General features: G+C 36.1%; 34 protein-coding genes, 4 long non-coding RNA genes and 6 pseudogenes across 65 annotated transcripts; 17 read left to right on the top strand and 27 right to left on the bottom strand.

The window, feature by feature from the left end:
- Positions 1 to 5,365: 5,365 nt before the first annotated feature.
- Positions 5,366 to 7,425, bottom strand: LOC104777438 (putative protein phosphatase 2C 10). 2 transcript variants are annotated; one of them, XM_010501705.3, is made up of 6 exons: positions 7,230 to 7,425; positions 7,000 to 7,075; positions 6,508 to 6,747; positions 6,146 to 6,422; positions 5,881 to 6,035; positions 5,366 to 5,795 (listed from the first exon to the last, which is right to left on the bottom strand). In XM_010501705.3, exons 2-6 carry the CDS (start codon positions 7,036 to 7,038, stop codon positions 5,658 to 5,660), a joined length of 849 nt encoding a protein of 282 aa, XP_010500007.1. In that variant the 5' UTR covers positions 7,039 to 7,075; positions 7,230 to 7,425; the 3' UTR covers positions 5,366 to 5,657. The 2 variants fall into 2 exon arrangements, with proteins under 2 accessions (XP_010500007.1, XP_010500006.1); XM_010501704.3 differs by having other exon boundaries at positions 7,171 to 7,393.
- Positions 7,426 to 11,479: 4,054 nt separating this feature from the next.
- On the bottom strand, positions 11,480 to 13,039 carry LOC104777437 (transcription factor MYB93-like). The gene is made up of 3 exons (XM_010501702.2): positions 12,869 to 13,039; positions 12,647 to 12,776; positions 11,480 to 12,554 (listed from the first exon to the last, which is right to left on the bottom strand). Exons 1-3 carry the CDS (start codon positions 12,999 to 13,001, stop codon positions 11,735 to 11,737), a joined length of 1,083 nt encoding a protein of 360 aa, XP_010500004.1. The 5' UTR covers positions 13,002 to 13,039; the 3' UTR covers positions 11,480 to 11,734.
- A 5,321-nt stretch (positions 13,040 to 18,360) lies between these two features.
- LOC104779087 (homeobox-leucine zipper protein HDG10-like) lies at positions 18,361 to 23,355 on the bottom strand. The gene is made up of 10 exons (XM_010503479.2): positions 23,188 to 23,355; positions 22,963 to 23,080; positions 22,595 to 22,786; positions 20,739 to 21,161; positions 20,513 to 20,611; positions 20,214 to 20,423; positions 19,860 to 20,040; positions 19,378 to 19,643; positions 19,209 to 19,298; positions 18,361 to 19,039 (listed from the first exon to the last, which is right to left on the bottom strand). The coding sequence occupies exons 1-10, from the start codon at positions 23,310 to 23,312 to the stop codon at positions 18,677 to 18,679; spliced, it is 2,067 nt and encodes a 688-aa protein (XP_010501781.2). The 5' UTR covers positions 23,313 to 23,355; the 3' UTR covers positions 18,361 to 18,676.
- Positions 23,356 to 41,042: 17,687 nt separating this feature from the next.
- Positions 41,043 to 42,104, top strand: LOC104777436 (signal peptidase complex-like protein DTM1). The gene is made up of 2 exons (XM_010501701.3): positions 41,043 to 41,425; positions 41,857 to 42,104. The coding sequence occupies exons 1-2, from the start codon at positions 41,184 to 41,186 to the stop codon at positions 41,945 to 41,947; spliced, it is 333 nt and encodes a 110-aa protein (XP_010500003.2). The 5' UTR covers positions 41,043 to 41,183; the 3' UTR covers positions 41,948 to 42,104.
- A 199-nt stretch (positions 42,105 to 42,303) lies between these two features.
- On the bottom strand, positions 42,304 to 45,055 carry LOC104777435 (uncharacterized). 2 transcript variants are annotated; one of them, XM_087505953.1, is made up of 8 exons: positions 44,569 to 45,055; positions 44,314 to 44,454; positions 43,943 to 44,207; positions 43,585 to 43,792; positions 43,351 to 43,487; positions 43,146 to 43,226; positions 42,955 to 43,021; positions 42,304 to 42,871 (listed from the first exon to the last, which is right to left on the bottom strand). In XM_087505953.1, exons 3-8 carry the CDS (start codon positions 44,119 to 44,121, stop codon positions 42,575 to 42,577), a joined length of 969 nt encoding a protein of 322 aa, XP_087362079.1. In that variant the 5' UTR covers positions 44,122 to 44,207; positions 44,314 to 44,454; positions 44,569 to 45,055; the 3' UTR covers positions 42,304 to 42,574. The 2 variants fall into 2 exon arrangements, with proteins under 2 accessions (XP_087362079.1, XP_010500002.1); XM_010501700.3 differs by having other exon boundaries at positions 43,943 to 44,170; positions 44,569 to 45,053.
- A 3,098-nt stretch (positions 45,056 to 48,153) lies between these two features.
- LOC104777434 (sugar transport protein 5-like) lies at positions 48,154 to 50,673 on the bottom strand. The gene is made up of 4 exons (XM_010501699.3): positions 50,354 to 50,673; positions 49,924 to 50,243; positions 48,829 to 49,467; positions 48,154 to 48,740 (listed from the first exon to the last, which is right to left on the bottom strand). The coding sequence occupies exons 1-4, from the start codon at positions 50,487 to 50,489 to the stop codon at positions 48,315 to 48,317; spliced, it is 1,521 nt and encodes a 506-aa protein (XP_010500001.1). The 5' UTR covers positions 50,490 to 50,673; the 3' UTR covers positions 48,154 to 48,314.
- Positions 50,674 to 51,903: 1,230 nt separating this feature from the next.
- On the top strand, positions 51,904 to 53,727 carry LOC104777433 (berberine bridge enzyme-like 14). Its single transcript, XM_010501698.2, has one exon. It carries the CDS (start codon positions 51,969 to 51,971, stop codon positions 53,565 to 53,567), a length of 1,599 nt encoding a protein of 532 aa, XP_010500000.1. The 5' UTR covers positions 51,904 to 51,968; the 3' UTR covers positions 53,568 to 53,727.
- Positions 53,728 to 57,131: 3,404 nt separating this feature from the next.
- On the bottom strand, positions 57,132 to 59,072 carry LOC147947005 (protein FAR1-RELATED SEQUENCE 5-like; annotated as a pseudogene).
- A 2,709-nt stretch (positions 59,073 to 61,781) lies between these two features.
- LOC104777432 (uncharacterized) lies at positions 61,782 to 62,490 on the bottom strand. Its single transcript, XR_766281.3, has 2 exons — positions 62,294 to 62,490; positions 61,782 to 62,145 (listed from the first exon to the last, which is right to left on the bottom strand). It is a non-coding gene; the product is annotated as an uncharacterized LOC104777432 (long non-coding RNA).
- A 2,295-nt stretch (positions 62,491 to 64,785) lies between these two features.
- LOC104757787 (uncharacterized) lies at positions 64,786 to 72,341 on the top strand. 3 transcript variants are annotated; one of them, XM_010503478.2, is made up of 12 exons: positions 64,825 to 64,973; positions 65,096 to 65,158; positions 65,382 to 65,503; positions 65,619 to 65,740; positions 65,845 to 66,127; positions 68,011 to 68,305; positions 68,399 to 68,974; positions 69,060 to 69,412; positions 69,902 to 70,113; positions 70,535 to 70,791; positions 71,146 to 71,324; positions 71,844 to 72,341. In XM_010503478.2, the coding sequence occupies exons 1-12, from the start codon at positions 64,958 to 64,960 to the stop codon at positions 71,928 to 71,930; spliced, it is 2,565 nt and encodes an 854-aa protein (XP_010501780.2). In that variant the 5' UTR covers positions 64,825 to 64,957; the 3' UTR covers positions 71,931 to 72,341. The 3 variants fall into 3 exon arrangements, with proteins under 3 accessions (XP_010499999.1, XP_010499997.1, XP_010501780.2); XM_010501695.2 differs by lacking the exons at positions 68,011 to 68,305; positions 68,399 to 68,974; positions 69,060 to 69,412; ... (2 more) ...; positions 71,146 to 71,324; positions 71,844 to 72,341 and having other exon boundaries at positions 64,814 to 64,973; positions 65,096 to 65,155; positions 65,845 to 66,321; XM_010501697.2 differs by lacking the exons at positions 65,096 to 65,158; positions 68,011 to 68,305; positions 68,399 to 68,974; ... (3 more) ...; positions 71,146 to 71,324; positions 71,844 to 72,341 and having other exon boundaries at positions 64,786 to 64,973; positions 65,845 to 66,321.
- A 9,810-nt stretch (positions 72,342 to 82,151) lies between these two features.
- On the top strand, positions 82,152 to 84,615 carry LOC104777430 (dihydrolipoyllysine-residue acetyltransferase component 5 of pyruvate dehydrogenase complex, chloroplastic). The gene is made up of 6 exons (XM_087505932.1): positions 82,152 to 83,161; positions 83,413 to 83,604; positions 83,698 to 83,785; positions 83,906 to 83,976; positions 84,118 to 84,201; positions 84,321 to 84,615. Exons 1-6 carry the CDS (start codon positions 82,328 to 82,330, stop codon positions 84,423 to 84,425), a joined length of 1,374 nt encoding a protein of 457 aa, XP_087362058.1. The 5' UTR covers positions 82,152 to 82,327; the 3' UTR covers positions 84,426 to 84,615.
- A 56-nt stretch (positions 84,616 to 84,671) lies between these two features.
- On the bottom strand, positions 84,672 to 88,171 carry LOC104777429 (uncharacterized). Its single transcript, XM_010501691.2, has 2 exons — positions 85,213 to 88,171; positions 84,672 to 85,137 (listed from the first exon to the last, which is right to left on the bottom strand). The coding sequence occupies exons 1-2, from the start codon at positions 87,785 to 87,787 to the stop codon at positions 84,833 to 84,835; spliced, it is 2,880 nt and encodes a 959-aa protein (XP_010499993.2). The 5' UTR covers positions 87,788 to 88,171; the 3' UTR covers positions 84,672 to 84,832.
- A 2,725-nt stretch (positions 88,172 to 90,896) lies between these two features.
- LOC104777428 (putative auxin response factor 14) lies at positions 90,897 to 94,684 on the bottom strand. 3 transcript variants are annotated; one of them, XM_087505911.1, is made up of 16 exons: positions 94,574 to 94,684; positions 94,063 to 94,196; positions 93,869 to 93,990; positions 93,689 to 93,784; positions 93,529 to 93,585; positions 93,292 to 93,435; positions 93,126 to 93,210; positions 92,958 to 93,048; positions 92,722 to 92,886; positions 92,503 to 92,616; positions 92,350 to 92,422; positions 92,120 to 92,258; positions 91,932 to 92,027; positions 91,600 to 91,793; positions 91,318 to 91,505; positions 90,897 to 91,230 (listed from the first exon to the last, which is right to left on the bottom strand). In XM_087505911.1, the coding sequence occupies exons 2-16, from the start codon at positions 94,109 to 94,111 to the stop codon at positions 91,143 to 91,145; spliced, it is 1,701 nt and encodes a 566-aa protein (XP_087362037.1). In that variant the 5' UTR covers positions 94,112 to 94,196; positions 94,574 to 94,684; the 3' UTR covers positions 90,897 to 91,142. The 3 variants fall into 3 exon arrangements, with proteins under 3 accessions (XP_087362037.1, XP_019095962.2, XP_087362035.1); XM_019240417.2 differs by having other exon boundaries at positions 93,869 to 93,987; positions 94,574 to 94,683; XM_087505909.1 differs by having other exon boundaries at positions 91,600 to 92,027; positions 93,869 to 93,987; positions 94,574 to 94,683.
- Positions 94,685 to 95,160: 476 nt separating this feature from the next.
- Positions 95,161 to 100,463, bottom strand: LOC104777427 (uncharacterized). The gene is made up of 4 exons (XR_766280.3): positions 100,242 to 100,463; positions 99,833 to 99,901; positions 95,823 to 95,904; positions 95,161 to 95,415 (listed from the first exon to the last, which is right to left on the bottom strand). It is a non-coding gene; the product is annotated as an uncharacterized LOC104777427 (long non-coding RNA).
- LOC147947003 (ATP-dependent DNA helicase pfh1-like) lies at positions 97,335 to 99,759 on the top strand. Its single transcript, XM_087505919.1, has one exon. The coding sequence runs from the start codon at positions 97,831 to 97,833 to the stop codon at positions 98,725 to 98,727; it is 897 nt and encodes a 298-aa protein (XP_087362045.1). The 5' UTR covers positions 97,335 to 97,830; the 3' UTR covers positions 98,728 to 99,759.
- LOC147947004 (uncharacterized) lies at positions 98,737 to 99,318 on the top strand (the record flags this gene model as incomplete). Its single annotated transcript, XM_087496637.1, has 1 exon — positions 98,737 to 99,318. A coding segment is annotated over one exon (582 nt), but the record flags the coding sequence as incomplete, so codon positions are not given.
- A 6,625-nt stretch (positions 100,464 to 107,088) lies between the features above and the next one.
- LOC104777426 (uncharacterized) lies at positions 107,089 to 108,891 on the top strand. 2 transcript variants are annotated; one of them, XM_010501687.3, is made up of 5 exons: positions 107,089 to 107,519; positions 107,610 to 107,753; positions 107,884 to 108,118; positions 108,321 to 108,543; positions 108,640 to 108,891. In XM_010501687.3, the coding sequence occupies exons 1-5, from the start codon at positions 107,172 to 107,174 to the stop codon at positions 108,737 to 108,739; spliced, it is 1,050 nt and encodes a 349-aa protein (XP_010499989.1). In that variant the 5' UTR covers positions 107,089 to 107,171; the 3' UTR covers positions 108,740 to 108,891. The 2 variants fall into 2 exon arrangements, with proteins under 2 accessions (XP_010499989.1, XP_087362147.1); XM_087506021.1 differs by having other exon boundaries at positions 107,096 to 107,519; positions 107,610 to 107,757.
- Positions 108,892 to 108,981: 90 nt separating this feature from the next.
- LOC104777425 (protein SENSITIVE TO PROTON RHIZOTOXICITY 1) lies at positions 108,982 to 111,411 on the bottom strand. Of its 6 annotated transcripts, none has more exons than XM_087506012.1 (3): positions 111,069 to 111,239; positions 110,242 to 110,712; positions 108,982 to 110,125 (listed from the first exon to the last, which is right to left on the bottom strand). In XM_087506012.1, exon 3 carries the CDS (start codon positions 110,018 to 110,020, stop codon positions 109,151 to 109,153), a length of 870 nt encoding a protein of 289 aa, XP_087362138.1. In that variant the 5' UTR covers positions 110,021 to 110,125; positions 110,242 to 110,712; positions 111,069 to 111,239; the 3' UTR covers positions 108,982 to 109,150. The 6 variants fall into 6 exon arrangements, with proteins under 6 accessions (XP_087362138.1, XP_087362136.1, XP_087362140.1 ...); XM_087506010.1 differs by having other exon boundaries at positions 111,011 to 111,227; XM_087506014.1 differs by having other exon boundaries at positions 110,834 to 111,211.
- Positions 111,412 to 116,381: 4,970 nt separating this feature from the next.
- LOC104777424 (translation initiation factor IF3-1, mitochondrial) lies at positions 116,382 to 119,786 on the bottom strand. Its single transcript, XM_010501683.3, has 8 exons — positions 119,403 to 119,786; positions 118,875 to 118,965; positions 118,523 to 118,590; positions 118,160 to 118,258; positions 118,005 to 118,058; positions 117,827 to 117,895; positions 117,480 to 117,563; positions 116,382 to 117,352 (listed from the first exon to the last, which is right to left on the bottom strand). Exons 1-8 carry the CDS (start codon positions 119,622 to 119,624, stop codon positions 116,537 to 116,539), a joined length of 1,503 nt encoding a protein of 500 aa, XP_010499985.2. The 5' UTR covers positions 119,625 to 119,786; the 3' UTR covers positions 116,382 to 116,536.
- Positions 119,787 to 121,062: 1,276 nt separating this feature from the next.
- LOC104777423 (FHA domain-containing protein PS1-like) lies at positions 121,063 to 126,185 on the bottom strand. 2 transcript variants are annotated; one of them, XM_087505975.1, is made up of 7 exons: positions 125,681 to 126,185; positions 125,290 to 125,531; positions 124,105 to 125,119; positions 122,468 to 124,032; positions 122,252 to 122,387; positions 121,642 to 122,009; positions 121,063 to 121,558 (listed from the first exon to the last, which is right to left on the bottom strand). In XM_087505975.1, exons 1-7 carry the CDS (start codon positions 125,991 to 125,993, stop codon positions 121,298 to 121,300), a joined length of 3,900 nt encoding a protein of 1,299 aa, XP_087362101.1. In that variant the 5' UTR covers positions 125,994 to 126,185; the 3' UTR covers positions 121,063 to 121,297. The 2 variants fall into 2 exon arrangements, with proteins under 2 accessions (XP_087362101.1, XP_087362095.1); XM_087505969.1 differs by having other exon boundaries at positions 122,468 to 125,119; positions 125,681 to 126,176.
- A 341-nt stretch (positions 126,186 to 126,526) lies between these two features.
- Positions 126,527 to 128,709, bottom strand: LOC104777422 (uncharacterized). The gene is made up of 4 exons (XM_087505992.1): positions 128,102 to 128,709; positions 127,802 to 127,907; positions 127,110 to 127,258; positions 126,527 to 126,804 (listed from the first exon to the last, which is right to left on the bottom strand). Exons 1-4 carry the CDS (start codon positions 128,240 to 128,242, stop codon positions 126,709 to 126,711), a joined length of 492 nt encoding a protein of 163 aa, XP_087362118.1. The 5' UTR covers positions 128,243 to 128,709; the 3' UTR covers positions 126,527 to 126,708.
- A 23-nt stretch (positions 128,710 to 128,732) lies between these two features.
- On the bottom strand, positions 128,733 to 132,297 carry LOC104777421 (uncharacterized). 4 transcript variants are annotated; one of them, XR_015593582.1, is made up of 14 exons: positions 131,743 to 132,223; positions 131,561 to 131,650; positions 131,416 to 131,477; positions 131,234 to 131,337; positions 131,035 to 131,124; positions 130,816 to 130,938; positions 130,588 to 130,665; positions 130,258 to 130,387; positions 130,126 to 130,174; positions 129,925 to 129,981; positions 129,637 to 129,767; positions 129,479 to 129,562; positions 129,334 to 129,400; positions 128,733 to 129,253 (listed from the first exon to the last, which is right to left on the bottom strand). XR_015593582.1 is itself a non-coding variant. In XM_010501676.3 (14 exons), exons 1-14 carry the CDS (start codon positions 132,000 to 132,002, stop codon positions 128,930 to 128,932), a joined length of 1,605 nt encoding a protein of 534 aa, XP_010499978.1. In that variant the 5' UTR covers positions 132,003 to 132,297; the 3' UTR covers positions 128,733 to 128,929. The 4 variants fall into 4 exon arrangements, 2 of the variants coding, with proteins under 2 accessions (XP_010499978.1, XP_087362112.1); XM_010501676.3 differs by having other exon boundaries at positions 130,302 to 130,387; positions 131,743 to 132,297; XR_015593563.1 differs by lacking the exon at positions 129,334 to 129,400 and having other exon boundaries at positions 129,401 to 129,562; positions 130,302 to 130,387; positions 131,743 to 132,210.
- A 406-nt stretch (positions 132,298 to 132,703) lies between these two features.
- On the bottom strand, positions 132,704 to 136,991 carry LOC104777419 (protein PSK SIMULATOR 1). 3 transcript variants are annotated; one of them, XM_010501674.3, is made up of 13 exons: positions 136,691 to 136,991; positions 135,990 to 136,530; positions 135,581 to 135,906; positions 135,394 to 135,486; positions 135,212 to 135,302; positions 135,031 to 135,124; positions 134,804 to 134,907; positions 134,631 to 134,700; positions 134,385 to 134,488; positions 134,042 to 134,158; positions 133,830 to 133,906; positions 133,682 to 133,726; positions 132,704 to 133,587 (listed from the first exon to the last, which is right to left on the bottom strand). In XM_010501674.3, the coding sequence occupies exons 2-13, from the start codon at positions 136,317 to 136,319 to the stop codon at positions 133,053 to 133,055; spliced, it is 1,986 nt and encodes a 661-aa protein (XP_010499976.2). In that variant the 5' UTR covers positions 136,320 to 136,530; positions 136,691 to 136,991; the 3' UTR covers positions 132,704 to 133,052. The 3 variants fall into 3 exon arrangements, with proteins under 3 accessions (XP_010499976.2, XP_010499977.2, XP_087362027.1); XM_010501675.2 differs by having other exon boundaries at positions 135,581 to 135,899; positions 136,691 to 136,976; XM_087505901.1 differs by lacking the exons at positions 135,581 to 135,906; positions 135,990 to 136,530; positions 136,691 to 136,991 and having other exon boundaries at positions 135,212 to 135,320.
- A 1,682-nt stretch (positions 136,992 to 138,673) lies between these two features.
- Positions 138,674 to 139,375, top strand: LOC147947002 (uncharacterized). Its single transcript, XM_087507324.1, has 3 exons — positions 138,674 to 138,867; positions 138,933 to 139,028; positions 139,138 to 139,375. Exons 1-3 carry the CDS (start codon positions 138,674 to 138,676, stop codon positions 139,373 to 139,375), a joined length of 528 nt encoding a protein of 175 aa, XP_087363450.1.
- An 11,195-nt stretch (positions 139,376 to 150,570) lies between these two features.
- LOC104777418 (G-type lectin S-receptor-like serine/threonine-protein kinase At1g34300 pseudogene) lies at positions 150,571 to 152,471 on the bottom strand (annotated as a pseudogene). Its single transcript, XR_015593492.1, has one exon. The product of XR_015593492.1 is annotated as a G-type lectin S-receptor-like serine/threonine-protein kinase At1g34300 pseudogene (transcript).
- A 105-nt stretch (positions 152,472 to 152,576) lies between these two features.
- On the bottom strand, positions 152,577 to 153,179 carry LOC147947001 (G-type lectin S-receptor-like serine/threonine-protein kinase At1g34300 pseudogene; annotated as a pseudogene).
- Positions 153,180 to 156,985: 3,806 nt separating this feature from the next.
- Positions 156,986 to 160,639, top strand: LOC147947000 (uncharacterized; annotated as a pseudogene).
- Positions 160,640 to 161,317: 678 nt separating this feature from the next.
- LOC147946999 (uncharacterized) lies at positions 161,318 to 163,521 on the top strand (annotated as a pseudogene).
- A 10,237-nt stretch (positions 163,522 to 173,758) lies between these two features.
- Positions 173,759 to 178,595, bottom strand: LOC147946998 (uncharacterized). The gene is made up of 6 exons (XM_087507323.1): positions 177,728 to 178,595; positions 175,809 to 177,074; positions 175,060 to 175,724; positions 174,738 to 174,948; positions 174,367 to 174,656; positions 173,759 to 174,316 (listed from the first exon to the last, which is right to left on the bottom strand). Exons 1-6 carry the CDS (start codon positions 178,593 to 178,595, stop codon positions 173,759 to 173,761), a joined length of 3,858 nt encoding a protein of 1,285 aa, XP_087363449.1.
- Positions 178,596 to 188,868: 10,273 nt separating this feature from the next.
- Positions 188,869 to 190,962, top strand: LOC104777417 (putative arabinosyltransferase ARAD1). Of its 2 annotated transcripts, none has more exons than XM_010501673.3 (3): positions 188,869 to 189,650; positions 189,840 to 190,096; positions 190,268 to 190,962. In XM_010501673.3, exons 1-3 carry the CDS (start codon positions 189,020 to 189,022, stop codon positions 190,817 to 190,819), a joined length of 1,440 nt encoding a protein of 479 aa, XP_010499975.2. In that variant the 5' UTR covers positions 188,869 to 189,019; the 3' UTR covers positions 190,820 to 190,962. The 2 variants fall into 2 exon arrangements, with proteins under 2 accessions (XP_010499975.2, XP_087362008.1); XM_087505882.1 differs by having other exon boundaries at positions 188,887 to 189,650; positions 189,807 to 190,096.
- A 959-nt stretch (positions 190,963 to 191,921) lies between these two features.
- On the top strand, positions 191,922 to 194,000 carry LOC104777415 (endochitinase At2g43590). The gene is made up of 2 exons (XM_087505883.1): positions 191,922 to 192,402; positions 192,677 to 194,000. The coding sequence occupies exons 1-2, from the start codon at positions 192,015 to 192,017 to the stop codon at positions 193,117 to 193,119; spliced, it is 831 nt and encodes a 276-aa protein (XP_087362009.1). The 5' UTR covers positions 191,922 to 192,014; the 3' UTR covers positions 193,120 to 194,000.
- Positions 193,046 to 197,402, bottom strand: LOC104777416 (uncharacterized). The gene is made up of 3 exons (XR_002037528.2): positions 197,234 to 197,402; positions 196,454 to 197,149; positions 193,046 to 193,888 (listed from the first exon to the last, which is right to left on the bottom strand). It is a non-coding gene; the product is annotated as an uncharacterized LOC104777416 (long non-coding RNA).
- A 1,042-nt stretch (positions 197,403 to 198,444) lies between these two features.
- LOC104777414 (putative 1-phosphatidylinositol-3-phosphate 5-kinase FAB1D) lies at positions 198,445 to 205,332 on the bottom strand. Of its 2 annotated transcripts, none has more exons than XM_087505876.1 (13): positions 205,052 to 205,332; positions 204,455 to 204,620; positions 204,321 to 204,354; positions 203,645 to 204,232; positions 203,372 to 203,516; positions 202,924 to 203,277; positions 202,043 to 202,798; positions 201,596 to 201,930; positions 201,339 to 201,465; positions 200,971 to 201,126; positions 199,557 to 200,852; positions 199,176 to 199,448; positions 198,445 to 199,078 (listed from the first exon to the last, which is right to left on the bottom strand). In XM_087505876.1, exons 2-13 carry the CDS (start codon positions 204,501 to 204,503, stop codon positions 198,818 to 198,820), a joined length of 4,374 nt encoding a protein of 1,457 aa, XP_087362002.1. In that variant the 5' UTR covers positions 204,504 to 204,620; positions 205,052 to 205,332; the 3' UTR covers positions 198,445 to 198,817. The 2 variants fall into 2 exon arrangements, with proteins under 2 accessions (XP_087362002.1, XP_087361999.1); XM_087505873.1 differs by having other exon boundaries at positions 204,455 to 204,624; positions 205,052 to 205,280.
- A 3,810-nt stretch (positions 205,333 to 209,142) lies between these two features.
- LOC104777413 (uncharacterized) lies at positions 209,143 to 210,909 on the top strand. 2 transcript variants are annotated; one of them, XR_015593466.1, is made up of 2 exons: positions 209,143 to 209,386; positions 209,676 to 210,909. It is a non-coding gene; the product is annotated as an uncharacterized LOC104777413 (long non-coding RNA). The 2 variants fall into 2 exon arrangements; XR_766279.2 differs by lacking the exon at positions 209,143 to 209,386 and adding an exon at positions 209,389 to 209,540.
- A 5,270-nt stretch (positions 210,910 to 216,179) lies between these two features.
- Positions 216,180 to 217,172, bottom strand: LOC104777412 (protein EPIDERMAL PATTERNING FACTOR 2). 2 transcript variants are annotated; one of them, XM_010501664.3, is made up of 3 exons: positions 216,938 to 217,172; positions 216,772 to 216,836; positions 216,180 to 216,554 (listed from the first exon to the last, which is right to left on the bottom strand). In XM_010501664.3, the coding sequence occupies exons 1-3, from the start codon at positions 217,032 to 217,034 to the stop codon at positions 216,351 to 216,353; spliced, it is 366 nt and encodes a 121-aa protein (XP_010499966.1). In that variant the 5' UTR covers positions 217,035 to 217,172; the 3' UTR covers positions 216,180 to 216,350. The 2 variants fall into 2 exon arrangements, with proteins under 2 accessions (XP_010499966.1, XP_010499967.1); XM_010501665.3 differs by having other exon boundaries at positions 216,180 to 216,551.
- Positions 217,173 to 220,017: 2,845 nt separating this feature from the next.
- On the top strand, positions 220,018 to 223,345 carry LOC104777411 (uncharacterized). The gene is made up of 6 exons (XM_087505866.1): positions 220,018 to 220,256; positions 220,434 to 220,566; positions 220,675 to 220,778; positions 220,984 to 221,155; positions 221,439 to 221,579; positions 221,896 to 223,345. The coding sequence occupies exons 1-6, from the start codon at positions 220,207 to 220,209 to the stop codon at positions 223,087 to 223,089; spliced, it is 1,794 nt and encodes a 597-aa protein (XP_087361992.1). The 5' UTR covers positions 220,018 to 220,206; the 3' UTR covers positions 223,090 to 223,345.
- Positions 223,192 to 227,517, bottom strand: LOC104779083 (somatic embryogenesis receptor kinase 2). 3 transcript variants are annotated; one of them, XM_087505863.1, is made up of 12 exons: positions 227,252 to 227,517; positions 227,087 to 227,159; positions 226,255 to 226,387; positions 226,102 to 226,173; positions 225,743 to 225,886; positions 225,505 to 225,576; positions 225,340 to 225,411; positions 224,991 to 225,103; positions 224,717 to 224,848; positions 224,285 to 224,626; positions 223,794 to 224,188; positions 223,192 to 223,707 (listed from the first exon to the last, which is right to left on the bottom strand). In XM_087505863.1, exons 10-12 carry the CDS (start codon positions 224,403 to 224,405, stop codon positions 223,393 to 223,395), a joined length of 831 nt encoding a protein of 276 aa, XP_087361989.1. In that variant the 5' UTR covers positions 224,406 to 224,626; positions 224,717 to 224,848; positions 224,991 to 225,103; positions 225,340 to 225,411; positions 225,505 to 225,576; positions 225,743 to 225,886; positions 226,102 to 226,173; positions 226,255 to 226,387; positions 227,087 to 227,159; positions 227,252 to 227,517; the 3' UTR covers positions 223,192 to 223,392. The 3 variants fall into 3 exon arrangements, with proteins under 3 accessions (XP_087361989.1, XP_087361983.1, XP_087361980.1); XM_087505857.1 differs by having other exon boundaries at positions 226,839 to 227,159; positions 227,252 to 227,511; XM_087505854.1 differs by having other exon boundaries at positions 226,839 to 227,482.
- Positions 227,518 to 229,606: 2,089 nt separating this feature from the next.
- On the top strand, positions 229,607 to 233,112 carry LOC104779082 (uncharacterized; annotated as a pseudogene).
- Positions 233,113 to 233,377: 265 nt separating this feature from the next.
- Positions 233,378 to 233,901, bottom strand: LOC147946997 (uncharacterized protein At1g43920, Chloroplastic-like). Its single transcript, XM_087507322.1, has 2 exons — positions 233,779 to 233,901; positions 233,378 to 233,656 (listed from the first exon to the last, which is right to left on the bottom strand). Exons 1-2 carry the CDS (start codon positions 233,899 to 233,901, stop codon positions 233,378 to 233,380), a joined length of 402 nt encoding a protein of 133 aa, XP_087363448.1.
- An 8,841-nt stretch (positions 233,902 to 242,742) lies between these two features.
- On the top strand, positions 242,743 to 244,919 carry LOC104777410 (uncharacterized). 3 transcript variants are annotated; one of them, XR_015593441.1, is made up of 7 exons: positions 242,815 to 243,203; positions 243,429 to 243,809; positions 244,017 to 244,082; positions 244,177 to 244,205; positions 244,349 to 244,461; positions 244,556 to 244,791; positions 244,878 to 244,919. XR_015593441.1 is itself a non-coding variant. In XM_010501659.3 (6 exons), the coding sequence occupies exons 2-6, from the start codon at positions 243,696 to 243,698 to the stop codon at positions 244,916 to 244,918; spliced, it is 570 nt and encodes a 189-aa protein (XP_010499961.1). In that variant the 5' UTR covers positions 242,743 to 243,203; positions 243,429 to 243,695; the 3' UTR covers position 244,919. The 3 variants fall into 3 exon arrangements, 1 of the variants encoding a protein (XP_010499961.1); XM_010501659.3 differs by lacking the exon at positions 244,177 to 244,205 and having other exon boundaries at positions 242,743 to 243,203; XR_015593440.1 differs by having other exon boundaries at positions 244,556 to 244,919.
- A 9,304-nt stretch (positions 244,920 to 254,223) lies between these two features.
- On the top strand, positions 254,224 to 255,541 carry LOC147946996 (uncharacterized). Its single transcript, XM_087507321.1, has one exon. It carries the CDS (start codon positions 254,285 to 254,287, stop codon positions 255,539 to 255,541), a length of 1,257 nt encoding a protein of 418 aa, XP_087363447.1. The 5' UTR covers positions 254,224 to 254,284.
- A 1,874-nt stretch (positions 255,542 to 257,415) lies between these two features.
- LOC104777409 (putative oxidoreductase At4g09670) lies at positions 257,416 to 259,003 on the bottom strand. Its single transcript, XM_010501658.2, has 2 exons — positions 258,433 to 259,003; positions 257,416 to 258,357 (listed from the first exon to the last, which is right to left on the bottom strand). The coding sequence occupies exons 1-2, from the start codon at positions 258,889 to 258,891 to the stop codon at positions 257,761 to 257,763; spliced, it is 1,056 nt and encodes a 351-aa protein (XP_010499960.2). The 5' UTR covers positions 258,892 to 259,003; the 3' UTR covers positions 257,416 to 257,760.
- An 833-nt stretch (positions 259,004 to 259,836) lies between these two features.
- Positions 259,837 to 262,518, bottom strand: LOC104777408 (NAC domain-containing protein 17). Its single transcript, XM_010501657.3, has 4 exons — positions 261,938 to 262,518; positions 261,278 to 261,822; positions 260,619 to 261,168; positions 259,837 to 260,375 (listed from the first exon to the last, which is right to left on the bottom strand). Exons 1-4 carry the CDS (start codon positions 262,122 to 262,124, stop codon positions 260,020 to 260,022), a joined length of 1,638 nt encoding a protein of 545 aa, XP_010499959.1. The 5' UTR covers positions 262,125 to 262,518; the 3' UTR covers positions 259,837 to 260,019.
- A 1,032-nt stretch (positions 262,519 to 263,550) lies between these two features.
- Positions 263,551 to 266,841, bottom strand: LOC104777407 (NAC domain-containing protein 16). Its single transcript, XM_010501656.3, has 5 exons — positions 266,302 to 266,841; positions 265,791 to 266,068; positions 265,224 to 265,682; positions 264,492 to 265,107; positions 263,551 to 264,261 (listed from the first exon to the last, which is right to left on the bottom strand). Exons 1-5 carry the CDS (start codon positions 266,474 to 266,476, stop codon positions 263,903 to 263,905), a joined length of 1,887 nt encoding a protein of 628 aa, XP_010499958.1. The 5' UTR covers positions 266,477 to 266,841; the 3' UTR covers positions 263,551 to 263,902.
- Positions 266,842 to 275,671: the final 8,830 nt, after the last annotated feature.

The following is a 275,671-nucleotide window of genomic DNA, read 5'->3' as shown; positions in this document are numbered from 1 at the left end:
GGAGAATTGTAACATCCGCGAACAAAAAAGTGTGGTTTGGGGGTGGGTGTCGATCGACACCAGCAATTTTCGGTTCAACCGGGTTGAATTAAATTACTGATGTGAGGTCGATTTGGTATAAGTGGAATCTCCAAACAGATTATTTAAGGAAAAAATTGACCTAAGTCGTGGGTTTGGTTGTTTTGTCGCTGTTCCAGAGAGAAAAAGAGAATGCTTAAAAGTTTGCTGGCTTTTGGGGAGATTTTTGGCTTGTTTGGTGAGATCTGTTGCTGTTGAAGGTAGTATTGTTGCTATGAACGAAGGAGAAGCTTTCTAAGGAGTGGATTCATCGTTTTTGGGTCAGATCTTTCTACAAAAGAGTTGAGGGCATGACCATGGCTTATCTAAGCATGAGTTCTCTTTTGTTTTGCTTATTTGGTGCTATTTTTTGGGTGTTTTCCTTGTTTGTTTTGAATGCTATAAGGTTTCTATGGGTTCCTGTGGCCTTTGGGCGACTTTTGGACGGATTGGAAATGGTTATAAACAAAGATTCGACGATCGGCTTCACGCATAACGTTTCTTCGGAGTCGATGTCGATCAACAACAGGTGGGTGTCAGTCGACACCAAGGAGGAGTGTCGATCAAAACCAAGGAGGAGTGTCGATAGACACTAATGCTCAAATTAAACCCTAAAGCTACTCTCTCAAATTAAGAGGTCACTGTAATACTTAGGGTCGAATTCCACAAGGACTCAAGTCTACACAATAAATTATAGAGTTTTATAATTAAGCTAAACAAGTTGATTTAAATTAAAAAGGCAATGCAAAATATTAAATAAAACTGTTGTAAATTCAGAAGATCAAAAAGCTAGGTCCAGGGAATTTCTCAAGAAATTACAAAATATTAAATCAATAATTAAATAGGATTCAAGCAATTAAAATCAGATCTAGAACTATGAACTCTTTTGTAAAATAAAACAGTTCTCACTGCAAATATTATCTAAATTTAAAACCAGAAAATTCAAATCTCTTTGTAAAATTCTAGGTTAAAAATCAGCTTTAAAAACAAGTTTAGATTGTTCACAAAATTACTAAATCAAATCTCTTTGCAAGAAGTAATTTTGCTCATCAAAAGGTTTATTCAGGAAAATCAATTATATTCTCATATCAATCAATAATCCTAAGATTTAAATCTAGATGACTAATCAAAGATCTAGCATTAAGAACAACCTATGATGAAGATCTAGAAAGATAAAGAATCCTAAATAAACAGATCTAATAATTCATAAAATCTCTGTGCAAAAAACCCTGAACCTAACAATCAAACTACTCAGACATATTCAATGAAGAACAAAACATAATTCTGAATAATAAGCATTTGAGATTAAAAGAGTAAAGAGGGAGTTCAAGAATTCTTCTCTCAAAGCAGTTCAGATCTCTCTCCCAAAAGCTCTCAAAATCTCACAGGGTTGCAGAAAATAAAACTTTCTAGAATATAACTTAAGGGTTTTCTAAAACCTAAAAACACTATCTATATGTCCTAAAACACGTCAGGGACTTGTGTTGCAAATATGGAAAACTTCGGGCAAAATTGTAAAACTTCCAATTTGGCTTCTCTCGTAGACAAAACACGGTATCGATCGATGCTGAAGCAGTGTCGATCGACACTCCCTCTCTGTTCTGACTCCTAGTTCGTTCCTTCGGGATTAATGCTCCAAAATGATCCAAAAATTGCTCCACTTTGCTCCATCCATGCTAAAATCCTAGAAAACCTGTAAAGACTCAAAAACATCCTAGAAAACAAATCAAAAGACTCTAAAAGACTCCTTATATCATGGTTAAAAACCGTAAAAACCATGATATATCAATTCACTTTTGTTAATTGATGCTAGGTTGTTAGTGGGTATGTGACCACTAGAGATTTCTTATGTTTATTATTATAAAAAAAACGGGAAGGGTTGTTTTAGAAAATGAGAATGTTTTAGAGGATCGGTTGTTTGCTATGTGTCTTTGATAGGATGCTAAATTCGAACTTAGTTGTCTAGAACAGATGTTAGGTTGTTGGTTCTATGAATTTGATTTATGTTTTGGATTGTTGCTGGAATTGGTATTATGTTATTTGTTTATTTCGTTATTGGTTTATTGGAATTGTTTTGTGTTATATGTTGTATTGATTGGAGTTAGGCTGCTTGTGAGTATGAAATCACTAGTTATTAGGATATATAAAAAAAAATGGGCCAGTCAGAAAACTTGTCAGTAATTTTTAAAATTAATGTTTGAAAATTTGACCATTGTTAGAAAGGGCTTCGAGTTTATGTCACATGTGACTGAGTTTTTTTATGTCATAACTGACAAATATTTCATTACAATAAATGATTCAACTATGTAATTAACTTAATTAACTACAACTTTTTGACTAATTTTTATCTTGAAATAAACTATTTGAGTCAAGTTTTTTATCATGAATAAATAGATAAATTATTTTTACATATATATATATATAATAGAATTTTGACTAATAGAGTTTCTTCCAAAAACAGGACAATAAGTTGTCAAGAAAATAGTGGATTACATATTTGACTAAGTTCTTGTAATTAAATATTTTTCAATTATAACATAAACTCTCAGTCAAATATGACATAAAATTGTTGTAAACTGACTTAGCGTTTATGTCATATTTGACAGAGAGTTTAGGTCATAATTGAAAAATATTTAATTATAAGACTTAGTCAAATGTGTAATCCACTGTTTTCTTAACTACTTATTGTCCTGTTTTTGGAATAAACTCTATTAGTCAAAGTTCTATCATAATTATCAATATTTGTAATTATTAGTTTAAAAAAAATATAATATCAGTAGAAATTCTATTCTACATATATATTATATATTAATTTTGTACAAAAGAATAAATATTTAGATATATATATATATATATATGTAAAAATAATTTATCTATTTATTCATGATAAAATCTTGACTCATATAGTTTATTTCCAAAATAAGAATTAGTCAAAAAGTTTATTTGTCAGTTATAACATAAAAAACCTCAGTCACATGTGACATAAACTCTAAGCCACTTTCTAACAATGGTCAAATTTCCAAACATTAATTTAAAAAAAAAGTTTTCATTCATTTTAGTAATTACGATCATTTTCATTTATATAATTCCTATATCTCACAATAAAAAGACTTGAGTTAAGACTCTACATTTTTTTTAATCAAAGTATTTTTACTTCCTGATTATCTTTACAAAACGAAAGAAGTAAAATAAAATTAACATTAAATTTTTTAAAAAATATGAATACTTGCTAAGGTGAGTGTATATCCTATTATATATATATATATATATATTATTGAAATATTGAAATGGGAGAGCTTGCTAAGGTTAGTGTATATATCATTTCAACATTAATGTGACCATTCTGTCTTTGTATTTCTCAACTTAATTAATGTTCATGTTTGTTTTTCTTCAACTCATCTTGGAGCTAAAAATATAATTTTGACTTAAATAATTTAACTTACATCTGAATTTTGTTTAAATCTACAAGAATGTGACAATTTGGATTAGGTCTCGACATAAAAATCATACCTGAATACCCAATCCTGAATACGATCCTAAAAATCGGGTTCTGGTTGGGTACATGTTTACCTATAAAACCCTATTGGGTTCTATTTTCCAAAACCTGTGGGTTCAGGTTAGGGTCGGATAATACATTCATATATATATTTTATTATATTTGAAATTAAATATTTTATAAATTATAATTGGGGAAAGAAAAACACAATTAAAAAATTATATATATATATATATATATATATATATATATATATCGCTAACTAAAATAGCTTAAAACTACTATAATGTAAGCAAGAATAGAATAATGTAGATGAATTACCTGTAACTCATTTATTGAAAAAGATTCATGGGCATGCGTCAAGTGGATTTGAAATGTGGATCCTTCGATAATCTGATGATGACTAGTTTCTTACAACATAAATCACATAATTTATAGAGTATAGAGCTAAATCTAAAATGTAAAGTGGTAGTAACATCTCTAAAAATATAGTTTCTCTTTACTTTGAATTTGACTAAAAATGTTTATATAAGATTTTGTAATTGTCTTGTTATTAAATTCAATAAATTTGTTTCGATAAAAGGTGTATAGTACCGTTGAACATTGACTAGCAAATAAACTATTTTTGATTGTTTGACTAGCCATTAAATGATACAAAGAATAACGACTATTACATGCTTTCTCCGTTTTAAAATAGTTGTCATTTTATAATTAATTTTTTGTTTTATTTAAGTTGTGGTTCTCGTTTGCCAATGTCATTTTAAGTAGATTTTTTTTTGTATCCCTTATTAAACCATTAAAATATTATATACTTTGGAATTCTAATAGTCCAACAAGGATATAATCTTTTTTTTAAAATTTGTATGGACAATTTAAAACGACAACTAATTAGAAACAGTGAAAAATATTATCTTAAATATCAACATATATAAACTTATTATGCAAAATAATATCATTCGTTACTGGATTTAGTTTTGATAATTTTGATATGTTATAACTTATAACAAGTTTTTTTTTTTTGTGTGCAGGCGGCTGTAACAAGTTCGTAACAATGATTAATTAAGGAGAGTGTTGCATAGTAACTACTACACGGAGACTAGATCCAAATATTTATCAAGTTTTATAAAGTGTTTAAAAAGTTTTTTAAAATTTGATTTTTTTAAAGGTATTTATACGGTATTTATAAAGTAGATATAAAATATTCCTTATTAAATCTTAAAATTTATAAAGTTTTATAAGGTTTATAAGGTACTTCTGTATAGTAACTACTATTGGGAAACTTGATCTAACATTTATAAGGTTTTTAAGTATATATTAAAATTTACACACATATAAATGTATTTTGTATATATTTTTATAAGCTTACACACATATTTGATAAATATCAGATTTTAGTGATATTTTCAATAAAATCAGATATAATTGATATTTTTGAAAAGTGGTATTGGGAAAAGGTTATTTTTGAAAAAAATTAGAACAAACTATATCATGTTTGAAAAGAAGAAATTTTTTTTGGAACATATTTCATTGTTGTAGCTGTATGATATAGCTCTAAATGCATGGAAGTTATTCTAATATTTAACTTTCTAATAAAAATAAATTTTTTCAAAAAATAACCAATGAAGAATCACAAATAGTTTTTGCATATTAACTAGTTTCTAATAAGAAATTACATGTTTATAATGTTTAATATTTAAAATACACCTATAATAAGGAAAAACAAAAATAATGTAAACAAACCAACAAATCTGTAACAAAAGACTACATGAGGATACTGTATAAGAACAGAGAGATTAGAAGAACCACACCAAATTTGAGTAAATCTTCTAGATAGAATATTTTTTTTATACACCAAATGTCCAAATCTCATATGATTCATTCCCACTTACACAAACCACAAGTCAATCCAATAAAATTACCAAACATTGCGAAAACCAATCAACCATTTTACACCAAAGGTAAAAAAAATATAAAAAAACAAAGTAAAAATATCTTCTACTACTCTTCAATGTCAAACTTATTTTTATATGGTTTCTGCCATTTTTAATGGTTCCATCCTTTTTTTTTTTTTCTTTTTTCTTGATGAGTATCAAAAGATCTTTCATCACCTTAATCTGACGACGATGCAAGATATATCATCTCTACTGTCTCTTCTCAGCGCTTCGGTAGTTAGTTCTTTCGCTGCTTTCAATGGATCTTTGATTCTTCTCGCGATATCGACCGCCTCTTGGTTAGCCATCACCTAACACCATTACACATTTCAAAACCGTTTAATCACAAAAACGCCAACCAGTGTTCTTTCACAACACAAGAACACCATTGTTTACCTTCCATAGACCGTCACTAGCAAGAACAAGAACATCTGTGTGATCATCTATAGATGAATCTTTAACGTCTGGATCTGACCGTAGATGTGTTTTGAGGCTTTTGTCCCCAAAAGCCCGAGAAACTGCTAGCTGCCCGTTAACCCGAGGGACATCTCCTGAAAGAAAAGAACGAAAAAAAAAAAACATGTTTAGGGGTCTGATGTTTTGGAGAACTTTTTTTTCTTGATTTTGATGTTGTTTTGGTATTATTCATCTTAGAGGTAACCTGGCATGTTCGATACAAAGCCTCCCCTATCCTCGATGCTCAACCTTTCAGTATGTGGCTCATGATCGACAGTCATCTGTATCGCCTGACCTCCTTGAGATAGAACCGCCCGGGAATCACCCACATTTGCCACCCACAAACGTCGTCCATTCATTAGAATAGCGGTTACAGCGGTTGAGCCACCACGGCCTAAGTCAGAAGTATGTGACAGAATGGTTTGGTCTGTCTTCTCATAGGCAGCAACTATAGATCTGTGAGGATCATACCTAAACAGCTCCTGAACACATCATTACAAAAAAGTTTAGATTCATCAACCATAACGATGTAGCAAAAGAGAATAGTGAAAATATATTGCTGGAGACCTCTTTGAGGATATTGGAGAACAAATGCTTCTGTAGATAAGCAGGAACACGTTCACCCAAATGACCGTCGTAGATTGCAAACAAACCGAGCTCGCTACCATCTACTTTCATGAATTTGGACACATGATAATCCTCCATTGGATGATTAGCTTTTCCCTTCACTAAGCTGTAACCGAATTTAATCTCTCCTTGGCTGTTTCTTCCCTTTCCAGAACTAGTTGACGCTCTCCCAACCACAAGCTACACCACCAAATTCATATCTTCCCATATTATTCAAGAACTCACATCCAAAAGACCAAATTTCACATCTACTTAATTTCACAATTGACCCCACAAAAATTGGTTCGATTTCTATCTAAAAGTTACCCTAAACCATCATCATACCTCAAGAAAAACAAACAAGTCAATACTATTTCTATAAGTAGTTGTTATAGTGAAGAAATAAAAAACAACACCAAAAGAGAATAGAAAAGATTTGAGTTTATTACATACATCGTAGTCTGAAGAACCGAAGCAACATAACTTCGCCATGAGGAGATGTCTGATTTTTAAAGATTACAAAGAGACCCTGCAAACAGCAAAACACACCTTAAAAACTTTTTTTTTCATAAATCAAGAAAACCCCAAAAAAAAAAATGAAAACCCAAGAAGAAGAGGGATTACCTCAAAATCGGAGAACCCAGATTCCAAAAAAACATAAAAGAAAGGAGTAATACCAGTACCGTGAAGAAAGGGTTATTGACAGACTCTGCAAATGTACTTCTTGCTTCAAAAAGTCTTCGATAAAATTACGGAAATTAGTGGAAGACGACGACAAGTAGACTTCAATTTTTGCTGTTTTGTTTTGTTTTTTTTTCCATTAAACAAAAAAAAAAAGAATAGTCTCTTTCCATCTTTGTTTATTGGGTTTCGTTAGTTGACTTTTTTTTTTCTCCTTTTTGCCGTGTCTTAAAAGCAGAGTCGCTGTGGCTTTTTCCTCTATTTTTACCATTTCAATATTTCAAAATATATATATATATATATTTTTTTTCTTTAAACGATGATATTTGTAATTATGACTAGGATTCTTTCAAAAAAATTCTGAATCTAAAAAATCCTTAATTTGCAATTATGTAAAACAAATTTAAAGAAAAATAAAATAAATATTTGTTTACAATATTTTAAGTTTACAAATATTTATGTAAAACTAATTTTACATTTAATCCGAAACCTTGGCTCGGTTTGTAAAACTAATCTAAATATACGATTCAAACTTAAAATATTAAAACAAATTAAAAGATAATTTATGTATTTTTTTTAGTACACAAATAAAATCATGTATTTTAAATAGATATGGGAATACTTGGTATATTTTTTGGGATTTTTTTTACACATTTTTTTTGCCTGAAAAATAAATAAAGTTAAGTACATAATTTTGTCTTATCTTAGGAACGAAATTTTTAAAAAGTAATAGTAAAAAATTATTCTTAAAAGAATAAATACAATTTTTCCTCCATTTTAAAATATAAGATGTTTTAGTTAAAAACACGCATATTAAAGAATGTCTACTTTAAAAATGTTTAATCAATCATAAACAATACTGCATAAACAAATAATTAAAGAAAATCTCAAAATTGCTTAGAAAGTTGAAAACATCTTATATTATGAAACAAAACAAAACTTCTAAAACATCTTATATTATGAAACTGAGGGAGTATTATTTTACTTTAAATCTGGATTCTATATATAACTGTTAATTCAGATGGAATTAGTCACAGGAAAACAACAACAATTTCCTGAATCTGAAAATGATACATAAAAATACTATGTGGAAGTAAAGTTCCAAACATTTAAGTATTACATAGTCATTATAATCATAGAACAAACATTAAAGGTGCAATTGGTTTCACAATTGAAAAGGTTGAAGGAGTTGAAAAAATTTATTCAACCAACTTTCACCATTTGATTGGAAGTGGTTGAAGAAGTTGAAAAAAAAAACTATTCAACTCATTCGACCTAAACAAATTAAAAAATAAACTAATCATACATAAAAAATGTTCAACTTATTCAACCACTATTTTAGAGATGAATGGATTGAATAATATTCAACTCAATTTTGTTCAACTTTATATTTTCAACTCTTTCAATTTTAAGCAACCATTTGCAACCTAAGTATGTTTGTATGTGTTACACATAATGTGTAGATGAGGCCACGTCAAAACTACACAATATGTTTTACCCAAATATATTACAATGGAAAGGGATCACTAATCGTGTCATCATTATCGCTATTGTGAACCTCAACCTCTGTTTGTAAATCTCCATGTCTCAAACTTTTTAATTGCAACCAAACGTCAGTCAGGGTTGGTCCCTTCCTTATGATAAGATTCAGACACCTTCTTGTGAGGTTTGCCATAGCCATGACTTGTCCCATCTTACAGTCATTTCTTATCTGAGAATCTATAATGTCGAAAAGTATATTCTCTCTTACGGAAAAATTGAAGTAAGCGGCCAATGTTCTGTTTCCCAAACTGTTAGAAAGAAACAGGTTTTTCGCCAGTGATGAGCTCAACAAGCACAACTCTGAAACTGTAGAAATCCCTCTTGTCCAGCCAGTGAGTTTGGACAAGAGCGAGGACTAGCAAGATTTAAGTTTGGGGGTCTGATAACTCTCTAATTTACATGTTTTAGACATCTATTTTTGTCCATATTTTGCATTATATTTACCCTAACCTTAGCATTTATAGGTCATATACTGTAAGAATCCGCATTTAGGCCATTTAGGGTGTTGCATTCTTGCATTTGCACATTTTGGATGAAAACAGGTACTTTAGAGCCTAAAATGGGGAAAACAAGGTCAAGTCTGAGCATGTACCCGAAGGAGCTATGGAGCAAGAAGAATAGTCTAAAACTCAACCCGATCGAAGAGGATCCAAGGACAGGAAGAACAACCCAAAAACCTATCCGAGGAGCAACCCGACCTCATCCTCGTGCACCGCATCGAGCAAACCCTCGGGCAGGACTTAGCTGCTAGGGTAAAAGGGTTTCCATATATAAACCCCCCTCTTCTTCCTCCCACCCTAGCACGCCGCAGACACTCAAAACAGAGAGCGAGAGATTCTGAGAGAGATATTGAGCGACTCAAACACTTTTTCCACTTCGTTAGGATTCATTTTTATTTCTTTTTGCATTTTCGATTCTATACTCTACTACTTTTACTCTATTTTCAATACAATCCAATTTTCGTTTAATTGTGTTTTTGTGTTTCTTTCCATAAGATCTGAATAGTGAAACAAAGTTTCTAGGGATGGGATAGACAAATATGTGTTCTTGATCGGTTAGGATGTCTTAGCTTGATTGTTTATGTTATATAAATTCCTTTCTAGATCGGTGTTCTTAATGCTATTTTCATACCGAGAGGTTGAGATTAGATCTAGGGTGTTTTACCATCAAGAGATGTAGTTGAAATGCTTGAATCAACCAATGCTAGAGATTTACTCACTTGGCCTAAGAGATTTGATGTGTAAGGAGTTTATTGACAATAATGAATCGGTTTTTATTGCCTGCTTGGTCATGTTTCTCCAACGAGAATTGGGTAGGGGAGTGATCAAGGCTGATTGTTTCTATCACGAGAGTGTTTTAACAAGATTTTAGAGATTCATTGTCTAGGGAATATTTGCTTGAGGCATGTAGGACATCCCATATTGGTCAGGAACACTTAGGAGTCGATTACCCCATCCTTAGAAGCTTTCACATTTTGATTGTTTATGTTTTTATTCATAACTCGACCTCTTACCCGGACTGGTACTCGATCACCAGCTTCGTGTATACCTTCGAGCTGTTCATACTTTTCTTCTTAACCCGATCACTCCCACTCGATCATGTACTCGAATGCTTGCATCAAGTGCTTAGGTCGTGTGGTTCTTGTTCTTTTATTTACTTTTGCTTATTTAGGATTGTTAGATAAAACCCAATCATTGTTTGGCTTGACTTGTTTCTGATCATATCTTACCTGCTAGCATAACAACAATTTGGATTGATAACCCTTTGTACTACAACTGCATAGGGAATTGATACCCTGGTGAAAATCCTACTATCAATGATAGATATCAATAATTTACTAGGTTATCCAGGTGAAAATGATAAATGTTTAGAAGTTCAGAGTTTAGAATAAATTGTTGTTACTATACTTCATGATGAAGTCCAAGAAGATATCACGGTATCTCTAGAACCAATTACACATAAAGAATCAACTATCGCGTGTTGGACGCTCCATAAATTTTGAATACAATTTCAGAAAACAACACAAAAAGTTTTTGATACAATGAGAAAAATTGTAAATGAGAATACAAATTCAAGAATATGCAAACAACAATAGAGTCATATTTCATTAATTTTTTTGGATATATATATAGTTTATATCATTATTTATTTATGATATTTATAAGACCATATTTTTCATGTGATTTCAAAAAAAAGTATAATATTATTATTTTATCAAATGGTGTAATTTTATCAAATATGTTCAAATTAGGTGTGAGGGATATTTTTCACGTTAATTTTGTGTTGTTTTTGAGAATGACATGTAACAGTTTAATTTTACAATACATCGAAATGTTTAATTTTTAAAAATCTTATATTAAGATTTTATAATTTTTATTTTACCGCTCGTCTACCCAATTTTATAATTTTTATTCTAAGTATAATTTTTATTTTATACTTAGAAAAATGAAATTTCCCATTTTGGTATTACTTTCTAAACGTATTTAATTTTACAAATACACCAATGATTTTAACTTTCGAGTCAAAATCTTGAAAGACAAGGAGAATATGTTGGCTAACCAGCCATGCCACGCAGGAAATTCGATGGCCCATTGAAAAGAAGTATTAATTAATTAGTTATTATTCTAGATAGCATACTAAAATCTTTAGTGTTTTAGTCATCTCTCCCTCTCAATCTCAATGTTGATGTTGATATATGGGAAAACAAAACAAAAAACCACAAATAAGTGTATTTTAAGATTTAGTACACCCATAGCTTCTAGCATATACGTCGTGACTCGTGTCTATTTACATAAATTAAACTCAAAACATAGAGGATAAACGGAATACCTTCTAGTTACAAAACACCAAAACGAAACGTAGCTCGACTCGACTACAGTGTGGGTATATATGTGATTAGAGCCCTAATAACAGAAATTTAAAAAAAAAAAAAAACACTAAACCAAGAGTAACTAAGAAATATCGTTCATATGAGGGTTTCGTCGAAGCAAAAGTCAGGCCAATAAAGCGACGCAGCGTCACAACCTTCAAAGCTTGAGCTGCTACTTGCATCCTCCGGATTGTTGTGAGGAAGAGAAGGCGTGATATTTCTAGGGTTGTGGTCTATAAGAGAAGGGAGAACCCATGAAGAGGGATCATCATGTTCATGCTCATGATGTTCAATTGGATGTTTGACCAAATTATCTATAAAGTGATCCTCACTATTCAAAGGTGCTTGGAGATCGAAAGGGACATGATCAAGAAGTGGGTCACCTTGTGATGGTAGCTCACTAGGATGACTATTGTTTAAATGGTATTCTTGTTGTTGGAGTGGTTGGGTGGTTGGAGCATCATTTATAGAACCAATTGGAAATAAGCCTTGATTTTGATCGTTACCCTCAAGTTCAAGAGTGGGATCAAAACCCGGGGTTTGATCTTTATTCCAAGAGACCATGGAGTTTAAGAGGTCCATGGCATGGTTTTGATCGATATCGAGAATACTACTGGGGCTATTGTTCTTGTTGGTTAATGCAGCCGGAGAATTAAGCATGTATTGGAGATATTGTAGCTTGGCTAGTTGAGCAGCTTCAGCATGAATGGATGAGAATTGTGATGTTTGTTCAATGAGGTCTTTTAAGTTTGCTAAGGCTATGAGCTGAGGTAAGCTTGCGAAGAGGTCGGTTCTTGGCTGATGAGTCACGGGATCGATTCCCATTTGGATTAGTTTCTTCTTTAGATGTGTGTTCCAAAAGTTCTTGATCTCATTATCTGTACGTCCTTGCAAATGCGTCGCAATAGCAGACCATCTAGACATCATAACAAAACAATTACTAACTTATATGTTGAAAAAAAAAATTTTAAGAAAAATATGAATATATGTTGAAAAAAAATTACTAACTTATTTCCAAGAATGGAATGGAGATGGAGAATTGTTTGCTCTTCTTCCGCTGAAAACTTGCCTCTTTTAATATCTGGTCTCAGATAATTTGTCCATCTCAGTCTACAACTCTTTCCACACCTATTCAAATCTGCAAGAAAATTAAAAAGTTTCAAAACCATATATGCGAGTTTATATGAAAATGATTGATCGAATTAAGAGACTATAGGGAAAGGAAGTAACCTGCGAGCTTGGGGAGGGCTCTCCAGCTTCCATGGCCATGTTTATGAATGTAATCAACAAGCTTTTGATCTTCTTCAGGTGTCCATGGCCCTTTTTTTAGACCATTCTCATCGCAGCAAGGCGACCTCCCCATCTCTCTCTGATTAGGTTGCCTTATCTCTTCTCTAAGACTACCAAAGCTTGAGGTTACGACTTGATATTTATATACAGTTTCGTGGAAGTTTGATGATAATTTGATAGAATATAATACTGATATATTATTCTTCGGCTACACTTGGCTTTCTTTTTAGTGTATAATTTGTTTGACTAGTGTTTTTTTTTCTACGGGATTTTGGTATTCTTTCTATTAATTAATTTCTTCGACAAAATCTATGTCGCCGTTTCTTTTTGATACGGAAAAATCTACTTTTAGGCTTCTAGCTAACAATGAAGCCAATACATACCATGAACTGACGTATTTCTCATGCATTTTTTTTAAGCTCTCTACTGTTAGATAAGTACGTTTTCATAACTTAAAGGGAGACATTTCCAAATATCTTAAGTCTAATTCCACTTAATGTTTTTTCGCTATCTCGTTATGGATTATATATATAACAGAATTTGTATTTCTGGTTAGAAGACAATTGTCCAAATATTCTAAATTAAGGGAAAAATGTTACTGAGATTTATGTGGTCATTTCCTGCAAAATATCCGTGAAGTGTCTCCCTTGTGGTTAGTAATGCGTTGTTTCTGGGGGTTTGGTAAAGCAAATCTAAATAATATATACTCTTCTTCTTAGGTGGATTAGAAAAGGTATATTTATTTATGGTATGCAGATCATTTAAATAAGACCAGAGGAGCTAACATGCATTGTGTAGTTTCTAATTGTTCACTTTAAAAGTAGATGTATGTGTAGATGAACACATGCTTTTAAAATTTGCAAGATTCATGGTACATTTATAAATACGTTAAAGTCATACTTTTTTGTGTTTGGTATGAGCCATTATTTCAGGAGCTATACATCTTGGTTATGGAAGTTTCTTCTTTGTTTGTATAGAAGAAAAAATCATTGATCTGACAAAATTAACTATTACCAAATTGACAAATAAAATTGATGTATTTACGGAATATAATAACGAGTTGGTAATGGGGGAAGACCAAAGTGAACTTATTGGGAAATAAACAAAAAAAAGTCCAATAATAATGGTAAGTTTGGTCAACAAAGATGTGAAAGCCAAAACACAAAGGATTACGTGGTTGGACTAAAGGAACCTTTCCCATGCACGCAAGGCGACGATTATTGATTTGTCATCTAATGCATGGCTTCTTCTTACTCCATCATTTCTACGTACCAACAATATATATACACCACCTGACTTCAGTATTATTCTTTCAATTTTTGGAAATGAATCAAATGTAATGGAGATGCACAAATTAAAAAAAAAAAAAAAAAAACTTCCCATCGAAGGATGATCGATTAATTCATTATACTCAGAGTTTCATTTTTTTTTCGAGGGAGCAACCTTTTATGGTTGTAAAAGAAAATTTGATTTTCGGAGATGGTTCGTAGTATATTTACATATATGGTTTTACTAAATACACAACTTAATTATTTGAATTTTAGTGTAGTCCACGGACAAGTTACAAATTAAAAGATGGGATTTTTTTTCTTTAAATTGAAGTACAAAAATACGGCTGTTATATATTTATACTCCATATCATATTAATTGATGTTTTAGAGAAGAAAAAAAAAGAATTTTGTTGTTTATATATAGATAAGAAATTATAATTTTTTTAAAAAAATAGAATAATTTATTTAACTTATATACAATAACTTCCAACAGATATGTTTTTTTCATAAACCCGATTAGGCTGATCGATCAACGTTAATCCAATGAGTATTTGAAGTTACAAACCAGTTTAACCAGGGGACAACACAGGCCACACAATGACACTAACCTGATTTAAGTCCGTAATAAAGTACATGTGTGCAAGTGACTCTCTTTTAAAAAATAATACGTGTGTGTTTTTGTTACACTAAATAGTTCGAGATAAGGATCGATATCAACTTAAGCTTGAAGTGTTTGGTAGGAGCCAAGTTGGTGCAGCAAACTCTCCAAACCTGCACTACTTCCATCTATAATAGACACATCAAGCATTATCATACTGTTTAGTTTCCATATCTTCGGTTTGTTTGTTTAATCTTACGTCACAAAGTTTTGAAGAAATTCTTTTTCCCAACGTTACAATACTTTTGGAATATAAATTATAATTTTTTTTTTAATCAGCTAATTGCAATAGTGAAATTTTTTGCCAAAGATAACACATCAAAGAAGTATATTATCAGCCATTTTTTGACATGCGGGCTGGGTCATGTACAAAAACTTTAGGAAATTGAATGTACATATGTATTCTAAACGATAAATAATAAAATACGTAACGTGACACTTGAAGCTTAAGAACGACAATTCAGACGCTTTGATATTACAACATTATATTATCTTTGTCAGTTTGTTTTTCATGTATTGTTTAAGAAAAGTTAAGATATAATGTATCAATCCTCACGCGGTTGCTTGCGAATTATATTCATCAAACATTTGTCTCGATGTTTGTTGTTTTTATCCGAATTTTTCATAATTTGTACTTCAAATAGTATACATAAATAATCCATATATATGTTTTAATTAGATTTATCTTGTGGAAAAAATGTTAAAGTAGAAGCTCAGCTATATCGTCTTACACAAGCTAAGTCAGAGACTGTTGTAAGTTTTGTTAAATTATTCTTTATTTTGAATGAGATCTGATCGTACGTGCATGTATTTTCTTTAACATTTAACATTTCTTCTCCGAATAGTACTTGAAATTTATATAATTTATAGTATATTATACACATTATCCTGTCCTTGTGCGTACGTGTGGCTACTACAACTTAACTAGAAGACGGATGAGTAACGAAAAATGTCAGTTTCGTGAACGTCGGTTCGATTCGCTGCCGGGAGGGCACATATTTACACATCTTATACTAACTATGTAATCCTTAATAAATAAAGATTAAGGTAAAAGAAAAAAAAAAGAAATGGTTGATGGAGAAATCGTACTTGTCAAGGGTCAGCTAAACAACTGAATTGCTTGTACAGTTAAGTTTTCAACTAAAACATTATGTAATTTAAAGACTACTGTAATTAAACTTTAGATATATAATTAAATAATCGAGAAAGACTTTTGGGAGGACATAAAACTGGCAAGAGGTTCAGCGACGACATTGTAGCTCTCTATGTTCACCAAAGTCTTACTCAAAAGATCTCCCCCTTCGGTCCTCAATGTATCTCCTCTTCTTTGACTTACAACTTTATTGAAGATTATAAATATAAATAGAGGGAATTTAAATTAAAATTGTATAGTACACGATATCATGAAAAACTTTTATTCATAAATTTTCAAGCTTTATATATTTATAGGTATATATGAATATTTAAATTTTCAAGTTTTTCATAAATCCCTTGTATAAAAAATATTTCTTTCCCCACCATTATATACATATATAAAGTATATATTCTATATAGTTACATATTTGAGCATTTTTAAGAATTACCCTTTTAAGTGTGCCTTTTTTGAAAAATAAGATCTCTTTTAGCTATCCATTTTAGAAGAAAACCCTGATTAAATCTAAAGAATTTATAAAGTTTAGAAGGTATTTGATAACTTCTACTAATTTGATCCAAGTTTTTGTAAAGTTTTAAATGGTTTTTATATGGTTTTACAAGGTACTTTAAAGGGTTTCTTTGCTCTATCTCACAAAAAGCAACTTCCCCTCTTGTCAATTATGTTTGTAAAATGTACTAAAATGCAACTTTTCTCTATTTTAAAAGGTTTTCAATTTTTTTATAAGATTTTTAAAAGTATTTATACGGTATTTATAGGACATTTATAAGATTTTTTACATGTACAAGTTTGTGTATCCTTTTATAAGATTACACACTTATTTTAGTATATTTCAAATATTTAGAAGTATTTTGGATAAAAAAAAATTAAAATAGGCATTTTTGAAAAGTGGTATGGAAAAAGAGCCTTTTTTGAAAGATTTCTCATATATTACATCACATGATTAATCTTATTCTTATACAATGTTACAGTTTTTGTTTTTTTTTGTTGGCAAAAATATAAAGATTAGCTTAAGAGAGCCAATATCGCAGTTATATTTTAAAGATAAGCTAAAGAAAATTATTTTAAAAGGAAACAATATATAAATTAGCAATATTTCTTGAAAACTATTTAAGTCATTTAAAACAAATATCCTATAAATTTATTAAAATTTTCTGTTTTAAGAGTTCTTTGAAATTTTTTTAATGATCAACTAAAAACCATCGTCATTGCAATGAAATATCGAATCAATTAAATATAAATATATGAAGAAATTAATTTAGATAATTCTAAGAGAACATATTATTTGAATACTATTTGTTGCTCATTAACATATTTTAATTTTTCTTTATCACAAAAACAAAGAAAAAGTAACTCTACATTTTATATCTCTTAACTTTCTCATTGTTTTTTAGGGCATTTGCAAAAATATCATATATATACTCTTTGGCAAAAATACCCTCTCTTGTATATATCACTATAAAGTTCATTATGTATTTCCTTTAACTATATTCATACACTTTTTCAGATGTAGTATTGTTGTTATAGGCAAAAGATATTGTCTTCAAACAATAATTTTAGAAGCTTATAGTAGTTGAATTTTATTAGTGTTAAAACGCCCCAACTAAATAAAAACAAAAATAAAAAAATTGAATAACAAAACAAAACAAAATAACCAAATCAATATGTAAAGCACTAAACATACGCAACATGAGGGTCAATTTCTAGTCTCTCTAGTATATATGCGTTTGAAAAGAAAGATAAAATGATTATTCAACTATCAAATTGCGTCGTTTACTTGTTGCTCTTTCCAAATTTTCTGTTATTTATCATTGGCGTTTTATATTTGGAAGTAAACACCGTAAAACTTGTTTAAATTAATAAAGTTGAAGGTAGCTTAAGAACCAAGATTGTCCCTTCTAGTGACTATAATTCAGGAGTTAAACAATTGTTAGACTTATATTGTTCATATTATGAGCTTTAAGTCCCAAATCGTTAACCTAATCACAGACTCACAAGTCACAACAAATCTTTGGTATCACAAGAAACCCTTTGTTTACTTTTACCCTTGTGGATATAATCAACGTCATCATCATATATATCACATCCTCCACATATCTGTCAAGTAAAATAGTTGACAATCCATTTCTATTGGTATAGTTTTGATATAGATATAAAAGCTTTATCTAACTATATATCCATTTCCGTTGGTAGCTATATTTTCCATTACCTACAAACTCAAGAGCTACACTTTATTGTTTAACTAGATGAATATTTCACAGAATAATTAGTCATATTAATTAATGTACAATTCTGTATTTATATATATATATATATATATAAATAAATAAAGAAATATCAAAAATAATGATAGATGAAATCATAAATTAATTAAGCAATAACATCTTATCAATCCAACAACAATATCACAAACAAATTAAACATGCCAAAAGGCAACAACTTAAATATTGTTTTATCTAAGGCCCTTGCTTTAGAAATTTATTGTAATAAGATAACGACCAACAAAAAATACGAAAAAGTACGACTCTCCTTAGAGGATCAAACAGAGAACACTCTTCTCACTTATTTCAAGTTAAAAAAAAAACAAAAAAAAAAAACAAAAACAAAATACCAAAGATTTTAGATTTGGAAAGTGGTCACTTAACCAAACTCACACTGACCATGCATCATTCGCAGTTAAGCATTGCTTTGACCCTTTGAACGGTGGAGCTAATCAAGATATGGACTGTGGTGGCAGAATCTTCCACTTCGAGATCTGTAGAGTGACTTGAACCAGAGACAAGAATTTGGAAAGCCACGGTGAGGAGTGTCATGCGTCCAGTGTCAAGCTCACCCACAGAAGGACGGCTGTCACGGGAGATGATGAAACCGGACGGGAGGACAGGAATGCTGGAAGGATCAACTTGGCCTGAAATGGCTGAGTATGCTGTGTTTAGATCCACTGGAGCGTACACAAACATACCTCCTAATGCATCTATGAAGCCATCTTGTAGTATCATCAACTCACTATTATCCCCTCCACTTGACGGCTACATAATGTATAAGAATAATCATAGTTAATGCAAGGCCTAGAAATAATGAAAAATAACATCTCTATACGAATTCTAGTTATAAGGAATTAAAAGAAAGAAAAAAAAATGTCACATTATAATTTTATATCCTGTAAAAATCATAAGGCTTTTAGTAGGAGTAATATACCTTGAGAAAAGTCACGTTGTTCTTTTGGTCCGAGCCGGTGACAAAACGAGCAGCCTCAGTCGCTGGATTCCCATGGCAGAGAACGTCCCACTTTTTTAAATTCAAATATTATTAGATTCTTGTTAATGACCCAACAAGAAAAAAAAAAATCATGTGGAAGCTAACGTACCTGGTGACGAACCTCCAGGTTGCTAAGGAAATCGTACACTCTGAGAGGAGTAAGAGGGAGATATAAAGATGAACTGGCGCAGACAATGAGACCTGTCGGTTGACCGGCCTCTATGTTTGTCCGCACCGAAATCCTAACTCCGCTGTTAGTATCACACTGTTGCGAGAAATCGTGTTTGTCAGACCTTTTCATTATCCATGCAAAGTTCTTCAACATTCTTTCTCCCAAATTCATTACGCTCCTTCTGCCTTCTATTGTTTTCACTACTACAATAAGAAATGAAAACTTTTTTTTAATAAATAGTAAAAACTAGCACTTGTGGTCAATATGGGATCCGCACATATAACACATTTCATGTTACTTATTTGTTGTACGAATAATCAACCAAGTATATTAAAAAAATGCTGATCAATTCTGTTTATGCCAGTGGCTGGGAAGTCAGACATGGAGTAGATATATATACATAGCAATAGTGTAAGTACCTCCGGCGTGGTCAGTGGATGGGAAGTCAGACATGGAGTAGAGAGACAGCCTCTCACACATCCTCTCAAGAGTAACAGTCCAACGTCGAGCTCCGTAGCCTAAACCGCTGTATAAGAGATCTTTGTAAAGCCTATGTGGCCGCACATTATCATTCACTTCCACATGCTCTATCCACGTCACCTGCCCATATTCTTTGTTATTTTTTGGGTTTAAGAATGGTAAATTAAAAAAAAAAAAAATCGAGAGAAAAATAAGTGAAAAAGTAATTGAGAAAAAAATAATTAAAAATTAAAACATAAGTGTCTTATGTGTTGTAAACGATTTAAAATGTATCAAAGAGGAAAGAGAGAGACCTTAGAGCGACCATGGGGCAAGGCTTGTATGAGAACACCGGAGGGACGTTTAGTGCAAAGCTGAGCCGTAAAATCCAACTCAACGTTTGGGAGATGACAGGAAACGTCAGCTATCAACCAGAGATCTTCTTCTATTTGTTGGCAACTTCTTAGGATTATAAACTGTCTAGGTGGCACCAAGGGCGACAATATGTGTTCTTGCTCGTATATCTATTTTTATTTATCATCCAGTTTCACCAAATGTTGATGTAGTAAGTCTAAACGTTAAAACAAAAATTAAATTATTTTAAGATTCGTACCACTTTTGAGAAAGTTTGTCTTCCATGGTCGATGGAATCCAACACGTGAAGCGTTTTAGCTTCGTTCACAATTGTTGGGAAAAGCCTCGCCCATTTCTCCTGCAATATATATTTATTGTGATTAAAAACGTAAGAAGATTTTAGTTTTTTTCATGAAAAATGTAAAAAGAAACTTGATAATTCATTTGATGATGTTAGCTTCGAATAAAATGGCATAATTACGCACTGTATCAAAGAACATGTCGACCAAGTTTGTTACATCCATTTGAACCTCCACCACTTCCTTAGAAGACTCAGGACGAACACTTGTGCTCTTAAAATGGTTAATCTTAGTAGATATTTTCTCATAGTTCCCTGGATCAATGACGAGCCTACCATCAATAGACGATTTAATCCACATTGATTCTTCCATTTTAATGAGACTCATAACCTCTGCCACCGCTTTTGCCGCCATTTCAAACATTACAATTTTCTCCGGTTGAGATAGCGGTTGCAAATGCTGCAACAGTACCGAATTTTGCGGCTTAGGTGGTGGGGTGTTGGAAGAGGTTCCATATGAAGCAGGACGATTATTGGAGGTTGATGGACCATCAAAGCGAGGTACTGAGTGACCTCTGTGCTGGCTTACGTAACTTGAGAGTCTTTCACGCTGATATTAACAAAAATATTAGTGATTTTATTTTTTCGAGACAATTTTTTGTTAAAAATATTCTCATAGAGTCACTGTAAAATAAACTTTTCATATTGGAAGTCAATGAAATGTTCAAGTTCTAAACTTTATTGTCAAATTTGTATGACATATAATTTAATTACTTAATTACCTATTGTAAAAATTAATAAAAGGAAAAAAAATGTTTGCTTAAAAATGTTAACACCCTGAATATTCAATTTAATGTATATATTTAACATAATTATTTCCTTAGTATTTTTAATTATATAAGTTGTGAGAAATCAAAAATAATTTTAATACTTGATTTGATATTATATGATGCAATAAGAAGATTACATATTTTCTAAACTATTTTGTGCAAAGTAATAGATCATATTCTCTCCTTCATATAAGCGCATAATCAAATTCAAAAGTTCGAATTATTTAATACATAATTCGACTATTTATTCCAAAAAAAAAATCATCGATCACTAGAAAAATTAAATTAATTAGCATTAGAAATTAAGGTTCTATATGAGCTGGCTAAAACTAATCTATATATCTATATATACATTTTTGGAAACAATTATGAAATAAATCCTTAAGTTCATACCTATTTACAGCTATGCCATTGTATTTTAAAAAATGAAAAATAAAAACAAAATATTACAAAACCAACGATTTGTATGAGATTTGGTATATTCCTTTCTCACAAATCTCTAACTTTCCTATTTTTGGAAACAACCTAACAACTAAACTAATAAAAATTCTCTAAACAAATAATTATTTTCCAAAATAACAAATAACAAATATTATTATGCAATAATCTTTTTTTTTAAATGATTTTTCAAAAAAACCATCGTCTTAAACACTATTAATCACCATAAATTTGATTGTAATCATATTTCATTGTATTTTTGACCATGGTTTAAGACAATGCATAAAACCATGGTAGTAATACAAATTTGATTTAAGCATAGTTCATTGTATTTTTGAAAGTACAAATATTTATTGTTCTTTTAAAGTCAATCCATATAATTTTATTAATAAGTACTGTTAATTATTGTAAAAACACCAAAATAAAATATATAAAAGTGCATCGATATTACAAAACAAAGAAATTTACTATAGGGTAAATTTTGCAAATACAACATGTTATATATAATATTCTAATATTTATATTAACTAACTTAAAAAAACTAATTATATTTAGTATACTAACCTATTTAAATGATTTATGAAAACGAATAGACCCGTGGTGTAACACGGGATAAATCCTAGTACTTACATACTTCGATAATTTATTTCAAAAAAAAAAATCACCGGTAAAAAAAGTTAAAGTTCTATTTAGCGTCATACTAGCTATGAGCTGATTAAAACGAATACTAATCAAAATAAATTTGTGTTGGATAAGTATTTACATTAACACGTACCTCTTTTTCGAGAAAAGCATTCTCTGCACGCAATTTTTGGATATAACGTAATTGCTCTTCTCTCCCAGGGTGACGACCACCACATGGAGGGCAAACCACAGTCTTCAGGGCCTCTTCCATTGCTTCGTTTTCACATTTCATTTTCAGGTTATCTATTCTAAGCTCTGCGTTCTCTGCTTTTTCATTTCGAATCTACAAAACATAAATCACTCTCATGTTGTATACACACATCTCAACAACAACATATGAAAAATAACAATGACAAAGCCAATCACCATTCATTGGTTTAGTTTAAATTAAATCACTTTGTATTATATATAGGAAACTATATAGTACAAAAACAAAACATGCATAGGTAAGACGAATACCTTAACTTGGGTTCTTTTGTTTTGAAACCAAAATTTGATTTGTTTTGGTTCCAAATTCAGCTCTTCCGCCAACCGACCTCTCTGCAAATTGTCTGGATGCGGACATTCATTAAAGTACCTTAAATCAATCAAAATTATATATTAATTAAACCATTAATGTATGATTCAAGAAGCCAGGTAAAATAATAATAAATATTAATTAATTAAATTAAATAAAGATCTTACTCTTCCAGCCTATGGATTTGATGATTGGAGTGGTGTTGGTGATTGCTCCTCTCCTGATTGTCGTTGGTGTCCATAGAAGAAGTTCTCCGTTCATATATTGAAGTGTCATCACGGCTAGAAACCATTTTTTTGTTACCCACTAATACCAAGAGATATGAATAACTTGAAGATATGAACAACTTAAAAGTTAAAAGTTGCTTATATATAATAATATAAATCTAATGGGAAAATGTTTTAGGAAAATAATGTATATAAGATTCTTGTTTTGGTCATCGTTTTGAATATTTATTTTCTTGCCTTGAAATTTAATTAATAAATGGAACTAGTAGGGAAAGCTTCAAAAAAAAAAAAAAAAAAAATACAATACAAAACCATTTATGGACAAAATCTTACTATAGATTTTCAACTTTCTGGGGTGTTATTTCAAAAGGTAATTTATGCATTATATTTACTATTAAATATCAGTAATGGGAGAATTGTTCTATATTATATTTTAGATTTATGACTATCGATATTTATAAATAGAAATCATATGAAATACATGGTTATAAATCCAAAATATGATAAACATTTTATATCAAAAATATAGTAAGAATAATAATCAAAGATACTACATTTGAACATCTATTGATTCTGTTGAATAACAAAATTTTTGTAAATTACTTGATAAGTCATTTGCCTAAATTAATGTGTCACTTCCTCAGTATTCCTCAGAAATTAAATACCAAAAGGAATTAGTTCCATTAAGCAAGATGATCCTTCAGTAATGGTGGACATAGCCTAATTGCAGAGGACTGAAAAGATATTAATGATAATAAAGTTTTCTCCATATTCTTCTTCTCATCTTTGTTTGATTCTCTTGATCATCTCATCATATTATTAAAATATGTATTTACAAATATGATTTGTTGTTACTCAAATTACTCAATTAAGCCGTCGGATGTTGAAGAGGAAAATCCAACCTAATTGAGAAGCAAATTATTAGTCGCATAGTATGACTTTGGTTTTATGTCGGTTTCTGTCGACGTGAATAACATTATAAAAAGGATGATGATGTGTTATTCTTATTTCTTATAAGGTTTCTAACAAAATTGTTGAGCAAAATAACATTTTTTTATACTAATACTAGTATGAAAATTCTAAAATTTAATATCACTTAATTTTCTATATAAAAAATTAACTTAGCAAAGGCCAAAATAATCAAATATTCTAAACCAAAAAAAAACATTCAATTATCCTTCTAAATTATTCGTCGGTAAAAAAATAGTATGTTTTTTTTCGTCCAAAAAAAATATATATAGTATGTTAAGTCATTATTATCTCTGAAACAACCCGACTCGTTTTTTTAATAATAAATACAATCTATAATTAAGCATCCCATACTACTTAATTAAACCAACCCAAACCACAATTCATCCTTAAACCAGCAATAGACATTATGCACAGCGGAAACATTCCAATAATACCAAACCAATATATCATTAATACCATAACATTCCTAACCATTCTATCCAACAACCTAACATGACTCTAACCAAGGTTCCAACAACATAACCATACATAACCAACATCACACAACGAGACCCTAGATCATCCTCTCCTCATCGCCTTGATTTCATGTTCACACTTTACCTTTACCTGCACCGCAAACACAAATTGAGATGCATGAGTATATAATAAACACTCAGTGAGGTAATCCTCCCATCTACTGGGTTATACATACAAGCAACCGAGATTCAAATGTTAAGCAACACAAACAACTCAACAAACCAGAAACAAAACCACCAACAAAACAAGTTGGTGTCGACCGACACCCACCTGGTGTCGATCGACACCGACCCCGCAGACATGTTCTGCTCGAAACCGATCATCAACTCTCCGTTTTCAACCTTCTCCAATCCGTCCCAAACTCACCCAAAAGCTTTAGGAACCTATGAGAACCAAAACACAACCAACACAAGCAAGACCAACACCACAAACAACACATAATCAAGCAAAACATAAAAAATCTCAGGCTTAAATCAGTCATGGTCCTGCACTCACCTCTTTTGCAGAAAGTTCTGACCCACAACGACGAATCCAACCTTTAGAAGCCTTCTCCTTTGCTCCTATCACAAGATCTCCACTACACAGCAACAAATCTCGCCAAACAAGTCAAAGATCTCTCCGAAAGCCTCCAAACTCACAAGAACACCTCTCTCCCTCTTGTTTCTCTCTAGAACGGCGACTCACAACCAAAACTCACGACCCTAGGTCGATTTTCCATTAAATACTCGGATTATAAGGTTTTCTTAAACCAAAACGAACCAAAACGACGTATACAACCAACCCAGTCGAACCAAATTGATGGTGTGGATCGACACTCCTCTTGGTTTCGATCGACACCCACTCCCAAAAATTCCCAATTTGGTTCACAGATGTTACAATCTTGAATAAACTGGTTTATAATATTACGATAACTCCTAGAAAAAACTATATATATTATGACTATTTTTAAGATTTCTTATAAAAAATTATGTCACTAACCAATAGATATATCGACAACAAACAAATCTTCACATATTATATTTTGATATGTATGGAAATATATAACTTTCACGTATGGATTAAATAATAATTATGATCAAAATAAAGGAAAAAAATTATTTACTGATATGTTTAACGAAAATTTAGTAGTATATGTTTTGTGATTTCCTGTCTACAAAAAAATCGTGATATGTTATTTTACAACATGTAATGTTAAAGATTTGACTAAGAGTCAATAACTCAACTGATAAAAATCTTTAGCAAAAGTCTAGAAATTGTCGGTTTGAGTGGTTCTTGCGACGAGACTATATAACATGTTCTAGTCTTCGACTTGTGGGGATATATGGGTTTTCGGTCTAGAACCTCTTAATTAATTAAAACAAAATGTCTGAGATGTGAGCAACCAGAATTCACCGATTTACGAAATATTGGTCATTATATGGCTGCCCTTAATAGATGGTCCGCATTACAGAACATTCAAAGGGTTTAGGATGAGGTCATGTCTCAAGTGTTTTCACTATGTGGATGCTCAATTAGTTTTAAATTTCTTTGGTTTATATTAATCTCAAATATATGAAGTAAACATACTAGATGATTGATTGCTAGAATCATTCTTCATTGGTCTCAATTATAGGAGAAACAGTGAAACTTATATCAAAATTAAATTATTTAATAATTTTAGTTATTTATAGATCCATCTGAAACAACAAAACAAAAAAAAAGGCTGCATATAGCAATCTCTCTTTACTATACGCGTTCAACTAAAATAATTATATATTTTCAGAATCTGCTCTATTTACTACTCTCTCCTTTAATTTTTACTTGTCATTCTAGACTTAAATTTTTGTTTTTTGTTACTTGTCATTTTGTATTTACGATGCAATTTTATAGATCAAATTTTCAGTTTTACCTCTAATTTTTAGCTTATTAATTACTTATATCAAATGAAATACTGTATTAATGAGGGATAAAACAAAAAATTTGATTGTTTTCTTAATATATGTGAAATTGTTTAAAATGACTAGCTATAAACTTCATCATTTCGCATAAACTATTAAATTCTTCTCAATTAACCATATTCAATTAATTATCTTTAAAATAATAAAATAGCGATTAGAGTAAAACTTAAGTTTGATAAATTATCCACAATACAATTTTAAACGAAATAGTAAATGCGATTTTACAATTTAAGAATAAATCCAACAAAGAGATGAAAATGATTACCACTAATATAGACTTTATTTTGATAGCTGATATTGTTAGTAATGATTAATTACTAAGTGATAGTTTATTAATAATATGTCATCAGGTACTCAAAGCTTCTGTTTTTATTAAGAGAAGCTTATTAAATAATAAGGTTATCACTTATTAGTTATTACTAACGATATCAGCTATCAAAATAAAGTTATATAACAATAACAATTTGAATAAATGCAAACAATAGTTGCGATCTTTCATGCTACATTTTCATAAAACAAATTGTTTTTCGATGTTTTTTTTGAAAAATTCATACAGTTGTAAATGTTTATCATAAAGTTGTATTATTACAATATTTTATTTATATTTTGTCATCATAACTTTTCATTCTAACAAATCTGTCTATTTAAATAGTCATGTCTTTTGAACTCACTTTATATTTGTCTTTTCATCAATAACTAATAAATCATTGTTCGTTCAAACAAATTTTCCGTTTTATATTAAATCTCGAATATTAATATCCAATATGTAAGGTTATTATATAATCTAACTAAAATTTTAGACATTATTATAGAAATATAGAAATTTAATACAACTTAATATATAGCTTAAAGTTGCATCTATTTATCATAACTTTCATTAAAAAAAAAACAAACTATTTTAATATTTAAAGTTTATATTCTTTTTGAAAGTTGTGTATATTTATTTTTATTTTTCGTTGATATATTTTCACTCATTATTAAATATATTTTACTAGTTTAATTATTTATTAGAAAATTACATTTATTCACTACAACCATTAGTTTAATATTATTAGTTAGGATCACTTTGTCATAATAGTTTTTTACTAGTAATATAAATATTAGTAATTGTTATAATGGTTGTACCTCTTTACCATAATTTTTCATAAAATATCTTATATTTATAATAGTTAAAACAATATTTTTTGCAAATTTGCGTCTTTTTGCTTCAATATTTTCTATTATAAGTTTTCATTTTGATGGTTGTGTTTTAGTGACAATTTATGTTTAATATTGTAACGTCCGTGAACTGGAAAATTCGGTTTGTTCATCGATCGACGCCAGGATTAGTTCTATTTTTTCCGGTTCGACGCGGTTTAGTTGATGAAAACCTAAGGCTTGAGTATTTAAAGAGAACCCGACGCCTAGGGTGAGTTTTGGCCGTTCTTGTTGCTCTAAAATGTTTGAGAGAAGGAGAGTTCTTCCAAAGTCTTTTTCGGGAGTTTTGGTGTTGTTTCTCGAGAGATCTGTTCGTGGAAGTGGAGATCCAAGTTTGAGGACAAGTTGAGGCTTGCTGTGGTGTTGATTTCATGCTTCTAGAGTCAAAATCTTCGTGTTAAAGGTGAGTGCATGACCATGGCTTATCTGAGCATGAGATCTCTTAGTTTTCTGTATTTCTCTGTTATTTGGTGGATTGATTCCTTGTTTCCTGTGATTTTTGTGTTTTCTATTGCATGTTTTTGTTGTGGTGATGTTCTTGGACGATTGGTGGTGTTGGAGGACGAGTTGCGATCAAAGACAGCTTCTGGTTTCAGCACTAGGACAACTACATCGACCGATGCCATGATAGCAACGATCGACGCAGTCACGTTGGTACGCGAGTAATTGGTGCGCTGCATCGGTCGATGCAAAGTGTGCATCAGTCGATGCAGTTTGGGATTTGGAGGTTGCATCGGTCGATGCAAGGAGTGCATCGGCCGACGCAATGGTGTTGCATTAGTCGATGCAAGGTGTGAATCATTCGATGCAGGGGGAGATGCATAGGTCGCTACAAGGCGTGTGTCGGTCGACACCGGTTCCCAACACACGGTTGTTATGTGTGTTTTTGTGGTTTAGTTTGATTGTGACTTGCTTGTATTTTGTTGCTTATGCTTTGGGATCTTATTGCTTTTGTATATAGTCCAGTGTGACAACCCGTCTGTGGACCCCAATAGCCTCAGTGCTAGCTTGCCCCCATAGGCTATCCTAACCCATCACTGTGGATATCCAAATCCACCAGTAGGTTATGGGTGCATCAGACGTTCCTCGAACCCTGGTCTTTCACCCTTTAACAACCTTCCCATAGACAAATTGTCACCAATTGATCTGGGATCCATGCCCTACAGGGCCAGTCTATGGGGGCAAGTTATCAGTGAGGCTAGTGGGGTCTACAGACGGGTTGTCACATAAAAATCGATTTTTATATGAGAACTCGTCCCGCGAACCCCACTAGCCCACCGCTAGCTGCCCCAACGGACCGTCCGTTGACTCCACTAGCCCACCGTTAGCCGCCCAAACGGACTTCAACCTGGCCCTGCAGGGCATCAATCTTAACCTGTGGATATCCCAATCCACCAGTAGGTTATTGGTGTGCCAGACATTCCTCGAACCCTGGTCCCCACCCTTTAACAACCTTCCCACAGGACAAGTTGTCACCAATTGACCGCGAACCGAAATCCTGGTTTAGGGATTGCATCGGTCGATGCACTATGTGCATCGGTCGATGCAAGGTTGTTTCTGCGGACGACTTTAAGTGAAACGCTGCGTTTCTGGCAAAGGAAAAGGCGAAAAACCCTTAAGTCGTTTCTTTTGTCTCATTAGTTGTTTCGGCTGCTTTTGAGAGAGAGAAAAGAGTGAAAGAGTGTTCTTGGTGTTCTTGGAGATTTTATGTGGATTGGTGGCTTTTCTGGTGAGATCTGAGGCTTAGGACGTTGTAGGAGCTTCCTAGGAGCGTGTTCTTGATTGTTTAAGGTTCAGAAACTTCTTGGCAAAGGTAAGTGTATGACCATGGCTTATCTAAGCTGGAGAAATCTCTGAGTTGCTTGTTTTGTGTTGTTAGGCTTGTTAGATTGGTATTTGGGACGATTGGAAGCTTTCTTGTGGCTTGGGATTGTGTTTTGTGGCTATAGGAACAAAAATCCAGCGAGAAGCTTCGGGGGAAAAACGATGCTCGGCATTGCATCGGTCAATGCACATTGTGCGTCGGTTGATGCAGAGGCGAGGACGATGCGTAAAATCTAGGGTTTTCATGCTATGTCAAGCATGCGTCGGTCGATGCAATGGGAGCATCGGTCGATGCAGATCTTGCGTCGGTCGACGCAACCTCCAACTGGTGTAGGTCGATGCATGTTGATGTCAATCGATGCTGAGTCCTGGTTTGTTATTGTGGATTGTTGATTGTTTATTGATGGTTAGAGATGACTCTATTGCTTGTGTGTATAACCCAGTAGATGGGAGGATTGCCTTACTGAGTGTTTATAAAATACTTATGCATTGCAATTTGCGTTTGTGGTGCAGGTAAAGGCAAAGTGTGATCGTGGAATCAAGGAAATGAAGAGGAGGATGTTCTAGTGCTTCGCTTGGTTGTCTGGCTTATGTTAGGTTGCTAGAGTTTGGTCCTAGAATGTTGTTTAGGATTGCTGGTTCTCTTGTTTATGTTGTTTGGATCATTGGTTTATGATTTGGAATTAATATCGGTTATTGGATTATGATTGGATTATTTATTGGTATTGGTATCTGTTATTTCCGCTGTTGGTTAAGTTAGTGGTTAGGTGGCTAGTTGGTATGAGACCATTATCTGTAGTGTATTTATTATTATTATTTATTAAAAAAAAAACGGGTCAGGTCGTTTCAGTTTGGTATCAGAGCCCTTACGGTTCTAGGTTTGGGTTCACTAGGTTTCTATTGTTGATGTTGGGATTGCATGTCTTGATTGATTCTGTGAGTTAGTCAATTGTGTGTGGCATGGAGTCCTAGAACATCCTCTTCGAGCCTACAGTGTGATTCCACGGTGAGTTTATGGTAGTGAAGATGGTTAGAGAGGATGTTGTCGCTGGTCGTGGTCGTGGTCGAGGACGCAGACGTGGTTGTGGACGCGGACGTGGTCGTGGTAGGGGCAGAGTCCCAGTGATTAGTGAGACCGTGGACCAGAGGGTGTCGGCGAGTCGCAGGGTGTCTAGGGGGATTCCGTGAGTGTGGCCGGAGGGGGCGGTGTTGATGCTCCAGTAGCTGGTGATGTTAGGGCCCCAGGTGCGGGTGTCCCAGTGGGTTTGCTGGCATAGTTGATAGCGCGGTTGCCGCTAGTGGCACCGGCTCAGGCTCAGGTTGTGCCACCAGTGGTGGCGGAGGAGGGGCAGCCAGTGGCTGCGGATGTGAAGGTCCATTCTCGTTATATCAGCATGCTGACAGAGATGGGTCGTATTCGTACCGAGCAGTTTTTGGGAGGTACAGATCCTACCGATACGGAGGCGTGGAGGACGAGTGCGGGACGTAACTTCCATACTCTGAGATGTCCTGAGGAGTTTTGGTTGGACATTGGGGTCCTCCATTTGACTGGTGATGCTCAGTTGTTGTGGAGTTATGTGGCAGCCAGGAGAGTGCAGAGGGAGTTGACTTGGTCTGACTTCGTCTTGGAGTTCAACCGCAAGTATTTCCCTAGAGAGGCATGGATAGGTTGGAGGTGCAGTTCCTTCAGCTAGCTCAGGGAACTCGGTCAGTGCGAGAGCTTGACTTAGAGTTCCGTCGACTTATGAGGTATGGGGTTCGGGATATGGAGTCTGAGGAGGCTAAGATCAGGAGGTTTTTGAGGGTCCTACGTGATGACTTGAGGGTTCACTGTAGAGGGCAGAGTTACGCTACGCGTGCGGAGCTGGTTGAGACTACAACAGGGATTGAGGAGGATATTCGGGCATAGTCAGTGGCGGCTAACCCACCAGTCCAGCATAGCAAAGCACAACATCAGGGAGGTTCTAGCAAGGACGGCAAGCCTGCGCAGAGAACATTGAGGGGATGGGAGGCTACACAGAGGCCGGTTGGTCCGAGTTGCTTCGGGTGTGGAGGCAAGGATCACAAGGTTGCTAGTTGTCCCAAGAGGGATGCTTAGACGGCAGCAGATCGTGTGTGTTATCATTGCAGGGAGCCATGGCACATCCGGCCCTATTATCCCAAGTTGCAGCCGGTAGCAGTGGCAGTGTTGCAGCAAGTGCAGACGGGAGGGCAGCAGGTGGCACGGATTGAGCAGGCGCCACAAGTTTACACGACTGCAGAGACTGGTGGAACCAGTGTCGAAGCGATCACATGTATAATTTCTGGTACTTTGTCGTTGTGAATTCTTAGTAAGTTCAGATTTTATATTATTCCATGTTATGTTTGACTCTGGAGCTACTCATAGCTTCATTACCCCGGAGTGTGCAGAGAGCGGGGGTATCGTAGGAGATCCCGGAAAGCATGCAGGAGTTGTCAGAGTTGCTGGAGGCAAGTTTCTGAGGGTCATTGGTCGAACGAGGGGTATTGATATTCAGATTGCGTGAGAGTCTTGGCCTGCGGATTTGCTAATCAGCTCAGTGGAGCTTTATGACGTTATCTTGGGCATATGGTTCATCTGGATTGTCATCGGGGTAGAGTGGAGTTTGAGCGCTCAGGAAGGAAGTTGGTTTATTAGGGGATTAGACCGACTTCGGAGAGTCATGATCTCGGCCATTCAGGCTGGGAAGATGATCGAGAAGGGCCGTGAGGCTTATTTGGTTACTATATCTATGCCACAGTCAGTGGAGAAGTCTACGGTTAGAGGTATTCGGGTTGTAGAGGAGTTTGAGGACGTGTTCCAATCATTGCAGGGATTACCACCTTCTCGGTATGATCCTTTTACGATTGAACTGGAACCAAGAACGACACCGTTATCCAAGGCTCCTTACAGGATGGCTCCAACAGAGATGGCAGGATTGAAGAAGCAGCTAGAGGATTTGTTGAGCAAGGGATTCATTCGTCCTAATGTATCACCGTGGGGAGCGCCGGTGTTATTCGTTAAGAAGAAGGATGGGAGTTTCCACTTGTGTATTGATTACAGGGGTTTGAACCGGGTCACTGTGAAGAACAAGTACCCTCTTCCGAGGATCGATGAGTTGTTGGATCAGTTGAGAGGTGTTACTTGGTTCTCTAAGATAGATTTGGCGTCGGGTTATCATCAGATCCCTATAGATGAGGCAGATGTGAGAGAGACCGCTTTCAGGACGAGGTATGGGCATTACAAGTTTGTAGTGATGCCGTTTGGTTTGACTAACGCACAAGCTGCGTTTATGAGATTGATGAACATCGTGTTTCAGGAGTTTCTGGACGTGTCTGTCATCATTTTCATCGACGATATCCTGGTTTATTCTAAGAGTCCTGAAGAGCATGCAGTGCATTTGAGGGCAGTTCTGGAGAAGCTGCGGGAGCATAAGTTGTTTGCTAAGCTGAGCAAGTGTAGTTTCTGGCAGTGTGAGATAGGCTTTCTAGGTCATATTGTGTCTTCAAATGGGGTTTCTGTAGATTCGGAGAAGATTCAGGCTATCAGGGATTGGCCTAGACCGCAGAATGCCACGGAGATCAGGAGTTTTCTTGGGTTGGCAGGGTATTACTGGAGATTTGTGCAGGGGTTTGCGAGCAGAGCACGTCCTATGACTAGGTTGACGGGAATGATGTTCCTTTTGTCTGGTCACAGGAGTGTGAGGAGGGCTTTGCAAGCCTGAAGGAGATTTTGACTACTGCTCCGGTGTTGGTTTTGCCTGAGCAGGGACAACCCTATGTGGTTGATACAGATGCATCTAGAGTGGGTTTGGGATGTGTGTTGATGCAGCATGGGAAGGTGATTACATATGCTTCGCGGCAGTTGCGGAAGCATGAGGACAACTATCCTACTTATGACCTGGAGATGGGTGCTGTAGTTTTTGCTCTAAAGATTTGGAGATCTTATCTTTATGGTGCAAAAGTACAGGTGTTTACAGATCATAAGAGCCTGAAATATATATTCACTCAGTCCAAGCTGAACCTGAGGTAGAGGCGGTGGATGGAGCTGGTGGCAGATTATGATCTGCAGATAGCCTATCATTCTGGTAAGGCTAACTTGGTTGCAGATGCTTTGAGTCGGAAGCGGACGGCTTCAACTCAGGAGCAGGATATGGAGTCTCTGGTAGGAGAGATCAGTGCGTTGAGCTTGTGTGCGGTTTCTCAGGAGCCGTTGGGTTTGGTTGCAGCTGATAGAGCAGATTTGTTTAGCAGAGTGCGGTTGGCTCAGGAGTCGGATTTGGGGCTGGTGAATGCCTCAAAGGATGTTGACTCAGAGTATCAAGTTTTGGCTAATGGTACTATTCTGGTGTATGGGCGGATCTGTGTGCCCAAGGATGAGGAGTTGAGGCAGGAGATTATGAGATAGGCTCATGCTAGCATTTTCTCTATTCATCCAGGAACGACTAAGATGTACCGAGATCTCAAGAGATACTATCACTGGGTCGGGATGAAGAATGAAGTGGCTAGTTGGGTTGCGAGGTGCGATGTGTGTCAGCTAGTGAAGGCGGAACATCAGGTACTAGGTGGTTTGCTGAAGAGTCTTCCCATTCCAGAGTGGAAGTGGGATATGATTACTATGGACTTCGTGGTAGGTTTGCCAGTGTCCAGATGCTATTTGGGTCATTGTGGACCGGTTGACTAAGTCGGCACATTTTCTGGCCATTAAGAAGACTGATGGAGCAGCAGTCTTCGCTAAGAAGTATGTGAAGGAGATAGTCAGGTTACATGGGGTGCCAGCGAGCATTGTGTCTGATAGGGAAGATTACTTCGGTGTTCTGGAGGGCATTTCAGGTAGAGATGGGCACTAAGGTGCATATGAGTACAACGTATCATCCCCAAACAGATGGACAGTCAAAGAGGACGATCCAGACGTTGGAGGATTTGCTGAGGATGTGTGTGCTGGATTGGGATAGCCATTGGGCAGATCATTTAAGCTTGGTAGAGTTTCCTTACAACAACAGTTACCAAGCGAGTATTGGCATGGCTCCTTATGAGGCTTTGTATGGGAGGCCGTATCGTACACCGTTATGCTGGACTCAGGTGGGGGAGAGGAGCATGTACGGGGCAGATTTTGTTCAGGAGATTTTGGAGAAGATTTGGGTTCTCAAGCTGAACATGAAGGAAGCTCAGGATTGGCAGAGGAGTTATGCCGATAGGAGGAGGAGAGATCTTGAGTTTCAGGTTGGAGATAGAGTGTACCTCAAGATGGCCATGTTGCAGGGTCCGAACAGGTCATTGACTTAGACTAAGTTGAGTCCAAGGTATATGGGTTCGTTCTGAGTGATTGAGCGAGTTGGACCAGTGGCATATAGACTGGAGTTACCTGAGTTTATGCGTGCATTCCATAAGGTTTTCGATGTGTCTATGTTGCGAAAGTGTCTCCGCGAGGATGATCAGTTGTTGGCTAAGATTCCTGAGGATCTTCAGCCTAACATGACTTTGGAGGCGAGACCAGTGAGGGTTCTCAAGAGGAGGATCAAGGAACTTCGGAAGAAGAAGATTCCTTTGATGAGAGTCCTTTGGGACTATGATGGTGTTGAGAAGCAGACTTAGGAGCCTTTGGCAAGGATGAAGGCAAGCTTTAAGAAGTGGTATGAGAAGCAAGCCGCGACTTGAACTTGCCTAGCCTGGTCCCATCTGTAATCCGTGGCTGGAGCGGGAATGGAGTATTCAATACAATCTCTCTTGTTTACTTGGTCGCTTGGGGTGGTTGGTTGTGCGACTAAGTAACAAGATGAGGTGGTGTTTGGGGTACAAAGTTTCTGCGAGGCAGTGTGTTGGAGGAAAGGTTCATGTTTTAGAAGTTTCTATAAGTGGAAAGTTTTCAGAAGTGGAACGTGCTAAAAATGGAAAGTTTTATATGAGTTAGAATTTGTCCATTTTTAGTGGCGGAGAGCCTTGGAGAGGGCTTATGTGGCCTTTGTGGCGGGCTGTTTAGCAATTGTGTGGCCTTTGTGGCGAGCTGTTTAGCCATTGTGTGGCCTTTGTGGTAGGCTGTTTAGACCTTGTGTGGCCTTTGTGACGGGCTGTTTAGCCATTGTGCGGCCTTTGTGGCGGGCTGTTTAGCCATTGTGCGGCCTTTGTGGCGGGCTGTTTAGCTAGAGTGTGGTCTTTGTGGCGGGCTGTTTAGCAAGAGTGCCTGTTGAGGCGGTCCCTCCGTACAAATGGTCTTTGTGACGGTCCTTCGGGACAAGTGGCCTTGGTGGCGGTCCTTTTTAGGACATTTGTTTGGCCTTGGTGGCGGTCCTTTTTAAGACATTTGTTTGGCCTTGGTGGCGGTCCTTTTTAGGATATTTGTTTGGCCTTGGTGGTGGTCCTGTTTAGGACATTTGTTTGGGCTTAGTGGCGGTCCTGTTTAGGACATCTGTTTGGCCTTTGTGGCGGCCCGTTGGGCAGTGGGATGATCCTTTTGTGGCCATATGGTATTCCAGTGAGAGGATATGTGGTTGGTAGGGCATCGTGTTGTCTTACACGAGCCACAGAAAGTAAACATGGATAGGGATAGGACTCAGACGTGTTCAGAATTGTTTGCTCGCGACTCTTGGGGAACTTAGGGTCTCCTAGTACCGTCATATTCTAAGACTTTGTCGCTTTGGAGTATGGCTCGTATATCGACTTCGAATGACGATCCGGGGGTGCGCTGTAGGGTGGCAATCCGAGAGACGAGTATTGGACTCCCTTATATACATTATGGCATGCAGGCTTAGGCCCGATGAGGAGCCAATATTATGGCATGCAGGCTTCGGTCTGATGAGGAGCCAATAAAAACTCAAGGTTTAGGCCTGTGAGTAAAAAGGAGAGTCCAAAAGTCGAGAGCAAATAATGCCTGGAGCGTGAGTCTATCGCCTAGAGGTGACCTTTTGTATGTCGGTCGGAGGAGTGCGGGCCGTGGAGACGGTAGCACGGGAGTTCTTGGCTGAGTGTTGATCGAGATTCGATGACGAATCTAAATTGGTGGGGGAGAATTGTAACATCCGCGAACCGAAATTCCAGTTTAGGGATTGCATCGGTCGATGCAAGGTTGTTTTCTGCGGACGAGTTTAAGTGAAACGCTGCGTTTTGGGCAAAGGAAAAGGGGAAAAACCCTTAAGTCGTTTCTTTTGTCTCATTAGTTGTTTTGGCCGCTTTGAGAGAGAGAAAAGAGAGAAAGAGTGTTCTTGGTGTTTTTGGAGATTTTTTGTGGATTGGTGGTTTTTCTGGTGAGATCTGAGGCTTAGGACGTTGTAGGAGCTTCCTAGGAGCGTGTTCTGTATTGTTTAAGGTTCAGAAACTTCTTGGCAAAGGTAAGTGCATGACCATGGCTTATCTAAGCTGGAAAAATCTCTGATTTGCTTGTTTTGTGTTGTTAGGCATGTTAGATTGGTATTTGGGACGATTGGAAGCTTTCTTGTGGCTTGGGATTGTGTTTTGTGACTACATGAACAAAAATCCGGCGAGAAGCTTCGGGGGGAAAACGATGCTCGGCATTGCATCGGTCGATGCACATTGTGCGTCGGTTGATGCAGAGGCGAGGACGACGCGTAAAATCTAGGGTTTTCGTGCTATGTCGAGCATGCGTCGGTCGATGCAAGTTACCCTTGCATCGGTGGATGCAGATCTTGCGTCGGTCGACGCAACCTCCAACTGGTGTCATTCGATGCATGTTGGTTTCGGTCGATGCTGAGTCCTGGTTTGTTATTGTTGATTGTTGATTGTTGATTGTTTATTGATGGTTAGAGATGACTATATTGCTTGTGTGTATAGCCCAGTAGATGGGAGGATTGCTTTACTGAGTGTTTATAAAATACTTATGCATTGCAATTTGCGTTTGTGGTGCAGGTAAAGGCAAAGTGTGATCGTGGAATCAAGGAAATGAAGAGGAGGATGTTCTAGTGGTTCGCTTGGTTGTCTGGCTTCTGTTAGGTTGCTAAAGTTGGGTCCTAGAATGTTGTTTAGGATTGCTGGTTCTCTGGTTTATGATGTTTGGTTGATTAGTTTATGATTTGGATTTAATATCGGTTATTGGATTATGATTGGATTATTTATTGGTATTGGTATCTGTTATTTCCGCTTTTGGTTGTGTTTGTGGTTAGGTGGCTAGTGGGTATGAGACCACTAGCTGTAGTGTATTTATTATTATTATTTATTATTTATTAAAAAAAACGGGTCAGGCCGTTTCAGTTTAGATGAGAGGATTGTCTCACTAAGTATTTCAGGTAATATTTACGCCTCTCTTTTGTTTTGTGGCGCAGGTAAATGCAAAATGTGATAGTGGAATCAGGAGGAGGATGTTCTAGAGGCTCGATTGTTTGTGGTCTGGCTTATATTAGTTGCTAGAGTTGGGTCATGTATAGAACATTGTTAGATTGATGGTTGATTGCTTCTTGACATTGTTGGATTTAGAATTGTTAGACTTTTGTTGTTTAGTTATTATTTGAGTTAGTTATTGGATTATTGGTGTTGTTCATGTTATCCGTTGTTGTTGAATGTTGCTAGGTTGTTAGTAAGTATGAGATCACGAACTAAATGTCATGCTAAAAAACAAAAAAAGGATGAGTTGTTTCAAATATTTATGTGATTAAACTTACTTATTATTTAGCATACAAACTGCACTCTTGCGAGAGAGAACAGAGTTCGCCCTAGCGGATATCCTCTTTGGCACAACCACCAAGGAAGCTCTCCCTGGTAGCGCCAAGACCGATCGGCGTCGCTGGGCTCTGGTTCTGTAAGATCCGCTTTCTTCTTTGTTCACAAAGCTCTGTTACGGTCCTTTTTCTCTTTACCGGAGGCTCCTTGAGATTTCTGATATCAACTCCGACAATGCGTAAGCTTCAGCCCCTTTCCCTCGTTCCTCCACCCCCGACTACCTCTCTCGGTGAACTTGCTTCTCTGATCCTGCAACCGCCCCCACAAACTCTTGACCGCCCCGGTAACCTTGAATTCTATCCCTCGATCTGGCTTATCCCGCAATCAACTGTAACAACTCTCCGCTCCTCGGATCTACATCCACTCCCCAAGTGTTTTACTTGGAAGCAGATGGACGGGAGCTCTGTTTTGATGTCGGAGCCATGGAAGATCTTGACAACGATTTCAAAACTCCGGCACTCTTTTTTTCCCCGTTTGTTACCTCTCTGGCCCATGTTTGCTCTCCTTTCATATCTCAGTTGCCTGGTAGATAGTTTACCTTCGTTAAACTATGGCACACCCCTGAACGGGTACCTAATCCGACCCCATTTCGATAGCTTTATAGCACGATCAAATCTGTTAGTATCGATGTTTTCTGCTTGGTCAAGTCGAGTTAAACTCGGTAGCAGAACATTTGATCTTTCTAGAATGATTGAGAATCATTTGTGTCGAGACCAGTGTGTACTCGGGTTTGGTCAGAACTCTACTCTTTCTCACCCTAAGCAATCTTTGGTTAGTTTATTGGTTTCTTTAGTCCGAAGACTGCTTTTGAACCTTAAACCACCATTGTTGCTAGATTGGCTTAGGAGTCTTTTGAAAACCATGTTATTCGGTTATCCTAGGGATGATCCAGCTTATGGAGTTTGCTTGGTGAAGCTTGGTATTATGATCCCACCTCTATGGAGTGGGGGCTACCGATGCTTCACCAACTCTCTACCTATACCTCACCAAATTTTAAAGAACTTTAAACCACAAACCAACTACTTTCTGAAGTCCCTGCATATAATCTTGAAGACTAGTGGCATTATATCCCTCACTCCAAGGAGGAGTGGTTACCACAACCTCTTCAAGTCCTGCCCTATCAACCTTGGACCAACAACTACCTTTGTAGTAACCGGTTATCAGAGCCTCAACTCCACTGCTCGACCCTTTGGCAACACAGCTTTGCCATTCTCATCTCCCCCAAGTCTTCGAAGATTCAAGACAGTGGCTTTCTACTCCTTTGACTTGTTCATGGAGTCTGCATCGGTTTGCCTTGACCTCACAGGTTTCATGATGCTTCCTAGCATGTAGTTCATAGCTCTCAAGCTCTTCATATCGAATGCTCCTATCAATCCTTGTACTTTTATTGCTCTATGCATGCTTTGTTTTTTCTTATCCTCTGTTGTACTATAAACAATCATTGCCTTGTATGTTAATAACACCTCTTTGATCAAAAAAAAGAAAAAACTTACTTATTATTTTTCTCTCTTTTTAATAATTCAAGTTTTATTTGTATCACATACTTTCAAACTATTCTATGACTTTTAAATAATTTTATGATATAATTTTGTTAAAAAGTTATATAATATAATTTTTTTTAAAATGAAATACTTCCCGCAACATCGCGGAGATTTTGAGTCCTAATGACTGTTAATAACCAATTAGATTACTAGGTGATACATATTCACAAGTTCAAAATTCAAAATAAATTATGACTAATATCTTTAAATTTGATATTCTCTCTTAAAATATATAAGATCTTTTAGTTTTTTTCTTTGTTCTATTTTACATAAAAAATAATTCAAGTTATATGCACTTTTTATACTAATTTAATAATTTTTGAATATTTACATTCTGCAGTAACTTTTTTTTCTATCGGTTGAATTTTAAATGATACAATATTTATTATTATTATTTTGAATTTTGTGCTTTTTTCTATTGGTTGAATTTTGTGATACAATAATGAAATATATAAAGTATTCAAGTTGTGTCGTCAAAAAAAAAAAAGTATTTAAGTGGAAGATGATACTACCGTTCGAACACATATGTATAAATCATCATAACGTAGAAAATATTCAAATATATATATTTCGAATATATTATGAAATAAGTATTGGCTGCAATACAAGAAATTGAAAACAAATTTAGACGATAACTCAGGTTTAAGAACGCAAACAAACAACACAATCTTATATTGGTAGCTATTGGCTACCCTTCAATATACTTATATTTGTATAAGGTTATATAATTATTAGTTTATAATAGTAATAGAATTGTCAAAAAAAAGAGAGTAATAGAATCATATATTTATATATATATATATATATATATATATTTTATTAAAATTCGTTGTTCCTTAAGTTTATATATATTATCTAATTTTTATGTTAAAAATTAGTAATTATTAGTAATTTATTACATATTTTTTATTATAATTTTTACTTTAACGATTATGTCATTTTGTTTCGACAATATATTTTTCATCCGGATCTTAAACTAAGAAACTCAAATTGAATTGAAACAAACAATTTTGGATCCAAAAATACAGTTGGGACATCACTACATTTATGGCGGCATTCAATTGCCACGCATTTTTCCAAAATATCCCCTTAATATAAAAACCAATTTAATTATATAACTTAACACATTCTTCACAATCTTGAATCTTCTGTGAGTTATATTAGTCTTCTTCTTTTCATGTTTAACTCTGTTAGACTGTTACCATCCTTTTCGTTCTCTTCTCAAACGCACCTTCAACTAATCCCGCTTTTAAAAATAAATTACCTACTTACCTAACCATAACAAATGGGAAACGAAGCAGCACTGAGATCATCTATGGTAGGTCTTGCGTTGGTTATGGTGGTCGTATGGTTATGGACACAGTCTTTAAAGAAGACTGTTGTTACTTACGCCGTCGGTATTTCTCTTATCGGTGGCATACTTTTACCTGATTGGGACTTCTTTGATCGAAGTTTCTCACGGTGGGGATACCCTGTCACCGCCGAGGAAAGAGCCGCCGCTCTCGCCCGCAAATCCCATACTTCAAGGTTACTATCTTATTCCAATATCAGATTAGTTGTTTCATACGTATGTCACTTTCTTAATTGTTAGATCTAAATTCTGGTTTAGATTATATAAACCCCAATAGATAAATATACGGTATAGTGTTAACTAGGTTACATTTGTAATGTATGCATATTGTAACGCTACGGATATTTTTATATTGTTTATGAAAATTATATATTGATTTAAATTATTAGATCGGGTTTAAACTTTAAATTACTGGCCTAATGGTTGAACCTTTTTTTTGGGTCTAATAATGGATAAATCTTTGGAAAATATATATAACAACAACGTACAATGTTCGGATCAATCTGTAATGTGTGTATAGCAACGAATTAGGTTTACAAGTTATGTTAGTTTCTGTGATGGTTGAATTAAATTTACTTTTTATGTAAAAAACTATATATGTATGCAGGTTTAGAGTGTACCCTATGAGGATGGTTTTATACGGCACGGTCTATGGATATGCAATGTATAGATGGTGGATGTTCGTATCAAATTATTGAAGTCATCTTGTGTAACTCGTCCAGCTTTGCGTATGGTTTATAATGTTATTTAGCATATGTTTTAGCCTTGTTAAAATTTCCTTTCATAGAATTTATTTTAACTGCGAAGAGCATGAAAGACCCACATGCCTATTCAAGACATGCCTATCCAATCGAACCATACTGGTCTCGTTAGATTGATGATTACAAATTCACAATCATTTACCACGTAGAGGCTTTTTCCATTCAAAACAAAAAAGATTTTTTTTTTCTTGGACAAAAAAACAGTTTTACGTAATTCATATTTTTTGTTTCTTAATTTTTTTTCCCCCTATAGTGGAAGAAAAATAAACATGGTTACAATACTTTCAAGTGAGTTGAGCACTGTGGTAAAAAACACTATTGGGGTTAGAGTTAGAGAGATGAGCTACATGAATTGGCATATGGCTATCTTCGTTTGATATCCCAAAACCCAAAACAAAACTCCTAGAGATTCTATAAATGAACATTCTACCACCAAATTCTATCCCACATCAAAGATCTTTAGGTTAAAAGTGGAGAACAAAATGACAACTTTCAAGACTTCTCAAACTTCCTGATAACTTATGTTTTGCCCTCTGAAGTCGATATATTAGAAAGTAAATGTCTCTAGGTTTTTTTCGCGAGGAGTAACAGGGGGGGAGGAGGAACACCAAAAACCCAATCTAGAACGTTCAAGTATTTTGATCGAAATACCTCTCTTTCTTGCGCGTAACAATGCATTATAATGGCTGTCGAAACGCTGAACACAACCACATCTGCTCTTCTTAGACTCTTGGGCGGTCGTATATATCCTGCATCTGTCATGCAAGTGAAGAAGCTCTCTATTGCCCTCGCTAAGCAGTAGAGTGATATCTCTATTCTTCTGCTTTTCTTCTCAATAGCTAAGGCCAGACCTGTTGGGAACTGCAGGAAAAAGCCTCAGTTTAGGTATAATATTAGCTATTTTCAAAGACATGTATGTGATGTGGATGGATTTGGTTTGTTACCGTTGCTATAGCCACGAGCGGTATGTTACATGTCTCAAAAGTTCGGAAAAGTAGACAAGTCCAAGCCCTAGTTTAAATCATTACAGAGATGGTATAAGTTTAAACTTCAAGTGATAAATTTTTTTTGATAAATCTTCCTATGTTTTTAGTTAAAGTATGAAATTTAGAGCTTCTCAATAAATGATTCTAACCAGGCAGAAGAGCAGTAAGTCGAGAGAAACAAACTTGATCTTGCCGTGCCCAGAAGACCTTTGCCAAGTATCGAGTATTGCCTGTGAGATTGGATATGAAAGATATCGTGAGGTGATGAGTAAATTATAACGTATAGAAACTAAATACCATTTTTAATGAGCAGTATAGAAAATTATAAGATTCTGCAGGACATGAATCTAGTACTTTTTTAGCAGGTCTTGACGATGGACTATTAGCGCTGGAATCAAGTAGACAGGGACATAGACAGGTAGAGCCCTCTTGTAAGCTTGAAGGAAAAATGTAATACCATGCTTAACACATGACTCATTTCCATGTATTATCTACATGGAAACAACATGAGACAATTAACACAAAGGAGGCAAGTAATGCTTGGTATTGATACTTTAGTAAAACAAAAGATACGATATAAACACATACCGAACATGGGACTTTCATGTTAGGATCCAGTTTGATATCAACTCCAACAGACTTGTAATACTTCTCAATTGCCCTTAAATTGGTGAATGGTTGAGCGCTGGCGATATCTTTTACACCTTGTAAGATTGAAAGATCCTTCCCACCATGTTTATTAAGAAAAGACTTGTACGATGAAGGAAGGCTCTCTTGTTTCAAAATGTAAGCAGACCTGAAAGAAAAAAAAAACACACACACACAAAAATTGCTAATCTAAGAATAAATTCTATAATCTGCATAATCAGAAACCACTAAATAACCAAGAACCTAGTAACAACTGAGCAAGATGTTAATATCTTTGTAGAGAGAAAGGAGAACATACAAAATCTGTGAGGAAGAGAGACACATGAGAAACAAATCCCCATGTTTCCAAGTAAGCGGCTTGCATACCGTACCGAACCGTTTACTCTTAATGCCACAACGCGACGCAAGGACCGCAGCACGCATCAATATATAAACAGCCAAACTCGTATGTTGAGTATTTGGCCCTGTGAGAAGCATAGATGGTCCAGCCACCAATCCAGCAAACAGGGCCCTCCACTTTGCAGTTCTGGATTCAGATAAATTACTTCACTGTGTGATCAAATCTGAAGCAATCGATATAATTCTATATTTCACTATTTTGGTTCATTCTACAAAAATCAGAAAACAAAACAAAACAAAAAATCCAAAAGATTAGTGTAGGGACATTGCCTCTTGTCTCCTACTAAAGCAGCAATAGCTTCATCAACTGTAACAAAAGTCCCAGCAAAAGTTCCTAAAAACAATCCGTATCTCAACGTCTCCTTTATCCCCAGAGCAATCGCTTCACTATTCGAAAACTCCCCAATTTTCCTAAACCGGATTACGATCAGATCAGATTGAGCTATTAAACCGGAAATAAATTAAAAAAAAAAAAAAAAAAAAAAAAAAAAAAAAAAAAAAAATCTCAAGGCGGATTAGGCTAACCTGGATTGAGAAGAAGACCTACGACGGCGAGCGAAACGAGCTACGATTGAGAAAATAGCTAATCCACCTTTTAAACCAGTACCTATAGTGAATCCTTTAACGGAAGCGACGATGATTCTTCGAAGCTTCTCCGAATCATCCACCGATTTCGATTCCGATTCAGAGGAACAGGAAGAAGAAGAGAGATCGAATCGATCGGAACTTTTGCAGTGAATGCATGTAAACTCATCCGATTTACCGAATTCGTCGCCGGGATTCACATCGTTGTCAGAGTTGATGCATGATGAGCAACGAGAGCCGTTCGTCGACTCTCCGGAAGGTGACGACATGACGTCGTCGTCGGTGAGAACTCTCCGTATTGCGCCGAAAGAGCTTTGGTGGGAAATTGGGAATTGGCTTTTGAATAAAATACACAAAAAAAAAAAAAAGAGAAGAGAGAACCAGAAAAAAGGAGAGAGTGAACGAAGGGGACAAATAAAAATTTCGTAGATGATTTAGTAGAGAGGGCCAGTAAATATTATCCAGCTGTCAAGGAGTAACTGCCACGTGTCGGTTTTGATTTGTTCTTTTCTGTTTATGAATCTTTTGATTCTTCTGCTTTGGGAACCGTAATGATTTGGAAGTATGGGTTGTGGGAAGGCGATGGGCTTATTTTATGGGCTTGAAAGCAGATATATAGGATAATATTAAAAACTTGCAACGTTACACAAACAATACGAAATCTTAATATATTTTTTTCCTATAGTTGTGATTTTTATGGATATGGTTGATTGAAGAGGTTTTTTTTTTATCAGATTTCAGAGTCCATACATTTCCAGAAAACATAGATATAGGTATTTTCTAAATGCTTATGCGAACTAAACATGTTTAGTTAAAATCATTTTTCAAAAAATATGTATAATACATGTTTTATTGTTGAACGCTTGAATTCTTTTATGAGAATCCAAAAAAATACATGTAAAGACATGAAAGGTGATCTCGAGTCTCATAGAATTCACTACAACTACAAAGTAAACAAGGTTAAAGCTGACCCAAAATACGGGTTGCATTGGAATAACATCTAGAAGACTAGAACAAGCTACACGCGTAAGAAAAAAAAAATAATATATATATATATATATATATATAGTCTTATTAAGTCTTAGATAATACAAAGATCTTATTTAGTCTAAGAATACCTAAGATCAGTGTTTTCCTGGAATCGTTAAGATCTCTCTGGATCTATCCGAAAAAAATGATTTGTGAATATTCTACACACAAAAAACTAAAAGCTCTTAATTTTATTAAACAAATCAACTTTCTCATACAATAAGCCTGAATATGCTATTTATAATTTTTTTCTTTTTTTTTTGTCAAACCAGTCTCGCGGCTATTCATTCATTCAAAGATAAAAGTTACAGCTTTTAGAGGTTTAACCAACACAAGGCGTGAATCAAAAAAAACTACGAGCAGATAAAAGGCATCAATGTCCAACTACAAAGTAAACAAGACCAATAGATGTTGTAGACATGGGCTAAAGGACACCAAATCACAAGCAGATCCAGAGGGTGTCCAAATCACATTCACGGTGATAGCAGGAACATGGTGAATTGTTCTTATCAATAGAAATTGAGACATTAAGAAGGGTTCCACAGCCGAGAATCTCGATGGATGGTCATTGGCAAGGAAGAGGGTGGTTATGGGTTTCATGGCGGTTAGAGTTTGCTTAAGAGGTTGTCGGTAACCGCAGTTCCATGGAATTGAGGTCATAATGCCGAAGCTCTTCAAACTTTGGACAAAGGTGATACACTCCTTGGCTTTGATGATATGCCGTTGACAAAGTTCAGGGCATAGGAGAGATATGGATAGAAGATTAGGGAAGCTCCGGTAATCACCTCTTCTTTGAGAAGTGATCATAATGCCGGTCTCCCTCACACTTCGGGTAGCTGGACAGATGGTGCACATGAGGAATTGTAGTGACTCAGGTTCCAGTTTCGGAAGGTAGAACATAGTAGAGAAGCTTTAGTAACCACAGCTGCATAGGGCTGAGATCATAATGCCAATCTTCTTCAAACTATGACAGTTCTGGGGGTTAAGCCTAGATAGTTCTAAGGGTAGGGTTCTCAAAAACCTTTTGTAACCACATAGCAACAATGATTGATATTATTCAACTGCAATCTTCGGACAGTGGGTTTCAAGTATCGGCACAGAGGTATACTAACTGGGAACAAAAGAAGATTTGGGACATACATGATTTGATGAAGCACAATACTCGACTCGTAAAGCTTCGTCTCGATCTGACGCAGCTCCGACGTCATCACAGAGCTCATGTCCAACTACGTCCAAGTAAAACACTTGGTGAAGGGAACTAATTCCGAGGAACAAAGAGATGTTGGGGATGACTTCAAAGGGAGTTGATAAGAACGACAGAGGCCAAGGCTAAAAGCGGGTTCAGGGATTTCAGATTTGACATTGGGTGGCTGAGGGCTTGACAGAGGCAGACCGTTGAGGAGACTCATCGGTTGAGGTAGGGAGAAAAGGGGAGGATGAAGCTGGAGCATGGCCGGAGTAGCGATTGTTGACCCTCCAGTGAAGTCGAAACAGAACCAGACCAAGATTAGTGAGCAAAGAAGAGGATGAGGGTGACAGATCGAAGTCCCAGTGGCACCGATCGGATTCGACGCCGCCGGAAGAGGATGTCTCGTAAATCGTGCCAGAGAAAAGCGGTTAGGGCGAACTGGTTTTCTTCTCGAAAAAAAAAGTTAGGATATACAAAGATATGAATATGCTGTTTTTAATAAAACCATAAAACCCTAAGATCTATGCAATATTCTAGAAACCTCTAAAGATAAATCATGTAATTAATAATAATATTAAAATACAAATAATCCTAATTATGTGCTGCATCAATGTCCAAATACAAAATCAGTTCCCACTACAGAAATTGGACGTAGTTTATGGGTTTTAATAACAAATTGTCACAAAATATTGAAACAAAATTGACGCAAATTACCACTGTTTTCTTAATGACAAATTGTAGCAAATTTGTTAGAACATAATTGTGGTATTTGTAACTATTACCGAGAATTTAGTTTGTGAAAAGTTGTAACAACCCGTTACAATATATCTGAGACTAAATTGAAGCAAATTGATACAATAATAATTGTTGCAAATTTATAGCTAATTTGCTTTCTCACAACGGGGATTTTGCTACTATCCTATAGACGCAAATAAATTTTCGAAACAAATTTATAGCAAACCAATTTTTGTTATAAAAATACGTACATAACTACAATATTATTCGTAACTATACAACCCAAAAACTGTAGTGTCCTTGATTAGAATAACATTGTCTAAAACAAGCTACACTCACATAGAGAAAAAAATGAAATGTATATGCGAATTTTACCTACTCGTCTATAAGCTCGTGTGATTATGTGAAAAGTGTATAAAAAGAAGAAAACTTCATATGGTTTATGTTCCGTATTGTAAATGAGTCCTACATATTTTTGTAAACTAACCCAATTTCAAATTTTCAATTTGCTATATAACCTATAATGAAACTCTTTTGCACTTTAATTTTGTAGGATATCAATATACAACTAATTAGACAGCTTGAAAATAACTAATATCATAACAATATAAATATTCCAGTGAAAATATGCATACAATACTAATTTGATGTATGTTACCTGTCTTATATCCTTTCAATCCTAACTAATAAACATAATCCCTGGAAAATGTAAACCACTGCAATTTTGCATCTTTCAAGTTGACGTCCGTTTAGTAAACCGTTGCCAATACCAATGCTTCTCCCAAACTTGATACATGGAATCCACAGGGATCCCTTTTGTCTCTGGCAAGAGCATGATGACGAATAACGTCATTATAAAGATCCAACCGCCGTAAAACAAGAACGCACCGTACTTGAAATCGCAAAGCGTTACCAAGAACGTCTGAGAGAGAGCAAACGTTGCGGCGAAGTTCACGGCCACGCTTAAGCTCTGACCAGCCGGCCGCATCTTGAGTGGGAATATCTCACTCGGGACCAGCCAGCTCAATGGCCCCCATGACCATCCAAACCCAGCCGCGTATATGCAAAGTAACACCACTACCGTCACGGCGTAGCCCTTCTTCATCTCTCCGTCCCCGGTGGCTCCCTCTGTCACCGCTAGCAACGCAGCCACTGCCACCTGTACATGACTATCAATTTTTGCATGCATGGTGATAAGCATAAATATATAATCCATGACTTAACCTAATTAGAAGTTTAGAACGTACCTGACAGATAAACATCTGAATACCACCAGCAATAAACAATAAACGTCTACCAAACCGGTCAATAACCATAGTTGAGACAAGAAGCGAACCAAGATTAACCAACCCGAGTATCAAGGTCGCGATAAGAGCCGGACCAGAACCAAACCCAACCGATCGAAACAGAACCGGCGCGTAGAACGCATTAACCGTGATCCCGGTTAACTGTTGAAAACATGGTATCGCCACAGCAACCACAAGATGAGGCCTATACCGTCTTTCCAATATCGTCTTCATAAAAGGTTCGGCTCTAGCCTCTATGGCTAGCTGGCTTGACCTAGCCAACGCCGCTAGCTCGGTTTCCACATCAGCTATGTTTTCGACGCCACGTAGCTTTAGCAACGACGCGTGAGCATGTTCGTGTTTCCCACGGGCCAAGAGGCTAGAAGGTGTGTCGGAAATGAATAGACATCCGACGGTCATGATCGCGGCTGGTACAGCAGCTAGGCCTAGTGAGATGCGCCATCCGTTGTGAAGGCTGTCCGTGCCGTAGTTTATTAGATTGGCTGCTACTACTCCGACACCGATGAAGAATTGAAAGCCGGAGTTGAATGCTCCACGCCATCGCGGTGGCGCTACCTCCGAAAGATATACCGGTGCCGCCTAGCGTACGTACGAGTTCACATTCAAAACTTTGTATTTTTTTTAGTTACCTTGTAATAGATTTGCTTACAAAAACCAAATACAAGTTAAACCGAAACTAAACTGTCTACAAAGCGCATAATTTTGAAGTGTAGTAACAAACCAACAAACTGAAACAGAAAGTGGACCATAACAGTTTTAGTGTAGTAAAAATTTATAAAAGTTGTATAGTTTAATTGTCGCATAAATATAATATTAATGCAATATAGAAAAGTTGTCTATTTTTATTATTTCATAAATATAATATTAACCATACGAACTATATATTTGGCTTCAGGTTTTATAGAAGTGATAAAAAAGAAAAAAAAAATCAAAATCAAAGAAACTAAATCATAAATCGGATGGCTCACTTTTCCATGTATATCTACACAAACAAACAAAATTATATTATGGACTTGAAATTGGAACTACAGCTACCTGGTTGGTGAAACCAACACCAAATCCTAGCAAAATCCGACCGGAAATGAGCATGGCTATGTTGGCAGCTAAACCATTGATCAGGGCACCAAAGAGGAAAGTGAAACCGCCGAGGATCATGGTGGTGCGGCGACCATAAGCCGCAGTGAGACGGCCAGCCACTAAGGAAGCGACTAAGCCGGCGACATAGAGGCTAGATGTGAAGGCCGTAAGAAGTTGGCTGTCGTAGACGCAGTACACATTCGTCTTAGCTTCCGAAGCTTTTTTAAGAACTGATGGAAAGAATTTCTCAAGAAACGGCTTCATAGTCGTCACACCCCCTTTGTTAAATTTAAAAATCAAAAATTAAATTAATTAGTATAATTTGGTTTTTACTTAAATTTTAAAAACTTGTTGTATGAGATGATCCTTTGTGTGCTAGAATTATAACCTGAGATTCCGATGTCGTATCCAAATATGAGACCGCATGAGGCAGCCACAATGCAACTCATGACAACTGTGGCTGTGATCTTGGCGTCAATGTTGCCGGCGTCCGAGTCATCAAGAGCCAATCCTCCGATAGCCATTTTGCTTATCCCTTACGAATGCATGAAAAAGTTGCTTTTGTTGTAAACCCAAATGAACAAAGAGAATACATTAAAGAGGGCTTTTAGGTGAATCTTTTAGTTAGTTGGCGTCATGACTTGATGGTGCAAGTGTGCAACCACTTATCAATTTTTTCTTATGGTTACAGTTTGTACACAAATACATACGTCTAAGTCGATTGGACTACTTACCTATATATACGTAATAGTGAACTATGCTAATTCACGTTAGTCAAAAAATACCATATGTAGATAACAATAGATCGAGTTGGGTATAAACATCCTTATACCCATTAAAAATATAAGAATATGGAAATAGATACCCGCACACAAAGACAAAGTTTACATAATGGTGGTTTGTCACGTGTTCCACCATTTTGGTAGGAAGAATTAAAGATGTTAGTTTCAGCCTCAGTGCTTTTAATTATAGTAACGTATACAAGCGTGACGACATGTATCACATCACGAAATCATTTTCTGAGATGTACATTTTGACTAAATGTGTAATATTTGCTTAATTTTGTACCATTTTTCGCATGTAGTGACGAATTAATATTTGGCTCCATTAAAGCATTTTTTTTTTAAATATAAGCAAATTGAGAATGAACCCCATCAATTAGTTGGTTTGTATAAAAACATTAATTAATAATATCTATGCAATGTGTCCATGACTAATTAATATATCTATTCATTTCTCCATAACATCTTTAAGATATAAAATTCCAAATGCGGAGTCTTCAACAATAGAGCTATTGGGACTTTACGTTCGAATCAACCACCTCTTGTGATCACTTTAACAAGTCTTTAGCAATAGAGATATATTGGCAGTTTGGCACTTTTTATAAGTTAATGGCCTGAAAAATTTAAACTAGCACATAAATTAATGGCCACACCAACACATGCTTGTGTAGCAACTATTGAAGGCGTGATCTCGAGATAAATCTTGATAGTCTTATAATAAGGTTTAAATTTCTCTGAAGTCCTAATTGGACAAACCTCTTTTGTATTGAATAAGAAACCACCTTCTCTAATTTCTACATTATCTTTGAGGTTTCAACCTAACTATACTCGCTACAAATTGTCAGAACGCGTATTGAACTTGTATATTATTTAATGTGTTTGAAACCTGCTTTAGACAAAAAAACAAAAAAAAAATAGGGGATATAATAAATTAAATTATTCATTTTTTGGGTTGGAAATATATATTTAGATTTTAACTTTCAAGATTGTCATTTTAAACTTTGTTTGTAATGTAATAGACAAGTTATTATTATTTTTAAAAGATCTAGTTGTAATTAACTATATTGACTACTTTTTAGATTTCAAGTCTACCAAAAATATACATTCATAAGAAAAGCAATTTATTATTCGTTTAAGACAAACTAATACAATATATAATAACACAATCCCTCACCAATCTCTCAGAACACTAGAGCCATTATCTTCTCCAAGGTAAGAAAAATGAATGCTCTAACAACTCAAACCCTAATCGTCATAGTTTTTCTCCTTATAATTCCAACATCATTAGCAGCACCACCAACACTCGAAGACAGTTTCACACAATGTCTCACTATTTTCAAACCTTCCGACCAAGAGTCCCCAATCCAAAACTTCACATACACGCAACAAAACCCTAACTTCCTCACTATCCTCAACAACTACGTCCGTAATCTCCGTTACTTCAACGGCACGACACGTAAACCAGTAGCGATTGTGACCGCGGCTCACTTCACTCATATCCAAGCTACAATCAACTGCGGCAAAAAACTCGGACTCCAGCTCCGGATCCGTAGCGGAGGCCACGACTACGACGGTATGTCTTATTTATCCACGGTCGATTTCGTCGTCCTCGACATGTTTAACTTACGGTCAATCGAGATCGATCCAAAACTCGAAACCGCGTGGGTACAATCCGGTGTGACCCTAGGAGAGATCTACTACGAAGTTGCCAACAAAAGCAACAACCTCCGTGGGTTCCCAGCCGGAATCTGCCCTGGTCTCGGCGCTGGTGGGCATTTTAGCGGTGGAGGTTACGGAAACATGATGAGGAAATACGGTTTATCGATTGATAACATTATAGACGCTAAGATCGTCGATGCTAACGCAAGAGTCTTGGACCGGAGCTCTATGGGAGAAGATCTTTTCTGGGCCTTACGAGGCGGTGGAGCCGCTAGCTTTTGTGTTGTCTTAGCTTGGAAGATCAAGCTTGTTCCGGTGCCGGAGAAAGTTACCGTCTTTAACGTTGAAACGGTAGGAAACAGAGGAGGAGTAACCACTACCGATCTTGTAGCCAAATGGCAAGAGATCGCTGACAAGGTCGACAACGATCTGTTTATAAGATTAACGTTGAGCTCAAGTAACAAGACTGTTAAGGCTTCTTTCATGGGAATGTTCTTAGGAGACTCCGAGAAGCTTCTAGAGATTATGAACGCCAAATTCCCGGAACTCGGTATTAATAAAACAGAGTGCATAGAAATGAAATGGATCGAATCGGTTCTGTTCTGGCTTAGTATCCCACCCAATACAGCACCAACATCGGTCATGCTAAACCGGATTCCGCAAAAGCAAATCTTCCTCAAGAGAAAATCCGATTACGTGCAGAAACCGATCTCGAAACCCGGTTTGGAATCGATATTCAAGATTCTGTTAGAGAACGAGAACGTGACGATGGCTTGGAACCCGTACGGCGGGAGAATGAGCGAGATACCGGAGACAGAGACGGCGTTTCCTCATCGAGCAGGGAAAATGTTCAAGATTCAGTACTCCTCGAACTGGTTCGTGCCAGGTGAAGCAGCCGCTAGAGATTGCTTGAGCCAGACGGAAAGAGTGTTTGACGCAATGAGCCCTTACGTGACTAAGAATCCAAGAGAGGCGTTTTTGAACTACAGGGACGTTGACATTGGGAAGAGCTTGAACTCAACATACGAGGAAGGTAAAGTGTATGGAGTTAAGTATTTTAAGGATAACTTTGAGAAGTTGGTTCAGGTTAAGACAAGAGTTGATCCCGACAATTTTTTCCGATACGAGCAGAGCATTCCGGTGCACATTAGCCGCCGTTAGAGACTTTTCTTATTATTTGTCTTGTTTTATGTTAATCTTTTTCTGTTGTTGTTTCCCCATCTGTATTAATTAATAAATAATATATAGTACTTGTAATTTACTCCATAAGTCTATGGTATTTTTTTTCGTTGTACTAATATATTATATATTTGTTATAAAACATAACGCAAATATTTATAGTATTATTATATTACATATGTAGTATGTATGTGAAACGAGAGAGAGAAAAGAGGTAAGTGAAAGAATTCATTCTCTCTTAATTATTGTTATCTTACGATTACAATCAAACAAATGAACTTATATATAGGAGTGAGAAATACACTTACTTACTACTTAAGAAACTTGAAGAAGAAGTAAAAAATGAGATAAACATCACTAATAGATAAGTACCCTCTCATTAAATACTTTATTATGTAAAAACCGTATAGGATAAAATCCGTGATAACGAAAAAAGAGTACAATGACATAATCTCCCTTTTATAGCAGATAAGTCTTGTTTTTTTCATAGGTTTCGTAGATGACTCATATCGATCACTTTTTGCTTAGAACAAACGAGTTTACTTTTCTTCATATCTTCCGTCGATGATTCATATCGATCATTCCCTTCATTCTTCTAATCTAGTCAATATATGACAAAGATTTTGAAGAGAGATAGATCTTCACCATTGACATTCTTCTTTCAGATCGATAATTTGTGTGTTATTTGCTACCTCGTTAAAAACCTTGTCATGGAAAAACTCAGTGGGATAAAAACCATGATAATGGAAAAAGAGTGCAACCACACAAATCATCATATTCTCCCCCTGGAAGTATCATCTTCAAAAGATGAATTTTGATCTCTGAAGATGCATTTTGAATGAAGTAGCAGGAAGCACCTTTGTAAGTACATCTGCTACATTGTTATTTGAGCTGATGTATTGGCTATCAACTTTCTTATTCTTCTCAAATTCTTGACCGTAAGAGAAGAATATATCTTGTCTTGTCGTTCTTGGTGTAGCTTCCTTTGATTTGGGCGACATATGCAACAAAGTCTTCAAACAGAGTTGTTGCCTTTCAGTTGCTTCTTGTTAATGGGTCCAAACAAGCATTAACTAGTTGATGCTGATCGAATCCTCAGTTCGAAGTTTTTCGTCAACATGTTACGAGGCTCCAATCTTAGGCAGATAACTATTGATTGACGTTCAAGCATCATCTGAGCCATTAGGGATTCTCGATATGGCATATGAAGCAAAACTATTTTAGGATGACTTGAATAAGCGACGACCAAAGTTTGTCACTAAAACGTCACAAAGTCGTTGTTTTGCTATATATCTTTATATAGATCCGATAAAAATCTTCCATCTGCAAAAACAACTAGACCAAACTCGGGGTTTCTAAAAAATAATAATCTCAAGTCATCGTACCTTTGCAATAGAAGATACATTCTAACTCATCTCAAAATTTACACATAGAGAATGAGTTATATGCTGGAAAGAGATTAGTAGCAAATGATATACACAATATAAATGCTCGTCAGCATTTATATATGATCTTATATGACTATATATATATATATATTTATTTGACTTCCTTTAGAAGTGATTAGTATAACATCTATTTCGATAGATGTTTATTTTGGAATATCTAGAGACATATTTGTCTTTCCAAGATCTTTTATTCTGAATAACTCTTCAAGAGTTTTGATGATGTTTAAAATCATCGCTGTTATGAGTTTTCGAAGACATAATTATCATATCATATATTTTTCGGGATAAGCTCTTCAAGCATCTCATGAGATGTATTTCAAGTCATCATATAACATCAATTTTGTTTGATATAGGGTACTTTAACAAAACATGGCACGACACACCATTTTGTTATATATCATTATACCCTTTTGATGCTTGGACCACTAGTCCAAAAATTACTCGTCTATTATACGAGTTTATATAGACCTGACTACCTCTTTTATAGGCCAATATATATCTCTATATGCTCACAGAGCGGAGATTTATGATCCTCATTAATCACATTGCGCGATATAATATTTTATTGTCGACATTATGTCTTTGGTTCCATATTTCCCATAATGACATGGTTAATCGAGATCTCTTTAATCATTATATAAATAATTTTATTCAGGTACCTGATTTCGTTATTAATCATATCAATCGGTTTCTCTACTCCTCTTGAGGAGTATCTTGCTCCTCTTTAGGTGTCTATGTGCTCCTCTCTGGGAGTCTATTAGCTCTTCTTAAAGAGTCTATCTACTCCTCTTTAAGAGTTCATTTGCTCATCTTTTGAGAGTATAATCCTATTTTTAATTTGCTCCTTTTTCTTTTTAAAGATTTTATTTATCTAAGGAACCAAAGTAGTCTATCACGTTTCTTATGTGTCATAGGCTTAGTATGTCATCCGCCAGAGACATATTTTATTGGAGCATTTTTTAGTTGGGATGTGAGATTTCTTAGAACTACAAGTTCATATTCATTTATGTGAGGATCAATAATTATATGAAATCTCATCCATCACATTTTTGCATTTGATTTGCAATATATATTTTGAATAGTGATCTGTTGAACTTTTAAACTTTTAAGTTCATATTCATTTGTTTAAAAAGACCCTAAACTATTCGATGATTCTCCCATAATGATGGAGAATTTTATCATCCAACTTGATGATATGCAAATCTTGCAATAGGCACATCTCTCATAAGATGGTTCAATATTATTAGAGCGTAGACTCATCTCCTGCATCTATATATTTCATCCTCTTTAGATGATATATTTTATGTGGTGTGGAGGAGCATTTAAAATATGCATCACACCACATAAGATTTGAAATAAGATATATTTGATCTCCAATCATGAATATATAACATGGGAGAATTATTTCTTTCAAACTGTTGGCCTCATATATAATATTTATTAGAACAATTCTAACCAATCAATTAGCCATATCATCTTCATAAAATAATTCAAAAACAAAAACAATTAAAATTAATTATGGAAACCACTAACTAATTGTCTCACCTAAGAAAAGGAAAAAATACAGAATTGTAGGGACCACTAATTTTTTGTAAAAGTTGTTGTCTTTATTTTCTCCGAGAAGAAATCGTTGAACTGCACTCCAAAATGCAAAAAAAGAATAGTTGGACCTTATTAATCAAATGGAAAAAAACTCAACAATATGAACAAACACCACTAAGTACTAAGTAGTAAATATATGGACCTTATCAATCAAATGGACAAAAAATTACTCTCTGTATACTAGATGCACACTCGGTCACTCACTCATACATATATGCAGATAAAATACTTTAGGACGTAGAGAATCACATAAGTCGAGTAAATGTCAAGACAAATCAATATGTATCCAACAACCAAAAAAAAAAACAGAAAAAAGTGAGTAAATATCGAGGAATTCAACGAGAGATATTAAAATAGTTTCAGAATAGTTTATGGATATAACGACTTGACCTCTAAACAAAAATTAAATAGTCCTTAGATAATAATAGAGTTTCAACAGTTTTGTGTGTTGTACACTTCAAAATAATAGAGCTTAGATAAATCACCATAACACTTGTCAAATTCCTACAAAAAATATAAATTTCAAATTATAAAAAACAACAGATAATTTAAATATAAAAACGAAAATTAAAGTATTTACTTGTAATTGTGGAAAATAATTATGTCGGTAAGGTCGGATCAGTGGTAGCAACAGATAACTGAGTATTAGAAATGAGAGTTGAGTACTGAAACATTTTATCGATTTATCTTGTAATTAATATACATACACAAATTGATTAAGTCACATTTTAGTGATATTGGACATAAACAAAAAAAAAGGAAAATTATTTATTAAATACCTGAAATGATAATTTTCTCTTTGATGTACCACATTTTTTTTTGTTTCAAGAGCATTCAAATACCGACCATGAAGTCCGACTGTTTTGTTCTTTGGTCGTCCAACAGTAGCTTTTCTTTTAATTCCACTTGCGTTTGGAATTTTTTCGTCTTCTTCTCCTTCCAAAAGTTCAACATGTGAAGTTGATAGCATCCATGCATTAGCTTTTACAAGTTCCTTTTTCTTTTCCTTTAACTTTTTAAGCAACTGACATGCAGCAATAGATGCAATCTCACGGAAATTTCGACATAAATGGCTGTAACGCTTTCCAATCGATTGTGTTACAGATCCATTAGTTATCTCTGTACGATAAGAATATATGCTTCGTGATTTTGCCTCTTTACTCCATCGAGTCAAGATGTAGGTACATGGAATTCTTCTAACATCCTTTTTATCCAACACTTTCAATGTATGACGACATAAGATCCCAACAAAAGAATACTTCATGCAACTAGACTCTACTGCTTGGTTTATAGCATCATAATTAACCAAATGCTCTTTCGGTCCACCACGATAAGATACTTTGTATTCATACACCATCTCAGACTTACTAACCTTTTTTGCAACATAATCACCGATAACTGTATATTGCTTCTGAAACAAGCTAAAAACTTCAGGTGTATACACTTCTTCTGCATGCTGCAACATCTCTAAAGAAGCCAATAATACTGAAAAGGTATGCATCATTTTGAAGTCTGCGGTTAAATCTTTATATCGTCGATCATCCAAGACTCTCTCATAGTGTTCAAAGAAGGACAATAAGTCATAGCTGCTCTTCAAGTATCTTTTCAAAATATTATTTATACTTTCACTACGTTGTGTGCTCACCATATCTGCTGTAAAAGTATGACGTCCATACACCGTTGCCCATTTTTCTCTCACATCAAACACATTCTTCAACCATATATTTTCTGTCAAATTATGCTTCTCAAGCATATTACTCCATGCCAATAACCAATTTTCTTCCTCCTCTTGGTCATATACACAATTTCCAAAGTCTTTGGCAAATTGTCCTGGCTCGTGAAATACATGACTCAACTTCTTTGCAGCATTATGGTAAATATGCCAAACACATAACCTATGCTTTGTTTCGGAGAACACCTTTGTTATTGCATTCGCCATTGCTGCAGACTGATCAGTAAGAATTGTTTTTGGTTGTTTTCCAAACATTGCTCCGAGAAAAGTCTAAAAAAGCCACTTATATGACTCTGTGGTTTCATCATATAGTAAAGCAGCACCAAACATAATAGTTTGCTTATGATGATTCACCGCTACAAATGGAGCAAATGGTGTATCATATTCATTGGTCTTATAAGTTGTGTCAAAGCAAACAACATCTCCAAAAAGATTGTAATCACTTATAGACCGATCATCTGCCCAGAAGATATTCGTGATCATATCATCTTCATCAAGTTGCATTGAATAAAAAAAGATGAATTATCCTCTTTTTTTTTTTTGAAAGTATTCTAAAACTGCTCCAGCGTCTCCTTTTACCATTTTTTCCATTCGCTTTCAGTAAATGTAATTTCGATAATCGTTCTCCAAAAAACCCAGATTTTCTCGTCCCCCAACTTCTCTACTCATCATTTCGACGGTTGCTTTTGCTGAAATTCCTGACATCTCAGCATCATCAACATGTTGTGTTTGAGCGACAAAGAACATCCGGTTTCCTTTTATTAAATGCTTCATAGGCGTCTTCACTAAATCATGGTTGTGACTCTCGTTGAAAGACACATCTTAAATTTTCCTGTCCTCTGAAGGTAGCAAGTCATATGAGCTTTACAACCACATCGAGTAATTCGTTGTGAATAATTTGTTTTTTTCTCGGTTTCCTTCCTAAACCCCTCTTTTGAGCAAACATAAAGAAGCCCCACCACCTTTTTTTTTTCTTCCTCCGTTGTTTTCTTATATCGAAACCATGTTCTCCTCCAAACTTTTTATAAACATTATATGCAGATTCATCAGAACTAAACTCCAATCCAATACACATCTCATCTTTCTTCTCATTTTTTGTGTTTGGTTCTAAAGTAGAAAAATTCTTCAGTTTCAACATAGTCCTCTTTGTTGGCAATTTCATCTTCTTCTTCCTCAAATTCGTCGTCATCACTTACTGAATCATATTTTTCTACTTGAAACTCAAACTGTTTTTGACTAAGACAATCGGGCTCACCCGAGACTGAAACTTGCACACTACATTCATATTGATCATCATGAACAAATTCTTGACCATTCTCCATCGCAACCTGCAATAATTTATATGATATTAATTTATTAATATATCATATTAATTTTGTCAATAAAAGGAAAAATAAACTATTAAACAACAAGAAAATAAAATAATGATGAGCATAATTATGATGACGAAGAAAAGAAAACATACACTACAAAAAACTAATGATGACGAAGAAGAGAATTAGGAGCATAATACAACGAAAACTGTAGATTCAAGAATTATACATACAGATAAATCAAAATTTGAGAGAGAAGACACCAATACCAGATGGACGTGACACGTGAGGATGGGAAGAGAGCATGACTTATTCGTTTGTTCTTAATGATTTTTAATGGTTGGACTTTGGTTCGTAGTAGAAAAGCAAATCTCTTTATTCATGTGAAAACTAGGGTTAATTGACTTTATATATGAGATTTAAAGTTATTCATTTAAGTATTTTTTTCCTTTTCGTAGGTGAGACAATTAGTTAGTGGTTTCCATAATTAATTTTAATTGTTTTAGTTTTTGAATTATTTTATTAAAATGACATGGCTAATTGATTGGTTAGGAAGGTGGGGGTGAATAAGATGGGTTCACCCCTCTATTTATTACATACAAAATTGCATGTTTCATGTAAAAACAAAAAGATTAAATAATCATGAATCGTTTTGCAATATCTTGGAGTTGCACTATGAACGATTCATCATAACTCATTTTAAGAGTAAACATCATGGATGTTTCACTTTATCACATGCGACATATATATGTGATAAACTATAGGATATGACTTCACTAGTGTTATATGGCTCTGGGGTGTCAAATTCACCAAAGTTTATTGACTTATTGTCGATGTGGGATTCCTTTAATTCTCCCCCTCGAAATGATAACTCTTGTAGTTTTATAAGATGTGAGATTAGTATTACCCCTTCCCAAGATGATGACTTTTATGTCCATTCACCTTTGACCGAATTTTATTTTTAGTTTGGTTATATTTGGGGTTTAATTTGGGATTTATTAAGGAAATCAAACCATCATATGTATACAATGAGCTTGTTAATCCAAAAAGATGGTGAATGGGCCAACACTATATGATTCTGGAGGCATAGCCTACTACAGAATTAAGGAGGATGTATATAACCATCGACTCCATAAACAATAAATAAAAATTTAAATAAATTTAAATAAACTTAAATAAAGTCAACATAAATTAGATGTTACCTCAAATATGAATGAAGTGTAGTGCTTACAACTTCATGAAATGTGAGCTGGGACATGCAACACTTCTGAAAGAACTTTTGTTCCTCTGAACAAAATCACAATGATTTTTAATATCATTGATTGACCGGGATGGCTTGACCAGTAATGTTATACTTGAAGCATAAGAAAATCTCATATTTACTATTATTTTGTCATCTTTGTTTTTGCATGATATAATCATATACACGCGTGTCTCCAATATTGTCGATCTTGCGATACCATATTTATTTATAGTCTTAACATAATAATTTTATTAAGACAAAATGTCTTTGAAACTCCATGAGTTTCTTTGAGACTTTGGAGAATACTAGACATCGATAATTATGAATCTGATGTCTTTGGAAATCGAGAGACTAGCTCATCTAGACCTTCCAATTACTTTTGCACTGCATAAAATATATTTACACTTGCTTTATATATTCTCATAAGAGAAATATATTTTTGATTATAAAGAAATTTCATTTTCTTTAAATCTTATATAACACATATAATTATTCTTTACGAATAAACAAAATTAAATAGCCTTTTGTTATATTTGATTGTATAGAAGGCAAAACCGATCTTTGCGGAAAGGACATAGCCACTACAAGAATATTGAATTTTTGTAGCATCCGAATAATGCTATCTAATGATATTATAACGTTTTAAGAAACGCTCTATCATCGCCCGTGATAATAGGTTCACCACTTCCGATAACAGTTTTTGGTACTGCTATCTTATCTTCATCAAATATAGCGCTTTCTTCTATGCTCTCGTATATTTAACAATAGCAATAGTATTTTGCTATTTTATTACACCAAATTTTGTAAAAATTACAATTTACCCAGGGTTTTTTTTTAATTTTTAGATAATTTGACAAATTAACAATGAAAGTGCCATAGTTTTATTATATTTATATAATACAATAATACAAAATATCATTACAAAACGTGTTGAAATTAAATTCCTACATTCAGAAATTCTTTAATTAAAGAATTACACAGAAGAGACCTATATTACAAAATAAATTACAAAGCTCTTCATCTTTGGCTGAAGAAATGCAGATTGCCTATCATCGTAGGGTCAAGTAGCTTGAACAAGTCCATCATTACTTATCTCTTGTTGAATAGAATTTTCCCAGCCATCCTTGGCTTCGAGGAGCAATCCAGAAGTGCTGAGAAGTTTTTCTTTTCCGAGGAGCCAACTCAATCTCCTCGCCTTCTTCCTCATCCAATTAGATTAGATCTGCAATAGAAAAACCCAGCAAAAGAATGCATTAGATCAATGAAACAAGAGGAAACAAACTATAGGTGTCATCTTCAATCGATGAATACAAATGGAACATAAATCCAACTAATTTTCCACCGGATCTGGTAGAAAAAAAATTGCTTACTCGAAAGAAAGCTCTTGTGGGTTGAAGAGATAAAAGAGAGCTCTCTCCAACTCGAAACTAATTCGTAGTCAATTTATTTGCAGAGTTGAATTAGAATAATCGATTGAAGAAAAAAAAAAGAAGTAGATGGCTAAGAGAATGAGGGGAAGAACCGAAGAAGTGAGAAAAAGAAAAAGGGACTAAATTTTGTGTCCACTAGATTGATTTTAATCAACGGTTGATATTAGATTAGAAACGCCACATCAGCTATCCGGGTGATTCCTCACCATTAGCTCTCATCTTGTTTATTTTCTTATGGGAAAAATGTCATTAAAATCCTGAAGTTAGCATTTTCGTTGATTTAAATCATGAAATCTTTATTTGTTAAAAAAAATCATCATTCTTTTCTTGACTTCTATTTAAATCATGAAGACTTGTTGATTTCGCCGTTTGAAGCACAACGTTAACTGGCCGGACGGAGATATTAAATGAGGTTAATTATGTGTTAACGAGATCTGTTAGTTGGTAAAACGACATCGTTTTCTTCTTTAATTACATCCCCCAATCGAACTCGATTCTCATTTCCTCCCAAAATCCCCAAATCACAAACTCTAATTTGCAATTCATATGAGTTCTAGCTCGGAGACATCGGCGGTTGCTTCGCCTGACCGTGGAGTGCCATCGAAGTGCATTTGTGGAGCCGGTGTGAGAATCTTTACATCGAGAATCCTGGTCGACCGTTCTTTCGTTGTTTAACCAAATTAAATCACAAATTAGGGTTTGTGATTTGGGAATTTTGAGATAAAATAAGAACCGGGTTCAATTTGGAGATGTAATTAAAGAAAAAACGACGTTATTTTACCAACTTCGTTAACGCCTAATTAACCCCGTTTAATATCTCCATCTTTCCAGTCAACGTTGTGCTTCAAACGACAAAGTCAACAAAACTTCATGATTTAAACAGAAGTCAAGAAAATAATGAGGATTTTTTCAACAAATGAAGACTTCGGGATTTAAATCAACGAAAATGCTAACTACATGATTTTAATGATATTTTCCCATTTTTTTATTGTGTACATCAAGCGAAAACTCTCTCTGGTGCTCCCTTCCAATGAACCAATACATCCACTATCTCGACTCAAAATCCTAAATTGTAACTTGAATACCTAAAACCAAACAAAATTTCACCTTAAATGTCAAATTCCACCACACCAATTCGATTTACACAGATACGAAGATGAAGAAGACTAAGAAGATGGAACAAGACTACGAAATCGAGGCAGAGATTGAAGACCAAAACTGAGACTGAAAGAAAACCAATAGAGAAGAGGAAAGAGATTTTAGATTGCAAGGTCGAGACAGAGATGTAGGATTGAGAGTGAGAGTAAGAGCGGCACATAAGACTGAGATTATGAGATCGAGATCGAGGATCGGCAGAGAACAATGAGCAAAAAATATGAAGGGGACTTTGGCATTTTACCCTAAAATATTTCCTAAACATTTTCACTTAGGCGGGCACATAAAATTTTATTCCCGGTCAACAATACTATAACGTTTTAATTTTCGTGTATGCTATTATAGAGTGATGGATATGGGAAAAGTTAAGCGCCTTTGCCGCTCAACCTAAGATAGCGTTTGTAATTTTAAAAAACGCTATAAAATAATAAGGCGAGAGTATACTATAGCAGAAACATATAAACCGCTATTTTCAAGTGCTATTAATACTCATATAGATTTGTAGTGAGCCTTTTGTTAGATCGTGATGATCAATCCAAATATTATATAGTTTTATATATGATCGTAAAGAAGGCAAAGTCTACCATATATAACGATCTATCTATCTAGAAAATACATAGCTTTTATTTGATCGTGAAGGAGGCAAAACCTACCATATATAACGATATATCTATCCAGAAAAGACATAGCTTTTATTTGATCGTAAAGGAGGTAGAGTCTACCATATATAACGATCCATCTATCCGAATATAATTTAGCTATAGATTTGATCTTAAAGGTTGCCTATATATCCAGAAAAAACATAATTTCACGATGTCTAGAATATATATGTTCTAGAAACATAAATCGAAATATTATAAATTTACTTACCTCGTAAAAGCTATGGTGATAAAGACATCGTGCTAATAACGTGTTATAAAACATAACGTAAATATATATAATATTATTATATTATATATGTAGTATGTGTGTGAAACGAGAAAGAGAAAAAATGTAAGTGAAAGAATTCATTCTCTCTTAATGTTATCTTAGGATTACAATAAAACAAATGAACGTATATATAAGAGTGAGAAATATAGTTACTTACCACTTAAGAAACTTGAAAAAAAGTAAAAGATGAGATAAACATCATGAATAAGTGATAAACATCACTAATGGATAAATGATATAATCACTATCAATTTTTAACATTTGAGTTTTTTCTCATCGTTTTTGTTTTTGTTTTTTTGAGTTAGAATTGCTAAGTGGGTTGACCCATCAGAAAAAGATATGCTAAGTGGGCTTGAATGGGCCTGATAAGTCACTAAACGACAGTAGATTAGGGATCGCCTCCTTGTGATTGTGTTGTGGCCATCGACGATAGTCGTCGTCTTCCTTGTGGTTCCTCTGTGCTCTCAAGATCCTTTACTCAAACCCCGTTTTCTCGTTGGTGTCGTCTCTGTAGAACTGATGGAGCCTCCTGAAGGTTAATTTAATTTGATTTTCACTCGTGACTTGTTAAGTTTCATTAATCGCCCACCAGGTGTTCGACGATATTCCCCACCTAAATGAAACGACTAGAAAATTCTTGTTCTTGTTAATTTACAGATGGGAAATCTAATTTCGCCAAAGAGCTTTATGGTGAAAGTTTGAAGCTTTCGACACATGGTGGTTGACTCCTATACCTTCATAAGTTGCAATTAACAAAGTTTTTTCTTTCTTTTTTTTTTTTTTTTTTCTGATGAAAACGTTAGCAAATATGTTCTCATTAGTTTACTATTACTGGGAATGTATCTTGTGTTTGCTTGGTTGTTAAGGATTAGAGCAGAATTAAACTTTGCTAAGTTTTGGCTTTCCACGTCTCTCTCTGACAAGAGTCATCTTTTGGGTATAGGTAATGTTGATCACAGTCTTGAGGATTCAGATGATCCCTTTTACGGAAGTTCAGATGAAGAATATAGTGAAGCTCGCGTGTTGGACAATGATAATAAGTTGAGACGTGAGAAATTCCACACGGTATTCTTTTTTTTTTTTTTTTTTTAACTTATCATTTTTTCTTTTGTAAAAATGCTTTTCAGTTTTGATCATAATCTCTATATGTCTGGCTTTTCTTTGTAAATCAAAATCACAGGCGGGATACCGTGAAGGGATTGCTGCTGGGCAAGAAGCTATAGCGCAGGAAGGTTATAACTTTGGCTATAAGGAATCGGTTCTCGCTGGCTACAAGTTTGGTATTGTTAGAGGTGTTTCCAGGTACAATTACTAAAATTAGTCATGAGCTTCTGCGATGTGTTACTTATCCCATGAGCTTCGAGTAGTAGTAGTCTATACTTATTCTGTTTTGACCCTTTTTGAAGTGCACTGGCTTTCGTACCTGATGAGCTAAGAGAAAAGCTGATTGATGAACAAGAAACTAGAGAGAAGTTTCAAAAATTACACAGTTCTGTTCATGCTATCTCAACGGAAGCCGCAATGAAGTCGTTTTATGGAGCTCTGACTTCAAAGGAAGGGGAAGAGAAGAGTGGAGCAGAAGGGTCTGACTTTGGTTCTGGTTCTGGTTCGGGTGTTAACGCCACAACTGACTTGGGAAGCTATGTTACTGAGCTAAACTCTCTTCTTGACAAATCTCCTAAGATTGAAGTTAAATTGGACACATAAAGCAAGACTAGCAAACCGAACTGTTTGTAAGTTCGGTTCTGTTTGGTTCGTTATCATTCGGTTTGGTTTGGTCTAGTAAAAATTGCTTGCCGTAATATGAATTATCTGTAAATTCGAATCTGACTACAGTAGTTTATTTATTTACATTTTGCTTATAAAGTTCTTTTGGGAGACTATTACCGTTTTATGTCGTTTAGAAAAATTGTTCTCGTTTTATACCGTTAGGAAAAATTGTTATCGTTGTTTTATAAAGACAAGAGAAAAAAAATAGTCGGAGAGAAGAGAAAAGCAAAACATCTGATAATCTGATAAATCGGTGAGGTAACGTAACGTGACATCACATTCGTATGTTCTGTAGGCTAATCGCATGACATAGGAAACAGAAGTCCATTCGCTGAACTTGCGTTAGACGTTAATCAACACCGTCTCAAATTTATCAAGAAAACATCAGTTTGAATTTCTCATATGTAGAGATATATTATTAAAAAGCCTTCAAGTTTGGACTATTGTATAATTAATTTCATGTGATTGCTATTAGATATCTACAAGCTATATATACATTGTGGACAAAAAAAAAAGAGACCTTAGAATTATAGCATTTTACTGGCAACAAGGGTACATATTTTGGTGGAGAAATTGATTAAAATGGCAATGAAAATAATTTTCTTCTTTCTGTTTATTTGGACACATTAGGAAAATTTTATTATATTTAACCTATGAGATAGGGTGATTTTATTTTGTAACTTGATATTTTTTTTTTTATAAGTTTGATCTTGAATGCTCAAAGTGATGCACCAAAAACAGGCTGAGAGAGACATTTGCGTGAAAGTAGTGTGTTGTCTAGGTTGTATGTTGTGTACATGTTCTATAAACTTTTCCAATCTACTTCTAGGATTTAACATGTCATATACCGCGAATTTTTTTTTTTATACAATCATAATTGAATCAACCAATTGGTAGTATTATATTGATGATGTTAACAAAATTTCCGTATGAAACATATTATGTTCTTTTAATCTTCTAAATTTTGATTTTATTCAGGCAATTTTTATATTCTATGTATATATATGAAAATTTTAATTTATCTAAATTTTAAACAATTCTGATTAAAAAAAAAACTAATTAGTAAAACTTTCTTCCACAAAAGATAACAAACTCTATCGTGATTCACGTATACCATTTCCGTAAACACTCTAGAACTCTAAACCCTAAACAAACCTTAAGCAAACATATATTATGTGAAAGACTAGAAACAATCTCTTATCTTACTGCATTGACTGGTAAAATACCTTACTTACTGCTTTGTGTCACAAAGTTGGATCCGTGATCATATGTTACTTGGGGATGTCCCATCGTACAACCCGTTCTGACAAAACAGCATCTAATTCTACAATAGAGAATGCAATAGAACGGCGTATAGAGTTCGTCATGACATGCCCTGAGTGAGTTGGAACTAATTTGAAATTTGATCTAAAAATTTTTGATGTTGAGTAAGCAAAGAAATGATCCTTAATTTTTTTTAAGATAAACCGAGTTATCCGTAACGTAATCGGGTCGGGTCGGGTGAGATCTAGCGGCAGTACAGATCCAAAGCGCACAGTGTACACAACCGTATAAAAGTTTATAATCTTGCCGGAAGGAGGAAGCGCGTCGCCGATCACGCGCGTTCATCTGTATCTTTCTCATTCTCTCACTAATCACATATTAGGGTCTTTAATGGCGAAATCGATCTAATTCGTCCCCGTGAACTTAACCCAACAAAAACCTTTGCTTCAACCATACTTCTCCAAAACTCTCCCTTTCTTCACCACTCTTCTCTGTACATAATAAATATAATATATATATGCATCTATACTTGGTAGTAGAGAGGAGGATTCGTCTACGACAATGCTAGAATGGCTCAATTCAGACAATCGGGAACTGAGAGATTCAGCGGCGGTCGCGGCGGAGCAGCTTCTTCCGATCACGTAGCGATCGGGATCCGAAACAGCGTCGGAGGAGCTAAAGCTACTAACCGGTGGAGACGATCCGTGCGAGCTGATAAGATTCGTCGACTTGGAATCGGCTCTGTTGTGTTTGTTCTTTGCCTTGTCCTCCTTGTTACTGTTCTAGCTTACTATTATATCTCTGGTTTCACTAGTAATGGCTACGATGATAAAGGTTCGTTTCTTTCTCGATCCATCTTTGTGTTGTTGTTGAAGATGCTGCTGGGAATTGAATTGTTTCTCATACGTTTTTTGTTTTCCTTGGCAGGGTTTGATTCATACGAAGGTGATTTTTTGACGAATGTGACTAGAATAGATCCTTCAAAGGTGCTTGAGTTTGGTCAAGGCTCAGTTGTTCATGGACGAGATTCTAGGGATTGGGATAAGGATGATAGAAGAAGAGATGTTGATTATAATGAGGATGGAGTTGAGCATAAATCTGATGTGAAAAAGGATGTATCAGTGAAAGGGATTGGTATGTATAATGAAGCTGGAAGGAATGAACTTAAGATGTATGAAGCTGAGTATCAAGCTACGCTTGGGAAAAACAAAAGCGATGTGCATCATGAAGGAGTTGATATTGATCCTGAGGATGATGATGCGATTGATTCTCATGACGGGGATGAGTATGTTGATTCTGGTCATGAGGATGACAATGAAGAGCAGAGCAAGGAGAAGGTTAGCGAGGTTGTTCATTCTATGACTAAGCAACAGAATATTGAGAAGGATGATGGAGTTATGTCGAAAAGGTCACTTGGGGATTCTTCTCTTGTTAGTAAGGGTGGTAAGTCCGGGAAAGCGTCACGGTCTGATACAAAGAGAAGAGGTCGTCGCAGATCTTCAGGTAATAAACTTGTAATTACCATGGTTGATAAAGTTAGTTTGGGTATTTGTTGCTCATCATTTCATTTGTTGTTTAAATATTTCAGGTTCATGTGAAATGAAGCTATTGAATTCTAGTCAACCAATAGTGGAGCCCTTGAATACTCGAAAATCTGCTAGATTCTCTTTACAGTACGTGGAAAGGGAAGATAAACCTGGTGGAGAAGAACAGTGGGAGCCTAGATTTGCAGGTCATCAGAGTTTACAGGAGCGAGACGATTCCTTCGTGGCGCAAGACAAGACAATTCATTGTGGCTTTGTCAAAGGCCCCAAAGGATCTCAAAGCACTGGATTTGACCTGACAGAAGATGATACTAATTATATCAGTAGATGCCACATCGCTGTGATCTCATGCATCTTTGGCAATTCTGATCGCTTGAGGCCTCCTGCCAACAAAATGGTATGCTTCTATATCCGTTGTTGAGATTATGATTATGTTGTTTGGTCGTCGCTTTCCCATGTTTAAAATTTGGAAACTATGTCCAGTAAGCTGTGTATCATTAGAGTAACCTGTCTCCCATACAAGGACCCTGAGCTTACATAGTCACTAACAGAGACTTGCGACTCGAGTTATCTTAGAGTTCAAGTGGCATGCCTTGACCTGTGCGTGCAGTTTAATTAACTGTTGTAGACTAGTGACTGGGAATAAGATAAAATGAGCACTTTTGGGCTAGGTGCACAAATTGTTTGTTATGAATGCTTAGATAGCTGGCATCTGAAAGTTGGTTTTGTGGGTGTTTTCATCAACCATGGACAGCCATCTGTTAGAATCTCTTCCTCAAGAACCTCGGAAGACATATTTGCTCTTTTTTGTTCGTATTTTTCTTTTGATTCTTAATTATGATATATTGTTACCTGTACTAACCTTAGTTCTTTTCTTTTCATTTAGATAAGTCGGTTGTCAAGAAAAAATGTATGCTTCATTGTGTTTGTGGACGAGATTACCATGCAAACAGTTTCTGCAGAAGGACATACCCCAGACAGAGCAGGATTCATTGGTCTGTGGAAGTTGGTTGTCGTGAAGAATCTTCCTTACGCAGATATGCGGAGGGTAGGAAAAATACCAAAAATGTTGCCACACCGACTTTTCCCATCAGCAAGGTGAGTCTCATTTCATAAGCCATAACTCTTATTTTGATGGGTCTGACTAGCACATATGTTTTCCAGTAGTTGCATGTAGTGAACAGGTCAGTGACTCATCCATAACTCTTATTTTGATGGATCTGACTAGCACATATGTTTTCCAGTAGTTGCATGTAGAGAACAGGTCAGTGACTCATGGTTAAGTATGATTGAAAAAATAGTGGAAATAACATGAGTTATAAAGCATGTGTATAATTTTCATTCTGAGCCACAAAGACAAAAAGTCAAGTGTGAAATACATTAACGATTAGATCTTGAAAGTCGATTCTCTGGAAATATGCTTTGGAATCTGATTGGCAATATCTGCTGATAAACTTGTCATGTCAGAGCAGATCTATATCAACACAGACAGAAACTTATCTGCTGTTTATTCTTCCAGGTACTCAATCTGGTTGGACAGCAAGTTACGACTTCAGTTGGACCCACTACTCATTCTGGAGTACTTCCTATGGCGTAAAGGTCACGAGTATGCTATATCCAATCACTACGACCGTCATTGTTTATGGGAAGAGGTTGCACAAAACAAGAAGCTGAACAAGTATAACCATACTATTATAAATCAACAGTTTGAGTTTTACAAGGCTGATGGGCTGACCAGATTTAACGCTTCGGATCCGTTCAAGCTTCTTCCTAGCAGTAAGTATCTGTTGGTTGACTTATATAAACCAGGATTAGGACCTTCCTTGGGGAGTGTTTTCTTTAGTTAGGGTCTGTAACTGCTACTGGGTTGCTCGTAAGAAGCACACTGAGTTTTGAAATATTATCTAGTGTTAAAAGTTCATACGTAATTGAGGTTTTAGATTTTCGCATAAGCAATTGCATCCTTGGTCCCGATATCTTAATAGTTTTTGCAGCCAGCAGTTATATACCAGCATTTAAGTTATATGCAATATGTGGGTCGAATCCTTATTGCCACCATCCAAGGGTCAATCATTACCTGGTGTTGATCATGCGTATACATTTTTTTTTTTTTTCTGATCTTAATTGCAGATGTTCCAGAGGGATCTTTCATAGTACGAGCTCATACTCCCATGTCAAACCTATTCTCCTGTCTTTGGTTCAATGAAGTGGAACGCTTCACTCCCCGGGACCAGCTGAGCTTTGCCTATACTTACCAGAAACTAAGAAGGATGAATCCTGATAAACCATTTAATCTTCACATGTTCAAGGTAAAAATCTCCTTTTGAAAAGTCTCCATGATAATAATTCTGCTTAACCTGACAATAAGCTGCTTGATGAATATCTAAAACATGGACCCGCTCCTTGTGTGTAAGATTGATTTAGAATTGTAAAGTCAAAAGTGCTCTTGACATGAAATGAACTAAAGTCCTATAAACTAGTAATAGAGCCACAACTCGAATGCAATTACTTGTCTAGTCGTGGAGGTAGTATGTAACGGTTGTAAGCTGAGTCATTGATGTGGGTCATCAAACAATTGAACCGGTCAGTAGAAAATAATAATACCGTGTCTAAGATGAGCTGATATCATGTTGGTTAGTCTTAGAATCATATCCTAGGGAACAGAGAGGGTCTCAAAACTGATGCTCTTGTTCATGGAGAAAACAGAACCGATGGATTTTGGAATTATGAATTAGGTTCTTATTATATAGGTTTGAGTAGTTAAAGAGTATCAAGAACCAGATTTTCTAAGTTTCCATGTTTTGTTTGTTTTCTCATCTGTATTTCAGGACTGTGAGAGAAGAAAGATTGCAAAGTTGTTCCGGCACAGATCATCAGACGAGAAGCGAAACCTTATACAAGCATCAATACAATAAACGACTTTGTGCAGTACCGAGCTGTATCCGTCGTGTATATTACTTTGAGGCTCTCCTGCTATATTCGCAGTGTCACTTGGAGAAAAGACCACTTTTTCTTTGCTCCGATGACTTAAAAACTGCTGCAGGAAGATCCAGATGTTGTACATTGGGACTGAGTCTGTTGCTTGTGGCGACAACCAGAGGAGGTTATACGAAAAACAATGTGAGGTGATTTGTAGAATTAGGCGGCGTTAAGAGTTGAAACTTTGAAAAAAAAGAAGGAAGGGGCTTGATTAGATTCATGAAAGGGTCATCCATTTTTATTCAATTCATTGCTTTGTTTTTGTCTGTATCGCTATAATGCCACAATTTACCCTTAGAAAATATACTCAACCCCTATATATTATTTGATAAAAATGATTTCTCAAACTTTGCTGATATCTCTCTCATCAGGTCTACTAACAAAAACATTGATTGCAAAAACAGCCACATAACATTATAAGTTTTTTAGCGGGTAAAAAAGGCGGTATCTTCTTATAATTAAAAGAGAAGTACAAATGAAAGAATGTCCAAAATGTCTTAACTAATTACTAAAATTGCCACTGATTTAGTTATATTTGAGACATTTTATTGAAATTAGAAAGGGCATAATTGTATTGTTAAAATATTGTTAATGGATCCGCGTGTATATCCTAATGAATCGGATCCTTAACTGCTTTTGTTTGGTGGATCAAAAGAAAATACATTTGTCTCTGTCGATGATGTTTAGATTGTCTATTTCCGTTTTTACAATAATAAATTCCGACTTAGTTAGAATCATGCCGACTTTGTTCGAATGCTTATTTTGTCTTTTTTTTTTGTTTTTCGCAGGCAGTAAGATATGTTATTGAACCAAAAGCTTCTCGAAGGCAGCAAGATTGAGAGAGGCTAATATTTTGGACTTAAAGATGAATTGTTCATCTTGCCATGGCGATGTCTCAAGGACGGAGTTTTCTCAATTGGGATTGAAGAAAAGTTGGTTGTGTCAAGTTTTTTTCTTAATTGGAATCATCGGACATCGAAATATTGGAGCTTCGGCCCGACGGTTGTTGTTGGTGGAGTTTTTCCGTGAAGATAGCTCAAGAAACACGTGGTGAGACACACGTCTCATTGTCATTGGAGATATATAATCTTTTATCTCTTTGTTGGTCTTCGAGTACTGGGCTTTATGTAATCTTTTATTTTAACTTGAGGCTTTATTCCAATTGTACTTTCACAGGCCTATGTTGGTTTTTAGTGAAACGTTGACAAACAAAAAATGAACGTTAAACTAACAATTAAGCATATTCTCTACATATTCTATGCTATAAATATTGTCTAAACAAAAGAATCTAGAACCTCCTACAATAAATATTTAAAAGGAATATTTCTATCGTTACATTAAAATTTTGTAATTTTCTTTTAAACATGTTTATCATTCATTGTAATTGTTCGATTTGTTTGATTGGTCAATCATATCTTAGATTTCCTAATTACTCTCCAGAATATTCTGAAACCGATACAATCAAAACCCTACACAAGTAATCCTTTTTATATATAAGAAGGTTACTTGAACGATTAGTATATAATAAGAAGCTATACTTGAAGCAATCTCCACTTCTGCAATTTGCTCTGATACTATCGTCGAGGACCGACTAGATCAACTTCGTGGGTATGGAATTATTTCAGTTCGTGCTTACTGAAATGATAAGTTTAGGCATGGGACTTCGGTTATTTCGGTGAATTCGGTTCGGTTATTTCGGTTTTTCGGTTTTTTTGAGTTTTAAAAATCTTACCGAATTGAACCGAAATATATTTCGGTTCGGTTAATTCGGTTTTAAAATTTTAAAACCGAAATTAACCGAAATTTGATTAAAAACATGAAAAATCGGATTTTTCGGTTATTTAGAGATAATTTCGGGTTTTTCGGTTTTATTTCAAATATTTCGGTTTTTTTCGGTTATTTTAGGGTAAATTTCGGTTTTATTAGTTTTTTTCCTAAAAAAATTTAAAAAAATTTTAAAAAATTTTAAAAAATTTTAAAAAAACAAAATTTTTATATAAAAAAAAATCGGTTAACCGAAAACCGAACCAAAATAACCGAAATATTTCGGTTTTTTAGAAAAAAAAATTGTACCGATCGGTTCAGCCGCCATAACCGAAACCGAACCGAACACCAAAAATATCGGTTCGGTTCGGTTCGGTTGTTTCGGTTCGGTTTAAAATCCCAGGGCTAGATAAGTTTATCTGCTTGAATAAATTGTTGAACATGAACATTCAGATTTTTCTCTTTTGCAGGTTCATAGTTGTGTACAAACGTGACTTGAGAGTTGAGATTATGTGTTTGATGGTTTTCGTTCCACAAAATGCGTTATCCATTGAACTGCAAAATATGAACAAGGTATATCTATATACTATTTTTTTGTTGAAGGGTTTAGTGATGTATATATATGGAGACCATCTTAGTTACAACACTAATAAGTAATGATTGTTTACATTGATTGGAGGATTAGAGGATGAAATTGTTTTCTTTTGGGATCCGGTAAATCCAAAAGTGGTATCAAAACTTTGAGCTCATGATTTAATGGTAAATTTTCACTTTTTTCATAAACTTTTTCAAAACTTTTTTGATTAGTATTAATCTTAAAAACTTCTTTTGTCTGTCTATTTTTCTTTTTGGTAGATGATATACAACCTAAGTGTGAGTTACCACCCTAAAGAAGATTGTATGTTGAGGCATTCAAATACCCTTCGTGTGTGTTTTGTATTACATCACATGATGAAGATTGGTTTGCTATTGGTTGCATCAGCGGGACTCGACTCACGAGTACGGAGTACCTCCCAAAATGAACAAGAGAAGATGCGGATATGTGGCAGCTTAAAAATAACTCAAACTCATAGAGTTTATTCAAATTTTATCATTTAGTTTGTTTTAAAAAAACGAAATTATGGGAACAGAAACGATACAAACATTAATTTAGCTTTTACTTCTCAACTTAAGTTTTTTGAACAATACGCTAAAAATTAAATATGAAAGAAGTTATTACACCTTTTAACTTTTGCATTCGAAGTTTTCTTTCACTTATAAAAAAACACCATTTTTGTAGAATTATATTACTATACATCCTAATATATACATTTTTTATAAAAAAAGAAAGCAGAATGCAATTTTATATTATGGTTTATATTTTTACATTTTTCAATATAGAGATGGGTTACGTAGCCTATTTAATTTAACAATTTTGAAAGACGACATGCATCACCCATGCAATATGATCATAGTTTAGAGAAAATATCATCTACATGCAAATACAATAAATGGTAAATTGAAATTGAAAAAAAAATATACTAATTATTTTTCCCGCGGTGTACCGGCCTACCGGGTTTAAAAAACGAAGGAAAAAACTTTAAAAATCCAGATAGACCCTCAAGAAGGACAACAAAAATCAATTTTTTTGCTATTTTTAGTTGGACTTTTTATTTTTCCATTGGGTATTAAATCTATGAATATAATATTGTTGTTTTTTTTGTCTCCATTTTTTTGTTCCATCCGAAATATGCATGATCATATTATATTTTTAAAATTTTCAAAATAATTGTCTGAATATACAACCATTACCATATTACAAAATGCTTTACAAATGATTTGGAAAATATTCCAAAATATATTTCCAAATAAAATACAGAAACAAACCTTCACACTATATATAAATTAATAATTAGAAACACCAAACAATTTACTGTATCCCAAAAAAAAACCAAAATATACAATTTAATTAAAAGGTTTTAATTATATGAAAACAATAAACTTTTAAAATAGTTTCATACTATAACTAAAATTATTTGTATTTCTAAAAAATATATTAAATAATTGCAAACTAAAATGCATTTAGAAATAAACATAATAAATCAAAATTTAAAAATTATAAAACATTTGACCTGCGGTGTACCGCGGGTTGGAACCTAGTTAGAATAGTTAATAATGGATACAAATCCAAAATGTCACACTGAACTACAAAGAATTCAATTTCTTAAACACTGCCACAACAAAATGCACAGAAAAGTTCAAACTGAAAAGGTAGCGATGCAATTAGTATTTACATTTCGCATCGTTGTTCTTCATTTACATGGTTCTTTTAGTTTTCTTTCCCAATTTATCGAAAGAATGATATTAGCAATAAACATGCAGAAACGAGAGATCTGTAATCAGTAGATTAATTACGACCTAGAAAATGGAAAACTTGCGTTGCACGAAACCAAAGCAGAACAAGGTTTCATTGGCGCGTCTCTCCATCATGCCACTCCGTATAAACTTTGGGAAAAGCAGCAACCCGCCGGTGAAAACCACAAAGCCCATCGTTGAGCTCGATCTCCTTCTCTGCCACCAGATTCCGAAAAGACTTGCAGTTCAGCCTGAACTCTATTTCCTACAACACTCTGTGATTCACTTCGTGGTGGAGCTTCAATTCCGTCTCCGACAACACTCTCAACACTCTGCGATCCATGTCGACTTGTTTCTATCAACATCTCAATATAGCTACTCTTTCTCACATTCGATATTTGGAGAAGATGATGATTTGAAATTTGGGCTTTGGTTTTCAAATTTGGGGGTTTCGATTTAATGGATTTGGGGGTTTCTCACAAATAGAGGATGGTTAACGACAATAAACATCTGTATAAACATCTGTTAGTAGCTCTGTTAAACAATTTAGAGTATCTCCAATGGTCCTCTATTTTCACCTGTAAACTCTATTATAGAGTAGTTTTGCTCCAATGGATCTCTATTTTCACCTCTATAATAGAGATTGCTATTTTTTCCTCTATTTTTAGAGGAACTCTATTTTTTCTCTATAAATAGAGGTGAACTATTTTATTTGCAAAGTAGTCATCTTAATCTTTAACTTCTTTTATTTCTGACCAAAATAAATAAAATAAATATTTTTAAGAACTAATAATACAAATTTAATAAAATAAGTATTTTTAAAAACTAATAATATAAATCTAAGTATAAATATTTAGTCTAAAATATTGAGACTACCATTTGGAAAAGATATTTTCTATAAATTATAATATTTATTTTTCATTCATTCCAAAATAATTACTTTAATACAAAATACTAATAACTTAATAATCCAGTAAATTACTTTGGGATCCACCAATATAAGTCTATTTTCCTTAAATCTCGGATTGAAGATATGGTAAATTTCCACTTTTGATGATCAGGTCGGGCTCAGGGAGGCGGTTGAGTGACTTCGTCGGGCTTTTGCTTATAGGCCCGTTTAGCTGTCCCAAAAGAGGGGGTTCTTCAGTTTAGTTGATGTGCATAGTTACTCGGTTTACCTTCGGTTTAGGTCGGTATGTCGTGGGTGCTAAATCCCGCACCAACAATTAAACCCCCCCAGTTCGGTAGATTCGATTATCCATTCGAGTTTCCGAACTGTAGAAAAAAAAATATTCGATCTAAACTTTAGGAAAACTGAATTCCGAGCAGACAAACTGATGTGAGCGGGAACCACATCATTGGCTTTAAAACGCGGCGTTGTGCGTCAGGACTCGTTGCCTTGTAAAAACCTTCTCCGGTAAACCTCATGGAAAAAACCCAAAGTAAGGAAAAAGAGTACGAGTCATGATCCTAACGTCTTTGGCGCCCTTGTCCTTGGGTAAGGATGAAGGCCGTACGGACGATCTCACCGATGGTTGCCTTAGCTGAGTCGATCTCTCGGTCTTCTTGGACGAATGCTTGGACAAAGTAGTTGATCTTGTTTCTGGAAGTCCTGGATAAGCTCTTGGTCTGAGTTGTACCGCGGGTGATATGAGTGTCCGAGAGGTGTCCAGGTCCAGCTCAAGCGTTCCTGGATGCGTGTCCGATCCCCTGCTCACATTATGCACCGTTGCAGTTGTTGATCCAAGTTGAGACGTGTCGTAGATCATAATGACTTTTCGTAAGTTGGTTTCTCTCTTCATTGCTGACCGGCTAGCTCGCAATTTTAGACTGGAATCTCGGAGGTCGGAAGAGTAAGCTCATTTCTCCGCAGACTATTCGGTTTGTGATCTCTGAACTAAATGATGATTTGGATTGGGATGATAATTAACAACTGGATGACCTCAAGATGTCATTGTCGAAGATATTACACTTTCATGTAGTTATTTCAGTTCGGATTCCTGATAATTATTGTATTCGGAACTTTACAAACTACAAGACGTCTCTTGGCTTATATCAAGTGATCCTACGTTTAGTGATAATTTGGAGATAACATTGGGCTCCGTAAGTGGGCTGTTTTGTCCCTAGCAGTGTGTGCTTTTGCGGGGAGCGAGATATTGGGCTCGGCTTATCCCCTTTCATCTAGTTTGGAGACGGATTGCGAAAATAAAACTCTGGGTTCGGCTTATATTTCCGTCCAAACTAGAGCTCGAGTGCGAAAATAAAAATCTGGGTTCGGCTTATCTCTCAATTAAGAGTTTGAGGTGCGAAAAAACTTTGGGTTCGGCTTATTCCTCGATTAAAAGTTTGAGGGGAGCGAGATACTGGGCTCGGCTTATTCCCCTTTTAAAAGTTTGAGGGGAGCGAGATAATGGGGTCGACTTATTCCCCTTTTGCGGTTTGACGCGAGTCGAGCATCTGGCCAGGATGTCGAAAGATTCTGTATGACTCACAAAGATTCAAACAGAACTGAAGCTATTTGATGATGAACTGAAATCGAAGCTGTTTGCAGACGAGCTGAAACTGAACTTATCTGAAGACAAACTGAAACTGAATTATCTGAATATGAGCTGAATCTGAAGTTGTTTTGATGACGAACTGAAACTGAAACTGTCTGAAGATGGATTGAAAATGAAGCTCTCTGAAGACAAACTAAAACTGAAGCTATCTGAAGACGAACTGAATTTAAGTTAGTTGAAGATGAGCTGAAGCTGAAGCTGTGAAGATGAACCAAAGCTGAAGCCATCTGAAGACGGACTGAACCTGAGGTGTCTGAGGACAACTTGAAACTGAGGCGTCAGAAGATGACCTGAAAATGAGGTGTGTGAGGATGACCTAACACCGAGGTGTCTGAGAACGACCTGACACTGAGGAGTTGTACGAGGACGAACTGAGAAGTTGTCCAAAGACGAACTGAACAATTGTTCGAAGACGAACTTAGAAGTTGTCTGAAGGACGAACTGAGGAGCTGTTCGAAGGACGAACTGAAAAATTTTCCGAAGGACGAACTGAACATGTCCGTTTAAAAGGATGTTCGTTCTTGATTTGCAAGCGTGGATCCCGGCTTTTAGCACTAATGAGTTCGAAGTTCGAACTGAGTTTTTTTTTAATAATATGTGCGAGGCAAAGTTCGACTTTTTTTTTACGAGGCGTGGCCCGGTTGCGAGACAAGACTCGGCTTTTGATTTTTTTTTTTTAATAAGGATGCTTGCTTCACACTGATTAGATATGCCATCATGCTCAAGAGATCTCTTACACTAGCGATTCATGCAATAATAGAGCTCAAATCTATTGCTAAAATATTGTCCAAACGAACCAAATGATGTAGATGGAGGAGGAGCTTGTTGGTTTTGTTGTTGATTATTCCGCTTTTGTATAATTCGTGCTTGCTCAGCCTCAAAATAGCAGAAGATGATGACATTCGTTTCCAGGAGCTTCTAGGTCGATTTAGAAAAATAAAAGACAAACAAACTCATTTTTCACTTTGAAATGCATTAATTGATCATTTGTGGGAAATATACAGTAATGCAGATGGTTAAAAATCGGTAAAATCACATTTTAAACCTTCAAAGTGTGGTTGAGTAGCACTTTAAACCTTGAGATATTTTCACTAACACTATAAACCTTTAAAATGATTTCACTAACACTTTAAACCTTAAAACTAACTTTCCTGTTTGTACCGCCACTAAAGATGACAGAATAGTAATATCCGTCAACCTGAAATAGTTAAACTATGCTGGTTTCATTTAAATACTTATTTAATTATTTTAATTTAATTTAATTATTTATGACGATTGATAAAAAAAATACATTAAAGCAAAAAAAATGAAGAATCAGAGGTAGGTTAAAACATTTGACAAATGTAAAATTGAAGACGACAATATATTTAGAAGATTCATTGGTTTCCAATGAGAAATCAATCAATTTGAATGAGAATCCAGTGGAGATGCATTTATTAAAAGGATTAATGATGTGAAGAGTAACTTCGTAAAAGTTTTGTCTACAATGAAAATAAACACAATTTTATTTTCTATTTATTTATAAAAACTAAAACTAATTAAAATTTAAATTAAACCAACATAGTTTAACTATTTCGCATTGACGAATATTATTATTCTGTTATTTTTTATGGCGGTACAAAAATGAAAGTTAGTTTTAAGGTTTAAAGTGTTAGTAAAATCATTTTAAAGGTTTAAAGTATTAGTAAAATCACTTTAAAGGTTTATAGTGTTAGTAAAATTTTCTTGAGGTTTAAAGTGCTACCTAGTGACACTTTGAAGATTTAAAACGTGATTTTCCTGTTAAAAATCTATTTTATTTTATAATTTTTGTACGATGTAATGTTATTTATAATAATAAATATTTAATTTAAATAAAAATAATAATTTTATGAAAGTGTTACAAATTTAAAGTAAAATGGGTTAGTTTGTAATTTTTATAAATAAAGGTGTTAATTGTAAAATAAAAAAGAATATATTTGGAAAATTCATTTTTAGAGGAAAAAATAGAAAAAACCATTGGAGCAAAACTCTCTTCTATTATAGAGATCCTCTATTATAGAGAAAAAAATAGGGAAACCATTGAAGATGGTCTTAACATAGTGATAATTTTGGCTCAGTAAAAAAAGATGATGTTTAAATTAAAAGTCAACAATAAATTCATGATTAAAATGGCCACCTAAGAAGCTCATGATTAAAATGACCTACATTTGAAAGTTGGTGATTTAAATGATATTTTTCCTAATTTTTCTAAAACCAAAAATATTAATTCAAACATATAAATTAAAAAAATATAATTGAAAAATAAAATAAAATAATGGTTTTATCACATTCATTCCGTTCATCTACTATTTTGAGGTTGAACTATTTTCAGCCAAAAATTGCTATTTTCCAGCTCTATGGTGGGATCCAATAAATTTGGGTTGAAAACATATTTATCTCAAATGGTGATTTTTTGCCTGAACAAGGTTGAAATGTATGTTCATGAAGAATACAACCATTTGCAACTAGGTAAAGACTCGTTGTTATCAAAAATTTTAAACTATTACATATATTTAGTAACTATTTCATACTTGCAACTTGATGCTACCTCTATACCTTGTTTAGATAGTTTGATAAGGTTCATCAGTTGCACTATCGGAAGAAGTCAGCAGCCACACTAGCAGTTGATGCGTCAAAGGAGCGAGAGGCGACATGTCGCTGGATTTGAGTTGAGTGGAAGACTCTGGACGAAAGAGAGGGTTTTGTGTTGCGGGATAAGCTGAGTATAAGAAACCTTTGTATCTTCTTCTATTCATTTTATGCTTAATCTGTGTTGTAAACCTCTTGTGATGTGCTTGAGTTCCGAGTGATGTGCTCGGGGATGTACTATGTCGATCATCGCTTCATAGATTGAATATTGATTCGCTTTTGAATCGTGTTAACAACTTTGTAACACTCGATTGCTTTCTAATTGCATTTTTTTTTTTGGGTTCAGTTGAGTTCGGAGATACAAGATTCTATCATATAGTTCCTTTGGGTTATTATTAATACGCAGGTTAGGTAAGAACTATCAGCGTGAAGACCCATGTCTAAGGGTAAATATTTTATATTGATACGCAGGTTAGGTTAGTTAATTATTAACTGATTCATTCCTGCAAAACATAAGCTTTAATGCTATTCCAAGTGCTTTGACGCTCACACCGCTCAAATAGTTTGAGATTCAAAACAAAGCGAATGAAAGAATAAACATGTTAAATTATAAGTTTTGGTCACTTTTTATATGACCATGAGAAAACCAACATTAATAAAGACAATGGTTTTTTTTTTTGAATCCCAACAATTCGTAAAATGTGTTTCTTACCTTTTTACAAAAGATCTAAAATCCAAATTTTATAACCAAAATATCTATTTAAAAACCGGGTTAACGGATGTTTGTCAACTGTGTTGATGATACGTTGCTACAGTAGTTTACTGGTTAGCATTTATATTTATATATTTGGGCCTTCGTAAAAAGCCCAATAATAGCCCATATAACAAAACGCGCGTGTATCACACAGGTAGAGTGACACAGTGATCGTCACCGGTAAATTAGTTGGCAACTCACTCCGCCTGCTCTCTTCGATAACTCCGAGGAACCTCTTCTCTTCTCTTCTCTCTCACTCCTTAAATCCCATTTCGCTCTCTGGCATTGTGATTAACGAAATTGGGGAAAAAAAATGTCTCGTCTTCTCCAAACACCCTTCTTACCCTCCGTGTCTCTCCCCACAAAAACACGATCTTCCGTTCCGGGTTTCCGGGTAAAGCCCCGGACCATCCCAATCCAAGCAAAGATCCGAGAAATCTTCATGCCTGCACTAAGTTCCACGATGACCGAAGGCAAAATCGTCTCTTGGGTTAAATCCGAAGGCGATAAGCTCAACAAAGGAGAGAGTGTTGTCGTTGTTGAATCCGATAAAGCTGATATGGACGTGGAGACCTTTTACGACGGTTACCTCGCTGCAATCATGGTTGAAGAAGGTGGTGTTGCTCCCGTTGGTTCAGCTATTGCTTTGTTAGCTGAGACTGAAGATGAGATCGCTGATGCTAAGGCTAAAGCTTCCGGTGGTGGCGATTCTAAGCCTCCTCCGACTCCTGCAGTTGAATCACCTTTGGCTGTTGAGAAGAAGGTTGCGGCTCCGGTGACGGTTAAGGCTGTGGCTGCGTCTTCCGTGCATCCGGCGTCTGAAGGAGGGAAGAGGATTGTTGCGTCTCCGTATGCTAAGAAGTTAGCTAAGGAATTGAAGGTTGAGTTGGCTGGTTTGGTTGGAAGTGGACCGATGGGAAGGATTGTGGCTAAAGATGTTGAGGCGGTTTCAGCTGGAGGAGGAGTTCAAGCTGCCGTAGCTGTTAAGGAGGTAGCGGCAGCTCCTGGTGTGGAGCTGGGATCGGTGGTTCCGTTTACGACAATGCAGGGTGCTGTGAGTAGGAATATGGTGGAGAGTCTTGCGGTTCCTACTTTTAGAGTTGGATACACGATCACTACTGATGCTCTTGATGCTCTCTACAAGAAGGTGAGTGAGTTCTGAAAATTAGGTTGGTTGAGATGATAGGAGAATGGAATAGATTGAATTGTGATTGCAAAATTGAAAGAATATTAATTGGTTGATGGGGAATGATACAAATGGATGGAAATTTTTTTGAACTTTATGATAGAAAATTTGAAGAAGGTTGTAACTTAAGGATTAGAGTTCATGCACTGAGTTTAAACAGTAAGTTTATGTATTGATTTGAATTGTATCTTTTCTTTGTTTCATTGTTTTAGATTAAGTCGAAAGGTGTGACAATGACGGCACTCCTAGCAAAGGCAACTGCACTCGCACTGGCAAAACATCCAGTTGTAAACTCTTCCTGTAGAGATGGTAACAGTTTTGTGTATAACAGTAGCATAAACGTTGCTGTTGCTGTTGCTATTGATGGTGGTCTGATCACTCCAGTGCTTCAGAACGCTGATAAGGTTCTTTTCTTTTATATGCTTGATAACAAGTTTTTGAGTTTTATTCTGTCTTCAAAACCGGTATAAACAGATTGTTCTCTCTTTCGTAAATAGGTTGACATTTATTCATTGTCTAGAAAATGGAAAGAATTGGTTGATAAGGCCCGAGCCAAGCAGCTACAGCCTCAGGAGTACAACACTGGTAAACCTAATACTAGAATATAGGATTGTGTTTGAGATTTACCAACCGAAATGTTTGTTAAGTAGGTTCATAATCAGTTGTCAAGATTGTTTGAGACTTGATACTTTTTTTCACCTTCAGGTACCTTCACTCTATCTAACCTTGGAATGTTTGGCGTCGATCGGTTTGATGCCATTCTACCCCCTGGAACTGTAAGTGCTTTTTACTTTATGTATTTATATTATACACATTAATGTAGTTTCTAAAACTTTTTAGCGCATATTTAGCCTAATAATAATTATGCTAAGGAATAACAGCTCAATGAGTGTTTTTTTTGTCTATGATCAATGAAGGGAGCAATTATGGCTGTAGGAGCATCTCAACCTTCAACGGTTGCTACTAAAGACGGACGCATTGGCATGAAAAACCAGATGCAGGTAAATCTTATTATCAACCATCGTTAGACCTTGTTCATCTTCTCCTTTTGTCTTCATGAAATCGTCTCGAGTTGTGCTGCGAACTTGTCACTGATGACTGAACACTTGCAAACCCACAGGTGAATGTGACAGCAGATCATCGTGTCATCTATGGTGCTGATCTCGCACAGTTCTTGCAAACATTGGCAAGCATTATTGAGGACCCAAAGGACCTGACATTTTAGGCCAAATGACTGCTTTTCGCATCCCAGTCTTCTCTGATTTTGATTTCATGGGAGCTTGTATTTCTGCGGTAATCAATTTCTTTGATAGAGTCGACCTTTCAAGAGTAATGTTGAACATAATCATTTCTTTGTTTTGAGCTATCTTTGCAACATTTGGCGCATTGAAAGGCCTTCTCACATGATTTTGCCACTGACTTTTTCATATTTATCCACTTCCTGTGATGAATCTAATATGGACTGATAATATTAAACCACAACTCTGAATGCATTAGATCCTTCTTGTTTATCAGCATCTCGAAAATGGAGATGCATAGAATAGTGTCTGCCAGAGGAAAGAAATCTCCATATGCTGCTTATACATACAGTAACAAGCAAAAATTTACACATCTACCATCTGACACTTTTACTTAGAGTCTTGTGAGCATCTTTAGGACAGTCTTCATCTTGGGCCTTGCCCCAGGAGAGATGTTTATGCAGGCAAGAGCAACACTGAGGGCACGGAGCATCTGCCTTGTTGCTACAGATGATGTTTTACTCACTCTGAGATCAAGAATGTTGTTGCACTGTTCTTGTTGGCTCGAATGACTCTGCACCCACTTAGCCAATTCTCTTCCTTCGCTTACCGCTTGCCTTCCAGTCAACAACTCCAAAAGAATCACCCCAAAGCTGTAGACGTTCCCAGCCATTGTCACCCTCATAGTGTAAGCATACTCTGATGAAAGATTAAAAGTGAAGGATTAAGAGAGTTGATGTTTCTTAGACAAGCCGAAAAACATTTTGCACTCACCTGGTGGAATGTAGCCGATGGTGCCTGCAACTGCTGAGAGGCTGCTGTTGCTTTTGGAAGGATCGATTACCTTAAACAGTTCAATGTCCCCTACTAAGGGCTCAGTGACCGACTTGAGCATAATTTTTTTACTTGAGAGATCAGGTAGAAGGATTGGTTCACGGCCGCTGGATTTAGATCCATGCAAGTAAGAGATCCCCTGAGCTATGCCAACTGCAATACTGTACCTGCTCGTCCAATCAACCACATCACTGGTATGGTTGTGTAGAACATCGTAAAGGGTACGCATGTGAGGAAAGTCATAGATGAGCAAGCATCCTTCTGAATAGAGCACATATGCTAGTGGAACCATTACGTTCGTGTGATGCAGCTTTCCCAACATCTCTAGCTCTTTCTCTAGTTTCTCGCTACTGGCTTGCTGGAAAAGCCTGTCTCTGGTGTTAAGTTTTTTGATAAAGTAACTCGAACCAGAGGGCATGACTACTCTGTAGTAACTCCAGAACATTGTCTGATGCAGAGCATTTTCTGGATGAGCAACAGCTTCGACAGCTTTGGCGAAGTTGATGTTTGATCTGTGTATAGCGTTTGAAGTGAGAAGCTTTCCATGGATGACCTCGGGGAGAACAGTTGATCCTTCTTCAGCTGGGTCGACCTGCGTGTTGTTCATTCCCTTGAAGCGCCTAGAAAGTTTCAGCACAATGACAGTTGTGATGCCTGCCATGAGAGCAAGAACTCCAAGGACAACAAATATTACAACCATAACTAGTTTGCTTTTCCCAGATTGGCTTCTCTTGATAGAGACTTCATCCTCATTTATTGACTTGATCCCGGGGTTTCCACTGATATTAACGAAAACATTTTGGCTGAACCTTGGCATATCTCCGGTTAGTTGGTTGTTGGAAAGTATGAGCTGCGCAAGGGATATTAAACTTCCAGAAAAAGGGATTTCGCCTGAAAGTTTGTTATTTGACAGATCAAGAACTTCCAAGTTAATAAGTTGAAACAATGAAGTGGGGATAGGCCCTTCAAACATGTTGTAGCTGAGATTCAATGAAATCTGTAACTTTGGTGGCATTACTGGAATCCTACCGCTTAGCCGGTTTTGTCCAAGCTGAAGTTCTATCAGATTCTCCAGATCTCCAATGTTTTCAGGTATGGTACCAGTCAGATGATTGCCTTGCAAGTTCATGTTGGAAAGCTTTTTTAGCTGCGAAAGAGAAGGTGGTATGGATCCACTCAGAGAATTCCAGCTGAAGTTGAGAATCAAGAGGTTAATTAACAATGTGATAGTATCTGGGATTTCTCCGGTAAGCTTGTTTTGCTGCAGTTGTAACACTTGAAGGCGGGTAAGGTTTCCAAAGGAAGGAGGTATTATCCCGGAGAACTCGTTCATAGCCAAGTTCAAAAGATTCAAGCTCACAAGGTTTCCAAATGCAGAAGGTATGTGGCCTGTTAAACGGTTGTTGTCCATCTCCAGGTAGGTTAGGTTCTGCAGTGATTCAAACGCAGCAGACGGCACCGGCCCTGTTAGCTTATTGCTTCCAAGTCTCAGCCTAACCAGGCTAGAAGAAATGCTTTGTGGTATCCGTCCAACAAGTTGATTAGATGACAGATCCACAGAGACGAGTTTAAGCTGTGACAAAAGATCACCTGGAATCGACCCGTTTATGTGGTTGAAGCTGAGGTCTAAGTTTGCGAGGTTTTTAGTGATCCCTGAAGGGATTACTCCGGTGAATTTGTTACGGTTAGCTGCAAATCTACGCAAAGTTTGGATGCTTGAAAGTGATTCTGGGACTGGCCCGCTAAGATTATTGTTGGAAAGAATTAAACTTTCTAACTTGGAGAGGTTTCCCAATGAACTCGGGATTGAGCCAATAAGATGATTATCACTGAGATCTATCAGCCTGAATTCTTGATAATGTCCGATGCCCTCGGGGATAGTACCGCTCAAACGGTTATCTGAAACCTCGAGCCTCTCAAGACTTTTGGTCAAGTTGATTGGAACAGAACCAGTTAAACTGTTGAAGCTAAGATTCAAACTCCTCAGCTGAACCAACCCATCAAAACCATAATCTCGAATGTTCCCACTCAAGACGTTGTGAGAGAAATCAAGAACCGCCAATTTGGAGAAACCACGGAAACTAGGAGAAGAAGAGAATTTGTTGGAGCTTAAGTTCAGATGCTTAAACCCAAGTAGTCTTTCGCAATTCGTCACAAAACCATCTGGGATTAAGCTCAAACTGTTGTTGGAGACATCGAGAGACTCCAAAGTATGGAGGTTGCAGACAACTGATAAGAAGGAAGAATTGGAGAGATCAAAGCCAGAGACAGAGAGGCTAATCACAGAGCCATTGTCTGGCCGGCTGCAAAAAATACCGTTCCATGAACATGGATTCATCTCTGAACCAGGACGGTTCCAGTCCGGGATATTAAGGAATCTTGAGAGTTCGATCATTGTGTTTGTCTGGTCTGGAGACAGCTCCGAGAAACATACATGGCAACAAGACAAGAAGATGAAGAAGAGACAGAACATGAACTTACCTGTTTCTGGAGGAACATGTATCTTCTTCATCATCTTTCTTGATCCCAGTGATTATTGTTTTCAGGCAAAAAAAAAGGATGATGAAAAGCTTAACGCGTAAAGAGTGCCGAGAAAGTTCGATTAGAAAATGGAAACAGACAGGTCAAGGAAAGTGAAGAGAATGGTTAACAGTGTGTACTTCTGTGTCGTGTTGATTGGGTTGAAGGAGTTGACTTGACTGATGCGTTAACACAAGTCTTTTTCGAGTGAAGCTTTCCCACGTCATCACTCTTTGTTTTTTTGACAAAGTAGGTTCACATTGTTGACCATAATAGTTTTTCTTTGTTCCTTCTTTTTTCCAGGAAACCGTAGAGAACTCTAATCATTTAAACTTTTTTGAAAAAGATAGGCCTTCAAAATTTCAATGAAAATGCTTATACATAATTTGAATTGCCTAAAATATATAATTCTCTTCTATAGAAAAAAGATTATCATATAAAATATAGAATTGTCTGAGAAAAAATTATATTGTTTTCAATGCAAGTTTGTTTTAATTAGTAGTATTTTCCATAAATATAAACTTTTTAATAAATTTTATATCTGATGATACACATTGTGAAGTTCACCTAAATCAAACAATCAGGAATATCATGAGGAAACCTTTTTAAAAATTTTACTTTCTTCATAGATCATCTTGATTTTTTAATTGTAGTAAATTTGCCAATCTACTATTCTATGAAAACTATTTTCCATTCACGTTATGTTCTCCATAAAAAAACTGATATTATTGAAATGAGTCTTAATTCGGGCGTTAAATATAGATTGTTATGGAAACACTATTCGTGAATCCCGAGAAACTCTAGAGACTCTAAATTTCATACAAAAACTGGTTTTGTCGGATCCAACACTAGAAAATTTTGCTTTTAAATTGAACCTAGCCAGCCATAACTAAAATTATTTCGCAATTGTCCAACAAAAATCAAGGATAACATGAATGTGGGACGATGATCAAAACACTACCTTCTTCCATCACACTTGTCAAAGTAGAGACGCAACCATTCTTTTGTTTTTGTCAACAGCTTTATTTGATTAGCTTTATAACAGTCAATGCGAAGAAATATTGTTTACAAATAAACTCAAAAGTGGTCCGGCTCGTACTTTACGTGCCAAATTTTCCGCTTTAGTATTAGCTTGACGAGAAACTAAAATCAATGAAAAATGAAGAAAAATCTTATTATTGTTTTGAATCTCTTCTAGATAGTTTGAGAAGGCGGGCCACTCGGCTGGAAATGATACATCTTCACCAAATCTTCGCAGTCGGTGACGAACACCACATCTATCTTGTTTGCTTCCATTATACACTTCATTTTCCATAACAGTGTTTCCACCTCTGCGTGTAAAGCTGACAAAATACGACGGATATTGTAGCCCCCATGGTTGGCGATGGGTCTTCACAAGGGAAACAATACCACCCTATTCCTGCAAAAAAAAATCATTACCCTTCCAAGAGCCATCAATAAAACACTTATAGTCTGAATACCTTGTGGATTGTATGTTTCAAAAACGGGGTTGTTGAGGCTCTTGTAAAAGTTCCAATTGAGAAGCAACCATTTAACGTCACAAAATAAGTTATCTGACAAATATTTTTAAAGCCAATTAGGATAGTTTGGAAAATATTTTGTCATGGCTGTTTAATATTTTTCGTGTATGTATTCATGCCTTGTGGTGTCAACGCCACAACTTTGTCCTTGATACCAGACACAACAAACATGCGAGACTATACACCAGTTATTTGTTGCAACATTATTTATAAGGTCTTATCCAAGATTACGGCCAACCGGTTGAAGCTCATCATGCCTGAAGCATAGAACCAAATCAGAGTACGTACGTTAATTTACGATTCATTTTGACCATCTTTCATAATTAGCACCATTCAAAAGAATATTTGTTAGCACTTTTCATGTGTTATCGTTTGAGTTTTGAGTTTAACATCATTCATGCATTAATGATACTTTGTTTGCCAGATTCCTTGCCATCATTCTGATTCATGCTATTTAAAGCAATTAACATTTAGGTTTTAAGAGTTTTCGAGCGGCATGACAGGGCTTCTTTCAAACGGTCATAACTTATGTTTGGGTTTGAGGTTTCATCTAATTCCATTTGGAGATAAAAGATGGTTTTTAAAAATTTCCAACAACACCTAAAATTTTTGATCTGGTGTTTGGGAAGGTTTTTAACTGATGTCAAGCTTCTAATGTTTTGAAAGCTTTTATCCCTTTTTGTTAAAACATGTAAAGACTCTTGAAAATTCTTAAAACACCTAAAACCTTATTAATACCTATAAACGTACACTAAAAATAGACGAAAATGCAATGTTATTGTTGGTTCCAAGTGTATTTTGTTGAGAAATTTGTCGTTATACAGTCCATGTGTGTCAGTTAGTCGGGAAATAAATAAATTACTTTGATTCTCCAAATATGAATCATCATTATGCCATTACTCTCTAAGCGATGATGACTTCTTTCCATTATTTTTTCTCTCTTTTTCCTTTCTCACCTCATTTGATGAATTCAGTAGATTATGAATTTGGTTTAAATAAGATGTCGACTTATTAATTTTTTTGGAGTAGAATGAGCTGAACTTCCTTAGACTATATTAACAAAATTTCACTGTACTCCAAAGTAGAAACTCCCCCCAAAACTAGTGACAAGAAAAAATATTATTTCTTGAATTTGTTATGACGTTGCAAATGCTTGCTATAAGGGTTGAATCTTCCATTTGTGGGGTAAAAAATGATCAATGCAAAGTGGGATTTCATACTTCTCATTTTTCAAAAGTTTACCAGATTTCTATTTTATCTTATATAAATACCTATTGTTCCAAAGCATGTCACTTTGGTAACATGAATTACTGGAGCCAAACTTTGGTAAGAAATATCGAAAGGGTGGACAGTTAACTACTTGACTATATACATTTTTCCATAGTACATCGATATGATGATAAACATAATAATAAAAATGTAGCTAGTGATCAATCTAAAGAACTATATAATGAAGTTTGAGCCACATTTCATTTTTCGTCTCTGAAGAATAAGGTTTTACAAATAATAGAATAAAATAGGTTAAGTAAAAATATCATCAGAAGAAATAAACATAATATCAGATAACAAAGGAGATTTTTTATTATTATAAATGAACAATAGAGAGGTCATAATACAGAAGCATACAACAACAGTTAACATTGTTGACAATAACAAAAAACAGAAGAAGACATCATAAAGCTAGAAAGAAGAAATAATACTTAAAAAGACCCTCTCCAACTATTTTTGCCTCAATTGCACCACAAAACATAGTCATGGATAGTTCTTTTGACTTATGGTGGTATGTTAGAAGATCTTTAAATTATTGATTCAGCTTGAAACGTTGGTTCCAGACTTCAAATTTTTGACCTCCTCTTTTGACAATATGAATATCTTCTTCACAATGTTGCAAAATTCACTATTTGCACACAATACCAAAAATGGAATATTATCTCTTAAAATTTTAACAAATATTTTATAATCAGATAAGATAAAGAAGACTTACGGCCATGGATCATCTCCAGCGAGCATCATATCTCCTTCGTCGTCAGTGAAAACTATTTCCCATTGGTTGCAGGTTTGCAACTTTCCTTTGAGATCAAATAGCTTATCCAGTTCATGTATTAGCTGATCATATCCATTTAAAACATTAAGATCCAGAGCTCTTCCTATAGCTACACCTTGCATTTGAACCTATTTAATAACACCATATCCAAATTGTGTGAGTTGGAAAGATAATGAACATGTTCATATATAAAGAGTAAGAATATGATGATCTTATGCTTACCTTAGTGCAACTTCTAATAGAACTAAACTGCTTGCTTTGAATCTCTGTAGGTGATTTCGATGTTTGGGTCAAGCCAAGCTTTCTCTCTTGAGAGAGTTTTGAAGTACCCGATATTTGGTTGTCATTTGGTTCCACGTGATCTTTGATCTCGGAAGGAGTGGTCAGAGTAACTCCAAACAATCTACAGCTACCACCTGCATTGATGGTTATATTTTCTTTTATTGGTGTAATCATTTGATCATTATTGTAATATCTGTTTGGCATTGATGGGACAGAATAGCTCATTAGCCTATTAGAAGGATTCTTAGAATCTTCAATTGCATCGCGATTACCGAGTTGAGGAATACTCATGGGAGAGGTCATGCTTGGCTGTCCAATTTCCTGGACTTCTATTAATATAGGAGGCAAGCGATGTGATGATGATGAACCTATGTATGTAATATGTATAGTGAGAAAGTATTCAAAAGTAATATTTTATTCATTAAATAGAAGATTATAAGAATGTCTATGTTTCTTTTACCGATTTCGTTAACATGTCGAGAACGCTTGTTCTTCAGCAAAGATAATTGGATAACATTTGAAGAAGGCGTTAAATGTTCGATTTCCCATGGGGAAACTCTGTTAGGTCTTGGAAAGGATACAAATTCATCCCATCGTACCTGCAAAATTAGAGTTAATTAGTGATATTTTATTTATTACACTCAAAAATGTAATTCAAAGTAATGTTATAAAGTGTGAAAGAAAATAAACTTGTAAACTTCGCCATTCAGAATCCTTCCAATGAGGGGAGAAATTATTAACTCCAATAATTGTTCCAGAATATCTTAGTTAATAAATGAAAATGTGTTATGATAGAGAATAGATAGGAAGCGAAAAAGAAAACAAGTTATCATATGGTGTTACCTTCTTTTAGACAAATCATCGCCCTCAAACTGCATTGTAAATCGTGAACCAACACTGAACTTCTTGTTCATAGCATCTAAAAAATTGTCGTAACTGACAATAAATTGACTTGACCTAATACATATCAAAAACCAAAATATAAACATACATGTTAGAGAAGCGAATATCATAATTTTTGATAGAATCATAAATATTATTTCAATTGGTTCTTTAAATTACCTTGGCTTGTAAACTACAGAGAACATACATTTGCTATGAAAAGCATGAACTGCAGAAACAATTACTCCATGTCTCATACTTTCTGTTGATACTAGTGATGAAGGTGTGTTTCCTTTTTGATGTCCTGCTCGTCTGATACCAACTCGTAACTCTTCATTTTCTCCCCTGAAACCACAAGTGAATAATTTAAAGTCCATGACCCAAGACAGATTTTTAAAAAAAGTAAAATTATTTACCTAACAAATACCAAAACGTCACCAGCAACTAATTTTTTTGTTGTTACGAATGCACTCCACCCTGTAGTTATGAGATGTCTACGTGGTTTTCCTGCATGCAACAAGAATATTGCTATTATTTCTTAATCACAAGTTTCATATATTTTTGCAAATAAAAGGATCTCTTACCTCTAAAACTGTGCTTGAACCTCCATTCATTACCATGGAGATCCTTAGTAAGAAACTCTTGTGTCGGTACAGGTAGACTCATATCCTACGTCATTATTTAGTACATAAATTTCAAGTGAAACCTTAAATTTTGAATTTAATTAATAGAGAAACTAAACAAAAATACCAGCAGAGGGAAACATTCAGTTGCATCTCTTTTAGGAATGGATAAGCCCCCATGGCTGCTTGTATCTGATGCCGTTAAAATTTTCTTAAAGAAGTTTATTTTTGGCATATCATTGCTATCATTTTGAGTAGGGATTATAACTTGCTAAACATTAAAAAATTTAGAAAAACTGTGAGAGATAACTCGAGGAACATTACAATTAACTAAAAGTAAAAATTTGATATTTTCTTCACTCACTGTTGTATCTGGCATCAACGTGATCTCAGCATAAACTTGATCAGTATTTATTTCCACCTAAAAATCAAACATTAACCAATTAACAAATAACTTCTTTTAATAGTGAAATTAAAATATACAAAAATAAGTCAAAGTTGCTCATGTGTTCGCTATAATATACCTTACGGTGAATAGCAATAACATGACACTGAAGTTTGGAAGGAATATCAAAATTTGGTTGAATTTGATTCAACTCTTCTCTTGTAGATGCCTCAACCTTTAAAATGCATCAAAATGTTGAAAGACTAAATAAGGAAGAAAAAAAAACCAGAGTGTATATATAAAAAGAGAGAGGACTTACAAACTCTATGTGGCCTTGAGGAAAATAATAAACTTTCTCTCCAAGTTTTGGAAGATCACACAAAGGTCCAGCACACAGATTCCATAATTGTTCATATAAATAGCTTTTGGTTTCATCAACTACTAAACAAAAACCAAAATATTATTAATTAAAATTAAAGTTCAAGAAACAAATTAATTTCTTTTTTTTTTTACCTATGCCTGATAATTCAGGTTGTTCATTCACAACGTTGCCACTTTCCATCAGTTCTTAGGCAAAGATCGATATAACAAAATATGTTCTTTCAACAGTACCAATACCACTTTTTTTTTTTGCTCCACCTCCCTCTCTGCCATGAGAAAACAAAATGACATATAAAGCAAACCAAATTTTGTTGATAAAAGAAAAAATTATTTTCATCTCAATTCAACTAATTTAATTAGGAACTATTTCTTTTATTTTATGAACCAAAAATAATTATTTTGAATAAATTTAAATTTTTCAACAAAAAAATTTACTTGGCAAATATTTTATATGTAGATAAGCAAAACACACATCAATCCCAAAAACAAATTTATATCAATAAACGAGTTTGAGTATTTAAAGCTTTTTCTCATTCAAAAGTTGTTTATTCAAAGCTGTATGCTAGAAACATAGCTTTGGATTTTATGAAATTTTAGACAACAAGGAACAACAAACTAATCGTATATAGAATTAGCAGAATACCTATATCTAATGAAATAGAGAGAAATTCTTGATATTTCTGAAAGCTACAATAAATGAATACTACTTTTCTTCCTTAAAGGATCTTTATTGATTTTATTTTATTTTGTGATGAATTCTATAAACTAGATTCGACAAGTATTTATAGGAAAACGATACTGAAATTTTTCATTAAAGATTTCATTATATTCAAACATTTTGAATAAAAATTAAATTACATTACTAAAAATTATATACTAGAATAAAGGTAATTTAGTGATATATTTTGACTACAAAAAAGGTAATTTAGTGATATCTCTATATACTTATTTAAGCAACCCTTTAAACAAATAACTCTACTTTATGTAAGATATTACACAAAATGCCACTGTATTTAAAAACAGAATCTTAATCGTGTGCTAATTAACATAATTAATCTCAAATTATATTTACCAAATTAAAATGCCGATGTGGCAAACCTCTTTACATTACATACCAATACAACCAAATTCAAATAAATTTTGTTCACATGATCATAATGCTAATGAACACCACAAATGATATATACACAGTAGGAATTACATTACATAATAGGAATTAAAAATGACCTATAATATTAAATCGTATTTTAGTATAAATATTAATCGGAGTGTAAGATATAATATGAGATGATGTATGCTTAAACATGAGATCTATGATATGTTCATTAAATTAATTTTAACAGAATAGTCGTAACAATAACATAGTTATAATATAATGTTTTCTATCTATACAGGCCGACCTTTAGATCATCTAGGAGACTAGGAGATCAGAGCAGAGTGATAAAATCCCACCAATATAGACTTCTTCACACGTAAACAAAGAACCTGAACATGAAAATCAGAATACAATCAGAAAATAATTTACTAGATCACACTACAAAGATTCTCATTTCAACATAAACATGATTTGAAATTTAGTATCCCGCAACTACACAACTAACATATCTTACTTATCATAAATATCAGTTTGAGAACCTTCTCTAAAACAGGAGATCATACATTTTCCTAGGAGATATTGTACAAGATCTTCTTAATCGAATTATCCTTTCTTGATGATAAGATCAAACTGTAATCTCGGCGACTAAAACCTAACATATTCGCTGCTACAATTACTATATAAACAGCCCATTAGCAGCTTTCTACAAACCATCAACGCAATTACGCAAACATTTATCTTATAATTTTCAGCAAATGAGTTACTCAAAATGAATGGTCTAATGGCAATGACTTACCTCGCTGATGTCAAGCCGTACAAAAGCACTTGGCGGGTTCAGGTTAAGGTCCTACATTCGTGGAAGCAGTACACTGTCCAGTCTGGAGAAACATTGGAGATGGTGTTAGCTGACCAGAGGGTTAGTTGTAATAAACATAGTATTTTTATTAATATTTATTCAATAAATAGAAAACAACTTATATTCAATGTTTTAACTGCTTATTTTTCGTTTACAACCATCATAACCAGGGTTCCAAGATTCATGCTTCCATCAAGAAACAACTTGTGAGTAAGTTCGAGAGGCAGATTACAAAAGGTGAATGGAGGTTCATTGAAAATTTTGGACTAACCCAGGTGAGACGCCAGTACAGGGTTACTAACCATCCGTTTAAGATGGGCTTCGTGAACAACACTTATGTAACCCCGTGTGTGCCCATATCTGATGATATGTATCTCACATTGCCCGACTTTCAAAACATCATTGTTGGGGATCTTAATCCATGGACCATGTGGTGCTGTTAATCCGAAATCACCATGTATGGAGAATAGGAAATGTACTAAATTCTTTCCTAAGAAGTATGCTGAGGAGACTACTGTCGATAAGGAAGGCTTTCCAGTGTACAGAAGAAGGGAGACAACTGATTATGTAGAAAAAAATGGATTCAAATGTGATAACAGTTATGTTATCCCATACAATAAGAAGCTGTTGTTATGCTATAGAGCACAGATAAATGTCGAGCAACCAAGCTGGATCAGTTAAGTATTTGTTTAAATACATTACAAAAGGTCAGGACCGTGTAATTGTTGCTGTATTGCCAAATATGCCAGAGGAAGATGAAGATGAGTACCAAACTGGAGAGGTTCTAGGGAAAGAGAATAAGAAACCAGAGAATGAAATTAAAGATTATTTTGATTGCAGGTAGTTTTTCTAATTCAGCTAGGATTTTATTTTGTCTTTAATATTAGAGTCTTAACAATTTGAAATGATGATCACATATGCTTTTCTTTTGTAAACCAGGTATGTGTCCGCATGTGAAGCAGCATGGAGGATTTTTAAATTTAATATTCATTACCGGTCAACACCAATTGTTAAACTAAGTTTCCATCTAGAGGATGAACATCTGATTTATTTCAAGGGTGATGATGAGGTTGAAGCAATTATGCATCGAGATACCGTCGATAATTCCATGTTTCTAGCATGGATTGATCTTAACAAGGTTAGCTCTATTGCTAGGACGCTTACTTATCCAGAAATACCTAACAAGTTCACATATGATTCTAAAGAGAAACAGTTTAATCTAAGACAAAGAGATTTTGTAATCGGAAGAATAAATTATGTTCCTATGGTTATGGAGGATGGATATTATTTGCGAGTTCTGTTGAATGAACAGAGGGGTCCCAGAAATTTTGATGAGATCAAGACTGTTAATCAAGTGGTTTATAAAGAATATAAAGATGCATGTTTTGCTTTGGGTTTTCTAGATGATGACCAAGAATACATAGACGATTTAGTTAGAACAGGCTATTGGGGTAGTGGAAGCTTGGTTAGGCAAGTTTTTGTTGTCATGCTTTCTTTGGCTATATTACTTAGGCCTGAATTAGTTTGGGCAAAGACATGGGAGTTGCAGTGTGAAGACATTCAATTCATTAGAAGGAAAGCACTAGACAGACCAGGTATTGTATTCCACATTTAGGACATTTAAGTTTTGAGATATTCATCACATGAATTTATTTAGTAATCGTAAATTCTAATTTTGACTAATTTTAAACTTTTGTTTGCAGAGTTAGTTTTATCTGATGATGAGAAAAAGAAATTTGCTCTACAAGATATAGACATCAGACTTAAAAGAAATGGTAGTTCTCTTGCTAACTTTAAGTCAATGCCACAGCCACCTAGACGGAGTATTAGTGACTCTAACGTGTTGATAGTTGACGAGAAAAACTATAACCGTGAGGATCAGGGAAAGAAACATGCGGGATGGATAGAGCAGATGACTCCAGAATAGAAAAATGTTTATTCAGAGATAATGGATGTTGTAATATCTAAGAGTGGTGGAGTCTTCTTTGTATACGGGTTTGGTGGTACTGGTAAAACATTTTTATGGAAAACACTATCTGCTGCATTAAGGAAAGACGGTGAGATTGTCTTAAATGTTGCATCCAGTGGTATAGCATCACTTTTATTAGCAGGAGGTAGGACTGCTCATTCTAGATTTGGGATTCCATTAGTTTTGGATGAGCTTTCAATATGTAGAATGAAACCAAGTTCAGATTTAGGAAAATTGGTCAAAGAAGCTTCTCTAATAATCTGGGACGAAGCACCTATGAAGATTAAGTACTGTTTTGAGTCATTGGATAGAAGCTTGAAGGATGTAGTTGAAAATGGTCATAGCAAACCCTTTGGAGGAAAAGTTGTAGTTTTTGGAGGAGATTTCAGACAAGTTCTTCCAGTCATAAATGGTGGTTCTAGGACAGAAATAGTTATGGCTACATTAAATTCATCATATATTTGGGATCATTGCAAAGTTCTAAAACTTACAAAGAATATGCGTCTGGCAAAGGATATAAGTGTTGAAAAGGCGAAGGAAATTAGAAAATTTTCAGAATGGATATTGGATGTCGGAGACGGTAAAATTGCAGAGCCAAATGATGGGGAAGCAGAAATAGAAATTCCTGAAGATTTGCTTATTACAGAAGCCACTAATCCTATAGAAGCTATAAGCAAAGAGGTCTATGGTGATCCACAGTTTTTAAAAGAAAAGAATGATCCAAAGTTTTTCCAAGCTAGAGCTATACTAGCTCCAACAAATGAGGATGTCTATCAAATAAATGAGTATATGCTTGATCAAATGGAAGGTACGGTCTATATGATTCAGTCTGAATTTATCTCTTTGATGCTGAAAAAAATGATTAAACTATTGTAAATTTTCTTTGTAGGTGATGAGAGAATATATCTTAGTGCAGATAGTTTGGATCCTTCTGACAAAGAGTCCAAGAATAACCCCGTGTTCACTCCAGATTTCCTCAACAGTATCAAACTTTCAGGTTTTCCTAACCATAGGTTACGATTGAAGATTGGCTGTCCAGTAATGTTGCTAAGGAACATAGATCCTACCGGAGGTCTAATGAATGGAACAAGACTACAAATAACTCAAATGGCTGAATTTGTGATCGAGGCTAGAGTTATAACTGGGGATCGTGTAGGGGATAAAGTAGTCACTCATAGGTTGTTGATAACACCATCGGATACCAGATTGCCTTTCAAGATGAGGAGAAGACAGTTGCCAATTTCAGTTGCATTTGCGATGACAATCAACAAATGTCAGGGTCAGTCTTTGGAGAATGTAGGATTGTTTTTACCTAGACCAGTATTTTCACATGGGCAGCTCTATGTTGCTATATCCAGGGTTACATCAAGAAAAGGATTGAAAGTATTGATACTCGATGAAGATAGAAAGCCACAGAAGAAAACTATGAATGTAGTGTTCACAGAAGTTTTCCAGAATATTTGTTAATCAGACCGAAAGCAGCTTCTGCCATTTTCGACTTATAAGGTAAGGTGCTCATACGTGATTTATAAACAGTTTAACTCTTATTTTGATTGTAAGAAATCTCAGACTTTATTAATACGTTTCCGCGTTTGTTACAGGATTCGTTCATGAACAACCCGAAATAATGAATGAATCTTCCTCAAGTTTATGAGAAGTTTTTAAAGTGTTGGATGATCATGAACAACCCGAAATAACCTGAACAACCCGAAAGAAGACACATTTGGCTATCTCCTCTTTAATTTTAAACATTTGAAAGTTTTAGTTTTATTTTAAGACTTTAGATTGCATTTTAATGTTTCTGTTTCAAGAGATAATTTTTTATATTCGCAGTGATTTCTGGATTTATATTTATTCTGTTTAATGTTAATTTTGTTTAAATACACTGATCTAATTTTAATATAACTGCGCACAAAAAAAACATATTTAATATAACCAAAAACAATCAAGAAAAATGATTCAGATATGGATCACAACATACGTTTTTCATAGTAGTAAGTTGCATATGTCCACACTATCATTCAAAGGACCCAACCAAAAAAATTATGTCCTGCAAATAGATAAATGTCAAAAAGGATCATATAATACCAAACTAAAGGAGAGAAAGATGCGAAGCTAAATTTGTGCATATAGCGTGATTATAATAATATGATTGACTTACCAACGAATCAAGTTGTAGTGGTTTTATTGTTAATTTCACAACGGTGCTATAGCAATTTAACTGGAAATGTTTAACGATTACTATAGATTTTGAACTGGAAATTTAGAACGATTACTATAGATTCTAGGTGCGATTTGTAGAGAACAACTTGAACTAATTTCTGATTTGATTACATGGGTAAGAATCTTAATAAACCTAATTACTGATTATTGAAATTCAATAAACTAACCTCTATCGCAAATCCCAACTGGTTTCTCTCCTTATCCAGCCTCAACGGATTGCTTCGCTTGATTCGATTAGGTCTGGTTTTTTGGAAAACAAATCAAAGATCTCGAATCAAAGGCTTGATTCGATTAGTTATCGTAGCTAGGAGACGAAGAGATTTTTTTTTTCTGAAAATGGTCTGAAGGAAAAAGGAAAAAAAAATTAGAATAATAAGTTTAGGGTTTTTGGATGTGGGCTGTGGACTGGGCTTCCTTTATATTGTAGAGATATTGTATTATATAACTTAAAAACTGCTTAATGGATTGTCGATGGCCCATTATTTTCATTTGGTTAAACAAGAAAAACATATAATGTATTAACTTTAAGATTACATTGATAATTAATCTAATTTACATGTTATACTTTTTGTTTTGAATTTGGTTATGATGACAATAATATCAATTAACCCCTAATACTTAATTACATTACATGCTTATTCTAATTTATATATAGTCCAACATATGTATTTTGTCTATATATTTTAAAAAACAAAATTCTAATAGTAAAATTATGTGTTTCAAATATCAATATACAACACCTTCCACCCAAAAAAAAAAACAATATACAACACTATAATATATAATAACCCAGATAATTATAATCATATAATTCCAAAAAAAAAAAAATTCTCCCGCGCTGTCACTGCGGGTTATTATCTAGTTAATTGTTATTTTGACTAGTGATACATCCCTATTCTATTGACTACGAATTTAATGAAGTTTCTAACATTCTTATGTTGATTTGATTAGGTATTTAGGTTGCCAAAAACAAAATCTGCATTATAATTGTAAAACTTAATCAATATGGTAAGAAACTTGATAATTGCAGACGAAACATTGTTTTTTTTTCCCAAACAACTTGACCCATTTTTTTTTTTTAATATCTTAATATCTAGTGATCTCATACTCACTAGTAACCTACCCCCAATTAATAACAACAGCGGATAACAAATGATTCAACTCCAATAATCAATAACAATTAAAGAAATAACATAATATCAATTCCAACAACAATCCAGAACATAACCAATCATAAAACCAGCAACCCTAACATCCGTTCTAGACCACTAAGTTCCACACTAGCATCCTAACAAAAACACAGAGCAAACAACCGAGCCTCTAAAACATCCTCCTCTTCATAACCTTGATTCCATGATCACACCTTGCCTTTACTTGCGCTACAACAAAAAAGAGAGGCGTAAGTATTACCAGAAATACGTAGTGAGACAATCATTCCATCTACTGGACTATACACACAAGCAATAAGAACTCTCATGCCACAATCAACAAAAAATAAAACAAACCAGGCAATGCACATAGCAACATGACATAAACGGTCGTTGTAGCAGGGGGTAGACCGACGTTGGTCATCTGGTGTCGACCAACACCACAACTGGTGTTGACCGACACCTGCTCGACATTCCCGAATCCCTAATAGTGTCGACTGACACCTCCACATGGCGTTGACCAACACTCGCCAAGTCCTCGAGTCGTCCTTGCGTTGGTGTCGATCGACACCAGGATTGATTTCCTTCGAACAGAACCTCTGAAACTCGCATCCAAGATTCTCCTTTACGTCCCACAGGACCCCATGAACAGAATTAAGCCTCAGGAGTCACAAAAAACACACAGAACTCACAAGAAAACAACAACACATCACACATATCACAGAAAAACAGAGATCTCAACTTAGATAAACCATGGTCAGTCACTCACCTTTGCCAAAACAATGAGATTTGTAACCAAACGACGAAGCTAGCACCACAACAACCTTCCCACCACGTTCCTAGCCTTGGATCCACACGCTCCAGAAAGAAAACTCACTCACAGAATAAAGGATCTCCCTAAAACCTGAAAAACAACCTATGGAAACTCTCCTTTCTTCTTTTCTCTCTAAAACTGTGAAAAACGGCTAAAGGAACGAAGGAAATCAAGTTCTTCCTTTTAAACTCGAGTCTAGGGCTTACCTTAAACCAACTACGCGAACTAGAGGATTAAAATCGAACCGATTAACCCATCCACAAATTGTGACGATCGACACCACAAGTTGTGTCGATCGACACCCCTAATAAAAATCCACTTTTTGGTTCTCCGGTGTTACATTTTCATCTTTGATTATGATTCATGAATGAGACTTCTCTAGTTTCCTAACCAGTTCCTATGAGCTTTATATTTCATGGTATATAAGAAAAAGTTATTGTCAATAGGCCCCTACAAATTTAGTTTGCCTAGGATCTAAAACATGTGGAGACATGCTTGTTCGCCTATGATCTAAAACATGTGGAGACATGCTTAAACTGACGGTAGTTGTTTGGCCTCACGACTGGTTTGGATTATGCTACAATTGGTTTCACTGATCAAAGCCGTGGAAGAGCGATCTCGCTTCTTAACATAAATATTATGCTCATTTTTTTGGTAGCTTTTATTTATCCTTTCAAAATTAATATAATAACTTTTCATATTCCCATCATTTCATGACTTTAGTTTTCATTGTATGTTATGATAGGAAAATAAATATGGATTAATCCTACGAATGGACCTCCAGCAATTGTGGAAAGAGCCAATGTCATGGACTCATAGGAAAATGTCATTGGCAATGTCGGGTTGATCTTTTATATAGGATACAACTCTCATCGATTCAGCGTCTTCGCTAGGTCGCCTATTTAGATCTCTTCCCAAGGCATCCCCGCCTTTAGCTAGGTAGCTACACCCGATCTTGCTTCTTAAGATGGATTTTATGCTCATTTTTTGGTAGCTTTTACTTAACTTACAAAATTAAAATAATTACTGTTCATATTCCCATCATTTCATGACTTTAGTTTTCATTGTATGTTCTGATAAGAAAATAAATATGGAATCAATCCTCCGCATGGACCTCCAGCAATTGAGGAAATAGCCAATGTCATTGGCATTGTCGGTTGATCTTTTATATAGGATACAACTCTCATCGATTAAGCGTCTTCGCTAGCTCGCCTAGTTAGATCCCTTCCCAAGACATCCCCGCTTTTAGCTAGGTAACTTTCACTTTCGTGTTTTGTTTTGTTGTAATCATAAGCATAAATTGTTTAAAGTTGCTCCAACGATAATTTTTTTGCCAAGTGGTTAGATTCTTTTTCATATTCTATCCCTTCTTAATATTTTTAGTTGTGTTAATGTAGAAAAATAAAACTAATGATTTTTCTCTCTTTCATTCAAAAAATATATCTCTTTGTTGTTAATTTTTGGATCGGAAAAACTGTTCAACAAATATTATTTTATTATGCATGAAGGAAGAAATGAACCCATTGCCTGTTTTGAAGGCGCCCGACATGAGTTACAATGTGAAGCCGAAAAAAAATTTGGTGTTGGTAATGAAAGAGGTAGCTCATGTATTGAGATAGCATATGATCGATATATGCTTATCATACTTTTTTTTGGTATCAATGTGAAGATTTTATAACATTTTCGAATTTTTGACAGAAGTTACAAGGAATATAAATAGCAGAAACCAAAAATCTACAGAAATAACAGACAAAAACAACAACAATGAAGTGCCAAATTTGGAAATTTGTGTGGTTTCCACGACTCCAAGTTGCGAAAGAGTTGGAGTCCCATCCTAGTTGCAACAAGCAAAGTATTTGTTTACTTATCAAAATTAATAGGAAAAATGTAAATTTTAGCTTTTGGAGATTAGATAAGCCAAACACTCTAGTTTTGGTTAGTTTTCCTTGCGGAAATTAAATGGGTAAAGTTCAAACAACATGAATTATTCGTGGTCTGATTTTACAACTAAATATTCAAATGTTGGCGTTTGACTCAACACCGCTAAAAGGCTAAGTAACACCGTTTGCGGACATGTTGAAAACAGCTAAATTTTATAAAATTTAGATAGAAAAATTGAAATTTTAGTTGTGGATAAATTCCATGATACCATAATTCGGATATGAAAAAATGTTTTAAAAGTAGTCGGACCGTTTTCCCATTCAAACGACATAACTGATATATGTTAGGAAATTTCATCAGAAATGTCCTTTTCCTTAAAAAAATTCTGAATAATGCCAGTTTTGTCAACCCATTATCAAAAGTGCCAGTTTGGTTTATTATGACATGGGAGTAAAAGACTAAAATAGCCTCTTGTTTAATGAGGTGAGAAGCGTAGGGGGAATATGCGGGTGAATTCAAATTTGAGGTTATTAATGACGATGGGACTCGCATTAATGGCGCGATGGACTGTCAATAACAAGTTTTATTTTGTAAAAGAGGATTTAATTGGAGCTAATGCTGCCAGTTTTAGGACTAAAACAAAGGAGATTTGAAGAAGATAATTGGTGAAGAGGAGCTGAAGGGGGTTGTCGGACAAGCAGAGATATGTGTATGCATTTAATATGGTCGGTTGCAAAACATGGCTGTTATAGCATTTAATCTGCTCACTTGCAAGTTCTCCTGCATTAATTGTGTTTAAACATGTTTCCCATGTTTATGTAGATGGTCGGGAGAATGGGTATCCTGGTGGGTGAATGGATATGTGCTGATAGTGGGGTGTGGAAGTTTTCTGTCGTCATGGCCAAATGGCGAGATTTGTGTCCATTGAGAGAGTGACAACGTTTGAAAGCTTGAAGGCTAAGATAGGAGAGGTGTTGGGTGTCAAAGAGGAGGAAAGCAAGATAGAGTTAAGCTTTTGGCACCCAAGAGACACAATTTGCTTTACACAAGGGAAGATGCCCCCAATTTCAGTAGACAGTGATGTTGAGTTTCAACAGTTTAAAGAGGAGAATGAAGAGTGTGGTGGACTGTATTTATATGTATCACTGAAGAAGAAGAAATCAATGTCTATCGATGATGGACAAAATAATTTGTCTACCGCTACAGATATAAACCTTATTAAAGAGTTGGGGGACCGGGATGGACAAATCGTTATGTCTGCTGGTGGAAAAGAGTTGTTTTCTACTGAAGGTGGACATGTTGGTGAAGCAATTATGTTGTCCATTCAGGCTGATGTAAGTGCCAAAATAAATACGGATAATGGTGTAGGCAAATAAGTAGAATCAGAACTTGATGATGAATTGTTGTTAGAGTGTGTTAGAAATGTTGAACTTGGAGGGATCAGTTATTGGTAGAACACTTTTTGGTTGAGTAACTTTGTCTGTAGGAGTTTTATTTTGGTTGCCTATCAGAATTATAATGTCTATCAAAATATTAATGTCTAACGAATTTATAATATCTATCAAAGTTATATTGTCTATCTCGCAATTATTGTCTACCGAAATTAGAATCCTTAGAGGAATTAGAATTTCTACGAGGGAGAAAATTGTGTATGGCCAAGTACCATTAAATTCTCTATTGTCAAATGGTAATAGGGAGATGACAATAAGGAGGAAAAACAAAAAAAAAATACAGTTGTTTTACATTCAGATTAAAGATAGACCAAGAAACACTTAATTCGTTATACATCTATAAAATAGATAGACAACAAAAAATAGAAATACATGTCCGTCGCCTAGGAGAACTAAAGATAATAGGGTGGACGTAAATAGTAGGAAATCAAGTTCCAACGCCTGGAGAAACATAAGTGGGTAAGTAGACATAAAACAACATAATTATATGTCCATCGCCTATGAACATAAAATAAAAGGGGTTAGTTAATTGAAGGACAAACGGCTTATGAACATAAACAATGTCAAAATATGTAAATGGGGACATGGTTGTGATGGACATGGATCATGCTTATTTAGTATAGTCTACCCACAATGAATACATAAACTACCTGTGGACATACATTGACTGCGGTAACTGGTCCACCTGATGTAGTATAGGTACGGCGGTTTCGTGGTGTGCATACCTGCATTGAGGACAACCATGTCAACGGTGGTATCTAATACAATAAAACGACGAAATGAGGAAATTACTGCTCTACAGACCTTGACTGTTGAACCTAGTCCTCCATAGGCATAAGATACCCACTACCAGCGTGGTCATTAGACCTGCATTGAAGGCATAATAAGCGGAAAATTAAACAGTTTCTGCATTGCATTTGGTCTACTAAGACTTAATAAGCATCGACATAATTAACTATCAGATAGAATTGGTGGAGATCAAGATTGTTGTCTATTAGATAGAATTGGTCAATCAACATAGTATCCAGTGCGGGTAGACACAAACGAGGGAAGTAGTAAATGGTTTATCAAAGATTATGTATATCCTCGTTTTTAATTACTTGGTGGACAGAACATATGGATCTATGAACTCGTCTATCAGATCAGGTGCGGCTATCGAATAACAAACTATTATTTTAATAAATTGAAAAAAAACACAAACAAGGCTTGTGATTTACATGGCCTACATGCTAATTCGAGTAAAAAAAACACAAACTGATCTAGGAGAGGCGGTAGCGTCAGTTTGGTTCCTGTCGCTTGTGATCTCTGCATCTCACTCTACACTGAAACGAGAAAGACGACAGATTAGGGTTTGCTGGTTTCTGCAAAAAGCGTAAAAACACGAAATTATACTCTTACATACCAAGGGTCGTGTTCGGGAGAAGGTCCACCTGTCTCACCGACTACAGCGGGTGGAGGCAAAAGAGACAGAGGATTCGGCCGTAGAAATGAATGTATGAAGATTCATCATTACACTCGACGACGATGGACAGTTTCTTCGTAGTACCCATATGAAACGTCATAGAAGAGGAGAGAGGTGAATACTTGCAAACTTTGACACTATTCATGGCAGATTAGATAAAATTCTCTATATGTTACAAGACCTTAATTCACGTAAAGCATAATCCCAAACTACCCACTTAAGGCCCATTATAAGAAGAAGGCTCGATCCAAGTATGTTGGAAAATATAAACAACTATGGATAAATTAATTTAATTGACATGTAACAGTAGTCTTGTACAACAGTCGCCGAGGTTGAAGACGATGATAACAGTGGGATTTGCTCAACCAATTTCTCTCTTTTCCTTCACAACTAAATCCTTCGACAAGCCACAAGCTTCACGAACCAAATGGGTCTCTTCTTCTTCTCTTTCTTCTCCTCCTTCCTCGTCCTCTTCCGCTGAGACATTTCATCGAACAGGTTATGAGCAATTTCTTCAGAACGATTTTCTCAGTAGCATCACCGAAGAAAACAGGAAGAAAAAGAAAAGGGTCTTCTTCTTAGACGTTAGTCCACTTTGCTACCAAGGAAACAAACCCAGTTCTCAAGCTTTTGGTCACTGGATTTCACTCTTCTTCCCTCAAGTCAGCCTCACTGATCCTGTCATTGCTGTAAACAAAAAAATATCTATCCTTTTCTTTGATTCTGCCACAATTTTGTTGTCTCTGTTCTCCGGTTCATGAAAGATGTTATTTTTGTAGGTTATTGATGGAGAAGAAGGTAACCAGCAACGCCGAGAACTGTTGCCTTCATATAAAGCTCATAGGAAATCACCAAATCCTGGAAAATACTCCAAGAGACCACATCAGTTCGTCGATGAAGTTCTTAGAAAATGCAATGTGCCAGTGGGTAAAACTAAACTAGCTCAATTCTGTCACTTGGATATAGTTGATTAGGAGAGGATCATAGTTATTTGAATTAGCCATAGATGTAGATGAAAATGATCTGACTAAGGATCTTGTTGTTGTGAGCTAGGTTGTTAGAATGGAAGGGCATGAAGCAGACGATGTTGTAGCTACGCTTATGGAACAAGCCGTGCAAAAAGGATATCGTGTGGTTATTGCATCACCGGACAAAGACTTTAAGCAGTTGATTTCAGAAAATGTTCAGATTGTCATTCCATTGGCTGATCTCAACAGATGGTCCTTTTATACCTTGAAACACTACCATGATCAGTATAATTGTGATCCACAGTCTGATTTGAGCTTCCGTAAGTGCCTAAACCGAGTTATCTCTATAAACATGCCTGTTCACGTTTATTGCTCTGTGCAATTTTGCTTCGTTATGTGTCAAAACCAACTCAAATTAAGTGTTTGGCCAGATATAAATGCATGTCTGGTTTCAGCCAGGGAAGTATTCTGCATTTTTGACTATTTGGCTATACTAAGGCAGGACTATGGATTTGGTGACAGGATGTATAATGGGTGATGAGGTTGATGGAGTTCCGGGGATTCAGCACGTGGTCCCAGCGTTTGGAAGGAAAACAGCGATGAAACTTGTGAGAAAACATGGTTCTTTGGAGAGTTTACTCAGTGCTGCAGCTGTAAGAACCGTGGGGAGACCATATGCTCAAGAGGCCCTTACAAAATACGCAGATTACTTGAGAAGAAACTATCAAGTTCTTGCCTTGAAAAGGTTCTATCTTTCCCACTTTAAACCCTTTCATTTTGGTTGATTACGCATCACTTGTAAGATATTCTTGCTAATTCTGTAAGCATTCTTTTATGATAGGGATGTGAGGGTACAGATTCAAGAGGAATGGCTGGTTGAGAGAGATACAAGCAATGATTCAGAAGTACTGTCAAGCTTGTTCTCAACCTTGCGTAGATGATACTGAGAAGCTCTCAAGCACACCATCGCATTGTAGTTGATAGCAAGTTTTTGTAACCTTGAAAGTTGAAACTAACTGTCGACGTTGTAGTTCATATCAAATTTTGTTACATACTTTCATAGATATGAATCTAAATCCAATTTGTTGTATCATGAGAGATAATCAGTTCTTTTCCTAGATTGACACTATCACTATGGAGATGGTTGGTCCAATCAAAATGAACAATAATAGCTAAGAAAAAATAAAGAATCTAACTTTCTTATATTAGCAACAGATTATAAAAAGGAAATCCACTTTTTGCTTTCCTGATATTATTCTGGCGAAAACAAATTACAGACACAAAAGAGCTGCTAAGAAGCTAAAAACTAGAACATCTTACATAACTTAATACTCGACATATGTAGTAATTCCTTAGAGACTAGTATCTAAAACAGACTCCCCAACATTCCTGGGCGAGAAACCACAGGCATTTGCAATAAGCATTTGAAATGAACTCTCTGAATCATCAAACATCAGTCGCGGGAACTCATGGAACCCTCCAAAATTACATGTATCAAAGTTCATCGGCGAGAAAGACTCCTCAAAACTCATCTTCCCATCCGTCATTCCAGGCTGTGCGGTTTCTTGGTTGGCATTAGGTGCAGAACCGAGATTGAAGCCAACCATTCCTTGGTTGTTGTTCCCGAATTCAGAGCTCTCTCTCTGAGCAGATGTACTGGCTGAAGGTTTTGTTTCTTCAAGAGGGATTGCAGGCGTGTGTCCCTGGAACAGAGCTATGTGACCAAACAGTTTGTCTTTCCTTGAAAATGTTGTACCACAGGAACAGAGCCACTTGTTTTTCCCACAATGCTTCTCGTGTGTTTTCAGGTCTGCTATGACAGAGAACTTCTTGGTATGGCACCGGCTGCAAGTGAAGCTTTTGTCGCAGTGGGTGCGTTTATAGTGGTTCTTCACACACAGGATCGTTTTCAAAGGCTGGAACTTTTTGTGCTCCTTGTTACGTTTGCAACCCAGGAATGGGCACGAATACCTCTTGATCAGCATCGGCTCAGACCCGGGTACGGATTCTTTGTTCGGTTTGGCAAGAGCAGCTGCTGTCTTGTACTCATCTCCATGGCCTCTCATGTGCATCCTCAGATTGGCGTCTCTCTTGAAACCCTTGCCACAAATGGTGCAGAAGTGGGTATGCGGTGCGAGAATCTCCTCTTTCTCAAGCTGCAATATCTCGTATGAACCAGGAGGAAGGTTCTCCCCTTCCTCGGCATCATCTTCGTCTTTCATTTCATGTTCCTCCACAACATGGCTATCTCTCTCATCAACAAGAACGACCGGCTTAGGCAAATCGAACTCTTGGGCACCAGAGTTGTTGTTGTTATTGTTTAGGCTCTGTGAAGCAACGTTATTAGCCTCCCTTGCATAAGGGAACATGGCTGAACCGGGCTGCCCAGTGTATGGACCCGGAGCTGTTGACATATTATGCTTAACAGATGGAAGAAGACTACCTGCAGTTGAAATCAGCTGTATGATTATGGAAGTAAGATCCGTAGTTATAAGCTGCTGCTGCGCCAGCTCATCTTGACGACCTTGTTGAAGCTGCTGCCCACCACCACCTCGTCCAACAATCAGATGAACAAGATCCTGAAGCTGGTGAATCTTCTCCTCCATAAAAGATAGATTACTCAGCATCGTCCTCGGATCCCAAGCTTGAGCCCTAACTCCTTGAAGGAAATCAACATTAGCTTGCCCTGAAGCTTTCATGTCGTCGAAAACTTGCAAAGAAGGCGGCTCCACACCACCCATCTCATAATCCAAGATCGAAGCATCTTCCCACTTCTGCTGTGTCGTGAAACCCGAGAAAGCCTGGTCCGAAGAACAAGGCTCCCGTAACTTAGAAGAAGAGCTTCCCCAGTTGGTCTGGTTGCACAAATCGTCTTCAGTTTCCATTTTGATTTCAATAAAGAAGACAACAAAACCTACAAAACCATAAAGAATCAAATAATCAATTAAACAAAAGAACAAATCTTTATCAGAACCCATCTCAAAGAGTTCATCAAACACAATTCAAGTAACCAACCCATTTCTCAATATCAATACCTTTTATCACACAACTCTTAAAGATCCAAAAAAACCCCAAAATCAATTTAAAAAAAAAACCTAAATCACAACTCGCCGACAACAAAATTAAAAACCCTAATTCACTTCCTCACGATAGAAACAAAGTTTAACAAAAAAATCCAAATCGGTTCAAAGAAATTGAAAAAAAAAACTTACAGAAGTCAAAATTCACTTGAAAGAGAAAGAGAGATTAGATAGAAAAAATCAAAATCACCACAACAAGTAAAGGTTGAGATAGAACTTGGAGAGCTCCAATGGCCGCTTTAAAAGAAGAGAGATTATGATAGAGAAAGTGATGATGATAGAGGGAGAGAGGGAGAGAGAGAGAGAGAGAGAGAAGCAGCGCCAGAGCGGGGCTCATGTCCCTGGGTGCTCTCCTCTTTCTGATCTACCCAATGTAAAAAAAGTCAACCCATTCATCTCATCCGTTCATTTCATATGTCTATCAGATCGGACGGTCTATGTTCGTTTTGTCGCATCTAACACCGTAACAATTACATTACAGCCGTTGATATATGAGACGATCAAGTAAAGTCAACCGATCATCTCAGCCGTTCAGTTTATATGTATGTATCGGTTTCATTTTATCCAACGGTGTGTAATTGTTTTATTATCGCATCAATCACGGTAACGATGTATCACAGCCGTCAGTTTATTAATATATTTCTCTTTTCTCTTTCGTGTCTATTCCAAGAGGCTTCATTTTGCAATATTTGACTTGGCTACTTCCATAATTGAAAATTGTGCAATATATTTTTATTTTATTTCCCAACTAGACATTTAAGAAGAATTTAGAACAACACTAGATGATATCCAAATTGGTGGAAAAGAGCTTTTAGGGTTAAATGTTGTCATGTATGATGACTAAACAATTTTTTTATAAGCAATAGGATGACTAAAACTGAAGAAATGAGAGATCAAAAGAAATATAAATTGCTAAAATTTGTTTTGGAAATTTTAACAAAATTAATTTATATTCGAAATAGAAGAATTTTGTCAACTCAATTGGTGGAGTTGCATATCCTGGGAAACAAGTCCTACTTATACAACCTAGACTTTAGTTCTATATAATTAACACACTTCTTCACCAAAAAAAATAATATAATTAACACAGTTCTTCTATATAACAAGTAAGTTTACAAGAAATAATATTTGATAATATGATTCATAGAGAAACAACATACCAATGTTTTGAAATCCGACCCGGATTATAAACCGGAGTAGCTCTCGGATCACTGAGTTATCGGGTCAACCGGGTTCGACTACGGGTCAATTATGTAAAATATGTTTAATATATTTATATAAAATAAATATTTTTAAAAATATTATAAAAAGAATATCATGTTTAACAAAGTATAAAGTTTAATAATAATAATAAAATGATTAAAAATTTAAATCCACATAAAAAATAAAGAACACTAATAAAGCATTTTCAAAAATAACCAACTATTCTTACGCAAAGTTCGAGAGATGACAAAGAAGTTGAAGACGAGAGATGTGTCTTAAGTCATGTGTTACCGTCTAATCTCTAAACGAATAAAAGGTTCTAAAAGTAATTGAAACTGTGAATCTCTATATATTTTTTAAAAAATCAAGTAAATTTTTTTGAACCGTTAACCGGCCGGATCAACTGATTCACTGGATTGCAGATTAATAGCGGTTTTTTGGGTTTTGCCAATTTTATTATTATCAATTATTAGCACTATATCCAAACCGTCTTTAATATTTAGTTCTCAAGAATACCATTTTGTTATCTATGTTTATGCAAATCTATTTTTATTTTTAATAAATTTTTGTTTTTTCAGAATTTATTAACGTAAAATATGGAACGATAACTTTTTAACTTGTCTTAATTCCATCACTTGTGACGTCAACCTACGGACAAACATAAAGCTAGCAAACCCTAAGTTTTCCTCCAACAGAAACTATGATATACTATGATACTACTCCGGATAGGTACTTACTGTATTACCACATGAAAAAATCTGGATAGGTATCGAAAATAACTAAGAATGAATATCTTGAATAAAAGCTAGCTTCAAACAAAAAGAAATAAATATGAGGATAAAGTTACTTAAATTTTGAGAAACCTCTAAGTTCAATTTACATCTGCCAAGTGGTGTCACCTGCCACGAAGGTTCCGCTCGTGCATGCACTCGCTGGAAATCTGGAATGCCACAATTGAATACTCTTTAAAAGAGTTGAGAAAATAAAATAAAAAATTAATGAGCTAATCGTTGATTGGGAAACACAAGATTCCCACATCCTCCTAATGAGCTAATTAAGATTGTCACCATTTATAGCAACAACATTCACCATTTTCAAAACCTATATAGGTGTCGTTCCCTTTATCTTCGCTTTGGCATTTCTCGATACTTAGCTTACAACCCCCAAACTTCATACCTTAGTTAACTAGTGCTCTTTTAATTCATTTTTATTTACAAGAAAAAGGAATTTTAATCAAAGAGTTACCAAATAGACAAAAAAAAAAAAGATATACACAGAACTTTCAGACCATAAACGTCTAGCTTAGTAGTTTGTAGTACTATTAGTTATGTTCGTGTGTCCTTATCGCTAGGAGAACTAGGAAAATTTTATTTTTAGGAATCATAATATTTCTAAGCATTATCAAAAATAACATTTCTATAATTAAGGTTAAAATGTTACCAATGTATGATAAATATAACATAATAACCTAAGACGTAAAAATCAAAAAAAAAAAAAAAAAAAGTGAATCCAAATAAAACGAATTAGCGTGAATCCATTTGAAAATAAAAGAGGTAGTATTTGTAGGAGTGTACAAATCCAATTAGGATTTTGAGAAATAAGAGAAGGACAAAAAATGAGTAATTGTTTGGACAAAGTGGGCAAATATGATTGCACGAAAAAGTGGTGGGAACCTCTCTAACTGTAGTGACTAGTGTCTATGACTCCTGATTACATCAATTCCCTATTTTTAGACAAAAGTAAAATCAACCATTTATAACATTAATCTAACAACCTTAATTCCAAAAACACTATATACAATACGTGTGCACCACTTTCAATTCTTATTTCTTTCATTACTTTATCACAATAACAACATTTTTCCTTGTGTTGAAATGTAAACATGATCACCTTTTCCATAATTGCCACTTTAATTCTGAAAAAGTTGAATTCTATTACATATGAATGATGTTTTGTTTTCTCTTTTTCTTTGCCGGCTATTGTTATTCATATAGTCCACAACAATACTTCAAGACATTAGTATTTTAAGTTTATAAAGGACTAGATTTATAACGGGGACTATAATTTTTTTGATTATTAATACAAACCATTGAATATAATTATAATTATTTAATATGAAAATATAAATCTATATATATGTCAAATTTATATATGTACCAATTAAAATCTAAAGTTAATGTACCAATCTAAAGTTTATGCAAATATTGAAGTCACTGGCACTGATAGAGCGATGCCCCTTCTCAAGTAACTTCTCAAGTAATTTTTCATTATCATTTTGTCTAATAACAAACAGAGTTCGGTCAAGTTCTCTTAGTGTTGAACGATCAACAACCACAACACAAAATTCTAATATTGTTTCACCTTTAAACTCTAAATCAAGTAAGACAATCCCCTCTTCTCCCTCTTTAACTTGCCTACTCATGTTTTTTTTCTGTATAACCACAAATAAACAAATTCCATCTTAGAAAAAAACTCTACATAGTAAAAGCAGACATATTTATCAAAGAAATTGTTTTGATTCTCCTAAATCTACAAACTCATAAGACTACTCTAACTTTTAAATATGTGTACTTATCTAAAAATATAATTCTTTTAAAATTTTAATTAAAATTATATAATCTACTACTACTATCGTAATTTTTTTATAATACAAATAACTTTTTCAAATTCTATTTTAGTATTTTTCACTATTCTTTTTCTGGTGCGTGTGATGTTCAAAATAACTTTTCTTTAATATAATTTACTTCAAGTAACTTTCTATATTTTCCTTAAATATATACATTATTTTAATCTTTGAGCAATTGATTAATTATTTATATTTTTCATATATTTTTGTTTATGTAATTTTTATTCATATTTTATTTTGATATATTTTTGTTGTATTTTTTTCATTTTGTTTTTGATATATATTTTAGTTTAAATTATTTAAAATGATTGTTTTTAATAATAAGAAAAATATTAAATAAATAAGTGAATTAATTGGTACATTAACTTTAGATTTTATGTTCTTTAATGATGTGAATTAATTTATTAAAATTGAAAATAAGAATTGATGAGGTAGAGGAAGGATAAAAGAGAAAAACCAACTTTTATTTATATATATAGATACTACTCTCTGAAAAACTGTCTTAATCAAATGGTTATAACATCACTTCAGCAATCGAACCTATTAGAAATTCAACTCTACTAATCGTAGCAGAGATTACTATGGATTGGACATACTCTCCGGTTTAAACCTTTATATTTCTTTGCAAAGTTAAACTCACGTGTCGCAAATATATCGAGCATGGTGGAATATGTGTAAGATGTTGCATAGTGCACAAATTTAGCATTTATATATATAGATTATTATTTATATGTTTCGAAGAGTCATTTTGCAAACACTACAACAACAGTAACATGGTGATTATTTCAAAGCACGTTCGCCAGTTGTGTGGTCTATATTTTAGCATTTTACCCAATATTCTAATTTCGTTGAAGTGACAATCCCTATCGTTGGAAAACATATGCAATTCCACAATAGTAGAAATAAAATAAAATAGAAAATCATAATAATATTGAGATTATTAAAGTGTCATTCATTCTTAAAAACATTATTCCATGTTAACATGTGTAAGCGTCTAAGCGAGTTGATTTGATTTGGCTTTACTTGGAAAGAAGAAACATGATGCATGCTGGATCGTAGGTCAGTATGGCCATAGGCCTATAGTGATGATGGATAATAATGATGCATGATGGATGAATGTGGCCATAGTGATGGATTGGATGATAATGATGCATGATGGATGATGAATGATGAATGTGAACATAGTGAGAGTTATGGTGCAAAATGAGCGTTAAGCCTTTAGAAGCTGCACCACTCTCTCCTCTTCCTCCTCAATTGTACAATGTTTTATTTCCTACAAGTTTTGTTGTTGTACCTCTCTCTGTGAACACGATGTCGTCTAGATGACTCCAAGCCCGTCCTCTTGCTGCGCTCTCTGTCCACGTAAACCTCTTCGAGAGCGGATTAACCCGAGACTTGAACTCATGTGACGTCTCTCAAACATCACACCCTAGAATCCAAACCAAACCGTTGTTTATTACACTACACAGAGTGTGTTTTAATTTGTTTTAAGACTGTTATTTGTATACAGTATTATTTGCGATTATATATCTATTAATACAATCAAAAATCAGACATCAAAATCAACAAAAAAGATTTCAATCATTAAATAATTTTGATTGATTTTCACTGCCTAAACCCATCTTTAATTTAGATTGAAACTACTTCTAACATTTTCGTTCATGGATTATTGAGTGGTAGTGACCAGAATTTTTTTTGATGAGGGTTACAAGTGTACGTGTATGCATGGACTATTATTAGTTACACGTAAAAAATGAGCCATCAACAAATCTCCCAAGAAAAATATCAAAAATATTGCAACTCTACGGGTTCAGTGTGTATAGCATGTTCTACTTCGTTTTTGGGGTGCTGAAAATCCCATAACCTGAAGTCTGCCCATTAGATCTTCCAGGGTCCGTAGGTTGTTGGTTTGGAGTTTCATTTGGCAACCGGGTTTGTGGGCGTGGTGGAGCTCGGGGCGGGTTTGGTGGCTGAGGTTCAAACCGGCCGGCAGGTTGTTGATTTGGAGCTTGGTTTTGAAATCGTGGTGGAGGACCTTGCCGGTCTGGGTGGCGGTTTGGATATGGCCCAGAGGGTTGCTGATTTGGAGCTTGGTCTGGGAACCGAGGCCGTTGAGGACTTGGAGGCTGGTTTTGAAACTGAGGATCAAACCGCCCTGTAGGTTGTTGGTTTGGAGCCTGGTTTGGGAATTGATGCCTTGGTGCATTTGGAGGCTGGTTTGGAGACTGAGGGTTAAAACGCCCCGTAGGTTGTTGGTTTGGAGCTTGGTTTGGGAACCGAGGACGTTGTGGATTTACATGTTGGTTTGGAGCCCGAGGTTCAAACCGGCTTGTATCTCCATCTCCTGAAAACTCACTACTTGGTTCTCTTTTTGCGTACGTCTTCTGGACATGAACTGGTTGGAGCTTCTCAACACTGATCCTAGGTTCAGAATTCTCTACATCTCCCTGATCATCAACACTGGACTCTCCGGCCTCCGGGCTATCAGTCTTTGGTGACTCTTTCACTCTTGCAGATTTCATGTCCAAATCTTTCATCTTTTTCACCCCTCCTTTCTTGGGTGGGCCAAACTTGGCGTGTCGAACTATCACAACTGCGCTTTTTCTATCCGCCTCTGGTCCAAACTCCACAAGTGCATCCCCAATCTGTACACATATAATTAAGATAAGGATGGATGTTATATACAAGAACTCAAACCAAAACAAGGACGATAAAACTACAATACAAATGCGAATAGAATACGTCATAGAATATAAAGATGCACGGACTTACATAACAAGTGAAGCGAAATAGTAACTCAAGCAGTTTTTCTGGTTCAAGCTCCTTATGCTTGTCCTTGTCAGGCACTGCATTGCACTGTTACACAAAACAGAGAGAGACAAATACAAAGTTGCTCACCAAGAATGTTACTAAATTCACCTCAAATTAAGGAAAAAAAGGGGAACATTGAGGCGATATGTCAGCAGTTTGAGTTACACCGCAGCATCACAGAGGTCAGAACAGCTATACTGTTTACCATAAATTTACACACTCGCAAAATAATCTCTTTTTCAGGAGTTTCCCACGAAAGTCCATTAGAAACCAGTACAAAGGGGTCCAGTGACTAAGAAAACTACTACCTTTACACGATATCCACTTTCCATCAGCTTCAATGCTTGATCAGATTTAAACTTTAGGTCCTTCGCCTCCTAAAGAAAAAAAGAAAGTGAAACAAAAATGTCATTGTAGTATTTTCACTACCACACAGATAAGAAGGAGAAGAAATATATAGGGTAGGGCGTTTCTAGAGAGCCATACAATTTTTGGAGTAAATCTAATTTCCTTGACTTCAGGTCGAATAGCTTCAGCCCTCTAGAACAAGGTAAAACAATAAACTTAGGAAACAAATACAACTAGTATTTCGTACAAACAAGCAGGAGAAATTCAAAGCATGGATAGGCCATATCACTGACCTTGGCCTTAGCACGTTCTTTTCCTTCTTTAGCTTTTTTGTACTTCTCCAACGTGTATTTTACAATTTTACACACAGGTGGCTTAGCATCTCTTTGGACCTACACAGATTTAGAAATATGTAAAGAGATAGACCTACCTCATGAGAAATATCATTATAAGCACAGTCGTCTAAAGACAAAAAAGAAAAACAAAAGTTCATCAGCAGAACTATAGTGTGGCAGCCAGAAGTAGACTATGAATATCATCATACTACCCATGACGACTACCGCACTTCTTTCAGAAAAGGAGACACATGGCATAAGAACATTTTACAAAGATACAAAGATCTCAAGTTGCAATCATATTTCAAGTAACAAAGTTACCTCAACTAAGTCACACTCGAGCTCCTTCGCCCGCCTGAGAGCTTCTCTCAGAGACACAACAGAGTGTCCTGCATAATGATAAAACGATATCACACATTCATGATTCTAAGAATCCTCTGAAAATCCATTTTTCTATTTCTATTACTTTTGCTAATGAATACTAAAGCTGTATTTCGGACTTCTCACATATGTCACCCACCTCTTTAGTAAAATCTACAAGAACAAAAGTTTTTTAACTGCCTCCATCTAAAGATAACTTCACCGAAAATACAAACAAATTCTTTCGCTCTTTCTTTATTTGTACATTGCTACAAATTTCTACATAAAAGGAGAAAAATGAAATAATATTAACCTTCCTCCGAAACCAATCTAACATACTCGCCAGTAATCTTCTCATTGAGACGTGGACCATCGGAGTCAGCTTCCTCTTCCTTCTTCCGTGACTTGAACAAGATCATCGATATACAAAGTTAAGAACAACTATGACATCAAGATCATACTACAATATAACAGCTCTGAACCAAAACATTTTGCTCACTCACTCACTTATAACATCGACAAATCTAAAGTAGCTGAATACAATATAAAAACAACATCATGCACAGTTCCAGATCTTTCCATACGCATCATCTAATGAAATCTAAAAGCCAACGATCCCTTCCCACATTAGCATATCGAAGGACCAATTAACCAAACTGGAATGCCATATAATTATATACAAATGGAAGAATCGAAGCTAACGAAATTGCATAGCTAGCACAGAAACAAGAAACTGCAAATCCTAGCTACAAGAGATTGGATAGCCATAACCGAAGCTACGACTACATGAATTGCATAGCTACCATAGAAAGAACATAGAAGAAGAACACACAGTGAGTACCTGAGCTGAAGTAGCAAGGAATCTGAGATTTTGGAAGATATTAGAAGGTCTTGTACAGATATCTGAATTTGGGATGTCAAAAAAAGACAACTTTGTTGTCTGCTTCACAGCATGAGTAAGCGAGGTATTAGAAGCAAGACAAACTTGAGTGTAGCTCCTCCTTGTTAATTGGTTTGATGCGTATTTGAGAAACGAACGATTGATGATACGCCATACAGCCATTAGAACAATAGGCCACGAGATTCCCACAATTGGGAACCCGAAAAACCTAAGTTTGGAAACCGCAACAAAAGCTTTGATTTTGGTGGTGAACGGGGGAGTTTCAACGGCGGTGAAGAGGGGAAGGAAGGGTTCAACGTCTGATGATCGTTGCGATTTATTATTGTTTTGTCTTCTCAGAAAGCAAAAGCTTATTGGGCTTTGTTGGGCTTTCTAATAAAAACATGAGATTTTTAATGTAACTTGTGATATCGTTTTTAGTCCTGGGACAATCTTTCTAGCGTCGGTTTGTTTTTGTTTAGCTTGTAAATCTGATATATAGAGGCATTCATATATTTTGACCAAAAAAAAAAAAAAAAAGAGGCATTCATATAATGTAATTCACTACTGCATATATCCGATAGTTCATCAACTAGTGGTCAATGCTCAAATCATCTATAAGGGGTATTGTTGCCGACTCAAATAGATCCTTGCTAAGAAAACTTTGGTGCCTCATCTATAAGGGGTACTACTAGGTTAACACAATCAAATTTTTCCATAAACGTCATTGTAATTCTTTAAAAAGTTGAAAAAAGTGCGAGTTGATTACATGAGCGATGTTTGTTATTTATTATATTTTTTTTTTTTGACAACACATTACAAGATCAGCTCAAATGAGCCAATTGGAAGGAAAAACGTTTACAAAGGTAATTGGGTGTGACTCGGCTCTAGCACGCTGTGCCAGCTTATCTGCATTACCATTCTCGGGGGATTTGGACTAATGCAAAGTATAGGAACTCCTACTTGTCCGCCTCAATCTCATCCAAATATGTCTTGAAATCAGGCCACTCAGTTGGCGAAGACACCATCTTCACCAAATCAGAACAGTCTGTGAGAAAAACAACATTTTCAATATCTGCACCGATCATATAGCGCATTGCCCAGAGTAAGGCTTCCACTTCTGCGTGGAGGGATGACAAGCTACGACGAAGGTTAGATGCACCCATGGTGGGAGACTCCCCCTTAGGGGAAATGCAATACCATCCTCGGCCTGTATAATGATCAGTCCCTTCCAAGATCCGTCCAAGTCTGTTATTAGTCCACCCATGATGTTAGATGCACCCATGATGTTTGTTATTTCTTCAAAACACTGAATCTCAAGTTTCTAAAACTTAAATCTCCAGTTCAAGTCTCGCCTTTTTTATTTCTTTTGCAAAGTTAAACTAAGGTGTCGCAAACTCACCGAGGCATCATGGGTTGAATATGTGTGTAAGATGTGCAAAATTCTAACATTATTGTTGATAAATTAAAACAAGTCACTTTAAAAGGTCCCTTTTCATGTTTTGAAAAGTCGTTACCACACCGCAAAAAGAGTGAAGTTAACACGGTGATTACTTGAAAGCATGTTGGCAAATTGTATGGTCGATATCTATAAGCTGTACGATTTTATCCAATATTCTAATTTCGTAAAGTGACGATCGCTATCGTTAGATTCCACAATTAAAAAAATTAGAAAAGTCATAATAATAGTAGCCACATTATAGAAATGTCATTCATTCTAAAAACACTATTCCATATGTTTACCATGAGTAAGCGAGTAGAATTATTTGGCTTAGTTGGACAGAAGGAACATGATAGATGATGCATCATCATTCACTGTCGCCATAGTGATGGATGATGATGATGATGAAGCGTCATCAGTGAGTGTGGCCGTAGTGAGAGTTATGGAGCAATATGAGCTTCAAGCCTTTAGCTGCTGCACCACTCTCTCCTCTTCCTCCTCCATTGTATGTTGACTTACTTCTACAAGCTCGGTTGTTGTACCTTTCTCTCAACACGTCGTCGTCTAGATGACTCCAAGTCCGTCCTCTCGGCGTGCTCTCTGTCCACATAAACCTCTCTGAGAAAGGATTCACCAGACTCTCGTAGAACTCATGTGGCGTCTCACATATCACACCCTAGAATCAAAACCAAAACGTTATTTACTACACTACACAGAGTGCTTGGTTTCAATATATGGAATCTTGTTATGTAAATTTACCTCTGCCATGGCTTTGATCTTGAGAGTTGCATCGTTGCTAAGAAGAACTAGTTTTTCGTCACGGTCACGGTATCTATAAAGAAGAGCACATTCTAGGACCTGATCTTCTGATGTAGGAGAATCGATCTCTGGTGCATAAGTGTTCCAGTGAAGTGAAAACGGGAATGCCAACGAGCCATTTGACTGAGGAGTGACTGGTGGGGTCGGTGCAGTTGCTTTGGTTTCCTCTGATGGGCTCTGGACTTGAATCCACCATTTTGAATTAACCTTACACTCTTCGATCCAATCCAGAGCTGAAGAAGCCATCTCTGTTCTTCTTCTGAAGAGTAGACTGCGACTGCCCTTCACCTCATCTAGTTCCCTTAACACTGAATAATGAGACCACAGGTTAGGCATGTTTCTAATGGTAAAGATTGTCAAAAGTGATTGCAGAGAACTTTTTCCAGAGCTGTATGATAGATTCATGTTCCATATTCGTTTACAGCCTTGTCATATAGAAAAAGTAGTTGCTTATGTGGTTGTTTTTAGTGCTTTAAGTGAATATAGAAACTATTATCTGTGTATGATATAATAAATGGAGGCAGAGATTTAAGGTTTGTGGGATTTTTACCTGTTCTTGGTACGACCAGATGTGTCCCCTTGAGACCTTGTAGTAGGTGCAGTGGCTTCCTAGACTCCTTATCCAAGAGTGAAGAAGTGTCCAGCACAATGGTCCACTTCATCTTGCTCTTTCCATCAGAAAGGACCTAAAACACAGTGAACTAATGATTAGTATAAAAACTACACAAAGGATCAATAGAGGACAATCGAGTTAAGTAGGACTTACAGAAGAAGAACGAATGCCTCTAGAGTTGTTGTGCCTCGCTGATGCAGTAGAAGCCTCAGTGTATGACTGACTTTGGGAAGAAGATTTGTCAAGTAGAGGTTGAAAAGGCACCCGTTCAGCTTTCTTCTTCAGTGCCACAGGCTCATGCTTCACCTTCGATTTGCTGCTCATGCTCTGTAGATCTTCTGGTTTCTGTTCTGCCATCACATTTGCTTCCAAATGATCAAAGAATGGTTTACGTGTGGCTTTAGAGGAGGAGCCTTCTTTTGTACCCTTAATATCACCAAATTCTCGCAAACGTTTTAGCATATGAGAGTTTGGGGTAAGATTCTCCTTATCTGGGGTAAAGATTTCTGGTTCTGCGAATGCCTCTGAAGCAACAATAGCGATACTGGAATGAACCAGTGACGAGCATGATCTTCCTGAAAGCTTTGAATGAACCAGTGACGAGCATGATCTTCCTGAAAGCTTTGAAGAGCTCTTGCTATCTTTCACGTCACCAATATCTTGTAATCTTTTCAACATATGAGAACTTGGGGTGAGATTCTCCTTGTCAGGAGTAAAGATCTCTGGTTCCAGATTCTCTCCACCATGATGACCAGTCAGAGAAATAGACTTGTCACTTAGAGCCTGTCTTCTATGCAACTTGTCTTTTGGTTGTCTCCCAGTTTGCTTTCCTTCACTCTTGTTGGTCCGGATCTGAAGAACGGAAGCAGCTTTTCCTCTCCTAGACCAAATGTTGCATGTGCTTGAGCTATCCATCTCAGACAGTACATCATCTCTAACAGTATATGTTTGCGGGGTCTGGTTTTCTTGACTTCCAGTATCATCAGAAGGCAGTTCTTTAATCGGTTTTGTATCCCCAAAGGTTTCTGCCGCCAAGGTTGAGAGAATTGGACACCATTTATCAGTACTTTCTTCACCCTTTATTTCGCTTAGGCTGTAATATTTTTCAGATCTCCCAGAGCCAATTGACAATTCTGGTTTGTATTTCTGATTTGGTGTTGACAAGAAAATTTGCGTATTACTTCGTTGGACCTCAGAAAGACACGAGCTGCTCCCTTCATCAAATATCTGTTCAGTCTCTCTGGTCATTCCTGATTTTTTATTCTGATGTCCTGCAGAATTGGCATCACTCCAGATCTCAACTTCACTCTCAGGCATTGGCTGCCAACTCGAGCATAGACTTTGGATATCTTCGGTATTGATTCTTGAAAGACATTCGTCTCCAGCGGAAAAATCTGATACTGCACTGACTTGTCTTGAACCAACCTTGGCTTCTCCATTGCTTGTCTGATGTAGTACGTTCTCCGTTTCAGTCTCTATGGCTACTTCACTCTGGACTTCAAGGCCTCGAGCTTCTTCACTTAAAATTTCTAAAGTTGGCTCAGCTTGAGAGAAGGATTTGGTAGATACTGCAATAACTTGCCTTGAGACCTCACTTTCTCCATTGTCTTTGTGACTCTGAATATCAGCCTTTGTTTCTCCATTGCTTTTTTGATGTAGTAGGTTCTCAATTTCAGTGTCTACTGCCACTTCACTTAGGACTTCAGAACCTAGGAGGCCTGGAGCATCATCAGTTAAAATTTCCAAAGTTGGCTCAGCTTGAGAGAAGGAACTGGGAGCTACTGTAATACCTTGCGTTGAGACCTCAGTTTCATCATAGGCTCCGTGACTCCAAATTTCAGCCTTTGTTTCTCCAATGCTCTTTTGATGTAGTGGGTTCTCAATTTCAGTCTCTACTGAAACTTCACCCATGAATTCAGAACCAACGAGGCCTTGCGCTTCAGTTAAAATTTCTAAAGGTGGCCCAGCTTGAGAGAAGGAATTGGGAGATACTGCAATAACTTGCCTTGAGACCTCAGTTTCTCTATTTTCTTCGTGACTCATATTATCAGTCTTACTTAGTGGTTTAGCAGATGCTTCCATAACCTCCTTTGTGACTAACTCAGTTTCTTCACTGACTTCTGGATGAAGGCTCAGAATCTCAACCTTTATAGTCAACTCAGGTGCAGAACAACTAGAAACTTCAAAGCAGTCATCAATCTTTCCCTTACTTGGGGAGCAGCCACTACTTGGAATTTCTGCGTTGACTTCTACACTACTTATGGACAACTCTGGTGACGCCTGAACATCTTCCGTGAGCCATTGTATCTCTGAATTAATGGAATCTATTGGGAGTTGTAGCGATAAAGTCTCCTTTGCAGCTAGAAATGGATCCTCCTCCTCATTAGGCACTGATGGTTCCATCCTCTCTGACATCACATTCAGATGCAAACCTCCATGTTCTCTGACATTGCATTTATCAGCCTCTGCAGCGACAAGAAGGTCAGAAAAACCTAATCCCTCCAGGTAGCCACCACTCTGCTGCTTACTTGGGGAGGAGCTGCTACTTGGCTTATCTGCCGCGGCTTCTACAACACCTAAGTTCCACTTTGTTGAAGTCTGCAAATCTTCATTTAATTGAAGTTTTTGTGACTTGACAGAATCTCCAGATAGTGTCAAAACACTTGGAGACGCAAGTGGCAACGACATCTCCCTTGTCGTAACATATGTATCCTCATCCTCACTAGGGACTGATGATCCAGTTCCTTCTGACGTCACATCCAGATGCAGATCTCCATCATCATTTAATCCATTATTCACTAGTGACTGCAGTAAAGGAATAGTACACTATCAGGCTAAGCAAACAACATCAGATAACTAAAGAGCAAAAGCAAAATAAGAACAGCTAAACTAACAACAAAAGGTTCACTGCAGTAAGGAACTTAAAGGCACGTTTCAAACACTAAAAGCAAGAAACACAGGAGAGAAGATCGAACCTGATGTTGTGCAACCTCTAGATTCTCTGCTTCAATCATTCTATTCTCTTCTTCTTGCTCCATCACCATAGACGCATCAAGTGGTGAAACAAACGGATTATCAAAATCATACGCACGGCTCAACGGAATCCAGTGAAGCCTATAGATCCTAGTTGAACCACCAATCCTAATCGTATCACCTTCTTCAACCTCGACACAAGCATGTGGCTCAACTCTCAGATCCCTAACCCATGTCCCATGCACTAAATCGAAAAAAACAAATCAAATCAACAACCAAGAAGGCATAGAATCGAGATCCAATTCCACAGAAACAACAATCAATTGCAGATAAAAACAATCTCGCGAGAGGAATACAAACATCTTTTGAATTTGAGTTGGAGATGATTCATACCAGAGGATAGATCCGTGAGGAAGAGTCTCTGACGAGATGAGATCGAGCGGATTTCTAAGTGGAATCTGCTAATGCTAGGGTGCGTTAGGAGAATATCGCAATCTGGATGACGACCGACGACGAGAGTCTCCTCTACCTCGTCGTCATCGCCGCTAACCATGGAACCGTTTCTCTCCGGCGACGAGAAATCGCGACTGTTCACAACGAAGATGTTTTTGAGAATCGCGCCGTTTTTAAGAACAGTGAACACCGGAATCGTCTTCTCCGGCACTCGTTGCTCCTCCTCCATCAGTTTCTCTTCCTTGACCTCCATGGATACCTTCGTAAGATCGAACTAGTGAGAGAGATTTCGAAAATCGAAAACGAAGGAGATGAAGAATTTAGATTGTTCTCTCTCTCTATCTATCTCTCTCTCTCTCTCTCTCTCTCTGATTTTGAAAAAGAAGAGTCCGTTGTGTTGTTGAATCGACGACCTCTATTTACACTCGTAACGGCTAATTGTGTCATTCATCTCTTACGACAATTTCAAAATTTTTAATTTTAATTAATTCAAAATTTAGGTTTGGCCGTTTGGGTTAACACATGAATTTAGGTTATGTAATTTCTACCAAATAATTCAATTTGTTTTTTTTTTTTTTTTTTAAATCTACAATTTTTTGATTAAAAAATAGTTATTCAAAAATTTGGAGTATGAAATCAGGTTATGTCGTAAAGCTCCTTTAATAAGTGGTGTGTATCAATACTTTACAATACCACCAAGGTGGCTCTTTCCTTACTTGTATCAACATTAACAAATCAAATAAAGTTGCAGATGTTCAAAAAAAAAAAAACAGAAATCAGGTTATGTCGAGTACAAACTGAAGTACTGTAGAATGATCTGGTTTGATTTGGTTCGGTTTGAAACAATTTAATTCACTTTAAAAGCCAAAACGAAATACATAAAAAGAGCAGATTCTACTTTAAAAACTCAAAAAAGAGTTTGTTGCAAAGTGAGAGTATACATAAAATGTGTGAGATAATGGGATCATCTATTCCTCCTTGGTACGAGCAAGCCTTGCACGATGCCTGAGTTCAGCTCTTTTCCACTTCACAATCAGGTAGCAGAGCGAAAACAGTGTGTTTATCTGTCAAAACACACAACACCTCCATCAGATTTCCCAAATCATTATATATATATATATATATATATTTCTTTCCAATCCTAACAAAGTGATGGACTTATTATCAGTATGGCTTGATTAAGGATTAGAACTGTTCTTAAAAAGTTAAAACCACTAGATGGCATTGTTCTAACTCAAATATGAAGTGCTCAATCAAAGTACTTGGGAACAATTTATTCACTGCTAACAAAAATCAGAACATGAAACCAGTAGATTCTTATATATTATTAATGCAGAGCAAAGAGAGGGGTTGTTGCTTGAACACATACCAGAATTATCATAGCAATAACCAAAAGAGGTCCAGACCAAAGAACCGATACAAAGACCCCGTGCTGGTCAAAGTAGTTTTGAGTTGAGAAGCTCTTCCAGTTTTTTTTCAACTCCCGGTTGAGATTCTCTGCAAAGTAAACCCCACCCACTGCAATTTTTTTTTGAGTCACATCATTAGCCTCAATAACGTATACTAAGAAATTATACTCACACAGATGCAGTAACTTCATATTCCAAACTAACAGTTGTTGTGCTGCGAAATGAATATCATATTTTCCTTCAACCAACCATAGTATCCGAAAATTTTCTAGCATACTAACTCATAAACCCATGCAAGTTATATCTCCATATGGACGGTATGACTCTCTAACCATGGCTCCTAAGACAGACCCAATACAACGCCTAGTACGTTCAGTTGGAGTGAAGTAAAATATAATTAAAGCTCCCAGAAACCCTTGATACAGGATGAATCCCACAACCTAGCCTAGTGAGATCATTGGATCAGAGAAAGAACTGGTAACAAAGTAAACAAAAAAAGGAGACGATAATAAAACATAAACAGTCTAAACAATGGAGGAAACGCATAGGGAGAAATGAATAAGATCCAAAATCAAAGAGACTTCTTGTGCAATCATTGACTAAAAGGGTTACTACAGGCCTACAGCAAACGAGAGACAGTAAGGGAACTTACATGCCAATAAGAAGAGGAACATGTGGAAGTTGAGATGCCTTCTAGAAAGAAGAGTCACTAGTAGCAAGAAAGCATGAAACGCCATTAATCCCATGATCCAAGGCTCCTGCCACACAAAATTAATCCCCAATGTGTATGTATATATATGAGTATGGAATCCCAAATTAAACGGAGATTCAAATCCAACCCTACGATGGCAAGAATTCGAAGACTTCTGATTCTAAACTCCCTTAAGAACAATTATAACAATACGAAAGGATTCGGATTCGGATTCAACTAAACACAAGACAGATTCATTACCTTCCAATCAATGGCGTGGAAAAATCCCAAGAAATTATCGTAAGCAGGTTGTAATCCTGTTCTTAGATCACCGGAGAGTTTCTGAACCAGATCCGCCATTAGATCCATTTGTTGCTCCATCGCCGATCTTATTTCCTCCATTGTCTACTAATTTTCCCCCCGAAAGACAACCAAAAAAATAATCAAAATTCCGGTTTCAAATCGCGACGCTGGTAAATCTAATACTCTCCAAGTAAACAAAGATCACTTTTTCATCCTTCGATTTCAACTCTCAAAAATTTTCTCACGAGTCACACGATCTCGCCCCAAGTTTTTATCGAGGTTTTTTTGCTTTCGCTTAATGCTCTCGAAGTTGCCAGAAAAAAATATTCACCGTCGTCTCCGAATACCCTTATTGTTTTTACATTCTTACGATAATGCCATTGTGATTGTAACAGTGGTAGTAGTATTACAATAATGCCACTGAGATTGTATTTTGGACTATTTTTCATCAAATCAATAATTTCTCAGAGTTCAGAGTAATCTGATTTTAAGGGAAGATCTGAACTGATCCTTAAACCAAATGAATTGATCTTCGAATTAAAAATCAGTTCTCCGAAAAAAAAAAAAAAAAAAAACTCTAAAGAAAGTATTGTTCGAAAAATAAGACATGCATAAGATGAGTTTAAGAGATCCCACTCCTTTACAATGTTAACAAATCACTTGATAATCCCACTAACGATTACAATATTGTAGAGGATTATTAACATATAAAAAATCAATAATAATAACTTAGGACAGATCATATAAGAATGGGTGAATGGAGTTGTTGAGAAAGGAAAGCAACTTTCAGGATTTGGATGTTGTTGTAGGTCGTTGCTTCTTACGGAAGAGGTAGTTTAGGAGCAGTCCAAGTAAAGGTAGACCTGTAACCATGCCTATGTAACCAAGCAACCATACGGGCCGTTTCGTCTGCCGACACAGCTCCTTAAAGCTTCTCTTTGTTACATCTTCCTCAGGTTTTCGTCCTCTCTGCTTCATTGCGGTGGTATCGCTGTCTTTCTCGTATTTGACTGCTGCCACCAACCCGTCTTCTGCACTGTTTAAGTACGGCCCTTGGTTTATCAAAGGCTCTTGTTTCCCTGATGACCCTGAGCTTCTTTTTTCTTCAATCTGCATGCAACAAAGATTTGATAATCTTAGAAAGAAGAGTTATATTATCTAAACTGCAATTCTAACGAACAAATATTTACTTTCTGTATATGCATATAACGACTGCAGCTAAGGGCGCCAAGAAACTCATTGGTGGCTCGAACCCACCTGTACACAACATATTTAGGCAGTACTTAGTGCAGGAAGTACTATTAGTACTTAGTTCAAAATCTGAGTTATACCAACCATAAGCTAGATCCAGTTAATCCTTCGAAGAACGCTAGATGTCCCCCATGATTTGTTGTAGCCAAGACAATGTTTTTGTTTGCCCTTTCAATAGAAACTTCATGTTAATTGTTGTATCAGGATTTTAAAATTTAAGAAAGAGATAGATAGCGTTTTACCTGCATTCGTCCCAGGGAATAGCTTCCTTTGTGCATAATGGATCATCTAGAGCACTTATACAGAGTAGTGGCACCGCCACATTTCCTATGTATTGGGTACTGCTTGATTTTCGGTAATACGTATCCACAGTCTGCATAAAGGTGCAACCCGTTGTCACTTTGTTAAACCAACAGGGAACTTAATGGTGATTATGAAGAGCATTGCAAAGATGTATATATTAGTGACAAAGCCAATTCTGGAGGGAAACTAACTTTAGAAGTTAAGATAATAGGGAGGAGAACCAATACCTCGAATTTTCCAACTAGACAGGTAGCATGGTTGTCAAAATCTCTGATGGAACGTGACTGATGAAGTAATATAGTTAGTCAACAACAGACAACGTTGATAGCAAAAGAAATATGTAAGTTATTTGCTCATGAACTCTGCTGGTTTCAATGCTTTTACCAAGTAGGCTGCATAACTTATGGATCTGTGGATAAATGACTGACCTTTTTGATGCCTTCCCAATTAGCAAGCCGTGAATACTGAGGTTCATGCCTGCAATGAAACTAAAAGTTATAACTGAAACCTCATTTTCTCAAAGTAGTCTATCTGAAATCTCTCCACTCAGCCCATCTTACAAACTCAAAATCTAGGCAGTTCTTGATCAGAGTGGCGGACATACAATTGGGCATAACCTTGGAGTCCGATGGTGAGAGCTTTGTCATAAAGCTTTTGTTTAAACGTCCGACAGATAAACCTGTCACCAATCTTGTTGGGAGGAGAAAAAGGAAAAGAAAAAGCATAATGTATCAAACGAAACCCTTAGTACTATTTACAAGTTCAAAGGTCTGAAATTAGAACCCAATGAAGAAAATAGAAGATGTCTTGATTTCTCATCAAGAGATTAGAGAAAACTTAAGACACGAATCAATACACAGAGAAGAAGACAGTAATGAAAAATAGCTCACCAAGAGGTCCCATGGAGAGCAAATAGCTACAGCACCCCTCAGAGGAGTCTTTTCACCCTCTTCCCCAAGGTATTTGACCTGAAGCATGAGATAGTTTCAGTAACCTCATGAAAAAACTAAAAGTGGCAAGGGTGCAGCCAACTGGGCAATATGCAACAGAAGGTCCATGATAGAAAAGCAAATTCATCACACTTCAACTGTAAAACACTAAGGTTCCTGATTAAATACCAGAACATTTGCTCCAATGCTAGTTCCAATAGCAAAGAGAGGAGCCCTCGGGTACTTTTGTTGAAGATAACCAAGAACAACCCGTATATCCCCTGTCCATCCAGCATTATAGAAGCGATCGGACTGCATTCATTTGCAGCATAACAAGATTTTATATAAGTAATCATAACGTTTTACAAAACACGAAATCAGAAATGGTAGGAGACTAGCGTAACTCACAGTAACAGAAACACCACCCAAACCTCTATGGTTGCTAATAACAACATTCCAACCTGTTTTTGCAGTGTTGTAGGCAAGATGCTTCAAATACTACACAAAACCACCAATCAAAAAGTCAATTAGACACAGTTCAACTAAAAAAACTTCAGGGGCAAGATTTACAGTTATAAAGCACAAATCCGCCTAGCTAACAACTTACTGCAGATGAAGAATCACTAGTTAACCCTGGAATAACAACTGCAATAGGCGTTGTATCTTCTTCTTTTGTAATTTCACTCTGATTTTGAAGAGCACCATCAAGAACTACACAAATCAAAAACAGATTCAACGATGAAAAACAAACAAATGTGTAATCAAAATCAACGTTCACCAAAATGTTACCATCAGAGTTCGTCAGCCAATCCAATGCAATCGTTCCACCATCAGAAGCAAGAAATAGCTGCCTGAAAACAGTACAAACTATGAATGATTTTATACAATTTGTGACTCAAATCGCAGAGAAATAACCAAAAATTTTCAAAATAACCTTCTGTAGCTGAAAACGGGAGGCAATCCATGAAAATTCAAGAAACAAGTCTGAAGATGAGGACTCGCCAACCACGGCGTCGCCACATATCTGTAAAAACAAAAAAGACGAATTCGAAAAATCAGAAACCGAATCAACAAATTTCGCCCAAAAATCAATCAGAAAAGTATACACACACTCACCGGCCGTGAAGAATCCGACACCGTGAAACAACGCCGTGGTAAAGAGACGAATCTGGATTGTAGACGAGATTGACGCTGCATCTGAAATATCGAAGAATGGCATCACCAAGGAAGTGAAACTCGATGAAATTGTAGAAAAAGATGGTCGAGATAAAGAAGAGAGCGAAGAGGTAGTGACGAATTGGGATGAGGGAGAGAGCTTGAAAAAGAAGGTCGTAAGGAGATGGAGACAGAGACAGATTCGGATCTTTTCCTTCCATTGTTGTGGAGCTTTTGCAGATCCGGGCGATGGATAGGAGGAATCTGTAGACAAAAAGGATCTTTCAATTCTTCACGGTTTAGTTAGGCCAACGGAACGAACGGACAAAGAGGCGTGGCGGGTTAAGATTTTGTTTCTTTGCACGGACTTCAAAAATGTTAAATTATTATTTAATTCGTATTTTTGAAATTCTTTTGTATGCATGTATCAATTAATTTACACATGCCGACGTTTTCGTGTTCACTAGGAAATAGGAATGGGCACAATTCCCGTTTCGTTTCTGTTCCGTCCCGTACACTTCGTTTAGTGTTTTAGTGGGATGTGACATTTGTTTCTACACTTGTCCACACAATAGGTTTGTTTGATTCTCTTGTTAAAAGCGAACCGCGTCTCTCTACCATCAGCTGTGGTGACTGGTGAACGCACGTGTGGAGACTGAAGAGAGACACCGGAATCGCACGTGTTCAAGGCGGATCTTCCCGGGATGAAGAAAGAAGAGGTTAAAGTTGATATATAGAAGACGACTCTGTTCTAAAGAATCAGCGGAGAGAGACACGTGGAGAAAAGAGGAGACTGGTGTTTTGACTGTCACAGTGCCTAAGGTAGAAGAGACCAAGACGGCTCATGTTAAGTCTATTGACATCTCTGGCTGAGCCAATTTGGTTTAAAGTGATGTTTGATGGTAAATTCGAGTTTGGTTCATTTGGGAAGATAATATATTATTTATTCTCCAAATGATCATATGTAGAAACGTTTTTTGTATGTACACAATACAACAAACCAACAAGAAAAAATGAACAATACAAAGGAAATGCTACAAAACCAAACCAAATTACACCCATAAAAAGAGTACAAAGTTACTAAGCTCTTGCCATTTCTGTAACCCGAATCATCACACCTATAAAGGGTTTCGAATTTCGATGGCATCCATGTGATTGATCACATCCACATTCTTCATCATATCATCGTTTTTGGGGAGAAGACAGGATGGTGTTTACCGTCTGTCCAATCCCAATCGTGAACTCAGACGGTGGGGCATGGACATCGTTAACTACAAGCTTCGGATGGTGTCCACGCGGTCAATCACATCAAGAGCTTTCATGCGATCAATGTCAAAATCAATGATGGGAACAGAAGGTCTTCTGGTTGAGAAAGTATCCTTGTTATTTTTCATCATCTCTCCCATCATTGGCGAGTGGCTACTGCTCTTGCTTAGCCTGTGGTGCTTAGAAAGCCGTGCTTTCGCCACCGTATCAAACTCTTGGCTTTTGCTTATTCCTGGTGTTTTTCTCCTCTTGCTTACGTCTCTAAGCATCTCTTGATCCTCTATAGTTAGCAATGGAGAACCCTGACTTGGGTTGTGTGAACCGCTGGAGAGTTGGATCGTTTTCTGGTTAGGTGATCTGATTGGAGACTTAACGGGAGATCTTAGACCATAACAAGTAGTGGCCCTGACTTGCGTAACGAGATGATGAAGCCACACCACCAGGTCTAATATGTAAACCTCAGTTTTTTCTTTATCTGCATGGTGAAGTGTATCTATCCTTAGTATTGTTTGTCCTGCAGGTCTCTGGTTCGCTTCCGACCTGAAATTATTTGCATAATCTAACATTCAGCAAGGAACGAGATATCTGCACGAAAAGAGTATAGCCTTAATATCTGCTTGTACTCAGGACTTACCCGGAACTTGCCCATTCCCCAACCCATCCAAACCCGTGATGTGCTCTGGTTGAGAAAAGAAAAGACAGAGGCATAAGTCTGACTTACTTTAATAGTTAGAACACAGTTCTAATGATGACAAAAATCAAGTTATTATGCAGAAGCTTACTTGGTTGTGTTTGTAGCAACAGGAACAAGCCACTGCAACGTTTTTTCCATTTCGGCTTTTATTTGAGGAACAGTTAACTGTTTCAAACAAAACAGATGTGTGGTGAGTAGGCATACAAATAACAAATAACATTTCAGGTAAAAAACAGTGCATGTAGTCCATTCATTTGTCAGCACAAAAGCATTATGGGCAGTATGGAATAATAGTAATACCTCTTCCTTAATCTGAAAGGACTGTATTCTGGACCGTAAAGCAGATTTTATACTTGGGGGTAAACCTTGGTACAATGCGTCTCTTGTGCTTGCAGGCATAGTGCTAGACCGGGATACCTACTCATTGAAATGAAAAAATAAGTTAATTAAAATAAATTCCACTAACCAACGTCCATACAGGTCCAATCATTTTGATACTGATATTACTAACGAGATCGGGTAACCATTCGAAAACGAAACAGAAAATTCACAAATACGAGACAGACAATTCACAATCCCAGGCAACTCGAATTTGTAAAACACAGAAAGTAAAACTAAGTGATAAATCAGAATAATAACTTACAAGAGTGTCAATTTGAGTGATGATGTTTGCGTAATGTAAGGCAAGACCAGCAGAGCCCAATTTCTTATGATTGATTGGCGGGTCATTTGCAGGCTTATCAAGATCTGCATATGAGGTAGAATGATCATGGTTTGTAAGGACATGTTACATTTTAGATACCAAAAAAGAAAAGACAGACACACTAAATACTCAATCTTCTTGAAAGTTATTATAAGACTAAACTGCTTTATCCAATAAGAGCCTCACCTGCACCACCAAAGGCTTCATGAATCTCCAAATGCAAGAAATGGACAACATCTACAAGTTTCTCCATTACCTAAGCATTATTAGTGTTGTCAAGAATTAACATTGGAGTCCAGATGAACCCAGAAACTTCCCGAAATAGGAAACTTAATGATTTATCAGTTTGCAGTCCTTACCTCTTCCAAGATCCTAGACCAAAGAGATTTTTTCTTTAAGTTTCTTACATGCTTCTTCTGACTTTTTAGTTCAGTTCTCAAGATAGCAAGTGTATCTCCCACACCTAGCAAAAACGGAAGAGATATTAGAACGATAACCAACAAATAAAATATAATAGACTGTAAACAATATCACCCATTTCCAAAGATATATTTTTGGGGAACATATATTCCTATTTGCTACCTACCTCGTTGTGCTGTGCTTGGGTTCTCTTCTTCCTGGATCTTACGTTGGTAATCTTGTTCAAACCTATCCAGCGCATGGAGTTCGTGATACAAGTCCTGAAACATAAGAGATAATCAGAATAAATCGCCATTGAAAGAGTCAAGCAGGACCCAATATCACCAGTTGGCATGAAAAATACGTACAGCTGTAAAATGAACAAATGACATCAGCTGGAGCATTATGGTTTCTGCTTCCTGTTTCAAATGTTTCTGGGGTGTAAATTCAGAGCCCAACCTAAATCATAACACAGAACTAATGAAAGGTCAGATACTTCCAAAATGAATAGACTCGTTGTGTGACCTTAGTGACAGGATCATGTTGGAACCTGTCAAAGAAGCGATCCAGGTTGTGGTATTGAGGATCCTTGCAACGATTCCCAAAACGCACCACCTCTCCAGAAAAGATCCTCAACTCTTCCCTGTTTACAAAAAGTAAATCACCTATCTCCAAACTACAAATAACAGTGTAAGAGTATATAGCGTCAACACATAAACATTGTCAGAGGCTGTTACCTTTTATCCGCAGCAGCAGTTCTCAACAGTTCATCCATGTCTTTCGATATTAGGTTTTGGACACCTTCTGAAGGTAACACTGCCTCTTTTAAATGTGTGATGCTATCTTTCGAAAGAGAATGCATAAGATTGGCGCCTTTAACAATGGTGTTAGCAACTTCAAAAGACAAGATTGAGATCTTATTCCCTTTAACTGTCGTCGCAGAAGAAAATCCCCCACTAAGATTTAGATTCGTCATGCTACTCCCAAGTGTGTCCAACACATCAACAGCTTTACCAAGTCCCATAGTACCAGCCCTACCCAAAAGAGAGCTTACTTCTGAAACCTATAAATAAAAACACCTTAGTAAAGTACAAAAGAGGTAAATTTGAACTCAGAACTCAATCACAATGCATAACATTTGTTTACCTTAGCCACAGCAGCCTGCCTAGACTTAGTGGATCTAGATTTCTGAGATAAAACCCTGGATAAACGAGGAATTCCATCTTCGATATTCTGAGGATGAGATTCACCAGAGACTACATTCAAATTAGGAAACGAAAACGATTCTGACGTATGCTGCTTATCATCCACATTATCCTCCCTCAGAGGAGAAGGATCAGCAACTTTGTCTCTTGCTCTGCCATCACCAGACTGATGTTTCACCTCAGACCCATTATTTAGATGACCATTAACATGAGCAAAGCTTCCACCAGGAGCATTATTTACAGAAGAACTCCTCGAACAAAGCCCACCCATCACAGCAAGTTACAAACTTTATAATCGAAATTAGCTCTCAAACTCTCTCGAAGCTCTCCATACGCCAACTCGATCTACGAAACTTCAAAAGGATGAACAATGTAACAAGCAAAACACAGAAATCGCAAATCCTGAACCGTATAAGAGGAGCAACAGTCCATTAATGGAGCAAATTGCTCAGTAAAAGAACCTCGATACTCATATAACAAACCTGCCAATGAATCAAGAAGAAAACACAAAAGCTTTTTTAGAGAAACAGTTTCTGATTAAAGACAAACAGAGATAAAAATTGAAAACCCTAGAAACTAAAGAACACAAACGAGATATTGAAATCAGTAGCTTGAATGAAGAGTTGAGAATACAAAAGAGACCTAAGAGTCAGAAACTCGGATCTGGGAATTAGATTGAAGTCAGATTCTTTCTTCTTCTTAACAACTTGGGCTTGTTCTTCCAGAGAGAAGTGACAAGTTCTCTAGGATGAGGAAACCGTGAAGATGTCTCTATACAAGCAAAAAGAAGAAACGCGACTCGAGAAAGAGAGAGAGAGAGAGAGAGAGAGAGAGAGAGAGTTGAATAGAGGAGGGAGGTTCTGTTGAGAGGAGTTGGAGAGTGTCAGATGGTGAGAAGTTTTAGCCCAAAAAATAAAATAAAAAATTCAACCTTTTTCTTCTCGTTTTACCCATTTCTACACTCTTCAAAACTCATCCCCATTACACTATTTTTTTTTTTTGTTTTTTTACTACCAAGTTCAACTATATTTAAATTATCAAAAAAAAAAATTTGTCAACAGCATATAATATTGGCTTAAAATCAATAAAATAGAAAATCATTTACATAGGTAGTAAGATGCGGTTCGGAACAAACTCGTCATGCCAGATTATCTCTTTTACCATTCTGTGTGCGAGGAATGAAAATCAATGAGAATGATGTGAATTCTTCATTATCTTCCTGAATGTCCTCCAAATAAGTCACGAACGCTGGCCACTATGAAGGTGAAGATTTTTTTTCTTTAAATAGAATATAGTTTAATTTGTTAATTTTTCCAATATTTAAAGTTCTGGATATCCTGTGTTTCGAACGGATTTAGTTGAAACGTTACAAATCAAGATAACATCGATTAAAAATAATGAAAGATACAAACACGTTAATTTCAAAGAGTACCAAGTGTTGTTATATATATCTATACTATTAAAAGAGAAACACTTTTTCAAAGCAAAAATGACACATCAAAATATATGACATAATATGCCCCTTAATAAATTTAAAAGCATACAAGATAATAAGGACATTGAAGTAAATGTCGATGTCAACAATCACGGATCCTTCTCTGACCCGGGTGTAATTAATTCGGATAATGTATAAGCAATTTGGAGTCAGATTATATAATAGTATAACCAAACAAAGTCTTTTTCATTCAACAAAGTCTCGGCATTTAAATTAGTAGTAACACGAGTGGCCCAAACGTGTAATATCCAATAACCCATTACCAATACACGTAATAAATACAGTGGTCCAATATATCAAAATATTTCCAAACACAACATAATTCTCTACAAAAGAAAAAGTAATGACTACTATAATTACGAATATATTGTATACCTTAAACAAAAACGAATACTAATATTAAAGGAAAACATATATATATATATATATATTTATGTATTCATTCTCACGCAAATGAAGCATTTAATAATACCAATACTAAAGAAACACAAATATATATTTATGTGTTCATAATCACGCAAATGAAGCATTTAATAATTAGGTAAAATCAAACATTAGCAAAATTCCGTATATCACTCATGTTGAAAAGGGAAACTAACCTTATGTCCCAGTCACTCAAATTAAGACATTTCTAACTAGGAAATGATAATAATTAGCATAATTATCGGATGCAATGTTTCCAAAAACAATAAGAAAATATTACACCAAATAACTCCTACTTACCATTATCATTTTGCTCATTTACTCGCAACTTAATTGAAAACTGTACAACTATATATAATTCGAATGGCGAATACAAGAAATCGTTAACAACAAAAAAAACGATAAGCACTTCACACATAAAATGGCTTCAAATAATGGAACCACGAGTCTTGCTAACATAAAACCTTTCAAGACGAGTTGGAAGATCCAAGTGTGGATCGTTTATGAGTGGAACAATATATGATTTACAGTGGGGAAACCTTAGAAATGATCTTAGCTGATGTAGAGGTCAGATTCTATTCATTTACTCTATCTACTTATATTTTTAAACCCATGTATATTATTACGTGAGTAATAATATATTATTTGCTGACTATAGGGAACTCCATGCCACTGTTAAAAAGAATCATGTTAACAAGTTCCAAAGAATGGTAGTTGCTGGAGAGTGGAGGTTTGTGGAGAATTTTCAGCTGACTAAGTCTATGGGAAAGTATAGGGCAACATCACATGCTTTCAAGATGTCTTTTACTAACACCACAATCATAAGCCGATCTCCTTCGCTCTCAACTGATTGGTATTTGGACTTGAAGAGCTTTGAAAGCATAATTGCTGAAGATGATTGGTAGTTGGACTTGAAGAGTTCTTGAACAGCATAAAGGTTTATGGGATTCTGAACCACATCATTAGGTTGAAGGTTGATTGTCCAGTCATGCTATTAAGGAATATAGATGCAAGAGGTGGGCTAATGAATGGTACACGTTTACAAATTACACAAATGGCAGAGTTTGTTTTGGAAGCTATTATCATTACAGGAGATAGAGTTGGAGATAAAGTGCTGATCCCACGATTATTGTTAACTCCTTCAGACATAACTTCCTTTCATCATGCGTAGAAGACAATTGCCATTGATTGTCGCCTATGCAATGACCATTAATAAAAGTCAAGGACAGTCGTTGAGCAACGTTGGTTTGTATTTACCCCGACCATGTTTTTCACATGGCCAGCTCTATGTTGCTTTATCAAGAGTTACTTCTAAGAAGGGGCTTAAGGTGTTAATCGTTGATAAAGATGGGAAGCCACAAAAGAAAACCATGAATGTGGTGTTCAAAGAAGTTTTTCAAAACATATAGGCAATTTCTGGACATGAAGTAACTTGTTACTTAGGTATGTATTTATTTAAGTATTACACTAAGTTTTAGAACTTATGGTTTACTTTATATTCCTTTGGCTTATTCTCGGTTGGCTGAATTACAGGTAGGTATTGGTGAAGGCGTGAGTGATGATCAATGGTGGATTATGTGTCTTACATGAAATCAAATTGTTTAAGTTGCTATACATTCTTTTTATATCTTTGCAAACATTGCATTACCGATCATGTTGAAATCTATTAAGACTTTCAGGTGGGACCTATTTTATCATGAGATTTTTCTAATTAAGATCGGTTCAACGCAGTTTTTATAAAGAAAGAGTCTACAATAAGACATTAGAATCCTAAAAATGTCGCAGACGCTTCAAGATTAATTATTTGGATATCGGAGGAGTCTGTGGATTCTAGAATAGTATAGAAGTAGAGCTGATGGTTCAATTTTTTAAACATTTTTCCTGTTAATCATAGATAATGATAATATGACAAAGCAATATAATCAAAAGAGGAGGATCCCGATTTAGATTTCAAAACTGTCATCATCGGGATCTAGAGATTAATTTGAGAAACCTATTTGGAAATTTCCTTAATCTAATTTTCATCTAAAACAAATTTCAGATAATTGAGTAAGTTAACCAACCTGATATATAAACGATGGTGAACCTTGCTTTGGGCGTTGATCGTGGACTACCCATCTCAATTTTGATCCATTGATTACTTGCAAGAAAACAAGATTTATAAAAGAAGAATGAAAACCTGATAGAAATCAAAAACCCAGCAAAAATACAAATTAAGAAACTGTAATTGCTTACCTTGCACTATAATAACACACATAGTGTTGATCTCACTAGATTCGGCCAATTATTGCTGAAATGGGATCTCGCTTGATGTTTCAATTGAGTTTGTTTATGTGGAAGAAAAAGGTTCAACTTTTCGCCTCTTACCGTCGGACTATCACCGAAACTTTTTCCCCTTGCAATCGGTTACTTTGTTTTTTTTTTGTTTGGTGAATCGGTTTCCATGTTTAATTGGGTATTACAAAGAGATTATTGTTTTGGACTAAATCGAGTCCAACACATAATTGTTAACCCATAACTTTTAGGTTGGACTTAATAAATGCAATGGATTTAAATTATAGGATTTGTAGTCTAATTATTCAATTATAGGTAGCTCAATCAAATATAGATTCCAAAAAAAAAAAAATTGTATCTTAATCTTATGCTCTATAAAGTACTACAATAACTTGGACAATAATCAAGAGTACAATATGCAAGTAGTTTTCGAGTTCGACTCGCTAACATAGTTTAATTGAGAAAGATCTGATTTTGATAAAAAAAAAAAAAAAACATACTACATTCACATCAAATCTTCTGTACTACATTCACAACACATTCTTTACTCTCCTTTATTCTCTATAACAAATTATAAACTCTAACCAAATAACTATAAAGAATTGATTTCCTTTTGTTTATAAGTTAAACAACTTTGACATAAACCAATTATAACTTAATTTCAAATATTTACAGACACAAATACAAAAAAAAAAAACTTGGTTTTTGAAAACAATCCCGCACGTACGTGCGGATCCGGATTTAGTATATATATATATTTTTGAATTACTAAGAGGTTCCAGACCTAAGCCCGTACACTCCTCAGACCATAACATTTTATATGTATTTGGTAAAAAACATATTGGTTCGAGGGAGGACACTTGGGATTATAGTAATCATTCTAATTTAATATATTTTTTGAAAAAGAAAAATTAAATTTGCATAAAAGAAATTCCAAGTAGTTTTCATTTTTCAAAGTGTATCAAGTAACTAATTATCAATACTCTCTATTTTTACCATTTTGTACTTTTTGTTGTTTTGAATGTCTTTGGTAAAAAAAAATATTGGAGATTCTAGAAAGAGAAAAAGTGAACAAATCAGTCAACATGTGTATGCAAATCTAGTTTTGAAAATGAAAGTTGACTTTTTACCAAATAAAGGACGACAGTATCTATAGTAGGCTTGAATTCACAATGTTTTACCAAATTACCTTGTGTGGCAATGTCATAATAGCATTATAGCATTGGTCAAAGGAATCTTGAAAGAGAAAATAATTTGTTTATGTATGATGATGATATAGAAAAATTAATTGTTATAATGTTTTCATAATAGTATTTATTTAATAAATGGAATGTGATGGCCCATTACTTATTTATTACATATATATAAAATAAAATAAAAAAAGATAAAGCTATGAATGATTTGGAGCTTCAAATGTTTTGATCCTTTTCGTTTTTTTTTGGAATGTAATTTATTTTACTCATTACTCAAAAAAGTATAAAATTTTACAAAAGACATCATACTGTATGTGGATCAAATAAGATATATGCATCGTTTTCGTTTATTATAAACCAAACTCCATGAAACAATTTTGGTTTGAAAATGATATATGCGGCTATTATAAAAAAAATTAATTAAATGTCCTTAAATGTTTATGGTGATAGTATAATTAATTTCGAAAACTTACCGTGTTGAAACTTTTTTTTCCCTAAATTTCATTCTTATTAAAAAAAGAGGTCTTGAGATTTCAATAGTAGTTTTCATAAAAATGTTCATAAACTAAACTAGTATCAATGATGAGACAAATGAAATTATATCTATGTGTTTTATTTTTAGGTAACTTATTTAACTGCTAAATTAATTTTAATACTATATAAGATTGGTCGGGAAAGATGGCCTCTCTTTTGGACCAATTCCAAGATTCAACAAGTTCACATTGGTCAAATTCCATCCTCTGAGTGATTCTGATGTCTCCATCGCTATATATTATCATTGCATATTTTGATTCTGAAATAATGAGATGCGTGCTAGATCTACAGACTTGTATGACAGATTTTTATGTGCGATGCTTAACAAAGAGATGAAAGGATAGTGAAGAGACGACACAAGAGATTTGTTAACGGGGTTCGGATAACCTACATCCCCGTGACCAAGTCCAGAATCATTCACTAGAATTAGAACGCAAAAGTCACATTTGCCAATGGTAACTAGCACACACTTGTGCCTACCACTCTAATCTACATGAACTAAAGGAACCACCACTCTTTGTCTTTTCCGACGAGTGTGAACCTCTACAAAAACCACCAGCAGATTCTCTATCTTACTGGTGGGACAACACCACACACAACATGTGTGCCTCTCTCAATTTTAGGTCTAGGGTGCGTAAACTGCTTCTTGTTACCACCTCTTCCTTTTATACTTCTTAGAGTTCTCCACAAACCCTAGGTTCCACAAGCTTCTTCCTCTTTTCTTCTGGGTAAAAGCTTGTTCTCTTTTTGTCAACTTGACCCATACTTTTGTTCCTGTCGCACCTAACACAAACATGCTTTTCTGACACAGCCATTCCACTATTTGCTGCAACTTGACGCTTTTCCGCTCTGTTTCACTACACAACCTCTTCACGAGGTTTACCTTGTTTCTAGCTCTGTTGCACTACACAACCACTACAAGTTGTATGCTCTATTTTCAGCTCTGTTGCACTTCAAGTATACTCAACTGCTAAAGCCTATTTCTGCTCTTTTGTGCTTTTCAGGTTTAAGCAGCTGCTAATAAAAGACTTGTTCTCATGAGCTTAAAGCATGACTAGTTGAGCTCTCACTTCTTGGATCTTCTCGATAAGACTCCAAGGTTCAACATGTCACTTCATTCCATGTGACTTCACATTGAGCTGTCTTGACTGAGGTAGTATTCTCTGATTCTCTTCATCAGGAATCATTGCGTCTGTGTCTGTAGCTGGTTACACATGCTCCATCTTGTTCACTGCTTCTATGTCTGAACATGTGTTTGTATCAGACTTATTCACTGCAACGTTCAATGAATCTGTGTCTGTACTCTTGGTTGTATCAGGTTTACTCATTGCTTCTTGATCATCTCTCTTGTGTTGTATAACCAGTAACAACACCAATATATCTTCAATCTCTCCCTTTGTTACTGAGTTATAGAACTCAAGCTTTCTCTATTCTTGCACTTGATGATCTTCAAGCTTTCATGTTGTAGCATAATCTTTGGCAGCTTCATTGTCCTTAAGAGGATTCTGTCATTGTGATCTTCTCTCTTCTATTTCAATAGTTGCTTATTTACGCCTTGTTGTTAGTCTTACAATTCTGTCAACACAATGTATCTTCAATCTCTCCTTTGTTGATTGAATTGTAGGACTGACAAACGTTGATGATCTGCAACCTGTAAATATCATGTTCTTGTTTCTTTTGGCACATCCGTTTCAAACAACTTCAAACTCGGAATTGTAGGACTGACAAACGTTGATGATCTGCAACCTGTAAATATCATGTTTCTTTTGGCACATCCGTTTCAAACAACTTCAAACTTGGTCAACACACAAATCAATCTCTCCCTTGTTGACTGAGTTGAAGGACTCTAGCTCTCCCTTAATCATAACCCATCAAGTTCCTGATTTTGACCTGACCACATCTTCAGTGAATATCAAACGCCTCCAAGTGTTGCCTGCAACCACGACATAGCATAACAACAACAACAACTAGCATATGGGAGTAAATCATAGAGTCTCCCTTTATAGCTTAGTTTGATATTCCACTTCATACAATGAAACAAACTCATCATCATCAAACTTTGGATTTTGAATGTAACGCCATCTTCTGCATTTATCAAACACCTTCAAGTTGTGACAGCAGCAATGCCACAAACATAGCAGACCCAACAACTAGCAAATGGGAGTAAGTACAAGAAGTCTCCCTTTTAAGCGCAGTTTGATACTCAAGCAATCAATGGCACTAACTCATCCTGCAAGGCAGCCATAAAAGCTCCCTCTGCTTGAGTGCATAACTAAGGTAAAAAGTAACATATCAAGAGCATAGTCCAATAAAGAACTCATTATGCAAAATAATGATCATCCTCTTGCTTTGATGTTAAGAGTCTGCTCAGACTTGCCTGAACACTGCAGAAACTTCACACATACCAAAATCATAAAACCAGAACACGATATCAGCCATCAAACCATTGACAATGATTACTTGGTTACAATAACACATATGAGAGTAGTTCAGAACTAGTTAACCCATCTTCAGAAATGTACCGCTGTCGCCAATAGGATCAGGATCAAAGCCTGCCGAACGCACAAGACATCTAATTTCTGAAGACAAAACACAAACTAGTTCTGAGCCGAGAACATTTCCTTGAGAACACAACTGTGAGAACACTTCTTTGAGAACACAACTGTGAGGACATCTTAAAATCCTCTTTGAACCTGATGACTCTTAACTCAATCATAACCTCATTAGCACTAGCAAGCATGGTGCTTCCTTTCAAATCGCAGCCTTTGAACAATGGGAAGCAAAACTGATCAGAAGCAATAACATGATCATCAAAATAATACCTTTGTAGTCGCAGCGGAAACATAGACAATTCTCTCGAACCATGATGATCTTGTGAAATGTAGCACTGACTGAATAGCCTCAACTTCTGTCTTTGCTTCTGTAGACTAGCTTGTTCAAGTAGTCTTAATCGAAAACTGTTTTTCATCCTTGCAAATATAGGCTTCAAGACGCTCTTCTTTACTAAGGCAGATCAGAGATTCATATACTGTACTTCATGAAGTAGAGGTATCTTCCAAATCAACCAGTTACAATACATATCACACCCATGCTTTTCTTGAAACTCCTCCTGAACCTCAAGCAATATGCAGACCAGAGATTTGGTACAGAACCACACACACACACTAGTTGCTTGCAACACCGAAAAGACGTCATGACCATAAAAATATTCTTCACCTTAAAAGTAATGTTGAGATAAATCCAGATGAATATACCTTGAGGCAACCTTTAAACAACATCTTTTGATCCCAACAGTGAACCAGTGAATAAGATAGACGATTGCAGCTTCTGAAGCAGTTGTTGTTTCAGTATTTGGAACATCCTTCTTCAACACACAAAAGAAGAAGCTCATAAACAATCCTCAGATTTAAAAACTAGAGCAGCAACAATTTCTTGAATTTCAAAAGCGATGTCCCAACTTTCACTGACAAGACACTTCAGCTTCCTGGGTTACAACTTAATCGGTTTTACTCAACTCTGAGTATTCTACCTCAGATTGATTCCGAACAACATCTCCTTGCAGATGTCACTTACGCTAACCTTGTAGAACTGAACCGGAGTTACACAACTCTGAGTATTCTACCTCAGATTGATCCCGACCATCTTATACTACTAGTGAAAGTGAATCCTTCTCTTAAACTTTAATAATCGAGCGCTCTTACTCTTCTCTTCCAACACCCAGAGGTCTTCTTGAATATTCTGCAACAACTTACTTGTACACAATCCCAACCAATACAAGGCACAACAGAGAACAAAACCAATAACATCTGATAAGAGCTTCAAGGACATTCCTCACTAAAACCTCCATTTTCAACATAAAAATATGAGTTTCACATCTTCATAGTAACACTTCTCTCGTGACAATAACTCCCAGCAGATATTAATTCCTTGTAATCATATTCCATCACGCAGAAGATTTTACTTACATTGACATAGCTCTGAGGTAGTGACATAGATGTGAATGTCTGCCTTGAACACTTCAGACTTTGGTGCAAGATATTCACCTTCAGATCAGATGACTTTCCACACTTCTTCACAATCAACTTCGTATTACTCACTGATGGATCGTAATACTTTGATTGTGATTATCTGACCTAGGAACATTAAGAACTTCTGTTTCTTTTTCCAACCATGAGGTCTTGATTTGAGCTTCTTCTCCAGCCTTGATGCAGAGCATAGAAGAAATAACAAAACAGCCCAGACAAATTCCAAAATGTTGTGGGATGATTAAGGACAACAATATGAACCCACAGGAAAAACCGGATCACAATTTGGGTTTGTGAATTGAAAGTTGAGACCAAATTTCCAAAGCAGATCCAAAATGCTAAAACCCTGCGAACAACTAACTTTGGGAACAGTTTCCCATCAAATGACACAGAATCAGAAGGATACCTTTATATCATTGTAAAGATCCTGCTTTCAAGATTCCAAAACATCTCTCAATGCTAAAATCCAAGGTTTATAGCCATGTCAAACGAAGATGAAGAGTCAGACATAAAACAGCTTCATGAACCTGCAACTCCATCAAACTCATAACTTCTTCATATCTTCTTCTTTTATCATTATGAGTTTGTTTTTCTCCCCCATGGTGATTATGTGTTTTCACCAAGAACTGTTCCATAGGAACACACAATCAATACAACACAGACCTTTTCTCTTTGTAGACTTCAAAGATCTTGATATATCTTTCATAAAAACTTTTTAACCATTCTTGATACACGAATCGACAAAGCAGTAAATCAACCCAGAAAAATCTGCAATTTAGAAACAAGATCAACATCAGAGATACGGAGCCATAGGTGAAAGCAGATCATGGTTTGGATTTACGGTTTGAAAGTTATGACCATATCCCCAAAACATATCTGGAAAGATACAGTCTGCGATCAGCCAACTTTGAGAGCAGATTCCCATCAACCAACAAGGAACTAGAAAGAGATCTCTATATCATTGGAAATATCTCGCAGTAAGGTTTCCAGAACAACTTTCAGAGTCGAAAACTGAAATCAGTAAACACCGAGAAAACTCCACCAACCTTGAGACAGAATCATAGCCATGAAGCCCAACATCTTTAACTAGTGATTGAAGCGGATGAAGATATTTTTCACAGAAGTTTGAGTCTTCATAACGGTGACATGATTCATAAGCAAACGAATTGATTTCAACCTTCACCAAGAGCTCCTTCTCTATTGAATCAACACTAATGCCAAGTTCCAATGTTTTCCATATCACATCCACCGAAACCAGCGATTTTCTTCCACTTTTCTTGATCAAACATCCAAACTTGCAAATTCTTGGTTCAAGAGAAGTAGACCAGTCACAAATAAACTAACTTCCTTCATCAAACCCAGATCCATACGGCAAGAGAGATTTCTCTTTTTCTTCATCGGAGAAACACCATAAAGGCTCGACCAAAACCAACATCACTTGAAATGAAGTACACACCAAGAAGAAATAAGTCTCAATCTCAATAGAGAAAATAAAGCTCAAATCACAGACTTTCATTCAGACGACAACACGAGATTGTTGATTTAAGAAACCCAAAAACAATCTACTTCTTCTCTGTAGAACACAACACCAACAATAACACCAATTTTGCTGCTCAACCTAAATCACCACAATTTTCAACTGACTAACCTCAGCTTCACTCCTTTTCCTTCCCTTATTTCTGAATTTCAAGTCTCGAAACAATGAATTCCTGAATTCCTTCTTTTCTTTGTCAGTGAAGGCTACCAACTAAAACCTTTTCCTCATCAGCTTCAACAAAATCATAAAACAGAAAACCCAAAACCACTCAAGTGAAATCCCTCTCAACATAAAGCCAACTTCTTCATAAGAGACATAGACCCAGAACAACGAATTTTTTTTTTTCATTTTGAACCAGATTTCTTTGACAAAAGAATTCACACTTTCCATCAATTTCTTCTTCGTGATTCTTCGTTCTGTGTTTGAGACTTTCCACAAATGTCCAACAAATTTCATATCAACCTTAACAGCCTCTGATTTGTGTAGATGCTTCAGCATGCTTGTACCCATCAACCAACTTCAAACGATCGAAGCTCATCTCTTCACATCAAAAGTAAACAATCGATTTCTTCCTCAACTGACACTACAACACCAGCTCGGAGAAACAAAATACAACATCCAATCGATCTCAATGCATTTTCTGGTGAGATCTACACCCCTAAGGTCGATTCTAAGAAGCCCAGATTCTGAAAACACCGCTGGCTAAATTCTCTCTATCAACAGAACTATGATGAACAAAGAAAAAGACTCTCTATTGCACATGTGTCTAAAACTACCAAAACGATCCAAAGAAATCCTCTTTTTCTTTAATGGATGTTCTGAATAATTCACACTATACTCCATAATGGGCTTTGATGGGCCTGAAATGATTCATAAAAATTAGGTCAAAAGTTTAAACCTGGCCCATGTCGAAAACTCATCTTTTTTCATCCTCTTAGATACTCGACGGCAAGAAGCTTCCCAAAGACTTTCCTGAGAATTCTGGTGGACTAAACTGACAAATCCATGGACTTGACATCAATTGAGACATCAATATCTTTCTTTGTTTTCTTCGTTTCTTCAATTTCACCAAACTGAAGAAACACTCTGAAATTCCTGCTCAAACGATACAAAGCTTCTCTTTTCTCTTATCTAGCAACACATCCAAGATCTAACCTGTTAGAGATAGTAATCTCATATCGGTTTCCCACTCTGATACCAATTGAAATAATGAGATGCGTGCTAGATCTACAGACTTGTATGACAGATCTCTATGTGCGATGCTTAACAGAGAGATGAAAGGATAGTGAAGAGACGACACAAGAGATTTGTTAACAGGGTTCGGATAACCTACATCCCCGGGACCAAGTCCAGAATCATTCACTAGAATTAGAACGCAAAAGTCACATTTGCCAATGGTATCTAGCACACACTTGTGCCTACCACTCTAATATACATGAACTAAAGGAACCACCACTCTTTGTCTTTTTCGACGAGTGTGAACCTCTACAAAAACCACCAGCAGATTCTCTATCTTACTGGTGGGACAACACCACACACAACATGTGTGCTTCTCTCAATTTTAGGTCTAGGGTGCGTAAACTGCTTCTTGTTACCACCTCTTCCTTTTATACTTCTTAGAGTTCTCCACAAACCCTAGGTTCCACAAGCTTCTTCCTCTTTTCTTCTGGGTAAAAGCTTGTTCTCTTTTTGTCAACTTGACCCATACTTTTGTTCCTGTCGCACCTAACACAAACATGCTTTTCTGACACAGCCGTTCCACTATTTGATGTAACTTGACGCTTTTCCGCTCTGTTGCACTACACAACCTCTTCACGAGGTTTACCTTGTTTCCAGCTCTGTTGCACTACACAGCCACTACAAGTTGTATGCTCTATTTTCAGCCCTGTTGCACTTCAAGTATACTCAACTGCTAAAACCTATTTCTGCTCTGTTGTGCTTTTCAGGTTTACGCAGCTGCTAATGAAAGACTTGTTCTCATGAGCTTAAAGCATGACTGGTTGAGCTCTCACTTCTTGGATCTTCTCGATAAGACTCCAAGGTTCAGCATGTCACTTCATTCCATGTGATTTCACATTGAGCTGTCTTGGCTGAGCTAGTATTCTCTGATTCTCTTCATGAGGAATCATTGCGTCTGTCTCTGTAACTGGTTACACATGCTCCATCTTGTTCATTGCTTCTATGTCTGAACATGTGTTTGTATCAGACTTGTTCACTGCAATGTTCAATGAATATCTGTTTGATCATCTCTCTTGTGTTGTGTTGTATAACCAGTAACAACACCCGTATATGTTCAGATTCCACATTTCAATTATATCATTTTTGTTTATATAATTCATTTGCCCCCACACTCTTTATATACAACCCAAAGACGCGTTCAAATTTATATGAATGATTAACGATATCTATATGGGTGTTAGAGTTTGATGATCGAACAAAAATGAGATACACCAACTATAAAATAATAAAATATATCTTCGTGAGGATCAAAATTTATTTACGGCTACCGAATAATGATGGAGATTGGATTCACTTCGTTGAATATGGTGCCATTTTTGTGATTCTATAACATTTTTATTTTAATCTTTTCCCCTTGATTTGATGTCTCTAGAATCATATTATGTCGATTAGAACGTCTTATTTTAATGGCTAAATCACAAGAGATGATGTTTAGACAAGGAAAAAAGTTCATAGCAATTTACTTAATACTTTGATTCTGTTGTTTTAAACCCAAAATAATTAACAGCCTTTTTGTAAGAATTACCAAAGTTCCTAATCTAACTAATTACAGAAAATGATTTGTTTTTATAAACTTGGAAAATGTGGAGCTTTTTCCCACGACGAGTTTCTCCTGCTCGCTCGACACGACGTACACGCAACAATATTGGAAGGAATTGAGATCTTAAATTTGTTTCAACCCCGAGACATGACAACTATATAATATATAGACTTCAAGTTCATCTTTGAATGTCGTATGTCATATAAAACTATGGATTTTTTTCTTAGAACCATTTTACAACGTTGAATATGCATATGGTTGATTTCAGATACAAAATGGTCAATAAATATATATAGCTTTGATGTGTCCCTAAACAATTACGTACGTATGCAATAAGTAAATTAAAATAAACCTACACATTTGGTAATCACAGTAGTACAAACACTTTCTAAGATCCAAGCAACGAACCTTCACTGATCCTTGTGGAAGCCGGTCCGTACGATGTGATCCCCATTGTCTGAAACGACCGTGTGGCAGAGGAAGAGGATGATCGAGTCGCACCCGAAGCAACCAACATAGATCTTGTGCTCATACTGTTCCCTGAAAACGATACTTCGCTTACGGTCTTTGGGCATGGCGGCTTCTTTATCTCCGTGATTCCTTCTAGCATTTGAACCACTTTCCCCATCGTCGGCCTCTGCAGTGGCTGCTCTTGTATGCACCAGAAGCTTGTTTTAACCATCCTCCTCACTTGTTCCATGTCAACTGTTTGATCTTCGCCTAAACGTGGGTCTAGGATCGCCTCGGTGTTGCCCTTTTCAAACTCCTCGTAAGCCCAGATCGAGAATTTCTTGTGGTTCGTTTTCTCCGAGACATCAAAGTTCCTTTTTCCACTGACTATCTCTAGCAGAACCATTCCGTAGCTGTAGACATCCGATTTTGAGGTTATGGGAAGATTTGCGAGCCATTCAGGAGCTAAATAGCCTCTTGTTCCTCTAACGCTGCTCATGTTGTATCTGTTGTCTTTTGGGTTCAAGAGTTTGGCGAGCCCAAAGTCCGAGACTTTGGCAGCGTAATTGTCATCCACGAGAATGTTCTCGGGTTTAATGTCGCAGTGTACAATGCAGTCGCGACACTCCTCGTGGAGGTACGTTATTCCTTTTGCAGTCCCAAGCGCAATGTTAAACCGATACTCCCAAGTCAAGAACTTCCCTGAGTCAGTAGCAAACAGGAAATTATCGAGAGATCCGTTTCTCATGAACTCATAGACGAGAAGCCTGTGTCTTCCCTGGGAGCAAAACCCGATCAGTCTGACTAGATTCAGATGGTGTGTGCTGCTAATAGTAGCAACCTCCATCCTAAACTGCTTTTCTCCTTGCTCAATTCCTTCTAGTTGCTTCACTGCAACCACGGTTCTATTAGTGAGCACACCTTTATACACAGTTCCAAACCCTCCAGCTCCAAGCTTCTCTTTGAAACTTTTGGTGCAACGCTGCAGCTCCTTATAGGTAAACTGCACAGGTGCACCAGAAGCGTACTCAAGCAAAGTGTAGTGAGACGATAAAGTTCGAAACCGAGGATTCTTTCTGCAGCACCACCACCAGAGACATACCTCTACTGCAATCAAACCAAGAAGCCCACCTATTACAGCAACTGCGACAATCCACAAATGCACTTTCGAGTTGTTACCATCATCTTTCTTTGCAATCAAAAGTGTGTTAGGCACAACTGGACCACACACTTTAACATAAGAAGTACTCGGAACCGATGGCCTCTGGTACCCAGTAAAGAAGGAACCAGGTCGTTTTTGCCAACAATTGCCTGACCCATCAGACATTGAGACCGAAGCTAGACAAGCAGAGCTGCTAAGACAATTAGCTCTACAAGGCGAACTACCGGCAAAGAAACTCTCCGAGTTCGGATCGTTTTCATACGTAAACAACCTAGTGTGAGCCAACTCAAGCATGGTTGTGCTGCCAGAACAATCATTTAGCTCCAATTTCCTCTTACACCCCTTTCTTTTATCATTCACATCAACAAAATCAAAGTTGAGAGACGGACACAAGCAAATCGAATCAGTATCGTTGTAACTACAAATCCCAAAGTTCCCACAGTACCCATAAACAAGACACTGATCAACAGCAGACCAATGAGCCGTCACAGGTCCACTGTTCCCACTCGCGGAACTGTAGATTCTCAAATTCCCATCATCATCTAACTTCAAGAACCTAAACGTATCGCTATCACCGTAATCTCCACTGTAAACAGTGTTAACTCCTCCACGAAGATTGGAATCGAAGATGGACACAACTCCATTAGTCTGTAAACCTAAGCTAGGAGACGATAGATTCGAGCTAACGATGAGTTGAGTCCATGATTCCAGTAAACCGTGTTATTGTTCCACCTAAGAGTAAGATTCCCACTTCTCTCTAACTGAAACGAGTAAGGACCAGATCGGAGAACCTTACCGACGGTGAAATTCTGCGATTGGACGATCGTGTCCGTCGGGTTATCGAAGGAAGACCAAACCGGAACGCTCCGGTTATTGAGGAGAACGAGTTCACCGGAATCTTCAATCGAACCGGAAGTAACACCAAGACGATCGGTTTTAGAATCCCAGACGGTGGCGCCGGAGCCATTGGTAAGGCGGAGAGAGCCGGAGGAGAGAAGACGAAGAGATCCTCGTGAGTCAACGGTTCCTGCTGACCATATCGGAACGTTACCGGCGAAAGAAACGGCGGCGAGGAAGGTATCAGGTGAAGAAGATGGAACAAAGGAGACGGAGAAAGTGGAATTGGGAGATTGCCAATTCTGGTTGTTGGAACCGGAAGGGTAGATAACAGAGCCGAGAGGTATTGTAGAGAATGAGAAAGGGAAGTGAAGGAGAAGAAGAAGAAGAAGGAGAGGGAGAGGGAGAAGCTTCACCTCCATTGTTTAATGAAGACTGAAAAGACTTTTGTTTGATTTTTTATAGAAATAATTTGTTTAATTAGTCTCCCAAATTGACATTTCAAGGTAAGCGTGTGTAGTAGTATTGGCCATTGGGAATAAAATCTGTTTTTTTACCTAACTTTTGAGGCGAAAAATGCAAAAAAAAAAAAAAAAAAAAAAAAACAACAACACTTATTTAATATTTGCAACTTATTTTATTATTAGAAAAACTAGGACTCAGACCCCCCCCCGCAATGTATCACGGGAGTATTTTAGAAAAAAAGTAAATAAAATTTAAAATTCTACAATATAAAATCATTTGAATGTAATAAAATAATTTGAATACATAAACATTAAAACATAAATTGTTACAAAAAAACACAACCATCAAAATGAAAATTTATAACAAAAAAATATTATGTAGAATAGACGCAACTTTATAAAAAAATATTGTTTAAAGTATTATAAATAGAAGGTTTTTTAATGAAGAATTATGGTAAATGTACAATTAAAAAAATCATTATTACTCCCTCCGTTTCAATATATAAGAGGAGGTATTCAACTTATATTTTAGAAGATTTTAAGGTATTTTCAAAATCACTAATTATTCAATTGATGATTTTTAAAAACCTTTTGAAATCCTATGTTATTGAACTTGACATTTGTGTAAAATCATTTAAAATGATTCACAATCTCTTGTTATTCAATCCATAATTTCTAAAACTTAATTAAAATGTTATTCAGAATATCACAACTTTTTTTCAAAAGAGCTACTTTGAATGATTTTAAGAGACTTTTTTTTTTTTTTTCAGTTGAAAAATGTGACTTATAAAATCACACCCTTTAAGATGGAATTTTGAAGGATTTCCAAAATTCTTAAAAGCTTTGTTTCTGCAACTGGCTATAGCACGGCTTAGTCTAAGTAACGATCATACAACTGGTCATCACCTAAATTGGCCTAAGTAATGATCCTGCAACTGGTCATCACCAAGAGTTCTACGTTTTTTCTCTCTATTACCAAAGCTAAGACAAACCAGAAGATCAAATTCAACCATCCGAACCGCCTCCTTGCAAGGCGAATTCCCGGCAGTTCCCGAGGAACTGGAAGACGAAAAACCCATCTATGGACTTCCCCGGAAACCAGGTTTCCGTAGAACCCAATTTCGTTTCAATCCGCGATCCCTTCTGAGATTGTTAGGTTTGACCCTAACCAAATAACCAAAATTGATTACGAGAAGAGAAGATAGAAGATTAGAGAGAAGATAAAAAATAAGATAAGAGATTAGATGTAGAGAAAGGAAGAAGAAAGAGATTTAGAAGTTGTTTTGTTCATTATTCATTTCATAGATTGTTTTCTAGAACACAAAGGAACCTAAATACAAAAGTAAGAGACAATGGCATAAAGCGTAATTTAGCTGAAATAGAAGTCTTGGGCTCCCGAACCTCTTCTTCAATTGTCAGGCCCAATAGGGATTCAATCCCCACTCGTATCAATACTCCCCGAGTGAAGAACCAACTTGTCCTCAAGTTGTAGGCCCTCTGCTTGTCATCAACTTTTGATAATGATATTCTGCCTCTCGTGATCCAATGATTGCTCAAGACCTGCAACAACAATTCTATGCTCACAAAGTATGTGATCACCCAAAAGTGCATAAGAGACATACTCTTGTGATCATCTTTAACTTCATTCCAACCCCTCATCGCTTCCTTTCTTTTCTCTTTCTCGCTATAGGCACAATGCTCCAGCAACCCAGTTAGACACATAAACCATGAAACTTCTTCACTTGGTGGTAGCTCTGGTGGCCTTGGAGAATGAGACACTCCAAAAACGACGATTCTACCCAAGAAATTCTCCAAATGATTTACGGTGAGCTTGACAAACTCCACATGATAAACAATATCTTCCATTCGAAATTGACGCTCAAACAGTTGCTTTGGCATGTAGACACTTTTTCTTTGTCCTCTAGTAACTTTGGAATGAAGGGAGACCCATCTAACATTACTAAGACTTCTTTGTCTTGATCAAACGGTAATTCAATCGGCGTCCAATTCCTTGGACAATTTCTGAAGAGAAACAACTCAGGCGGTCTTGGAGAATGAAAGAATCCATAAGCGAGTGTTGAAGCCAAAAGATTTTCAGAATACTCCTCTATGATCTTGAGAATCCTAGCTTTTATGAGAGCTTCTCCAGTCCTTATGAAAGGGACTAGACGAACCCTCACCAATTGTTCTAGATGGTTGATGAGCTCTATGTCGTTGTAAAGGACCATGCTAATATATGATCCCTCTTCTTTTCCTTTTAAGAACTCCAAAACATAAGCAACATACCATTGTCGTCGTGCATCACTACTTATCTCACCAACTGAAATTCCACCAGGTTTCCACATACGATTAGCATGTTCTGAAATAAAGAGTAACTGCAGCCTATTACTCTCCTTTTTATACTTAGCACACAACTCTTTCACATCCCATTTCATTACCCCCTCTAGACTTATCTTATAAATTCTTCTGTATTAAGCTCCACAACCTAATACCATCTGAGATTCTATCCTCTTTCCCTCTATCAAAGACGAACCATCCACACCTTCTACTACTCGCCCATGTAAGTTCCATCTTGTCCTCAAGATGGAGTGACAAACAATGTTTGTTCTGTAGCAGCGAGGCTAAGATTTCCATCAATATTTGACTAACATCGTAGACATGCTTAAGAATCATGTCCTGGGATAATGGCTTAGTATTCAGTTGTGAGAGAAGAGATTGAAATTTTGTACCACTACAAAAAAAACTCAACATTGATAGCACATTGTTATAGCACGGTTTGCTCAACTGCTATTGAAGGTAAGTTACAATTTTTGTTATCATATAATAGCTATTCAGTAACGCTATAATAAGATTTCAATAAGAGGGAAACTAAAATCTATAATTCCGCCAAATACTTAGGCAAAAATTAGACTTTTTGCCTTCACTCCCTCTAATTTCCCTCTTTCTCAATAAACCCTATGAGATAAACTTTTTGCCTTCACTCTCTTTTCCCTCTTTCTCTAATTGCCGCATTGTTTCTCTCAAACCCTAAAATTGGTTTCGCCGTCACCTCTGTCACCTCCATCGTAGAAGCTAATCAGCCGCGACATCATCGGAACTATCGACGGGCCTAATTCCACCAATATTTGTCAGCGTTGAGTTCAAATCGAAGGCAAATGTCTATCTTACTCTGTTAATTTGTTCCTTTAATCTGATTTTATTACCGAATCTCTTCTTGTTGCGTCTGAAAATCATTTTTTCACAAAGAACAGATTTTTTGTGTCTTTGTTGGATCTATTGGTCGAGAATCTCCTCTTATTGCATGTATGTTCTTGCAAATTTTTCTTAAAATCGAGTTTGTTGGATATGTAATTATATGATTTGGTCGAAAATCTCCTCTTATTGCATGTCTATTCTTGCAAATTTTTCTTAAAATCGAGTTTGTTGGATATATATGTTATCGAATCTGTTTTAGCTTCATATGTTCTCTGAATCTGTAGATCTGTTATAATTTTACTGATTCTGTAATATTATATTGTTTTGCAAGTGTTGTTGAGTATAACAATGGGAGTTTGAAGATTATCTTTCTCTTATCACACAACAGGTTAGTACCATATTCTCTTTGATTCTGTAAACCAATCGAGTTTGTTGTTTTTTTTTTGGTGTGTTTTCAAATTGCTTGGTTTAAAATATAGAAAATTATAGAGATTGTTTTGATTGAGTTATATGTGTTTGAGTAGTTTGTTAATTGGTTCTAAAGGTTTAAATTAAGGTTAGAACTTATAATGGTGGACAAGGATTGGGTGCGTCTTTGCAGGTAAGAATTTTAGTTATGTAACTTAGATGTTATTAGGTGTTTGGAGTCTTTACTTGTTTTTTTTTCGTTAACTCTGCAAAAAAAATGAAGAGCTGATCCTGCGTATGAGAGAGGGGCTACAAATTTTGTACGAGCTGTGTCTGCGGATATGGGAGACGTTGATTTGATTGTATGTCCTTGCATTGATTGCCGTAATATAGATTGGCACGCTGGCAGTATTATAGTTGATCATCTGGTACCAAGAGGAATGGATGAAGCATATAAGATGCGGTCTGATTGGTATCATCATGGAGAATTGAATCCAATGGTTGATGGTGAAAACAATCAAAATCAGTGGAATGATGAGATTTTTGGGTTATATCAAGCGGCTGAATATCTGGATGAGGAGTTTGCTAATACGGATGAGTTGAGTCATATTGCAGAGGGTTTAGAGTTGAAAGAAGATGAGTTCCTTGCAAAGCTTGCGGATGCTGAAACACCATTATATCCATCATGTGTCAACCATAGCAAGCTGTCAGCTATTGTATCACTGTTCAGACTGAAGACACATAATGGCTGGTCTGACAAGAGCTTCAATGATCTATTGGAGACATTGCCAGATATGTTACCAGAAGATAATGTGCTGCATACATCACTATATGAGGTGAAGAAATTTTTGAAATCCTTTTATATGGGTTATGAGAAGATTCATGCATGTGTCAATGATTGCATCCTATTCAGAAAAAAGTACCAGACGCTTGAGAACTGTCCTAAATGCAAGGCTTCAAGATGGAAGACTAACATGCATACTGGAGAAGTAAAGAAAGGTGTCCCTCATAAAGTATTACGGTACTTCCCCATAATCCCACGCTTTAAGAGAATGTTAGGTCTGTGGATATGGCTAAGGATTTAAGGTGACACTTTAATAACAAGAGTAGCGATGGAAAACTCCGCCACCCTGTGGATTCAGTCACATGGGATCAGATGAATGCTAAATACCCTTCATTTGCATCTGAAGAAAGAAATCTGAGGCTTGGACTTTCCACTGATGGATTTAATCCATTCAACATGAAGAATACCATGTATAGTTGCTGGCCTGTTATGTTAGTAAATTACAATCTGCCATATGACTTATGCATGAAGAAGGAGAACATCATGCTTACATTGTTAATTCCTGGTCCACAACAGCCGGGTAATAATATAGATGTCTACTTAGAACCACTCATTTAGGATCTACAACATATGTGGAACGATGGGGAGTTAACATATGATATCGTTAGTAAATCAACTTTTACTCTTAAAGCAATGCTGCTATGGACGATTAGTGATTTTCCTGCATATGGGAATCTTGCAGGCTGCAAAGTAAAGAGTAAAATGGTATGTCCTTTATGTGGGAAAAATACAGACAATATGTGGTTGAAGTTCAGTAGAAAACATGTCTACATGTGCCATAGAAAGGGTCTACCACCAACACATAGTTTTCGGTGGAAGAAGTCTTGGTTTGATGGAAAAGCTGAACATGGGAGAAAGAAAAGAGTATTAAGTGGGCAGGAAATTTCTCAACACTTGAAAATTTTCAAAAATAACTTTGGTAATTTGAAACAGTCTGCATGTAAGAGGAAAAGGATGGCATCAACTGGATTAGGTTCTGATAGTGAGGATTTATCCATTGAATCTGAGGAAGATGGATAGGAAGAGATAGACGAGGAGGAGATATCAAGATGGAAGAAAATGTCAATTTTTTTCAGACTAGCTTATTGGGAGGTGTGTTAAGTCTTTTGACATGTTCTATTTTATTGATATTTTCAATTAGGCTTTATTTGAGACTTATTTTTGTTTATTGTTTGTATGTTGGCTAGGAGCTACCCGTAAGATATAACCTTGATGTAATGCATATAGAGAGAAATGTGGTTGTGAGTATAGTATCAACATTGTTGCATTGTGGGAAATCTAAGGATGGTCTTAATGCTCGCAAATATCTGGAGGTTCTTGGTATTAGGAAGGAATTGCATCCTAAAACACAAGGAAAAAGAACATACTTACCTGCAGCAGTTTGGTCTTTGTCCAAGGGAGAGAAAAAGATATTTTGTAGGCGACTTTTTGATTTCAAAGGCCCAGATGGATACTGCTCAAACATATCAAGAGGCGTATCACTACAAGACTGTAAGGTTACAGGTCTGAAATCCCACGATTATCACGTGATAATGCAACAACTTCTTCCAATTGCACTTAGAGGTTTGTTACCCAAAGGTCCGAGAGTAGCAATTGTACGCTTATGCGCATTTTTCAATCAGTTGTGTCAGCGAGTAATTGATAGGGATCAGATATTGGCAATGGAAGCTGAGATTGTTGAAACTCTTTGCATTTTTGAAAGACATTTTCCTCCAACTTTCTTCGATATCATGGTGCATTTGACGGTACATCTAGGACGTGAAGCTCGGCTAGGTGGTCCAGTTCATTTTAGATGGATGTACCCATTTGAGAGGTATATGAAAGTTCTTAAAGACTATGTGAGAAACACTGCAAGACCAGAGGGGTGTATTGCTGAATGCTACCTTTCAGAAGAATGCATCCGGTTTTGTAGTGAATTTTTGAAAAAGACTACAAATGTTCAAGAAAAGATGGATAGAAACATTGACTTTGAGAACAACACGATTTTGGAAGGACGTCCAATATCTGCAGGCACTCCAATCACTCTTACTGAAACGAAGAAGAAAATAGCCTATATGGCTGTCGTTGATCCTTATGTTGAGTAAGTGCCACAAATTTCACAAATTTCTATTTATATATATCAATTATTATGGCTGTCGTTGACCCTTTTTGTTTTTTTTGTTATCTTCCAAGTGAACATCTGCAGCATCTACAAGACTCGAATGGAAGATGTTGACGAGATGCATCAAGTTTATGGAGCTTGCATACTCAGAATTTTGCATCATGGCTAAAAGAACATGCTAGTTAGCACTGATCAGAATATATTTGTCTTGTTTGTTTCTATAGTTTTGTCTGTCCTCAATCAATTTTTTTTTGTTTTTTGTTTTTTACAGATACCTCTTGATTCCAACAGACATGAGGAAACACTTAAATGGTTGGCATATGGTCCTCGTAGTTGTGCACGGTCGTATACAGGTTATTTGTGAATGGGCAGCGGTTTCACACAGTCTCAGTTGATAACAAAAGTCAGAATAATGGTGTTTTTTATGAGGCTACGACAATTTGTAGTACTAATGCAAAGGACACTTCACAAGTGATGGATTTGGTATCTTACTATGGGAGAGTAACTGCCATTATATTGTTGGACTATAATGTCTTTTACGTTCCTCTCTTCCGTTGTCAATGGGCAGTAAGGGGAAATGGAGTTAAGATAGAAGATGGGTTCACACTTGTTAACTTGAATCATAGTCAGGTCTCTTTCTCAAGGGATCCATACATATTAGCCTCTCAAGCTAAGCAAGTGTTTTACTCAAGGGAAAATGAGTCATCGAGTTGGTATGTGGCTATGAGAGGTCCTTCAAGAAGATACACTCAGAAAGAATATGAAGATGGATTAGCAGTCATTAGGCCATTGCCACCAGATATCGACGTTGGTGTTGACTTGGATGAATCTGAAAATGAGCGAACAGATTGTGAAGGAATATATGTGTGAAATGTGTGCTTTGTCTTCTGTCTGTTAGTTTTTGGTGCTTTTTCTTCCACGTTATTTGTTTTCTTTTGATGACAAATCATAACCCGTATATTGTGTCTAACTTTTAGGTGAGTTGACATGACACGTACAAGTAAAAAGCGTGGAAGAAAGGGTGGTGATAAGAAAGTCGATGAGGAGATAGAATTTGTGTGTACTATTGAACCAAAACCTGTAGAACCTGGAGTCCAACTACCAGATCCTGTAGGGGATCCAATTACAGAGCCATTGGTTGATGCAGAACCTGAAGAAGAAGAACCTGAATTATCTGTTCCTGTTGAAACAAAGACTAAGAGACAGCGAGGACCAACACGGATGAAAGACATCGCCAAGGATCCAAATACCAGAGTTCAAGTAAAGTACACTATGATGGGAGAGCCTTATCGTGAAGGGTCAGTTAAGATGGCATCATACGTAGGCGCATTGGTACGAGAACACGTTCCAATCACAATTGATCGTTGGCCCAAAGTAGGTGAAGACATCAAGATAGTTTTCTGGAAATCTATTCAGGTATGCCATTTTCATTTACTTAGTTAACTTTGATCAAATATCGTTTTTTCACAAACTTTTTTTTCACTGTAATGAATGCAGGCAAGGTTTGCAGTAGATGAAGAGTATCAAAAGGTTGCAGTGCTTAAGCAGATGGGATGTTTATGGAGGGCATATAAAGCAAGCATTGTCAAGTCGATAAGAGAAGCTAATACTAACCAAGCGAGGATAAATCTGCGACCTAAGAATATATCTCCTTTCGAGTGGCGTAAATTTGTCAAATATAAAACTAGCAAAGAATTCAAGGTATGCATCTACAAATAAATGAGTTTCTTTGTTATATCATAGATTACATAATAATTATTCATCTTTTAGGTTATAAGCGATAGTTATAAGGAAAGAAGACGCAAACAGATTCCTAACAGAAGATATGGTCAGTATCCTTTAAAATATATCCCTTTTTAGGATGGTCATTCTACTTTTAAATACTTGTTCTTTCTAGTAATTCTTTTTTTTTTAGAAAAAGGAATCTGCAAACCCATCAGAGGTGACAAGGCTAAAGGTCTGGGTAAAGTCTCGTACCAAGAAAGATGGTACTCCAGTGAATACGAATGCGGCTGACAAGATTGTGAGTTAGATATTTTGCCTTGCTCTGATGGTTTGAGTATTGTTTGTGCGTTGTGTGATCATTTCAAATTGTAATTTGCAGAAAAAGGCAGCTGAGATTATTAGTGGTACTACACCAACTACAACCAATGAAACAGACGATACACTCGTCCAACTGTTAGGACCTGATAATCTTGGTCGAATGAGGGCAATGGGAAGAAACATGTCTAAGACCAAATTAGCTTGTCTCCAAGTGAATCATAAGTGTATGGCTGAATTGCAAGATAAGCATGTTCATCTCCAGCAAAAGGTCAATGAGTTGGAAAATATAATTGATCTTCTCAAGAACAAGGTTAGACACTTAACTATCTATGCATTAATTAACATGCTGAATTAGCATCCAAGATTTAACTATGCTTTTTTATTTGTAGCAAGGACAAGACACTGAAGTTGGTGAAAACTCAGCTGCTAAAGTGAGTAATTTATATAAGATGCGTTATTATTTATTTGTTACTATATACTGTCTGATATGTACTTCATTGGTAATTGTATAGAGTGTGAACAAAAAATCACAACCTAAGTGTGTTTTGACTGATTGGACTGGTGGTGATTCAAATGTTGCTGAGGGACGCATTATTTCTTCTGATCCGGAGGAGTTAGTGAATGGTTGTCGCTTAGGCCCATCAGATGTTAAAGTTTTGGTCGAAACTGCTATTTTACCAGAAATGTTCCTTTGGAGACCTTCCCAGAACATGTTAACAATCGATAAAGCTGTTGGACAGATGATTGCATGGCCTGCCTCTAAGTGTGTTAACTTAGAAAAGGAGCTCGAAATTGAAGATATTAGACCGCTGATAAAATTAAATGTTGCTATAGTATCATGGCTGTAGGATTATTTGGAAGACTGATTAGTTAACATAATCAGATTGTTATGTTAATGACTTTGACAGGGACCAAGCACAAATTAGCCGAATAAATGCATACTATTAGATTTGTCAGCAGATGATGTAGTTGTTGCAGAAGGACGATGGAAGACGGAAGAACCAACAACATTGTAATTGAAGGCAAAGAGGGAAGATTTCGCGAGCCAATTGCAGTCAAAGTATTTGTTGATAAGGTGCTTAAGCCTGAAACATTTATATGGAGGCCTACGGTGGATGTGGCATACCTTGAGGACTGTGTTAAATCTTTGTAGCATGGCCTGCCAGCAAAGTTGTCATTCAATCTGCACCAGATGCATCAAGTCACAAATCTTCTCTCCAAATGTCTGAAAGTAGTGAGAAAACTTCAGGAACAGGTTCAAAACATACTACTGATAAGTCTCCACCAACATGTCCAAAATCTCCTGTAAGAAAAACTCAACTTGCTTCACAAGCCCCTCTTCGAAGATCTCCAGTAAATATTCTTGATACATCATTTTAGAAAAGCATTCTAGTTATTATATCTGTTGTAAAGTGGTTAATATTGTTAACATGGTAGTGTAAAACTGGAACTGTCAAGGAACATCAGAAGTGCAAGTTACTGGATATTAGTGGAAAGAAGCATGTTGTCGCTGAAGAACGAGTGCATTCAATCGACCCAGATCTTAAAGTCCACTTTTTCGCTTGGGGGAAAATGCAGCTAGAGTATGGGTTGATGTAGTAAAGATAGATGATGCAGCAGTCTGGAGGACATCAGATGAAATTGAGTACATGAGAGATACACTCGGTTCATCTATCACTTGGCGGATGGATAAGTTGGTCATCTTTTGAGATTATGAAACTGAGGTAAGTAATTTGTGTTATGTTTGTATTTTCGTTTAACCTATGACAGACTGCTGGTGATATAAATAACTCATATAATACATTGTTGCTTGTTGCACGGAATGAAGAAACTTTGGTCCAAGTTAGCTAGTTTTAATTAGTTAAGACTAAGCTAATTAATCAACTTATATATATATATATATATATATATATATGTGCCTAATGTTATGTATTTTGGATTCAGACTTTACAACCTATGTTGAATGACTTTGTAGACTTCTGTTTTGAATGTTGAATTGGAGACAGGTTAATGTTTAATGATTTAAATCTCTACTTGTTTTGTTAATTGGTTTGTAGATTTAAACAGGTTTATAGCTTTCTGGAAACAAATATAATTGGACACAAAAAAAACAATTCAATTCATATATCATAGCTCTGATAATTTGTTCTGAAACAATATACTACATCTAATAAAAATGCTATAAGTATATTATATATAACAATTCTCAAAAGCTATTGTATAAGAATATATTATAGCATTGAAGTCATGCTGCACCAACATATTTCAAAGCAAAAGATAATTGCTATTGTATAAGGACCTACGATAACAAAAATCTATGTGTTATATAATAACAAATAATAACATCAAAATATTGCTATAGTATCTTTGCCATTCATAGCATACACAAACAACTCTATCGTATGGGTGACACCTACCATGGCTGTCGATATCACAGCATTTGCGATTTTGCTGTGAAATACCTACCATAGCAGTTTTTCTGCGCTAACAATGTACATCTCTCTTGTAGTGTACCCTTGTTTACAACAGATCGTAGAGTGTCTCCTGGAATTGTAATTATAGCCAAATCCCTCTTCTTTGATCTTCTTATCTTGAAATATGATAGCACTGTTCCACTGAAGATCTTTGAACTTTTGCGTGTCGACATTCCTGTACCAAATCAATCTCCACCAGTTCGAAACTATCAACTCCAAAATCCAACAGAAAATCTGATGACTTATCACGAAACCATAATGTTAGAGAAAGAGAGTCGTAGTCACACTGCCTTCCTCTATTAAGTCGGGCTCTATGGAAACATTTCTTTACCAAAATCTTTTTAAGAAACATTGACTGTCTTGAGAAAGGAAGTTTTGAAATCCCAAAATCATAAGAAACTTGCTGGGTGTAGACGCACACAACCTGTTTGACGAAACTTCCAAGAGGAATTTTTGAGTTTTTCACCAGCTTTTGTTTACCAGATTTTGCTCCTGAAGTCTTCTGCATCTCAAGATTTTTTGTGGGTTGTGGTGTTGGAATCGCCTTCTGAATTTGAACATCCACCTCTTGTCCGATGAAATTTCCCAAGGAGTTATCATTTTCCTTCATCTGTTCAAGGTTGTTCTTGGCTTTTTGAAGCCCAACAATTTCTCGCTCCTGTTTTAAACTCACCTTCATCTCAATTTCTTCTGGATCTGTCAGCGGTGTTTGATACCGAAGTTCCGTCAGTTGTATTTGAGTCTCACGCGCTGGGGAAGGCAAGATCCCTTCACGATTGACACTCGCATATCCAACAGCTGGTGACAGCATAACTTGTTGTTGTATGCCAGGCACCGGCCTAGCAAACCCCGGTGGAACCGAGTCGCTAGTGACACCATAGACCTGGTTGCGGAGGATCTTTTCCAGGGACACCCTGAGGTACTCCAGAACCTTGTCATGGTAATCAACTCGCTGCTCAAGAGAGAGCGGCTGAACCATCGTCTCCGTAACGGAAGATTCGAGCTCAGAGTCTACAACTGGTTTTGTAGGAGCCATCGAACGCACTCTCAATGAAAGCACCAAATGTTAGGTTTGACCTTAACCAAATAACCAGAATTGATTAAGAGAAGAGAAGATAGAAGATTAGAGAGAAGATAGAAAATAAGAGAAGAGATTAGAGGTAGAGAAAGGAAGAAGAAAGATATTTAGAAGTTGTTTTGTTCATTATTCATTTCATAGATTGTTTTCTAGAACACAAAGGAACCTAAATACAAAAGTAAGAGCCAATGGCATAAAGCGTAATTTAGCTGAAATAGAAGTCTTCACTACAAGAAAACCTGCGTTTAGCGACTACCACTTGTGACTCTTTATTCGGTCGCAAAAAATAGCGACCACTTAGCGATTCATTTACGACTGTTTCCCGACCAAAGTTACAGAAGAAGCAAAACAGTCGCACATTTACGACGGAAAAAATAAAGTCGCAAAACAATCGCAATTTGAGACTGTTCAGTGACTGTATATTATAAAAAAACAAAGAGTCACAAATTAGCAACGATTTCGCAACGTATATTCCGGTCACAAGATTATTTATCGATGACTTGCTAACTCCTATTTTTTGCGACGAACGTGCTACCACTTGTGCGACTTATTTGCAACATATTTTGCGACTGTTTAACGTCTAACACCTGAATTAGATATTGTTTTGCGACTACTTAGCAACTCTCGATTTTTTGAATTTGAAATTTCACATTAGAGAAATGTTAACATGTTTCTATACACATTTCCAATTTGAATTGATCAATATCAGTCATATAAACTTTTTCAAAGCTTTCCATTTCAGTATTTAGACACAATAATTTCATAATATATAAATCATTCTAAAGAGTTACATGTTAGTTCATAAGAAGGTTTCTAATTTTATGAAAATTGCAAAACAAAGATATGAAAACAATATTTAAAGGTCATAAACTATTTCATGTACTCTATAAGGCAATCATGAGTCCATATTGTTGATTGATATCAATAGAACTGGTCAAAAATGATACATTCCAAAAATTTGTATTGTGACTAAAGTAGAGAGTCACAATACAGTAACAATTTGCGACTGACTTGTTACTAATTTTGCGACTCTTGCAATTTGCGACTAACTTGCTCTTAACTTTGCGACTACTGTGCAACTTATTTTGCGACTGTTTAGCGTCTAACACCTGAATTAGATACTGTTTTGTGACTCCTTAGCAACTCTCGATTTTTTGAATTTGAAATTTCACATTAGAGAAATGTTAACATGTTTCTATACACATTTCCAATTTGAATTGATCAATATCAGTCATATAAACTTTGTCAAAGCTTTCCATTTCAGTATTTAGACACAAAAATTTCATACTATGTAAATCATTCTAAAGAGTTACATGGTAGTTCATAAGAAGGTTTAATTTTATGAAAATTGCAAAACAAAGATATGAAAACAATATTTAAAGGTCATAAACTATTTCATGTACTTTATAAGGCAATCATGAGTCCATATTGTTGATTGATATCAATAGAACTGGTCAAAAATGATACATTCAAAAAAATTGTATTGTGACTAAAGTTGGAGAGTCACAATACAGTAACAATTTGCGACTGACTTGTTACTAATTTTCCGACTCTTGCAATTTGCGACTAACTTGCTATTAACTTTGCGACTACTGTGCAACTTAATTTGCGACTGATGTGCAAGTGTATTTGTTAGTTGTCTAATTTTTATTGTTTTTTGCCAAGGTTTAGGCGCATAATATTGCCCCTTTGTTTTAAGTATGTGTCTCTTTTGCGACTACTTTGCGACTCCTCTTCGTTAATTACTAGGCAAAGAATCCATTTAGGGTTTCTTTATCTCTTTCTATTTTTTGACTAAGTGTCGAAAACCTCTCAAATCTCTCTTCTTTCTCCTCTCAAATCTCTCCTCTTGTCCTCTCAAATCGATCTAAACTCTCCTCTTCTCATCTCAAATCTCTCCTCTTTCTCAACTCTCTCTAATGGCTGGTAAGGGTCGCGGAGGCAAATCCGCTGGAGGTGTTAGGGGTCGCGGAGGCAGATCCGCTGGAGGTGTTAGGGTTTACAATGGTGCGAGTACAAGGGAACCCAGTTCTGCCGCAGTTAAACGGGCCTCCAATGTTGCGACTTCACGCGGAGGTCGAAGTGGTGTCGGAACGTCGTCTCACTCCTCGAATCCATCAGTCTCTAAGTCCGTGACTAATTCAAATAGAACTATGTCGTCCCAGTTTCCGCCGAGGACACAACAATCGCCTCCTGCTCCACCACCGCGAGTTGGTTCTCCACCACCGCGGGTTGCTTCTCCACCGCCGCGGTTTGCTTCTCAATCACCGCGGGTTAGTTCTCAACCACCGCTTCTTTCTCCTCAACCACCTCTTCCTGTTCCTCCACTCATACAAGAACAACAAGACCTAAACATGGAAGAGGATTATGAAGAAGAAAACCCTAATCCCAATCCTGCCGAAGAAGAAAACCCTAATCCTAATCCAGCTCAAGAAGACTACCAAGATTTGTTAGATGTTATGCTAGCTCTTCCAGGCCGACAACATCTCCCAGTTCTGTCTGTCGATCCCATCCCTGACGTTGAGACTCTATGGTAATTTCTCTTTGCTCTTAGTGTTAGGTTGAGACTCTATTTTTGTTTGATTAAGATTAGTGAAAGACTGCTTTATTTGATTGTTTGGTTGAGACTGCTTTGTAAGATTGTTTGTTTTGTTTTGAGATTGAGATAGAGATTGTTCTCTTTTCTCTTAGTGGTAGGTTGAGATTGATTGTTTTGTTGATTTAGTTAGAGGTTGTGTTTGATTGTTTGGTTAAGACTGATTGTGTTTGATTATTTGGTTGAGGCTAATACTCTATTTTTGTTTGATTAAGTTAGAGGTTGTGTTTGATTGAGATTGAGATTGTTTGTTTTGTTTTGAGATTGAGATTGAGATTGTTTGTTTTGTTTTGAGATTGAGATCGAGATTGTTCTCTTTGCTCTTAGTGGTAGGTTGAGATTGATTGTTTTGTTGATTTAGTTAGAGGTTGTGTTTGATTGTTTGGTTAAGAAAACTCCGATTGTGGTGGTCTTAGAGTCCACAAACACCTTGCTGGTCAGAAATCATATGTGAAAATTCATCAAGAAATGGTAATTTAATATTGCTTCCATGATTTTAACACTCTAAACACCTTGCTTCCATGGTTTTAACATTTTACTATTTCTTTGTAGGAGGAAGAATTGGGCCGTCCGGTATCATTTGCAGAAGTGTTCATGAAGACACATACTCGAGCTGACGGATCGTTTGTTGATCAAAAAGCAAAACAAGTAGCTGAAGCTTATGAGAAAACATTAGAGGAGAAACTGTGTGAAGTGGATGATGATGGTCCAGAAAATTCAGGGAATTCTTCTGAACGTTCAAGTCATCGTAATCTCAGCATTGAGGAAAAGAATGAAATATTTCTTAAGGTACTCTCAGCATTGCTTTCTTAATCCACATTTTCGTTTTCATAATCCGCATGGTTACTTTATTAATACATGTTTATAGCCTTGACTAACGAAATGGTTTTGCTTTTCTTTGTTTTAGTGTACTCAAACAGATGAGAAGGGAAACCTTTTTGGTCTTGGATCTCTAGTTGAGACACTTAGAAAAGGGAAAAGGAAAGAAAGCTATGCAGAATCTTCTCCATCAACACCATCACTTCTCGAGCTTCAAGAACAACTTCGCAACAAGATAGCTCATCTAGATGCTGAGAATGCCTGACGTGATAAGGAGTATCAAGAATCTCAAATGAAGACCAACGAGCTTCTCATCTACATGAAAGAGAAAGATCCAGGATTTGAAACTTTTATTGCTTCCTTGCGACCAACTTCACCTGAAGACATCATACCACCAGCCACCGGGTCAGGTACTCACCAACCACCGCCTTAGACACATCACATCCACCACATCCCCTTTCTCCATTTACTCAAGTTATAAACATTGTCTTTTCTAAAGAAACATAAATTTTAATTTGCTTTAGGATAATATTTTTGGATAATGAATGATTATGCTAATCTATTTGTTTATTGAATGATTATGATATCTTTCTTAATGATTTGGTTTTGAATTTTGATTAATTGTGATTCTTTCCAAATTTGAGAGATAAAACAGTTTATTATATGCTAAAATGTCACCAAATTGCGACCAAATTTATTTCTGTGAAAGTATCAGATAAGTGGCAAAATGGTTACTAATATATGAGGACTACTTTGCGACGACAGATACGAAGTCTTAAAATGGTCACACAATTTAACACTAATTTGCGACTGACTTGTAACTATGTTTACAACCGAAGTTTCATAATATAAAGAGTCTGTAAAGAGTCGCTTATTGGCGACTATATAAAGGCGTCGTAATCCAATCGTAATTTTGCGACCATTTTGAGACGCCTCAATTTTGCGACCATCTCAAATAGTCGTTTAGTAGTCGCAAAGTAGGTGTTTGCGACTATTTAGCGACGAATATTGGAGTCGCTAAACGCATGTTTTCTTGTAGTGCTTGGGCTCCCGAACCTCTTCTTCAATTGTCAGGCCCAATAGGGATCCAATCCCCACTCGTATCAGAGATATATCGCAGTTTCTCTGCAACATACTCTATCCTTCAAAGACAGATCCGTCTGTTTTCGACTAGCCCGCCTCGGGATCGATTTCCCAGCTGAGTACGACGAACCAGGTTTTGAATAACCTACTCATATATATCTCTCCGAGAATCATCTTTCTATAGAACCCATTTTCATGTTGATCGAACCTGTCAGCCGAGAGATATCGACGTCTCTCTGCAGCGTACTCAATCTGTTGAAACACAGATCCGTCTTTATCGCATCAGTCAGCCCTTGGAGTCATCTTTCCAGAAAGGCCGACCTCAACTCAAAGCGACGTATCTACCGAAGGATATCACCCTATCTCCGGAACAGACACTTCCTATTCGAAACCCTAGTTATTAGCTCGCCGTCACGACTTGGAGAGGAGTTTGCCACTGATCTAGAACGAACCCAGAGCTGGTATGCATATAAATTTGAAGCCCCAAGGCTTATCGTTCTAATGAGGCCGACCTTGTCTCAATCAGCAGTGTCTACCGGAAGATATCACTCTATCTCCGCAAATGATCAATAATGTTAAAAACAAAGACGATAGTGTGTTTTGAAACATTCTAAAATCACTCACAAAATCTGTCAAAATATCACACATTGTCATTTCATTTTCATTTTCTTAATATAAAAATTCTAACAAATTACTCAGATCTTCTAAAATCTTACTCAAATCTTGCAAAATTCTAAAATATTAAAATTCCACCAAATCGTCTAAAACATAAGTTCAATACCTCCATCTAAGATGTTTTGGTCTCTCTTTCTTGTTTGTAATTTTGCATGCAAATTTTAATATATTTTTAATAATCTGTAATCATTTTTTTACAGTGTTCTTTATGATTGGTTGAACTTTTTTTATATTTCAATATATATGATACTTTTTAAAAGAAAAATAATCTATCTTCATATGTGTGCATTTACCTTAAACATCCTATCTTGAAACGGAAGAAGTATAAATTTTAATAATTAAATAATTTTTAACGAAAAGTTACGATAAATACATGCAACGCAACTATTAATTCTATATTAAATTTTATTAAATTTCTATATTGCTATAATTATTTCTAAAATTTTAGTTAGATTATAGAATAATGTTGAAAATTATATATTAATATTCAAATTATTTAGATTAAACATAAAAACAGAAAATTGGTTTCAACAAATGATTTGTTATAGTTGTCGATGAAAAAGACAAATATATAGAAAGTTCAAAAGACATGACTATTTAAATAGACACACCTATTAGAACGAAAAGTTGTGATGAAAAAAATATGAATCAAATATAGTGAAAAGACGCAACTCTGAAATGAACAGATACAACTGTTTGAGTTTTTAAAAAAGGAATAAAAACAATTTTTTTACAAAAAAATACTAAGCAAAGTCGCAACTGTTGTTCCTATTTATTCAAATTGTTATTCTTATTTTTAAATATTAAACTATTTTTTAACAAAAAGTTACGATTAAAATAGACGCAACTGTAAATTCTATATTAAGTTGTATTAAATTTTTCTATTGCTATAATCATTTCTAAAATTTTAGTTAGTTTATAGAATAACGTTGAATATTAGATATTTAATTATTTAGATTCAATATAAAATGGACTAAAAGACATGTCTATTTAAATAGACACACCTATTAGACCGAAAGTTGTGATGAAAAGATATAAATAAAATATAGTGAAAAGACACAACTTTACAATGAACAAATACAACGGTTTGAATTAACAAAAAAAAAATGAAAATGTGCTACGAAAAATCGCAAATGTTGCGTCTTCACTTGATTTCACCTAATAACCCATATAAACTGCTTTTAAATAGAAGACATATTTATTACCATATTGAGAAGCCAACTTCAAAAACTCACTATATAATCAATCTAACTCTTGAAAAAAAAATTCTAAGTATTTTCATGAAATTTTTATATTTAAAATTAACTAAAAGTTGTAAATTAGATTCGTCATTCCAAAAATCTTTTGTTAAATCAAGAATTGGAGGAATATTTTTACTTTTAAAAGAATGAATGCCAGAGAACAATTTAGAAAGCTGTAAAAGCTGTTGATATTGAAATTTTATATTATTTTGTGTCTTGGCAAAAAAATGAAAACAGTTCAAAAATACAATATATCTGAATTTTTAAAGATATGAATATTCGAGTAAACACAACTCTACAATGAACAGTTGCAACTTTATAAAAAAAATCGTTACAATGAATAATAGCAACTTTTTGTAAAACACACAATTTAATTTTTCTACAGATTTTTTTAAAAAAAATATCCAAAAGATGGTTGAAAAAACACAATTTTTAAAAAAAAAAATATCCAAAAGGTGTTTATTCGGATTGCGATTATATATAGACTTTAGATTTTTATATTTAAAATTAACTAAAATTTGTAAATTAGATTCATCATTCCAAAAATCTTTTGTTAAATCAAGAATTGGAAGAGTTTCTTTAATTTTAAAAGAATGAATGCTAGAGAATAATTTAGAAAGCTGTAAAAACTGTTGATATTAAAATTTTATATTATTTTGTGTCATGCCAAAAAAATGAAAAGCAGTTCAAACAGATAGATTTCAAAAGATACAAATATTTGAATAAACACAACTCTACAATGAACAGTTGCAATTTTATAATAAAAAAAGCGTTACAATGAACAATCACAACTTTTTGTAAAACATACAATTTAATTTTTTTACAAATTTTTTAAAAAGATTATTCAAAAAAGGTACGATTGAAAAAACCCAATTTTTGGTGACATTTATTCGGATTAGGTTTAAATATATTGAAATGTCAAATCCAAAAACTCACTATGTAATCCATCTAAATCTTGGAAAAACACTCTAGGTATTTTCATTAAACTTTTATATTTAAAACGAACTAAAAGATGTAAATTAGATTCATCATTCCAGAAATCTTTTGCTAAATCAATAATTAGAGGAATTTCTTGACTTTTAAAAGAATGAATGTTAGAAAATAATTTAGAAAAATGTATAAATCGTTGAGATTTAAATTTTAGTTGATTTTGTGTCATGGCAAAAAAATGAAAACAGTTCAAACAGACAAATATATAGATTTCAAAAGATATGAATGTTCCAATCAACACAACTTTACAGTGAACAGTTGTAATTTTTCATAAATAACCGTTCTAATGATTTCAGAAAATATCCAAAACGTACGATTGAAAAAACACAATTGTTGGTCGTATTTATTCGGATTGTTATTATTATAGAGACTAGTAGTTTCATTCTTTTTGTCAGTCACGCTACCAAACACATGTAAACAAACGAGCAAGAGAATGTAAACGTTGATGTCACTGTTGCATTTTGGTTTTATCACTTCAGCTTCAGCTTTACGTATTCTTAATTTCTAGCGCATCGCTATGTGTAAGCTTCTAACATGTAATAACAATATGGGGGCTCGCATATAAATAAGCCTTAATCCTAAAACCCTTAAATCGCTATGTATGAACCTAGAGGCCCGAAACTCTAAACCCTCATGTAGCTACCTATATATAAGCTTTTAGTGAAAATAAAAAGTTGATAAAAGATTTTGAGTGTCTTGTTATATAAAATTTTGTTTTCAAGTTATTTGATTGTGGCACCGATAAAATGTCACATGTCAATTTTAAATTTACTAAAATAAGAAATAAAAAGAAATAAAAATTTTAAAGGAGTAAAAAGAAAAGCTATGTATAATCAATATTTATTTATTCTTTTTTTTTCAACCAAACTATAAATATTAAAATAGAACTCCAAGATTGGTTGCTCAAACAGGAGGAAATCCTATTAAAATAGATTCTGAAGGTAGAGATCGTGAAGATCGAGCTAGGCAATCGGCTCTGACATTAGCGTCTCATGGAATCCTGGTGAGGGTGAAGGAGGTATAGGAACTTCGAAGCAGTGAGAAATCCTCCAGCAGATTAGAAAAAGCCGGCCAGTCTTCCGGCGTCTGCACCATTGCCGTTAGCTCTACGCTATCCGTCTCAAAAGCCTGACAATCGACTCCAGCCACCAGTAAAGACTCCATAGCCCAGATCAGCGCTTGTAATTCTGCATGTAGAGGTGATATACTCCGACGGTGACTCCGTGCTCCCAACAGGATCGTTGTAAGCTCTCCATTGCAGCACCACCAGCCCAAACTCTGGTAGGGATTTGTACCTTTCCAAGAACCATCAAATTGGCATCGGGGAGAGGAACCCCTGTCCTCCGAAAAAGACGGAGGATCGAGATAATTCACTGAGTAAGACTTGGCCTCCTCCCACAATAATTTATCCGTAACCGCTTGATTCAAAATCTCAAGAGATTCTACCTCAATACCCTGGAAAACCTTTTTATTTCTATCTTTCCAAACTGACCAAATAATCCAAGGTAGTTGAATGCCGATATCCGAGACCCCGGATTGCGAAGACGCCTGCCAAAAAATAAAGTCTAAATTCACATAAATCGATGTGTATGGAAAACCCCCTGGTCCATCCGTATAGGTGACAACTCCCAAATATATCGAGACCTAGGGCACTCAAAGAGCGCATGGTTTATAGTTTCCACTGCAGAATCGCATCTCTTACACACGATGTCACAACGAACACCCCGATGTGCAAGACGCTCCAACACAGGTAGAGTACCCGAACCAATCTGCCAAAAAAAGTGTTGGATCTGGAATGGTACATCAAGTTTCCACAATTGGGCCCGCAAAGCCGTACAAGTCGGCCCATACTCTACATCCATAATTAATTCCCGAGCTAACCGGTAACCTGATTTGACCGAATATTTCCCAGATTTAGTATAATGCCATATTAATCTATCCGGTTGATGAGTTCTACTAACCGACATACTTTGGATTAGTTGTATATCCCCCGGATCAAAAAACTCCTCCAAAGTAGGTAGATGCCAATTCTTAGTCTCCGGGTTAATTAAATGATTAACCATTAAACTCGGAAGCCATAACCTCTCTCGGCCATTCGCCGGTCTAGGGCGAATATCCGGTATCCATGGATCACGCCAAACCGAAATGGAATTGCCAGAGCCTACCGCCCATCGCGCCCCCTGCTCCACCAATCCCTTGATGGAATAAATACTTCTCCAAGCAAAGGACGGATTATATGTTTTTTTTGCCATAAGAGGATGTTTGTTCCTGAAATATCGACTTTTCATTACCTTAGCCATTAAAGACGTTGGGTATTGAATTAGACGCCAAAACTGTTTGGCCAACATAGCCTCATTAAATTGTTCCAGAGATCGGAAGCCAATTCCCCCTTCAGCTTTATCTTTACATAGTTTGTCCCACGCAACCCAATGCATACCACGAGCTTTGTCATTGGACTTCCACCAGAAAGTGGAAATTGCACTTGTTAATTTAGATGTTAGTTCCTGAGGTAGCTTATAACACGACATAATTTCCTTGCCACCCTTTGACAAACACTTTGCAGACCAGCCATTAACACGATCATCTAGCCGATCCTTAACGTAGCTAAACACCTTAGTTTTCGATCCTTGAAGATTCTCAGGAATACCCAAGTAAGAACCCATGCCACCCTCCTTAGAAATCCCAATAACTAACTTTAACTGGGATCGAATATCCAGAGTAACCTTTTTGCCAAACATAATAGATGATTTAGCCAGATTGACCTCTTGACCTGAAGCTCTGCCATAGGTACCAATTATATCCATAACCGTCCTACATTCCTGAGCAGTTGCTTTGCAAAAGAACAGGCTATCATCCGCAAACAGCAAATGCGAGACAGTAGGACTACCACGGGCGATGGTAATACCCGTCAATTTTTTCTCCCTTTCAGCCTTCTTAATATTAGCTATCAAGACCTCTGTGCAAAGAATAAATAAATATGGAGATAGAGGGTCCCCTTGTCGTAACCCCCTCTGAGGTCTAATAAACCCTCAGGGCTGACCATTCAGAAGAACTTGGTACGACACTGACGATACACACCACATAATCCACAAAATCCATCTCCTATCAAATCCTAACTTGACCAAAACCGCCTCCAGAAAATCCCACTCTACCCGATCATATGCTTTACTCATATCCATTTTAAATGCCAAAAATTCCGAATTACACCTATTATTAGTATTTAATCCGTGAAACATCTCTTGAGCCACCATGATGTTATCAGTAATTAACCGTCCAGAAACAAAAGCTGATTGAGTTTCTGAAACCAAACGAGGCAATAGACGTTTCAGACTGAAACACAACACTTTTGAAATAATCTTATAGCTCACATTACATAAGCTTATAGGTCTAAACTCCGCCATCCGCTGAGGTCGATCCACTTTAGGAATAAGATAAATATTGGTCTCATTTAGAAGCGGATCAAAACTTCCAGTGCGAAAAAACTCTTTAATTAGAGCCACTAAATCCCCTTTGAGAGAAGACCAAAATCTTTGGAAAAACAAAGCTGTCATCCCATCAGGACCTGGAGTTTTCTCCGGATGCGTAGCAAACAGAGCTTGCCTGACTTCCCTTTCCGAGATATCCCTGATAAGATCTCTGTTCATACTTGCCGTAACAATCGGATCAATTGCTTGTAGCATCTCAGAAATACCTCCACCGTCGGATTTCTTGAACAGATCCTCAAAATATGTTGTAGCTATATGTTCCATACCCGACGCTGATTCATCCCAAACGTTATTTGCACCAAATAAACCAATTATCCTATTCCGAACCCGCCGTTTTTTAGTGGATGCGTGAAAATATGAAGTGTTTTTATCCCCAACCCTTAGCCAAAATTTTCTGCTCTTTTGTTGCCAATAAATCTCCTCATCCCGGTATGCCTCTTTCAATTTCCTCTCAATTCCCCGAATATCTTCCAGCGAAACCGAGTTATCCATCTTCGCATCATGCAGAGCAGTCTTCAAAGAAGAAATAATTGATGGGCCAGTACTGACATTATTTTTGCTCCACCAGGAAATCGAATTCCTACAATTCCTTAATTTATCAACAAAACCCGGAATCCTAAAATTCCGTGTCCGATTCCAACCAGACTCAACCGCTCCAGCCAAGCCCTCCTTACCCAACCACCCCTTATCAAACCGAAATTGTCTCTGTCTCCTCCGGACCGCCGTCAAACAAGTTGCTAAAATTGGACTATGATCAGAACCAATCATCTCCAAATACTCTACTTTCGAATTGGGATAGAGGGCGTGCCAGTCTTCATTACCTAAAGCACGATCAAGTCAGCAACGAATCACTTGATTATTATACCGATTCCCACGCCAGGATAATTGATCCCCATAACATGGAAATTCAAGCATCCCAATATCCTTAATCATTGAGATAAAAGGTTTGAAGGAATTAGCTGACCGTAGGGCACCACCCTGCTTCTCATGGTTACCAATTAATTCATTAAAGTCTCCAATAATAAACCAAGGATCAATACGAAAAGATCCAATGTCCGTTAATTTATCCCACACTTTTCCGCGATGTTGGGGAACCGGGTTACCATAAACAAAAGAAAAATATACCAATTGATGATCAAGAACAGCTTTTGTATCAATTATACGGTCATTATGAAATAGAACAGAAAGATTTATTTCATCCTTATAAAATAAAACCAAACCACCACTAGCCCCTCGGGGTTCAACAGTAAACATTTTATTATAGCCAAATTTTGATTGAAATTTTTGTAAATAAGAAAAACATTTCTTTGTCCCTGATAAAAACAAAATATCTGGTCGATGCTTCCTCCACAAATCACCCAAATAATTCTCTGTCAGATCAACCCCAATGCCCTGACAGTTCCAACTTAGGACCTTCACGTTTTAGCCGGCGGTTTCGGGAGAGCCCCCGTCCCTATCTTTGCTGGTCTTATACCAATGCCAGCCGGTTTTCCATCCACAGCCGTGTTCCCTTGTTTTCCCATCCCATTCTGTTTGTTACCTTCACCTGCAGGTTTAGATAAAGCTTTAGCTAGCAAACGTTTACCAGAGTAAGCTAAAATCAAACCAGGCTTCCTAACTAGTTTCTTAGGCAGAGAAGTAGGCCTCCTCGACCCCTCAATTCTCGTACGACTGATATTAACTTCTTGCAAAGCAGCCTGTACTACATTCACATCCAAATCAAACATTAAGGATGGTGAGGAAGTACCTTTCGGATCCTCCACATTGGGGATAACATCACCCGAACCCAAGTCTCCTGAACCCGCATTCACATGGTCGAGCGCAATCTCACCCTCTTCTGGAAGTTTACCATGTGAGGTAACACCCTCCTCGAGAAGATCATCAGTCGCTTCATCAAACTCAGAATCAACCAAAACCGCAGTAGTCCCATGAGGAGGAGAACTCTCCCTAGCTACTTGTTGAGCAATTCCTTGATCAACCACGTCAGGATTAACACCAAGAACCCCTTGTGACTGCTTCTTTAAGAAACCGCTTTTTGCCTTGTACAACGGTTTCGGCCAAGCTTTCTCTTTCCCCTTGCGGTTAAGGGGGAAGGAATTAGCCTGTCCCATGTATCCTCCATGACCCCTCTGAATCTCCCACTTATCTCCTGACCCGCTTGCAACTGCACTGTACGTCCGTTTTTGTTCCCTCCCTGAGCCATGGTGACGAACCTGATGAAACAAACCGGAACTACCCGCCCCAGCAGAAAACTCATAAGCTTGGAAGTCCAAAGCTCTCTTGACTACCTTTCTAGGCTTCTCCCAGCCCCCAGCATTGTGGAAAAACCCTTGATTCCCCATCCCTTGTTGTCGCTGAACACCTCTCTTCTCACGATGATTCTCAAACACGTGACTCCCACCAGCTTTAATCAACTCTGGACAACTCTTCTCATCGTGGTAAGACGAGAGCAATTTTCACAATAGTCGGATAGTTTCTCATACTCAAGAGTCACCACCACTTCATCTCCAGATTCGAACGGCACCAACAGCTTGAAAACAATAGGATTGAAGCCATTTACCGTAACACAAACGCTCCCAGATTCTTCATCAGTATCTCGGATTATACCAATCTTCTTGCCAATGGCCTCCAAAGTAGCAACCTCCCACAGATGCATCGGAATGCCAGAAACTCTCACCCAAAAGTTGATGGCAGAAGGATAAGTAGAAGATACAATGGGCTCCCACTTAACCAAGGAAAGCATCCAACTATCAAAATGGTAAGGACCATTCTGAAGAACCCCTTGAAGATCATCCGCATCCGCAAAATTGAACTGGAAAGTTCCTTGACCCAAATCAGCTCCCACCACATTGTCTTCAAGCTTCCATATCTTGGGCATGGTGGATAGCAAAGACTCAATCCGTTGCACCTCTGGATTCATCAGTCTCCCTATGAGTGTGAGATCAAACTGTTGAATTCTCTGAGCCAAGACCGAGTTTGATATTTTTACAACTTCCGTACGCATCAGCGAACCCTTGCCCTTCATAATCGCTGATTGAGACATTGACGAAATCACTAGCCTCAAAAACCAAGCTCTATCCGCTACTAACCACCGCAAATCACCACTGAAAGAAAGTAGAAGGAAGTGAGAAAATGAAAGACGGTGTTGTCGAGTAAAACCCAGTCCCCAGATAATTACCCCTATATCAATCCTGATACGCTGATATAATTCCGGAGATACTCCAATCAACCAAAGACGAAATCTAAAATCCACAATCATAGCCCAAACAAATCCCAATCCGCGTATCAGCTGAGAATAACATCCTGACAACCAGAGAACCAACCCCAAAACTGCCATAAACGATATCTCTGTTTTTAAGACCAACACACCCCAAACAGAATCCAAAATCGAAAACGAACCTTCAAACCCGATTCTACCAATATCCTCAAATCAAATCGAGATATCCAGCCATGCCAAATCTCCAAATCCCAATCGCATCGAATCTCCATTAAAAGAAATAAGATCCCAAACCGGAGGGAGATTTGTTTCGAAAATCAGGATCAGATTTCCGGTCTGACCCCAACAATCCTCCCTCACCGGAGAACGAGAAAGACCCTCTTTCCGTTTCCCAAGCTCGTCGAAGCCACTCATTCAAAAAGCGAATCGAATCGCCGAGATCGCCATCCGTTACTTTCTCTAATTTTATGGTTTTTTATGTATCATATGTTTTTAAGTCATAATTTTAATTGTAGATCATTTATTTATTCTTTTTAAAAATATATATATTTAAATTTAATTATATCATAGTATTTTTATATTTTAGTTACATTTTTAGTTATATTAGGTCCGTGAGCCCATCCATATCTGATGGTCGGTTTGCTACGTTCACAAGACTTTAAAGACTTGTTTACCTTCCCTACCCACATGATCTTTTCCGGTGTTTTGTCCTCACTCGCACAGTTCCGACAGTCACTTCCCGGAAGGATACCCATCCTGAAACTACTCTAGCATAAGCACGCTTAACTGTGGAGTTCTCTCAGGACCCTTGACCGAAAATATAAGTGCACTCTGGTGACATAGGTGGCCAAATCAATTATTTTAAACCTCCCATTAACATATCACAACATCCTCGTTGCCAACCAAGATCGTCACTCCCGATGGTGTCGACTCCACACTCGTCTAGGTTTGGCTCTGATACCACTTGTAATGCTCCGGCCGCCACCTTTTAGTGGGCCCTATGTCCAATCCCTTCCCATGGATCCACCTTCCTTACTGAGCCTCACATACTCTCACTAGACCCGTGAGGCCATCCATATCCGAAGGTCGGTTTGCTAAGTCTGAGAGGTTTTAAAGATTAGTTTATCGTCCCTACAAATCACCACATGATCTTACGATGTGTTTTGTCCTCACTTGCACAGTTCCGACAATTACTTATTGGAAGGTCACCAATCCTGAGACTACTCCAGCTCAAGCATGCTTAACTCTAGAGTTCTCTCAGGAACCTTGACCGAAAAGTTAAGTGCACTTTGGTGACAGAGGTGGCAAAATCAATTCTTTTAAGCTTATCCACAAGTCTCTGAAACCGGGGTGTCACACTATCCATCTCCAATCCGTCCAAAAATCAAGCAAAGGCCACAAGAATCTATAGGGACCAAGTAGCAGCCCAAACAAACAAAAAACACCACAAACAACATTAAAAAAAGCAAAATAAAAAAAATCTCAGACTAAGATCAGTCATGGTCATGCACTCACTCTTTTGCAGAAAGATCTGACCCAACAACGACGAATCCACACGTTAGGAAGCCTCTCCTTTGTTCCTAGCAATAGATCCTTACTATATAGGAAAAGATCTCACCCCACAAGCCAAGAATCTCACTAAAAACCTCAAAACTCTCAAGCGCTCTCTTTTCTCCCTCTGTTTCTCGCTTAAACCCCACAGGTCGATTTTTCGCTTAAATACTTGGTTGGTTTGGAGATTCCACTTAAACCAAACCGATCCAAATAAATAACTTAATTCAATATGGTCGAACCAAAATTTGTTGGTGTCGATTGACACTCTCCTGATGTTGATCGACACCCACCCCCAAAACATATTATTTGGTTGGGGAGTGTTACAAAAAAGTACTCAGCTAGATTGTCAAGTAATATATATATATATATATATATATATATATATATATATATATATAATTTGGTTATCTTTTATAAAATCTTATGTTTAATTTGGAGAACTACTCAGCTCGGTTGTCAAGCATATATGTGTAATCATTTTGTTAATATAAGTTTAATTTGGTCAACAAATGTAAATTTAAGCAATATGTGGCCATGTAGGAGTTTCCGTGTAATGTAATGTGTTGGGATGTTAACCCTCTTCTAAGCATGCATGCATGCATCTCTATTGAAAAAGGTGATATGGTGAATATAATTACTTACTTAACTATCCATCTAGTCACTAATAACAAACTTAATATGATTATTTTGTTAAAATTAACCTATCATATATGGACGTGTGGGTTTCCCCGTAATGTAAATATGTAATGTGTTGAGATGTATATAATTTTATTCTAAGCATTTATCTCTATTAAAAATGTGAAAAGATATAATGGTGAATTGTGTACTTATTAAAACTATCCATCTAGTCATTAATAACAAATTTAATACTATATTTTCTCAACTTTTTATAAATGGTTAATTAAGGCATTAATCTTACTTTGGAAATTACATTTTTTCTATTTAGAGATACCTCTAGGAAAGAAGCGTGTAGCGTTTGACAATCTTTGTTTAATTAAATATTTCACACAAATATTTTAAAGTCTTCTCAAGTAACAAAGAATTTTTTTGTAACTAATGTTGTTACTGCATAAAATGTGTACTAATGTCTAATAAACTAACACACATATATATATATATATATATATACAGAACATGTGTTCTAACCTGGTAAGTAAAAAATATGTTAAATATAAATTTCCATTGCCAACACTTTAATAATACACCAGTTTAAACTTTAAACTAACACGCTCCGGTTTCAAGAGTTTCTTGGTCGATTTAGAAAAATCAAAGATAAAGAAGCTCATTTCTCACTTTGAAATGTTTTAATTGATCATTTGTGGGAAAGATTCAATAATGATGGTGTATAAACTAAAATCTAATTTTATTATTTATATGATGTATTGTAATTTTCTTAGTTTAATGAAATGCTCAATTTAAATAATAAGATGATTTATAAAAGTTTTGCAGAAAAAAAATATGGGTCTATTTGTAAGTTTTATAAATAAAAGGTGCTAAAAATAAAATAGAAATAAAATATATTTTATAATATTCCCTTTTAGAATAAAAAATAGAGTGATACATTGAAGAGATACTCTACATATTATTGTATTAGAGATGGACTAAAATATTATTGTATTAAGCACCCAACACTTTTACCTTAAGAAGGTAGTTTTGTGTTAATTATAAAACATAAATGTTATTGTTTCTTCTCTAGTTTAATGGACGCGTACGATGTACGCTTCTACCTTAATAGGACTAAGGTTTGGATCTACTGTCAATATTTTGTATTTGAAATAACTAAAATTGAATATGACCCTACAACAATGATATTTATATATATTCAGGTGTTTTATATTGTATAAACAACAAATATAGAGTACAGCAACATTCCCTATATATAGTGTTTTATATTGTATAAATTAATATAAAATTTAAATGTTACTTTTCTGCTCTAACCTAATGTATTATTGGCTAAACTTTGGATGTTTGATCAAGACGTCTTTAAGAATTTCTTTGTTAGGGATAAGCATTAACATGTTAACATGTAACACACACAAAAATAAGAAAACAGTGCCTTACGTTTTCTCTCTAGATATATATATATATATATATATATAATCGGTCATTGATAATATGAGTTCATGATTAGGGGATCTTATTGTTAAACGAAAACAAACAATCTAGTAATTACGACGAAGGAAAACGTGTTGTAATATTCCACAAGTTCATTTTTTTTTAGTAAAGAATTTGAAGTTTTCAATGGACATACAAGGAAATGAAAGAAAATAGTAGTGCTTTGTTTTTATCCCCAATTCATTTCATCGGTCAAGACCACTTCATCGTCGGTTGAACTATTTTAATCTTCTTTAATTTGTAATAAATTGTAGGATTAAAAATATATAGCTAGAATATTAAAAACCTCAAGAGTTAAACTTATGATTGTGATTGAGACAAATATTTTATGGGCATTTCCCAAGAACTCGATAAACGATCAAGAAATGATAATATATGTTTCAACTATAGAGTATGTGACTCATAAGGAACAAGAAGAGAAGAAATGCAGAACCAAACATGCATATATATTATATGGATATAAAACTCATCAGAGTTTAGAGACAACGATTTCCCAATTATTTTACTTACAAGAAAGTTTTCCTGGACTTAATAGTTTAAGAAAATTTTAAATTAACATGTATATTTCAATCCCCCTCAAGATCAATATTTCAGTTACTTATTTATAAGAGAGCTTCACTCTGGAATTGTAAAAGTAACCTATCACTCTTGGGTTTCCTCCATCTCCTTCTCAACTTCTTTTAACTTCTTGGAGAGCTCTTCCAACTTCACTTGCATATCGTTGAACTTCTTCTTGACCTCTTCAATGGCACCAACAGAAGTTCGACCAGTTGTAGGATGAAGTTGGACTATCTCCGCACAGAGCTTCTCAAACTCATCTTTCAACTCATTGCTCTCACGATCCAGCTCTTCAAGAAGAGTATCCACACTAGTGTTTCCAACATTAGCCATTTTTTCTCACAATGATATCAAAGAAAGAAAGAAAAAGATGAAAAAAATTATAAAATGATATTGTGAAAGAATTTTGTGTGCGTTGCAATGTAAGAAAACCTCTTCTAAACATCTGCATTTATAGCTGTAAAAGGTGATAATGTTGAGTTGCGTACTTTAACTCTCCCACCTACGCCACTAACACAAACTTACTAGTTACTACTTCTCTCACAAGTCTATGGTTAATTAAGGTATAACCTCCTACTTCTCTCACAAGTCTATGGTTAATTAAGGCAATAACCTTACTTTGGAGGTTATACCTCGTGAAGGTTCATTTCTCTGCAAATTATTTGTTAATAAAAATTATAATGAAAATAAATGGAAACAGATAATAAATAAATAAATATAAAGAGAGTTAAAAAGACAACTATTTAAATAGACACATCTTTTAGAACGAAAAAACTGTGATGAAAACTATAAATAAAATATAGTGAAAAACACAACTCTACAGTGAACAGATACAACCATTTGATTTTTTTTTAAAACAGATAAAAACAAAAATTTTACGAAAGAATACTACGAAAAATCGTAAGTGTTGTGTCTACGCTTGATTATATTTTTACCTAATAACCCATATACACTGCTTTTAAATAGAAAACATCTTTATTACCATATTGAAAAGTCAAATTCAAAAACTTACTATATAAACCATCTAACTCTCGGAAAAAGAACTCTAGGAATTTTTATTAAATTTTATATTTAAAATTAAAGAAAAGTTGTAAATTAGATTCATCATTTCAAAAATCTTTTGTTAAATCAAAAATTGGAGAAATTTCTTTACTTTTAAAAGAATGAATGCTAGAGATTGAAATAGTTCAAACAGACAAATATATATATATATATATATATATATATATAGATTTCAAAAAATATGAATATTCGAATAAATAAAACTTTACAATGAACAGTTGCAACTTTACAAAAAAAAAGTTACAATGAATAATGACAACTTTTTGTATAAAACACTCAATTTAATTTTTTTTTAAAGAAAATTATCCAAAAGGTACGATTGAAAAAACACAATTTTTAGTGACATTTTTTCGGATTTCTAACACAACTCTACAATGAACAGTTGTAAATTTACAAAAAAACCGTTACAGTGAACAATCACAACTTTTTGTAAAACACAAAATTTAAATTTTTTAAATTTTGTTTTAGAAAATTATCCAAAAGATACAATTGAAAAAAAACACAATTTTTCATGGCATGTATTCAGATTTCTAACAAAATTCTACAATGACAAGTTGCAACTTTACAAAAAATTATTACAATGAACAATCACAACTTTTTGTAAAACACACAACTCAAATGTTTTACAATTTTTTCAGAAAATTATCTAAAAAGTACTAAAAACACAATTTTTGGTGGCATTTATTCAGACGGCTATTATATATAGATATTTAAACTATTTTATAGATGATAGAAATATATAAATTATTTTGATATTTCAATTTTCCACATATCATTGTTATGATTTTTAACGAGATTAATGTTATCGAAAACATTGTTAGCTATCTATTATTTCTTTTAAAATTTTAATCATAACAAAAGTTTGAAGTTGAGAAAACAAAAATTGAAGATGAGGTTAAGATATCTAAAGAGAAAAATTTGTTATGATTATAGCTAAAACTAAATTTTTTCTCAATGAGATTATAATTATAAAGGTGTTTACGATTGAGTTAACGTTGTTAAAAACCGTAACATGATAAGTGGAAATTCGGAAAATTAGAATAGTTCATGTATTTCCAATCACCTGTAAATTAGTTTGAGTATTTTTTTTTGGCAACTACAAAAATTTCATATTTTTTCCTGACAAATATTAAATAAATCATTTTTTTTGGCCTTTTCCCAATTTTTTAAAGACTGCACAATAAGCAAATAATTAAGCACGCAATGATGAGATTGCTTCTCTTAGATTATCAAGCATCTAACATCATAATTCTGATTCATACATTCTTTACTTCGTCTGTTTCATGACATTTTCCACGAAAATTAAGAAAATATATTAAAAATATCTCTTATATCCTTTAACTTTAAATCGACTATTGATACTTTTTTAATAAATATAAGGTTAAAGTTAGAAATTTATGCTTAATTTTACATTGAAAAACTAAAATAACACTTATTTTGAAGAAAAAAAATGATGTTAGAATGACATTCTTTGTGAAACAGAGGAAGTAATAAGGTATATAGTGGTGACTCGTTATGTCTTTTTAGTTATTCCAAAATTGCATCGTAACTACTAACTAAATTTGCATTCACAAACCAATACTTGAGTGTAAAACATAATGCACCTACTCAGAGTGGCAGATGCATAACAAAATTTTTGTTTTCTAAGAGTGGCAGTGGCAGATGCATAATGCACCTACTCAGAGTGGCAGTGGCAGATGCATAACAAAATTTTACATGCAGCACAAACACATCTACATACTTAATAATACTCTTTCTGTATTATAAAGGATGATGTTTTAGAATTTTCACCAAACATAAGAAAATAATAAATGATGTATTATTATTGATTATTTTTGTTTTCTATTCTATTTAGTTGCTTTTTCTAACACTTGTCATTTAATTACATGAATACATTAAATTATGTGTTGTAAAAGTAAAAACATTAAATAGTTATTTGGTTTTGAAAATAAAAATGTATTAAATACACTACAGAAAATCATCCTTTGTGATACAAAAAAAAGATTCTAAAACATCATTTATTCTAATACAGAGGGAGTATTAAACTTGTTTGCACAAAATAATAATAATATTAATATTAAAATTATATTATAAAGGGCAATTCTCGTAACTACTACTAAATAATTTTTTTTTGTAAAAATACCACTTTTAGTTTTATTTTCCAAAAATACCACTACAATGAGTTTTTTTCCAAAAATATTAAACTAAACTAAAGTTTTAATATTCAAAACTAAACCCTAAATCTGAAACACAAAATCCTATCCCTAAAATATATATCCTAAATCTAAAATTATCAACCCAAACCTAGAAAAATAAATTTACATCCTCAAAAATTGATTTTTTTATGTTTGTGGTATTTTTAGAAAAAAAAACCTCTTGGAGATGAAAATCATCTTTTAGTTTCTTTATGAAATATTTCCAGTTCTCCTCATCCTCAACATCAACAACAGCCCAAACAATAGTGTACAAATCATTATCGGCGTCCCTTCCAACAGCAGCTAACAGTTTTCCTTTTAGTGTAGATTTTAGAAAACATCTATCTATACCAAATATGGGTTGGCACCACATTAACTATAATCGGCGGATCACATCAAAACATACATAGAACCTTCGGAATAGTTATGATCCATCATCACCAGTGATAGTATCTAACTCCACAGTGGAGTTAGGATTAGTCCTAAGAAAATATAAAAATGTGTTAGAATAAGTGTAATAGTCCTAACAAAAAAAATTATGGAAACAATCATAAAAAGAAACTACTTACGCAAGGATTGCATCTTTGTAATCTGTGAGCCTAGAGAACTGCTCTAAATGGTCACAGTGAATCATCTCTATTAAAATTTTTTCGCCTTCTTCCATACATCAGGGGTGATCATAATATTGAACCTCTTTTGGACCTCATATTGTATAGCCTTCGGTGAATAATCAATATTAGTCCTTATCTCATCCATAAACATCTTTGTAACCACCGCAGACTTTAGTAACATACTATACCCATCAGGAACGCAATTGTGATCATCTTCATATGTCTTCACAACCCACTTCCCAATGGTGTTATGAAACGAACAATAACACCTCCAATGACAACCATCCATTAAACAAACAACTTCACTTTTTTCTTTCCTCCTTCTATCAAGCTTAATGTTGTATCCTTCCTTCACGGCATCATCTACTAAATACTCTTTGAAATCTTCTAAAGTGTCAAACACGTGTTTGAACTGCAGCTGACCACTACTTTTTTTTGAATCTTACAAATTTCTCTCCATCACCTTCATCATTAGAGTTTCGAGATGTGTCATGGTAGTCATAATTCGGGTCTTCATCAACAAAAGAGGCTACATTCCTCTCAACTCGGATCTCTGCATCACAGGGCTCAGGAATCTCCACATTTTGAGGATGCTCTGACGATGTAACCATAAATACATCAAAGACTCCAACCCAGCTGGCTGCGTCACACATCCTTGTAAAACTCATATATCTGAATCATCCAGCCTCTTCCGCTCCTTATGTTCCGCAAATGGAAACTTATACCACATCATCTGACCATAAATTGCTTCCCCTCTAAACTCAATCGACATCTTCATAAAGAACTCTTCCGGATTGCATGTTATAGTTATTGATTATGCACCTTCGAGATAAGCAATGTCACCTTTATAATCCTTTGCTCAGTATCCACCATTGTAGACATTGAATTTTACTTTGGTATTACTACGACATCATAAAACCTAAGATCAAAATCCTAAATAAAACCTCAATTGAAATCAAACATTGAAATCTACTTCGATTTACCTCGTCTCTTCGATTCGTCCCTCTCTTTCCTCTCTCCAGTCGAATCCCTCACCTTCTTCGTCCATCTTCGTCGCTGATTCTGGAGAAGAAGAAGAAAAAAAACCCAAATGAAAACCCTAGGATTTTTAATTCTCGCCCAATTCAAAACGACGACATTTTATCTTATCGGGACTTCGATCGTTTTTAAGTTTATAAAAATAAGTTTGTAAGATACTTTCGAGTATGGTTGTGGATCAACCGGTTAAGTCCTATACTAAACATATATAAAATTGGGACAATTTTTTGCTCTATTTTAGAGAATGTAGAGGTATGGAATGACCATTTTCCCCAATAACATCAACAGTTAAAAGACAAGAATTCAAGAATCGCGATATCAAAACGCTATAATCCAAAACGCCTTCGATCAATACAATAACGAAACCAATCTCCCCTGAATCAAAAAAGCAGCGAGATCTTTCCTCTTAAGCAACGATGGTTCCTAAGATCACATCAATGGCGTCCACTAGACCTCTCTGTTCAATTCCTTACTTATTCCTCTCTTTCTCTCTCCTCTTCGTCGTCTCGCTTCTCTTCTTCTTCTCCAATTCCATAATCTCCAACCCAAATCCTAGGATTTCACACATTACTCTCCAAAACGGCATCAAAGTCTTTGTAGCTGAGCTTCCGAGATCCCTAAACTATGGCCTTCTCGAGAACTACTGGTCCTCTACTTCTCCAGACGCACGTATACCCACCGACCCGGATCACCCGACCCGTAAATCCCATTTACCCAAAACCGATACATACCCACCGTACCCGGAGAACCCACTGATTAAGCAGTACAGCGCCGAGTATTGGATCTTGGGAGACCTTGAAACCCCACCGGAGAAACGAATTGGATCTTTTGCTAAAAGGGTTTTTAGTGAATCTGACGCTGATGTAGTGTTCGTGCCCTTCTTTGCTACGTTGAGTGCTGAGATGGAGCTTGGAAATGGTAAAGGTTCGTTTAGGAAGAAGTCTGGAAACGAAGATTACAAGAGGCAGAGACAAGTTCTTGATTTTGTCAAGAACACTGAAGCTTGGAAACGCTCCAATGGTCGTGATCACGTTTTTGTTCTAACTGGTACTAAAGTTTCTCTCTTTATATCTCTGGAACTTGTATGGACTCAATTTGACAGATCTGGATCGTATAAGTATAGATTTTTTCATGTGGGTGTGGTGTGTCAATAGATTTTGGTGTAGAAGCTTATGTAAGTTATATGTGTGGATGGTGTGTCAGGTTAAGTTAAAATGTTGAAGCGTTCTTTGGCAGACCCAGTTGCAATGTGGCATGTTCGTGAGGAGATTGCTTTGTCGATTCTTCTAGTGGTGGATTTTGGAGGCTGGTTTAGGCAAGATTCTAAATCATCCAACGGGACTAGCTTGCCTGAGAGGATAGAGCATACTCAAGTCTCTGTCATTAAGGATGTGATTGTTCCATATACGCATCTACTTCCTAGACTTGATTTGTCTCAGAACCAGAGACGTCACAGCCTTCTTTATTTCAAAGGTGCTAAACACAGACATCGGGTAATCACTCTTACGAAACTCGCTTCTTTACTTTGAGTCGTTACATTGCTTGATGCAGAAACTGTTGTGAGTGGTGAGGTCATGGCTCATCTGTTATAGCGTAAATGTATGCATAGCAAATGGCCTGTTGGTGTCAAGATCTCTAAAATAATTTGTATTTTAACTTGATAGGGAGGGTTAATTAGAGAAAAACTATGGGACTTGCTGGTGGATGAAAAAGGCGTTGTCATGGAAGAAGGTTTTCCTAATGCAACGGGGAGGGAACAATCGATAAGAGGAATGAGAAACTCAGAGTTCTGCTTGCATCCAGCCGGTGACACTCCCACTTCATGCCGTCTCTTTGACGCCATTCAAAGCCTATGCATCCCTGTGATTGTCAGCGATACCATAGAGCTCCCATTCGAGGGAATGATCGATTACTCAGAATTCTCAGTCTTTGTCTCTGTAAGTGATGCATTAACACCTAAATGGTTGGCGAATCATCTCAGAAGGTTCTCTGAGAGAGAGAAGGAAACATTTAGAAGTAGAATGGCAAAGGTTCAGACAGTTTTTGTGTATGATAATGGTCAGGCCAATGGGATTGGACCGATTGAACCGGATGGTGCGGTGAATCACATATGGAAGAAGGTTCAGCAGAAGGTGCCAATGGTAAAGGAAGCAGTGATGAGGGAAAGAAGAAAACCAGCAGGTGCTTCTGTTCCTCTTCGATGTCAATGTATCTGAATCATACAACCAAATCCAGAAGAAGAATTGTTGTCTTTTTTGTTTTTTTTTTTGTCTTTTATTTTTCGTTTTTGTTTACGATCATTGTTATGGCCTTTGGCATTCCCGGGTTCAGAATACAAAGATTAAAATTATATCTCCAATCACAAAACAGTTCTACAAAGTGGAAGTTAAAAATGGTAAATACCAACTCTTTAGTTTGACAGTTTGGGATGTTTATACGATATCACTGGGAGCAGAGGCTACATTGACTTGGGAATCTCATCACCAGCCACCACGGTAGCATTGGCTAAGGTGAATCATCGAAGAAGAAGTCAACGTACCGACGATTTCAATCAGCTCGAAAATATCATATCATAAACGAAGATGATGATATCCCCTTTATGGAGAGGATTAATTATGCGACAAATATAAAAGAAAACTTTTCACTACTAAAGGATACAAGAAATTTCACTATTAACATTCAATTAAAAAAAAAAAACGGAGCATTTTATTTGATTTATTAGAAAACACTTGTTGGAATCAAAATGTCTCATCTTATTTTTTTTTTCAAATCGGCAGATATATTCAGAAAAGTAAAGAAAACGTTTAAAGATTTTCTCTGTTCCTTTACAATTACAACCACAAAAATCATATATACATACCCATCTATCAATTTATTTCTGACCATTATTATTTAAACAAAATGTCTACTTTACCGTATTAAACAAAAATTTCCCTACTTACGTAACGAATGGGTTAGAAGTTGGAACAAAAAGAAATTATATGAGTTGACGTTTACTTGAAAAAGAACTTCGTCCTTTGCTGAACTCCAAAATATTCATGGACTCGGTTTTTTCCCTTGAAACTTATAAAATTTGAACTTTCAATTTCTTTAACAACAAAATTCCCAAAAGATTGATCCATATAGTTGATTATACTTATTTTAGGTTTTTTTTTTTTAAATGTAAATCGATCGTTTTTTTTTTGTTTCTTTTGAGTTTGATCATTCATAATATTTATTATTCAGAAATGATACAAAAAGTGAGAAAGTAATTACCATATTTGTCTTGTTCGAGAACAAGAAAATTGAATAAATCGACCATATAATAAGTTGATGAATAATCAATAAGTATACAAAACATTTTCTTCCGAATGACTGGCCACTATATCCCAAAGAAACATTCTCATCCATAAACAGAAGAAAAAAAAAGGAATGGCACTCAAAAAAATATCCTCAGTTTTTCTCATCTTCATCTTTGGTTTCTACTCTGAAACTGCCAAGTCGCAGAACAGCGGCTGTTCCCCAATCCTCTGCTGCAGTAAGTTTGGGTATTGTGGCGTCACAGAAGATTATTGTGGCTCCGGTTGCATATCAGGTCCTTGCCGAAATATTACTGAGCCGGTTGAGCCGGTTGACAGTATTATGACCAAAAAATTCTTTAACGGAATTATTAGCCAAGCAAGTAATGGCTGCGCCGGGAAAAAATTTTACACCCGTGACTCTTTCCTTGAGGCCGCTCATACTAACTGGGAGTTCAATATGTCTGTTACCAGGCTTGAGATTGCTGCCATGTTTGCTCATTTCACCTACGAGACCCAACGTACGTTAGAACTAGTCCTTTTTTTTTTTCTTGTCCTCAAACAATCAAAACTTTACTCTGATCCGTAATCGGCTAGGTATAGAATGTAATTAGTAAATTATTGACTGGTAAATTTTTGAAATATCTAAAGATTTAGACTATGGTTATTTCACACAAACGTATTAAAAATATAGATTTCTATAGTTTTGAAATATAAATTCCTGTTTTTTGCTTTTTAAATCAAATAGTAATCTCAACCACCAATAATTAGCTTCATAAAACTTTCCACATTTAGATTTCTGCAACATAGAGGAGGTTAACGGAAGTTCATTTGACTACTGCGACGAGGGCAACATGCAATATCCATGTGCACATGGAAAGAAATACTATGGTCGTGGTCCGATGCAATTAGCATGGAATTACAACTACGGATCATGTGGCCAGAGTCTCGGACTTGACCTCTTACGCAAGCCTGAGCTAGTGGGTAGCAACCCAACTGTGGCTTTCAGGACAAGTCTGTGGTTTTGGATGAACAGCGTAAGGCCCGTACTGGACCAAGGATTTGGAGCCACCATTAAAGCCATCAATAGTCTGGAGTGGAGCAGTGGGAATCAAAGTGCGGTCATGGCAAGGGTTGAGTATTATAAAGACTATTGTAATCAGCTTGGTGTAGACCCTGGTGCCACATTCTTCATTTCTCCTCTGTTTTATAAGTTTCCTTTTGAATCTTTACATTAAAACCAAAAAAAAAAGAAGTCTCCTCTTATATTTTAGTTTTGCGACATAAAACTACAGGCAGCATTGATCTTCTGAGTGGGCTGAGTAGCGGCAGCATTGATCTTCCGAGTGGGCCGAGTGGCGGCACCATCTTCACTCTAAAGAACAATTGCCCTGACACCGTCTGGGCCGGAACTCTCGCCGGCAAAGGACTCGAGCTCGGCGGTGGCGGATTTGAATTGACCGAAGGCGCTTCCAAAAAGCTCTTGGCTTCTGCGGGATGGTCAGGTCGGTTCTGGGCTCGTACGGGATGCAAGTTTGACGCCTCCGGAAAGGGTAGATGCGACACCGGAGATTGCGGCGGTCTAAAATGTAACGGCGGCGGAGTTTCTCCAGTCACTTTTTCTGAATTCACCCTCGTTGGCGATGGCGGCAAGGATTTCTACGACGTGAGCCTCGTCGACGGTTACAATGTCAAGGTGGGGATAAGGCCTTCCGGAGGATCTGGAGATTGTAAGTACGCAGGCTGCATCGCCGACCTCAACGCGAACTGCCCTAACGAGCTTCAGGTCATGGGTCCTGAGAACAATGTCGTGGCGTGCAAGAGCCCCTGTGATGTGTTTAACACGGATCCATATTGTTGCCGTGGAGCTTACTCCACGCCGCAAACTTGTTCTCCGACGGATTACTCGATGATTTTTAAGAAAGCTTGCCCTGACGCCTATAGCTACGCTTACGATAACGTAACGAGCACCTTCACTTGTACTGGAGCTAACTACGAAATCACTTTCTGCCCATAAAAACCGGATTTCCGGTGTAGATTAGGTCGGGTTTCTTTTGCTTCTTATGTACATATAGAAAGATGAGGACTATGGCCTATAAAATATGTTTTCTTTCTTTTAGGCTTTAGCTTTTACCAAAGTATTCAGTTGTTAACTCAGGTGATTTGCATACAAAATATAACATGAATAACCTGTTTGGGCTGGCGTTTTTATTGTTACTTCTTTGATTACAAAAAAATTGGGTTTTTCAATTGTACTAGGTCTTTAACCCACTCGTAGCCAGGGGTTTATCTTTATTGATTGTTTTAATACAATGTTTGAATATCTATACAATATTACAATGTATTCTTTTTAAATTATATATATGTTGTGTACTTCAATATCTTTTATTGTTAGCATATTATCCAAATTGAATTCATTTAGGCATTGAGTATCCTAGACTAAGGTATTGTTCGTTTGGTGAACCATACACAGAACACATATTCATGTTGTTGTTCGTTTAGTGACAATTAAGAACATTAACCAGATGAGGTATTTGGATAAGATTTGATGAGTTGTTTTACTGAGGTTGGAAGAGATAAACTCATCCAAAAATAATAAAAGTTAAAAATACCCATATTTTAATTATATAATCACAAAAGGTTTTTCCTAAATTCTAATATACACACTGTCTTAAAATCTCAATTCTTCATCCACAAACCCGCATTTTCATTTTTGGCTCGCCTAAACCACAAAAATACGTTTTCTCGCCAAAATCGCAAAATCATGTTTTCCCACCAAAACGTAATATTACGTTTTCTGCCAAAACCGCAAAATCTTGTTTTTCTTCCAAAACCATAAAATTACGTTTTCTTATCAAAACCGTAAACTCTCGTTTTCCCGCCAAAAATGCAAAAACGTAAAATTACGTTTGCCGCCTAACAACAAAATTATGTTGTCTATCCAAAACCGCAAAATCATGTTTTTCCGCCAAAACCGCAAATCTCATTTTCTTGTCAAAACAAGATAATTTATTTTAAAATATTTATTTAAATTTAATATAAAAAATATTTATCTAAAAACATGCATAACTAAAACCACTAAAACGTCTTCAATACAAAATAAGGGGGTTTTGGTCATTTTACATATACTTTATGAATATCAAATCACAAAACAATCATAACTACATTCAGATATAATTTCTTGACGCATATTTAGATATTACGCCTAGATATTGCATCTTGACATTGTATTTAGATATTGCGTCTCATTCATCAAACGAACAGTCACTTAACAAAAAATCTTGAACATTCATTAATCGTATAACAAATTCCAAAAAAAAAAGAAATGAATTTGTTAGTGAAACATTTGTTTGTTGTATTTTTCAATAAAATAATAACTAAACTATAAATAAAATAAATGTAATTAAAAAATAAACAGATTTTCTTCACTCATAATATTTGAATTTCCTAGATTACGATAAATAATAATTTACATTAATTAGTCATACAATTGAATGTTAATTAATGTAAAAATTAGTTTTCCAAAAAGAAAAAAAATAAATATAATTTTTTGCTCTGTTTTAATAAAAATAAAAATTTGAAACTATAAATATAATTAGAAAGAGTTAAACATATTTAGATAATTAATGTATCTTAAAGTGAATGTACCATGTCTATTTGTTGGTGTAGTCCTCTATTTCAACAACACATAATAAAGAGTATATTTTCCCAAAACCATTCTCAAAATCTATCATGGTAGCTAAATTAGGTTATATTTTCTAGGGTTTTGGTTTGCTTCTGCAACAATGTCCAGAAAAAAACATGTTTATGACTGAAAAATTATGTCACGACAAAGTATCTAAAAATCACAAATTTGTGACAAATTTCGTCTCAAACTAACGTGGCAATAACAACTTTTTCTTGTAGTGACAATTCGTTTTTTTCGGTTCTTCATTTTAATTCGTTGTTAAGGTTTTCTGTCGGTTTTGGTTTTGATGCTTTCGTCTATGTCGGGTTTCATTTTTATTATTTCGTTTTGGTGGTGAGAGAAGGGATGTCTCTCATGCTCGAGTTTTCTTGTCGCTCAACCAGGTTTATCAATATCTATATATCTTCTAAATGTTGATATATCATGCGAGATATTAATGGAAGTGTTCTTTTCGAACTCCAACAAGTAACTTAAATTACGTATCACCAATATACATATACATAACTTACAAGTAGTAAACTCACTAATTTGTAGTGCACGAGCCTATACCCCTCTAATAGAATTCACATTGTGATCATCGTGCAAAAAAACATAAATGGTGCTTTTTTTTTTTTTTTTTCTGTCTCAATATGAATATCATATCAATTTTTAACAAGTGTGTGACTCAATATAATCCACTAGAATATACTGTATATGTATTCAAGTGCTCATACAATTACAAAGTGGCCTAAAAATCATATATTAAAAAAATGAACCCAATTAAAATGTCTTTTTAGTATGAGTGGCCGACATTAGATTTAATTTATTGGCTTTCCAATAGTGGGATAACGTAAATGATTTATTAGAGAGATGAAATGAATAGAAGCGAGTGGAGGGGAATGAACCTGGTTTTGTTAGGCTAGACGGGCAAAACGTGACGACAAAATTGGAGGAGCGAGGACATGTGAAGGTGCTGATATTAGTGTCGTAGGCGTAGCTATACGCGCCTGGGCACGTCTTGTTGAAACTCTCCGACTAGATCGTCCGCTTGCATTCTTTCGGTCCTACAACACTTTTTATACCGACGCAACAAAGTTCCGGCGAGGGGCTTTTCTGACACGAAGTCCTGCAAGCATACGGATCCTTCGATCCGGTATCGCTATTGTATAACCTCAGCTCCGATGGACACGTCTTGTTCAACTCAACAACGCATCCGATGCTTTTACACTTTTTATTCTCAGGTGTCACAAGCAAAGGAAGGTTGTAACCATTGATGACGTTGACGTCGTAGTAGTCATTCTTATTTTCATAAGCGAGGTTAAACTCGGCTAAAGTTGCCAGATGCTGGGAAGGACCGGAGCACTCGATTTCCCCTGAGTTGCAGTCTCCGGTGACGCATGAGAATCCACCTGATGAGTTGGTCGTACAGAGCGTCCTACCCCAAATATAACCTATCCATGAAGACGTGACGTTGATAGTACGCCGCGTATATCCCTTCTCCAGAAGGAAACCCGTTGGCTGCAGCTCTCCGGCGTAGGCATAGCTTGCAGGCCAAATAGGGTATTCGCATTTGTTTTCTATCGTAATGGTCCTCGACATCACTACAAATAACAAAAACCATTAAGAAATTTGTTTAATGAAACCAGACTTCACGGTTCAAATTTCAAGATGGAAAACGTACGTACCTGTGAGTCACAGGCTGTGACCAATAGATGTGAAGCAAGGAGGAAGAGCAACGCCATTTACTTGAAAGATGGAGTACTGACAAAACGATTTAATATATCTTAAAAAAAATCTAAAGAGTAAAGTACATTAGTCCACATCTTCTACCAATCTTACCGTGAAGTTTCATGCAATCTATGTGGAGGATGTTAAAGGGATTATGTAAGTGTTTAGTAAGTCAACAATTAGAACTAACACAACATTTATTTTGTCCTTTCATGTGTTTTCTTTTCATTGTGTGGTCTTTTGAGGTTACTATAGCTACTTCCGTACGTGTTTAATTATGATTTAATTTGGAAAAGCAAAAAAGATCCAATTAATTAACATTTCACATTTGTTAAGAGCTGATATAACAAATTTTAAGAGAAGTCCAATTGTTTACAAGATCGTTTTAATTAGTCTTGAATAACAATGAATCTCCAAATCAATTAAACTTTACTAGCAAATGTGCAGTCAACGTTTTAAGTCAACAAGTCAACATTGAAAGTAACCTTTAGATCATCTTCACCGTACATCTTTTCTCGGTTTAACGATCTTTTTGTTACCTAAAATCATAACGCGCTCACTTTGCCCACTTCACCAGCTTGAAAGTTTGAACGTACCACAACCACAAACAAATCAAAACATAACAAAACAAAAAAGCCAATTCGTATTTGTAAAGCACTAAGTGCTACAAACGTATGTATCCAACGTGTTTGTCCTTCTGTTAAGTTTATTTCTGTAACAACATATGTGAGAAATCTCAAGCTGATATGATTCCAATCCTAAGTTTGTTAGAAAAATTCAACTAATGTGGATATCACTTAATTTGAAGTGGCACTTATACTTTTCTCCACACCTGAATATACAAGGACTCAGAACTGTGGGAGGTCAAAATGGATAATCCAATCCTACCGGATCCGAACCTACATGGGTTAAAGATTTTGATGGGCGAGTTACGATTAACTTGCCCAATTATTTTAGAAGGCACAAATGGATGGTCAGACGGACTTGTTGTCCATGCGGTTGGATCTATTGATCATGATATTGAATTGTTCGACCAGATAGATTGAGTTCGGTTTAGATTCATATGTCTGTATTACTTGGATCAAGTGATCGTTTACGGATTGAAAGTTGTAGCGGTTAGGCTAGTGACTTGGGGTTACCAAACACTAAATGCTTTGACAAACAAATGTAACAATAATCACTTTTCTTTTCTTTTTCTTCTTTTTAATACAAAAACAATACTTCAAACTGACTTTTTTTTAAGTACAAACTTTCACTTGCTTGAATCTGCCTTTCAATGAAATGGATAAAAAGACAAAGGCAGAGACAATCCAATCGCTAAATCTACCCCATAAACTTGCTAAAAAACTGCACAATGTCGGGGTAAATAAAACTGGACTTGTCTCTATATACAAAGTGAAGCTATAATCAAATAAAAGAATCATATACTAGATTTTTTTTTTTTTTTTTTGTTGGGGTCAACATATAGAGGATGGGCGATTTAGACCGGGTATAATCAAATATCATCTGTCGCCAAACTATAAATCATATGCTTCTTGTCTTCAAGAGTCTCCTTGGTCGCACCACTGGTCAGGGACGCATAAGAAATGCGTCTTCATGAATTTCCTGAACCTCGTCTTGTAATCAATCGGGCTGATCACTGTCGGCTGTACATTCTTTGGCACCACCAAAGACGATTTCACCCACGTCTCTAACTGCTTGTCCCATGTGTATTGTCTCAAATAATCTATGATCCCACACACTAGCTCATGATTCTCATCATCAACTCCAACTAGCAACGAGTAATCCATAACGTTTATGCTCTGCGATTTGTTTACACAAGAGAAATTGACTAAATGAACATATTTGTCATAGTAATACCGATTAAATAGAGAAAGAGAGATGAAAAAAAAAACTCACAGTTAGGAAGCTGGTGTCGTTATAAACCGCTCTTTGGAGATTTTGTTTTGATGTTTTGCTAACGTAAAGCGGGGATTTATTCATGTCGTTGACAAAGTTCTGATCCAATAGAACATCATCTGCGCCATTAGCAGAAGTGGTTGTAAACCGGGCGTGTAGTGCGCCTTTGAGATCGTACTGGCGAGTAATTTTCCTGCCAAAACTAAGATTCTCCATGACCATCAGGTCGTGTCGTATCTCTTTCCCGCCACCCTTTGGCTGCCTTACAGTTACCTGAAAATGGCAATCAAAGATCCTTCAAACTAAGCCCTATTCATTTGATAATGAGCTAAGAAAAATTCTAATGGTCAAATGATCAAAAGCTGATTGTAGAGACATTACCTGATGGATCCCAAGAACTTTGGCAAGACAAGTTTGGTTGCCTAGATCGTAAGAGTCCTTCATGTATTTGAAATACTCCGGAGCAAATGTCACAAATGATTCGTACTCTGTCTTCTTGATCTCTTTTACGATGAACCTATCATCCAAAGTCTTAGCAAACACAGATTTGCTCTTACCACCCTTAGCATCCCACGGCTTACAGCGACTTAGTGAAGCTATATAATCAAGCTCTGATGAGCAACAGCGTCTTCTGAGGTCACGGAAATCATCTGCATACAGGGACACGATAGAGTATTTGGGTTTTCCAATTGATTTAAGTGACCCAAAAGTAACAAGGACCTCCGGAGGGGGTATATCCAGCCTATTTGTACTCTCACTCGCGAAACGGGGAGCCTCACGGTCAGCAGTTTGCTTAGAATCTTGATCTTTATCTAAGAACCCTTCAAGAGACCCATGTATACACCTTGACAGAGGCAATTTGTTCTCATCAATGTTCAGGTGGGCAAGCGCACAAGCGATCAGGCTGGAGAGCTCGTCTTCATAGTCTGACACAATAAAATCATCATCCCTCAAAGAGATGCGTAGACGAGAACCTTCCTCAGTGATTATCTGGTTCACCGTCTGAAGGTTTTCTTGGGTAAAATTGTTTACATACTCAAATTTCAACAAGTATTCCTTCTCAACGTCAACTATGCGCTTCGAGCGTAGCTCTTCAAATGACAGCCAAAACCATTCATTCCAACCTAAGATGTGTGGCCCAGTAGAGGCAGCAACTTCACCATCCAGTGAATCTCCAGTAATTGGAATTGATTTATCCCCTTCTTGTTCATTGGTCGAATGGATACTAACAGCCAAATGAGTGTCAAAATGATTGTTGATGGGAGATGTTGTCTCGGGCTCGGGCATGGAGCTGCTCAAAGTTTGCAAATCACTGTCTTCAGGCACATTCGATTCTTCCATTTGATCATTGTCTCCAACAGACACACCAACGATTGGTATTTCCTTGTCTTCAACAATTGGAGTGTCCATGACTCCATTGCTACCAGAATCAGAAGATTTGTCATCATTTTCATATCTGGTCATTCCAGCCTCAGAAACAGTCTCCACACCTTGTTCACATGTTTTCCTCTCATCACTTGAAGGTCGCAAACGATTAGACAAAACCAGCGACTGCAGCCGGTAGTTCCAGATGAGTGCTTGAAGCAGAAGTTCCCACCTCATGCGGTTTAAGCGGAGCAGTCTGTGCGAAACATCATCTATGGTTTTCGCTTTGTCAAACGAGTTCCTGATGTTTTCCTTTTTGTAGACAATAAGAAAGTGTCCATAAAAGGATGAATAGATATTAGTAAGCTTGTCTCTAGAACTTAACATAGATAGTTGTATACCGTATGCAATTGTTACAAAGCTAGCTAACCTCAAATACGCGACGCTCGTGATCCAGCAACTCCTCAATGTTAGAAAGGAGTTTGTGTGCACAATGATAGCTGGGATCTGAATTTATGAATTGCGATCTTAGTCTCTTTAGAAAACCACCAGCGTCCTCGAACAAGGAGATCCCTTTAGTAAATACCTGAAGAAGAATATCGAAACAATCAGCACAAAACTGATTATTAATTTAGCATACTTTAGGCCAGGCCTCATCTCAAGTAAGACATGTTATTTGGCAGAAAATGTAAACTGAAAAGAAAGCTAATGATTCCAAATTAAATCAGCGATATTTGTTTCTACCACCATGTATGAAGAATATAGCTACAACACTAATAACGCAGAGTAGAAACTTACTCCTTCAAATTCTTTCTCAAGCCAACCCGCTTTTATCAAAACGCTAGATACCATCTTCATGGGTGGCAGAGACACTGTGTAGGATGCGACTTGGGAGTAACTGAGAATAGCAACCATGGAGCCTAATCTGCAGTGTATACAAGTTTCAAGATATATAATTAAAAATACAAATCTTAGTCCCAAACTATTCTCCAAGGATATGTGGATGTCACATCTCGAAAGCCCATATTATAGAGTAAATAGATCAAAAACCATACCCAAAGAAGTGAAGGAAGTCCCTGTCGAAAGAGTGTCCACAGCTAGACGATCTGTTCAGAAAAGTTTGCTGAGAAAAACTGAGCTCCAAAAACTTTCCAAATGACAAGCTACGAGCAGCAGTCGATATCAGCACTCTTTTTGTGGACCTCCGAGACACATTATTTGGTTTACACTTTCCACAACGGCTCCACATCCAGATTTTTCCTTTTCCCTCACCAGACAGACATTTCGTTGAAGGAATTCGCTTGACTTCAATTGTTAGTTGCTTATTGTTATGAGCATAATAGTAAAGATGTGCTTCCGGTATTCCCTCGCACGTTTGGCATAGGTTTTTCTGCATCATAAACAGTTCCATAAACTAACTTTGAGCTACTAACACAAATGAACCGTGGCAAAAGAACAAAACAGCATTTTATTTTAAACTGAGAAGAGCAACGGAGTCGAACCTGATTAAACATATCGCGCAGGAATCTTTCCAAGGGAACATCGAAGTGCTTGTAAAACTTTATGTGTGAAAAATGCCTTTGGTCACACATTATCCCCCTTAGGGCATTCCTCTTAGACACTAGAACCAATATACTCTGAGACTCCAAGGTGCTCTCAATATCATTCTCTGTTTGTGACCTGTCTCCATCATCTGAACTCATATTTACTGGGATCTCAGGATCAAGTGACACAGCTTGTTTAGTCTCATCATTTTCTGCAGTATCTTCCACAGATTCACTTATCGAATCAAGGTTACTGATATTTGATACATCTGTAACCACAGAAACTGGAACTGACTCCTGATTTTGAACAAAGCCTAAATATTTACTTAATTTGGCAGACAAAGTTGAGAACCCAGTGAAAATAACTGGATTATATGGCTCGTGAGAGAAGACATGATCTCCATCTGGTTCCCTGTTCTCATCTTTCTCACCATCTGCATCCCCATTTATCAGAATAGATTGTTCATCGAATCCATTAGACAAAGGAATATTAACTGTTTCAAAGGCAGATTCACCAGGAGAAGGGGATAGCGGAAACTTTTCTATTTGCATAACACATGATGCAGCTTCCTTTGTAAAGATGGTTGAGAACATTGTATACCGATCAGCTAGGAAAGAAGCCTCCAGCATTAGATGATATGCCAGGATAAATGAATACTGTACTACTTCTTTGACCTTTTTTAACCTATCGCTGTGGCATCCTTTAAGTAAAATCTGCCACATATCAAAATTTCAAAATCAGATAATCATAGGTATACTACAAGAAACTCCAAGGTTAATGTGACAAATTCAAATTTTTGAAAGAATTAGTCATACTACACAATCAATCAGGAACTCACCGTGCAGCCAAGTCGGGTAGGGCAACCCTCTAAAAACATCAGCGTTTTAGTTGGCTTCTTCTCGGCTTCACCCACAGCATTATGCTCCTCGACAATTTTCTCAATGCGGAAAGAATCACAGTGCTTTAACTTTTGACCAGACAGAGAGTCAACTGAAAATATTGGTGAACCAATACATCTAGAAATTCTCTGTAGACGGTGGAGCTTCATGTCAAACACCAGAGTGACCCCTTTATCAAGAATAGACTTTTGGATATCACGTGAAACAGACTTTTCCACTAGCATGACGTCAGGCTTGGTAGCTTCTATAATATCAACAACAGGCTTCACATACTTCACTTGATAACCTTCGTCCTGTTGGCAATAGTAGAAATAAACAAATAATTCAGAAACTACAAAATGAAAGCTTTCAAACTGGTGAATGCCAAGTTATGTTTCTCCCCCCTACCTGATTCACTGATTGGAGAGAAGAAAATCCACTTATTGGATGGCCTAGTACTCCTTCGACTAACATTATTTTAGGATGCTCATACTTAGTTGCCATGTGTTTAAGTGCAGCATGTTTCTTGAAAACAAGGCCTTTGAAAACTTGACTGCAAAAAAAATGAATCAATTATTAGGAAAGTGCCAGTAGATGGAAACTGAATAAAAAAAACCATATGCAATTTTTATGAACCTCAAACAATGCAAAGTCTAAGCAAACAACAGGTAATTGTAATACCTGTCATTGAAAGAACCAGTTGCTATGCATTTCACTTTGATGTACTCAGTCGGATCAACTGCTTTACCATCAATAGCTGGCTTCAGTAGTGAAGCAGCCTCCCAGCATAACCTAGCAACAATCTCGAGCCAGTATTCACCTTCTTCCATAGAGAACCCAGCAGACTTAATAAGTTGACGAACAATGAACTTAAACTTTGAATGTGCCTCCTCAAGCATTACTCTCCGGGTTTCTTCATAAAAATCTCTCTTCTCACTACTTTCATCTTTAGAATCCCCTAACAAACTTGCTTTGCTCCACTCAGAACCATCACAACAATCATCATCATCATCAGCAAAAACTCCGTCTTCTTCATCTTCAGGATTTTCTGGTTCAGGAGGCTCCCAAAACGGAACATCACTATCATCTTCACGATCCGACAAGAATTGCACATTCTCAACACCGTCTTCTTTCGCCTTCTCATCCAAAATGTTAAGAATATCACTCGGCATGCTCTTGGACTTACGCTCTAAACGCTCCACCTTGTGCTCCGTCGTACACTCCACATCTTCTTGACTACTATGACTTGAACACTCATCTTCATTACCCCTAACAAATTATATACAAAACAATCTTAATCAACATACTGTTTAAACAAACATTATCCAAAATCCAATATAGAAAAAGTCATTCATACCTGTCATAAGTGTTTCCATCAACCGAAGACTCACCTGACAAAAACATTACCCAAACCAAATGATTAAGAAACTTCAATTACGGGTTTTTCGGGTTTTGAGTCACATACCGAACAAGGAGAATCATTAAAAATACCTGAGAGAGAGCGTTCACTACTACTGGACAAAGAATTAGAAGGCGTCATCAATGGAGTCTCAACAACAACAACTTTTCTAGTTAACAAACCAGTCTCTTGCGTCTCGCTACGAGATTCAGTAACACCACCACGGTCCACTGGACCAAGAACACGAGAAGTAGCCACCTAACTTGAAACCAAAGGAAAAACAAAACGCGTAAACGAAACAAATCAATCATAGTCATCATTTAAATCATCCACCAAAATCACAAATCTTCGAAAAAAAGGAAAACAAAATATCGACCGACGGAGATATGATATGATGATATATCCGAGTTTGCCATAAAACAAAGGGACGCACAGATTTCGGGGGGGGGGGGGGGGGGGGGGGGGGGGGAAGATCTATAAGATTTTAGGAAAATTTTATAGATCAATTCAGATTTTTTCAAATCTCTCTGTACACAAAACTCTACTGAAGAAGAACCACGAAAGGAAAAAAAAAAAAAAATCATAAATCAACAATTTAGGAGTCGACGCGGAGAACAGTGAAATCGATTTTTCAAATTTGAGTTCGCCGGAGAAATTAAACAAGACGAAGAGAGATGAGAATGACTCACCGCGGAAAGCAAAAGATGAAGAGATTTGAGAGTTTTAAGAGGTTGGAGAAACCTAAAACATTTACAGATTCTTCTTTAGTTTTGTGGCTTCTTAGTGAAACAAGAAGAGAGGAATTGAAGTTTTTTTTTTTGTGTGTTCGAGAGGAAAATGAGAAACGGAGTCGACGGTGATGAGAAAGAAGAGAGACCAAGTTTTTGAAGAAGAAGAAGAAGAAGGAAGACAAGGAAGAAAGAAGAGAATAATATTTTCATTTTATTATATTTTAAAACTTGTGGGCTCCACTTTCCTCCTTTCTCCTACCATTCTTCTTTTCCTATAAAAATTAAAAAACAAAAAAAAACAAAAACTTTATTTCAATTAAAATAAAATAAACTTGTGACATTTTTTTTTTATTTTGGTCTTGACCGTTAAATCTGTTGACATACATCTAAAAAGACATATACACAAAAAAAAAAAAATGAATAAAGTGAAATTATAATAAGAAATTATGATTATTTATGAATAAATTTCTGATATGGCCATTTTTACTAGTTAATAAAAAATGAGATGAGTAGTCACATTTTTTGAGTTCTATCTATATGAATAGTTGCGTCGTTTGTCTCTCTCTTTCTCTCTAGTCTGTTTTCTATGCTTTTTGACTAAATAAATTTTCAAAATTCAATGGATATACATAGTGCATGTACGTATGATCAATGAAGTATATGGCTGAATGTGTAAAAAAAAAAACAGGGTAGTACATATATTTTTAAGAAAATAAGTAGATTAGGATTTTTTTGTTCTAGTGCATTTTTCATGTGTATCAACAATTTTTTTTTAAAAAATGGATGATACAAATAAAAAATAAATTAATAATGTAAGGCGTTACGTTTTATAGATTTGTTCGTTTTACCTAAAAACAAAAAATACAGAGCAAAAATTCAAATTACAGAACTAAATGACTAAATACCAAAACAAAATTAGCCGTTGGTCAAAATTCATGGCGTGATTTTTATGAATGATAAGACCTTACAAATGTACAGTCAAACTTACATGATTTTATCATTTCGAGGCAAAATATTTTCTTAATTTATAAAATTATTAATTTACCTAATTTTATATTTTTTTAAAAAAGTATTTAGATTTTTTAGAAGTATTAAAAATCAATGTAATAAAACCCAGAATTATTAGAAATAAACTCTAATTAGAGTTTATTCAAATAATCCAAATTTAAGACTAAATGAAAAAAGACAAGAGTATACTCATATTCACTAAATTTTCTTAACTATATAAATATATGTATATATTTTGATAAATTTATATAGTTACTTTAATTTTTAGTATTTATGGACCATGTATTTACATAATTTTTAAAAAAATATTATCATATAGAATTATGTTAAAATTTACATTAACCCAACTCATAACCGAAATAACTTATTAATTTATCACGTATTAATTTATAGATATTTTAAAGTGATAATTAACATATATTGTTATATTATCATAATTGATGAAATCTTTTTAAGCATCCTTAAAGATGGAAAATTCAATGAAGAGATTATAAATAATAAGAATTTAAATAATGGTTTTCAGTCTCCATATGTGATTTTTATAAATAGTAAATTTTTTTTTACAGGATATGTGTATAAATATAGTTTTGATATATTATCATGGTTAATGGATATGTTCTACTACTTATTGCCAAATATTGGTAAATTCAAAGGCTAAATACCAAAAAAAAATAGATGGTTGTCCTTTCTTATACATGATTTTATAAAATTGTAAAAGTGTTACAAATATATAAAAGAGTAAATATAAATAATTTTCATATGTTTTTAATTACTGCTTATTACCAAATATATGTAAATGCAAAGGCTAAATACCAAAAAAAACTTAGATGTTGATGTCTCTCTATTTTACACCTTTTTAAGCATCTTTTTAATCATGTTTTGCATTGTCTAGAGTCTAACATTATCATTTTTAGGTTGTCTAGGTGTTGCATTTTGGATGAAAACCGGTGATTTGGAGTTTAAAAGAGCAAGAATGAGGAGTCACACGAACCATAACCCGAAGGTGTGATCATGCATAAGAACTACCCAAAGCCTTAACCCGAACCAGTGGAGTTAAGCACAAGAAGAACCATCTGAAGCCCAACTAGAAGAGGTGCTCGACCCTAGCTTCGGGGTAGATGCTTCTGATGATAGTTGTTGTGGCTAGGTCAAGTGGTTTCCATATATAAATCTCTTCTTATTTCGACAGCCAAAAATACGACACATAGGGCAAGAGCCACAGAGAGAGAGATTAAAGCCGATTTTTACACTTTTTGAGAGATTTTCGTATACTTAGCATTTTTTTTTCCATTTTGTATTCTACTACTTTCGTTTCTCTACGTCTTTCGATTATATACATTTGTTTCAACATTTTTATTATGTAATCATTATTCATATCTCTGTCTATGTCGATTTCCATGATGTTTGAGTAGTGAACCAAAGTTTCTAGGGTGGGATAGGCTAGTAAGTGTTCTTTGGAATTGCAAGTATTGTTTTGAGCCTATTATGTAATTGTCCTGGCACCATTGATCCGAATGTTATCAATTATTTGTTGGTGTTTATCTTTTTTCCTGAGTAGTATTCAAAACCTTGAAAGCCTCTTTTATTGCTTTACAATTTTGAGTGATGGTGGGAAACTCCATTTCCTATTCTAACACCTAGAATGTCTCCATCTTTGGCTCTTGTTTTGATGATGTGTCTCATTATATCCGCAAAGAGTATAAATAAATATGGTGATAATGGGTCTCCTTGAAGTATACCTCTTTCAGGGACAACCATACCCTGTGGGAACCATTAAAGGTGTGAATGGTTGCAGCGGTTGGGGTGAACAAATCCATCTTTGGAGTAGACCGTTTTTTATTTACCATTCATCAAACGTGTCCGCAATAGTGCGGTCCAAAAAAACAAAAATAAAACCGCAGCGGACCAATTATAGATCGCTTTTGCATACAAATAGAGTTGGAACGCAATGGTTTGTTGTCCACACTAAAAATAGAGTGGTCTAATCTTCCCCGACTGTGGTAACCATTCAGACCCTAATTAGAACTGAATAGCTAACAGATCAAACTGATCACACAATATTGGCGATGATAGAGCACCAGGCCTACCATCTCATATATCTCTACATCTGTGAATTATTTAGTCAAGTCAGCATTTATCTTGTGTGTTAGTCTAGAGGGGAAGTAACCAAATTCAACCAGTGACACAAGTGTGCTACTGGAAGTGTAAACATTATAAAATACGTTTGAGCATGATCACCTATCTTAAGTTCCGGCCCAGCAAAAAATAGGCTTCAATACATAACAATTTTTAAAATGGATTTTATAGGTAAAAATTAAAAGTTGAGACAAAATCTTAAAAGTTAATCAAATAGAGGCCTACTTTTGCAATAATAAATAGATAGATTAAAAATTGAGACCAAATCTTAAACTTTTTGAAAAATGGGACCTATTATTTGCAATGAAAATATTTAATTGGGCATAACTTTTTTACTAAAAAATTCAAAAAAAAAGGAGGCCAAATACTTTTGTATCTTGAGAATGTGGGGCGGGTCGGGACTGCCTATCTTTTGGTCTCCAATGTGAAGTTTGTTGTATGAAACTCATATACTAGATATGTAATTCCTAGCATATCTAGTTTTTATGCTAGCATGAAAAAAACCTGTTACGATCACCCAAATGTAACCACCGGTTTCTGCTTTTATTATGCCAGTAATATTCTTCATCTTGATAAGCCTTCCTAAGTTCTTCTTGAAGTATTGGTATGTGGCGTCGATGATTTTTGTGGATGTTTGTCATAGATCTATTTAGTTCCTTTTGATAATATTTTATTCGTTTTACAGAATTCATATTTGCAGTATGTTTCCCTTTTGTCATCGCTCTTCTACAAATATTGATTTGGTCACATATGAAGTAATATAGCTATTTTGTTTACAGGAGTTTTAAGTTATCAATCTAAGTAGTTTTTTATTAAAACGGAAAGACTTTGTGATAGGTTGTTGTGGAGGACTTATGGTTGTAAGGATTGATTTATGATTAGAACCATTGAACTCCAAAAAATTCAGCTTTTGTAGTAAGGAAAAGAGAGGCCCACTCAGAATTAACCATAACGCTATCTAAACAGCATTTGACAGTGTAATTACATCGCTCTTCTACCCAAGAAAACATATCTCCTTTTGACTTGAGGTCAACTAAATCACAGAAATTATGTGATTAAATCTTCTAAACGTCCATTCTTCTTTTGGAGGTCCTCCAACTTTCCCGGAGTTACAAGTGATTTCATAGAAATCACATTATTTCATTCAAGGTACACTTCCAGTTGTGCATAAGCTTTTTAAGTATTCCAAAAAAAATGTCTTTGGCTTGTATTTGGACTACCATAAACACCAGAAAAATAGAACGCATTACTATTAAAGTTGATATGAACATCAATTATATGTTCATCCTGATACAATTCAAATGTAACGATGTAAACTAACATTGAATATATATATATATATATATATATATATCATATTTAGAGATTAATCAATTTTGTTTAGTTTAATTATGGATTCTCTTGATTTGATACACTTATCTAAAATAATTTTTAATAGGTGTCAAACAACCGTTCGCATGAGTTCTCTCCCAGGCACGAAAACCAAGGTGGCCTCCGCAAGTCTTCAACTGCATCTCCGAATGACCACCCTCTGCTGGATTTTTGTCAGACCTTTTCCGTGAGAAGCCCATGTGATTTCTCTCTCGGGATCTCTCTCCAATTTCCCGAAGAACCTTCCCCTCTCCAGAGAAAAAAAATTTTCATCACCACATAATCCCAGATCTGCAACCGCTCGCCGATTTTATGGTGTTTCTCATTCACCGGTGTCCTTCCACCATCCTCATAGTCGTCTGATCAAAGTTGCGCCTATTTCAGGTCCGTTCAAGGATCACGAAGGATTGTTTCTCTTTTTTTGTTGGTAGATCTTTGACGCCGGCGACCCTTGTTCCCATCTCCATTTCTCGTGTCAAGATTGTTATGTTGTCGGTGGTGGGTTCTTCTTGTCCAAAGCCACCAGATCCGGTGTTGCTGGTGAGTCTTGTGTCGCCTTCTGATCCTCCAGAACCACCAGATCCGCCAGACCCTATCAACGAGTAAACTTCAACTTGGTCGTTGTCGTCCTCTGGCTTGCGTTATCAATGTGAACAATTCTACGGAGAGTGGTATTCTCTCCTCCTCTGAAGCTTGGCTTGTTCTCTTTGCTTGTGGTTAAATAGTGTTTCAGAACCAGTTTGTCTTAAGCTTGAATCTATCAGATACTTCTCCGAGTTTATCAGACACTTCTCCGAGTTTACCGGAGACTTCTTCGGCCTCTCCTTGCTCCCTGTTGAGACAAAGTCAATTTGTCCCTAGGTTAGAACCACAGTTGTTGGTTCGTTTTCTGTCCAATTTCGACGGACTTGTTTAACCGGATACTCGTCCAGTCTAAAGCTATTTCTGTTGGTTCAATCTTTGCTCCGATCCCGCGAATTTTTCTCACCGGACACTTCTCCGGCGTCTTCATGTTCGTGTATAAGGCAGATCTTTTAACGTCACAATGTATGGTGAATATCTCTTTACCAGTCGATGGTTATGTGTTGATTGCTACTTCTTTCATGGGTATTTTTGTGATAGTTATTCTTGACACTTCTCCTGGTGCTCTATGAAGCTTTTTCAAGTTTGTGTCTTTATGTTTATCTTGTGGTTCAATTAATTTATCTTTCAAATTTGCTATTCGTATATGTCTGAATATGCTTTATCTTGTATGTTTGTAGTTCCAATATAAGTTTGGGTTCACAAAAAAAGAAAGAAAAGGTGTCAAACATTATATATGATTTTGGTTTCATAACAAAAGAAATTATTAATCATATTGTTGTGGCAAATAAAACGTTATTTATACCTGGATTCTACTAATCTACAGCTAAAGGGGGTGGGGCACGTGCCCCATACTCCTTTTTAAAAATCTTTTTACTAGCCCTTGCAATATAGTATCTGCTAGCTCATTTGGAGAAAGGTGCCTTACATTGTGTTTTAGGAGCTGGGTTCAAACCCACTCATCAATACTTATTTTCCATTTTTTTCCTTTTTTCTCAACGTTTCTATTACTAAGTAAAAAATTCCTTCTTTAGTGCCCAACATAGTTTTTGACCCTGGATCCGCCACTGCTACTAATCATATTGTTCTGGCATATATAGATTGTGCATTTTGTATGATGTCGTCTGACAAGGGGAGTCCTAAAACAAGGGCAATATAATATTATGATTAGATGCATATATACAAGCTTATAACTGTATATTAATGAATATGATTAATGCATAGAAAACTATGTAAAATATATATATATATATATATACATATATATATATAAAGGGGGTGTTATTGGATATTGTCAACAAAAAAAAAGGGGTGTTATTGGATTTGCTGCATAAACCTTTAACAAAACTTGTACCATCTTAATTGAAAGGAGATATGTTATCGAGTATAAGCTATATTTCATCTCCTGCAATTAAGATATATTTTTTAAAAAAATCGTTTAACTATATATATAAAAACAGAAAAATAGTATCAACAAATTTCTGCAAAACTATTCTAGGTTGATGATAAATCTTTAAAGAAAATACACATTACCTATTTTTAACCAAATTTTTATTTTAAATGTTTCTATCTATGAAAAACAAATTATATATTTTATCCTATATCTATATTTTAATCAATCCCTATATATATACAACAAATATTCAACAACAAACGTTATTTTATAGAGCAATGATTCAGTCGTTGCAATCGAATGCAGAATAAATTCAATCATTGGTTTGGTGATTCACTGATTTGTGATTAGTGAATATACGTTTTGAGGGGGGAACGACCATGATCCATTAAGAACATAGCTGGTCCATAGAGATCTCACCACGTATCTTGACTGACTCGGATTGTTTTGAGAGATCAATGGTTGAAACGAGAGAAGATGAACACGACTACCTATCAGCACAACACGTGGCAGACCGATGCTTGTACCTCGTCATTTGTAGCCTTGGCTTATTGGTCCGTGTCATAGACGGAAACTTCAATATTGTATTTATGTTTCTCGTTTGGTCCATTATTAGAGTGTACTCTTTTGGTAAAGTATATAAGATTATTATGTCATCCGTTTCTTTATAGATATCCTCGTGTCAATAACTTTCATTCAAATAAATAAATAAATTAATAAAAATATGAAAAAGTGACTAAATTATTATTTTTATATATTTTTATCTTATATATATTATCAATTTTTTGACAGAAGAAAAATAATTTTCCTTTTGCTAAAACTACATCAAAATGACATTAATATATTTACACAAAATATCTTAAAAACGAAAGTTATTGTGAATCAGAGTTAAAAGAACAATGCTTTTCATATTATACATTAGAAAATATCAACTACAATCAATTAGATTGTTAATTCCATTGCTTAGTATAGTGATTTATAAATGTATTATATATTGTATCCGTTGAGATTGAAAATATATATTTGAATTTGAAATAGGATAATCCATTAAAATTGTAAAGATTGATACATCTATTCTTACACATTCATGTTCGGTTGAAACCACATTACAAGTGAATTATGTGTTGTTGATGTGTGACAAGAAGGAAAAGTGATAACGAGAGTTCGGAATTTGAAAGTTTTTGCTACAATCCGAAAATGTTGGAGATTCATGTCTTCAACATAAAAAAAATGGAGCCATGTTACCCATCACGCCAATTTTAAAATTATTGTCACACTTCAAGACAAAACTATTGTCTTTTCTCGGTCCTTATTATATACTATAGTTTCAAACATTTTTGTTCTCGTGGTAGAAAAAAACAACTACATATTCTCTACAAGACTATAACACACGCCCATACTTTAGCACTTGAACGATGATAATAAATCAGAATTTTTAAAAAGGTTTGAATTTTGTTTAGATTTTCTGCGTTTGTTTCTAGTTTTCAAATGAATATTTATAATCACACATGTTAATTTTATGTTCTTATTTATATAAAAATGCATATTTATAATCACATGTTAAATATAAATGCACAATTATAATCACATGTTAAATATAAATGCACAATTATAATCACATGTTAAATAAGAAAAAATAAAACAAATTTCTGTTAAATATATGCATATTTATAATCACATGTTTATGATAGGAGTTGATTTTATTTTATTATTATGTTTGCCTTTGAAATAATAAGATTCTGAAATGAAAAGATTAATTTCTTTTCTTACATTTTTTTTTTAAACTTTGATACATAGAGACTAACAAAGCAAATCTTATACAACGGGCTTGTTCGTTTGGTTGACGCAGGCGGTTGCGGCAGCGGCTGCGTTTGCGTTTTTAACCGCTTAATCAAAACAACGTTTAAAAATGTTAGACGCAGGTCGCAGCGTTTGTCGCAGGTACCTGTGGCAAGCAAACAAACAAACTTACATGTGTCTGCCGCAGCCGCAGGTACCTGCGTCAACCAAACGAACATAGAAAACATCAAAATTTTATGTTTGGATTTTTCTATTATGGGTCTAAATGGTAACAACGGATTTGGTTGTGCGGGACAAGCGGTTATATAGTGCGGTACGGTTGAACTGCGGTACATGCGGGATAAATGTATTTGCGGGACAAGTGCGATTACTGCAAAATTAAGCGGTACAAAATAATGTTTGATTGGTGAAAAACTATTTGCGGTGCGGATTTCATATTATTTTATAAATAACTATTATAATTATATATTACAAATAGACATTATAAGTAAATATATTATAAATTAAATTATTTTCTTTATTGTTAATGAAATAGTAATTTTGTCTATTATTTATAAATTTTTAAAACCAAATTATTTAAAATTAATTATGTGAATTTTTATTAATTAAAATAGTCAAGAAATACATTGTTTTAAAAATAAATTCATTATGTAGAAAACTCGAATTTCTTTTTCAACATTTTAAATCTAGTTAAAATAGATATTATACATTTTGATGATATAATTTTTTTCTTCTAAAATCTGTTTTCTTATTTAAAGTGATAATTGTATAAATTTTGAAGAAATGATGAATTATTATTTTTAGTAATTTATTTAACAGAAGTTTAAAAAAAATTAAATTGAAAATACATTTAAAAGATTATTGTTAAATATAACTGATTATTATTCTCTTTTAAAATAAATAGCTAAAATAAATTAAAATTTTATATATCTTGTGTAGTTGTGCGGTATTTGAAAACCACTAGATAAATGGTTGCTGGACACAAAAAAGCGGTCCACTTGTTAATTTCTTCTCTTCAAAAACGCAAAGTAGGTTTTGTTTTACTTTTCCTAAAAACGCAAATTATTGAACATATATACGAATGGTGACACAAAACGTTTTTTTTTAAAAAATCTTCAAATACGCACTTGAATGTGCTTCCATTCACACCCTATGTTTTAGCGTATGTGGAAAAGAATGTTAAAATGCAGTTTAACAACATAGCATTTGTTAATTTTCAAATGTTCAAATTATAGATGGATTTGAGATAAGGTAAAAAAAAAAGAAATAACTGCATGAGATAATATTTAGAAGAAGTGAATTCAAAGATTTTTCAACAATTTAATGTTCAATCAGAAAAATAATCATACGATTGGTTATTCTAAAAATGATATTAAAAATTGTTAGTGGTCTTAATATAACTAAAGATTGATAGCTATTAGTCATGTTTTTCTATGATTTGAACGGTGGAATGGTATATTTATAAGTTATAACTAGGAAAATTATATCATTTTATATTTTATTTTCTGTAAAAAACATTAGTTGTAGTGGTTACTGAAAGTCATAAAAGCAGATTAACTATCTAATTAATTTTCGTTACGCTGGAAAAATTGAAATCGCAAATGCGTAAAAACTAAGTTAAAGTTATGTTTTCTGTTTTTGTATTTGAAGCGTAAAATTACGTAACAGTATTTGGAAAAGAAAATGATAGAAGTAAAAAATTCGAAGACTCCAAACAAAAACATAGTCACATTTATTTGGTCGGTAAAACTGAATATCCTTCGAATGATTCTCTCTCGTGTATACTTGTGGTTGTGGACATGCTTTAGAAACAAATAATTTACTATTTTTTTCTGTATATTATAGACGCGTATAAATACAATTATGAACTGATTTTATTGTTCGACTCGAGAATTTAGTTGCGAGACCAAACAGATTGTTAGGTTCGATTTCGTTTCCTGCTGTGTCCTGCCGTCCACTTTTAGGCAGTTTCATTATCTAAAATTTTCATTTATTTGTTTCATGCCAAAAAGAGAAACAACAAATATCTTTCAAAGTTAATTAAAATAAAAGGAAAAAAAAATCAAACGTTTTTGCGTAGGAAGATAGGATAACACTATTTCAACTTGGATTCTTAAAAGTGAAAAAATCAGAAATTCCAGATTAAGATGTTTTATGTTGATTTTTTAAAATATCTTGTGCCATTTCCATAGTCTCTAATACTATATGTAAAATCAAAACAAATTCATTAATTTGGGTCATTTAAAAAATTAACAATCCTGCAAGTTGCGTCCATTTATCATTCTTTCATCGACTATTGACCATGTCTTTTTGGATATTCTTCAAGCTTTCATTTTCAAAATTGGAATGCCAAATTTAAAATAAATAAAGTTTTTATTATCGTTTCTGTGTTTAAAAAAGCTTATTTTTTAGTCAAATAACATAGCCTGGTCTTAACTTTAAAAAGTGAGGGTAAAATAATTTAAATGCATAGCATATTTTTTTGGCCAAGAATAAAAAACAGATCAGAAATTATGGCAAAAAATATATTCTAATGTTTGATTTAAGCCTTTAACTACATAAATTTAGCATTCATTTGTGTTACATTAGACTAATGTAAGAAGATATAAATTTCAAAATTGTTCCAAAGGATTAAAAAGTGTATATACTCTCTTACATTGATTGGTTCAACCGGTTTGATGGGGACATCCGGACATATTAAAAAAAAAAACACAAAATTGGCCAACCGAAACATTTGACTTTGAGTTGTGACGGTTCTCAAGCATCTGATTCGACCGTGTTATTCATACAACTCTCTTTAGAAAGGCTTAAAAAGCCCAATATTAATAATAAAAGGGCCCATAGCTTTTTAATTTAATGTTCCCAACAAAATTGTACAATAAAAAAAGAGAGTTTTATTTTCGCCGCCAAAACTGATATTTTTTTAATCACAGACGTCCAAAAAGAAAAAAATAGACGGCGGATATTTTAAGCTCTAGAAGGCACGTGATAGTATCTTCCTCGGCACGTGCATCTGTAGATGACGCTACACGATTCGGCGACGGAGCATTGGAAACTAATCATCACACGTTTACACGGCGAGCACGCACCACACGCGTATGAACAATCCGGTAAGCTTGATCCTGTTGGGTACATTTCCATTTCTACCCCTCCTTTTTTGCTTATTTCCTTCTTCACCACATATAAATAAAAATACAACTAAATTCTTTTTTTATTTCTCACCATAAAAATAGGATAAATTCATAATTAAGTAAATGGAGGAAAAAACAAAACACGGTTTGCTATTTAATTATTTGAAAAATACAAAGGCGGATGCTATTTTTAGACAAGGTTTGTATTTTTTTTTTTTTTTTTTTTGTAAAGCACCGAGGTGGTGGACCAAACCTACCTTGTGGTGAGTTTGAGCTTGTTCTACATCGGCGTTTTTCTTATCTCCGCCATTGACCGTGATTTCTACCCAAAAAAATATAAAATGTAAACTATATTAATATATGAAAAATCATAACCAAGTAAATAAAATGATAAAAAAAAAAAAAGAGATTGATGTGACGGACTTAGTGGCGGCGTGCGAATGGAGTTAACGACCAAAGAACACGCGGCGAAGACTAGGACGACGCAAAACATTAACGTGCGGAGAAACTTCTTTGCCATGTTTTATATTATTTGTTTTCTTTTAACAAGCAAAAAAACAGAAACTTTCTGGTTGAGACAGAGGTTTTAAAGAAGAAGTTTCTAGAAGATGAGAGGAGAAGACAATGTAAGTAGTACGTGTGTTGTGTGTGAAGTAATGATAAAAAAGGTGGAACAAGTGATATATATATAGTTGAGAAAAAGATGAGAAGAATTGGTATGTGTTTATGATAATAAATGATGAAAAGAGGTACCCCCTATTTGAAGGGTCACATGATTCTCGTCGATTTTCTGATAAAAAATCATTATGATTTTATTCGTTTTGAGTTATCAATGAACATGTTTCGCGCCCAATGAATAAATTTGAATATGAGAACTGTTCATATGTACACGTACGTACCAACAGAGCCTGAGAATTGAGATATGGCAGGGAAGGGCATGCATTATGATCCAAAATTACCATCGTATTTTTAACTTTTGGGATATATGTAACAGACATTGTATATACATATTTCAATACAAATCATAGTTCAGCATAATAGTTATGAGTTATGACCAAATAGACCATAATAAGTAGTAAAGTATGCACAAAGCCACACAGTGTTACCGTTTAAAACTTAAAAGACTAGGAAGCGACCATAAAGTATTCACATACGTGAAAAAATGTCTTGGTAACTCATGAAGTTTTTCATGTGTAAATTAGTGGGTAATGAAGATCTCATAAATTCATAATTTATAAAACAAGCTGGATGAGCAATGTATGATTACACATGCAGGCATTAATTGTAGGTGTTAATTAGTTAGTGGTATATGTATGTATTATGTATAGAGAGAGAAGTTTTATACGTATAGATAAGGTATAAATTTATAAGGCGTGCGTGGGACCAAAAAAGGAGTTACGAATGGAATAGTTAATAATTGCAGTCATAAGGTTCACAATGGGAGAGAGGGCAGAGAGCTACAGAAGCAGCCAAAAAAGTGTTCAGACATCTTGAAAATAACCTGTCACAGCAAACGTTAACCTTGCCCTTGGTTTTAATGACCTTTTTCCCAAAAGCACTAAAGAATGAGTTTGTTAACATAATTTTCAGTTCGTTTTTGGTAACATATACTTTCGATCAGTTTTTCAGTTAGGTTCAATAAATTCGTTGATTATTGCGTGCTTTGGTCTAGAAAGCATTTTCATGTGTTTCCAAAGTCAAGTCTTTGATTAATTATGATGTTTTTATTTCTCATCTTCAAAGACTTTATGTTACTTTGTATGGGTTGTAAACTTGATGTATTTGTAATAAATAAAAATAATAATCTATTAGCGGATGCGTTTTATCAGCGAACTCTCATAATACACTCCCTCCAGCTAAGTATTTAGTTTCGAAGTATCTGATTAGGAAGATAAAGATTTGACAAAGACATTTTCTTGAGCAAAACTATGAATTTGGAAAGAATTTGAATGAAAAGGCTTGGTTAATATGTTAGCATGTTTGATTACTAGTAAATACATAGAGTTGATATTTACAATCACTTTCAATGTGTTTTGTATGCTCATGGAACACTTAATTCATAGCAAGATGAATAACATATTTGTTACACATAAGAGCTTGCTAAGCTTTGGCGGATACCTTAATGTAATATGTGAGTTCTTAAGTACGTAACTGATGCAACCATATCATCTAACAAGTAGCATGAGCCAAGATACTCTCCTTCAAAACACCTCCCGACTAACAACAACTTGCTTCTTCGATTTCAAAGAAGTAAGTGAATTATCAAGATATATGCATAAACATGTAACTGATCTTCTAGCTAGTAGCTTTGCAAACCATCAAGTCAGCATCATCAAATCCATTCAAACACAAGTTATCTATATACATAGAAAATTAGACCTTTACCAGAATTAGCTTTAATGTACATTTACACACTTTACTTGCAACTTGAAGATGAATGTCTAATGGAGCAAGAAAAAACGGGCTTAATTGGTGGACTGCAAATTTTATATCTAGCATGATGATTGGGAGATAAAACAGTCTACCAAAAAGTTCTTAGTAGGAAGTAAGATTAGTTAATGGAGTTCCCATATCTTTAGTAATATGAATATTAGGATCCATAGTTCCAGATAAGACATGCATCCTTATGTTCATACTTTCTACAATCTAAACCAATGTTTTAAAATCCGGACCGGCCGGTTGAACCGGTTTAACCGTGAACCGGAAGATATCCCGGTCCGAATTATATCTAAAACTCGGCTATCAAAAAACTCGGTTAGAACCGGGAAAACCCGGCTAAAACCGGCTAACCGGGTAGTTAAACCAGCGATCCGGGTCACAACCACCATTTAATTCTTAACAAATTAAGTCAATGTACGTAGAGGTTATGTTATATAAAGAAGGAGTAATGAACCTTTTCTTCTATAGTTGTTCGATGTGGGACAAAACAGTTTTCTGTTTTTTTTTTGGTTAAAGATATATTTTTTTTTGTTCTGTCACGATGTAAAAGTTTTTGTTCATCTGTAAATTTCTCTCTTTTAAAAAAATGATAAAAAATAAAAATTTATAACTATAGTTCAAAAATATATATTAAAATAATAAGAAATAGAAATTATTGTTAGAACATTCATAAAACCAATGTATATAACATATATATATATGTATGATATATATTAAATTCAGTAAATTATTAATCCGCGGTTGGACCTGGTCGACCCGATGACTCAGTGACCCGGAAGGTTGTCCGGTTTGAGTTCTGGGTCGGGTTTAAAAACATTGGTCTAAACTCTAAAGACCTGCATTTTATTACTCTTTATCACACTTCTTTATAATCTTATAACATCCTCGACTAAATTAATTTCGTTAAAGGTTTTAGTCTTTATCACATTTACCAATCTATATAACGAAAGACTAATGCAGGTCTAACGGAGATCCAGTAGTGTATAGGCCCATATAATCTAAAATCCGTTTTCCACCGACGTGGTTTAGTTGATTAAACCAACTTCAATTTAATAAGATTGACTGGGTTGGTAAATCAATCAAAAACGCACCGTTTTATCTTCCAAACTTTTTTTTTTTTCGTGAACAAGGAAGAAAAAAATCCTTCGTTGAGATGAGAAGCAAAAAAATAAAAATAAAAAGGTATTTGTAATCTTCTTCTTCTTATCTGTGTTCCCAGGTCTTTGCGATCGATCTTCAGTGATCAATCGATCATGTCGATGCTAGATTCCTTCTTCAATAAGGGTTTCAAAGCTGCAAAATGGTATTTATCTCTGATTTCAATCAATCTCTTCTGATTTTTGCCTAAAATTATCAATCTTGGATACTAAGAAGAAGAAGAAGACGATTTCTCTTATGAATTTGTAGTGTTATCCAATTATTTTGATGGATCACTGATTCAATCAATCATGTGTTGTTTTTATTTGTTGTTATTACACAGCAAAACCTTGCTCAAGTTGACGATACCTAGGATTAAGCTAATCAGGAATAGAAGAGAAGCTCAGATTAAGCAAATGCGTCGTGAGATTGCTAAGCTTCTTGAGACTGGTCAAGAAGCTACTGCTCGTATTCGGGTTTGCTTTTTTTTTTTTTTTTTTTTAATTCATGGACTTGTTAGTTTAATTGGGTTTTATTGGAACGTTGTTTTAAAAGTCTTTTGGTTTTATTATCTCTACTACTAGGTTGAGCATATTATAAGGGAAGAGAAAATGATGGCTGCTCAAGAGATCCTTGAGCTTTTCTGTGAGCTCATTGCTGTCCGTCTTCCGATTATTGAGGCACAAAGGTTCTTACTTTTTTTTTAAATCTTTGGTCTCCCCATTGATGTTGTTCAGTTGTTTTCTGTTATTCACTTTAAAGTCTTCTTTTTAGATGACAGTTTGGAATTAGATTGGAATACATGGAAAGATTATGTCTTTCTGTTTGTTTCAAAGTTTTCTGTTCAATCGTTGTTGCTGAGCTTCTGAATCCATCTTTATGAAAATTTGTAGGGAATGTCCTCTAGATCTAAAAGAAGCAATATCAAGTATATGTTTTGCTGCGCCGAGGTGCTCTGACTTGACAGAGCTGCAGCAGGTCCAGATACTGTTTGTATCCAAGTATGGAAAGGAATTTGTTGCCGCTGCATCTGAGCTCAAGCCGGATTCCGGTGTCAATCGTAAGGTAAAAATTAGTGTTCATTTGTGGTGTAAAATTGCTAATATGAGGCTAGCATGTAGAAACTCCGCACAGATTGATGTATGAAGTAGCTGAAAAATAATTTATATGAATCCTTAACTTAGTATCTGTAAAACTTAGAATTACATGTCCATTTTTAGAACTAGTTTTAACTACTATTCTTTATCTATCTTCCAGACTGAATCACTTACATCCATTGTGTGGTTCAGTCTTAGTAGAAACAAGATATTTGTTCATGTTTTCATATGTTCCCAAATCAAATTTACAGTTGGTGGAGTTACTCTCTGTCCGTGCACCTTCCCCTGAAACTAAACTGAAACTTCTCAAGGAAATTGCTGAAGAACATGAACTTGATTGGGACCCTGCTTCTACAGAAACTGATCTCTTCAAATCGCATGAAGATCTCCTTGTCAGTACTTCTCTCTTCGTACTTCCTTTCTATCTCTTCTCTTCATATAATGTGTTTAGGTGCTTTAAATTTGTGTTTTCATCAACCCAGTATTTAGTGCTAGGCACTGAATCTGCATTAGTGTATCTAATTGTTTCTCGGAACTGACATTAAAGATGTTTGAAATTGGGTCTGCATAAAAATGATCCCCCGTGTTTTCTTCTGTGTCAAAGATCTTTTTACCCTTCTTGGACCCCTGTGTCCAGATATCCTCGGCCTTGAGTTTCTTTTTGTCACAGTCTCTCTGTTTTTCCTAAATTGTCATCTTTCTTTTCAGGATGGACCAAAACAATTTGGTGGGGGATCTAAGCTTCCACTACCGGAGGAACAAAATGAAGGGACACATTTGACATCTAATTCAGCGCCAAAAGAGAAATCTGATTCTGACTCAGAGTATGATATATTGGACTTTCCCGAGGTTCCAAATGTCTTGCTGCGGCCAACTCCTGGTGCTACCCCTGTAAATGCACCGGATGCACCGAAATCTGCTAGTTATGAACATACCTCTCACAACTTGCCCTTTGATTCAGAGAATGCAGGAGTCGAAAAACCGGCTTCCAAAAGAGATGAACATCCTGCCAAAGCTAGCAGAACTGCCGGGGAAGGCCAACAATCTTCACCCATTGTGATGGAATCTTTGGAAAGGAAAAATTATTCTCCACCTTCTCCACCATCCGTTGATGTAGTAGAGCCCGTCCCTACAAAAGAGAGTGGTACATCGAGGGATACTATAATGAAAATATCCGATGGAGACTTGCAGGATGTCCTAACAGCTGCTCAAGCTGCTGCTGACTCAGCAGAACGTGCAGCAGCAGCTGCCCGTTCAGCTGCAAGTCTTGCACAACTCAGAATCTCTGAGCTTACCAAGAAGAATTCTGATCAGTATCCAGAAAGTCCGTCAGAGAACCCTTTCCATGCTACCTCAATAGAAAACCCACATTTTGATCATCAGCATTCGCATTCTTCGGCCAGCAGTAGCGGAGATCTTACAGAGTTCCAGAGAGCAGAAACTTCATCACTTTTCAACTCTGGGCAGAACAACCACCAGCCACAGAGACTCCCTTCAGTGGGAGAACCGCAGTTTGATCATCAGAACTCAGCATTCAGCAGCTACGATGATCTTACGCCACAGAGACTCCATTCAATGGAAAAACCGCATTTTGATCATCAGAACTCATCAGTCAGCAGCTATGGTGATCGTACGCCACACAGATTTCCTTCAATGGAAAAACCGCAGTTTGATCATCAGAACTCATCAGTCAGCAGCTATGGTGATGTTACAGAGTTCCAAAGGCCAGAGTCTTCATTACTTGACAGACTCAACCCTGACCAGGACCACCAGCAAATGAGACTGCCTTCCATGGAAGATGACCCCTATTACTCATACCCGAATCTGTTCTCATCGCAGAATCCTGATCGCTCATCTGGTTCTCATTCATTGTCAGACAATACAAGACCTGCCCATGATTAACGCTTACATGTTATAATGCAAGCTTGGTGTTTTTCAGTGTGTCTGCCTGTGCGGTTCCTTCTCTTGCGGAACAAAGAACTCAAAACGTTTTTTGAACACAGCCTTTTCTTCCTCTTTATTCAGTGGAAGACATATGTAATGTATAGAAACTTGGTGTGCTTGATTTTCTTAAATTAAAGGCCTTGGCTTGCTCAAGAAATGACTGAGACAACATTTTTTTTTCAACCAAAGAATACAAAGAAGTGATTTTTCTTAATTTTTCTCTATTCTTTATCGTTTCTGTTAGACAAATTACAATGTCTTTTATCTCGGACCAGACAACTCAACAGCATGAAGATTATCCGTAGAATCAAGGATCCAATCAGAAGTGGGATGAGAAGACAGCTCCACTTCTTGCCTGAGAACTTCTACTTTCTGCCACTCGTCCCATTTCTCAGCCAAACCGTCACCTTCAAGCATTCGGACAACCTCAGACATCTTAGGTCGTTCCATAGGTGAGCTCTGTGTGCAGAGAAGAGCCACTTGTATGAGCTGTTCTACTTCTGCTTCTGTGTAATTGCTCTGCAGATCAGGATCCACAAGCATCTCCAGTTTCTTTTCCTTCAAAAGCCCTTTCACCTGAGAAGAACATCAAAAACAGAGAAATTAGCTTTCAGAGTAGACAGAGATACCCAAATATGTGCTGAAAGACCTGTGTATTATACCCAATCTAGGAGCATAACGTCATCGTCATTCGCCAGTCTTGCAAGATCAAAAGCTCTCTGACCTGTAATCAGTTCCAAAAGCATGATCCCGTAGCCAAAAACATCGGTTTTCTCTGAAGATTTTCCAGTTGAGAGATACTCAGGAGCAATGTGACCAATAGTCCCACGCACAGCCGTTGTCACATGTGTATCCTTATAATCCATAAGCCTAGCCAACCCGAAATCGCCTACAACCGCCTCAAAATCCTCGTCCAACAGAATATTAGCAGCTTTTACATCACGGTGAATAATTTTGGGGTCGCAATGATCATGAAGATAAGACAAACCCCTCGCTGATCCTAGTGCGATTTGCTGTCTTATTGGCCAGGCTAGTGGCAACTGTGATGGTGGACGTTCTGCAATCATTTCAAACAAGCTCCATTGGAAAATTGTACATTATTGTGGATAATCTTTCTACTTTATGACACAAACAGTCAAGATTCTAAGGTTACCTCTCAAACAGGAAGCAACACTTCCATTAGCCATGTAAGGGTAAACAAGCAATCTCTCGGTAGGGGTCATACAGAAACCGCGTAGTCTGAGGAGATTTCTGTGAACGGCCATGCTTATCATCTCCACTTCTGTCTGAAACTGAAGCTCACCACCTGGGGTGCGCTCTTCTTTAAGCCGTTTTACTGCCACAAGTGTTCCATCAGCAAGACGGCCTTTGTAGACTTTTCCAAACCCACCTCGACCCAAGATGTTCTTGTTGCTGAAGCTATCCGTTGCTACTTGCAGTTCTCGTAGTGAGAACCGCTTAAGCTGCCCCAAGTGAACCTCCGGGTCTTCCTCGGCTGCATCACAGAACCGAAAAATTAAGTATTACATACTAAACCAATTCTAAAAGGAAAGAAAGCTTGGTAATAGCAAAGTCATTGACTAACCAGGAACATCAAAGAAGAATTCTTGAGGTTTTCTTCTACGCCACCAAGCAAAAGCTAAAGCAGGAGCAGCAAATAGCAAAGCAGCACCAGCAGCAACTCCTCCTGCAATAGCTCCAGTAGCACTATATCCACCTTTAACAAAATTTTAAGCAACAAAATAGTCAACAACCAAAGACCTACCAGAGAAGGTAACCTATTTCCAATCAAAATCCAATAAGTTTCCAAGAATGAGTAAATCTCAAGATCTAACTTTACTGTCTGCTTCACTCATTACCTGGTGTAGGAATTGTGGGAGGTGGTATAAAAGGTGGAGGAGGAGAAAATGGGGGAGATCCAGGACAGGGACGGCTAGTAACTGGGCCGCATAAACCCAAGTTATTAGCAAAACTGTGCAGAAGAACACAACTTGTGAGGTCAACTGCTAATTATTTTCATATCCACCAATACAAGTAACAAAATGTGGGCAATGTAGTATGTATGTCTATTGATAAATATGGTTAAGATGATTAAAGGAATCTTTGGTTCAGACTTTAAATATAATAGCCTCTTGTGTTTGATCCTAGCTTTATTCTAGTTCCCATAATGTGAGTGATTAATGTTTAATAGTATGAATTCCATCAAACCTGATGGGAGTGAAAAGGGAGAAGGACCCATTGTCAGGAACGGATCCAGATAATTGGTTGTTCGACAGATCCCTGCATTTGCAAGGTAATAAGGAAAACTCAGAGGATCCATTAAGAGTGGAAGTTCAAAAGAGCATTAAGTGAAGTTGAATTAGTGATACTTACAAAACTTGAAGAGTCGTGATATTAGTCAATGACAAGGGAATTGGTCCGGTAAGACTGTTATTGTTGAGCCGGCTATCCTTGCAACAAAAACTCATACCACATTACCACCTTCCCATTCAGAGTTCAGTCAAACAAGTTATGAATATGTTGTACTCGAGATTTGCCCTAAATAAATTTCTAATATAGCAAAACATCTGGCCAGTGCATGATGAGGAAGAGAAGACTAAGATGTACTTACAGAAAGCGCAGCTTGAAGAGGTTTCCCAGAGAATCTGGAATGGGACCAATGAAGCTGTTCAAGTAAAGATCCAAGCTTACTAAGTTTGTCAGATTTCCAAGATCACTTGGAACCGGCCCGGTTATGTTATTACTATAAAGCTCCCTGCAATTAAGAGTATCACATCCTCAGAAGAAACTTAACAATCTAATGACAAATGCATATTTACATAAATAAGTCCCAACTAAAATGACAAAACCAAATTGCCTGTAAACAGCATTTTGGCTACCATGTGTGAGAAATTACAATTCCCTGAGCAAAAATAGTTACGCAGAGTCAATTTTATAAATTCAATTTTTGATATAAAAGCAAAAACTTACAAGTACTGCAAGTTCTTGAGCTGACCAAGCTGGGGAACCAATTGACCAGACAGGTCTGCATTCCCAAGATCGCTGAAGAAGCAACAACAAACAAGATTAAAATAAGCTAAAAAGAACACTGGTTGGGTTAAATGCAGACAGAGAGATACTCACACTCTTATAACACTGTTATCGTTGTTGCACGTTACATGAAACCAAGTACAAGGGTTAACAAGTGTAGGATCCCAGCTTTGCAAGACATTATTTGGATCAACTAAATTAGCTCTCAAACTGTGCAGTGCATCACCTGTTAACATACAAAGCAAAAAAAGCGTAAGCCTTTTCCCAAAGAGGAAAATCTTACCAAACAAACCAACCATAGTATTTGCTTTTAGCCAAGCAAACTCTAATTTGCATATGCATTTAGTACCCTTGACACTAGCATTTAATATTTCTTCAGTTCAAGTTCTTCAAGTGACATAAACATAGTTACCAAAACTATACCGTTGATTTATCTGTCCTCATTTCTTCAGTTCATGTTCTTCAATTGCAGAACTCCAAACTATTCGTTTGATATAGTAAAAATGCATTGTGAATTGTGAAGAACTCTTTAAAGTTTTAAACTTTCAAACAGAATCAGATGCTAAAAAGTCCTTTTTAAAGAACAGCGACAGTGGCAGATGAACATATCTATTTGCTAAAAGTGCTTTAGATACATAAAAAATTAATAAATAAAAGATAAGAGAACAGTAATAAACCCTCCATGTTAGAAGAGGCAAGCCATAACGGATTAAACAGAAGAAGCAGTGAGATGAAGCAAACAAGACCAAAAGCTTCAAACTTTATTATTCTCCCCATTTTTTCCAAAAAAAAAGCAAAATTGCTCCTCTCAGATCCAAGTAAGACCCATAAAAAAACCCTAACTTCTCCAAATCAAACACAAACCATGATCTCTCCAAATTGCAGAGCTTTCAGATAAAGAGAAAGAGAGAGAGAGAGAAGTTACACTTGATGGTAGTATTACTCTCATTAATGACAACCGAGAAAAATGCCAAAGGGGAAAACACAAGTGGTAACAGCTACAACAGAAGTGAAAAAGGTGTGAGATTTATTTTTTTTTTGATGGGTTTGTAGAAAAAAAAAAAAAGAATTAAAGGGAAAAAAAACAAACTTTTTCAAATCTTTCCGTTGCTTTTCACTTTGAGAGCAAAAAGGTTTGGACTTTCTTCTCATTCTTAATGAATTGAGTTTTTTTGAGTTCTGTGGTTGTTTGTCTTTCAACGCAGCCGTCTCTCTCTCTAAAGCCTACTCTACACGAACAAAGTGATGGGCTCTCAATTTTTACTTTTTTAGTCTCCCCTCTCTCTGTCTTTGAAGTAAACAAGTGGAGAGGGAGGAAGAGAGAAAAAACAAAACAACCTCCTTTGAAATGTAAGTACAATCACTTTTTTTTTGGTTTTAGTTTTATTTTTCTTTGTCAGCTTGTAACTTATTATTATGACAACTTTGGAAACAAAAAAAATTAGAATCACAACTTTATTGCTTAAAAAAAAAAACTCCATTTTTGTTGACCAAAAGAGTAAAGTTTTGGTTCTTTGTTTTGGCAGTTCATTACTTAATTTTTAACTGTTACACTTTTTTTTTTTGGGTTACGTTCTTGGTTCTCTTAATTTTTAGTTGAAAACTTGTTTAAGAAGCCAAAAAAACAACAATAAATTTTAGTTTTATAGTACTTATAAATATTAAATAATAATAAAATAACGAACACGATTTGTTGACACTCGGGACTCAATTACTAAATTTAAGCACTATGCTCTTACTGAAAGCCTAGTTACGGCCTAATGATTTTTTTGAACATTAAACTGGATTTTAATAAGATTTTACAAATATTTATTTGTTATTTGTTATAGAAAACTAATTTTTATAGCTTGTGATCTAGGAAAACGTATAACTGGGTAAGAACTAAGAAGACAAAGCACTAGTTTATTAGCTAAGCTTCTTGTTTTATGGAAAAATTTCAAGAGTATTTGGCTTAACATTGTGTTTGCGCTAATTGCTTGAGCAGGGGAAGGGTTTTACTCTTTACTCGACCTTTTACCGGGGAGTAATAGAATTATAATACTACTTTAGTCGATCATAAAATCACGGATAACTTTTTCGAAATGGATCGAATACGTGTAATATACTAATATGTCAAATACGAGTAACGAGTATTAGTGCCAAGTCTTACGGCGTAATACCATTCATTACTTGGACCCTTATCACTAGACGGTATCGTTATACTGTCCGATTTGGTGTCACATAGCAAAATGGTGAAATACATAGGTAACAAATTAACAAGAACAATGTTTTTCCAAGTGCTTTAACAGTCACTAATCAAGATTGGGTTAGATAACTTATTTCTACTTTTATAATTTTTGATGCATTTCTAAAGGGATGATATTTGGTAAAGTTTCCAATACAAACTCACATGTGAAGGGATTATTATAGAAATAGGCATTTGTTGTGCTAAATCTTTGAAATTAAGACTTTTTGTCCATACTTATGAAATTAGGCATTTCTTATGATATTGTTTGACGATTTTACCCTGTATTTCTTTCTTCTTTCTTTTTTCTTCTCTGTTCCGACCAACACCATCACAAGAGACATTTCTTCACCACCAACACCATCATGAACTGAATGAATTAAAAGAATTTTGCTTTCATCAAAGCTAAACCCTAAGGAGATAATATCTAGAAAACCCAAGGGCTCCAATCATAAAATCCAATTGAATTAAAACTTCTAATTTATCTCTAAATCTAATTTTAATATGAAAATAACATGTCTTAAATTGACAAATCATGAATAAAATTAGTTGATAATCAACAAAAAGGAGGAAGAAGAGAACATAGTCATGAATATTAAAAAGCAAAGTCATCAAACACTTAGAAAACGTAAGGAAAAGAGAGGAGACTGGTTTGGTCTTCGAATCAGATTAATCAATCAAAAGTCCATTGGTTCTCTCAGTGAAACTCCTATTCTTCCTCTGGTGTGAAGTCCTTCTTGACGAGATCCACCAGCCTGAAATGCTAATGGTTTACGGCCGACCAAATTTTAGAAGATGATTAGGGCTCTTCTTTTTAGTCATCGGAATAGCCGGTAGTCGGAAAGACGCGAGCCATAGGAGAGATCTAAGCAGTCATGAAGGCATCTCTTTAACTCACAGTGGAGATTTACTAGTCTGAAAAAAAACCTCAGTCACGGCGGCGGGCGGAGAGAAAGCGAAAGAAGAGAGAGTTGAGGGCTATGAGATTGAATTGCGTTGCAATTAAAGTGAAGGTTAAAACTGTCTTTTCATTTCACAATAAATGCCTTTTTTCGAGAGTCCGGACTAAACGTCATAAACTCATAAGAAACTTAAAAAAAAAGTCTTATTCTATAATTGTTCCCACATGTGAATGTTACACATTTAAAGTTAGCCTTTATTTTTTTAAAAAATAGAGAGATAAACTAGCTACATGTATAGAAAAAAATAATAAGTAGAATAATGAAGGTGTTATGCAGGCTACAAAGCATATAAAAATGATGTAATAACAAAAGAATCCTACCCCTCTTCTCTTTATCTCTCATTTCACACTCCTGCTAAGAAGATAGCTTTCTCTCAAATTTGTAATGTATTAGGCTCCTATGTACAACTCTTTTTTTTATTATTATTATTTAGTGAAAATCCTTTAGTAAAAAAAAAACTAAACTTTTGAATGTAATATTTCGTGTAGTCTTTGTTGTATATGCCTATGGCTTTTAATTACCCGAACGGGATTGATCGCTAGTAGCTTACCCGGAAGCAGTTCAAACGGCTTCTTTTGGATATAAATAAAAACATGTGGAAAGTGACGTTAGAGAGTTGTAAAATGGGAAAAAGGATAATTTCATTTACGTATACCCTTTAAAAATGCAAAACGATGTCGTTTTGCTATGTTTTGGTTCAAACTCAAGACCTCACATATGTTTAGCATAGGACGTAACCAGTTGATCCCACAACAATTCTCGATAGTGTCATACAAATTTATTCATATAAATCTAAAGTGGCATCCATCGAAATCAAAAAAAATTATGGACTCCCGTGGGTCGAACCCGCATGCTTAGATATAATTAGCGTAGGACATACAAGTTGATCCCACAACAATACTCGATAATATCATACAAATTTATTTTTATAAACCAAAAAAAGATCTAAGTCCCAATTAAATGAAACGTCGTCGTTTTAAATTGGGGGAAAATTAAAAATCTTAGGGTTCTTCTTCTTCTTCTTCTCTCAAATCCCGATTTGTGTTTCTTCCTTCTACTTCTCCGGAATCGGCGACGAGAGAACCGAAGAAGACGGAAGAAGAAGGTGATCAATTCGAATGGAGAGAGGAAAGAGTGGGACGAAACGAAGAGATAAGGTAAATCGAAGTAGATTTCAAAGTCTGATTTTAATTTAGCTTTTATTTTAAGGTTTTGATCTTAGATTTCATGATGTAGTGATACCAAAGTGAAATTCAATGTCTACAAGGGAGGATACTGGGCAAAGGATTATAGAGGTGACATTTCTTATCTCGAAGTTTTAGAGTCGATAACTATAACATGTAATCCGGAAGAGTTCTTTGCTATGGTGTTGAATGAGTTTATAGGGGAAGGAATTTATGGGCAGATGCTGTGGTATAAGTTTCCATTTGAGGAACATAAGGACCAGAAGAGGTTGTGTAATTCGGATATGAGTTTTACAAAGATGTGTGATGCGGCCAGCTAGGTTGGAGTCTTTGATGTATTTATGGTTAAGTCGTCAGAGCATCCTCATGATGTGGTGATTACTGAGCCCTGTGATGCAGAGATTCGAGTTGAGAGGAATGTAGCCTCTTTTCTTGATGAAGACCCGGATTTTGACTACCATGACACACCTCCAAACTTGGATGATGAAGATGGGGGAGAGAAGTTTGTAAGATTCAAAAAGGTAGTGGTCAGCTACAGTTCAAACAAGTGTTTGACACTCTAGAAGATTTCAAAGAGTGTTTGATAGATTATGCTCTGAAGGGAGGATACAACATTAAGCTTGATAGATGGGGGAAAGAAAAAAATGGAGTTGTTTATTCAATGGATGGTTGTCATTGGAGGTGTTACTGTTCGTTTCATAACCCCATTGGCAAGTGGGTTCTTAAGACATATGAAGATGATCACAATTGCACTCTTGATGGGTATTGTAGGTTACTTAAGTCGGCTGTGGTGGCAAAGATGTTTATGGATGAGATAAGGAGTAACTTCTGATTATTCACCAAAAACTATACAATATGAGGTCCAAAAGAGGTTCAATATTATGATCACTCCTGATGTATGCAAGAAGACGAAGACAAATGTAATATAGATGATTCACCGTGACCATTTAGAGCAGTTCTCTAGGCTTAGAGATTACAAAGATGCAATCCTTACGTAAGTTATTTTTTTTAATGATTGCGTCCATATTCTAACAAATGTTTATGATTGTTTCCATATTCTAACAAATTTTTATATTTTTGTAGGACTAATCCTAACTCCACTGTGGAGTTAGACACTATCATTGGTGATGATGGATCAGAACTATTCTGAAGGTTCTATGTATGTTTTGATGTGATCCGCTGGTTATGGTCAATGTGGTGTCGACCCGTATTTGGTATAGATGGCTGTTTTCTCAAGACTACATTTAAGGGCAATTGTTAGCTGCTGTTGGAAGGGACACCAATAATGGCTTGTATCACATTGCTTGGGCTGTTGTTGATGTTGAGGATGAGGAGAACTGTACATGGTTCATAAGTAGCTAAAAGATGATTTTCATTTACAAGAGGGTCAAGTATTCACAGTTATTTCTGATAGACAAAATGTAAGTTATTGTTCTAATTTCATTTACATTTTATTGGCCTTTGATATTTGAATTTGATCTAATCTGTTACTTTTCATTTGTAGGGCTTGTTAAATGCAGTAGACAAGGTGTTGCCTCATATTGAACATAGAATGTATGCTAGGAACATCTATGGTAACTTGAAGAAGGTTTTCCCTAATCAAAATGAAGTGAAAACTCTGTTTTGGCGAGTTGGAGAAAGCTACACGGTGGCTAAATATGAAGCAAATTTGGAAAATGCAAGGAACTATGATATCCGATTATAAGATGCCATTATGCAGAGAAATCCGGAGAAATGCAGCTTAGCTTTCTGTTCACCTACAGCCAAATGTGTTGATGTTCACAACAACATATCAGAGTCGTTCAACAATATCATAGATCCAGCAAGATACATACCAATGGTTGAGATGTTGGAGACTATTAGGAGAAGAACCATGGTGCATATTGATTTGAGGAAGACTGTGGCCAGTCAGTATACAGGTCGAATCACTGAGAGGGCAAAAGAGATCTTAGAAGAAGAAGAAGCTAAGAACATAAAGTACTGCTCATTTGTCCCAGGTGGAGAAGGTAGATTCGATGTTCGTGAGTGTGGTGTAAGTTATAGTGTGAATCTTAGGCTGAGGACATGTGTTTGTAGAAGATGGGAAATGAGTGGAATTCCATGTCGCCATGCTCTACGTGTGATCATCGAGAAGAAGCTTAATCGTGAAGATTACATTATCGACTGGTATTTGAACTCGAGGCAGCAATGTATTTATAGTGACTCGATTGCACCAATTAATGGTATCTTGTTTTGGCATAGATCTGGTTATGTTGTGGTGCCACCTGCTGCTTTAGTTGAACAGATTGAAAACAGGAAATGTAAGAAACCAAAGCTGAAGAGGAAGAAAGCAAGGCATGAGTCTCCTACAAAAAAGAAGAAGAACCTTAGTAGAGAGAATAGGATCATGCATTGTAGTCTATGTGATTACCCTGTACACAACAACTTAAAGTGTCCTAATGTTGGAGTCGAGAGATACAAACCACCAAGCAAGACACCAAGGAAGAAGAAGCAGCCATCAATTGCAACTCAAGGAACTCAAGGAAATCAAGCAAGTGAAGGAAGTCAAGCAACACAAACAACACACGCAACACAAGACTAACTTATAATTTGTAAGCTTGTATGCTTGTTATGAGACGTATGGTCTGTTTTTTGTTTTTTCTTTTTATATGCCTTGTTATGGAGATTTCTTCAAACTTGGTTTAAGACAAGATTATTAACATGTTTTCGCCAATGCCATATGTCTTATGAGTTTTTTTTTCTTTTTTTTTTAAAAGCAATATGATCATTCATTCAATATAACATCATACATCATTCATTCACTACAACACATAAGTCCTTACATCATACATCCACTAAAACCAAATTCAAAAGATAAACCTAAAGAAGAAAATCAGCACCAAAGCAAACACTACGATGCTCTTCAAGCTACGAATCTGCATTTTCAACTCTCCAACCTCCTTCTCAACCACAGCATCACATACACAAGTATCCATTGTCAAAATGCCAATTTCTGTTTCACAAACATTGAAGTCTTTTTCCATTTTCATCGAAGCTCCTTCAAGCTTATTAACTTTCTCTATCAAGTCTTCAATCTCTTGAACCATACATGTATCCGTCCACTTGAAAACATGACCCTTGTTGTCCTGTAATATTTATCTAAAGCTTATAGACATAACCACAACCAAATGCGAAATTGACAAAACCATAACCATATGCGAAAATGACAAAACCACAACAATATCCAAAATTGAAAAAACACACTTACATGTTCTCCAAATGGACAAGCATGAAACAGTCTTTCAGGTTTTCTAACCGTGTTTGACGTCTTCATCACTACACTTTCTCCACACTGACACTTCCTAGGAAATCCTTTGAATCGCTCACCCATTCTCAATCACTGTAATTCGGTATCAGAGAAGAAGAAAAAGAATATTATTTAGGTTTATCGAACCCAATTACACATAAGAAGAAGGAAAAAAACCCAAATAAACCACAAATCGGGGTTGAGAGAAGAAGAAGAAGAAGAACCCTAAGATTTTAAATTCCCCCCCCCCCCCCCCCCGATTCAAAACGACGACATTTCATTTAATTGGGACTTAGATTTCTTTTTGGTTTATAAGGATAAAATTGTATAATACAATCGAGTATTGTTGTGGGATCAACTGGTTATGTCCTACACTAATTATATCTGAGAATGCGGGTTCAACCCACGAGAGTGTGGATTTCCCACAATTTTTTTTGATTTCGATGGATGCCACCTTAGGTTTAGGTTTATATGAATAAATTTTTATGACACTGTCGAGAATTGTTGTGGGATCAACTGGTTACGTCTTATGCTAAACACATGTGAGGTCTTGAGTTCGAACCACTGGATTGTGGATTTTCAACATTTTTTGGGGAAAAAAACATAACAAAACGACGTCGTTTTGCATTTTCTATTGCACGTCAATACACACGTGGATTCTGAGTCAGCATCTCTAACGGTTGACTTTAATCTGTTAACGTGGACTGTGCAATTGGCTCAATTTTGTGGGTACATGTATGAGATTTGAAATGTATTAGGGTACATGTCTAAATTGACACTTTTTGTTTGTACAGACACCAATTTGCACTTTTGGGGGGTCTACGGGTATGAAATGGCCATTTTCCGTTGTAAAACGGCTGATAAGAGTACATCCACTTGTGTGTGATGATCAGTATGTGCATCGCCTATACTGATAAGCGATTGGTTCTCAGTTGGTTCAATTGCTGTGGATGTGCATCCAATTGGTTGTCAGTTTCATTCATACTAATCAGCGATTTGCACACACAAGTGGACTCCACTATATGTGTGTGCCATAGAGGGAATGAGGGATCCAAATCCAACCCATGGACTGTAACGCCCCCAGACCGTTCCTATGCCCCGGACGAGAGCACGGACAGGCCACGTGACACTACAGTGGGAGATCGCACCCGGGTGGTCCGGCCGAGGGACGGACGCTGCAGCTTCCCGACCAGTCCTCCTAGACGCGACTCCGCCTTCGGCCGAGGTTGGCTTAGGCTTTGCAACCCTCGCGGTCCTGGCGCGTTGTGTTGGCCTGAACAAGGCCAAATGTATCAAATGCAACTTGCCATGTTTCCCCAAAAACCAAATATATTACTTTAATAAAATATTACATTGAAAATTAAGTTATCAAAGCAATACATAATAGTTGGATATTTCCATAGAATACATTTTAGGAAAATATAGGGTTTTACAAAAACACAGAAAACAATCCCTATCCGGTACCCTAAGTTCGCTCCAGCTCTAGACTCTTCCTAGACTTCCTGCAAGACAAATAATTATCATGAGTAATCTTAGCCTGGGTACCCCATTCCTAAACATGCTTCTAATTTTCCCCACCCCGACTACCCCAACAAGGAAGGAAACAAGCAAAGCAAGCAATCAAAGCTACGCAACAGAAATGATAGCGAAAGCAAAATAACAAACAAGCAAGCAAAGAGGGTTAGTACAAGCAAGACTTGACTCAAACAACCTAGACTCTTTACTCCTATGGGATGAACAAGACGACTAGATTATAACAAGGGTAACTTGAATACTTTAGACTCTTTCACCTACACAACACAAAGACGACTAGAATAATTAACTACCCTAGACTCTTTCACCTATGGGCCCTCGATAATATGTTCCGTTCCTTACCTCTGTCCATGCGGAAACCAAAAAGGCATCCCGCATGAACCATCCACTGCTACGACGTCAAGTTGCTGTCGCTCTAGTAGCTAGCTAGACGCCGACGTTGTCCCATGTAAGTGGTCGTTGAGAACTTACCACGAGACAATTTTCAATAGGTGGAACAGAAGATCGACTACTCTATCCTAGCTACGACTCGAGAAAAATAACAAATATAATTCAAGAGACTAGCTAAAATAAGTACTAAACTTCTAAGATTAAAAACACAAAGAATTTAGTACTAAAACAAGCAATTCAAGCAAGATAAATCAAACAAAGCAAGCAAGAAAACACACAACAATCAACAGGAAACAAGAATAATAATTCAAGCAACCTAGATTGGTCTACATGCATGCAACCATATTAATCTGATTTTAAAGCAAGAAAATATTGCAAGTAAAAATCTACTCATTTTAATTATGCATGCAAGTCCATGGTCCAAATTTTAAGCAAGTCAAAATTGCTAAAAATGCATCTAGTTCATCATGAAAATATGCAGTTCAATTCTTATCAATTCTCAACATGCATTGTGATTCCTAGCATAATTCTATGTGATTTAAACATGAAATCTAGCATGAATCCTACCAAATTAATGCATGCAACATTTAACTGATCCTAACATGATCCTAGTCTAAATGCAACACACAATGGGTACGTACATGGTCCATAGGAACTATGCAGCACCCCACGCAAAACTACCACAGAACTCACAGTGATACATCAGGTTGATGATCGGACTTCACGGCACCGCGGATCAGACAACTCCTTCTTTGCGTCAAACTGTATCCAACAACATCCACGAACTATGTCTCTGAACTGCGTCCAACAGCATCCACGCACTGCGTCTTTCCTCGACCCGAACAGCATCTCCGACAGCGTCTCACTCCGGTCTCTCCCTCCGACGTTGAGAGAGCAAACAATTAGAAACTTTGAGATTTTCTCATTTGAGTTGAGAGTGAGTGAATGACGAAAATGAGAGAGGATGAGCGGTTTTTGGGCGGTGGAGTGAGCCAATGCATGGCGTGCACTTGGTCGACTTCTCCTCTACTCCTTTTGGAAACACTTGGCGCGCAAGCTACTCAAGATCTAGAGAATATCTCATTTTCTCTTGCATGTGTACGGATTGGTTGATTTGTAAAGGGAAATCTTCCTTGTCTCCCACCTTTTTAGTGCATGAATCTCTATTGGCCATCTTCTTAAAGATACAATGATTATGTTTCTCCTTTTTGCTTTTCAACAACTAATGATTACTCTCCAATGTTGCATGAAATCCCATTGGATGATTGAAGAGAGAATAAAATTTTTCTTTTTGTGCCGCCAGACAATCGCTCATTAAATTCCGGACTGCTGTCTGGTCGGTACGGCGTTTCCGCGCAAAACTGTGTTTGTCGTAAGCCTCGTCCGCTAGTTCTATTAATTCTCGGTCCGTCCTCTACGTCTCCGTCCGTACCGCATCTCTAACGTCAGTACCGCAACTTCTTGACAGTTCCACATACAATTGGTCTTCACCGGCTGTACTCATCCTTTACCGTCTCCACTTGGCATGCATCCGTCCTTCCCGATCCGTACTGCTTCCATTCTGCATGCGTCCGTCCTTTCCCGTCCTTACTCGGTTCGTGCCATCTTCGTCCGTGTATGTCCGACCTGTGAGTACCGTCTCTGTCCGCGTACGTCCGACTTGTGCGTACCGTCTCTGTCCACGTATGTCCGACTTGTGCGTACTGTCTTTGTCCGCGTACGTCCGAGGTGTCCGTACCGTGCCCGACCTTGTACATCCGTCTGTACCGCCTCCGATCATGTACGTCCGTCCGTACCGTCCTTGTCCGTGTACGTCTGTCCTGACCGTACCTTGGCCTTTTTGTGTTTTTTTTTTACTTGGCCATTCCTCCTCTTCGACTTCCTTTTGGACTTGGCCTTTTGACCTCCGGCAATTGGCCATCTTTCGACTTGTTGGTTTTTCTTCGGAGTTCCTTCGGTCGTTCTTCTTATTTTTTCCTTCTCCATCTTGCTAAGTCTTCTCCGGGTCTTTTTCTCCAAAATTTTAATTTGGATTTTTACTCTTGGTGAGGGTCATTACATAGACTTTACAGTAAATAAAATATTTTTACATTTAACTTCACTATACATTTTTCTTTTTAGTGGAAAGGGATTTTTTTTAAATTGCATATTTGTATACGTTTATGTTGTTAGGATTAGAATATTTGTATTGGGTACAAAATGAAAATGAATAAAAACTGTGACCTTAATGTATATATTTCCTAAATGAATTATGTAACGACAAGCATTTTAACGGAAGTTTTAACAAAGAGATACCAATGTCATAATGGCTTTAGTGTCTTTTTGATGAAGTAACTCCCCAATCATACCGATTAATTAAATTGGTTCGGTATGTTACCAAATCATGGGTACAAACCGACCGTAAACCAACATGGTCAATTTAAATTCATTTTTTTAGGTTCAGATAGCTTAAGGACAGAGACATAACTCAAAAATAGACCAAGTGAGTATGAATTTTATGAGACTTTTATCTGGTTGTTTATACAATCATACATATGAATGAAAACAGGGCTAATGTTACCATTTTACTGGATTACACTCACTTTTAACTAGCTGCTTTGAAATTGACAATTAACAAATTATCTCTTTTAAAACTATTATTAGATGACCGGGTGAATGTTTGTAACTTTGACCTAGTATATTGTGTTGTATAAATAAAATTGATTCTTTTGTTTTCAAAATCAAAACATGTATCCAATTATACAAAAACACATGTAACAATAAACATAGTTTAAGTTTGCTTTTTGTCCCAAAAATAATTGTAACTTTGACATATACAGATAAAGGTAATTCTTTGAGTTATGATTTTCTTGATCAAAAAATCTAGATCCGGTTGAGTCATTTGCTACATTGCCAAAATTTATAACCCAAGTAGACAATATTATGTACATTTCTTGGCCAAAAATCCTTTTAAATAAATATTTAAATTTAGTAAACTCTATGGATATATACATACGGTATTTTCTAAATTTACTCATTTATATAATAAGTGAATTATATACTCTTATTATGCTAAATATTATTTATGAAAACTTTAATCCTTACATTTTTGTATAATAAAAGTAATTATGTTACAATATATTTTAAAGATAAACTACATTTATTGTAATAAATTTTCTTTTTCAAACACTCCAAATTTGCTTATGCATTTGACATCTATATTCATGTAGTTTTTAATTTCTACAACTATCTTTAAAATTTCTAAATTTTGAACTTTAAAATCAATAGTAGTAATAATAAAATCTAGTAATTAATACACACAATGACTTGATTGTAATCATATACTAGATTTTAACCCGCGGTACACCGCGTGCATATAATTTTTTGTTATTTTTTATATTTATATTGTATTTGTTATTTAAATATTGGATGTTTTGCAAATAGAAGAATAACTGAATTTCTCAGCCGTTTGTGCGGCTAAATGTTTATATTAATTTGTTAACTCGTAATATACTTCATTATCATTTGTTTGTTATAATTGGTTTGTTTTTTTTTTGTGTTTGAGATTCTATTTTTATTTTTAAGTATTAGGACAAAAATAAGGGATCTAAATACATAATAATTCATTTATACGCTTTGATTAAGTCACATTTTTCTTAATGATTTAATTATTTTACACAATCTTAGTTAAATCAACTTAATTTTATATGTCAAATATTTTAATATTAATAGTGTTGACAAATAATAAAATGAGGATTTAACCCCGTGTTAGCACAAATTTAATGATATTTTATTAATTCCAACATGTCTTTTTTATAACCCATTTACTATATAACTATATTATATAGTATTTTAAACTTTTTAAATTTTACATATTCGTAATATTTTAAACTTTTATTAAATTTATATATATTAATTATAATATTTAAATAAATGTGAATCAAAGTTTTTTCTTACGTTAAAAATCAAAGCTCACAGATTTTGGAAAACAAAATGGGAATCAAATTGTTGTTTTTTGTTTGCAAAAGATTAAGAGATAGAATATATTCAAAACATAATAGAAGATGTGGTTAAATATATGATAGTGTTTCCATATTGATTTTGCTGGAATTTGTTTTAGTTTGAATGAATGAAAAATATTTAGGAAACAAAATCTGAATTAATTCTATTTTCAAAAATGTATATATAGATTAATAAAAAATGAAAAATCACACTGTAAATTCATCATACAATAAGTATATTAATTGTTTATAAGTGCAAAAAACAATCATAATAATAAATGGGAATATTGTTAATAACACACACACCCACTTTCTCAAACTCTAATAACACACACACCCACTTTCTATTACTACTATACTTTACCCCTATAAATTACATATTGTCCCTTCAAACTCACTTCACTCACTTTTTACTTCCTCACCAAACCAAAAACACATCTCAACTCTTTCTCTCTCTTCTCTTTCTCTCTATTCTTACGATACATATATATATATATATATATCTTTTTTCTTCTTCTACTTTATTATTTGGTTTCTATCTCTCCTTTTTATTTTTATTTTTGTTGTAACACTTTAGTTAGTTATTATCAAAAAATTATCTGTTCATTTTTATACAATATCTTGTAATTATATTTTTTTCTACATTTTAAGATGTATATTGCTAAATATTTTTTAAATTAGTATATTATACACTTTCCATTTTTAATTGAACATTTGTTCACTAATAAGTGGATGACCAGTTACAGTAAGTTATGTTTAGTGTAACTGGTCATCCACTTATTATTGAACAAATGTTCAACTTTTAAGTTGAATTGTCACATTTTTAGTTGAATTTTTTTTAATGAAATAAGTTTTGTCCATTAAAAAATATAGAAATACTTTAACAAAACCACTTAATGAATTTTACTCTTGTTTGCATCAAAAAAAAATTTACTATAATTGGTCATCCACTTATTAGTGAACAAATGTTCAACTAAAAATTTCACATGATGTGTCTAGGTCTACTTTTATGGTTTGGGTACAACGACACATCGAATCCATATGACCATGATCATGTGGATACTATTACAATTTGAGGATACAAGTTACACATGTGTATAGTACCTTCAAATCCATATGGAGAGTGCATTAATGTTCACTTTTAATATACATGGTTAGGATTTCACATTTCGTGTCTAGTATTTAGTGTGTTAGGCTTAAAGATTTAGGTGTAGTATTCTACTGATATCCACATGCCCATAGATATATGAATTTGATATTGTCGTTATATCCTAAACCCTAAATCTAAGCTCTAAACCCTAACCCTAAGCTCTAAACCCAAAACATTGACACATAATCCACATAAGTCTTAAAACATAAGTCTTAAATTATAAAATCCTAAACACTAAAACCTAAACCATCATTTTTTCCAAAAATCCAAAACCTAAAACCCTAATTCCTACCACATGAACCCTAAACCCTAAACCCTAAATCATCACATGGTGATGTGTTACTAGTATCCATGAATTGTATGATAAATCTTAAACCCTACATTTTAAAACCTAAATCATCACATGGTGATGTGTTACTAGTATCCACAAACTTTTTAATTAATTAGGTTTTTATATGTTTTAAAAATATTAAAGCATAAGTAAGTATCCACAGTTTACCATCCATTTATCGTCAACCAAATGTTCAGCTAAAAATGGATAGCATACAATTTATTCATCTAAAATATAGCAAAGCGCATCTTAAAATGTAGAAAAAATGTAATCATAGTCTACTATGTAAAAAAATATACAAAATTTATTGATAATAACTAAATAAATGATAATAAAGATAAAAAAAAAAAAGAGAGAGAGAAAGAAAGGGGGAACCATTGAATAAGTAAAAAAAAACCAGACAATCAGTTCTGTCTATTGGATCTTCTTTATTTGTAAATATTGAATGGCCAACAATACTTACCAAAACTGTAATTTTTTTGTGTCTCAAAATGAAGGACAAAGGCAAACTTGTCTTAGTTTTATCAAAACTCAGCCTAAACACCCCAAAAAGTACACCACACTCAAGAAGTGGGTGTGGCTGCAACGGAGTTTGGCAAAAGTGGGTCTATGTGCAATTCTCCCTAAATTAACTATATATTAAGAGTTTATTGGTCAAATGATCATTAATAGAAATAGAAAATGTGATAAAATCAAGTGCTAAGAGATTGATAGTGTAACCAGAGAAACAGTAGGCAGCGGCGACTCATGATCGAAAGTGTTCTGCATCATTGGGAGAAAGAAAAAACGAAGCTTAATCAAACTAAAAAACAGAATCAAAACCAAAGCTCAGAGATGAGACTTCAAGTGCAACAAACAACCTAAAACCCAATCGGCAGATAAGAAATCAAAAACGAAATCAAAAACAAAATCTCAAATCGCAAAATCAACAGAGATGAAATGAAGAAGATACTAACGAGGAGCATCTTCTTAATATTACTTGTTTTCCTATTGGATTGATTAGAACAAAATATGACAAATGACCGAAACAACTCAATGATAAAAAGATGTCTTCCAAGGACAGTTCAAGTCAAATCAAGTTCCATTGATCACTTCATGTAGTTGTATTTCACATGAAACAGTTCGCATATATCATTACTACCAAGAATATTGAAACGATGGTGGATTTTCCAATACACTATCTATATTTGCGTAAGTCGTAGAGAATAAAGATAGTCAATATGTTTATGAACTTTATGTCATAAGTAATCACAAGGGTGGTGGCCTGGTTGGTGGTCATTATATTGTGTCTACTAAGTTGAACGAGAACAAATGATTTTGTTTTAGTGATAGTAATGTTTCAGCTGTTACTCAATCTGACATCAAGATGACTAATGGTGGCCTCTCCACAGCATACTTGTTGTTCTATCATAGGGTTGTGCGGTTAGAGCTTATCCAGTGGTGTTCTAATTGGGTTGCTCAACCAATTTCTCTTCTTAAAAATAAATGAAGAACCCAAAAATTTGCCTATTTAGCGGAGGATGGTTGCTCTGAAGAGAAGCGGAAGCAACTCTATAGAAACGATACGTGGCAAGTTTTGGTTGGATATTGATTAAATATAAAAGACAATTTTTTGTCCTCATTTTCTTTTTTCTTTTCCTGACTATGTCTCTATTTCCTCTCTCGATGAACGGTGAATCCAGGTTCAATCGATTCCTCTTCATTTGTCGTTGATTTCAGTCGATTCAATATAATCGATTGGTTTTTCCGACTTAAAGACGTGAGATAACTATGGCGACCAACGAACCCGAGAACGAGACAGAGAAGAGGAAGAGGCGCCAACGAACGAAGAATCGGCTTCTTCGTCATCTCCGTCGCCGATCGATCTAATACTCTGCTGTTTCTGTAATCAGCGGTGGTGATTGATGGCTTCTGTCGATCCAAAAAACGACGGAGGTTTCTTCGCCTCTATTGGTTTATTCATCACCAATTTCAGATCGGTCATGTCCAAATCAGTTAACGGGTAATGAATTCAAAATCCCCATATACGATTTCTCATCTTCGGATCCTCAGTTCTTTAGCTGGGCTGGATTCACATGCTTGTTATGCTGGAAACTATGGTGGGATGTTATATTATTTCATTTGGTTGGGATTTGAAGGCTTTTGTTCAATTGTTGAGCTAGCATTGGGGAATTTTGTGTGTGCGTGTGTGGTTATGAAGGAATCAATTATGTTTTCTTTTGTTTAGTTTGATGGGATATGAAGGGCTTGAAGTGATCAATTCAGAGGGAAGTACAGAAGATGCATAGGAGGAAGCAGCAAGGGGACGGTGGAAGCAAGAGTTTATTGATGTAAATCAGCTAGAAGACCAGTTCCCATTTGCTCTTCACGTATGCAGTTACAGAGTATACTTGGAACATATATCCTACCCAGCAACTCGCTGCTGGCTTGCCCCTCAGATTGATATTTCTTGCCAAAGCAATGTCGCTAGCTCTCCACGCCATACAAATCCGCTATGGACTACTTCATAAAAGCACCTTGTATCGGCAGTTTTAGACAAGTGAAGTTTCACGGATCAATTACTATGGTTTGCACAGCCACATCACTGACAATGTATGACTGGCTCAAGGTTTGTCGTTTGATCCCATGCATTTGTTTCTGGAACCCTCGCTATGTTCATGGATCATTCATGTTTTATATGAATACACTGCCAAGGGCTTAAGTTCTGTTCCTTTGTGTCCTATGGAGTCTATAAGTTTAGGTCATATTACAAGCAGTGAAGCTCTTCTCTCTATTCTAGTTATTTTCTTTTCTCATATACAACTTGTTATTTCAGGACTGTTTGAAGAAATTGAAATCAGAACATGGAAAGGTTCAAGTGGGGAACATCACTGTTGATATGGTAATGGATTCTAATCATTTTTATCCCCTCTGTTTGATTATGAAAGCTTTCAGCTCTTATAATATATACTGTTCTCCATGGTTTGGCTAATCAGGTAACCCCTCTTTTTTGGATCTTTGGAAGGTTTTCTCTATTGTTCCCATTTCTTTCTTTCTCTTTTTTCTTTCTTTATGTTGTTGCTGTTTAATCCCATTTGGAAGGTAATCAAAGTGGGTGTTTCTTTGCCACTGATATGTCTAAGACATTGCGTTTGTGCTCTTTATCAGAAGTGGAATTTAGCTTCCGGGAGATGCCCACTGGAGGAGCTGCTTTCGGAGTTGGAGGAGACCATCGCAGCTCCAAAAGAGCCAGATGCATTGCTTCTTGGAGCCATTGGAGAGTTTGTCTTCTCTCTTGTCTCAACTTATGTTGTTGTCTCTAAATTTTTTTTGGAAATGCAGTTTCTCATATTTTCTTGTTGGTATAATTTTAAGGTACAAATGGGACAACAATGAAAAGCATATGAGGCCTGAGAAGGGGTTAATTCAGCTTCATGAGGTCTCAAACCGCTCTAGTTTCATAAAATCCGGTGTTCTTCCCTTTGTCAAGCGTTACAAGATGAAATTTTTGGTCTTGTTGATCGTGTTTCCGATAATGGTGATATTGCTCTGTTTTTGCTTTGCTTTGATTTCTCATTTCAAGATTGGAGATGGGAACAATTCATCAACAAGTAAGGGCTCTCTTCTGCTGAGATAATGATCAAAATTTAAAAGGTTACAAAAGCTAATTGTGTTTGTTGTGTTGTTATTGTTACAGATTCATTCAACTTGTTTTATATGGAATTGTTTATGATTTGAATGCCTGTGTTTTTTTTTCTTCCTTATGATTACTGCAAGTATTGAGAGAATGATCACATAATTTTTTTTCAACTTGCAAAGCAGTTTCAGTTTTATGATTGAGAAACCTGCATATGGGTTGCTCCATTGATGATATTGGTTTAAGTTGTTATTGAGTTGACTTAATTAATTTAATATTTATTATATGATTAGTTTATTTTTGAACACTGGACATGGTCTTAAAAACAATTAGAATAGGCTATTTTAGGCTATTTTAAACAACACATAGTCATTGACTTTAGGGAGAGAGCTGACAACAAATCATTTATTACGACAATCTTCTTTCTTCAACAACGTGATCATGTTTTTTTTTGGCTTAGCACGTTAGTTACATTGTGCAAAATTATCATTTTTTTGTACCTTTTCGCAAAAATATATTCTCTTGTAGTTCATTTTCAATATTATCATTTTCTACATACAAAATGAGTTAGTTGTAAACCCTGAACTCTAAATAATAAACTCTACTCTCTTCAAAACTATAAACTAAATATAAAATAGATAACCTAAAACCAAAAATTTAAAATTAAAAATGACCAAAAAAAAAGTAGGTTTGAAAAGATATCTATAAAAGGGTATTACTAACAATTTTTCAAGGATCAATTAATAGACCTTATACTTGAAATAGTATATGGAAATTTCTAAGACTAACAAGTGCAGCAACCATACTAACATCTTCATAAGCCATCAAGTGCAGCAACCATACCAACAATGAGCTTATCCACCACAAAGATATCCTCTAACATGATAATATTGCTCTTCGTCTACAAACACGAGAATTGGAGAAGCGAGAGAAATGCTTCATATAACTTGTTTATTTTATTTTCAGCAACATAAGTTTTGTAATATCGATTGGTTAATATCTTTGTTATAGTTTTCGACAATCTCAAAAGTCCAAAAAGGTATTTCAACTCATAGCATTTAGTTTAGTTTGAGACATCAATTTTTATATAGTAAAGATAGAATATATTTTTTTAGTTAAATAACTAACTAACTTCATCATACAGATCATTTATTCATCTTGAAAATGAAAAAATTCTAAAGAAAGGGGGAGAGGTGGACGCCCAGAGCAGTGAGGTGTACATCAGAGCTTCCTCCACAAAATCAGATTGTTGGTGCGGAATTTAGCATCCACGACATACCAATCTAAATCGAAAGTAAACCGAGTAACTTTTCACATCATCTAAACCGGAGAACCCTCTTTGGGCCAACTAAACGGACCTATAAGCAGAAGCCCGACGAAGTCACTTGACCTACCTCCGAAACCGCCCCCTAAACCCAACCTGATCATCAGAAGAGTAAATTTACCATATCTTCAATCCGAGATTAAAGGAAAATAGAATTATCTTGTAATCAGTGCATTCATATAAATAGAGGGGTACCCTCTTGTTGTAAATCCTCTAAGAATGAATATAAAAAACCCTAGTTCTTCATTGTTCTTGAGAGAAACCCTAACTTCTTATTCAAGAGATCATAATCCCTCTTTATTTTCTAGCTTTAATCCAGTTTTTTAGAAAGAGATCTTAAGTGAATTTGTTCCTCACTCAAACAAATTCATTGTGTGAATCCTTGATTCAACAATCTTCGAGCCTCGTCCTCCTCCAGGCACAAAGGGCATACCCTCTAATAATCCTAACAGTAGCGACGTTTTACCCTTGTGCTCAGAGCACGATGAAGGTGATGTGACTCTCAATGTAAATCCCCTCAACGGCTTCAATGTAGTCATCGTCGACTACTATAATCTATAGTTATATATATATATATATATATATATAAAGTTATGAAACTTTGTATAAAGTTATAAAAATAAAATAAGCTAAGAAAATAAAATAAACTAAGTAATACAGCTATAATCTGTATAAAATTTCACTGCACTAATCTCAGTCGAATCCCTATGAGCTTCTTCGGCTACAACTACGTAGTTGTAGGTGAAATCAAAGCGGCTCATGAGTCGGCTCATAGGGATTCAATTAACACTAGTGCTGGGAAATTTTATAGAGTAGTAATTGTAGTTTTTATACATATACGTTACCGTTGCAGTAGTAAAACTTGAAAAAAAATGATGTCAAAATTATAAGAATCTACGATTACTTTTTTCACATCTTCGATGAAACATCGTCCCACTCTTCTCCTCCAAGGCTCCAATTCCAACGCTCACTTGTACTCCCCACGGGAGCTTAAAGCGGGATTCAACCTTCTGCTGTTGGGTTATACCCCTACCGCTCAAACTTGGAACGTAGGAACTTGCATCAAACTTGGAAAATAGGTACAGTGACAAGAACGATACTGACCAACCAAATCAATTATTTCAATTTCAAGGAACTTATCTCCTTTGGCGATATAAATACTATTAGCAAGAACATAAACCCTCCAATTGTTCTAGAGGTTTTGCTCGCAAGCAAAACTGGTCCAAGTCCAACATCTGCTATGGGCTCTGCGAGGCCCAACAACACTTCACCATTGCCGCCAAAAGACTGCAACAAAGCAACACACACAAATGGTGTGTTCTCGGCAAAAGGCCATCTTGCCACACAACTTTCTCAACAACAAATTTGGAGTTTTTGGATTCTAGTGCCATCAAATCCTATTAGGACACCTGTCTAGGGCATTAGTCCAATCCATCTAGAAAGTTCCCTTATATATATCAATATTGATTTCAATATTGTAGATCTTATTCTCATCTATCTAATCATGCAAGTTTCATTGATTTATGGGTTTATAACTTTGTTCATCATGTTTAGTGCTTGTGAGTAGTGGCTTAGGATTTTAGGGATAGATTAGGCTGGGTAAAGGTTATGGGTGTTTAGATTGATCAAGCTTTATTGTTATATATCTCTTCTAGATTAGATATGCTCTATGATGTTCTATCACTGAGAAGGTAAGAACAGATCTTAAGCTTCTTAGCATCACACCAATGTCTAAGTTGCTAGATAAGGCTAATGCTAGAGATTATCATGAAGCATGCTAAGAGATTAGATGTTTTAAATGGTTTTTGACATTGATGATCTGGTTGTTTAATGCCTGCTTTTATATGTAATAGCTAGTGAGAGCTAGGTCTAAGAAGTATTTAAGCTTGATTGTTATTGTCATGAGAATGGATTAACATGTATTAGAAGATCGTTGTCTAGAGATAGCTCATTGTTGATTGAGATTTGTTGATCAGTCTAGATAACCATAGCTTGAGCCCAGCCCATGAATCCATCCTTAGGACCTTTCTTTGTTTATTGATTTCCTAGTTTAAGTATTGTTACTTGTTTCCTGTTTGATTTACTTTAGTTTTGCTCTGTTTTGGTTGTTGCTTTGTCTCTGTTTTTCATCCGCAAGTTAACTCGACCACTCACTCGATCGAGTGCTTGCTCGAGCACCATCCAGTGTTCTTGTTTATGTTCTGCATTTACTTGTTTCATTTCTTGTTCCATTCTTGTTGCATTCATTAAGTTCCTGTTTAATCTTGTTTCATTACTTGTCTTGCATTAGTCTAGTTTCTGTTCTTGTTTAGCATCATTACTGTTTGTTTCACTGTTTATCTTGCATTAGTATCTTGTCTTAGTAGCTTTACATTCTGCATTTTATTATCATTATTAGGTTGTTAGATAAACACATTCATCATATTTGGCTTGACTTAGATGAGTATTCATATCCTGATTGCTTGCATTACACCCATTATGGATTGATATCCTTTATGCTACAACAACATAAGGGTAATTGAAACACCTTGCATCCACCTGTTCATTGAGTGTTGGTTGAGACCGACCAAGTGTCGGTCGACACCAGTGACGTGTTAGCGTCGGTCGACACCGACTTAGTGTCGGTCGACACCAGACTTGACCGAGTCTTGTTTTCCTGATTTGTTGTGTTGCTTGTGTTTTGGTTATTGGCTTTAATAATGGAATCTCAGTTGCTTGTGTGTATAGCCCAGTAGATGGGAGGATGGCCTCACTAAGTGTTTATTAAATACTCATGCATCTTAATTTGTGTTTGCGGTGCAGGTAAAGGCAAGTGTGAACGTGGAATCAAGGCGATGAGGAGAAGGATGATCTAGGGTCTCATTTGTGTGTTGTTGGTTATTTATGGTTATGTGTTGGAACCTTGGTTAGAGTTATGATAGGTTGTTGGATAGAATGGTTAGGAATGTTATTGTATTAAGGATATGTTGGTTTGGTATTGTTTGTACGTTTCCGCTGTGTAAGATGGTTATGGCTGGTTTAAATGATGTTTTGTGGTTTGGGTTGATTTAATTAAGTAGTATGGGATGCTTAATTATATATATAGTATTTTTTAAAAAAATGGGTCAGGTCGTTTCAAGGTCGCTCAAACAGGGGTAGAGGTCAAAGTAGAGGTGGTCATAACAGAGGTGGTCGAGGTTACTCAACACAAGGCAGAGGCTTTTCTCAGCAGTTTCAGTCTACTCGAACATCTTGTCAGATTTGTGGAAAGCCTGGCCATTCCGCTTACAACTGCTATCACCGCTTTGAGGAGGACTACTATAACAGTTAATTTGCTCAAGCTTTAGCAGCAATGAGGCTCTCTGATCAGGAATATGTTGTGGGGCATGAATGGGTTTATGATACTGGTGCTACAACACATGTAACAAACTCCACAACTGCTTTACAAAGTGCTCAGCCGTATGCATGCACAAATTTAGTGATTGTTCGAAATGGTGAGTTTCTCCCAATAACGCATGTTGGCTCCACAACTCTTCAAGGTAAGTTACCTCTAAAAGATGTTTTGGTCTGTCCTAATATCACTAAGTCAGTCTTATCTGTTTCAAAATTGACTGATGATTATCCATGCTCTGTAAAATTCGACTCACACTTTGTTCGGATAAAGGACCTGTAGACAAAACAGCTCCTCACGACAGGAAACAAGGCCAATAGTCTCTATGTGCTAAAGGACTCCAAGTTCAATGCCCTCTACTCCAACAGACAACAAGTAGCCAGTGAAGAGATATGGCATCAAAGGCTTGGTCATCCACACAATGAGGTTCTACAGTTCTTGTCAAGAAACAACTCTATCATTCTGAATAAGACATCTTCTCATATATGTGAAGCTTGTCAGTTAGGAAAGATCAGTAGATTACCTTTTCTTTCTTCAGATTATGTTGCTTCTAAGCCCCGAGAACGCATTCATTGTGATTTATGGGGTCCATCTCCAGTTGTTTGTCCTCAAGGATTTCGTTACTATGTTATTTTTGTTGATCATTACTCAAGATTCACATGGTTCTATCCTCTCAAGCAAAAATCAGATTTATACTCTATATTCCTTCAATTTCAACACTTAACTAAGAATCAACTTCATCAAAAGATTCAGATGTTCCAGTGTGATGGAGGGGGTGAATTTATCAGTACAAGATTTACCGCTCATCTCTCAAATGAAGGAATAAAACAGCTTATCTCTTGTCCTCATACACCACAACAAAACGGTCTTGTTGACCGAAAACACAGACACATTACAAAACTTGGTTTGTCAATGTTGTTCTAGAGTCATGCACCTCAGGAACTTTGGGTCAAAGCATTTTTCACTGCAAGCTTCTTAGGTAATCTGCTGCCTTCCTCTGTGTTGAACAACAAGGCTAGTCCTTATGAGGTTTTGCATCTAGAAAACACCAATTTATACTTCTCTAAGAGTCTTTGGATGCTCATGTTATCCTTATCTTCGTTCTTATGGTGTAAACAAGTTCAATCCAAAGTCTTTGCACTCTGTGTTTTTGGGTTACAATGAGAAGTACAAAGGTTATAAGTGCTTGCATCCTCCAACTGGTAGAGTCTACATCAGCAGACATGTTTTGTTTGATGAAAAGCATTTCCCATATACAGAAATATATCATGATTATGCTTCAAAAGTTCAGACTCCATTGCTTTCAGCTTGGCAGTCTAGTTTTCTTTCACCTTCAAAGAGTCCTTCAGTAGTGTCTACTGCTAAAGAAACAGAGAGTTCTGAGTGTACAACAGGCTTTGATCCTACTTCTATAGGCAAAAGCTCTCTTGTTTCTGATAGCGGGATGGACACATCTGAATCTGTCTCACTGTCAAGTGCATTTCCTCAAATAACATGTGATGCTCTCTTTTCGGAAGAAGATTTTCCTCCTTTACCTTCGAATCAACCAGCTCCTGCTCCTATCTCTGTTCAGAGGATCCCATCACCTTTAGAAATCAGTGAAACAAGTCTTGCTTCTTCTGCAGAAGAGGCAACAAACGTGACTGAGGATCTTCCTGCAACAACATCCACTCATCCAATGATCACTCGAGCAAAGTCAGGAATTTTCAAACCAAATCCTTGATATGCGTTTTTACAGTTAAAAGTAATTATCCTGAACCTAAAACAGTGAAGTCTATTTTAAAGGATGAAGGATGGAATAACGCAATGAGAGAAGAAATGTCTACGATGCGTGAAGTTGATGCATGGGACTTGGCTCCACCAGAGGAAGCTGAGCATGTTCTGGGTTGTAAATGGGTTTTCAGAACCAAGCTTAACTCTGATGGTAGTCTTGATAAGTTAAAAGCAAGATTAATTGCTAAGGGGTATGACCAAGTAGAAGGAGTTGATTTCATTGAAAATTTTAGTCCAGTGATTAGAACAACTATTGTTCGTTCTATTCTCCACACTGCAGTAGCTAAGAACTGGAACATTAAGCACCTAGATGTGAAAGATGCATTCTTGCATGGAGATCTTAAAGAAACAGTTTATATGCAGCACCCCCTGGCTTTGAAGATCCTCTAAGACCTGATTATGTGTGCAAACTCAAATAAGCTCCACGTGCTTGGTTTGATAAGTTCAGCAATTATCTACTCAAGTTTGGTTTCTTTTGCAGTATTCCAGATCCCTCATTGTTTGTTTACAGACAAGGCAAGGATATGATGTATCTCCTGCTATATGTTGATGATATGATATTGACTGGAAGCAATGATCAACTAATTCAAGGATTTTTGGAATGTTTAAACAAAGAGTTTCGGATGAAAGACTTGGGTCCTTAACATTATTTTCTCGGTATGCAAGCTCATTTTCATGAGGGTGGTCTGTTCTTAAATCAGGAAAAATATGCCAAAGATCTTCTAGTGACTGCTGGTATGCTTGATTGTGCTCCAATGACAACTCCTTTACCTCTTCAGCTTGATCGTGTTGAAGGACAAGATAAAGCTTTCTCTGATCCTACTTATTTTCAAAGTTTGGTGGAAAAACTGCAGTACCTAACTCTTACTCGACCAGACCTCCAATTTGTTGTTAATCTTGTGTGCCAAAAGATGCACACTCCAACTGTTGCTGATTTCCATCTCCTGAAACGTGTTCTACGATACTTAAAAGGTATAGTTCATATGGGAGTTGATATCATTTCAAGGACAGATTATGCTCTTCGTGCCTACAATGATAGTGATTGGGCATGTTGTAAAGAAACTAGACACTCTACAGGAGGATTCTGTACTTTTCTTGGGACAAACATTATCTCCTGGTCTGCAAAACGCCATCCTACGGTCTCCAAGTCTTCAACTGAAGCTGAATACAGAACCATGTCTTCTGCTGCATCTGAGCTCAAGTGGATCACTGCATTGCTTGATTCCCTTGGTGTTAAACAGTAGGATACTCCAGAGTTATACTGTGATAATCTTTCTGCACTTTATCTCACTGCTAACCCAGCCTTACATGCAAGGTCTAAACATTTTGATGTGGATTTTCACTATGTTCGTGAAAGGGTTGCACAAGATGCTTTAGTGGTTAAACACATTCCTGCAGAATACCAGAACATCTTCACCAAATCTCTTCCTCAAGAACCATTCTATGATTTGAGGTACAAACTTGGAGTCTCCGATCCTTCGACACCAACTTTGAGGAGGTGTATTAGCAAGAACATAAACCCTCCAATTGTTCCAAAGGTTTTGCTCATATGCAAAACTGGTCCAAGTCCAACATCTGCTATGGGCTCTACGAGGCCCAACAACACTTCACCATTGCCACCAAAAGACTGCAACAAAGCAACACACACAAATGGTGTGTTCTCGACAAAAAGCATCTTGCCACACAACTTTCTCAACAACAAATTTGGAGTTTTTGGATCTAGTGCCATCAAATGCTAATAGGACACCTGTCTAGGGCATCAATCCATCTAGAAAGTTCCCTTATATATATCAATAGCCTTCCTTGTAAAAACCTTGAGTTGCCAAAAGTAAAATAAAGTTCTTTTTCTCCAAGTTTTATCTATTTTCTCATTAAGCTTTCAAATACAAGCTTTTCCCTCCTCGTTATAACAACATATTACAACGCTCATGAGAGTTTTATCTTAATCGACGAAGTAACTTGGCGGGTAGTAGCTGACATCTAAACTCGACCATTCACGAACCTACACACTCATCCGATTCACCAACACTACAGCTTTTCCATCCCCATTTTTAATCTTTTCTTTTGTCACCCAAATCTCAATATTCCTATTGTCGTAATCTTGCTCTAAAATGAAAATTGATCTTCCCTAAATACGGCAAGAAATAGTTACGATTGTGATCAGATGTGGTCTGCTCTGTTTTATTTTTTTCAATTTTGGGGCAATACGTAAATATTATTATTTTTTGTTCAAAAGTGTAAATAATTTGAGGAAACCAATTCGGTGTCATTTATGCCATTCACCGGTGAGCAATCATCATCACAAAATTTACAAATATATAATACGTAGCTAAACTGGTGACCCAAAAAAAAAAGAAAGGAAAAATTAGCTAACTTTTTCTAATTTTCTAATATCTTTAGAATTTCTAATTTTTCAATTATTTTGGAGACTATAGAAAAACGAGAAAAATGTCATTTAAACCATGAACTTTGTTGTAGGTCATTTAAAACATTAACTTTCGTTGACTAGTTCTTTTAAACATTAAGTTTTGTTGACCAAACCAAAAAAGACATGACATTAAATCTGATAACCGAGCAACTAACAGACGTTACTCTGCCGTTAACACTCTCCGTTCATGGTTTAAAGGATATTTTTCCTATAGAAAAACTATACAATAATGTCTTTAGAATTATAGCAAAATCAAATAAAATAATGGTTCAAGCTGTAAAAGGAAAAGGTATCAATAATTCAATACTGTCCAGATTCGTATGGAAATAGGAAATTATATATATTCTTAGCTAATGAAAAAGGAAATATAGTAAAAACCTTAATGTGTAAAATAAGGAAAATCAACAAAATCTAATGGGATTGAGTTGAATCTCTCTATATATATACGACAGAACCTTCCCTTTCCCATCATCATTCACACATTAGGATCGAAACTTTTCAAACCCTTTAGTCGATCATCTTAATCTCTCTTACGAGTTTTCTCTCTCTCTCTCTCTCTCTCTCTTTTCAGGATGGCTCCTTGCGGGAAGAAACCAAACAAGTCCACGAACTATTTCAAACAGATATTTCCTGCTTTTAAGAAGAAAGCGACAGAGCTCTCTGTTCTTTGCGGGAACTCCGTCGGTTTCATCTGTTACGGTCCCGAAAACGATCTCCATGTTTGGCCTGAGCCTCAAGATAACCCACAAGCGTTACCGGAGATCGTTGGAAAGTTCAATGCGTTGAGCGATCACATGAGAACGAGTCACGCCTCCGATCTCTTCGACTTGCCATATCTCAAGGGCTTGTCGAATGAAGAATTGCTTAGACATCTCGCTAAGCTTAACTCCCACTCAGTTGAGATCAAGCAGAAAAAGATGAGTATATTAACAAGAAAAGGAATCTCGAAGAAGCCCAATGATGATCATCTTAGGGTTTCAGACAACGCCGCCACCATCATCTCAAACCGCAAGGCTTCGGATGATCGATTAGGGTCTGGAGAGTCGGGTTACGTTTCCCGTGGCTTTCAAGAAACTGTTTCCAGCTTGGGATCTAGTGCTGCTGCTTCCAAGGTCTTTAGTGTTTCGGATTCTTCTCCTCTCACGTTAGGGTTGTCTTGCGGTGATTATTTTCCGGCCACTGATATCTCTCGTGTAATACCTCCCGACCTGCAAAATCAATCAGAGTTACGTTCGTCTTCTCCAACTTTTAAGATTGCTCCTCGTGATGATAATCCAAACAAGCCCGGTGGTGGTGGTGATGATGATGATGATCTGAAGAGGGCGAAGAAGAACTTTTTCAACAATATATTTCCTACTTTTAAGAAGAAAGCCACAGAGCTCTCTGTTCTTTGCGGAAACTCTGTTGGTTTCATCTGTTACGGCCCTGACAACGATCTCCATGTCTACCCTGAGCCGCAAGATAACCCACGAGGCATACCAGAGATCGTTGGAAAGTTCAATGGGTTAAGTGATTACAAGAGGAAGAATCACGCCTCCGATCTCTACGACTTCCCGAATCTCAAGGGTTTGTCGGGTGACGAGTTGAGGAACCATCTCATTAACCTTGAATCACACTTACTTGGGATCAAACAAAAAAAGTTAGGTGTATCAAGAAAAGAAAACTCCAAGCCGAGTGGGGATATTGGTGTTTCTGCGCTCCATCCGTCAGGGTTTGCTTGCGGGGACTATCTTCCGGTGGATCCAATGGAAGTTTGTACCAACAACGAAGGTGCTTGGGATCTTGGTCGGATAGATTTTGGGTTTGCTTCATCACTGTTACCTAGCTAGGAGCCACTGATTCTTTTGGAGTTGTATTGTGCGTTCTGCTCCAACGCAAATCCATGTTTGTAAAGTTAAGTTGGTAGTTACTAACATTCAGGTTATGCATTTATGTACTAATCATAGCTTTCTCTTTTGCGATTCTCGGAACCATCACCTCCTTTGCTTTAGCTTAGGACTCTTTTTGACTTGAACCATGCATCACCTCGGCTTTCTCTTAACCGTAGTCGTTCCTTGAACCCTCAGTATCTCCTTCTCGTTTTCAAGTTTTAAATCCACTCAGATTTTCAACCTTAGTCAAAGGATTGAAGCTTCTCAACACCTTCATTTTCTTCCTCTTTGATGCAAGGCTTCATTGCATACATTTCATCTTGGAAGCTGCAACCAAGCTTGCATTGGTGCCTTCTTCCTTGTTCTGCTTCAGGCGCAGATTTCTTCCTCTTGGTTTGGCACTTCACAGGTTTGTTCTTGGCATCAGCCTTCTTCTCAATCCATCTTTGTTGAAGCTTTGAATTCTGTTTAATTATGCAAGATAACCTCTTGAGTTTCTGTTTTCTTCACGGCTTCTTTGCCGTCTCACTCTTTCTCTTCTTTTTCAGCCTCATTCTGGACTGATTAACTAAACAAACTGACCTCATATAAGTGAAGCAGCTAAGGCATCGGATCCTCTACCAAACGACACTCACACAGAGATATGGTTCTAAGGTGAGAAGGGAAATATATCTCATCAGGCAACCTTGGCAGTGTCAAATGCAGGTATTGGAGATGAACGTAATCTAAAACAAATCCTTCTTCATCATTCGTGGGAGCATGCACATGGAAATCATATATAGTACGTTATAAAACATTTGTTCCTATTTTGATTAACATAAAAAAAAAATCTATCCTCCTTGAAAGCTTACCTACTGTGTCTTTTGTAGAAAATGCTATCCTTGGAAAAAGTGTCCAACTGTCTTCAATGGTTGGGCACTTTGGTTTTAAAGTGACACATGTTGGATCTGCATGTAAGGCCACTCTCTCGTTGCGTGAAGTCATTAGTACCTTCCATCCTACAATATATTTTTAAGCACAAGGAAATGTTACACGCCCCATAGGCCTTGCCAAGCTCTATAGTACTTAGATCAAATTTTCAAAGCTAAAGAAAAGTTTTTAAGAAGCCTTCATTTAATGTCATACAGCATAAGATGTCACCTTTTTCGCAGGCTTTCTTCTGTCCCAATCTTCTTCGTTCCACATATCATCAAGTACAATCAAACAATTACTGGTTTACAACCCAATTGAGATAGTTTGTCTTGAAGCTCGTCTTCAGCAGTCATATTTGCTCATCATTTTTTGGACTAAGATTCTGTAAAATCGTCTGCCACACATATTTCCTTGTAAAAACTGTTGTGCTATACTATACACACCCACGCAGCTCCATCAAAATGAATTTTTACCATCTCATGATTAAAAACTTGTTGAGCCAGAGAGTAGTTTTACCAATACCACACATCCCAGTTATAGAAATTACTTGATTGCTACCTTCCTCCACCAAATTAATAGCCAACTAATATCTTAACATTGATAAGATGCAGGGACTGAATTGTAAAAGAGAAAGTCACACGTGTGAGGAGGGCTATATGCCTATATCAATCTGGGATCATGTGCAACAAACTTCACACGTGAGAGATGAGACAAGTTGCTTAGGAGGCTATAAATAAGAAGTTTATTAAGAAGAGAAGGGTATGATAAATGTGGTGAAGGGTTAGCCGACATGAGGCTACTGGTGGAGAGAAGAGTCTGAGGGAAGACTCTTATCTCATCTTTTACTTTGTTCTTCATAATCCTAATCTGAGAGTTTTAAGAGTTGTTTGGATCTTATTGTTTCTGGATTTGAGCTTGTATTGAGAGATAAACAAGTACTATTGAGATCAAAGCTTTTAGTTTCATAGAGTTTACAAGCTAAAAAGCTTAACAAACATTCTCCTCCAACCCCACAAGATCGTTTTCAGAATTGCTAGGAAATGTTTTCGGCATCTCCCTTTGTCTTTCTTGTAGGGGATGTGAATATTTGTCGCCATCAACCATCATCTGTTGCACTCTGCATATCAAGATCCATTTAGTTATATACCTACCTTCCATATCTGAAGCAAATTTCCTTACGGTCCACTATAAATAATGCAGGAAAATCTTCTCAAACGCATCTTGATGCCACTTGTTCGTTGAACCATATGATCTGAGCTCTTTCTTTACCGTCCGGAGAGAATAACCGGTTCAAGGTTATTATCAATCGACTCTTTCACCGCATCAACAAGCAGCTGCGTCTTCCGGCTAAAGCTCAGCGAAAACCCATCCGGTTTAGCTCCTCGGTTTTTGATTTCTCCAACCAACCGAGCAAACTCTATCACCATACACGCCTCTTGTGGAAGCTCGGTCATGACTTTGTGTTCACTTAGACAACAACCTCCACTGCTCGTAGTAAACGCAGCCTCGGTTTCCCGATACGGGATAACAAAGTCGTGAACACTGACCGTACCTTTCGCACCGATCGCGGTTATCTCCATCGTTAGATTTGCCAAGAAGGAACAGTAGATCGTCGCGGTAATACCTTCTTCTTCCCAATCGAACAATGCACCACAAGAAAGAACGATTCCGTCATCGTTTAAGACAGGACCAGGCAAGGCAGTGACGGTTTTCGGAAGTTTGAAGTTGTTGGCAACAAGAGCTGCTTGGATTGTGTACCATCCAGCATCACCAAGAGCTCCAAGCCCATCAAGACCAGGCTTCACACGAATATCATTTCTTAAGAAGTTTTCGTTTGCTAAAAATGAGAAACAACTATGCACCTGCATATATGAACCAACCATCGTTGTGTACTTATTTTCAAGAAACTAAGATTACGTTACTAATTTAAGACTTACAGTTTTAATCTCAAAATCCTTTATAAAGTCCATGATCTTAGCAGCTCTAGGGTTATGCATCCACCGAGTCCCATCCATAAACTGAACACCATTAACCTCACAAGCTTCCACGATCTGATCAAACTCAGAGACGTTCAAAGCAACAGGCTTATCAAGAAGTATATGCTTACCCTGCCTCGCGGCGCGTACAGCCCACTCCACGTGGAGACTAGCCGGAATAGGTAAATAGACGGCGTCTACATCAGGATCTTCTAGAAGCGACTCGTATGAGCCGTGGATCTTCGTGCTCGGAGGGAAGTTGTTAGATTCGGCAAATGATTTAGCTTCTTCGATGGAGCTGGTGGTGGTGGCTATGGCGGAGATAGTAGCGTTTGGAGAGAGCTTGATGGCTCGAGAGAGTTTACGGACGATTTTGGTGCAGCTTAAGAGTCCGATTCGGATTGGGTTGTCTCCGGACATTATTACATTAATCTTTTTTTTTTCCGGTAAGAGAAGTGAAGAAGACTCTGGTCACTTGATTTGTTTTTGTCGGCTAATTTTTATATTTAATTGGTAAATTATTTTTTGTTACAAAAAAAATTGATATTAACATTTGTGAATACAAAAAAGTATATACTTTTTTACCGTTATCATATAAAAATTACGAATCAATTATTATTAATAAATTAATAAAAATAAATTGCTTATTTGAGTATAAATCCATCAAATATGGATATCTATAAATTTCAATTTTATGTAAGAAAACAATAAAGAAAGATTTTGTTTTTCATTTTTCCAACTTATATATTTAAATAATTTGCGCGTAACATTTTTAAAAGAATTGGCGAGAAGAGAAACAAAATATTTCCATTTTCTTAAATCATTTAAAGATTGTCTGATTCTTAAAAATTTCCACATGAGATTTTTTAAATGTAGCCGACTCGGCAACTAGAAACTTCATTGAAGAGTGGCGGCGACTATTATAAGGCAAACCGTCTCAGCGATCATTAACAGAGAGGTAGGAGACGGGAGGAAATAAGCCTTTAAGCCTTTCTCTTGGAAGCTGCAATGGATAGATAGAACAGAGGAAACTTCGGTTGGTTGTCTTGTCGGTATCTGCTCTCTGGTTTCTCAGGCTTGCAGATTCCTTCGGATCCTACTCTCTTTTCTCAGTAACAGTTCCACGAATCGGGATCACAATCACCTCTATCAAGATAAAGATCACCACAGCTCAGCCTGAAGCTGCTTCATCGTCAAACCTAACCAACGACTTCAAGCAGAGATGAGTACAAGATTTTGCTTCACAAGTCACAGTACTTCAAAACCAAAGCAGACAGTCTCTTTTGATTCTGGAAACTTCTCTTGTGAGGCTTTGTGATGAAACCCAGAAGATATAGATATGCAGAAAAAAAAGCAAGGACAATCGGGAAGAAAAGAAACTCCTTTATCAAGAATTATCCGTTCTTTACTCTTTCAAACTCTGTACATAATTCAAAGCTTCATATATTAAAATAGGTTAATAATCCCATGATCACTAATGTGGGTCATGGTTTTCTTCTTCTAGCTTGCCTGTGTAATTAAGAGTTCAAGAAAACCACCACGAGTCTTTCAAGAGAAGACGGTTCTACCTGAGACTCGAACGGTGGCTATGAACACCCAGAAGATGGCACACAAGGCACCCACGATTGATAAGAGAAGAAAACCTCTGTTTCTGATACCCTTGTTTGCTATGGTATTAGTCACTGGCGTTCCATTAGCCTTGAACCTGATACGGCTGAAGCTAGACATACGTACAAAGGTTCGGTTAAGAGGACCCTCGCATGCAGAGGCTGGCGTTGAAGGTATTGAGTCCATTAATGCCCACAGAGCCGATGAGAACTGGCTTGTTGTTCCACCACCATTTTGGCGTTCCTGGTCTTGGGCATTCACACTCATAGTAGGATTGGTGGAATCAGGTATCACACCTAAGTAAAGGAGGAGTATTCACAATGTATCAGTAGAAAGGCATAGTCTTAAGTTATTGCGTTTTAAGATATCAACAAGAGGGTTTGATAATCAAGGAATAACAACAGCCAGAGTATCATATATACATGTCTTGATTTAGGTCAAAGAAAAATGCAGAAAAAATATTCGTGCTTAGTGGAAATAAGTTAAGTTAGCAGAGACAACAAAGGTGAGTGCCCCGAGACAAGTATGAGTCTAAGTACCTGATGACGGTGGAGCAAATGATCCAGAAAAAGCTTGTTGTTCATCAAAGAGAACAGCCTGATCATCTTGGAACCATATCTCGTCAGTAAATTGATTGAGAGTTGTACTGGGATCCATGATGTTGTTCAACTGGTTGTCAGGAGTCTGGTCCTGGGGCTGTTGATAAAGGAATTGCTGTCTTTGGTTTGATGTGTCGTTAGCAAAACTACTCACAGAAGTCAGATTTGTAGAAGTTCCCTGATCAATAAGTTCCATATCCAAAGACATGGAAATATCATGGAACAATTGGTCAAAGTCATTAAAGTCGCCGAATTCACCATGGTTGGGGACCTGTGCGGCTTTCTCAGTTGAAGAAGCTCCAAGTTCAGGTATCAGAAGATCATCCATTTCAATGAAATCCTCCTTCTCAAACACCAGAGGTATTGACGTGGCTTCAGTGGTCTCTAAAGAGTCAAAACTTGAGGGCCTGTTGTATGGCTGGCTGTTTGGTACAAAATCTCTAGCAGAATCATTCACCAACGTGCTCTGCAGCTCTTCTTCACTGTGCACCTGCAATTAAGATAATCCATTTAGTGAGCAAATCGCAACAAAACGAACATGTAAAACAAGACCTTGGTGGTAAAATCATCTTTCTCATTTAAAGAGAGAAGAAACTGACCTGAGGAATACATCTTGGAGGAACACCAGGTGCATCTGGGATACCATTGAGAAGCACATCGATATCCTCTAACTGAAGACAGACAGGATTGAAAAGTCGCCTCTCATCCTCATAACGAACAACAGGTTGATCTGGTACAGCAACAGTGTTCTCATCTTCATTATCATCATCAACCCATTCCTCTTCTTGGAAAGGAGCACCATACTGTTCACCATTCTTAGGACCAGCCCCACTCTTCTTGAACAGCTTATAAAGAGCATAGTAATCCTGGGGGTACTTACATCTCCCAAGTTCATCTTCATCCATCGTGTACTCGTGCATCACCCAATCAGTCCGCTCACCATTAGGTGCCCGACCTCTATAGAAAACAAGAGTCTTTTTAATCCCTACGGATCTGGAATTGTACTCGATGACTCGATCCTTTCCCGTCGCTTTCCAATACCCAGTCTCAGTGCCTCTACTTGACCTAGCTGCGTTTGGATACTTCCTACTCCTTGGAGTGAAATAGAACCACTGTCTATCTCCCGTCTTCAACATCGATTGACCTGTTTCAACGAAATACACAAAAAAATGAAATCAGTTGATGCAGCAACTAATCAACAATAACCAAATCTAATTCCAAGAACAAATAAGGAAAAAGAGATGAAAGAAATGGTTTACCAGGCAATTCCTGAGGATCCATTTTGTAAACATCAACGACACCAATAACGTTAACTCTAAGCCTCTTCCTACAAATCTTCCTCTTGAGATAATACATGACAAGCTCTTCATCAGTCGGGTGAAATCTAAACCCTGGAGCACTAAATTTGCCTCCTTTAAAACACGAATCAGGAGATGATTCCGCCATCTACGTAACGAATCAGAGCAGATTTCTCGAAAATAATTGAAAATTCTCAAGCGATTAAAGAAAGAAAAAAAAAAAAAAGAACCGATCGGGTCAACGAGGGAGCAAATCTTTATCTCTCTCTCGAAGAAGACCTCAGATCTCTTCTTCTCTTCGTCGCTCAAGATCCAGAAGAGAAGAAGAATCAAACCTACATGACAGTGAGAACAACCCTCGGCGATCGAACGGTTTGAAAATCCTAGGGTTTGATCGGCCAGCAGAGAAGAGAAGAGAAGAACAAACAATGGTAAAAGAAGGAGAAATGAGATTTGAGTTGATTTGGTTGGCTATCTGAGAAGAAAGATGTTTTCAGCTTTGGTGCTATACTTAGCAGCCTTCGCGATCACTTTGGACCAACGAAGTTTGTGAGAGCCTAATGGGCTCAATATACACTTGTTCCAGCCCATTAATTATGAATTGACTGCATGCATGAAGAATATTGTAGTTTTTTTTTGGTGTAATTTTTTTTTTTTTTTAAATTGAATGGTAGTGTTTTTAGTTTTTGGTTTTATGTTGATGATCATTTTTTTTTTCCAGAAAACTAAAAAAAAATGGAAAAAAGATAATAAACTTATCAATGGTTTTTGAGGGAGAAAACCCAAAAAATTATAGATTTTCATTTTTTTTCGAAATTTGTTTAACACACTCAATAACTAAATTCAAGTCGTTTTTTAATATTCATGAACGGCTACAAAATAAGTTATTGCAAAAACTAAAGCCAAAAACTACTTCAAAAACCGTAAACATTCAAATCATATCTAACATCCTAAAATGCTAAACCTGGATCGACTTGTTTGCTAAATTTGGCAAATATGAAAAATAGAGAAGAAGTTGAGTTGATTGGGAGTTAAATTAATACGTTTTAAATCATTGCATATTTCATGTTTTAAGTCGTTGCATATTTCATATTTGTCATCTTAGGACGCCACTCTGCTTGAACATCCGCAATATGTAAAAAAGTGCTTTTGTGAAACAGAGGTGTACGTATTGATATGATAATTTTAGAGTTTAGAAATTGGACATTAGTTTTAGAAGGCTTCTCTTGAATAATCCAGTGACAATCTAACGTGGGGAGCCGGGAGCGTAACCAAAAAAGTGACATGTCACATATACCATATAGGTTGTCATTCGTCTATTACGCATCTCCAACACAGAAACGGCAGGACATTCTCAAAAAAAAATAAAATAATAATACTTTAACTATAACAGTTATATTTTTAATTTTTAATAAAGCTGAACCAATAAAAATTGTATATGGCCTACAACAAACAATTTCAGAAGCATGGTCCTCATAGTAGAGCCAACACAAAAAATATGAGCAACCTAATAAGTATTTCTACTGGACAATTTCAGAAGCATGTTCTTCCTAGTAGGATCAACACAAAATATATGAACAACCCAACAAATATTCCCACTGGATTTGATAACGTTCGTTGGATTAACAAGACCTTCACAACACCTTTTACTTTGAATTCAAAAACAAAGAAAAGTTAACAAACTTCAAATTATTTGTGGCTCTGAACACCCATAAGGGAATTAACGTCTCCGCCGAGGCCGTTTGATATGATAAAACCATAAGATATGCAAGCAAATCAAAGGCATCGAGAATTGAGAAAAAAAAAAAAAACCCTTTAAAAATTATTTTTCTTAGCTCTTTCAAACTCTATACATAAATCAAAGATTCAATAATCACTAATGTCGATATGCTTTCTTCTAAACTTATCCTGAATCAAGAGCCTAGATCACGAGAGGCAGGGTCTTTCCATAACTCCAACGGTGGCTATGAACACCCAGAAGAAGGCAAACAAAGCACCCATAATTGATAACAGAAGAAATCCTCTGTTACTGATACGCTTCTTTGCTACTGTGACTTTTCTACTAGTCACTGACGTTCCAGTGAACCTGATGCGGCTGAAGCTAGACATACGCACAAAGGTCTGGTTAAGAGGACCCTCACAGGCAGAGGCTGGTGTTGAAGGTATCGATTCCAATAATTCCCACAGAGCTGATGAGAACTGGCTCTTTGTTCCACCACCATTTTGGCCTTCCTTGTTTTGGGCATTTACACTCACAGTAGGATTCATAGACTCAGGCTTCACACCTAAGCAAATTGATATTCACAAAGTCTCAGTAAAAAGGCCTAAGGTTACTATGTTTCAATATCTAAACAAAAGGGCATACCGAGAGTATTATGAGTAATCATATATACACTTCTTGGTTCAATTCAAAAAAAAATGCAGAAAAAAAACAGTTTTGATTCATGGGAAATAACATGGCAGACAACGTAAGTGAATGCTCCAAGATGAACATGAGTTTGAGACTTTTAAGTACCTGTTGAATGTGAAGTGAATACTCCAGAAGAAGATTGTGGTTGTTGGTCAAAGAGAACAGCCTGACCATCTTTAAACCACATATTGTCAGTGAACTGATTAAGAGTTGTACTAGGATGCATGAAGTTATTAGGATGCATGAAGTTATTCTGCTGGTTCTCAAGGGTCTGGTCCAACTGTTGATAAAGGAATTGCTGCCTTTGGTCTGATGTGTTGTTAGCAAAATTACTCAGAGAAGACATATCTGTAGAAGTTCCCTGAAAAACAGGGTCTGCATCCAAAGACATGGAAATGTCATGGAACAATTGGTCGAATTCACCAATGTCACTGACTTCACCATTGTTTAAGAACTGTGTGGATATCTCAGTTGAAGAAGCTCCGAGTTCAGGGATCAGAAGATCATTCATTTCAATGTAGTCCTCCTTCTCAAAATCTAGAAGTGGTGACATACCAGAGGTAGCCTCAAATGAATTTTCTGACTTCAGACCGGACTGAAAACTAGACTGCCTGTTGTATGGCTGGCTATTTGGCAAGAACACTCCAGTTTTCCGGGGGTCAACAAACTCTCCAGAAGAACTATTCAGCAATGTGCTCTGTATCTCTCCTGCGCTATTACCCTACAATACAAGTATTCAGTTAGTGAAGGAAGCACAAAAAAAAAGAAAAAGCCTAAGCCAATAATAGTTGGTAGCAAAACCATATTATTACTCAAAGCAAGAGAGAAGAAACAGACCTGCGGAACACCAGTAAACCCGTTAAAGTGTCTTGTAGTAACACGGGGCGCATCTGGAATTTCATTGAGAAGCTTCTCGATGTCCTGTAACCGAACATTGACAGGATTGCAAAATTTAGTATCATCCATACGACGACTGTTCTCATAGATGACCACAGGATCATCCATACGACGACAGTTCTCGTAGTGAACCACAGGATCATCCATACAACGACTGTTGTCATAGTGGACCACAGGATCATCCATACGACGACAGTTCTCATAGTGGACCACAGGATCATCCATACGACGACAGTTCTCATAGTGGACCACAGCAGGATCATCCGGTACAGCAACGTTATCGCCCTCTTCACTATCACTACCAACCCATTCCTCTTCTTGGAACGGAGCACCATACTGTTCACCATTTTTGGGACCAGCCCCACTTTTCTTGTACAGCTTATAAAGAGCATAATACTCCTGTAGAAATAAATAAATAAATAAAGCAGCTTAGTTAAGTACAAATTAATAATGAACTGAGACCAGAAGATATAGTTTTGACAAAGAGCAACAGATATATGATAATACCTTGGCGTTCTTACATCTCCCAAGTTCATCTTCATCCATCGTGTACTCGTGCATCACCCAATCAGTCCGCTCACCATTAGGAGCCCGACCTCTATAGAAAACAAGAGTCTTCTTAAGTCCTACAGATCTTGAATTATACTCAATGACTCGATCCTTCCCTGTAGCCTTCCAATACCCAGTTACAGTGCCTCTACTTGACCTAGCTGCGTTTGGATACTTCCTGTTCCTTGCAGTGAAAAAGAACCACTGTCTATCTCCTGTCTTCAACATCGACAGACCTGTACGTACATTCAGCCGCGTTAGACAAGTTATTGTGAACCCAAAACATTGTGAAAACAACAGAGTAAATGATTATAATATAAAAAATCAGAAGACTGAATCGGATTCAATAACAGAGGCTTACTAGTAATCACATAATCAGCGAATCATCAACAACCGAAACTATAATTGATCACGATACTTAAATCAGCAGCTACAGCTACAAAGAGAAGAAGAGGATGAAAAAAGTTACCAGGCAATTCAGAAGGATCGACTTTGTAAACATCAACGACACCAATGGCATTGATACGAAGCTTTCTACCACAGATCTTCCTCTTAAGATAATAAACAACAAGCTCCTCATCAGTCGGGTGAAATCGAAACCCAGGTGCGCTAAACTTACCCGCTTTGAAACACGAATCAGCCATCTCCGATAACAATCAGAATCGATTGGGGTCAACGAGAAGTAAACCCTTAAAAAAAAAAAAGAAAAAAAGAACACTACACACCCTTTCTCATTCGCCTCTCACGAGTTTTTTTGTCAGTGGAGACAAACGAGATCAAACCTACATAACACTGAGAAAAAAGAACCGCGGCGATCGAACGGAACAAGAGAGAGGGATGATTGATGAAGTTTTTTTCTAGGGTTTTTTTTTTTTTTTGATCGGCAATAGGAGAAAGATGTTTTTTTTTGGATTGAGTCAAAAGGAATGATTTGGTTTTTTTTTTGTGATTATGTGTCAGCGTCTGACTAAATGAAGTTTCGGAGAATCTGCTGGCCTTTTTGGGATATACGTCCAAGTGGCCTACAATTTTATTTATTTATTTGACTTTTAGGATATTTTACCAACATAAAGTTGAATACTAATATTAATTGAATACTTATCAAACTAACTTTTAAAGGAAAAAAAACAAATACGACTCGGATCTGTATATCACATTACATAATCGAAAGGTATAAAATAAAATAAAATTGTATAACGAAATTTGCAGAATGATCATATTAGTAAAATATAATTTTTTGTTTTTCTGTTTTTTAAAAGAACCAAACATAAAACAAATAATGACAAAGAAGAAAAAAAAAAACTAAAAAACAATGATGTTTTTTTTTAAAACTTGATCATGAAACCAAAAAAATAGTTTTAAGTCTCCAAAAATACTGAAATTTTCTCGCATAGCTTTAGCCACTTTATCAGTAGAAATTACTATTCGATCAGTGTCTCTTCCCAGCCTAACTTATCGCTCAAATTCTAAGCAATTATATCATTAGCCTCGATCTTAAAATTTTGATTTTTTTTTATTTATGCCCTTCCTGATTGCTCAAAAAGAAGTTGATCAGGATCACCTTACTAAAAGGCATCCCTCCAGAAAACAAAATCCAAATTCAAGTATACCGACTCATATGAAAAACCCTTTAATGAAACCAGAGTTTGAGATAAATCTCAAACTTTACATGAGCGAGGGCAACATCTTGTATCAATTTATTTTTATAGATAGTTTTTACTTACTAAAATTATTTATTTTATATTTTTTTGTTAAATTTAATTTTATTTTAAAAACTTTAAATCCGCACATCGGTCAGATCCTAATCTAGTTTATTTATGTTATTAATTTCTCTTGAGAGATAATAATACCTTGACCAATCTTGAGGGTTATTAGTTGCATAATATGCAGGTTTTGTAAAGCCTAAAGTGTTTACAAAATGCAACATAGCGCATCACTATTCACTCATCTTCATCTATATGCTTCGAAAAGCGTCTCTAGCATGAAACACTAACTCAACTCTTGCAAGTTGCAACTCGACCTCCACCTTACATTAATTAAGGAGCTATTAATCCATGAAGAAGCAATGTTACACTTCATAATATTAGGTAATGTTACATCTTATAACTTCCTCCAAAGTAATTTTTTCTTGCGGTCTAGATTTCATACTCGTGCTTTTGTTCAGTACCTCTTTCCTATTGAGATGAGTCTTGTAGAGCTTTTAATACCATCTCGTTTTCCTTAAAACATAAATTTATTCATTTAAAACGATGAAATTAGTCGTTCACCCTCGCACAACCAGGCATGATCCCCTTCCTATCACCCTCTCTCAGCTCGTGGACTCATCAATTACGAGGGTAATCTGGTTATTTTAAAATCCACATGACTAATTTTAAAATATGTGAGAATTCTAAATTACATATAGACTAATAAATCAATTAAAATTTATGAACCATATTTTGGAACTGAGAGTGTTTTAATTATTAGTTTGAAATTACTTTGGTTAGAAAGATGATACAACCCTTGACAAAAAAAAAAAAAAGATAGATGATACAACTTCTTTCAATTATACATTAATACAAGTACTCATATTTTGGAAACTAAAATCACAAATTCGTCGGAAACAACATGTACCAATGGAAAACTTCGTCGAAAAATACTGTTGAATATTCATAAAGAAATTATATTAAAACATAGTTTATAAACTAATATCTGATTTTTATAATATTTAAAAGAGTTCAAAAATAAATTAATATATTAATTCAATAATAAAAATTAAAACCCAAATTTCTTATAAATCAAACGTGTTAATATTGATATTTATCGTTTGCGATTTGAGGTTCTCTTGGAAATTGGGATTACGTCAGCATTGTTATTTCCCAGAAAGGAGATTTTTTTTAAGAGGAATTAGTGCCGATAAAAAATCCGTAATAACTGAAGACCCAACTTAAAACTAAACCAAAGAAGAGGTACCAAACTGAACGAAAACTGGCAAAATACCCTAATGAGACCTAAATCTCTAGACTGGCAAGGAAAACATAGAAATCATCTAAACTAAGCCCAAACAAGGGAAGCATAAGCTGGCAAGTTACACACTTCCAGAGACTTACGCCGGCAGGTAACACACCTCCAGAAACTAGGACTTAAGAACAGAAACAAAAGCAAAAACCTAAAGTAAAAGTTTACAAAGGGATTGAGAGAAGGATCAAATCTCTAAAACTGCCTACTAAAACTGAGTCAATTCCACTAAGCTTATCCAAAGAACCTGTAAACGCCGGAAAGTACTATAACGCCCGCATCCCGCGATCCTAAAGGGGGGCAGTTCTTTTTAAGGAAATCAATAGCTAAATAAGCTTAAGTAGCTAAGCTACTAGCTCAACCAGCTAGAATATGAGCTGAACAAGCTGAACAAACTCGATGAACAAATAGTTCAGTTGTGGACAGCTATCGGCCAGCTGCGGACAGCTATCGGCCAGCTGTGAACAGCTATCGGCCTGCTGCGGACAGCAATCGGCCAGCTAGTGTCTGCTCGACCAGCCGCCAGTCAGCTACCACTAGCTCGACCAGCTGCCAAGGAGATCGACTGAGCTCGGCCAGCTGGACGGTGGTGGACAGTGTGCGGGTCAGCTAGACAGCTCGTGGACAGTCATGGGACGCGGTGACGAACTATCATGGCCAAACAGACACGGACGGACAGGCATGGCCGAACAGACACGGACGGACGGTCACGACCGGACAGGTACGACAAACGTGCACGATCGAAGGGTCTTGATCGACATGTGCCTTTTGGGGCCTAGCCTTCGTCCATGACAGTATAAATAGAGGGCAAGACCTTCATTTCCAGACACCATCATCTTTCCATCATCCATCTAAGCCTAAAAAGAAAAGGGGGTGCGGCTCGGCGAGTTTACTCATCCGAACTGATGCGCATGCTACCTCTCTATCAGAGGTACGATGAGACGAGCGACGGTTTGGCAAGCTGGTTGATCCAATCGTAGGATAAGCGGTGGTTTGTCCGTGGAGACGAACCAATCGCAGGATGATCGACGGTTCGATCTAAGAGTCAGACCGATCAAAAGGTCATCGACGATCCGTGTCAATGGACAGATCAATCAAGGGTTGAACGGTGATTCAATCGCTAGTCGGATCGTGTGATCAAAGGATCGACGATACGAGCCGTAGGTTGGATTGATCGGTCGGGTGGTCGACAAGTCTGTCGGAAGTATCGGTCTGGTCGGAGGTCGATCGGCGATTCAATTATGGGGTCGGATCGTATGATCGGAGCAGGTGCTGATACCAAGACTGACAAGTCGATGGCGTTCAATGGTATGACCGATGGGTCAACTAATGGCACGTCTGATGCCAAGCTTCGGGTACACGAGTGGTTCGGGAAGCCAACAGAGCAACCGTTCACTGTGAACCGAAGGGAATATATGTCCCCATCCCTAATATGTGCAAGCATGTGGGGTTGGTTGGTTGTATGGCTAAGCACAAAGGGATGGGTCAAGGTTAAAATTATATTCCGCTGCATAAAAGGGTTATGAAACAAGGCCGCGAGCCAAAGCTAGGTAACCGAATCAATGGGTATTCGGCCAGGGACAAGGCCGAATGGAAGCCGTGACCGCGGACACTGACGTCTGGGTCGGGGTCTTTCAAGTTGGTATCAGAGCATGCACGATCCTGTGAGGACGTTTGCAGTTATGCTATGTGTTCAAACGTAATGGAAAGCTCTGGTAAGATCGTAAATATGCTTGGGAACGGGAATGTGTTCGCCAAGATGTGCTCGTGAATCGAGCGGTTGTTCAAAACATCGAACACATAGCATATCGACCAGATGGTCGGGAATTATGACTGCGTCCGGGAAGGACCGAGGTCGGGAAGTACGACCGCGTCCATGAAGGACCGAGGTCAGGATATATCGGCCAAAAGGTCGGGGAAAATATGACCAAAGGTTGGTAATGGCGACCGAGTCCGGGAAGGACCGCGGTTGGGTAATTGTCCTAGTCTGGATGGAACTAGGATGAGAAAGACTTGATCTATTCGGAGTTTGACCAAGATCAAGGGAAAAAGATTGCGTCGGGGAGACGTAGATCTTGAAAAAATGACCTAGTCCCAAAAAGAGAAAGATCTAGAATAGATCAAGTCTCTAGTGGACAAAGGTCGGGAATTTCTACACCCACCGAATTCGAGGACGAATTCATTTTAAGGGGGGGTAGACTTGTAACGCCCGCGTCCCACGATCCTAAAGGGGGGCAGTTTTTTTTTAAGGAAAGTGATAGCTAAATGAGCTTAAGTAGCTAAGCTACTAGCTCAACCAGCTAGAATATGAGCTGAACAAGCTCGATGAACAAGTAGTTCAGTTTTAGACAGCTATCGGCCAGCTACGGATAGCTATCGACCAGCTACGGACATCTATCGGCCAGCTGTGAACAGCTATTGGCCAGCTGTGAACAGCTATCGGCCAACTGTGAACAGCTATCGGCCAGCTGCAGACAGCTATCGGCCAGCTAGCGTCTGCTCGACCAGTCGCCAGTAAGCTACCACTAGCTCGACCAGCTGCCAAGGAGCTCGACTGAGCTCGGCCAGCTGGACGGTGGTGGACAGTGTGAGGGTCAGCTGGACAGCTCGTGGACAGTCATGGGACGCGGTGATGAACTGTCATGGCCGAACAGACACGGACGGACAGGCATGGCCGAACTGACACGGACGGACGGTCACGGCCGGACATGTACGGACGAACGTGCACGATCGAAGGGTCTTGATGGACATGTGCCTTTTGGGGCCTAGCCTTCGGCCATGACAGTATAAATAGAGGGCAAGGCCTTCATTTCCAGACACCATTATCCTTCCATCGTCCATCTAAGCCTAAGAAGAAAAGGGGGTGCGGCTCGGCGAATTTACTCGTCCGAACTGATGCGCATGCTACCTCTGTATCAAAGGTACGATGAGACGAGCGACGGTTCGACAAGCGGGCCGATCCGATCATAGGATAAACGGTGGTTCGTCCGTGGAGACGAATCGATCGCAGGATGATCGACGGTTCAATCTTAGAGTCGGACCGATCGAAAGGTCATCGACGATCCGCATCAATGAATAGAGCGATCGAGGGTTGACCGGTGATTCAATCGCTAGTCGGATCGGGTGATCAAAGGATCAACGATACGAGCTTTTGGGTTGATTGATCGGTCGGGTGGTCGACAAGTCTGTCGGAAGTATCGGTCTGGTCAGAGGTTGATCAGCGATTCGATTATGGGGTCAGATCGTACGATCGGAGCAGGCGCTGATACTAAGACAGACAAGTCGATGGCGTTCAATGGTATGACCGATGGGTCAACTAATGGCACGTCTGATGCCAAGCTTCGGGTACACGAGTGGTTTGGGAAGCCGACAAAGCAACCGTTCACTGTGAACCGAAGGGACTATATGTCCCCATCTCTAATATGTGCAAGCATGTGGGGTTGTTTTGTTGTATGGATGAGTCACGGTTAAAGTTATATTCCGCTGCGTAAAAGGGTTATGAAGCAAGGTCGTGAGCCAAAGCTAAGTAACCAAATCAATGGGTATTTGGCCAGGGACAGGGCCGAATGGAAGCCATCACCGCGGACGCTGAGACGTCCGGGTCGGGGTCTTTCAAGTACCCAGAAGACCGGAAGCACTAAGATAGCACGCAGAAGAAAAGCCATCAACAAACCGGCAGGAACGAAAGCAGAATTCATACCATAACAGTGAAACAAAAACCACAACCACCACAACAAACCAAAACAACAAGGAGGGCGAACCAAACTAGGAGCAAAGAAAAACCTTGCGAATGGACCTGAGACAAATCAAAGAAGACCAGCAGCTCTAATACGCGGACCCTCGTCAAATTCAGCTTCAGCCATCTACAGACCCAAAACTGGTAACCTCCTCGCAAGAGAAGAGCTGAATGACTAATCCACTGCTATTGTCTAGAACTCAACTCCAAAGCTCCAAAAAGCCACAGAGGAGAGCTAGTAGATGACTAGCAACAAAAAAACATCTGAATGACCAACACAAGGAACGATACCTAGCTCGCAATGCTAACACTAACAAACCAGCAGACCCAAACTAGCAGAAGAACTAAGAACCAAATCAAACCCTTAACGAGAGAAGGAAGATTTGTGAAGAAAACACAAACCACATCTCAAAGCAAACTAAAACCCTCGGTCGAAGCCATAACGACACTAAAACCAACATAGCCTTGATGAAAAACCCGCAGTCCAAAGAAGAGAAAGACGAGAGATACAATACCAGTCCATGAAGACGACCAACGATCGTCTCCTTCAAGCCACCAGCCACGAGAGCACCATCCAAACTGAGCCAGAACCTAGACTGACCTATTAACAAACGGATCTGTCTCTACCACAACCAAAACTCACCGCCGATGGCATCTCCTCCTTCAATCGATCTTTACTTCACATGGGTATCTGACAACAAGACTGCTTCAACACCGAAACAGAACAAAGAGAACAAAGACTAAGATTTGCACCCTCCCACAGCTCCAACATGGAGCCCGGCAGCCGGAGAGGGCAAATAAAAAAACTCAAGTTTTTTTCCGCGGCGGCCAGAGTTGAGAGAAAAAATTAGGGCGTCTGCGTTTCAACCTTGTCTCACCCAAACGAAACTCATATATGATATCTTATTATACATTTTTGGAGACATTTATATAATAAATTCTGAAGTTCAAACCTATTTACAAACCTACCATTACCATTAATTATTAATTTGTTTTTTACTTAATTAATTAAAATTGAGTTTCGTTTTTTGGAAACAAGATTTCCTATCCTAATAAAATTTCCAAAACAATCAGAACCACTTCATTTAACATTAAGTATTAAGTTTATAATTAATTTAATTAATATTAAGTTTCCAATTTTACAAAACAATATTTTCTCCATATAGACACTTCCTAAACAATCAGCCTAATCAATAAACACTCTTTCGTGTTCTAGATATGCTAAAAATCAAAACTTAATAATGATGTCTCCTATTTTTTCATCAGAAAACTTTGGGAAAACGCGCTATTTCCCCTGAGAACTATCGTATCTAGCCAGATAGAGTCCGAACTTTGACATTGGTCTATATATCCATCAAAGAAACGTTCTACACATATTTCTCTCCGAAACAAAAGTTTTATATTTAAATCTCCCGGAATTTTGGTTACATTGGTTTACATTTCAAAACCCAATTAAACCAAATATTAAACCTAAAAGTTGATTGTAAACTGAATTAAAATCGGACCAACCATTAATTGATCTGATATCTCTTCTTGTCCCAATTCTTCCAGCAACAAATGATATTGATAACTTTTATTTTCAATTACAAAAGCTGATTGGATAAATTCATTGTAATTAAATTCGATTGTAATTAACCATAATCGTTAGTGTAGGAAGATTGATGATACAGATGAGCGGAAGTGATGGCCGAGAGTTGCGTCGCAAGAGCTGACGGAGATGATGGAGGAAGGAATAGAGCCATGGATTATTGCGACGGCGCTGTTTGGTGGACTACCCAGATCGTCTTCAACTTCTCCGACCAGGCGACCACCACCACCTTCACCTTCTCCGACCACACCACCATGTCGACTTGTCTCTCTCCCGTGAAGAATCGCTTTTCCTCGACTCCTCTTTCTCTCCTCAACCGACAGAATCTTCATCCCACACCAACGACGGTGGTGTCAACAAAAGTAAGAAGACTTCAAATTCAAATTCGATTACAGTAGTGTCGTGGTCATGGAATATGCTCTCTTTCATTTTACATTAAAAAGAATTTGTTTTTATTGTAAGAACAAAGAATTTGCTCTAGGTTTTAATAGATATGGTCAAATTATTATGTGAGGTTACAAAGTAACATCGATTATGGCTTTGCTCACTGTTCATCGATCAGGTGTTTTGGTTTTAGGTGCCAATCGGGTTCTAATATAATATAAATCTGGTTTTTTTTGGTTTTTAATGGTTTTGTTTGTCTAGTAATTGGTTAAATGAACAACAAACCGATGAAACCCAGATTTATGGGGTAATAGAACTCAAATTATTAATTAGGAGAGATTTAAATATAAAACTTTTGTTTTGGGGAGAAATATGTGTAGAACGTTTCTTTGGTGGGTATATAGACCGATGTCAAAGTTCGGGCTCTATCTGGCTAGATACGATAGTTTTCGGGGGGAAATAGCTCGTTTTCCCGAAAACTTTTACACTCTTTCGTAGACAAATTATGACAAATAAGGATGATGAAATCGATTGACAAAAAATCAAGATGGGCGGAGATGTCGCAATGGACGGGATAAAACAAAGACGAAGAAGATGATAGATTTGTTTTGTCAGATAAAAACAAGAACAATTGTGTCCGTCTAGAAAAAAAACCAATATTAATTTATGTTAAAACAAAAGTCAATTACGTAATATATCAGTAAGTAATTAATATACTGAATTAGTTTTTTTTTGGTTCAAACTATATATACTAAAGTTAACTGATTCTTTATATATAAAACATACAAAACTACAGTACAAAATTATCATGTACATATATTTTTTAAAAATTAAAATAATAAAAATACTATTATCTGTAAATAAATAAAAAACACAGTATATTTTTTCTATAAATCACTACTTATTTAATTGTATGTCTATGTTGTACTATAATATAAAACAATAAACCTCAAACAAAATACTTTCTAATTTCCATACTAACTAATATATTTATATTTTGTAAGGTTGTACATTTTAAAAATACAAACTAAATATTAGTTTAATATATCTATATAGTTAATCTATAAAACAAATTACATTTTTTATTAAAAAATGGCCCGCGGTATACCGCGGGTGAATATCTAGTAAGATATA

The sequence above is a fragment of the Camelina sativa genome, chromosome 3, assembly GCF_030686135.1.
Source record: "Camelina sativa cultivar CO46 ecotype springtype chromosome 3, ASM3068613v1".
Classification (NCBI taxonomy): domain Eukaryota; kingdom Viridiplantae; phylum Streptophyta; class Magnoliopsida; order Brassicales; family Brassicaceae; genus Camelina; species Camelina sativa.
The sequence above is the reverse complement of the archived record's forward strand: the minus strand, read 5'-3'. Positions and strand labels throughout refer to the sequence as shown.

What these genes read in the sequence shown, in the direction of transcription:
- LOC104777438 (XM_010501705.3), bottom strand. Translation starts at nt 7,038, where the DNA reads ATGGCGAAGTTATGTTGCTTCGGTTCTTCAGACTACGAT. An exon ending in TCTCCAATATCCTCAAAGAG is followed by an intron (nt 6,423 to 6,507) that starts GTCTCCAGCAAT and finishes TGATGTGTTCAG; the next exon opens with GAGCTGTTTAGGTATGATCC. An exon ending in CTTTGTATCGAACATGCCAG is followed by an intron (nt 6,036 to 6,145) that starts GTTACCTCTAAG and finishes CTTTTCTTTCAG; the next exon opens with GAGATGTCCCTCGGGTTAAC.
- LOC104777437 (XM_010501702.2), bottom strand. Translation starts at nt 13,001, where the DNA reads ATGGGGAGGTCGCCTTGCTGCGATGAGAATGGTCTAAAAAAAGGGCCA. An exon ending in AGCCCTCCCCAAGCTCGCAG is followed by an intron (nt 12,777 to 12,868) that starts GTTACTTCCTTT and finishes ATTTTCTTGCAG; the next exon opens with ATTTGAATAGGTGTGGAAAG. An exon ending in CATTCCATTCTTGGAAATAA is followed by an intron (nt 12,555 to 12,646) that starts GTTAGTAATTTT and finishes TATGATGTCTAG; the next exon opens with ATGGTCTGCTATTGCGACGC.
- LOC104779087 (XM_010503479.2), bottom strand. Translation starts at nt 23,312, where the DNA reads ATGGTTTCTAGCCGTGATGACACTTCAATATATGAACGGAGAACTTCT. An exon ending in TCGACATGTTCTTTGATACA is followed by an intron (nt 20,612 to 20,738) that starts GTGCGTAATTAT and finishes TATATATTGCAG; the next exon opens with GAGAAATGGGCGAGGCTTTT. An exon ending in ACCTGGAGGTTCGTCACCAG is followed by an intron (nt 19,299 to 19,377) that starts GTACGTTAGCTT and finishes AATTTAAAAAAG; the next exon opens with TGGGACGTTCTCTGCCATGG.
- LOC104777436 (XM_010501701.3), top strand. Translation starts at nt 41,184, where the DNA reads ATGGGAAACGAAGCAGCACTGAGATCATCTATGGTAGGTCTTGCGTTG. An exon ending in CGCAAATCCCATACTTCAAG is followed by an intron (nt 41,426 to 41,856) that starts GTTACTATCTTA and finishes ATATGTATGCAG; the next exon opens with GTTTAGAGTGTACCCTATGA.
- LOC104777435 (XM_010501700.3), bottom strand. Translation starts at nt 44,897, where the DNA reads ATGTCGTCACCTTCCGGAGAGTCGACGAACGGCTCTCGTTGCTCATCA. An exon ending in ACATGAAAGTCCCATGTTCG is followed by an intron (nt 43,488 to 43,584) that starts GTATGTGTTTAT and finishes GTTTCCATGTAG; the next exon opens with ATAATACATGGAAATGAGTC. An exon ending in CGCTCGTGGCTATAGCAACG is followed by an intron (nt 42,872 to 42,954) that starts GTAACAAACCAA and finishes TTTTTCCTGCAG; the next exon opens with TTCCCAACAGGTCTGGCCTT.
- LOC104777434 (XM_010501699.3), bottom strand. Translation starts at nt 50,489, where the DNA reads ATGGCTATCGGAGGATTGGCTCTTGATGACTCGGACGCCGGCAACATT. An exon ending in GTGTTGGTTTCACCAACCAG is followed by an intron (nt 49,468 to 49,923) that starts GTAGCTGTAGTT and finishes TACGTACGCTAG; the next exon opens with GCGGCACCGGTATATCTTTC. An exon ending in TTCAGATGTTTATCTGTCAG is followed by an intron (nt 48,741 to 48,828) that starts GTACGTTCTAAA and finishes AGTCATGTACAG; the next exon opens with GTGGCAGTGGCTGCGTTGCT.
- LOC104777433 (XM_010501698.2), top strand. Translation starts at nt 51,969, where the DNA reads ATGAATGCTCTAACAACTCAAACCCTAATCGTCATAGTTTTTCTCCTT.
- LOC104757787 (XM_010503478.2), top strand. An exon ending in GACGTGAGAAATTCCACACG is followed by an intron (nt 65,504 to 65,618) that starts GTATTCTTTTTT and finishes TCAAAATCACAG; the next exon opens with GCGGGATACCGTGAAGGGAT. An exon ending in TTAATCTTCACATGTTCAAG is followed by an intron (nt 71,325 to 71,843) that starts GTAAAAATCTCC and finishes TCTGTATTTCAG; the next exon opens with GACTGTGAGAGAAGAAAGAT.
- LOC104777430 (XM_087505932.1), top strand. Translation starts at nt 82,328, where the DNA reads ATGTCTCGTCTTCTCCAAACACCCTTCTTACCCTCCGTGTCTCTCCCC. An exon ending in CCATTCTACCCCCTGGAACT is followed by an intron (nt 83,977 to 84,117) that starts GTAAGTGCTTTT and finishes TGATCAATGAAG; the next exon opens with GGAGCAATTATGGCTGTAGG. An exon ending in GCATGAAAAACCAGATGCAG is followed by an intron (nt 84,202 to 84,320) that starts GTAAATCTTATT and finishes GCAAACCCACAG; the next exon opens with GTGAATGTGACAGCAGATCA.
- LOC104777429 (XM_010501691.2), bottom strand. Translation starts at nt 87,787, where the DNA reads ATGATGAAGAAGATACATGTTCCTCCAGAAACAGGTAAGTTCATGTTC. An exon ending in CATCGGCTACATTCCACCAG is followed by an intron (nt 85,138 to 85,212) that starts GTGAGTGCAAAA and finishes ATCTTTCATCAG; the next exon opens with AGTATGCTTACACTATGAGG.
- LOC104777428 (XM_087505909.1), bottom strand. Translation starts at nt 94,111, where the DNA reads ATGGAAAGTGGCAACGTTGTGAATGAACAACCTGAATTATCAGGCATA. An exon ending in ACCTGAATTATCAGGCATAG is followed by an intron (nt 93,988 to 94,062) that starts GTAAAAAAAAAA and finishes TTTGTTTAGTAG; the next exon opens with TTGATGAAACCAAAAGCTAT. An exon ending in CTGAATGGCGAAGTTTACAA is followed by an intron (nt 92,259 to 92,349) that starts GTTTATTTTCTT and finishes CTAATTTTGCAG; the next exon opens with GTACGATGGGATGAATTTGT.
- LOC147947003 (XM_087505919.1), top strand. Translation starts at nt 97,831, where the DNA reads ATGGATGTTGTAATATCTAAGAGTGGTGGAGTCTTCTTTGTATACGGG.
- LOC104777426 (XM_010501687.3), top strand. Translation starts at nt 107,172, where the DNA reads ATGATAACAGTGGGATTTGCTCAACCAATTTCTCTCTTTTCCTTCACA. An exon ending in TTAGAAAATGCAATGTGCCA is followed by an intron (nt 107,754 to 107,883) that starts GTGGGTAAAACT and finishes GTTGTGAGCTAG; the next exon opens with GTTGTTAGAATGGAAGGGCA. An exon ending in CAAGTTCTTGCCTTGAAAAG is followed by an intron (nt 108,544 to 108,639) that starts GTTCTATCTTTC and finishes CTTTTATGATAG; the next exon opens with GGATGTGAGGGTACAGATTC.
- LOC104777425 (XM_010501685.3), bottom strand. Translation starts at nt 110,683, where the DNA reads ATGGAAACTGAAGACGATTTGTGCAACCAGACCAACTGGGGAAGCTCT.
- LOC104777424 (XM_010501683.3), bottom strand. Translation starts at nt 119,624, where the DNA reads ATGGCTGTATGGCGTATCATCAATCGTTCGTTTCTCAAATACGCATCA. An exon ending in TAGATTGGTTTCGGAGGAAG is followed by an intron (nt 118,591 to 118,874) that starts GTTAATATTATT and finishes ATCATTATGCAG; the next exon opens with GACACTCTGTTGTGTCTCTG. An exon ending in AAAGTGGATATCGTGTAAAG is followed by an intron (nt 117,564 to 117,826) that starts GTAGTAGTTTTC and finishes TTTGTGTAACAG; the next exon opens with TGCAATGCAGTGCCTGACAA.
- LOC104777423 (XM_087505969.1), bottom strand. Translation starts at nt 125,993, where the DNA reads ATGGAGGTCAAGGAAGAGAAACTGATGGAGGAGGAGCAACGAGTGCCG. An exon ending in GAGGCATTCGTTCTTCTTCT is followed by an intron (nt 122,388 to 122,467) that starts GTAAGTCCTACT and finishes ACTGTGTTTTAG; the next exon opens with GTCCTTTCTGATGGAAAGAG. An exon ending in AGATCAAAGCCATGGCAGAG is followed by an intron (nt 121,559 to 121,641) that starts GTAAATTTACAT and finishes TTTTGATTCTAG; the next exon opens with GGTGTGATATGTGAGACGCC.
- LOC104777422 (XM_087505992.1), bottom strand. Translation starts at nt 128,242, where the DNA reads ATGGAGGAAATAAGATCGGCGATGGAGCAACAAATGGATCTAATGGCG. An exon ending in GTTCCTCTTCTTATTGGCAT is followed by an intron (nt 127,259 to 127,801) that starts GTAAGTTCCCTT and finishes AAAAAATTGCAG; the next exon opens with TGGGTGGGGTTTACTTTGCA. An exon ending in TTATTGCTATGATAATTCTG is followed by an intron (nt 126,805 to 127,109) that starts GTATGTGTTCAA and finishes GTGTTTTGACAG; the next exon opens with ATAAACACACTGTTTTCGCT.
- LOC104777421 (XM_010501676.3), bottom strand. Translation starts at nt 132,002, where the DNA reads ATGGAAGGAAAAGATCCGAATCTGTCTCTGTCTCCATCTCCTTACGAC. An exon ending in GCTCTCCATGGGACCTCTTG is followed by an intron (nt 130,388 to 130,587) that starts GTGAGCTATTTT and finishes CCTCCCAACAAG; the next exon opens with ATTGGTGACAGGTTTATCTG. An exon ending in ATTGGGAAGGCATCAAAAAG is followed by an intron (nt 129,982 to 130,125) that starts GTCAGTCATTTA and finishes TTACTTCATCAG; the next exon opens with TCACGTTCCATCAGAGATTT.
- LOC104777419 (XM_010501674.3), bottom strand. Translation starts at nt 136,319, where the DNA reads ATGGGTGGGCTTTGTTCGAGGAGTTCTTCTGTAAATAATGCTCCTGGT. An exon ending in GTTGCTACAAACACAACCAA is followed by an intron (nt 133,727 to 133,829) that starts GTAAGCTTCTGC and finishes TTTCTCAACCAG; the next exon opens with AGCACATCACGGGTTTGGAT. An exon ending in GGGGAATGGGCAAGTTCCGG is followed by an intron (nt 133,588 to 133,681) that starts GTAAGTCCTGAG and finishes AAATAATTTCAG; the next exon opens with GTCGGAAGCGAACCAGAGAC.
- LOC147947002 (XM_087507324.1), top strand. Translation starts at nt 138,674, where the DNA reads ATGGTAGTTGCTGGAGAGTGGAGGTTTGTGGAGAATTTTCAGCTGACT. An exon ending in ATAATTGCTGAAGATGATTG is followed by an intron (nt 138,868 to 138,932) that starts GTAGTTGGACTT and finishes CCACATCATTAG; the next exon opens with GTTGAAGGTTGATTGTCCAG. An exon ending in CAAATTACACAAATGGCAGA is followed by an intron (nt 139,029 to 139,137) that starts GTTTGTTTTGGA and finishes CATCATGCGTAG; the next exon opens with AAGACAATTGCCATTGATTG.
- LOC147946998 (XM_087507323.1), bottom strand. Translation starts at nt 178,595, where the DNA reads ATGGGGAATCAAGGGTTTTTCCACAATGCTGGGGGCTGGGAGAAGCCT. An exon ending in GGATATACAACTAATCCAAA is followed by an intron (nt 174,657 to 174,737) that starts GTATGTCGGTTA and finishes CGGTCAAATCAG; the next exon opens with GTTACCGGTTAGCTCGGGAA. An exon ending in CTATACGGATGGACCAGGGG is followed by an intron (nt 174,317 to 174,366) that starts GTTTTCCATACA and finishes ATTTTTTGGCAG; the next exon opens with GCGTCTTCGCAATCCGGGGT.
- LOC104777417 (XM_010501673.3), top strand. Translation starts at nt 189,020, where the DNA reads ATGGTTCCTAAGATCACATCAATGGCGTCCACTAGACCTCTCTGTTCA. An exon ending in TCACGTTTTTGTTCTAACTG is followed by an intron (nt 189,651 to 189,839) that starts GTACTAAAGTTT and finishes GTTCTTTGGCAG; the next exon opens with ACCCAGTTGCAATGTGGCAT. An exon ending in GTGCTAAACACAGACATCGG is followed by an intron (nt 190,097 to 190,267) that starts GTAATCACTCTT and finishes TTAACTTGATAG; the next exon opens with GGAGGGTTAATTAGAGAAAA.
- LOC104777415 (XM_087505883.1), top strand. Translation starts at nt 192,015, where the DNA reads ATGGCACTCAAAAAAATATCCTCAGTTTTTCTCATCTTCATCTTTGGT. An exon ending in TTTCACCTACGAGACCCAAC is followed by an intron (nt 192,403 to 192,676) that starts GTACGTTAGAAC and finishes TTCCACATTTAG; the next exon opens with ATTTCTGCAACATAGAGGAG.
- LOC104777414 (XM_087505876.1), bottom strand. Translation starts at nt 204,503, where the DNA reads ATGACGCCTTCTAATTCTTTGTCCAGTAGTAGTGAACGCTCTCTCTCA. An exon ending in GACTTCCTTCACTTCTTTGG is followed by an intron (nt 201,466 to 201,595) that starts GTATGGTTTTTG and finishes TATACACTGCAG; the next exon opens with ATTAGGCTCCATGGTTGCTA. An exon ending in TTGAGAAAGAATTTGAAGGA is followed by an intron (nt 201,127 to 201,338) that starts GTAAGTTTCTAC and finishes ATTCTTCTTCAG; the next exon opens with GTATTTACTAAAGGGATCTC.
- LOC104777412 (XM_010501664.3), bottom strand. Translation starts at nt 217,034, where the DNA reads ATGGCAAAGAAGTTTCTCCGCACGTTAATGTTTTGCGTCGTCCTAGTC. An exon ending in CATTCGCACGCCGCCACTAA is followed by an intron (nt 216,837 to 216,937) that starts GTCCGTCACATC and finishes TTTTTTGGGTAG; the next exon opens with AAATCACGGTCAATGGCGGA. An exon ending in AAGCTCAAACTCACCACAAG is followed by an intron (nt 216,555 to 216,771) that starts GTAGGTTTGGTC and finishes TATGTGGTGAAG; the next exon opens with AAGGAAATAAGCAAAAAAGG.
- LOC104777411 (XM_087505866.1), top strand. Translation starts at nt 220,207, where the DNA reads ATGTCGATGCTAGATTCCTTCTTCAATAAGGGTTTCAAAGCTGCAAAA. An exon ending in AAGCTACTGCTCGTATTCGG is followed by an intron (nt 220,567 to 220,674) that starts GTTTGCTTTTTT and finishes CTCTACTACTAG; the next exon opens with GTTGAGCATATTATAAGGGA. An exon ending in ATTCCGGTGTCAATCGTAAG is followed by an intron (nt 221,156 to 221,438) that starts GTAAAAATTAGT and finishes TCAAATTTACAG; the next exon opens with TTGGTGGAGTTACTCTCTGT.
- LOC104779083 (XM_087505857.1), bottom strand. Translation starts at nt 226,938, where the DNA reads ATGGGGAGAATAATAAAGTTTGAAGCTTTTGGTCTTGTTTGCTTCATC. An exon ending in CTCAAGAACTTGCAGTACTT is followed by an intron (nt 225,887 to 226,101) that starts GTAAGTTTTTGC and finishes TCTTAATTGCAG; the next exon opens with GGAGCTTTATAGTAATAACA. An exon ending in ATCACGACTCTTCAAGTTTT is followed by an intron (nt 225,412 to 225,504) that starts GTAAGTATCACT and finishes TTGCAAATGCAG; the next exon opens with GGATCTGTCGAACAACCAAT.
- LOC147946997 (XM_087507322.1), bottom strand. Translation starts at nt 233,901, where the DNA reads ATGGGTGAGCGATTCAAAGGATTTCCTAGGAAGTGTCAGTGTGGAGAA. An exon ending in CTTGTCCATTTGGAGAACAT is followed by an intron (nt 233,657 to 233,778) that starts GTAAGTGTGTTT and finishes TAAATATTACAG; the next exon opens with GACAACAAGGGTCATGTTTT.
- LOC104777410 (XM_010501659.3), top strand. Translation starts at nt 243,696, where the DNA reads ATGGACTACTTCATAAAAGCACCTTGTATCGGCAGTTTTAGACAAGTG. An exon ending in CAATGTATGACTGGCTCAAG is followed by an intron (nt 243,810 to 244,016) that starts GTTTGTCGTTTG and finishes TTGTTATTTCAG; the next exon opens with GACTGTTTGAAGAAATTGAA. An exon ending in CTTCTTGGAGCCATTGGAGA is followed by an intron (nt 244,462 to 244,555) that starts GTTTGTCTTCTC and finishes TATAATTTTAAG; the next exon opens with GTACAAATGGGACAACAATG.
- LOC147946996 (XM_087507321.1), top strand. Translation starts at nt 254,285, where the DNA reads ATGGCTCCTTGCGGGAAGAAACCAAACAAGTCCACGAACTATTTCAAA.
- LOC104777409 (XM_010501658.2), bottom strand. Translation starts at nt 258,891, where the DNA reads ATGTCCGGAGACAACCCAATCCGAATCGGACTCTTAAGCTGCACCAAA. An exon ending in AGGATTTTGAGATTAAAACT is followed by an intron (nt 258,358 to 258,432) that starts GTAAGTCTTAAA and finishes TCATATATGCAG; the next exon opens with GTGCATAGTTGTTTCTCATT.
- LOC104777408 (XM_010501657.3), bottom strand. Translation starts at nt 262,124, where the DNA reads ATGGCGGAATCATCTCCTGATTCGTGTTTTAAAGGAGGCAAATTTAGT. An exon ending in GGATCCTCAGGAATTGCCTG is followed by an intron (nt 261,823 to 261,937) that starts GTAAACCATTTC and finishes TCGTTGAAACAG; the next exon opens with GTCAATCGATGTTGAAGACG. An exon ending in ATTTGCTCCACCGTCATCAG is followed by an intron (nt 260,376 to 260,618) that starts GTACTTAGACTC and finishes TCCTTTACTTAG; the next exon opens with GTGTGATACCTGATTCCACC.
- LOC104777407 (XM_010501656.3), bottom strand. Translation starts at nt 266,476, where the DNA reads ATGGCTGATTCGTGTTTCAAAGCGGGTAAGTTTAGCGCACCTGGGTTT. An exon ending in CGATCCTTCTGAATTGCCTG is followed by an intron (nt 266,069 to 266,301) that starts GTAACTTTTTTC and finishes ATGTACGTACAG; the next exon opens with GTCTGTCGATGTTGAAGACA. An exon ending in ATTCACTTCACATTCAACAG is followed by an intron (nt 264,262 to 264,491) that starts GTACTTAAAAGT and finishes CAATTTGCTTAG; the next exon opens with GTGTGAAGCCTGAGTCTATG.